At 43.0% G+C, this 288358-nt stretch overlaps 1 protein-coding gene and 1 long non-coding RNA gene across 3 annotated transcripts in view; one reads left to right on the top strand and one right to left on the bottom strand.

Annotated features, from left to right (window-relative positions):
- Nucleotides 1-62979: 62979 nt before the first annotated feature.
- On the top strand, nt 62980-233500 carry prkd1 (protein kinase D1). Of its 2 annotated transcripts, none has more exons than XM_055640673.1 (18): nt 62980-63257; nt 127827-127965; nt 162418-162549; nt 168412-168572; nt 186099-186309; nt 189609-189689; nt 191663-191855; nt 203008-203131; nt 207033-207110; nt 208468-208747; nt 210375-210427; nt 212804-212876; nt 220057-220163; nt 222080-222241; nt 223664-223762; nt 223889-224156; nt 228461-228546; nt 232079-233500. In XM_055640673.1, the coding sequence occupies exons 1-18, from the start codon at nt 62991-62993 to the stop codon at nt 232295-232297; spliced, it is 2733 nt and encodes a 910-aa protein (XP_055496648.1). In that variant the 5' UTR covers nt 62980-62990; the 3' UTR covers nt 232298-233500. The 2 variants fall into 2 exon arrangements, with proteins under 2 accessions (XP_055496648.1, XP_055496649.1); XM_055640674.1 differs by having other exon boundaries at nt 186102-186309.
- A 26758-nt stretch (nt 233501-260258) lies between these two features.
- The window catches only part of LOC129700304 (uncharacterized), a 46452-nt gene continuing 18352 nt past the window's right edge, over nt 260259-288358 (bottom strand). The window contains exon 3 of the long non-coding RNA XR_008724032.1: nt 260259-260662. This is a non-coding gene — a long non-coding RNA (uncharacterized LOC129700304). The remainder of the gene's footprint in view (nt 260663-288358) is intronic.

A 288358-nucleotide genomic window follows, 5' to 3' on the forward strand; every position in this document is an offset into this window, starting at 1 on the left:
TATGCACTTTGTACTAATCGAGGATTGTGCTTAGGTACAGCAATACTTTACTGAACTGTATAAAGAATTACACAGTACGTATGCACATGTGACAATAAAGAGCCTTTGACCATTGATACCATATCCATATCGCTGTAGTGTGACCAATACACTGCATGCCCACCGGTTTCTGACTTAATGTTTTTAAATTATAATGTCACCAGTATCTCGCTTTTAGGAACACACATTACCCTGGAAGAGCTCTTGCAAGTCAACAATTTGATTCACCTGACTCTGGTAGAATGGATCTTGAGATGTAACTAAATCAACAGCGACCTATAAGCCAGAGTAGTATGTTGTTATAATGTGCGAATAAATGGTTTTGTGCTACTGTCTCGATTGCCATGGTGACAGAGATATTTCACGTGTCTATGTTGGAGAACTTAGAGCTGTTGACACTGTCACAGCACCTTTGCAAATAATTGCAAAACCCTGTGAGTTAGTTGTGTTGCTTTTAAAAATACTTACAGCAAACAGGCAGATTCGTGAAATAGGTTTATAAATTGAATGACCTGTTCATTATTCCTAAATGGGATTTAATTTGCTTGGAACATTGATCATTATTAACTCTCATTAACTCATCAATTGCTTCAAGTCTTTAAAGGCTTCACTAATTATTCCCAGCGTATATCGAGGTACAGTGAAAAGCTTTTGTTGCGTGCTAACCAGTCAGCGGAAAGACAATACATGATTACAATTGAGCCATCCACAGTTCCAGATATGGTTAGAACTCCATATTACTGAGGTGCTGCTGTTTGGATATCGTCAAGATGAGCTGAGCAGGAGTAAAGGGGTAATTAAAACAAAGATTTTTATAATTAATTATTCACGGTGCACATTGAGAATGATCCTGGGGATGATTGGATTAATCGTGAGGAGTGTTTAATGGCTCTGGGCATGTCCTTGCTGGAGTTAGTAAAGATGAGGGGGGATTCTCATTGAAACCTACCAAATAATGAAAGGCTTGGATAGAATGGATATGGAGAGGATGTTTCCACCAGTGGGGGAGTCTAGAACCAGAGGGCACAGCCACAGAATAAAATAATGTACCTTTAGAATGGAGATGAGGAGGAGTTTCTAGCCAGATGGTGGTGAATCTGTGGAATTCATTGCCACAGATGGTTGTGGAGGCCAGGTCACTGGGTATTTTTAAAACAGATTGATAGGTCTTTGATTAGTAAGGGTGTCAAAGGTGATGGGAGAAGGCAAGAGGATGGGGTTGAGAGGAAAAGACAAATCAGCCATGTGGAGCAGACTTGATGGGCTGAATGGCCTAATTCTGATCCTATGTCGAATGATGTTAAAACAAAAATAGAGATAAATCTCTTTTAAATTTGGTTGGATGGTACCCAACCCACTGATGTCCATCAATATTGTAAACCAAACCTCTCTCTAGAGATTTCCACCTCTCTCTCTCTCTCTCTCTCTCTCTCTCTCTCTCTCTCTCTCTCTCTCTCTCTCTCTCTCTCTCTCTCTCTCTCTCTCTCTCTCTCTCTCTCTCTCTCTCTCTCTCTCTCTCTCTCTCTCTCTCTCTCTCTCTCTCTCTCTCTCTCTCTCCTGTACGTCAATAGTAACCCTAATTTGCATGTAAACTTCAAATGAAAGTTCTTCAGGAATTAAATTATTGGCTATGATGTTTTGCTCTGAATATATATAACTGAACAATCACTGTAACCATAGCAATAGAATAATAGTGCATCAAATTGCATCTAGAGTGAGCAGATATTTTATCAGCCAGCGTGAACATTGACATCTAATTTGAATATGGTTTCCAACAAAGCTGATCTTGGTTTAAAGTAAGCAAGATGCACGTGTTTCTAAAATGAATTTGCCAAGTGCAGCTTATGTGTTGACTTGCGCAACCCTCTTTTTTGGCCTGAAATTTGTCAAGCATGCCCAGTGGTCTTTCAACCAAGTAGGACTCGTTGTCCTATGTGCCGGATGGTTCTCCTTGGGTGAAAGAACTTTACAACCTCGTGCGACTGGTAAACGCAAGTCTGAAGAAGGTTCTCGACCTGAAACGACACGTGGAATTACTCCAGCATTTTGTGTCCATCAACTGGTAAGCAAACTGTAATGGCTATTTAGTCCACTTGAATGGACTAACTTGAGAGTTAGTCATAGAGTCAAAATGGGCCAAACCTGGGCAGGTGGGCATACTGGTCGGTGTGGGCAAGTAGGGCCAAAGGACCTGTTTCCATGCCGTATGATTCTATGACTTCTTTAGAGGGGAGGGGAGGTCTGGTGGGCAGGAGCCTCGACCTTTAAAATCCTTAACACTTGAACTCTCTGAAGATCAACTGATCTTTCTCGAAACATGCACAACACAGATGCGCAGCACATCTTGCAGTGAGCTAAACCTATAATCTACCTTGCGTTTAGTCACCATGCCACCAAAGCTGGTTGGCAGAAAACTGGTGATTTTTTTTACACTTTTCAGCTTTGCATCTTTCAATTATTCAGTGACTGTGTGATGTTTGTTCTGGTTCTTTATCTTCACACAATAACCAGAAAAGAGCAGCAGTACATTTAGTTTTGAACCAGAGACTGTTCTGGGCGGCACAGTGGCGCTGAGGTAGAGTTGCTGCCTTACATTGCCAGAGACCTGGGTTCAATCCTGACTATGGGTGCTGTCTGTACGGAGTTTGTACGTTTTCTGTGTGACCATGTGGGGTTTCCCCCCTGAGTGCTCCGGTTTCCTCCCACACTCCAAAGATGTACAGGTTTGTAGGTTAATTGACTTCTGTAAGTTGTCCCTATGTGTAGATAGAACTAGTGTATGGGTGATCGCTGGTCAGTGTGGACTCGGTGGGCTGAAGGGCCTGTTGCCACGCTGCATCTCTAAACTAAATTAATTAGCTTTAAGAATGTATTCTTACCACTTCATATATTTTTAAAGATAAAAAGACACCAGGTGCTAGAGTAACTCAATGGATCAGGCAGCATCCCTGGAGAAAATGGATAGGTAACGTTTCAGGTCAGGTTCTTTCTTCAGAAACGTCACCTATCTATATTGAGTCTGAACAAGGGTCCCAATCTGAAAAGTCACCTGTCTATGTTCTCCAGAAATGTTGCCTGACCCACTGAGCAAATCCAGCACTTTGTGTCTTCTATTTTTCAAAGATTATTTGGGTTGCAAATTTGATTGTCGCTGAATATCAGGAAAAGTGAAAGCAAAGCCAGGTTAAATGTTATCAGTTGTGTGTAAAGTGGGTTCAATCCAGCAGCAAAGATCCAAGTAAAATAGACATCTCGGCTGTAAAGGATTTAATGATTCGGCACTCCTGTAACTAAAAGCCCTGTGTCCCCCTGAATAGAGGATGCAATCGATATCACACCCATCAGCTCTCAAATAAGTTAATTGCAGCCTTATACAAGGTTGTTGATAGACTGGTTATACAAAAGGTATTTGATATTTAAACAGTTACCATAAACACACCACTTGATGTCCCACCAATGACTCTGACTGGCCACACCAATGAACTCAAACTTGGGTCATTATTAGTATTGAAAACATTCAGCTGTCATTTACAAATGGAGCGCCTCCACGAAGTAATCACTTTGATCGATAACTCGTCCTACTAGTGACTCACTATTCAACAACTAGGATTTGACCTAGGAGGTTTCAATTATTTTGCAGTTTGGAGCTAACAAATTATGGTTAATTAATTAATAGTAAGATTAAATGAGAACTTACCAGTTTGAAGTTTGATAGTTATTTTATGAGGAGTAACGTTGAGGGAATACGTGAAGAACCCCACCAGGCCGCATGCGTGTCATTCTTCAAAGCAGCGGTGTGAAATCACAGATAACTGTAATGACTAAACATAGTAAGATTAGAGAAGAGATACCAGTTGAGTATATGATCAAGGGTGGGAGCGGAGGGCACGTATTCCCTCAACGTTACTTCACATAAAATAACGATCAAACTTCAAACTGGTAAGTTCTCGTTTAATCTTACTATTTTACTTTGGAGTCACGTGGGTGACTACGTGAGGATTTTAAAGCTCTGTGATTTCATGCCGTGGAAACGAGTCCATGCATCACATCTGCCTTGATTATGGGGAGAATAGTGTTAACATCATTAGACATCAATACGATATTAAAAACACAACGATAAATTTATTAACACCAAATTATAGCCCCTATTTATGGGGTAAAATTATATTACAGAACTTAAAATTGTTTCTGCAAATGTTCCAGGTTCAATGACTGGTTTGTTATAAAATCGTTGGAAAGTTTTCTCCGTTGACCATCCTGCTGTCTTGATTTGGTCCATAGGAACATCCAACTTCATAGCTGCTGATGTAGCTGCAGCCCTGGTGGAGTGAGATTTAAAAATGCTAGTGTCTACTCCAGCCTTTATTAGGACCTGTTTTAGCCATCTCGAGATGGTCTGGACTGTCACTTTTTTGTGTGGCTGTTTGTAGCTGATTAAAAACATTTCTTTGCCTCTAATGATCTTAGTATACTCCATATATAATAGTAAGTGCGTTACAATACAGAGACGATCATCTGTCGGGTAGGCCCTGAATTCTGTTTTAGGCCTGCTGATCCCTGTCTGTTCTGTTTGACTAATTCATTGATGTGAAAAGTTAAATTTTCAGATGAAATAGTCATGTTGTCCAGCCTTAGTTTCTGTAGCGACTGGACCCTTTGTGTCGTGACCAAGGCCATCAGCATGACTGTTTTCATAGTCAGTTTCTGTAGGGACAGAGCTGTAGCTGGAGACCAGTTTCTTAACATGGTCAGTACAATGCTCACATCCCATATTTGGGAATACCTGGTTCTTGGGGGATTAACATTAAAAATGCCCCTCACGAGTTTGGTTACCAGCGGGTGTCCCAACAGAATGCCGCTCTGTTCCTTGCCACAGGTATGTTGACAGAGCACTTCTGGCGCAGTTGATGGCACTATAACTGAGCCCCTCATCGTAATGGAGGCTTGCCAGGAATTCCAGAACAGACGGGATGTTCATAGATCTGTGGGTGATGTTATTGTTGTGACAGTACATTTCCCATTTCTTGATGTACACCAAGTACTGTTTTTTGGTGGACTGTCTGTGGGCCGCTGAAATAATATCCACTGTTCGGTCCGTCAGTCCCAGGTGTAGTAGAGGTGCTTTCAAACTCTACAAATTAATAGGTTTATATAATTATGACATGGGTAACTTTCCCTTGTTGCGGGATGAACCAGTAAATTAGGTCTATGATGGATGGTGATGCATGGTTCTAATACCATGTCGAGTATCACCGGGAACCATGGTTGAGTAGGCCAATCGGGTACTATCAAAATACCAGACGCAGAGTCTTGCTGTATTTTCCTTAATACCCGACTGATGAGGCAGAAAGGAGGGAATGCATAAATAAACAATTTCCCCCAATGCTGCGAAAATGTATCTGTTGCCGCTGCCCCAGGGTCCGGTTCCCATGAAACATAATTCAATAACTGGTGATTGAGCCTGAATGCGAATAAGTCGATATCTGGTGTTCCATACCATGCTGTAATTTCAGCAAATACATTTTTATCCAACATCCATTCAGTGTTTTCATTGAATTTGCGTGACCTGGTGTCTGCCATTAAATTTAGTTTACCTGGTAAGTAGGTAGCTGATATCCAAATATCTCTCTGGATACACTATTGCCAAATTGTGTTGGCCAGATTGTCACATGATGTCGATTTGTTTCCACCCATATGGTTGATATACCATGGTGGTGTTGTCAATTTGTAGTCTAACATGCTGGTGATATAACCCAGAACAATATGACTTAAGGCCATGGAATGCACTTAACATTTCCAGGTAGTTTATGTCGAGATTCAGCACAGGTTTAAATAAATAAATATCACTGCACTTGGGATCTCCCATCAAATACCCAAGACTGGATAGTATTGCATGTACTGCGAGAGTTCCTTAAACTATCTTAGTTATGCTGGAGAGCATGAGATTCTTTATCAGATCCAGAATAGATGTTTAGGTTATTTTTGTCACGTGTACCGAGGTTCAGTGAAAAGCTTTTTTTTTTGTTGCGTGCTATCCAGTCAGTGGAAAGACTATACATGATTACATTCAAGCCGTCCACAGTGTACAGATACAGGATAAAGGGTATAGTGTTTAGTGTAAGATAAAATCCAGTAGAGTCAAATTAAAGATAGTTCAATGGTCTCCAATGAGGTAGATGGGAGGTCAGGACCGCTCTCTAGTTGGTGATAGGGTGGTTCAGTTGCCTGATGACAGCTGGAAAGTAACTGTCCCTGAATCTGGATGTGTGCGTTTTCACACTTCTGTACCTCTTGCCTGAGGGGAGAAGAGGGAGTGACTGGGGTGAAACTGGTCCTTGATTATGCTGATGGCCTTGCTGAGGCAGCATAAAGTGCAGACGGAGGCATTGTGAAGTGCTGATGTAGGCAGCTTGAAGTATAGGTGAATCGTACACTTGTGGACCATTGCACTATGAGTGTAGATAGCAGCTCTACAATCACAGCTGCCGACTGCCTATTTAGGTCGTCTGGATATTGGGTTGGTGAACGAGAACAAAACCACTCTCTGATTACCCGACTGGTGTGAGCATCGGTAGTTCTCCCCCTGCTGGTGCCACCAACTCCTGCATTTGGCTTTTGTGAAATATTTTTGGATTACATAGAGCTTGCTTTTGCTCGTTGAAAGTAAGGAAACAATTTCATATTTTAGTTTAGCCTAGAGATATAGCATGGGAACAGGGCCTTCAGCCCACCGGGTCTGCACCGAGCAGCGATCACCCTGTACACTATCACTAAACTACATACTAAGGACAATTTACAATTTTTACCAAAGCTTATTAACCTGCAAACCTGCATGTCTTTGGAATGTGGGAGGAAACCGGAGGACCCGGAAAAATCCCACATGGCCACAGGGAGAATGTGCAAACTCCACACAGGTAGCGGCTGAGGTCTGGATCGAACCTGGGTCACTGGCGCTGTGAGGCAGCAACTCTACCGGGTGCCACTGTCCGCTTATATTGTCCTTAAATTAGTTCTGCCATTTCTGCTGCATATTAATTGCTGATATTAATTGCTCACTGCTCACAACATCTAATGGTGGAGTTACATTAATGTGCTCTGCACTTTCCAATGAGCCATCTCCTGTAATTCGCCCCATCAGCGGAGAACTGCCCTGGACAGCCACATCCAGAAACTACATGTCTGCAAACTCTTCTCTATGTTGAACAGATGACCTGTGCTTGCCTCAGAATGTTGGTATTGAGGGGGGTTGCGAGTCTTCCTTTGGATAAGACAAATGTAGGCACTAATTTAGGGTGGCACAGTGGTCTAGCTAGTAGAGCCGCTGCCTCATAGCGCCAGAGACCTGAGTTCCATCCTGACCTTGGGTGCTGTCTGTGTGGAGTTTGCACGTTCACCCTGTATCCATGTGCGTTTTCTGCGGGTGCTCTGGTGTCCTCCCACCTCCCAAAGACATGTGGGCTTGTAGGTTAACTGGCTTATGTATTGCCCTCAATGTGTAGGGAGTGGATGTGAAAGTGGGATAACATAGAATTATTGTGAATGGGTAATTGACACAAAATACTGGAGTAACTCAGCAGGTCAAGCAGCATCTCTGGGGGGGGGGGGGGGAAGAAACAGGTGACGTCTCGGGTTGCGACCCCAGTCTGTGGAAGGTTTATGATCCGAAACGTCACCTTTTCCTTTTCTCCAAAGATGATGCCTAACCTGTTGAGTTAATCCAGCATGTTGTGTCAATCATGGTGAAAACCAGCATCTGGTCAGCGTGAACTCGGTGACAATGTTGGTCGGCGTGAACTCGGAGGACCAAAGGCTGGTTTCCATGCTGTATTTCTAAACTAAACTAATTTTAAGTATGAAGATTTCATGCAGTAAATCCATTTACTGAGCATGTATTACTTCATGAGTGACTGTTGGTAGCAGAGATGTTAGCCAGCTGTTGTGTATACATTGTGAGTTCTAGTGGTTCACAGAATGAAATGGCCAACATCTTCTGATCTTGCAGGCAATTAATCAATACTAGACAAATCACCTATCATAACAGATGGACACAAATTACTGGAGTAACTCAGCGGGTCAGTCAGCATCTGTGGAGATGGAGACGTTTCAGGTCGGAACCTTCTTCAGATTACGACCGTGTATTAAACAAAAATACCAATCAACAAAAGTGGAATATGATCTTTCTACAATTAGCTGCTTTGTTACCAACCTATAGGATCCAGGATTAAGAGCATAGAGTGATACAACACAGAAACAGGCACTTCAGCCCAAAGTGCCCACGCTGAGCAAGATGCCCCATCAACACTAGTCCCACAGTCCCAGCTTGAAAAACTGAGGTCCATTTCTGAAAGAAGAATTAAAAATTCCAATGACCCCAGAGGCAATAACACTGCTTTATAAATCAAAGGATTGGACATGAACCAGATATCATTTGCCATTCAAATCTACAAAACAAAATCTATATGCAACGTGTGAACATTATATTCAAACGTTTCAATTCGTGGTTAGATTACCAAGATAAGCATTCCCCATGATTTCACTTCATTTTGAGTCACATGTGATATTAATTTTCACATGATTGCCAAAGAGAAATTATCTTTATTAAGATAAAGGCAATAATAAAATCCACACAAAAATACAATTTATTTCCCCTTTCAGATTGGAGGCTTGAAGATTTCTCCTTGAAATGGAGAGGATGGGTTTCTGATGATTTCAGATTGCTCTGACAGGAACACTTAGCACAGCCGTGTACTGGCCTTGGGCCGGGCGCAAATTGCTAACATGCGTAATGGTTTTCTTCCCAGTTTTTGTAAACTATCACTAGATGTCAGCCCTGCTCACAAAGTAAAACAGTGCTTTAAAACAGAACAAAGTCACCAAAACCAAAATTGGGAATAAATACAGGTTGCAGTAATCTTATCCTCCAGGGGAAATTGTCAGCATTTGCTGTGGGGGAAATTGTCAGCATTTGCTGTATCACAATCTTACTGCTGGTGCAAAATCCAGCTTCCCAAATAGCCAAAAATGGAGGGATGATCTAAATGATATACAATGCACTTTATTAAACACATAATGAATTAAATTAATACAAAATTGCAACCTATTGGATATTTATTCAGGGAAATGATTGTACAGAGAACATGGAACAGTGCAGCACAAGAACAGGCCCTTCGACCCACAATGTCTGTGCTGAACATGATGCCAAGACCATCACTTTTCAAACAGGACATAACCCACCTTCCTCCATTTCCTGCATATCCATGTGCCTATCCAAAAGTATCTTTGATGCCACTAACGTATTCGACAGCCACCCCACGTTCCAGGCACTCGCCACCCTCTATGTCAAAGGTACAGTGAAAAACTTTTTTTTTTTAATTGCGTGCTATCCAACGGACGTGGCGACGAAGTACAAGAAGCCAAAGCAAAGAAGTCGAAGCCAAATAGCAGAATGGAAACGAAGCTGAAACACTAAATAACCAAAAGCATACGAAGCCGAAACGCCAACGAACCGAAAGGGCGGGACGCTGAAAAGCCAACTAACCGGGCTGCGTCACCTAAAAGCAAACTCGCCGAATGGCCGCTCTGCCGAAAAGTCAAATAATGGCTTGTGTGGGGAAAATGACCCCCACCCTCCCTTCTCCACCGGCCAGTGATGTGATGGACGCGGGGGTCTGGAAGAATCGCTGACAAGTCCCGCCCCCCTGCAACATCATGTCCGTTATTTGACTTTTCGTCAGAGCGGCATTAGGTTAGTTGGCTTGTAAGCGATGCAGCCATTCGGTTCGGTGGCTTTTCGGCAAAGCGGCCATTCGGTGAGTTTGCTTTTAGGCGACACAGCCTTTCGGTTAGTTCTTTTAGTTCTCCTGCCCTTTCGCTTCGTTGCCGTTTCAGCTTCTTGTGCTTTCGGATCGTTGGCGTTTCGGCTTCGTTTCCATTTTGCTTCGACCTTTGCTGCGGCTTCTCGTCCTTTGATGCCACGTCCGGGTACTGCTATCCAGTCAGCGGAAAGACTATACATGATTACATTCCAGCCATTCAACAGTGTACAGATACAGGATAAAGGGTATAGTGTTTAGTGCAAGATAAAATCCAGTAAAGTCCGATTAAAGATAGTTCAATGGTTTCCAGTGCGGTCGATGGGAGGTCAGGCCCGCTCTATATTTGGTGAGAGGACGGTTCAGTTGCCTGGTGACAACTGGGAATAAACTGTCCCTGCATCTGGAGGTGTGCGTTTTCACAATTTTGTATCTCTTGGCTGATGGGAGAGGGGAGAAGAGGGAGTAACCGGGGTGAGACTGGTCCTCGATTATGCTGGTAGCCTTGCCGAGGCAGCATGAAGCGTCGATGGAGTCCATGGAAGGGAGGTTGGTTTGTGTGATAGTCTGGGCTATGCCTAAAACTCTCTGCAATTTTTTGCCATCTTAGATGCAGCTGTTCCAAAACCATGCTCTGACGCATCCTGATAAAAGGCTTTCTACGGCGCACGTGTAGAGGTTGGTGAGGGGTGTTGGGGACATGCCAAACTTCCTAAGCCTTCCTTTGACAGATACATTGATAAGGCAGGTTTAGAGAGATATGGGACAAATACAGGCATGTGCGCCTCCCAGGAATGATTGGGTTAACCATGATGAGTGTTTGACTGGGACTGTACTCACTGGAGTTTAGAAAGATGAGGGGGGATCTTTTTGAAACTTACCAAATAGTGAAAAGCCTGGATAGAGTGGATGTGGAGAGGATGTTTCCACTAGTTGGAGGGTCCAGGATCAGATGCCTAAAGAGAAATGTCTTTAGTCGGAAGGTGAAAGGTCTGTGGAATTTATCGCCACAGACGCCTGTGGAAGCCATTGGGTATTTTTAAGGCACAGCTTGACAGATTCTTGAATAATAAGGGTGTCAGCGGTAATGTGGAAAAAGCAGGGGATTGGGGCTGAGAGGGAAAGATAGATCAGCCATGATTGAATGGCAAAGTAGACTTGATGGGCCGAATGGCCTAATTCTGCTCCTATAACGTATGAGCTTATGGCTCATGTAGATGGAGCATGGTGGTCGGTGTGGATAAGTTGGGCCAAAGGGCCTGTTTTCACGCTCTACGACTCCTTGACTTGAAGGGATGTAGTTACAGTAGTTGGCCTTTAAGATGAGTTCCACTCCCACAGTAAGGTTTCTGGAGGCAAGTTGTAACTTGCTTGCATCAAAGACTAGAAAGTATTGGGGCAATGTCACAGTCTTGTTTGACACTAGATGTGACTGAGATGGTTCTGTTGTAAGGTTAAAGATTAACTTCACAGCTCGCTCGCCTGCCATCAAGCAGCAAGCGTGTAAAGAAGACAAATTTCAGTGAGTGATTGAATTTGAAGAGCGATACATGTATGTCATTAAACGCAAACCTTTCCAGCTTTTCTCTGTCCACGACCTGACAGTGTGCTGCACACCTCTTAAGGTGCCAACACACCAGACCTTTTGAAATGATAAACGCTCATATGTGATGTGTAGCTGTTAAATGAAGGTCAATCAAAGTACAATTTACTCCACGGAAATATTTATATCAGAATGGGTTGCCATCAACATCTCGGCTGTTGAAATGGCTATTGATCAGCACAGAATTGCCCTGCTGTCCTTGAACTGAAACCAAAGTTTAGTTTAGTTTAGAGATACAGTGTGGAAATGTCTCTTCGACCCACCTTGTCCATGCTGACCATTGATCACCCATACACTAGTTCTGTGTTATCCCAGTTTCCTTACTTTGAGATAACGCTGACCAGCGATCATCCCAAACACTAGTTCTACCCTACACCCGAGGGACAATTTACAGAAGCCAATTAACCTACAAACCTGCACGTCTTTGGGACGTGGGAGGAAACTCGAAGGAAACCCACGCGGTCAGAGGGAGCATGTGCAAGCTCTGTACAGACAGTGCCCGTAGTCAGGATCGACCCGGGTCTCTGGCGCTGTAAGGCAGTGACTCTACTGCTGTCCCACTGTGCCGCAGTTTAAATGTTAGAAACAATGTTTCAATGTGGGATGTAGTTTTGACTGCATCCCACCCTCTTGTTCTAATTAGTGGCAATAACTAAAAGAAAATTGCATTCCTTTTTATATTTGCAACACTCTCTCTCCTCTTCTCTAACTTTATTATGGCCCCTAGTGGCCCCCCCCTCCTGTATGAAAACTAAGCGTGTTTCATATTGACCTATCTTATTGGAAATATCTCCACCCTTCATTTACATAATCTATGTGCACTTACCTTGTGACTGGGCCACAACAGTGCTTTAGGAAATACAAATTTCTCTCCTAAAAGGATAATTGCCTTTGAATGAATTCAGTTAGATGAAAGGCATGAATAAATAATGGTGGCACAGTGGCGCAGCTGTAGAGTTGCTGCCTCATGGTGCCAGAAACCTGAGTCCTATCCTCATTCTGATTACTTTCTGTATAGAGTTTGTACCGTGTACCTGTGACCGTGTGGGTTTTCTCTGGGTGCTCCGGTTTCCTCCCACACTGCAAAGACGTACAGGTTTGTAGGTTCATTTGCTTTTGTAAGTTGTAAAATTAGTATACGGGGTGATCGCTGATTGGCGCGGACTTGGTGGGCCAAATTGCCTGTTTCCGCGCTGTATCTCTGAAGTCAGACATCTAAAGGTAAACGATATCCAACGTTATTGGATGGTTCAATACTGCAGCTCGACCCTAACCTCTGGTGCCGACTATGTGGAGTTTGCATGTTCTCCCTGCGACAGCCTCAGTTTCCTCGGGGCGCTCCGGTTTCCTCTTACATCCCAAAGATTGTTAGGTAAATTGTCTCTCGTGTGTAGGGAGTGGATGCAAAACTGGAATAATATAGAACTAGTGTTGACAAGTGATCGATGGTCAGCATGGACTCGGTGGGCCTGTTTCATTGCTGTTTCGCTGAACTAAAATAAACTAAATTATGCTATTGGTGTAATATTTTAATAAGCTATTGCAAGTCAAAAAAATAACAGCACTAAAATGGTTACTGTCCTTTAATGTTTGTAAAATATTTGCTTTGCATTTTGTGCAGTGAAATATTCATTTTATTTTTCATTATAAAATTGCAACATTTTAATTGAGGCATCATTTGGCATATGCAATAATATGTTAAGATGGCTGAGTTAGTCTGGAGGACACGACTAATTACACAGAGGCTGTTTGTCACATTATGCTTCTGCCCTGGCTGTCGTGTTCAGTTTAAGTAGTCAAAGAGAAGTATTATTTCATCGCATTTTACCTTGAGAGTTTTGTAAAAGTATTTTCCCCTCTAAACTTGCACAACCTCATCAATCTGTTAGCCCATCATATCTGTTTGAATCCATTGTACTTACTGTGAACGTAGAACATAGAACAGTACAGCACAGGAATGGGCCCATTGGTCCCTACTTGAAAAACCAAACCCAACTGAATGAAGTGCAGGAAGGAACTGCAGATGCGGGTTTACACCAAAGATAGACACAAAATGCTGGAGTAACTCAGTGGGACACACAGGATCCCTGGATAAAAGGAATGGGTGACGGTTTAGATCAACACCCTTCTTGAGACTGTAGGAATGGGTGACTTCTTCAAACTTGGGTTAAATTAAACTGATCTCATTGGCCTATACATAATCCACTTAAGAAGCATTTAGTCAGGCACATGGATAGGACGAGTTTAGAGGGATATGGGCCAAACGCATGTTGGTGCGACTAGTGTAGATGGGACATGTTTGCCAGTGTGGGCAAGTTGAAAGGAAGGTCCTGTTCCATGCTGTAAGACCCTATAACTCTATGATCCATATCTCTCTATTCCATGCACTTCTACATGCCTATCCAAAACCCTCTAAAACGCTACTATTGTATCTGCCTCCACCACCCTGGAAGTGTGTGGAACACCCTGGAAGTGTTTCAGACCTCCACAACCCTCTGTGTAAAAAAAAAATCTTCCCCGCACATCCTCTTCAAACTCCCTCTCTCACCTTATACGCCCTCTAGTGTCGGACATTTCCACCCTGGGAAATGGTTCTGACTGAATATGCCACTCATACTTTTATATACTTAAATACTTGTATAGTTTTACTGTGGTTGATGCCTGTAAAAATAATTTAGTTTTTCGTTTAAAGGTACAGCATGGAACAGGCCCATTGGCCCACAAAGCCCAGGCTGACCAGCGATCCCCATACACTAGTTCTATTGTGCACACTAGGAACAATTTATAGAAAACAATGAGCTTACAAACTTTGTCAGTGTGCCAAACGTGGCGTCATTTGTGTACTGCGTAGGTGAGGTGGCCTGTATGATTTTACCCGGTTGTATGCGAAATGAAGCATTTCACTGTGCCTAGTACATGTGACAATGAATCATTCAAACATTGCTGATTGTGTGGGATGAAACTGGAACACACGGAGCGAGCCCACATTGTCACAGGGTGAATGTACAAACACCATACAGACAGCACCCATAGTCAGGATCGAACCCGGGTCTCTCGCACTGTAAGGCAGCAACTCTACCGCTGCGTTACCGTGCCGCCCTCCAATTCTCTATCTCGTATGATCTTTCTGCAAAGACAGGGTTGCACATTGTATACCTTAATCTTACGAGTTTTAAAGAGAATTTTACAATGTGGATTATACATTTGAAATCACAAGTGGTATGTAAGCGTGCAGTGCAAGGAAGGCTTTCATCCTTCAGAGGCATTATGAAGCTATCCATTTGCTCCCATTTTATCCCCAATTAGAGTTGCCAACTTTCTCACTCCCAAATAAGGGACAAAGGTCAAAATAAGGAACAAAATTCGTTGACTGACTCGGCCGTGACTGGGTGAATGATGAGTTGGCCCGGGTGCTGGACTGCACACAAAGCCCAGCTGGCAGGCCAGCTGACGAGTTTCGGCCCTGGCTGTGCGACGTCATACGCAAAGTCCGGCATCCCATCTAACTCATGATCTGATGATCAGCCATGAGAAGGAGGGGTGGTGGTGTCGGCCGTAAGCGAAGGTCCGAAGGTCGGGCAGCTGGCCGGGCTGCCACAGGCGAAGCGCTGCTGCTGCACTCCACGGGCTGCACTATGTCGGGACGGGTGAGGCGGGGCTGTATGTGGCGCTCCGACCGACAGTCCCCTCGACCTGTGTAGCAGCAGTTAAATACGGGACAAGGACAGTCCCATATGGGACAAACCAAATTAGCCCAATGGACAGGATGTCCTGGCTAATATGGGACAGTTGGCAATCTTATCCCCAATATCGTTGTGTAGGACCTGCCCATGTTGGGCTTCCCAAACTCTCCAGTGCTCTGTTTTCCTCCCACATTCCAAAGATTTGTAGGTGAATTGGGTTCTGTTATTTGTCCCTGGTGTGTAGGCTAGAGCTAGTGTATGGGGTGATCGCTGGTCAGCATGGACACAATGGGCCAGAGGGCCTGTTTCCACCCTGCATCTCTAAACCAAACTAAAAAAACTAAAGTCATCCGCTGCTAATAATGCCAACACTCTTGTGTTTGTCAAGATATTTTGATGTGTGTTGAGCACACTGATCAAACCCGTTCGTAATCGGCCGCTCGTTTACAGTTTGTTTAGCTTGTGCGGTAAGCTCGATGAGAACATCTAATGAGCACAGCTTCTTGCGGTAATTAGTGCAACAGTGGTGCTTCATAGATGATTTCCAGCAAGTAAAATTAAGATAGGTCGATCTGAGCTGCAAAGATTTGAAGCATAATTTTACAAAAAAATAAATCATCAGCAGCTTTTGGGATAAAAATGTCTGAAGATTGCGCAGAATTGAATTGTCATCAAAGAAAATATTATAGGCAGGACTTTCCCCTGGGAGGTGTTTGCTGCCCTCAGCAAGTGAAGGTGGTCATCTCGATATTTTAGACTTTAGAGATACAGCGTAGAAACAGGCCCTTCGGCCTACCGAGTCCACGCCGATCAGCGATCACTATCCCGTACATTAGCACTATACTCCACACTAGGAACAATTTACACTTTACAGACTTGCAAATTTCACACAGACAACACCCAAATTCAAGACTGAACAACCCCTCCATGAAGATGGAGGCAACGTTGTGAATCGTGTTTAAAAAAAAAAGAAGCAAGTATGAAGAATTTATCGGCATTTTTTCTATCATGGGGTATATACAGCATACAGATAAATTGTTAAATTTAAGTAACAATTTAGAATTATTTAAATTTAAAAAAAATTACATTTATAGTGTTAAGTACAAATAAAGTCATGAACTAAATCAAGTACAAATTACTTTATTTGTTCTTCAAATTAAGTAGTTACAGACTAATACATGATTGCTTCATGAAAATTATCTTTCCCATTTGTAAATAGTGTAGCAAATATAAATGTGTCAGAAGGAACTGCAGATGCAAATATAAATATACAAATTGTGTGGTGAATTGGGATTTTGAGTGAAGCATTTTTTGTGTCTACTAGCAGTGCTTTAGTTTTGGAACGTTTGTGTAAAATTATTCTTCAACAAGATTATCATTTTTATTTGCTGCACAGCTATGCAGAGCAACCAAATATAATATTTTGTATTTGAATGATCTGTGGATCTGAAAAGGTTTTACCCATCACATCCTGAATTACAAACAAAGATGCATTCATTTGCTGCGTAAATCTGGTAATTTTGATGCAAATAGCAGCTTTCAAACATTGCTTTGATGATGGCTCATTTGCTCAAGTGATTGGCTGCTTGACTCTCAATTGGACTATTGTTAGCTCAGGTTGTGAACTGCTGGCCAGGTGTTAAGGGTTATGGGGAGAAGGCATGAGAATGGGATTAGGATGGAGAGAGGAATAGATCAGCCATGATTGAATGGCAGAGTAGACTTGATGGGCCGAATGGCCTAATTCTGCTCCTATCACTTATGATCTTATGAATCAAAGTGCCTTGACAGTTTGTAGCTTCTTGGCTTTACCCATTCAACTGCTAGAAACGGCAAGTAAACCAGTCGCAAATTCTGCCGACATTGTGATATGTGGTTTAATCAGTGACGAAAAGTGACACCGTATCGACCCAGGGTATAAATGGCTTTAAATCAAAAGTGAGATATTGCACCTTGAAAGGCTACTTTGCTGCGTACTTACAGCATGGAAGCAGGCCCTTCAGCCCAACTTGTTTACACTGGCCAACATGCCCCATCTGCACTAGTCCCATCTGCCTGCATTTGGTCTATATCCCTCTAAACTTATCCCCATCCATGTACCTGTCTATATGTTTCTTAAATGCTGCAAAAGTACCTGCCTCAACTACCTCTTCCGGCAGCTCGATCCATACACACACCACCCTTTGTGTAAAAAAAAAGGTTACCCCTCAGGTTCCTATTATATCTTTCCCCCTTCACCTTAAACCTATGTCCTCTGGTTCTTGATGTTCCTACTCTGGGCAAGAGACTCTGTGCATCTACCTGATCTATTCCTCTCATGATTTTATACACCTCTGTAAGATTATCCCTCAGCCTCCTGCACGCCAAGGAATAGAGTTCTAGCCTGCTCAACCTCTCCCTACAGCTCAGGCCCTTGAGTCCTGGCAAAATCCTCGTAAATCTTCTCTGCACCCTTTCCAGCTTGACAACATCTTTCCCATAACATGTTGACCAGAACTGAACACAATACTCTATGTGCGGCTTCACCAATGTAACTACCACATGACCTCCCACGAGCGGCAGAATGTGTAACATTTAGGAGCAAGAGGGGCAAGTCCCTCACTGTGTTAACCAATGCTGATTAGAGATGTTTGCTGTGTGAAAATTAGATGGCATGTTTCACGACCATCATTCAAGAACAGTTCATGCCCGTAATACACTTAAGGGTATCCTGAGGTTGTGTAAAGTACCAAATAACTGTGGTGCAACTGGTAGAGTTGCTGCCTCACAGCTCCAGAGACCCGTTGAATTCTGACCTCGGGTGTGTGGACCCGCTGAGTTACTCCAGCGCTATGTGTCCTTATGTGCAAACCAACACCTGCAGTTCCTTGTTTCTACAAGAATGAGTGACACAGTGGTACCTTGGTAGAGTTGCTGCCTTGCTGCACCAGAGACCTGGGTTTGATCCTGACTATGGGTGCTGTCTGTGTGGAAAATTTATGTTCTCTGTGTGACCGAGTAGGTTTTCGCTGAGTGCTCTGGTATCCTCCCACAGTCCAAAGATGCACAGGTTTGTAGGTTAATTGGCTCCGGTAAAATAAAATTATAAATTGTCTCAAGTGAGGAATTGGTGTATGTGCTGATCGCTGGTCAGTCGGCAGAAGAGCCTGTTTCCATACTGTGTCTCTAACGCAAAGTCTAAAAGTAAAGTTACCTATGGATGCCATTGCGCAGCCCAATGTCTTCCCTCTTTCTTTCGTCGAGTCTGCAATGTATTTGTTTATCGCAACAACAAAGTAAGGTGAAGCTGAACTAATTTTAATCTTAACTCAAACTCTTCTCTAATCTCAAACCTGCGGTAGAAACAAAGAACTGCAGATGCTGGTTTATACCAAAGATAGAAACATAGTGTGAGATTAATTCAATGGGTCAGACAGCATTGCTGGAGAAAAAGGATAGGTGACGTTTGGGGTTAGGATCCTTCTTCAGATCTGTTATGCACCTGCATGTAAGAATTTCATTGTTGTGTTTCAGGACATGACAAGAACACACTTTTGACTTGATGTTAAACTTTTGACTTTAGTCTTTTAGACTTTGGAGATATAACGTGGAAACAGGTTCTTCAGCCTACTGAGTCCGTACTGACCAGTAATCACTCTGTACACAAGCACTGTCCTTCACACTAGGGACAATTTTTACTGAAGCCAATTAACCTACAAACCTGTATGCCTTTGGAGTGTGGGAGGAAACCGGAGCATCTGGTGAAAACCCACATATTCACAGGGAGAACGTACAAACTCACCAGGGATAATTTACAATTAACAGACGGCAATTAACCTACAAACCTGTGCATGTGGGAGGAAACCAGAGGAAACCCACGCGGTCACAGGGAGAACGTACAAACTCTGTACAGATAGCAGCCATAGTCAGGATCAAACCCAAGTCTCTGGTGCTGTAAGGCAGCATCTCTACCACTGCGCCACTGTGCCACCCACGTCATATTTTCTGGAGGTTTCGATCACCTATTAAAAATATATTCTTAGCTTTTCTTTTCCAGTCTTTCTGTATATTGTTTTATTGCACCAATGCACAAAAATAAGATAGCCAAAAATTATTTTACTGACATATCTGACCTACCTTCTCTAAATAACAGTCGTGATGATCATGAAAAGATCATGTAAATTCTCAATTTAAAAAGAGATCTTTTAAAAGTCTGAAGAACGGTCTCGGTCCGAAACGTCACTCTCCAGAGATGCTGCCTGTTCTGTTGTTACTCTAGCATTTTGTGTCTATCTTCGGTGTAAACCAGCATCTGCAGTTCCTTACTACACAGAGATCTTTTAAAACTCTTGTTGATTATTTAAAACAAATATTCTGTTCTGTAGCAGACATTGTTTACATCTAAACCTTGGCTTCCAGTGATTAATATATCTGATAATAACTAATGAAGCTTCAGTTTAGAAGGTTGTAATTATTCTAACCACCCATGCCCAGCTATGATCCATAGACCTTTATCTTTCTCTGCTAAACACAGACATGCAGAAACATGCAGAAATAATGACCAGTTGATGGCACTAACTGGAATTAATCCCAATACTTTTTTTAATTGGATCGTGACAATATCTTGTATTTAGCAATTAGAAGAGTGTGCTGTTTTCTTCAGCTTCCTAATACCAAGATAGCACTAATCGACAAAAAGGCCCTTTTTTCTATCTTTCTCTGAGCCAGATTTTCCTTAATACACCACTGTATTGTTCCTAGATGTTATTTGATACTAATTAAAGTTGTTTGCAATGTAGACTAAATAATTAAATATGTACTATGTTATTATCTGTTTCAAGTTTTCTTTGTGTATTGTTGCTGCAGTTTCTGTGAACAGAATACTATTTTATATTTATGGATCAAAACCAATTAAATACATCTTAACCTCCTTTTGCAATATTTTCCTCATGTTTAATATACAATCACAATTACGCCTGTTGTGTGGTTGCAATTCCTTCTCTCTTTATCATTTTCAGACAACTATTGTAAGTACACAAGGACAACGAGGGAGGCTGAAACCTAATTTTCATTTTTAATGAGGTCGGGACTTCTTATTTAGCTTCAGCATTCAGCTAAGCTATTAGGAAAGTAAAAGGTCACAAGTAACACAAGCAGAATTAGGCCATTCAATCATGACTGATCTATCTCTCCCTTTAAAATCCCATCCTCCTACCTTGTCCGCACAACCCCTGACACAAAAGGCAAGACTTTTGTGCAAAGACATCACTGACCTGGAGGGTGGGATCACGTGGGATCGAGGGAAAACTTGCCAATTGCAAAGGAAATTGGCTTGGTGGGCGGCATCAGAGGGTGGTAGTGGAGGGTGGTAGTGGAGGGTGGTAGTGGAGGGACAATTTTTTCAGGTTGGACGGCTGTGTCCGCGGTGTGCCACAGGGATCTCCGCAAGCTCCAGTGGTTGACCGTCATTTATATTAATAACTGGACTAAGTGGGACCCGTTGGGTCCCCGCATCACACGGGAGGGCTGGTCCCCCAACGCAATATTCCACCTCTCCACCAATTCCAATATTGGTGGCCAGTGGGGGGGGGGGGGGGGGCTTTCTGGAGCGCTAGTATGGGTGTTGTGGGCTGAAGGAACAGGTTTCCAGAGGGCTAGTATAGACATTGTGGGCAAAATGGATTCTTAGGCTGGCGGCTCAGTCACTCAAGCCTGTTGTGCTGGCAGCTCACTCACTCACGACTGGTGGGCTGGCAGTTGACACGGCTATTCCTTGAAATTCCATTTCAAGCAGGGTGCAAGGCCACCAAATTCAAGTGCAGTTTCATACCAGTTCAAGCAGGTGCAAGGCCACCAAATTCAAGTCCAGTTTCATACCATTTCAAGCAGGGTGCAAGGCCACTAAAGACAGCGAGTCATAACCTCTCCCACCTCCATGTTGCAGAAACTGAGCCATGCCCACACTTCCTGGTTTTATAGTCCATTAAAAAAATAAAATAACTCTTTTATTTTTCATCGATGGGAAAAATCCTCAGCACCTGTTGAGCGGAGGGGGACACTGAGTAAAATGGCCAAAAATCACAGCCATACGTGGTAGCGTTTTTTCTCAAATCAATATAAAGCGCAAAGAGGAAGTGGTCAAGGTTAGACTTTGAATTATATAGAAGGCAAGGCAACTTTAATTAGGCAAGGCAACTTTAATTAGGCAAGGCCACTTTAATTAGGCAAGGCAACTTTAATTAGGCAACACAGCTTTAGCATTTCCAAACCAAAAGCAACACAGCTTTAGCATTTCCAAATGATATTTTCAAACCACATTAAGGGCACTAACAGGCCAGTAAAACCACACAGTTTAGTAGACATGTGTTCAGTGTTATTCACAGCTCAGAGTGAGAAACGTGACCCTCTTGCTCCCCCATCTTGCTGAGGCACTCAACAGTTCTGGGTTTTATAGTCCCTCCGGAAGGGGTGTGGCTTTCAGGAGAGAGAATCTCAACATTTTTAAATGCAAATAACTCTTTTATTTTTCATCGAAGGGAAAAATCCTCTTGTCCTGCGCAGCAGAGGGGTGTTCTGAGTAAGATGGCCAAAAATAACAGCCGTAAGTGGCAGCGTTTTTTCTAAAATCAACATACAGAACAACTGGAAGTGGTCAAGATCAGACTTTTAGTAATATAGATTTAGATCAGAATGTAGTTGGCATGAATGAATAATATGTTTTTACATGACACCACAATTGGTGGTATAGTGGACAGTGCAGAAGCTTATCTAAGGTTACAAGCACCCATGTCTCCCTTTTCCCTTCCCCCGTTCCTTCCACCTACTTTCCTTCCTCTGGCTTCACAATCTTCTGGCTATTCATCTCTGGCATTTGTCCAACCATCTGTCAATTAAGCCCCCCCTGAATTCCTTATGTGTCTTATTTAGAACATATGTTATATAATATTAGTTAAACGTTTGCCGGTAGGCGGCGCGGCTCTGGCCAGCAGCGGCCTCTGCAGCCTGTCCGCGTTTTTATTATTTTTGTCTGTGTTTTTATGTAGTGTTTGTTATTTTATGTTGGTGTGTGTGTGTGGGGGGGTGGACTTTTTGAATCTCTCCCTGCACTGAGACCCGACCTTTTCTCGTCGGGCCTCAGTCGTCGTTGAGGCCGCAACGAGGAGCGGCCTCCAACAGGAAGAGACCGGGGACTCAGGTGTCGACTCACCTCACCGTGGCGGAGCTGGCCGGGTCCGGAGCGGTGGAGGAGCGCTGCTGCTGCTGGTGCTGTTGCTGCTGCTGCTGGTGCTGTTGCTGCTGCTGCTGGTGCTGTTGCTGCTGCTGCTGGTGCTGTTGCTGCTGCTGCTGGTGCTGTTGCTGCTGCTGCTGCTGCTGCTGCCGGAGAGTCGGAGGCTCTCTACAGGTCTGTGGACGACGGCGCCGAGCCCACGGCTCCCTGGGGGGGAGACCGCTTTTCGGGGCTTCTGCGGTGGCGACTTCTCCCGCCCGAGTTGCGGGGTCGAAGAGCTCCTGGAGCGGGGCCTACATCACTGCCCCGCGCGGCTGGAATGGCCGCGGACTTTGCGAGCGCACACCGGGGGCTCCAACATCAAGACCCGGTGTGCGACCTCGCACCACCCGGCGTGGCTTCAATGGCCGCGGGACAATCGCCATCGCCAGCCGGGGGCTATGACTTTGACTCTGACATCGGGGGGGGGAGAGTGCAGTGGAGAGATACGTTTATTTGGCCTTCCATCACAGTTATGTGATGGATGTTTATGTTAAATGTAATTATGTTGTGTCTGGGGTCTATTTGTGTGTATTGTATGGCTGCAGAAACGGCATTTCGTTTGGACCTCCAGGGGTCCAAATGACAAATAAATTGATTCTGATTGAAAAAGAATCATCTTCCAGAATATAAAAAAGTGAAATGTTTATTTAAGGTCCATCCAATGCACCGTCCATCATTTAGATCCATGTTCCCATTTGACGATACCCAGATCCTTTCTTCATCTACATTTTTTTATGTGAGTCAAGAAGTACATGTACTTGCTTCTTAATATTTTAGCAGATCATCGTACATTTCAGTAGATGGCAGTCTATTCCACAAGATGAAATTTAATCGAGGAAAAATATTATTGATTGGCATCAGGTCCAACTGAATATCTTATTCCCTTGCCTTTCCTTTTCTGCAGAGATGTGCCTAACCCACTGAGTTACGCCTGCATTTTATGTCTATCTTCGGTGTAAACCAACTTCTGCAGTTCCTACTTACACATCTTGTTTGGTCATTTATTTAGGTAACAATGCTGATTCTGGGGCAGGTTTTTGCAAAGTAGGCCTGATCATGGAAACAATTGGAACAGATATTAAAGGTATTGGGGGTTTCATTGGTTTTGCTTGGGTCAGAAACAAGAGAAGTTAGACTGTGGATTGGCAAGGAACTGCGAATGCTGAATTACAAAAAAATAGACACAAACAGATGTTGTCTTTTTCACACAGAGAGTTGTGAGTGTGAAATTCTCTGCCTCAGAGGGCAGTGGAGGCCGGTTCTTTGGATACTTTCAAGAGAGAGCTAGATACGGCTCTTAAAGATAGCGGAGTCAGGGTATATTGGGAGAAGGCAGGAACGGGGTACTGATTGGGGATGATCAGCCATGATCACATTGAATGGCTGTGCTGGCTCGAAGGGCCAAATGGTCTTCACCTGCACCTATTGTCAATTGTCTATTGTCTAAAGTGCTGGTGTAATTCAGTGAGTCAGACAACATCCCTGGAGAACATGGTTGGTTGATGTTTTGGGTCAGGACCCTTCCTCAAACATTGTGGGGGGGGGGGGGGGGGGGGGGGGAGGGGGGATGCGGTTGGGAAGAGGGGAGGGGAGGGGAGAAAGCTGGAAGAGAGGAGGGTCTGAACAAAGTCTGACAAGTGAGAGGTAGGTACAGTTGAGAGGGGTTTTGGTGATAGACAGAAGGTTGGACAAAGGCCAGAGATGACAAGACAAAAGGTGTGATATAGGCATAGAAGACATGAGAGAGAGAGAGAGAAGGAGGGAGGGAGGGAGGGAGAGAGAATGTACAGACTCCCTACAGACAGCACCCATAGTCAGGATCAAACCCGGGTCTCTGGCGCTGTGAGGCAGCAACTCTACCGCTGCACCACTAGGTCGTCCTACATCTCTTCTTCCTCCCGTTCACATTGGGAAGTGTGGCTTAAGGTTTTCTCTGGAATACCAAACTAAAAGCTCCATCTGAAAGAAATGGGAGATTTATAACATGAAAAATGACACATTTTATCATTGTCACCATGACAATAATGTCTTTGGAACTTGCAAGACATTTAAGCCATTGGTTAAAATCTATCATTGTTAGATATGGAAGAGTGAGCATTCTTGGCAGCTGCTGCTATCAAAGAAATAAAGTTATCCAATTCAAATAATGCTTCATGGAATTTCATAGTTAACATATCAAATATAGAAAATCTAAAATTCTCAGTTTTCACCCACGTTATATTATAGATATTGATCCATTTAAGTAAACTTAATTTATGTTTGCAGGTTTAATTAACAAAAACTTACATCCAATCATTTTCTTTTAACACCCAAAGCTTTTCAAAGATTTGGACTTTACGAAGATGATTGGAGGGATCTTGGGGTTCAAGTCCATAATTCCCTGAACATGGTAACACAAGTAGATAGGGTGGTAAAGAAGGCATTTGGTATGCTTGCTTTCATAGGTGGGGGCATTAAGAGTCTGGAAGTCATGATGTAGCTTTATAGGCCTTTGGTTGGGTTGCATTTGGAGTATTGCGTGCAGTTCTGGTCCCACCCCCATTACAGGAAGAATGTGGAGACATTGGAAAGGGTACAGAGGCGTTTTACCACTATGATGCCTGGATTCCGGTTTATCAGCTACAGGAAGAGGTTCGGCACACTTGAATTTTTTTTTCTGGAATTTTGGAAGTTTATGGGAGACCTGCGGGGCAAGTTTTTTACACAGGCAGTGATGAGTGCTAGAATGCACTGCCAGGGGTGCTGGTTGAAGCAGATACATTTGTGGCACTTAAAATACTTTTGGATAGGCATATGGAAAAGCAGGGAATGGAGGAATATGGGTTGTGTACAGGTAGATAAGTGATGGACGGCATCATGTTCGGCACTGACATTGTAGGTTGATGGGCCTGTTCCTGTGCTGTATTATTCTATGTTCAATGTTCTAAGTTGTAAAGTTGTTAAAGAAAGAGATCGAGAGACCGATGATAAGGAAGATAAAGAATGGAATCATAAACCGAAGATAGACACAAAGTGCTGGAGTAACTCAGCGGGTCAGGCAGCATCTCTGAAGAGAAGGAATAGGTAACGTTTTGGGTCAAAACTCTTCTTTCCAATCTGACTCTGAGTCTGAAAAAGGGCCTCGACCTGAAATGTCACCTATTTCTTTTCTGCAGTGATGCTGCCTGACCCGCTGAGTTGCTCCAGCACTTTTTCTCTATCTTAGGAATGGGGCATATACAAGTTTAGGATAAGAGTCTTTCCACCAAAACCCTCTGTCTTCTATGTGTAAGCCAGTTCTAAATCCATATAACCAAGTAACTGTGAATCATGTGCCTAGACTGAATCATGAGACTAGACTGGATCAGTCTAGCATAGGAAACCTTTTCAAATGTCTTACCCAAGTCCTCATAGACTAAATCCACCACTATAGTCTCATGGATCAGCTTTGTCACCTCCTCATGACCTACTTGATGTTAGAAAGATACAACCTGCCCATGTACAAATCCCTGCTAACAGTCCTTAATTAACCCATTCTCTTCCAAATGGGTTTTAATCATATCTAGTCACATGTGCTTTTGTTTGATCCATATCCTTCTAAACATTTCCTATCCATGTACCTGTCCAAATATCTTTTAAATGTTTTTAGGGTACCTGTCTCAACTACTTCCTCTGGCAGCCTACTTGATATACCCACGTGAAATAGTTGCCCCTCAGGTTCCCTTTAAATCATTCCCCTCTCATCTCAAATCTATGCTCTCTAGTTCCTGATTCCTCTACCCTTCATGATTTTATACACCTCTATAAGATCACCACTTAGCATCCTGCACCTCCAAGTAACAAAGTGCCCCTCTGCCCAACCTCTCCCATATGGCAGGCAGTAGACTGTTCAGTGAATGTTTGTAACTTTGTCAGTGCCAAAGCTATGCACTGCGTAGGTGAGGTCTGCTACATTATTTTACAGGGATGTAATCAAAACAAAGTATTTCACTGTACCTAGGTACATGTGGCAATGAAGTATTATTGAGTGGAGAATTCAAAGACTGCTAAAGACCACATGCAGTTTAAAAATGCAATTCGTAAATCTGTTTTTCAGACCAATAGCTTACATCAAGATTACAATCACAAGTTGTGTTCGGTACACGGAAGTGCTTAATGAATATTCTGTTCAAAAAACATTTGCAATTAAAGGTTTTTATTGAAAACAAACGTATGCCTTGGATCCATTTGTAAGTAATCTTCATGTAATTGTATTATATTACTTTATTCCAGACCTTCCAATATAAATTGTTCAAATTTTATTACACATACTTTTTTTTGATGTGCTTGTCAATTGTAAATGGGTATTATTAGATATAATGATGGATTGAAACAAGAACAAAGAGTATGAATTTAAATAATGAATTAATTCTATAATTGTTAACAAAATTAAGTACATAATCCTTTTGAAAAAACAGTTATACAGAGAAGAGAATTTACAGGCATCTTGCGTTTTACATGTGTTTGATTTATGCATTTTCGAAAAATTTCCCTTGTTCCTTTAATACCTAAGCTTCTTCTCTAGGCTGGTTTTATTGGAATAAAATTTACTACTGACAGCGTATGTGTGCATTTGTTTAACATGCGTTTTTGACTTACGCACTGCTGTTCAAGCACGTAAACCTGCGTGAAGTGCCTGCATTTCCTTTTTGATGATCTATTAATGTAATGTAATGAGATGAATCAAAGTAAAAATGGTCAGAGAGAAGGAAGTTTACTGAGTGGCACACAGTGTATATTGGCAGTGTGGGCATTGTAGAGTCATAGAGTCATACAGCACGGAAACGGGCCCTTCGGCCCAACTTGCCCATGTCAACCCAGGTGCCCCATCTATACTAGCCCCACCTGCCTGCATTTGGCCAATATATCACTCTCAACCTTTCCTATACATGTGCCTGTCTAAATATCTTCTAAGATAGCTAAATATTATCTAAGGAACTCAAAGGTAATGTAATATTTGTTGAAAGGTAGGACTGAATATGTTGCTGATAAAATTGTAGCTGAAACGTGAATTCTAAAATATTCCAGCGTATCTATAAAAGGTAATGAAACGGAGAGATCCACTTCATACACTGAGATGTGAGTACGGTGTAGTAATCAGTGTTCGTGGAGTAGCCTTAACAAGGAAATTGTTGATTACAAGCTTTAAATTGTGACCCTTGTATGTTCCGGATCGCTTTCCAGTCTGATTACAAGTAGAATATGCTATCGGCTGTGCACTTCCAACAGCTTTTTAATTCAGTCATAATTTGGAGGACTTTTATTAATCCCAATTTGAAACAAAACCCAGTGGCAAATAAGATGAAACTAATGAAGATAAATTATAAAGCTGTGAAGCTGCCATAGTGGCACAATGGTAGAGCGGCGGCTTCACAGCGCCAGAGACACGGGTGCTGTCTGTATGGAGTTTGCACGTTCTCCCTGTGACTGCCTGGAATGTCTCCGAGTGTTCTGGTTCCCTCCCATATTCCAAAGACGTGCAGATTTGTTGGTTTATTGGTTTCTGTAAATTGCCTCTAGCGTGTAGGATGCGAAACTGGGCTAACTAGTGTCGGGTGATCGATTGTTGGTGCGGACTCGGTGAGCCGAAGAGTATGTTTCCATGCTGTATCTCTAAACTAAACTAAACTAAACTAAACTGAGTGTCTGAAGAACCGTCTGAAGAACCGTCCCAAACCGAAACGTCACCCAGCCTTTTACTCCAGAGATGCTGCCTGACCTGTTTAGTGACTCCAGCACTATGTGTTTATCTGGGATCCTGTGGATGGGGATATGGGGATCCTGTGGATAGGGTGAACGGTTTTAAATATCTGGGAGTCCACATCTCTGAGGATATGACATGGGCATCACACACCTCAGCACTCGTGAGTAAGGCAAGGCAGCGCCTTTACCATCTCAGGCAATTGAGGAAATTCAGGGTGTCTCCGAGGATCCTCCAGTGGTGGAAAGCATCTTGTCCGGGAATATTACCATCTGGTTTGGGAATTGCTCTGCCAAGGACAAGAAGGCTCTGCAGAGAGTAGTGCGTTCGGCCGAACGCACTATGGGAACTTCACTTGCCCCCCTGCAGGAACTATACATCAGGAGGTGCAACTCCAGAGCCAACAATATCATGAGAGACCCCTTCCACCCCTGCAACGGACTGTTCCAGCTGCTACGGTCAGGCAAACGCCTCCGTTGCCATGTGGTGAGAACGGAGAGGGTTGAGAAGGAGTTTCTTCCCAGAGGCCATTTGGACTGTAAATGCCTATCTCACCAGGGACTAACTCTACTCATTATTTATTATGTAAAATAATATGTGTGTTTATGATTGTGTTTATAGTTTGTTTGGTTGTTTGTCTTTTTGCACAAAAGTCCATGCCGTGAGCTTACACATCTCGTATGTGACAAATAAACTTGACTTGACTTGACTTATCTAAATTAAACTAATATCCAAGGTACTGACTTGTCACACTGGTTGGCTGCTTTACTTACCGTCTGCAAGGAGTTGTTCTGCATTTATGCTGGGAGCTTTCAACAGTTTAATATGGCTAGAGTTGTCTAACATAGCCACTTTAAAAGTAAATAACAATTTTACTTTTGGCTACGGCTTTGTGCAAATAAGAAATAGCTCCATTTAAGGTATTGATGAATCTTAATTTACAGGAGTGTTTAATTCAACATCCTGAGTCTTGACATGGGGCATATTTCGCAGAACGAATTTGGACACATCAGAAGTAAAGATTCACCAGGTCCACCACCAATTTTCGTTTGGTTTGTACGGTGATCGATGGTCGGTGCAAACTCGGTGGGCCTAAGGGCTTGTTTCCATGCTGTATCTCCGATAAACTACTGCGCTGTTCATCTTAGCTTATTATTGATCAATCAATATGTACATCTTTCTTCTTTCCTCAGCATATTTTACATTACCATTAAGGTGATATAGATTCTGGTCCCCATTTGATTTATTTCCTCAATCCTATGCTGCAAAATTGTTCAATTTTGGTTGTCTGTCAGATTAAGTTTGCATGCAATGGTAATAAGTTTTAGCCAATTGGAAGAATAGCATAAGTCTGCCTCAGGAATTGGGTGTTTCTTTGCACATGGAAAATATTTTTGCAACACAGAAGGGAGAAGTGGAACATAAGAGCAAGTAAAATTACCTTACCAGAGAAAGAATTTGGATTAATTATCTTTGTGGAAAAATAACTCTTAACTGAGACTGCAGCGAGTCATGTACTTAATTGCAATATTATGTGCCATAATCATAGACTCATACAGCGTGGAAACAGGGCCTTTGGTCCATCTTGCCCATGCTGACTAATATGCAATATGCCCCATCTACACTAGTCCCACCTGCCTGTGCTTGGCTCATTTTCCTCTAAAGCTGTCCTGTCCATGTACTTGTCCAAATGTTTTTAAATGTCATGATAGTCCCTGCCTCGGTTACTTGGTTACTTATACCCATCACCCTTTGTGTAAAAATGTTGCCCCTTGGTTTCTTATTAAATCTTCTCCCCCCCCCCCCTCATGTTAAACCTATGTCCTCTGGTTCTTGATTTCCCTACTCTGGGTAAAAGACGCTGTATTTATCCTATCTATTCCCCTTCATGGTTTTATACGTGACTAAAAGATCGTCCCTCGTCCAAACATTCTCACCCTCTCCCTATAGCTCAGGCCCTCAAATCCTAGCAACATCCTTGTAAATATTCTTTGCCATCGAAAGATATTAAGATATTGTGCCAATCACAATTTACATTTCTCAGGCATGAGAATTAAATGCATGTCCATCAATTGAATGGCATAATTCACCAGAATAATTGTGTGCATTCTGTTCACCCCATTACAGGAAGGATGTGGAGGCTTTGGAGTGGGTGCAGAGGAGGTTTCACAGAATGCTGCCTGGATTAGAGGGTTTCAGCCACAGGGAGAGGTCAGATAGATGTGGATTCTTTTCTCTGGAATATTGGAAGTTGAGGGGAGACGACCTGTAGCAGGCATAAATAGGGTAGACCGTCAGTACCTTTTCCCCAGAGTGAAAATGCCCAACACTAAAGGGTGTAGCTATAAGGTGAGAAGGGAAATTTTAATGGAGATGTGTGGGGCAGGTTTTTTCCAGAGGGAGTGGAGGGGGCCTGGAATGCATTGCCAGGGGAGGCAGATACAATAGGCTTTTAGATAGGCATATGGAAGTGCAGGCAATAGAGGGATATGGATCATGTACGAGCAGATGACATCAGTTTAACTTAGCAACAAACATTGTGGGCCGAAGAGCCCACTCACGTGCTGCACAGTTCTACGTTCAAAAATAAATAAACCACTGAATAAGTGAACTGAAAATCAATGGCTTTCTCCCTGAAAAATAAATAATTCCCATACTGTTTGTGGTGAATGCAGTCTTTTATATGCATACCTGAAGGAGTTCATTCTGGAAGCCGGTGAAAGTTGCAGTAAGCTGTGCCAGCTCAACATGCAGAGATTCAGGAGCTTAAACAAGATGTGTCCATTTATTCAATGTCACAGCCGACTGCTACCAAAATGACTTCACAATTATTAATTCAGGATATAGATCTTAAAATTATATTGGTGAAGCCTCCTGCACCTAGAGCAGAAAAGCACCTTTCATTCGAAATCGTAAACAAAATATTTGGTTCGAGACATACCCAGTCGCTTGATTTTCCACAGACATAGATTCAACAGAGTACTTTTGTAGCAATTCTGAGTTGAACAAAGGTGTTTTGGAATGATTGACCTTAAGGAATTTTGCTGTGGCAGTTAATGTAAACATGGCATTTAACCTTAATGAGACATGGAACTTCTGTGTTCATACTAATGATACAGTTTAATTCACTCTCCATTGGTCATAGAGTATCAACTAGCAATTGCACAACCTTTCCCAGTATTCTGCAGTAATCACATTCTTGAATTGGAATTTCATTTTTCAATGTATGCAATGCCATTTGTATGTTTTGGTCAAATTCTCCAATTCATTCATTTGCAGTGGATCATTTGTGTTGTCTTGCCAAATGCTAGTCAATATGTCTGGTTTGTTTAGTTTAGTTTATTGTCACATTTACTGAGGTACAGTGAAAAGCTTTTTGTTGCGTGCTTATCAGTCAGCGAAAAGACTATACATGATTACAATCAAACCACCCATAGTGTGCAGATACAGGATAAAGGGAGTAGTGTTCAGTGCCAGATAAAGTCCATACATTCCAATCCTTTCTGCACTCTTTCCAGTTTAATGACATTCTTCCTATGCCAGAGTGACCAAAACTGCACGCAGTACTCCAAATGTGGTATCACCAACGTCTTGTCCAATTTTAACGTAATGTCCCAACCCTATACTCAATACCCTGACTGATGAAGGCAAAAGTACTAAAAGCATTCTTTACCATGCTATCGACTTGTGATGACACTTTCAAGCAACTATGTGTCTGTGCTCCTTGATCCCTCTGCTCTACAACACGGCCCAGAGCCCAGACAATCAATGCCAAGTTCCTGCCCTGATTTTACTTCCCAAAAGGCAATATCCAGCACGCATTTTAATGCAAGGGGCTTGACGGGTAAGGCAGATGAGCTTAGGGCATGGATAGGTATGAGCGACTGGGACGTTGTAGCCATGACTGAAACCTGGTTAAGGGAGGGGCAGGGTTGGCTATATGGGTGGAGCTGAGGAACAAGAAAGGGATGATCAACTTGTTGGGGGTGTACTACAGACTCCCAAATAGTCCACGGGAATTAGAAGAGCATATGTGCCGGGAGATTGCAGGCAGCTACAGGTCAATAAGGTTGTCGTAGTAGGGGATTTCAACTTTCCCAATATAGACTGGGAAATTTATAGTGTGAAGAGGTTAGATAGTGCTAATATATGGGTATCACACATGGTCTCGGCGGCCCGAAGTGCCTATTTCCGCACAGTATCTCTAAATCAAACTAAACGGAACTTGGAAGGTTTAAGATGACACCTGAAACATGGCGACTCTGGTTTCCTCCCAGTTCCCAAAGATGTGCGGATTTGTAGATTGGTTGCCCCTAGAGTGTAAAGAGTGGCTGAGAAAGTGGACTAACATAGAACTAGTGTGAACGGGTGATTGAGGGTTGGTGTGAATTCAGTGGGCTTGTTTCCCTGCTGTATCTTTAAACTAAACTAAAAATTAAAACTATCTGCTTCCGTCTGAAGAAGGTTCCCAACCTGAAACATCAGCTATCCATAGTCTCCAGGGATGCTGCCTGATCCACTGAGCACTTTTCTCTTTCCTTGCTATATCCTTCAATCCTGTCCATATCTTCTTTAATCTAGACTTTACTTAAGACTTTAGACTTTAGAGATATGGTGCGGAAACAGTCCCTTCAGCCCACCAAGTCTGCGCCGACCAACAATCACCCTGTCCACTAGCAGTATCCTTCACAAGATGGAGAATTTACCATTAACTAATGGCTATTAACCGACAAACCTGAACGTCGTTGGAGTCTTGGGAGGAAACCCACGCAGTTGCAGGAAAACCGTGCAAACTCTGTACAGCAACTGAGGTCAGGATCGAACCCGGGTCTCTGGCACTGTAAGGCAGCAACTCTACTGCTCTCACTGTATAGTGATTGCCACAATGTTTCTCAAACGGATGCCACATCTTGTGACTTTGTGAGTCATCTCAGCTACTTACAAGCCATTCTTACAAGCATCCTTACAAGCTATGGTCATTCCCTATCTTGGTGACATATAGCATCCTTTGACTTCAACGCTAGATGCCTGCAATTGTTGCAAATCCATTAGATGGTGCTACATCTCTTGCTTTCATGTCTGAAGTTGTCTTTTGGTTTGTTTTTGTATTTGTGTTTCTTCATGGCCTAAAATGCCTTTGAGTTCTGATGCGTGTTGATGACTTTTTATCAAAATGGAAGATTACTTGCGGTGTTGTCATTTGTTGAAACCGGTTCAACATTGCTGTCGCCTCAAATAATATTTAATTACAAGAGAAATGATGGTCTTCAAGAGGCTGAATTGCAGATGAAAACAAACATGTAAAACTATTCAGTATTCAATGAGACAATGGAAATTTATAGAGAAACAAGGATCAGCAGATGATAGATTAAAAAATACAGCAAGTGCTGGAGTAACTCCGCTAGTCAGGCAGCATCCTGGAGAACATGGATATGTGACGTTTTGGGCCAAGACTATTCCCCAGCCTGATCTAGCTACATGAATAAAAAATGCCAGCAAGCAGGTTCAACAAGTAGTTAAGAATGGGAAATGGAACAAACTTAGATGAGGCATCTTGGTCGGCATGGAAGAGTTGAACTGAAGGACCTGTTACTGTACTATATGACTATGACTAACATTAATTCATTGACTCAGCGGGTCAGGCAATACCTCCGGAAAACAGGGGCAGGTGATGTTTCAGGTCAGGTCCCTTCCTCGGACCCGAAACGTCACCTATCCATGTTCTCCAGAAGTGCTGCAGGATCTGCTGAATTACTCCCGCAGTCTGTGTCTTTTCTTTTGATGGAAATTTATAGCAGCAACATTGGCATTTCTTTTTACAGGTACATTTGCTTTAAACGCAAAAGAAGGCTGGGCTTATCTGTCAACAAATCCACTTAACAGGTTGTCTTTCAAAATGTCTTCAATAATCTAGAAATCCAGTTAGAAAGCTCATGTAAATTAAGCACCACAGGACTCGACAGTAGAGTAAGTCATTTATGGGTTGTGATTGGTTTCCTGTATCATACTGTGTTTATAATGAGGGATTCAATTGCATTGTCTGTGCATTTCCAGAACAGATATATATATACAGTATATATAGCGCTTATAACATTGGAAATACCAAGCATCTTGCAATGCCACTTGACACCACTGCTGTGAAACTGATTTATGTCTATGTCACTAACACACAGCCTGGGAGCTGCTCTGCAAATCGGATCTGAGCTCCATGAATAAACCCAGTGCCTGCAAAGTTTAAAAGCATCAGCAATTACTTGCAGAATTGCTCGGTGGTCTATGGCCACGTGATTGTGGTAACCAGCCACGCGGAAGCTGGGACATGCAACCATTTGGGAATGTTTCGAGCATTTTCAGGATGGCATCTTTGATTTGTTAACGACAAAGAGCGTGCTCTAAGTGTGGCCCCAGAAAAATGACTTGGAACAACTTCACTCTGATGGTTAAAGGGACAGTTTTCTGTTTGCTTTGATGATTTTGACTGGATAGCACACAAGCAAAAGCTTTTCACTGTATCTTGCAACGTACAAGTGACCATAATATACAAACAAAGTAAGAAGCAAAAGGTGCCGGGTTGAAAGCAAGTTTTACTTGACAGAGTTGGCCAAAGAAGGGTGGGGTAAAGGGTTCAGGCTGCTCCAAGAGATGCAACATCCTGTTTAAGCAATGTATTCTGAAACTGGGACCTCTCATCTAAGCTCACTAGCAATACTAGGGCTGAATGTTGTCAGCTGGAGGCCATCTCCCAACCTCTCCCAATAGATGCAAGGGACTTTAGACTTTAGAGATACAGCGTGGAAATAGGCCCTTCGGCCCACCGAGTCCACGCCGACCAGCAAACACCCCGTACACTAGCACTATCCGAATCACTAGGGACAATTTTACAACTTATCAAAGCCTATTCACCTACAAACCGGAACATCTTTGGAGTGTGGGATTAAACCGGAGCACCCGAAGAAAACCCATGCGGTCACAGGGAGCATGTATAAACTCCGTAAGGGCAGCACCCACACTCAGGAATGAACCTGGGACTGGTGCTGTGTGGCATCAACTCCACCCCTGTGCCACTGTGCCACCCCTAGGACCTGGACCCCTAAAGTTGCTCTTACAGTGCCAGATACCCGGGGTTGATCCTGACTATGGCTGCTGTCTGTACGGAGTTTGTATGTTCTCCCTGTGACCGTGTAGGTTTTCTCTGAGTGGTCTGGTTTCTTACATTCCAAAGGCGTGCAGGTTTGCAGGTTAATTGGCTTCTAGCATGTAGGATATAGTGAATGGGTGATGGTTGGTTGGTGCTGACTAGATTGGCCAAAGGGTCTGTTTCCACGCTGTATCACTAAACGAAACTAAAGTAATAAAGAAAGCACAGCAACACCTCTACTTCCTACGAAGATTGAAGAGCGTAGGCATGTCAATGAATGCTCTCATGGACTTCTTCAGGTATGCGGTAGCGAGAGCATATTGACTGGTTGCATCATGGCCTGGTTCGGTAACTTGAAAGCCAGGCATGAAGAAGTTTGCAAAAAGTAGTGAACACTGTCCAGTCCATCGTGGGTACTGACCTCCCCACCATCGAAGGGATCTACAAGAGTCACTGCCTCAAAACCGCACCAAGCATCATCAGAGACCCGCACCACTCTCGAATGTTGCCTGTTACCAAATCAATTTAATGAAACTTTTAATGAGTCAGTTTTCGGAACATGAGATGGGTGGCACGGTACAGCTGCTGCCCTAAAAGGCCAGAGACCCGGGTTTGATCCTGACTACGGGTGCTGTGTATATGGAGATTGTACATTCTCCCTGTGACCACATGGGTTTTCTCCGGGTTTAGTTTGGTTTAGTTTAATTTAGTGGTTTCCTCCCACACTCCAAAGATGTACTGGTTTGTAGGCTAATTGGCTTCAGTGAAAATCGTAAAATTGTCACTGGTGTTGGATAGCATTAGTGCATAGGGTAATGGCTGGTTGGTGTGCGATCGGTGGGCTCTAAAATATAAAGAGATGCAAGTCCATGTGAAAGGTGTTAGATTCTGTGAAGGAACAAGCTTAGAACTGCTGCACAATTTTCACTCAGAACAGGGTCAGTGGATGGATGCCAGAATACAGAGAGAATCTCATTCAATAACTTGCAAAATGCCAATTTTATTAATTAAGTTTAATGATATTCCATCATAATTCTTTTTCTGATTTCACCAAAATGATGAAATAGAGCATCAGGCTTCAAGCCAATTATCTGTTAATTTTGCGCTCAACACTCTGCACATGGACAATCTATTACATATTTTCTCAAAAAAAAGATACCAATATGTGAAAATGTAATCTTTCACACATTAGCACATAATTTCAGTTTTCAGAGTGAATGATTAAATGATCTTGGGCAAAGATACCATCATTTTTTTTGTTGCCATTATATAGAATTCCAATCTTTTATAAAATAACAAGCTTGTTGAGACATTAACAGGAGTCATTTTCATTTCTTCAAATATATCCATTCCTTGAAATTGGAAGAAATTCTTTATCATTGCAGACTAATCAGTTGTCTTCACTATGTGTAGCATCAATCCTGGGATATTATAGTGCTACCTTATGTTGTGGTTATCAAAGCAAAAATCAGTAAAGCAAATAGCCCTTAGTGATAGGATTGTTTATAATAGCATTTCTGGAAAGAAGTGATAAGTGTTTCAGCACTTTGAAAAGTGCAATATAGATTTTGCAGTAGTCAAGGATTTGAGTTCATGTACTGCTTCACTGTCAGGTTTGCAAATGCTCTGCCTCATCCACATGTTTGGGACTTAACATTGTAAAACAGGATGAAACTGATATAATTTCTTATCAGAAACCTCAGATGAGTGACCTTCTGAGCATTCCTATAATTAATGTTTTCCCACCACCCACTTATGTGGGACTTGATGTGGACTTGATCAAAAGCCTTCTAAAAATCCAAAAACATCACATCCATTGGTTTTCCATATCTTTTCTATCACTTATCTTAAAAATCTCGTAGTTGGTCAAACATGACCAAGAGTCAAGAGTGATTTACTTTCATATGTCAGTCCCAATATGGCAGAGGCTTTCAGATAGGAATGTGGATATGCAGGGAATAGAAGTACATGGTTTACATGTGTAGATAAGAGATAGTCTTGTCACTGCAGTCTTATGGGCAGAAGGTCCTGTTGTTGTGCTGTACTGTTCTATGTTCAAGAGTAAAGAGTGTTTTATTGTCATATGTCCTGAAACGGAACAGTGACATTTTTACTTGCAGCAACACAACAGATATGTAAACTCTGCAAAACTTGTAATAAACAACAAAAAAGTTCAGTATATATAGATTAAAAAAAAAAACAGATAAGTAAATAATAAGTGCTTGATATTGCTTTCATAATTAATTGTTGCCTTTGCTAATCCCATTGATATATTCTAAGTATACTGTTATCACTTCCTTTATAAAAATTACAACATTTTTTCCACTGCTGATTTTAGGTTAACTAATACATAATTCCCTGTTTTATCTCTCAGCCAAAATTTTAAATAATGGGGTTATATTTAACACCTTTCAAATGGCAAGAAACATCCTATCATCATAAGATTGGCATTGATGATAATATTGGCCAAGTAAAACATGTCACAAAATGGAGAATCTCTGCATTTGCAAAGCCTGCTTGTCCTCTTTCTTTGAAAGGTTACAGGGATGGGAGATTGCAACCTTCACGTGGTCCGCCCTGTTTCGACAAATGCAATCAACCCGGCGTGCACAATCAAATAAGATCAAATAGAACAAGTTGCCGTACAACTTTAGGCTGTACATGCCATACGCAAGAAGAAGAAGAAGAAAGGTTGCAGGGTTATGAGTCATGGCTCCAAGATGTGTGGACCCTGGGAGGAAGTTGAGGATAAGGTGAGGTCCAGATGTCCTTCTTATTGTTAATATGTATGAGGGTTTGCAGAAAGAGCTGAGCAGGATTGCAAATGCATGATTAGGATTGGTCATAGGATGCGGCGTGGTAAAGTATTGTTAATTATGTTGCAGAGTGTTTGTGCTGTTATCTTATGATCGGTCAAAGTATGGACCCTTGATCAAATTGTTTATACTACCTGGGGAAATGTTTCTTTACTTTAGTAAACTGTCTTCCAACTTTCAGTGGAAATATTGTAATAGAGTACTTTGTGATTGGGTTAGGGAACTGTCAATAAATGTATTATATGATCAATATTTATGATTGGCTTGTAGGGGTCCCCCCCCCCCCCCCCCCATATAATTTTGTGCCACGGCTCCGATACCCTATAAAAGAGGGGACACCACATGGATCGGAGTTGATACTCTGGGAGTACACTCGGGACTGTGTGACTTGCTCGAGGTGTCTACTCGCACGAGGCTGAAGGGCTTGGGCGAGTAGAGACAAGGATCGGACCCGCGGTGTTGGCTAGGTATTGTATAGGAAGTTTGTTTGTGTTAGTGAGAATAAAGAATTAGTTTATCCAGTGCTTGACTCAGTGTTTTACTGAATGAGACTAAGGAGGTAAGCTGAAGAGAGCATAATTACATTGGGGGCTCGTCCGGGATCTCAACGGAGCCCCAGACAGAAGTTTGCAATCAAGGAGTTGAGTCGTTCCAGATTGCGAGGAGAGAAATCGGCCCACGGTGCGGTTTTCACATCGGTTTTCCCCACTTCGCTGATCGGGACGACTCGATCATTCATGCGCTTGTGTTTGGGTTCCCAATGAGATCCAAGAACAGTAGTCTAGTAAGCACTGAGGATAGGGAGAGAGGGAGTCCTTGCCTAAGGGTGTGGTGGGAGTTAGGCTCACAAGGCTTTTCTCTAGAGGGTTCCAGGCCACACACCTAGTTAGTCAACAGCTGTTGCGGTCGGGTACCATTGAGTTGGCCTGACACCAGAGAGAGATTTCAGGGGTTGAATGCCACGCTCAGACTGGGATATCTGAATTGGCTGGAGTATCTTAAGAGACAGGGCTGAGTAGGGAACAGTACAAAGAATAGAAGTATTGTATCGTTGATGAGGGTGTGATTGGAAAGGCACTTTAAAGATCGGTATCGAACGCCAGCGCGAAGCGGCCATGGGCTGAAGCCCAGTACCTAGCAGGTTGGAAGGAAGGAGCCTAGGGGGTTTAAGGCCCCGCCTGTGTGAGTAGTATCTGGAACTTTGAATAAGTTGAGGACTCTGTAACGGTGCTGGGAACCCAGTGTTGGAGTATAATTGGCTGAAGGAAATACTCGGGGACAACACTGAGGATTGATTGAAATTAAAGACGCGTCTATTATAATTACTTGAATTCGTGGGAAGGGAGCTAAAATAGTGGGGTACAGTAATTAAGAAAGTAAAGGTCCTTCAATTCAAATTCTACCAAATTCAGGGCTTTCATATTGAGGGCAGTGGCCATTGTACATTAATAAAAGTTATATATTAGATTGTTGGTTAACTTGTGTGTAATAAAAATATATTTTGGAATTGTTAAAAATTTGTTGATTTACAGTTTGAAGTGTGTTTAAAATGTTGCCGTTGCTTTATTGTACATCCTGTGTCTTGCCTTTGGTTTAAAGTTCTGAGTGTTAGATACACTGTTGTAATCGTGGCTCGAATTGTGACCGTATATTGATATAGTGTGATTAAGACCACTGTTATAATTGCAGTCCGAATTGTGGATGTTCAATCAAGGGGTCGTATCCTTTAGATCCATTGATCAGTACCTGTTACAAGATACAAGAGATACAAGATACATTTAATTGTCATTTGGACCCCTTGAGGTCCAAACGCAATGCCGTCACACACACACACACAGGTACAATCTCACCACCTCAACACCTGTACACATAATCCTGCATCCACTTTCTTCCCCCCCCCCCCCACCCCCCCCCCCCCCCCCCCCTCCACCCCCCCCCCCCCCCCCCCCCCCCCCCCCCCACACCCCCCCCCCCCCCTCACCATAACTCCATCACCTCGCTGTGATGGAAGGCCAAATAAACTTATCTCTCCACTGCACTCTCCCCCCCCCATGTCAGAGTCAAAGTCAAAGCCCCCGGCTGGCGATGGCGATTGTCCCGCGGCCATTAAAGCCACGCCGGGTAATGCAAGGTCGCACACCGGGTCTGTGTTAGAGCCCCCGGCGTGCGCTCGCAGAGTCCCGCGGCCATTCCAAGCTGCGCGGGGCAGTGATGTAGGCCCCGCTCCAGGAGCTCTTCAACCCCGCAACTCGGGCGGGGGAAGTCGCAGTTGCGAGAGCCCTGAAAAGCGGTCTCCCTCCAGGGAGCCGCGGGCTCCCGGTGCCGCCGTCCACAGACCTGCCGTTGGAGCCTCCGACTCTCCGGTCGGGCCGCAGCAGCAGCAGCAGCAGCAGCAGCAGCAGCAGCGCTCCTCCACCGCTCCACCCGCTCCGGACTCGGCCAGCCCCGCGACGGTGACGGTGAGTCGTAGCACCAGAGTCCCCGGTCTCTTCCTGTTGGAGGCCGCTCCTCGTTGCGGCCCCAACGACAACGGAAACCCGACGAGAAAAGGTCGGGTCTCCCGTGCAGGGAGAGATTTAAAAAGTTTTCCCACCCCACCCCCACACACACACCCCAACAAAAAATAACAAAAACTACATAAAAACACAGACAGAAAATAATAAAACGCGGACAGACTGCAGAGGCCGCTGCTGACCAGAGTCGCGCCGCCCACCGAAAGAGTAACTGAGGTAGAAGACTAGTACTTGTTAGAAAAGAGTATTTTGATGGGAAGTGTACCATTAAGTATATAAACTTAGAAGAGGAAAGAGTACGTTAGAAAAGACTACCTTGAGTACCCAGTTTGTTCGGGGTGTCCAGCTGAGCTGGTTAGGTAGGAAGTATCCCCTTTTTTTCCCCCTCTTGTGTGTAAAGTTCTAATGTTCACTTCTTTGTTTGTTTTGCAAATGTTCTTTTATGTATGGAGTAATATCACAGCATTGCAGTCCAGTAAATTGTATTGGGAGTATAACGGACATTCGCAGACCAACCAGAGTAAGAAACAAAAATGGTACAGAGAGCAATTAGTGGAATATATAATGACTAATTTATAGATAGTGAGCTATGATGTTCACGGTCTAAATCACCTTTGGATGTGGAGTCACATTGATACAGGAAACTCATTTGGTGGAAACTGAACACAAAAAGCTCAGAAGAGAGTGGGTGGGTGAGGTATTTAGCGCCTCCTATGGGAAAAGGAGAGGGATGGCCATCCTTTTAAATAGAAATGTAGTTTTTTCCGTAGAGAAAGTGCTCCATGACACACTGGGGAGATATGTAATGGTAATTGGTACAATAAGTGGGAATGAAGTATCGATACTAAATATCTTTGCACCAACGGAAGATGATCATTCTTTCTTTAGAGATATTGCAAATATAATTGCAGAAAACGCCAAAGGTGTGATTATACTTGATGGAGACTTTAATGCTGTTCTCGATGGGAGGCTGGATAGATTACCAGATGAGTGCAATCAATCAAAAAAATCCCAAACATTAAATAACATGCTAGAGGAGTTAGGATTAGTAGACCCATGGAAACATAAAAACCCAAGGGGGAGGGACTATAGCTTATTTTCTAACATGCACGGGAGCTACTCACGCATAGATATGTTCTGTGTCCCCAAACAATATATATATAAAGTTGTAGATTGTAATATAGGCTCAATAACAATCAGTGACCATGCGCCTATAATTCTCATCCTGGAGCTAGGGACAGAAAAGTGTTTTAAGTACTGGAGAGCAAATATTTCTTTACTGACCGAATATGTAGTGACTCAGGAAATCAGGAAATGTACTGAAGAGTACTTTGACAACAATGATAACAGTGAAGTAACACCATCCACTCTTTGGGATGGTGCGAAAGCAGTAATAAGGGGTAAAATGATTGAAATATCGAGTAGAGTAAGAAAGAGCAGGCTGAAGAAGCAATCTGACCTGGAAAGTAAAATAAATGTATTAGAAGTAGAACATAAAAATAACAATAAAAATAAGAATCTTTTAAACGAACTAAAACAAAAAAAGACACGAGTTAGAAGAGCTTTTAACATTCAAAGCGGAAGGAGCCCTGCGATTTTCGAACCAAAAATACTATGAGAAAGGAAATAGGGCTAGTCGCCTTTTGGCTTTCCAGCTGCGCAAGGAGCAAGCTAGTTGAGTGGTCTCACCCGACCTCTAGAAATCTAGTTTCACAACCACGAGAAATTGTAGAAGCGTTTGCATCTTTTTGTGAACAACTATATGACTCTCCTGAAATCATAGATAAGGAGGAAACGATTAGAACTTTCTTTCCTGGATTTAAATATACCCTCCCTTTCCCAAGGAGAAGCGATAAATATGACAACACAATTAGAAGAGCAGGAAATAAAAGAAGTCATAAAAAAATTAAAGAATAACAAGTCCCCAGGGACTGATGGAATTCCGGGAGACTTTAATAAGTGTTACAAGATGAGCTCTCTCCGATTTTGGCCAGAGTCTATTATTATGCCCTGTCTAACCCACCTAAATCATGGGCTGAGGCTGTAATTTCTGTCATCCATAAGGAAGGGAAAGATCCCACGATGCGAAGGCTATAGACCGATAAGTCTCCTATGTAATGACCAAAAGATACTTAGCGCTTTACTAACTAAGATAATCCAAAAAATTATAACACAACTGATACATCCTGACCAAACAGGGTTCACACCTGGTAAACAGGGAGCCAATAATATCAGGCGTGTCCTTAACATTATGGCATGTGCAAAAAGGAAGCATCAGACTTCAATGTTACTCAGTTTAGATGCCCCAAAAGGCTTTCGACAGAGTAGACTGGGTCTATCTTGAACATACATTACATAAGATGGGGTTCCACACAAAATTTATAAATTGTGTGAAAGTACTATATTTAAATCCAAAGTCAAGAGTGAGGGTGAATGGGTGGTGCTCTGAGTTCTTTGAATTGAAGCAGGGAGTTAGAAAGGGGGACAGTTTGAGTCCCCTGCTCTTTGATTTATGCTTAGAGCCGCTCGCTGAAACCAATAGGCAAGAGGATCATATAGAGGGTATAAAAGATGATAGGGGGGTGGAACATAAAATGTCATTATTTGCGGATGAGGTCATGCTGTATGTGAGCAATCCTATTTCCTTAGTGCCTCGCCTAATGCAAGTTTTAAAGCAATATGGAGTAGTATCTGGTTATAAAATAAATGATTCAAAATCGGAAGCAATGATGCTGTCAGGTACATGGCCTTCGCAACTAAATGATCAGGTCCGATTTCATTGGTCTAGGGAGGGTTTAAGATATCTAGGCATTGTCATCACCCCCTCCATTCTCTGTACTTTACACTGCACAATGACAATAAAGTTGAATCTGAATCTGAATCTGAAACGGATTTCAACACTGTACAAAGCCAACTATGGAAAGCTACTAAAGGGGATTAAGGCAGATATGCTCAGATGGGAGATTCTCCCTCTATCTCTAATTGGTAGAATTGAATCTGTTCGAATGACTGTTTTGCCCCGACTGCTTTTTTTATTTCAATCTTTGCCAGTAGGGGTCCCTGGGGTGGCATTTAAAGCATTGGACAAAGAGCTATCAAGATTTGTGTGGCAAAATAAGAAACCTAGAGTTAGACTCAAGACACTGTTACTGCCAAAACAAAAAGGGGGCTTAAATTTGCCTAACATTAAATACTATTACTGGGCAGCGCAGTTGAGGACCCTGATAGCATGGATAACAAATTATAAGGAAACGGGGTGGGTGAATATAGAGCAAAATTCATGCCCCAGTACTGCCCTGGCAGGACTCCCATTCCTAAGTCAAGCAAACTGGAAGAAATTAAAAACTGCTAATGAATGAATTAAATTCACAATGAAAACTTGGCTGGTTGTAAGAAAACAGCTAAATCTCTTCAATTCTATATCTAGAGCACTAAAGATAGCTGCTATTCCTGATTTCTTACCCAGCAAAATTGACAATGATTTCAGAAATTGGGCGGACAAAGGGCTCACTACTGTGGATCAACTTTTTTGTGGGGAAGTTTTGATATCATATGAGCATCTTCAGAAAGAATTTGGTTTGTCAGGGATGGACTTTTTTAGATTTCTCCAAATACGGCATTACCTGCAGACACATGTAGATTGGGAGCAGATATGTAAATTACCTTCTAATCTGGAAAAGATCTTCCTGTTGACTATGGAGGGAGTGATAAAAAATAATCTGATATCCCATTTATGTAAAGGACTTCAAGACTATGTAAAAGAAAACACTATAGAAATGAAACAGAAATGGGAATTGGAAATGAATATTATTATTACTGACGAAATGTGAGAAAAGTCATGTCTTTTGGGTCATAAATTAACAAACAGCCCCGCCTGGAGGGAGTTTAAATGGAAAACTAGAATGAGAGTATTTAAGACTCCTCTTGTGTTAGCAAGATACAGCAACACCTCAGATTTATGCTGGAGACAATGCGGTAAGATCGGCGATCATACCCATATTTTTTGGGATTGTCCCAAATTGTATCAATATTGAGAGACATTCAGGCGGAGATCAAGCTAATCTTGGGGGTGGACCTACCACTGGAGCCGGCATTCTTCGTACTAGGAGAGACTCCAGAAAATATAGATACCAAAAATCAGACATACTTGCTTGGGGTATTGCTGTTGATTGCAAAGAAGATGATTACAGTGTCATGGAGAAATGTAAAGCACCAAATGTTCAACAGTGGAGGGAAAGACTGAAAAGTGCATATTTGATGGAAAGCATAACAGCTAAACTCCAGTTAAGGACTGATGATTTCAACATTATGTGGACTTAACTACAACTGTTAAGACTGATTAAGGACACAATTTCTCCATAGCCCCAGTGGAGGGGAGGAGTTTGACTGGTATTGTATACGTGTATTTGGAACCATATGTACAGACATGATTGTGACTGTGTATGTGCATACATAGTGGTGATCAATGACAAAATAAGTTCTTCAAGTGGTATACAAGTGTCTGGTTTAACATAACGGGTGATTATATACTAAGTAGGATTAAATATGATGAGCTTGCTTGGGTGCCTGTGAATGAGATGCTTCTGCGACAGAACTATAGGATGATTTGAAGTGATGCTGACAGCTGCTGTGTGATTTGTATATCTTGTTTGTATGTGCACTTTGTTTTGTTAATAAAATGAGTGCAAAAAAAAAAAAAAAGAAGAGTACCTTGATGGGAAAGTTCCTGTATCTAAGAGAGGGGTTCCGTTGGTTGAAAACGGCATGATTTGGGATTAAAAATATACTGTGATTTGTTTTTGGGACCTTTCAGTTAACGAATGCGATATTAGATGAATGCTTGTGTTCTATATTGGAGTATGTTTTTGTAATAAGTGGTATAGTTTCATGTCTAAGTGCGATTTTGCTTGCGTGTTTGGAGCTCATTTGTCTGTGTCTAGATTAAAGTGTGTCGAGTGCAGGAGATTTGCTGCAGAGGCATGTTTGATTGTTTGCTGAAGCATTTTTTGTTTGTCGACCAAGGATTGTTACTTGAAATTGGTGACAGGATTGGAAGCTTGTGTGAATTTGCATGAGACTGTGAAGGAATTTTTCGGCACCCACTTGAAAGGAGATTTGATTGTGTGATTGTGTTGTGAAAAGTGCGAGACTGCTGTGGGACTTTTGGCCATTTTTTGGGAGCGAGTTTGATAAGTCTAGAAGATTGTGAGTGGAGTGTGAAGTGTTGGGATATTGTGTGAATCGTTAAGAGTTTGTGTCCATTGTTGGCAACAATGGGAAATCAGATTGAACGAGTTACTATTGAGGACCCTGAGAGCCCGTTACAGTTAGTGTGTCCCGAGTTTCCACAAAAGACTGAGATTGAAGAATTTTTCGGGAGCGCTGAATAGGAAATTAGTAGTTGATTTGTGGCCCGAAGGAGGGATTGGAACATTGAAGGGAGTGAAGAATATTGAACAGATTATTTGGCAGTGCAGCAATAGCGACATAGCAAAGGAGTTGATTGGATAATGGAGAACGTATTATGAAGAGCAAAAGCTAGTAGAGAGGCTGTGAGAATGGCGAATTGGCAGGAAGCAGCTTCAAAGCTTGGAATAGAACTAAGAGATGATGAAGTAAACCAACCTCCAAGCACATTGAGAAAGGCGTGTGGATGTACTAGAGAGCATAAGGAGTGGGAGAGAAAGACATTTCCTGAAGGGAAACTGGCACCAGTAGATTTAGAATTTAAGGACCTGGTGGTTGGCATTGGCTTTGAAGGAGGAGAGGATGATTATTTGGAAGATTGGGAAAATATTAGGACTAGGAGAAATTCGCAGCCTCCTCCACCTTATTCCTCTTGCGTTCCCTGTACTCCATTTACACATTGTATAGCTTGCGCACACAACAGACACTTAGAGCCTGCAGCACCTTTAACACCACCTGCATATTCCACAATAAAGCCTGCTTTACAAACAACAGCAACACCAGTACAGGATTCTTTAACTCCAACCCCTCCACTGTTGGCCGGTAGTTCAGTTGCTTACAGTACCAGGAGTAGAATGAAGAAGATAGCTCCCGTATTTAAGGAGAGAGAGATTACTAGAGACATAGTACAACCCCTTGTGAGCCTAAGCCTAGACGAATTAGAAGAGTAGCGAGAAATGCTACTCCAGCTTTCGATCTGGTTGGTGCAGTGGGTGCAAACAATCCCCAAACTATTGGTGTATATACCCCATGGAAATCCAATGAGATGATGGCAGTACTGAGCAAGATACCTGACTGTAACAAAATCACCTGCTTCTTTTGTGGATTAAGTTAGAACCCCAATGCGTGTGTATCACGCAGACTCCCTAGATTGATGGGCTGTGATCAAACAGCTAATTACTCCAACAGAGCATGCCAGGTTCCTAGCAACCAACTCATGATGGAAGCACTGGCTAATGTGATCACTGACAACAGTGCAAGAGAGGATGCAGTTTTAACTGCCCTTGCGAATACTCTTCAGAAGCCGATAGATATTGCTAGGATTCTGGATGAGCGACCAAAGAAAGGAGAGGGAGCAGATGAGTTTTTAGAGAGATTCTTGGAGTTATACATGGATCAGTCAGGTGATCTGAATTTTAGGAATGGGTCAAATTCTCCTCAGTACTGTGCAATATTCTTGAACTGCCTTCCAACTAACATGGCTGAATCAATTAAAACCAATACTATGGACTGGTCGGAAAATAGTTCCAGTCAGATGGCTCGGGCAGTGAGCTATCACTGGAAAGATATCAAAAAGCAGGAAGCTCAGCCTGCAGTAAAAACAAAAACAGAATACGTAATTAAAAAGGAGGCGCCAAAATCTCACTCAGGACAGTGGAGTCCTAAAATATTAGCAAAATATGGAACGAGAGAAATTAGGGTTCCAGAATATCCAGAGCATTTTTACGATGATATGCCTGCCTAAGAGCTGTTTTCCCCGAGACAAATTGGAGAAGAAATAAAATACTGGGACTAGATCAATGTTATACTTGTGGTGGGACCGGGCATATGAGTAGAGCATGTCGGATTAGGGAACGAATTGAAGGAAGGGGTCAGAGAAGAGACATTCAGGATCAAGGGGACCCTTGGGATCCTAGAGACTATAGGAGCTCGCAAGATCCTAGGGATTACAGGAAGTCTTTAAATCCCAGAGATCAGAGAGAACAGAGAGTAAGCTGCCCAGGAGATCAGGAACCAAGAAGACAGACACCTTTTTCACAGACCAACCCATTTTCGCAGTCATGATTAACCAGCCAGTCCAGAATCAATGGACAAGATAACCTGACCCCTACCACTGGACACATCAAAGTAATCTATCGAGATGAATAAATTAGGTATACCATTACAATAAACACTGAAAACACTGAAAATTGTACGAGGAAGACAATTGCAACCTACTAGGTCACTGGAGCAGGGAATGCCCTTCACGAAGACAGAGGAGGAGAGAATGGAGCAAGAGCCAAGGGTAAGCTACAGAGCGACTAAGAAGGGAAACAAAGTAACTGTTATTGATGTGAGGGAACAAAGTAAAAACAAGAATTTTGGCACCAGTTGAAGGAAAGGTGTGCGCTGCGGTATTTACGCTGAGGTACAGGTGGATCTATGGAAAAGAACTGCAGGGGTTGTTCCACATATCACCAGAAAAGTAAATGATTCGGCAAGTGCAAAAGATCTAGGAGCAATGGTGAAACGGGCAATTACTATGGCAGACCCGAATAAGTACAAAGAGCCAAATTTGTCTAACCAGTATGTTGTTGTTCTATCAGCCAATATTTGTTTGCTTTCACATATAGGGGCCAGCAATACAACAGGACCAGATTGCCTCAGATTTATTTTCTAGATGTCTACAAGAACAATTAAGTACTTTAAATTTTAGAAGATCATCCTTAATGCAGTACGTTGATGACTTCAGAGATGAATCAAGCAACCGTGAAGATATTGCACAATTACTAAATCATCTAGCTAATTTGGGATATGGGGTCTCCCAGTCAAAAGTACTGATGGCCCAGGAGAAAGTAAAAATTTTAGGTGTCATAATTTCGGCAACAATAAGGAATCTAGAAAAAAGCAGACTCAAACCAATTTGTGAATTCCTGATTCCTAAAGAAGCAAAACAAATGAGGCAATGGCTTGGAATGGTTAATTACTGTAGACCTTGGATCCCTAACATAGCTTTAGAAACTAAAGTGCTGACACCCTATACAAGTAAAGAGGGTGAATTTTAACTAACCAGGGAAGCACAAGAGGCTTTTGAGAACTTGAAGAAATCGCTGAGGCAGGCCCCAGCATTGGGAAGATCACTTTACGACAGACCCTTCCAACTTTATTGCACAATTCTCTCTGAATGTTCAATGGCAGTCCTTGCTCAAATACATGGGGATAGGCATCGACCAGTGGCCTATTATTCATCTAAACTCGACCCAGTAGCAAGGGGACACCCACTATGCACCCAAATTCTGACCGCCATTTATAATTGTCTACAGTCTGCTGCAAATCTGACCCTACAGTAGGTGATAGTAATATATAGTTTGCATTCAGTGGCAGCCTTGGTAGAGCAAGTCCAGATTCAGCATCTAACAATGGCTCGTCAGAACAAATATGAAATTTACCTATTAAATAACCCAAAGCTTCAGTTTAGGCATTGTACAATGATTAATCTGGCATTTTTTCTTGTTTCACCCCCCAGAGGAGCAGTCAGAGGCGGGACATGACTGTTTGTTTATAATCGAGGAGGAGACATCGAGGGAGGACGTGTGAGGCGCACCTATAGAGGACCCTGACATGATACTGTACATAGATGGGAATGCATCCATTGGACCCTGCAGTGAGAAATTGTCTGGGTATGCAACTATTAATCAAGATGGGGAAAACGTAGAAGCAGCTGCCTTTGAGTCACCTTATTCAGCACAACAGGCTGAATTATTTGCTTTAATTAAGGCTTGCATTATGGGGAAAATTTTAAGGGCAAACATATATACAGATTCTAGAAATGCATTTGGAGTAGTGCATGATTACGGACAATTACGGAGAAATAGAGGATTTCTTACCTCGGCGGGGACTCAAATATCAAACAAACAATTGGTAACAGATTTATTAAAGGCCCTGATGCTACCCAGACAAATTTCAGCCATGAAATATAGTGCACACACAAGGAGACAGACCACAACAGACATTGAAAATCATAGTGCCGATCAGGCAGCAAAAGAAATATCCCGGGAACGTAAGATGGTGATACCAAAGATGATGAGGTAGCCTAAACGTTTAAGTAACAGATCCCCCTCGGAGAAGCCGATGCCAACCATCCAAGAGATTGTTCAGTTGCAGGAAGAGGCTACTGAAAGGGATAATGAACGATGGTGGCAACTTGGGTGTACACTGGATTGTATAACAGGACTATGGACCACTCCAACAGGGCAAACTTGCATGACAGATTCTTTGGCAGTATGGGTTATAGAGTGCATGCACTATGCAACTCATTGCGGTGCAAGAGCAGTAGGAGACACTCTTTTGGCTACTTGGTGGCATCCAAGGTTGCAAACATTAGCTCAAAATGTAAGTAGTGGTTGCCTAGTTTGCCAGAAATACAATCCAGTGAAAGGAGTAGGTTGTAGAGATGGGAGAAACACCGTTGCCCATTGGTCTTTTTGCGACATTACAAATGGATTACATCAAATTAGAAAGTTACATATCGCAGGGTTACAGATATGTACTTGTCATAGTCAATGCATTCAGCAGGTGGATCGAAGCTTATCCAACCCTTGATAACAAAGCAGCTACTTTTGCCAAGGTGTTAATGAAATAAATTGTCCCTAGATTTGGCATCCCTATTTGACTTAGTTCAGCCAATGGTCCACATTTTATTGGGGAAATTAATAGAGAGTTTTGTGAACAGTTGGGCATCCAGCAGCAATTACACTATGCTTATTGACCACATGCTGCTGGACTTGTAGAAAGAACAAAAATCAGACCCTGAAAACTAAATTAGCTAAATTGAAGGCGGAGACAGGAATTGGTGACGCCTGCAGGGAAATCTAGACTGAGCCCAGCTGAAATTGTTTATGGTAGACCCCTAAGAACACCTTGGAATCAAAATGTGATGAAAATTATAAATTTCCATCATATGATTGCGGAGATAACCGACTACACTCTAGCTTTGACTCGAGCTTTGAGAGAATCACACTGTAGGGTAAGAGCAGCATATGGTGAGTTGCCTTTGTTGACTGCTTCTACTAAGGTGGAGCCTGGAGACTATGTCCTTATAAAGAACTGGGTAAGTAAAGGGTTGGAGGTTCGCTGGGAAGGAGCTTTCCAGGTTCTCCTAACGACTCCAACAGCAGTGAAGGTAGAAGGTAGAAATGCATGGGTGCATCTCCATCACTGCAAGAGTATCAGTGGGAAATAAGCTACTCATTTACTTTATTTGAGATTCTCTTAGAAACATCATACTCTACGACGAGTCAAAAACATGCACCTGACAGGATGGATTGAGGAGATTCATGCCCATGAAAACTCAGGAGGTGAAGACTCATGGATCGGAGTTTATACTCTGGGAGTACACTCGGGACTGTGTGACTTGCTCGAGGTGTCTACTTCCATGAGGCTGAAGGACTTGGACGAGTAGAGACAAGGATCGGACCCGCGGTGTTAGTTAGGTATCGTATAGGAAGTTCGTTTGTGTTGGTGTGAATAAAGAATTAGTTGATCCAATGCTTGACTCAGTCTTTTACTGCACTAGCCTAAGGGGGTAAGCTGTTGAGAGCATAATTACATTGCTAAGGTGAATAAGCATAGTCTTTTCCCCCTGGGTAGCGGAGTCTAAAACTAGAGGGCAAAATATCTGCAAACAATATCTGCAATCTGATTGTGTGATCGTCAGGATTTGATTCAAACTTACACAGAAGATAGACAGGAAATGCTGGAGTAACTCAGCTGGTCAGGCAGCATCTCTGGAGAAAAGGTACACTGAAGATAGATACAAAATATCTAAAGTATGAAGCGGGGTTTCGATACGAAACATCACCTATTCCTTTTCCCCAGAGATGCTGCCTGACCCGCTGGTTTACTCCAGCATTTTGTGTCTGCCTTCTGCAATCCGATTATTATATTGGTAAATCAATTCATAAACCAACCACAAAATTGCAATAGACTCATGTTGACTTTCCCTTTATATTAGTTTAGCTTTGATTCGGTAATAGTATAATTTGCAAAATTATAATTAATACCTGTACTTTGATGACATCAGTGTTATATAAGCTAATGTAATTTTTATTTTATTTTTTTTAATTTGTATTTTTATTAGAAGCAGTGTACAGTAGTATAAACCACGGCATATGACAAAATACATTTCATGTACAACTTCTATTTTAAATTTAACAAGAAAGATAGACCAAGAGAGAAAGAGCGAGAGAAAGAAAAGTTGAAGGAAATAGTGATATGTAATTTTAATGTTGTGATTGTAAATTTGATTTTAAATTTTTTGGGTCACAGTCATGACAAATTCCAACTAATCATCGTAGTTTTAAAAGACGTGAAATGGAGCGTAAGTGGTTGGTGGTGCCTGCATTACCATGTCACCCCGCTCATCACACTGTTGGCCTTTCCATGCTATTAACATGTTGACAGCAGAGTCATTAATTGGTGGGTAGATCAGAGTCCAAGGTCGCCAATCTGAGGTGGAAATGCACAACTAGAACTTGCCACTTCTGACAAGCTGTAATTTATTATAATTTTATAATAGTTATACATAGTTTCAAAAGCATTATATAACATTATTCCTAATTTGAAAGGCCTGGATAGAGTGGATGTAGAGAAGATGTTTTCATGAGTGGGGGAGTCTAGGACCAGAGGCCCTAGCCTCAAAATAAAAGGACATACCTTTAGAAAAGAGATAAGGAGGAATTTCAAAAGGTGGTGAATCTGTGGAATTAATAGCCATGGGCGGCTGTGGAAGCCGTTGATGGATATATTTTAGAGATTGACAGATTCTTGATTAATAGGGGTGTCAGGGGTTATGGGGAGAAGGGAGGAGAATGGGGTTGAGAAGGAAAGATAGGTCAGCCATGATCAAATGGTGGAGTAGACTTGATGGGTCAAATGTCCTAATTCTGCTCCTATCACATATGAAATGATAATTTAAGTAATTTCCCGTTAGATTTGATATGAGGTTTCGACCAAGCAAATGTGCAAGAATGATCCTGGCCTAGAGTGCTGACTGTGAGCGGTTCAATGGTGCTTTATTGTCATGTCTGCATTGCACAGTGAAATTATTTTTCCAATCATTTTCCAATCATCTTTTTCCGCGTTCTCACGATGACCACGTGGGTTTCCTCCAGGTGCTCCAGTTTCCTCCCATATCTCAAAGAAGGGCGGGTTCTAGATTAATTGGGCCTTTGTTAATGGCCCATGGTGTTCATGAGAAAGTGGGATAACAGAAGTAGTGTGACACGTGGAGGATATGGATAGGCGACGTTTTGGGTTGGGACCCTTATTCAAAGTGAAGAATCTGAGAGCCTGAAGATGGGTCCCAACCTAAAAAGTCACCAAACTATCTCCTCCGCATATGCTGCCTGACCTGCTGAGATACTCCAGTGCTGTGTGTTTTATCTTTTATTGTTGTGCTCCACAACTTCTCAAGAGCCATTGTGGGTGGGAGATGAATGCTGAATTTGCTATTATCCCTGATCTAAAAAAAAGAATAAATTAAAAGATTCTTAATTCTACCAAGACAAGAAATACAATTTAATCAGCACTACTGAAACTCTATTATTTTAGAATTAAATATTTATCTAAATTTAGAACACCTTAAGGATGCAATTTTAAGTATATTTAAATATGGTTAATTTGTGATAATTATGATTTTTTTATTACAAATGTGTTGGTTTGCAAATCCACTGATTTTATACAGTGGAGTCTCTGTGCAGACAGCATTTAATTAGGATTGAATCTACTTGAGGAGGGTGAGCAGAATATGTAGGGGGATGTAAACACAATTAATGCAGAAATGCAAACACCAGGTGAAAAAAATGTTGCGTTTGGTAAAACTACTATCAGGCCTAGAAAAAGAATCTGAGCCTCGGTAGCATTTGAATGAAACACAAAATAGTTTAGTTTAGTTTAGAGAAAGAGCGCAGAAACAGGCCCTTTGACCCACCGAGTCCACACCAACCAGCGACCACCCCACACATTAACACTACCCTCCACACACTAGGGACAACTTTATATTTATACAATTATACCAAGCCAATTAACCTACAATTTTTTCAGCAGAAAACTAAGACAAATGGCTTTGAAATTATCTTAAGGCCAATTATTAACCTTTCTAAACACAAAATGCTAGAGTAACTCAACGGGTCAGGCAGCATCTCAGGAGAAAAAATATAGGTGGTGTTTTGGGTCACAGACTTGCTATCACAGCCATGTGTGTTTTCTCAGTGTTTGCCTGTGCCTCCATCTTCTGCCTCGGAGATTCCAACTCCGGTTCCAGACCTCCCAGTTCGGATCCAACCTGGATTACAGGTACCGACAGTTAATCCACTGCTTTTTGCAACAGTCCTTCTTCCGCTCCCTGCATTCCACACTGGCCACCATCCGCCATTTTGACAATTTTGCTCATTTTTTGATTGGTAAGAAATAATGAGTTCCATTTGCAAATCCCTTTCATGGCTCCAAGACAGTTCCTAATGTTTCACAGCCAATGAAGCACATTAGAAATCAGGTTGCAGCTGTTATGAAAACAACTTTAGCAGCTAATATCACAAAGCAAGGACTCACAAGTCTGAAGTGAGAAAAAAATAACAGCAAATATTTTGTGATGGAGGCTGAATTATGAATTTGCCCAGAGCATGAAGCAGTCTCTACATTCCCCTTCAAAATAAAAATGTCATGGGATGGTTCAAAAGCCTCTGGCACATCATGATCTCATGTCTCACCCAAAACAAAACACTTTTCACAGTCTGAAGAAAGGTCTTGACCTGAACCGTCACCTATTCCTATTCTCCAGAGATGCTGCCTGACCCGCTGAGTTACTCCAGCATTTTGTGTTTATCTTTGGTGTAAATCAGCAGCTGCAGTTCCTTCCTACACTTTTTCCAGGCAGTATTCATCAATAATATATTTAAATATCCGCGAAACCTTTGACAGGAAAGTAGATTATTATCTCAATGGTGGTCGATTAGGAAAGGGGGAGATGCAACGAGACCTGGGTGTCATGGTACACCGGTCATTAAAAGTAGGCATGCAGGTGCAGCAGGCAGTGAAGAAGGCGAATGGCATGTTAGCATTCATAGCAAAAGGATTTGAGTATACGAGCAGGGAGGTTCTACTGCAGTTGTACAGGGTCTTGGTGAGACCACACCTGGAGTATTGCGTACAGTTTTGGTCTCCTAATTTGAGGAAAGACATTCTTGCCATAGAGGGAGTACAGAGAAGGTTCACCAGAATGATTCCTGGGATGTCAGGACTTTCATATGAAGAAAGACTGGATAGACTCGGTTTGTACTCGCTAGAATTTAGAAGATTGAGGGGGGATCTTATAGAAACTTACAAAATTCTTAAGGGGTTGGACAGGCTAGATGCAGGAAGATTGTTCCTGATGTTGGGGAAGTCCAGAACAGGGGGTCACAGTTTAAGGGTAAGGGGGAAATCTTTTAGGACCGAGATGAGGAAAACATTTTTCACACAGTGGTGAATCTCTGGAATTCTCTGCCGCAGAAGATAGTTGAGGCCAGTTCATTGGCTATATTTAAGAGGGAGTTAGATGTGGCCTATGTTTCTATGTTTCTATGAAATTCAGAAGACATCGGAGCAGAATTAGGCCATTCGGCCCATCATGTCTACTCTGCCATTCAATCATGGATGATATATTTTTCCCTTTTAACGCCTTTCTCCTGCTTTCTCCCCATAACCTTTGAAGCCCTCACGAATCAAAAACCTGTCAATCTCTGCTTTAAAAATACCCAAAGTCTTGGCCGGCACATCCATCTGTAGCAATGAATTACACAGATTCAGCGCCCTCTGGCTAAAACAATTCCTCCTCATCTCCTTTCATTTTATTCTAAGGCTATGGCCTCTGGTCTTAGACTAGCCCACTAGTGGAAACATCCTCTTCACATCCACTCTATCCAGGCCTTTCAATATTCAGTGAGTCACCCCTCATCCTTCTAAACTCCTGCAAGTACAGGCCCAGAGCAGTCATCATACGCTCATCATACGTTAGTCCAATTATCCCTGGGATTAATCTTGTAAATATCTTCTGGACCCTCTGGCACAAAACAGCTCACAATATTCCAAATACCTTCAAATATTCACTAAACCTCTAACGGTTCTTGAATCCGTAACATCTAACTAACCCACTGACAATTGCTTATTAAACCTATGGGTCTTTTAAGAAAATTCTTTATTTTCTTCCGGTTAAAAAATAATTCATTTTCATCCTACTTGCAGAAGTCCTCGTGAACGAGATTAGTTTTGGTGGGTAATTGATAGAGGGCACGGATGCGGTGAATTAAAGAGCTTGTTTCCATGCTGCGTGACTCTGACTCTAAGACAGTAAGCAAAGAACTCACAACGGTACCTTTCGACTTGGATACAGCACGGTAACAGGCCCTTCAGCCAACCAAGTCCACGCCGTCCAGCATTCCATGTACACTAGCACTGTCCAACACACTTGGGACAATTTACAATTTTACTGAAGCCAATTAACCTACAAACCTGTATGTCTGTGGAGTGCGGGAGAAACATAGAAACATAGAAAATAGATGCAGGAGTAGGCCATTAGGCCCTTTGAGCCTGCACCGCCATTCAATATGATCATGGCTGATCATCCAACTCAGTATCCTGTACCTGCTTTCTCTCCATACCCCCTGATCCCTTTAGCCACAAGGGCCACATCTAACTCCCTCTTAAATATAGCCAATGAACTGGCCTCAACTACTATAGGGAGGAAACGGGAGCATCCCAGAAAAACCCCACACTGTCAAATAGAGAACGTACAAACTCTGTACAGACAGCACCTGTAGTCTGCCTTATAGCCCCCGGGTCTCTGGCGCTGTAAGGCAGCAACTCTACCACTGCGCCACAGTACCGCCCACTGTACCTATTATACAATGTCAGAAGTTGATGGTGAATTTCAATCTGAATAGCATTTCATGTATTTTTCACTTAAACTTTCCTGAAGATTCATCATGTATCAAGAAAGAAAAGCAGCCAATTGTAGTTTTATGTTGAGAAGATCTCGTAAGGAAGTAATGACAAGCTGCCCATTATTTAACACAAAGTAACAACTTCTTTTGCCAGGCTTCCTTTACACAAAGATAATGAACGATTGTCAAATCCTCAGTTTAAATTCACAATTCAGTTTATGAAAGGCTTGTCGCCACCGCCAGTATGTAGGTGTCTGAATTAATCAAGCTGGATTACAATGATACATTTCAGTCGTAGAACATTTTGTTTTGAAATTATGACAAAAATTTCACAATGAGTATTTAAAAAAAATACGTAGAGCATTTAAATCAGAGCCAAAATGCTTGTTAGAAAGAGCTAACGGTTTGATGCCTTCTTAATGCTTGTGACGATGTGCATGCCACGATAAAATAAACTAAAACTGAAACACTATAACCAAGTCTATAGCTTCATAGTCTACCTTTCATCATTTACATGGCCTATTCTTGTCCCTGCTTTATGAATGTGAGCTGGTTTAACATGAAAGAACCAGAGAACATAGGTTTAAGGTGTGGAGGGACTTAATAGGGACGTGAGGGGCAACATTTTCACGGTGGGTGTATGGAACAAGCTGCTGGAGGAGGTAGTTGAGGCAGGGACTATTGCAATGTTTAAGAAACATTTAGACAGGTACATGGACAGGACAGGTTTAGAGAGAAGTAGAAAGTAAAAAGCAGGCAAGGAGGGCTAGTGTTGATGGGACATGGGCAAGTTGAGCTGAAGGGCCTGTTTCCATGCTGTATGATTCTATGACTCTGAGCCTGTGGTTCCTCTCATCAAATGTTAATGACTCGTTCCTTTCCTCCCGGCATTGATTTTTCTGATTATGTCAGACTTGCCACCCACACCACTGTCAGAAGGCAATAATTTTCAGGGCACAGAACTGTTATATTACTCAGAAGAGAGATGCTCATTGTAATGCAAATTATACATATTTTTTTCCTCAATAACATTTTAGGATACCATTTATGAGTAATTTCAGGCACAGCATGCACTGTGTTGTGAGGAAAATGTTGACCCATCGGTTTGCAAATCTCTTCTCTCTTTAGACTAGAGATACAGCATGGAAACAGGCACTTTGGCCCACCAAGAGTGCGCTGACCAATGATCATCCCATACGCTAGCACTATCCTAAACACTAGGGACAATTTACTGAAGCCAATTAACCTACAAATCTTTGGAGTGTGGGAGGAAACCGGAGCACCCGGAGAAAAACATACGGTCATAGGGAGAACGTATAAACTATGTAGAGACAGCACTCGTAGTCAGGATCGAGCCCGGGTCTTTGGCTCTATTGGGCAGCAACTCTACTGCTGCGCCACTGTGCTGCTCTCCTGGGAGATCTCATCATTTCCTGGATGGTTGCAAACTAATGGGTCAAGATTAGCAGCTGCCATCATTTAATGACTCGGCAGCCCAGTTGCGTAGCGGTAGAGTTGCTGCCTGATAACAGGTGATGTATTAACCTTTGATATCCTTACTAATCAATAACCTACCAATGTTTACTTTAAAAATACCCAATGACTTGTCCTCCACTACAAATCTGTGGCAATGAATGAATTTCTCAGATTCACCACCCCCTGGCTAAAGAAATTCCTCCTCATCTCCATTTTAAAGTCCAGAGCTCCTCCTATATCACCTGTTAATGTTCATCACCTCAGGCGCACTGAAAAGCAAATCACCCTCATTCGTAAGGGACGGCTAAAATGTAGAAGAACCACTGTATTCTGTGACCATAATGAGGGCAGTGATAAACTAATAGCCTGGTTTTTCTTCGAGCAATCCCTCTGTTGGTGAGAAAGGACTACAATGGGGTACTACCAGCGAATTCCACTGTTTCTGATCATGATGGATAGGTCAGCTAGTTCCACGATTCACAGTTAGGAATGTTCTTACTACTTAGTTTAGGTCAGTTTATTGTCACATGTACCGAGGTACAGTGTAAACCATTGTGTGCTAACCATGCAACAGAAATAACACATGTCCCTATACCAGGCGAAACGGTGGCACAGCGGTAGAGTTGACCCAGGTTCGATCCTGACCACGGGTATGGAGTTTGTACATTCTCCCCGTGACCTGTGTGGGTTTTCTCCGAGATCTTCGGTTTCTCCCCACACTCCAAAGACGTACAGGTTTGTAGGTTAGTAGGCTTGGTGTAAATGTAAATTGTCCCTAGTGTATGTAGGATAGTGTTAGTGTGCAGGGGTGGCTGGTCAATGCGGACTCGGTGGGCTTAAGGGCATGTTTCTGCACTGTATCTCTAAACTAAACTAAACTAAACCTCCTCCCTCCACTTTGTCCAGGGATCCTGACAGTCCTTTCAGGTTAGGCAGAGGTTCACTTGCATATACTCTGACCTCAGCTACTGTATCCACTGTTCCAGATGTGGACTCCTATATATCAGCGATACCAGGTGCAGACTGGCCGATCATTTCGGTGAACACCGTCGCTCAGTCCGTCTTGACCTACACAATCTCCTGGTTGCCAAACACTTTAACTCCCCTTTCCATTCCCACACTGACCTTTCTATTCTGGGCCTCCACCATTGTCAGAGTGAGGCCAAATGCAAAATGAGGGAATATCACCTCATATTTTGTTTGGTCAGCTTATACCCCAGCGGTACGAATTTTGATTTCTCTAACCTCAAGTAACCCTTCCATCCTCTCTCTCCATCCCGCCCCCAACCTAGTCATCGTACTAGTTTCACTGTTGTCCTGTTGATTTTCACTGTCTGCATAATTCGTTATCACCCAGCCCAAGCCAACAATGGACCATTGTGTGCTCCACCTTTCCTTGATCATTATTACTTTTTGCACGTCTTTCATTCACTTGTTTTACATATCACCGTCTATATCTCTCGTTTTCCTTTCCCCCAACTTTCAGATTGAAGGTCTCGACCCCAAACGTCACCTATTCTTTTTCTCCAAAAATGCTGCCTGATCAGCTGAATGACCTCAGCTGAGTTACTCCAACTTTTTGTGTCTATCTTCACAAGAAATACAATTCAGGATTACAATCGAGTCAACTACAGTATACAGATACAACTTGCACACCTACTTTTTCTTCTTCTTGCATGTAGCGTGCACAGCCTATAGTTGTAAGACAACTTGTTCCGTTTGATCTTCTGTTTGTGCACGCCAGGTTGATTGCATTTGCTGAAACAGGGTGGACCACGTGAAGGTTGCAATCTCCCACCCCGCACACCTACTGAGCGATCAGTGGTCTACCCAGCCAAGGAATTACCTCAATGGCATGCATTTCAGTTCTATAGTACAGTAAACCCTTGTTTATGGGGGGGAAAGAGGGGGGGGGGGGGGGGGGGGGGGGGGGGGGGGGGGTTGTCTCCAACTGTCCACTAAAATCGAATCTAATATAAAGCATTTCATGTGTAGAGTTCTACTGTAATAATACAATTTAGACTGAGCAAGTACTGCACTGACAGAGGTGCCTTTATTCAGCTGAAACATTAAAACAAAGTCTTCCCTGCTCTCAGCTACAAAGCTCCAAGGTCTCAATACAGCAGCAGCCCAGGCTGGAAGCAAGCGACTGGGGTGAAAAGTGTTTTTGTTGCATGCTAACCAGACAGGGGAAAGATTATACATGATTACAATCAAGCCATCCTCAGTGTGCAGATACATGATAAAATGGATAACGTTAAGTGCAAGATAAAGGTCAGTAAAGTCCAATTAAAGAGGTCTTCAATGAGGTAGCTGTTAGCTCAGGACCGCTCTCTAATTGATGGTAGGATGGTTCAGTTGCCTGATAACAGCTGGGAATAAACTGTCCCTGAATCTGGAGGTGTGTGTTTTCACACTGCTGTGCCACTGCCTGATGGTAGAGGGGAGAAGAGCGAGTGACTGGGGTGAGACTTGTTCTTGATTACAGTATGCTGGTGGCCTTGCCAAGGCAGCGTGAAGTGTAGATGGAGTCAGTGTGATGGTCTGGGCTGGGTCACCTGTGGACACAAGCAACTGCAGATGCTGGACAAAGTTATATTGTTTACAGAATACCATGTTTACATATTCTGTTGTGCTGCTGCAAGTAAGAATTGCATTGTTCTGTCTGGGACATATGCCAATAAAACACTCTTGACTCACTGAAGTTATGTAGAACCAAGGATCTGCAGATGCTGGTTTACACAAAAGGACACAAAGTGTTGGAGTAACTCGGCGGGTCAGGCAGCATCTCTTGAGAACATGGATAGGTGATGTTTTGGGTTGGGACCCTTCTTCAGAAATAAATCAATGTTGATTGTGGCTCAGTCCCGGGCTCCCATATCAATTGCCCAGACCACAAACCTTTTTTTAAAATCCAAAATAAACTTTAATCAGAATGATATATATACAAAGCAGGAACTGTGCTAAATTCTTCCAACATTCTCAGCGGCTTTGCATACATTCATTAGCATATTTAGTAATGTTCACAAAAACCATCATTATACCAGGCAAAATGCTGGAGTAACTCACCGGGTCAGGCAGCATCAGTGGAGAAAATGAAATAGGTGATGTTTCGGGTCGAGACTCTTCTTCAGACTGAGAGTCAGTGGAGAGGGAAACTAGAGGTGTGAAAAGGTACAGACCAAATCAGAGGCAGTACCAATGACCAAAGAAAGGTGGAGCCCACAATGGTCCATTATTGGCTGTGGAGGAGGTGATAACAAATGGATATGTGGATGCAAATAATGAAACTAGCAGGACGACTAGGGTGGGAGTAAGGGCCGGTTTGTTTTGGAACTTTTCATATCTAGTTTTCCTCTCCCCTGACTCTTAGTCTGAAGAAGGGCTTCTGCCTGAAAGTCACCTATTCCTTTTCTCCAGAGATTCTGCCTGATACGCTGTTACTCCAGCATTTTGTGCCTGTCTTCGCTTGGGTCACTGAGAGTGAGACCTGTGCAGGGCAGACCGCACTCCGAGCCCTGGGTGCAGTGGGAAAGCATCGTTTACACTTCTGTACCCTTGTTGAGAATTGAAGTTTCCCAAGTCGTGGGATGGCAGTTAGGTGCGAGCGCCAGCGCTGCTTTTATTGCTCAATGCAACAATTTGAGAATATTTATAAGAATAGTAATTAAGATAATAGTTTTTCTGAATAAAAGCAGAAGGGGGCGGAACTGCCTTAGTGAATCGCCTGCAGAATGACAGTTGACGAAATGCATGCGAGAAATGCTGATTACAACCTTACACCACCCCACTCCTGCCCCCTGGATTTGCAATGCGAAAAGAGAGAGAGAGAGAGGGAGTGACGCGCAATGTAAAGGCGACAATTAAAGAGGGGAAGCTCTCCGACTTCGCCCAGGCAGGGAGTGTGACCGGAGCGCTCTCCCCGGGTGAAGAGCGTCTGAGCCCAGAAACTGTTCACTCCGACCATCCGATTGTCTCCAGAAGTGAAGAGCGGAGCAACATTCCGAGAGAGGGAAGGGGGTAAGAGATAGAGAGAGGGGGTGAGAGATAGAGAGAGGGGGTAAAGAAAGAGGAAGAGGGAGAAAGAAAGATAGCGAGAAGAGAGGAAGAGAGGGAAGAAGAGAGAGGAAGAAAGAAAAATAGGGAGAAAGAGGGAGGGAGTGAAAGAAAGAGTGAAAGAGAGGGGGCGGGGGAGGGGGAGATAACGTGAGAGAGAGAGAGAGAGAGAGAGAGAGAGAGATGAAGAAGAAAGAAAGAGAAAGTGTAGTTTCGTGACAGGGACTAAAAAGAGAGATGATCACGCCGGAGTAACAGAGCCGGAGTTAGAGAGACAGTTAAACAGCGACAGAGACGTATTGAAAAAGTTAACAGGACCAAGGGAGACAGAAAGTCCATAGACACTCAGACAGAGAGAGGCAGACAGGGAGAGGCAGACAGGGAGAGGCAGACAGAGAGAGGCAGACAGAGAGAGACTCTTGGAGGGAAAGCGAGTCACGGACGTACAACCAGTCGGACAGTTGTGGGGAGAGAAAGTGAGTGAGTGAAGGAGAGGGTTGGATTGGCTCCCGTCCTATGGGAGCGCTGGTAGGGAGGCGGCAGACAGTAGCGGGTCGTCGCCGGTGGCTGGTGGCCGGTGCTGGGCGGCCGCGGGCTCGTAGCCCTCTCCCTGTCCCTGTCCCGGTCCCTGTCCCCCTCACCGGCCGGTAGCGGAGTGCGGGCAAGAGTTGACAGGGAGGGTGTCAGGGAGAGAGAGAGCGGGACAGGGAGGGGGTGAGGGTGTGGGGCAGGGACAGGGGCATGGACAGAGAGAGGGAGTGGGACATGGACAGGGCGAGGGAGCGGGACAGGGCGCCGCTGCTGCTCGCACTGGACGGTCCGATGAAGGCGAGGGCTGCGAGCCCCGGCTCCCCCCCGTCGCCCAGCCCGGCAACGCGGCGCCTCTCCGGCCACGGCATCCCCTTCCACATCCAGATCGGTCTGAGCCGGGAACCCGTCGTCCTCGACTGCAGCGACTTCTCCCTCGCACATGTCCGCGAAATGGCTTGCTCCATCGTGGACCAGAAGGTAACGGGACAAGGCTGGACTGGGGGGGATAGAAGGAGGGGAGAGAGGGACAGAAAGGAAGGAGATATTAGGGAGGGGCAGGTGAGAACAAGGTGGAGAACAGTGGAGCAAATGGGAGAGATACGGTATGGAGAGATACATGGATAGAGAAGTAATGGGGAGGGAGATTAGAGAGAAAGGATGGAGAGGGAGGAGGGGAGGGAGAGAATGGAAGTGGAGATTGTAGTGGACACAAAGAAGTGGAGTGAAGGGTGAGGAGAGTTTGTATTGCAGACATGCAGATGGGGTGGGGAATGGAAGGTGAGAGTTAGGAGAGGGTGTAGGAGGGGAAAGGGTCATTGGTCATTGAGCAGGGGGGGGGGGGGGTGCTGTGGAGAGGGAGAGTGGGGGTAATTGAGAGGTGTGGGGGCAGGGCAGGTTTGTGCAGAGGAGGGAGAAGATAAAGCTGTGGCAGGTAAATGGAGTGGAGTTAAAGGGGGAGAGCAGAGGGTGAGGAAGGGAGCAGGGGGACTGAGCCAAGGAGAATTTCAAGGGTAAAATGTTGACTGGTGAGCAAGATGGGAGGGGAGCGGGAAGTGATGATTGAGGGAGGTGAGGAATTTTGGGAAGGGGACGAGAAGGAGAGTGGAGGCAAGGGGAAGTGGGATGGGGTTGAGAGTAGGTCGTGGGATGTGGTAGATAGAGTGGGATGCAATTGGGAATTTGTAGAGGAGAGATGGGGAAGGGCAGCACGGTGGGCGGCTTCTGGGAAATGTGAGGGGGGATTGGCAAAGAACTAGTGAGAGTGGCATGGAGTGAAGGCAGGTGCAATGAGGAGGGGCAAGGATGAGGGCGTAGGGTTGGGAGGAGTGAAGAAGGGGTGTTGAGAGGAGTGGCCAACAGGGAGGGGAGGGGTGGATGGATGGAGGGAGGAGAAAGAAAGGGGAGCAAGCGGTGAAAAACAGAAAGGGGGGGGGGGGGGGGGGGGTGAGAAAGGAGGAATGAACTCCTGGAATAAGGCTGATCTTTTAAGATTGCATCCGTTTTTCTGTATCATTGAGAATGTAGTTTGCGGGGTAGTTTGCTGCATGTGCTGAGGTTATTGTCAGAGTTGAGACCTGCAACTGTATGCTGTTTGTGCTATGAATTCCAGTCATACAGGCCCGATGAACACTGTGAAGTGGGCGCCGTGTGCACCACCCGGCCTGTGGCTCCATGCTTACTGGTTTATTCTATTTACCGACCTGTTGGCAAGTTCGTAACAACGGCTACATTTTCAACGATAGACACAAAGTGCTGAAATAACTTAGTGAATCAGGCAGCTGGAGAAAAAGTATGGGTGACGTTTTTAGTTGGGACCTTTCTTCAGACTGAAAAGTATCCCGACTCAAACGTCATCCATCCTTTTTCTCAAGAGATGCTGCTTGACCTGCTGGGTTACTCCAGAACGAAGAATTTAGAGGGGGCCTTATTGAAACATGTAAGATTATTAAGGGATTGGACACACTAGAGGCAGGAAACATATTCCCAATGCTGGGGGAGTCCAGAACCAGGGCCACGGTTTGAGAATAATGGGTTTGAACGGAGTTGAGGAAAAACATTTAGAACGGAGTTGAGGAAAAACATTTTCGCCCAGAGTTTTGTGAATCTGTGGAATTCTCCGCCTAAAAGGCAGTGGAGACCAATTATCTGGATGCTTTCAAGAGAGAGTTAGATAGGGCTCTTAAAGATAGTGGAGTCAAGTGATATGGGGAGCAGGCAGGAACGGGGTACTAATTGTGGATGATCAGCCATGATCACAGTGAATGGCGGTGCTGGCTCAAAGGGCCGAATGGCCTACTCCTGCACCTTTTGTCTATTGTCTATTGACTTTGTGTCTATCTCCTCTAAACCTATCCTATCCATCTACCTGTCCAAAAGTCTTTTAAATGTTATGATAGTACCTGCCCCAACTTTATTAAGAGTTAAAGCAGACGTTCAGGGCTGAATGGCCCACTCCTGTGTTTATATATTTGTATGTTTGCAAGGATAGAACCCCACATTTCATCCCAAAACACCTGGAGAAACCTGATTGCATTGGTCAGTGTTTGGGAGGCAATGTGGCACAGCTGGTGGAGCCGCTGCCTCACAGCACCAGATTCCCGGGTTCGATCCTGACCTTGGGTTCTGTCTGTGTGGTGTTTGCATGTTCTCCCTGTGACTGCAGTGGGATTCCTCTGGGTGCTCCGGTTTGCTCCTGAATGTATCATTTCATATTTCTCGTTTCCCTCTCCCTTGACTCTCAGTCTGAGGAAGGGTCTTGATCAGAAACGTCACTTGTTCTTTGCTGCCTGACCCGTTAAGTTACTCCACTCCACCTCGTCAACCTGTGGCTGCTGATCTGCCAGTCATTGAGAATGATTGAATTACACATTTCGCCCAACTGTCTGCTGTTAAAAGAATGGGTGAAACTAGACGCACAACAGAGTTTCATCATTATACACTCACTGGGTCACTGTAGAAAAATAATTTCAGAGATGTACTGTTTCATCCAACTGTGTAACAAAAATCGCATTTGGTTAAAGCAAGCAAGCAAGTAAAAATCGAATGCATCTGAACTTGATCCGGTCTGGCTACTTTGAACCAGAGGTGTTTGAGCTGGGGATGGGATTTAGTGCCAAGAACATACATATAATATTCGAATGAAGAATTGACAGGTAGTTTGTTATGTAAGAATTGATAGCATTTATATTTTTATCTCAAAAAAGATACACTTTTTTTACTTGTGCACCTCAGTGGATCCTGTAGCATCTATGGAGAACATGGATAGGGGCGTTTTTGTAAACTAGTATCTACAATTCATTGTTTCTACTTTTTCTCCAGCCTTGTTTTGTTGTACAACACCATTAGAACACCATTGAGATTGACAGCAGTAGTCAGCAGCTTGCATGCAAGGCAGAATGTAGAAACAAAGAAATGCAGATGCTGGCTTAGGAAAAAAGACACAAAGTGCTGGAGGAACTCTGGGTCAGGCAGCATCTCTGGAGATCATGGATAGATGATGTTTTGGGTCGGGACCCTTCTTTAGACTTGAGTGATGTTTCAGATTGGGAAGTCTGAAGAAAGGTCCCAACCTGAAACGTTACCTGTCCATGTTCTCTAGAGATGCTGCCTGACCTGCTGAGTTACTCCGGCACTTTGTGTCTTTTTTTGCATGTAAACCATGAGGTGCTTTGTTAGATAAATAGAAACATATGCTGCTCCTATGACTTATGAACTTATGAAGTTCTGTTCCCTGGCCAACTGACTGATTATTATGTTGCTCAATTATGACGTGTGTAGCCCTCATTTCAATATACAGAACTCCCCGACTTATGTAATAGGGGGGTTGCACGTCAGGTCACTGGGTCATAGGGCTTGATGCACAGAGCCGCACAATCCATCTGGAGGACTTCCGTCACTTCCGGTATATGTTATTAATGCAAGAAACGCGTACTTTGTTAATTCCTCATTGTCCCAAGGAATTGTCCCCTCTGCTTTCAAAACTGCTGCTGTCACACCAATCTTAAAGAAACCTGGTCTTGATCCCTCCTCTCTCATTAACTACCGCCCAATCTCAAACCTCCCCATTCTTTCAAAAACCCTGGAGCGTATCGTCGCGTCACAACTTCATTCCCACCTCCTCGCGTATAACCTACTTGAACCCCTCCAATCTGGATTTCGCCCCCCCCATAGCACAGAAACTGCTCTCCTCAAAGTCCTCAACGACCTCCTCATCTCTGCTGACACTGGTTCCCTCAACATCCTCATCCTCCTCGACCTGAGCGCAGCCTTCGATACCGTGAACCATAACATCCTGCTTACCAGACTTAGAGACCTTGGCTTTGAAGGTTCTGCACTCAGCTGGCTCCGTTCCTACCTTTCCAACCAATCCCACTTCATCTCTCTCCATAACCACACCTCTGCTACAGCCACTGTCACTCAAGGCGATCCCCAAGGCTATGTTCTCGGTCCCCTCCTCTTCATCATCTACATCCTCCCCCTTGGTCATATACTCCGTCACTTCAAACTGGACTTCCATTGCTATGCTGATGGCACCCAGATCTATCTCAGCACCAAGTCCCCCCACCACCCCATCTCCCATATCAACTCCTGCCTGTCAGCCATCAAATCTTGGATGCAACTCAACTTCCTTAAATTAAACAGTAACAAAACAGAATTTCTCCTTATTGGCTCCAAATCAGCACTTACCAAAATTAACAACCCCACTCTCACTATTGACGGCACCACTGTCTCCCCATCTCCTCAGGCCCGCAACCTTGGCGTGATCTTTAACTCAACCCTCTCCCTTGAGCCTCACATCCGCCATGTTGTCAAAACATCATTTTTTCACCTCCGCAACATTGCCAAAATCAGACCCTCTCTCACACCCCCCGCTGCTGAAAGACTCATCCATGCCTTCATCTCCTCCCGACTAGACTACTGTAACTCTCTTCTCTTTGGCATCAATTCCAGCAACATCAACCGACTCCAACTGGTCCAGAATGCAGCCACCCGACTCGTTACCCACACCAAATCCTGGCACCACATCACCCCAATCCTCAAACAACTTCACTGGCTTCCCTTTTCCCACCGGTTCATCTACAAAATCCTGGTCCTCACCTACAAAGCCCTCAACCACTTGCCCCCCCCCCTTATCTCACTGACCTCCTCTCCCCCTACCAACCCTCACGGTCCCTCAGATCCATTTCAGCCGGTCTCCTCCCCATTCTGAAATCCAACCTCTGCACTTTTGGAGACAGAGCCTTCTCCAGGGCAGCTCCCAGGCTCTGGAACTCCCTCCCACAATTGATCCGAAGTTCTGAGTCCCTCACCATCTTCCAGTCCCGCCTCAAGACCCATCTCTTCACCTCTGCATACCCTTAGTCCCATGTCCCCCTCCCCTCTGTCTTACTGCACTATTTTGTTTTGTTCTTGACTCACCATGTAAAGCGACTTTGTCCTTGAAAAGCGATATACAAATAAAATGTATTATTATTATTATTACTTTCCTACCTGTTAAAAACTGCCAAAATGTTGAATTTTTACGCTGAAAAAAATTGTGGAAGTCGGGGTGATTGTGGGAGACATGAACCCAACTTTAGAATTCTAAAAGTGAAGCGAAATGAAGGTAAAGAGAAGCAAGAGCTGAAGGGACTACAGCAGCTAAAGTTCTTGGTAAACATTGGCTGTGCAGATATCGTAATTGAAAATATTGGGAATTATTGCGTTTGCTCACTGCATTTCATCAACAGTAAGGCATTATTTGTGTTTTTTCTTGATTCCTTTAGTATCTAAAAAGTCTCTGAAGTGATCAATCTGGCTGTAATTTTTTCTTCAGATGCGTTTTCATTTTGTATGTAAAAACCCACTTGAGAACCATGGGCGATTTAAAAAAATTAACAGCCAGATTTATTACTTCTGAAACTTTTTAGATGCCAAAGGAATCAAGAAAAACACAAATAATGCCTTAGTTGATGAAATGCAGTGAGCAAACGGCCAATGTTCGCCAAGCACTCTGGCTGTTGTTGTCCCTTCAGCTCTCACTTCTATCTACCGTCATTTCTCCTCACTTTTGGAATTCTGAAGTAGGCTAAATGTCTCACACGCTTATCCCGATTTCCATAATTATTTACAGCGCAAAAATTGACATTTTCGGCGGGTTTTAACGGGCCCGCTACGCTGGAAACAATGGTAAGTGCCTACCTGCAGTTCATCGCATGTACTCCATTTGGAGTAGCGTAGCAACAGTACGGGTCATGGGTCGTGACCCGACTGCCGTGAAACCTCCCTATGGGTGACTTATGTAGACTCGAACTTCCGGAAGCAATTCATGAAATCCACTGCTTTATTTCTGTGTTGTGCGTTTCAGTAGCAGAGCACTATTGCCATTGGATGCTACAGCTTCCGCAAGCCAGTCCACTGTTATGGTGGATGCTCTCATGTGGCCTCCGCAGGAGCTCCCATGTTGTCTGATTATGACACTTGGATTGATAGGTTGAATGGAAGATAAAAGGACAAATTATTTTAGTAAAATACACGAGGAATGGGTCGAGGTGATATGTTTGGAAACGGAAGTTCCCATTGGAGACCATTGGAAACATTATTCCCTTTAATCTGCATCTGTGGACGGCTTTATTACTAGACCAGGTGCGAACCCGTTGAGCCCGTTCCCCAAGGCTATATTCCACCACTGACCCATAGCCCCCAACTGCGCAGGCACGGCTGAGGGGTTCCCATTGCGACGCCTGGGATCTCCCTCGTGAAGCGAGTCTCCCCCAACCATGCCTCGCATCCCTCTTCCTACCCCTATCATCCTCCATACCCCCTCATTGCCCAGTACTCCCTCCCCCTCCTCTTCATCCTCCCTCTTCTTTCCCCTCATCTCCTCCCCTCCCTACCTCTCCCATTCCCCCCCTCCTCTCCCTCTATCCCCCCCCTCCCCCCCACTCTCCCTCCTCACCTCCCCCTCCTCACCTCCCCCACTTCCCTCTCCCTCTCCCCTCCCTACCCCCCTCCTCTCCTTCTATCCCCCTGCTCCCCACTCCTCACCGCCCCCTATCCCATCCTTCCACAATGAAAATCGCAATGTAAATGTAGATTCGGGATCCCATTGTGACGTCAAAATCGTGTTTTTTCTTTAAAATAACCTAAACGCAATGTTAGCTGTTAATGAAAATGGAAGAATTTGATTAAAACTGAGTTTTTTTGAAAATCGCGATTATAAAAATGTTAATTAGAATCGGGATCCCATTGTGATGACGTCGAACGCAGCTGACGGGCAGGGCAAGTGGAAACGTGGTTTGAAAAGTGATTTTTGTAAAGTTGAAAGTGTCAATAATGTAAAATATACCCTTAATCTGAACAAAACTAGTTTCTTTTACATCCCTGGACAATGGTAAGTTCTAGTAATATAGATAGATTGTCTTTCTGCCGACTAGATAGCATGCAACAAAAAAGGTTCTTCCTTGTACCTTTGTATGCATGCCAATAAACTAAAGTAAACTAATCATGCAGCAACTTTTATTTACCTCTCTGCATAATGTTTAAAATGCTAATTAAAAATTGCGCTCTCTATTTCCTGGCACATGATCTGTGAGGATTCTTGAAGTGATTGTTATCTCCGCTGGCTTGATGATACGTAGCTCTTGGGGAGGTGAAAAATCCTTTTGAGCTGGCACTTGATAAGGCTTAGGAAGTTTGGCATGTCCTTTAAAACACTCATCGACTTCTACAGATGCGCCATAGAAAGCATTTTATCGGGATGCATCACAGCTTGGTTTGGGAACAGCTCCATCCAGGACCATAAGAAATTGCAGCAAATTGTGGACGCAGCCCCAGGCCATCACACAAACCAACCTCCCTTCTATTGATTCCATTTATACCTCACGCTACCTTGACAAGGCCAGCAGCATAATCAAGGACGAGTCGCACCCTGGCCACTCCCTCTTCTCCCCTCTCGCAACAGGCAAAAGGTATAGAAGTGTGAAAACGCACACCACCAGATTCAGGGACTGTTCTTCCCAGCTGTTATCAGGCAACGGAACCATCCTCCACAACCAGAGAGCAGTGCTGAACTCGATCTCTGATGTCCCTCGGACTATCCTTGACCGGTCTTTGCTGGCTTTATCTTGCACTAAATGTTGTTCCCTTATCACATATCTATACACTGTAAATGGATTGATTGTAATCATGTATTGTCTTTCTGCTGAATAGCATGCCATAAAAAGCTTTTCACTGTACCTCGGGACACGTGACAATAAACTAAACTGAACTAGTGGCAGGAATCAGGTTGTGGCAGGTCGCTGCCCATTCCTTCTGGGAAGCATTATTAAGGTCGATGTAATGCTGTTCTCCTTTGTTTCTGATAGTAACCACTTGGCCATTGAATAGTGATGCTGCAAATCAGTAACATCACAGTGCACCCTCAGCAAAATAGGCCCAAACAGAGAGAACAGATTTCTAATGACGTGCCTCTTTAGCATAACTTATGACCATCTGAAATGATGATCATTGGTCCAAAATGTGGAAGGATCTTGGTATTGGGCGTAAATCTACATGAGGCACAGCCTCAAAAAGGTAGCCAGAGTCATCAAAGAGCCACATTACCCTGGCTATGCTCTCATTTCACTCCTGCCTTTGGGAAGAAGATGGAAACAAACATCCAGATTCAGGAACACGTTCTTCCCTACAACCATCAGGCTATTTAACATTACATGCTCCAAATAAGCTCTGGACTACATAGACTTGGGGGCATTGGGTTTATCTTTTTGCACTATTATTGTTTGTTTTATGTGTATGTATATATATATATATATAGCATTATGCTGCTTGATGAGGGAACTGTAAGTAGCTTTGGCCAACTAACAAATTTGCGACCAATAATTAATTGATTTTATGCGTTCCTAAGATGTTGCTACACATCACGCAGGTGAAATGTTTATCTACATGACAATTGCTACAACAATTCATTGCGTGTGAAACACTTCCAGGCATTTGAGAGAACCAACTTATGAATATAATCAATCATTTTGGCTGTTGCTATGGATTTGTCAAAGAAATGTCCTGCAAAATGAAACTCCCTGCTTCAATTAAGTTTAAAATCTGAAGGATATTATTTATCTTACTAAAATTGCATAACATAATTTAATGAAGAAAAACACTTGCATATATCGATGTCAAGCCATTATTGGAATTTTGAGACACAGGGAACTGAAGATGCTGGATAATTGCATAGAACACAAAGTGCAGGCCAGGCAGCATTTCTGGAGGACATGGATAGGTGACGTTTTGGGTCGGCACCCTTCTTCAGACTGAAATTTTGAGCAGTTAACTAGGAAATCACAAGGTTTGAAAAAAAAGTGCTCTCTCAGGAGATCTGTTGCATTATATTGAACCATAGGTAGACAAAAATGCAGGAGAAACTCAGCAGGTGAGGCAGCATCTATGGAGCAAAGGAAATAGGCAATGTTTCGGGTCGAGACCCTTCTTCAGACTAATGTGAGGTGGGGGGGGGGGGGATGAAGAAAGGCAGAGGCGGGGATAGTGGGCTGAGGGAGAGCTGGGAAGGGGAGGAGAAAACAGGGACTACCTGAAATTACCAATGTTCATACCACTGGGGTGTAAACTACCCAAGTGAAATATGAGGTGCTGCTCCTCCAATTTACGGTGCTCCTCACTCTGTCCATGGAGGAGGCCCAAGACAGAAAGGACGGATTCGGAATGGGAGGGGGAGTTGAAGTGCTGAGCCACCGGGAGATCAGGTAGGTTAATCCGAACCAAGCGGAGGTGTTGGGCGAAGCGATCGCCAAGCCTACGCTTGGTCTCACCGATCTAGAGCAGCTGATATCTAGAGCAGCGGATGCAATAGATGAGGTTGGAGGAGGTGCAGGTGAACCTCTGCCGCACCTGGAAAGACTGCTTGGGTCCTTGAATGGAGTCAAGGGGGGAGGTAAAGTGACAAGTGTAGCATTTCCTGCGGTTGCAAGGGAAAGTGCCAGGAGAGAGGGTGGTTTGGGTGGGTCACTGCACAGCCATTGCTGAACTTGTACTTGCTGAAAGTAAATCAATTAAATTGATTTCCGGATGGAAACAAGTTCTAATTACAAAATGCTGAACTGAACGATGCAATTGAGTATTTACCATTGTCTAATCAAAAACAATTGATTGTATAAGGTACACAGGCTTAGGCTGGATAATATTTATGAATGGAGATTGTTTTACTGTATTTAGGGATACAGCATGGAAACAGGCCCTTCAGCCCACTGAGTGCTGGCCATCCATCCCCCATTCACAGCAGTTCTCTGTTATCCCACTTTCACATTCTACACCAGGAACAAATTACAGAAGCCAATTAGCCGACAAACCTGGATGTTTTTGGAATGTGAGAGGAAACCGGAGCATCCGGAGGACCAACATGGTCACAGGAAGAACGTGCAAACTCTGCACAGACGGCACTCAAGATCCGGATTGAACCCGGGTATCTGGCGCTGTGAGGCAGCAGATCTACTGCTGTGCCATCTTGTTGACATTTGATGCTAACACACGCTACCTCTCTGCAAAGGCAGATACTTGTGATGATATTTATCTGCTGCGATCTTAATGAATAGCAGTGCAGGCACAAGGGACTTCTTTTTTTGTTCAGCTCGGTGCAGGCCTGAGCTATAGGGAGTGGTTGGGCAGCCTAGGTCTTTATTCCTTGGAGTGCAGAAGGATGAGGGGTGACCTTACAGAGGTGTACAAGATCATGGTGGAAATAAATACGGTGAATGTATAGGGGAATCAAGAGCCGGAGGAGACAGGTTTAAGGTGAGAGGAGGTGCTGCACGCAGAATAGGCCTTCCCGAGCTGCCGTGGCCGCAGAACCAGGAAGCCGCTGGAGGACCCGACCCGAAGGCCTGGCAGATGGAGCAGAGGACCCGGCCCAAGGAGCTGAGGCTCCGCTGACCGCGGAACCAAGAGGGAGCCGCTGGAGGCATCGGATGCGCGGAGCAAGGGCCAGTAGGAGGGTGAACCAGGGTAATGCTTCCAACACCATCAAAGTCAGCTGCAAGAAATGCCCCTGGGACACAGAGACGGCCGTGCGAGGGGAGAAACTTTGGTTCGCGGGCCATTCCGTTCGAGGGAAATGGAGGAAAGCCCTGCAGGAGCCTGGGGTTGTCAGGATTCGGAACCGCTCCATTAGAATGAGCATGCGGGCAGACTGGACTATGGATTTTGGAAATGTTGCCAAGCATGGTTCAGATTCAGATTCAGATTCGGGCAAGAATTTTAGTTGACTGGCCTTCCGAGGCCAAGGAACTTTCAGAACGGTTCGATTGAATATGTAATATGCTGGGGGTATAGACCACAGCAATGCAGATGTTTAGGTATAACGGCCAAAACATTTTCTCTCGGTTCTTGCTTAAAGTAGCAATGAATCACGGATGAAATATCAACTGGAATGCATCTTAAGAATTGCAAACTTGTTATAAGCCAATTATAATGAAGCATATCCAAGAGGAATGATTCAAGGATTGCATTTGGTACAAATAAATATATAAAATTAGCGAAAGTGACCAATGAACAATCAGATTCAGATTCAACTTTAATTGTCATTGTCAGTGTACAATACAGAGACAACGAAATGCAGTTAGCATCTCCCTGGAAGAGCGACATAGATTATGATTTCAATAAATAAATCTATTTACATGTATACAGACATAGTGTATTTTCCTGTGGGAAGAGTGTCCGGTGGGGGTGATTGGCAGTCACCGAGGTACATTGTTGAGTAGTGTGACAGCCGCAGGGAAGAAGCTGTTCCTGGACCTGCTGGTCCGGCAATGGATGGAGATACCTGTAGCGCCTCCCGGATGGTAGGAGGGTAAACAGTCCATGGTTGGGGTGAGAGCAGTCCTTGGCGATGCTGAGCGCCCTCCGCAGACAACGCTTGCTTTGGAGAATATTCGAAGATATACAGGAAATATGGACCAGTGTAAGTTATGCAAGTATATCCATTGACATTTCTTTCATGTAATTTCCAGGTGAAATCTTGTAGGTTTTTTGTGTCTATTGTTCTGCATGTCAAACTTATAACAAACTGACAGAGGGAATTGCCATTATCTTTATGTGGAGTTGCTGATTACATGTTTGAAGAGGTTTTCTGTGAAAATTTACTGTTTCCATTGTATGCATTCAGAATTCAGTAATTCCAAATGGGATTATTGTATAATATTGTATATCATTAAATCTTCTCTACTTTCTTGACATCACTAAGCTATTGTCTTTTAAATGTATTTTAAACTCATTCTGAATAAACCATTGATTTTTTTATTGCAAAAAGATGAGAGATTTAATTTCTCAAATAGTTATTTGCAGTTGACAGTCACATTATCACTTAATCCACCAATTCTACTTTGTTAATTTTAGAATTTAGAAATGCAGCATGGAAACTGGCCCTTCGGCCCACTGAGCCCGTGCTGACCAGTGATCAGCCCCCTGAACACTAACACTATCCAACACACTAGTGATAATTTTATAATTATTACAGAAAACAATTAACCTACAAACCTGTACGTCTTTGGAATGTGGCAGGAAACCGGAGCACTCAGAGAAAACCCACGCAGTCACAGGGCCACAGGGGTATAGACGCTGTAGAGACAGTGCCCGAGGTCTCTAGCGCTGTAAGGCAGCAACTCTACCGCTGCGCCACTGTGCCGCCCATTGAATTTACATTTGACCACAGTCTGTGTAGAGTTTGCACGTTCTCTCAGTGACCACGTGGGTTTTGTCTGGGTGCTCCGGTTTCCTCCCACACTCCAAAGACGTACAGGTTTGTCGGTTAATTGCCTTCTGTAAAATTGTCCCTGATGTGTGTAGGATAGAACTAGTGTACGGGTAATCGCTGGTGGGCGTGGACTCAGTGGGCCAAAGGTCCTGTTTCCACATTGTATCTCTAAACTAAAAATGAAACTAAATGTAGTTAGTCCTACATGCAAATTGTGTGACAATATCAGAGCCCTTTGGTGCATTTCGTTCATTAGTTATCCGTATGTGAATGAAAGTGGAAGTAGAATCAAAGCTTTTAGATCATAAAAACTTTGTTATGCACCACCATAATTTCGTGAAGCTTAATTTTTTAATGAATCCAACATCTTTTATGTCAATGCTAGACCCTGGGGGCAAGTTGGGTGCAAGAGATTAAAATTATCTTCCAACACAACTCGAACAAGATTGGGCTGAAACTAATCCGGAAATAATTCATGCAATGTTTATTCAGTGGAGTTGAATAGTCATTAGTGCTTCAGTGTGATAGATACAAATGTTCGAGGGTCAGATAAATCAAAATGTCAACTACACTTGGAATATTTTGGAATTCATTTGGAGTTGTTGTTTTTGTAATGTTTTATTTCTAAGATTTCAATGAATGGTCTGTTCTGTTTCAGCCTACGGGTTATTTGTTTTCATTAAAAAAACCACTGCACGACCTATTTGGCCTTTCTAACCTAAAGGGAGATTCATGCTGGTGCTTGACATTGGCATTACCTAGTTTGTGGAGCTTTATATTCTGCACGCTAGTTTAAAAAGCTTATTTATAAATTGGGAACTTTTAAGTTCATAATGTGTCAAGGTTTGTAAGTGCTGGATCCTGTCTTTGGAAGAAAATAGTAAACTCGGCATGTCAACAAGCCGTAAGTGTTTATAACTGTCTGTCTGCATCCAAGCAAACAAATCGAGCAAATAATTCCATTCTCTTTGCCAAACGACACGATTAGCATTTGCTTCCATTTCTGACCTGCAAAATGTTGAGGATGGGGGTGTTTGAGTAGGGCAGTGGGCAATGCCAAGATACCATGACACTGCTTGTGTACAGATCCTCTGGAAAAGCAAATAGATCATCTGAAGAAGGGTCCCAACCTGAAACGTCACCTATCCATATTTTCCAGAGTTGCTGCCTTACCCTCTGAGTTATTCCATCTCTTTGGATCCTTTTGTATAGACCAGCATCTCCAGTGCCTTTTCTCTACATTTTGACTCCACCACAGCAACATCTGAAGAAGTTCTCCACCTCTTTCAGGGAGTTCTGTGAGACCCTCTCTCACTGCTTCCCCTCTGTGATTCCTTGAGCTCTCCAGCTCCACGACCATGTTCTGACCCGGACTCACGACCACAGCCACGTGTGTTTCCTCAACACTAGCCCGTGCCGCCTGTGGTCTGAAGAAGGGTCTCGACCCGAAACATCATCTATCCATGTTTAGTTTAGTTTAGACATACAGAGCGGACGCAGGTCCTTTGGCCCACAGAGCCCGCGCCGCCCAGCAATCACACCGTGCACTAGTTCAATCCTACACCATTTGAGGCAGTTTACAGAAAACAAATAACCTATAAATCTGCACGTCTTTGGAGTGTGGGAGGAAACCAGAGCACCTGGGGAAACCCACGCAGTCACAGGAAGAACGTGCAAGCTTTGTACTGAGAGCACCCGTAGTCAGGGTCGAACCCGGGTCTCTGGTGCTGTGTGGCAGCATCTCTACCACTGCGCCACTGTGATGCCTTTCCATATGTTCTGCAGAGGTGCTGCCTGAGCCGCTGTGTTACTCCAGCACTTTTTGTCCTTTCGTGTAAACCAACATCTGCAGTTCCTTGTTTCTACATGATGGATCTACCTTTTACCTCCAAACGTATCTGCGCACACTGACGTTGAGGATTAGGGATGGAAAGAAGAAAGCAAGAATACAAACTGAAGTTAGAAATTAAATTCAAATTTCCGAGTTGAGTGTGTTGAGTCATTAAGCAGCTCTTAAGGTCAGCTATGTTTGAGTTAGTAATTATTTACACTGGAATGCCACCACAGTTTATTTTCTTGGAAAGGTTTGATGTTTGTTTTAGACTAAATTGTAGGTACGAACATGTTCCTCACACTTGGAGGTTCTGGGTCATGATTTTCTGTAAGTTACTTAATGTATTGAACTCTTCCTTGGAGCGCAGGAGGATGAGGGGTGTACCAAATCATGAGAGGAACAGACCGGGTCAAGGCACAGTCCTCTTGCCCAGAGTAGGGGAATCAAGAACTAGAGGATGTAGGTTTAAGGTGAGGGGGGAGAGATTTAATAGGAACTTGAGGGTTAACTTGTTTACACAAAGGTGATATGTATATGAAACAAGCTGCCGGAGGAGGTAGTTAAGAAAGGTACTATCATAATATTTCAGAAACAATTGGACAGATGCATGGACCGGAAAGGTTTAGAGGTATATCAGCCAAATGCAAGCAGGTGTCACTAGTGTTGATGGGACACGTGGGCAAGTTGGGCCGAAGGGCCTGTTTCCACACTGTAGGACTCTATGATCATTATTTTATGGAATTAAGTTGCACAAATGCTCTGTGGTTCTGGGAAGATATTTAATAACAGCATGTTAGTTAGGCTTTGGCAACATCGCCATGCAATATGAGAAATGAAGTTCTCGTTTTGCTCTGGAGCAGTCCAGACATTAGCTCACTATTTTTTGATCTAATAATTATTTTCTGTGTCAGCATTTCAGCATCAACATAAATGTGCTCTTGTTTCCTCAAAGGAAAGCAACTTTTGGAGAGAATAAAGATCCTGCCAGTTAACAGAAAGTTCAATGTATTTAACAGAGGCGAGTGTTTTGAAATTCTTCATCGATGATGAATAAATCTTCTATTATTACTTACAGAAATAGTGGGGGAAAAAAAGAGTAATCAAAACATCTGGTAATATTTTACGTGCGGGTTTGGTTTACAAATAAACTCTGATTCACTAGTATACTTAGTTTAGTTTATTGTTATTGTCACGTGCGTGGAGGTGCAGTGAAAAGCTTCTTTGCTGCATGTTATATAGTCAGCAGAAAGACTACATATTACAATCAAACCATCCACAGTGTACAGATACAGGATAAAAGGAATCATGTTTAGTGCAGGATAAAGATAGTCCAAGGATCTCCAATGAGGTAGCTGGTAGCCCAGGACTGCTCTCATGTGATAATTAAGAGAGGGGTATCAATTCTTATTCATTTTATTCCTTTTCTCCAGAGATGCTGTCTGAGTTACTCAGCTTTTTGTGTCTATCTTCGCTATCAATTTCACCCACTCTTTCAGGTGGGGACCCTTCAAGGGTCCCAACTCGAAATGTCACCTTTGTATGTTCTCTTCGTTGAGTTACTCCAGCACTTTGTGTCATATTTTTCTATCAATTTCACCCCAATGTTGCATTGGGGCGACTATGTTTATTCAGCAGACATTGAACCATGTGATGCACATTAACAAAAATGGCATGAAATGAGCTAGAAACTTGTTTCAGGTTCAGAAATATCCCATGCCAGAGCACACAAGTCAAACAGAACAATCTAAATGTTGTTCCCTTTGGCATTTTGAGATCAACTGCTGGTTTGCACAGCAAATGTTGGACACACCGATCAATGTTTCCTACACTTCATTTCATTGAATTTACACAACCAACGTCATGGAGTCATACGGCAGGGAAACAGGCCCTTCGGCCCAATTCACTTATGCTGACTAGGATTTATATAGTTGATCTAGTCCCAATTGCCTGCGTTTGGCCCATATCCATCTAATCCTTGTCTATCCATGTACATATCCACGTGTCTTTTACCATTGTAGCCACCTTCACAACTTCCTCTGGCACCTTAATGTATTGTGTGAAGAAATTGCCCCTTGGGTCTCTTTTAAACTTTTCCCCTCCAATAGGAACCTGACGGGAAATGTTTTCACTCAGAAGGTGGTGGGTATAAGGAATGAGCTGCCAGAGGAGGTAGTTGAGGCAGGTACATAACACCATTTAAAAGACATGGGCCAAACCTGGGCAGGTTGGACTAGTGTAATGGGGGCATCTTGGTCAGCATGGCCATGTTGGTCCGAAGGCCTGTTTCCATGCCGTATGTCTTGAAGACAGTATGACTCAATTTAGACCTGTGCCCTATAGTTCCGGACTCCTCCATCCTTGGTAAAAGACCGTGACTATTCAGCTTATCCTTGCCTCTCATGATTTTATATACCTCTATAGTCACCCCTCATCCTCCTGCCTTCCAGGGAAAATAGTTCCAGCCCCAATCCGGCCTCTCCTTACAACCTAAGCCCTATAATACTGCTATCATCTTGGTGAATTTTTTCTGCACTCTTTCCAACTTAATTGTTTTATTGTTCAAATTTATTGTCATATGCATGATTATTGTGAGGCACATATACAATGAGAAATAGATTCGGCCAAACACATAAAAACAAATCATACATGAATCACGCATAAAATTCTAAATGTAAGAAATTGTGCACAATGAAGACAATAGACAATAGGTGCAGGAGTAGGTCATTCGGCCCTTCGAACCAGCACCACCATTCAATGTGATCATTGTGTGAACATATGATTAGTAAACTAAAAGCAAGCCCATCTAGTGCTAGAGGTGTACCATAATGTTCCATAGTTGAAGTATCGTTAAGGTCATGTAAGTTGGTTCAAGAACCTTTGGGCGCAACAGTGGCGCAGCGGTAGAGTTGCTGCCTCACAATGCCAGAGGCCCAGGTTCGATCCTGACTATGGGTGATATCTGTACGGAGTTTGGTTTAGTTTAGTTTATTGTCATGTGTAACGAGGTTCAGTGAAAAGCTGTTATTGCGTGCCAACCAGTCAGTGGAAAGACTCTACTGCTGCACCCCATGCCGTTGACCATGTCTGCTCCATGATACTTTCCAGGGCCCTGCCATTTACTGTGCAACTCCTGACCTGATTTGACTTGCCAAAAGTCACCACCTCTCACTTGTCGGTGCTAAATTGCCAAATTCCCAATCTTTCCTACAATCTTTCCTACTCCAAAGTAGAATCAATGGAACAAACTGCTTTGTAGCAGAATTATGCTTTTTCTTTTGCGGTTTAAACCGCTTTCTTTGCGCTGAGAAGAATGCTCATTAAAATATTTAATCCATTACTGGTTTGCTTGGCTATGTTTTATAATCAGACAATAAAACCAAGTTGACAATAGAATGAAAAATGCAGACATTATTTAAAGTAGATCTGTACAAGGCTACATTTAGCACCCCAGGTAGTCCAATAAAATTATTGGTTGATTTGCAGTGTTGTTATTTTCTGTTTTAAATCTCAAGTATTTATCTCTTCCTCCAGCATCAGCTGGGGCTCAATGGATATTGCTCTTTTCACTGAGTCCAATTGTTCTTGGTTCAAGTCTTTCAGAGACAGGAGCTTATAAAATCCAAGTGTACACTCCAATATCAGGTCCACCACCGATGTTCTGGCATCTGATGGACCGGCACCTCCTTTAATCCGGACAAAATTATGAAAGTACATTGAAAATTCCCTGGGTGGCCACAGGTGACATTGCATTTGGAGTGCGCTCTTTGGAGACCTCTCCCTCTGTCCTGAAAGAGTTATTTGCTTACTTTGAAGATAGACACAAAACGCTGGAGTAACTCAGCAGGACAGGCAGCATCTATAAAGAGAAGGAATGGGTGACGTTTTGGGTCGAGACCCTTCTTCAGACTGATGTCAGGGGAGAGGGAGATACATAGATAAGGAAGTGTAAGGTGTAAAAATAGGACAAAGGGAAGGGAGATCAAGGAAAATGTAGAATAGATTATTGTTAGCTGGGAGGTAACAACAAAGCAGAGATAAAATGTAGTCGGAGATGGTAAGACTGGTTGGAGAACTGGGAAGGGGGAGGGATGGAGAGAGGGAAAGGGAGGGTTACATGAAGTTAGAGAAGTCAATGTTCATACCGCTGTAAGCTGCCCAAGCGAAATATGAGGTTTTTACATCTGCAGTTGTTGGTGGTGATCCCTCAGTTTTGTGCAATTCTTAGCTTACTTTGCTTATATTTAATCTTAGCTATGGCTTCTGAGCCAGGTCTAAGTGTTAGTCGTGGTGTCAAGTATAAGCACATTTAATTTACATATAATAATTGTTTAATTTAAGTTTCTAGGAGTCCATGAAGCTTTAGAGAAATATGAGGGGTATAATTAGTGGGTCAGAAATGCATTGTTATATCATTAATACTTCAGACTTAGAGGTATAGTACAGAAACAGGCCCTTTGCCACACCGATCCGCACCGACCAGAGCTCACCCCGTACACTAGCTCTATCCTACATACTAGGGACATTTTACAATTTTAAATGTACAATCTTACTGAAGCCATTTAACCTACAAACCTATATGTCTTTGGGATGTGGGAGGAAACTGGAGCACCCGGAGAAAATCCATGCGGTCACAGGGAGAACGTACAAACTCCGTACAGACAGCATTTGTAGTAAGGACCAAACCCGGCGCTGTGAGGCAGCAACTCGACCACTGCGCCACTGTGCTGCCTTACATTATTATGTGAGCTCTGTTGGTCCGGCAAAATGGATAATCCGGATAGGCTCTGGAGCAAGGGTGCTGGAAAATCGTTGGTGGACCTGTACTACACTGAGTGAGTCCTACATTTATGAGGCTCTATCTTTTGGATGGAACTTTAAACGTTGGACCGTGTTGCTCGTTGAGGTCATAGAAACATAGAAATAGTTGCAGGAGGAGGCTACTAGTGGGAGAGTCTAGGACCCAAGGCCATTGCCACAGATGGCTGTGGAGGCCAATTCAATGAATATTTTTAAGGCAGAGACTCACAGGCTCTTGATTTGTAAGGGTGTCGGGGTAATGGGGAGGAGGCAGAAGAATGTGGTTGAAATGTAAAGATAGATCAGCCATGATTGAATGGCAGAGTAGATTTGATGGGTCAAATGGTCCAATCCTGCTCCTAGAACCTATGAACTTACAAAAGTAAACGAAGCGCTGGTGTAACTCAGCAGATCAGGCAGCATCTCAGGAGAACATGGATAGGTGACTTTTCTGGTTGGGACTCTTCAGATTTGGGCTGAGAATGACACTGAATCAATAAGATTTCCAAGCAAACGGATATCCTGACGAACTCTGCAGAGTATGTTACTAAGGACAGCCAAGTCATTGTTCTGTTTTGTACAATTAGTTAAAATTATGAATGAAAGGTTATTTTTAGTTAAATAGTGGGTTCCTGCACAGTAGTTCCGTTTACTTTAGAGATACAGTGTGTAAAAAAGGCTCTTCGGACCACCAAGTCCATGCTGACCATCGATCACCTGTTCACACTAGTTCTATGTTATCCTACTTTCATATCCTACACACGAGGGACAACTTTAGTTAGAGGCACAGCATTGAAACGGGCTTTTCTGCCCGTTGGGACCCTTTGACCGACTTTGTGTCTTTTTTTTAGTAGATGCTGTCTGACCAGCTGAGTATTTCCAGAATTTTATGTTTTTATTTCAGTTCCCTTTTCCTCTTTCAAGTTGTACACCGTTGGCCTCTGGAGAAATGTTGCTCATTAAGATTACATCTGGTCTGTTCATTCTGGCCCCTCAGTTGATTTCAGACAGGAAGAACTTGTTTCCTGGTTCTGTGCAAAAGAAGGTTTGGCGGACAGCAACATTAAGTAACATAAAAGCTCTGGTTTGAGAAAGTTGCCAAATCGTTCTGTTTGTAACATTTTCCACCTTTCTTCCCATATCATTGCCAAAATTTAGATTTTGTAGAACACTGATCTTTTACCAAGAGCTTGACTTGCCAGCTCCCAAGACAAAAATGTAGCTGGAGCCATTTGACTGTTTATTACATACAGTACTTGCATGTAGCAGTCCTGAGCTACTGACTACCTCATTGGAGACCCTCGGATCATCACACAAACCAACCCCCCTTCCATTGACTCCATTTACACTGCACACTGCGTCGGCAAGGCCACCAGCATAATCAAGGACGAGTCTCACTCCCTCTTCTCCCCTCTTCCCACCAGGCAAAAGGTATAGAAACGTGAAAACGCACACCTCCAGATTCAGAGACAGTTTCTTCCCACCTGCTGGCATCCTATCAACAACTAGAGAATGATCCTGAGCTACAATCTACCTTGCTGAGTGGCTAGCACGCAACAAAAGCTTTTCACAGTACTTTGGTGTATGTGACGATGAACTAAACTAAACGGAACTATTATTTGGGTTGGAGATACAGCATGGAAACGGATCCTTCGGCTTTCCGAGTCCATGATGACTATTGATCACACTAGTTTTATTTGATTGCTCACTATTATTCACTTCTTATACAATTTATATATGCCAACTAACCTACAAACCCACACGTCTTTGGGGTGTGGGAGGATACTGGAGAACCTGTAGGAAACCCATATGCCCACAGGGAGAACATGCAAACTCCACATAGACAGCACCCGAAGTCAGGATCAAAGCTGGTCCATAGGCGCTGTGAGAAAGCACCTCTACTGCGTTGCCGATGTGCCACCTTGGCACAATCCTAAATCCTGTGTGCAGGGCTCTAAATCATGATTTATTTTGGGGCATGAGGAGGTGATGCTATTGAAGACCTGCACTCTTATGTTGGTGTACTTTGTGAGCAACTCCATTGAGGAATGTTGCTTTTCTCCAAATTGCTGTTTATAGAACAAATTTGAGGTGGTGTAGCGGTAGAGCTGCTGCCTCACAGCACCAGAGACCTGGGTTCGATCCTGACTACGGGTGATATCTGTACTAAGTTTGGACGTTCTCCCTGTGACTGCGTTGGTTTTCTTTGGGTACTGAGATTTCCTCCCACATCTCAGAGATGTACAGGTTTGTAGTCTAAGTGGCGTTTGTAAATTGCTCCTACTGTTCAGGATAGAACTAGTGTACAGGTTGGTCAGAGAGCCGAAGGGCCTGTTTCCATGCTGTATCTCTAAAATTAAAATTCAACTAAATCCTGACTGATATTGTGACTTTATACGTATTGAGACAAATCTCTGTTAAACACACGTGGCATGATAATTGGAAGACCTCCTAAGCATCTAGTGTCAGTGTCTGCTTTTATTATTGATCTGAGATTCTGTTAATATCTTGAAATGGACCTGGAAGGTTTGTTGGTCAGCACGAGATGAATCTCTTACCGAGCGAGTTCCCTGTGATATTTCAGCAATCATCTCTATTGTACAAAGAGTTCCAAGCAATGTTTGCTAGAGTCATAGAGTGTAGAAACTTTGTGTGGAAACAGGCCTTTCAATGCAACTTCCCCATGTCAACCATGCCCCATCTGCACGTCCCACCATCCTGTGTTTGGCCATATATTTCTCTAAACCCACCAAATCCTTGCACCCATCCAAATGTTTCTTAAACGTTGCAATAGTACCTACCTCAACTACAGTGCATTCAGAAAGTATTCAGGCCCCTTCAATTTTTCCACATTTTGTTACGTTACAGCCTTATTTTAAAATTGATTAAATTCTTTTTTTTTTCATCATCAATCTACACACAATACCCCAGAATGAAGAAGCGAAAACAGGTGTTTAGAAATTTTTGCAAAGTAATGGAAAGAAAAACCTGAAATATCAAATTTACATAAGTATTCAGGCCCTTTGCAATGGCACACAAATTGAGCTTCGGTTCATCCTGTTTCCATTGATTATCCTTGAGATGTTTCTACAACTTGATTAGAGTCCACCAGTGGTAAATTAAATTGATTGGACATGATTTGGAAAGGCACACACCTGTCTATATAAGGTCCCACAGTTGACAGTGCATGTTAGAGCAACAACCAAGCTATGAAGACGAAGGAATTGTCTGTAGACCTCCGAGACAGGATTGTGGCTGGACGCAAAGGACAAGGACAAAGGACATTTATTGTCACATACACCAATTGGTGGACTGAAATTAGAGTTACCATGCAGCACACAAATAAAATAAACACAACATTTTATAATTTAACATTTAACATAAAAAACATCCCCCCACAGCGGAATCAGTGTTTCCCACTGAGAAGGAAGGCACTAAAGTTCAGTCCTCTTCTGTTCACCCATGGTGGGTGCCTATAGAGGCCTCTGCAGTCGCTGCAACGGCGGCTAGATGTTTCAGGCCCTCGAAGGGAAGAATACTCTCAGCGGCCCTGAGCCTCCGAATCGGCCGTTTCCTACCGGAGACCGCTGCTCCCGAAGTCCACAGGCCGAGCTGGGCACAGATACGAGGAAGGGTATAAAACAATTTCTTCAGTATTGCAGGTCCTGAAGAGCACAGTGGCCTCCGTCATTCTTAAATGGAAGAACTTTGTAACCACCAGGACTCTTCATACAGCTGGCCACCCAGCCCAACTGAGCAATTGGGGGAGAAGGGCCTTGGTCAGGGAGGTGACCAAGAACCCGATGGTCACTCTGACAGAGCTCCAGAGTTCCTCTGTGGAGATGGGAGAAACTTCCAGAAGGCCAACTATATCTGCAGCACTCCACCAATCAGGCCTTTATAGCAGAGTGGCCAGACGGAAGCCACTCCTCAGTAAAAGGCACATGACAGCCCGCTTGGAGTTTGCCAAAAGGCACCTAAAGGACTCTCAGACCATGAGAAACACGATTTTCTGGTCTGATGAAATCAAGATTCAACTCTTTTGCCTGAATGCCTAGCGTCACGTCTGGAGGAAACCAGGCACCACTCATCACCTGGCCAATACTATACCTACGGTGAAGCATGGTGGTGGCAGCATCATGCTGTGGGGATGTTTTTCAGCGGCAGGAACTGGGAGACTAGTCAGGATCAAGGGAAAGATGAACGGAGCAAAGTACAGAGAGATCCTTGTTGAAAACCTGCCCCAGACGTTCTGGACCTCAGACTGGGGCGGAGGTTCACCTTCCAACAGGACAACAACCCTAAGCACACAGCCAAGGCAGCACAGGAATGGCTTCGTGACATGTCTGTAAATGTCCTTGAGTGGCCCAGCCAGAGCCCGGACTTGAACCCGATCGAAAATCTCTGGAGGGACCTGAAAATAGCTGTGCATCGACGTTCCCAATCCAACCTGACAGAGCTTGAGAGGATCTGAGGTCAGGATTGAACCCGGGTCTCTGCCGTTGTGAGGAGGCAGCTCTACCAGCTGTGCCACTCAACCTTGTAGATTGCAAGACCGACACAAAAAGCTGGAGTAATTTAGCGGGTCAAGCAGCATTTCTGGAGGAAATTAATAGGTGACATTTCGGGGTTGAGACCCTTCATCAGACTGAAAATCAAGGAAATGTGGAACACACAATAAGCCATTGTTGGCTGTGGGATCTTCTTCTTCTTATCGAACCCACATCAAGATTAGAAATTGTTCAGCCAGAGCTGAACACACTTCTCGGCATCTGCATACAATGGTTTCAGTCTTGCACTTCTTCTGCTTCTTGTGCGTGCGTGCGTGCGTGGTGGTGGAAAGATTGGTGGAAACAGGGCCGCGACGTGAACGCTCTTTCCTTGACCCCGGCCGTGGGATAGGTGATAATGAATGCACAGAGGAACTCAACAGGACCACAGTAAAACTAGTACAGAGACTAGGGTGGGGGTGGGATGGAGGGAGAGGGTGTGCAAGGCTTACTTGAAGTTAGAGAAATCAGTATTTCTTACCGCTGTGTTGTAAGCCTACTTTGTTGATTGCACGATTAGATTACCATAATTTAGAACAGTTCCAAATTAAAATTGGCCATTTTATTGAATAAAGTTATTTTGTACTGGATCAAAAAGAAGCTTAGCGTGGCACAGTGATAGAGTCGCAGTCTTGCAGCGCCAGGGACCCGGGTTTGATCATGGCCGCAGGTGCTGTCTGTATGGAGTTTGTATGTTCTCCCCATCACCGCGTGGGTTTATTCCTCCTGCTCTGGTTCCCTTCCACACTCAAAAGACGTACAATTTTGTAGGTTAATTTGCTTAAGTAAAATTGTAAATTGTGCCCAGTGTGTAGGATGGTGCTAATGCATGGAGTTATCACTGGTCGGCGTGGACTTGGTGGGCAGAAAGGCCTGTTTCTACAATAGATCTCTAAAGTCTAAAGCGAAGCAGAATGGATGAAGACCATTTCTTCCTTCCTTGCCATTAATTTAATTAACAAGCTCAGGGCATTAGAAACATCTGATATGTCACTATTGGGAGTGATATGTATGACTACATGCTAGTCATCCACAATCCATTATGTCATATCCAAACATGTATAAAATCACACAACACCTAAAACCTTTCCGTGACATTTCAATACTTTGTATTTATCAAAGACGTTCAAAAAAATAACACCATTCTTAGAAATATGAAAACTCATGCGGAATGTTTTTGCATTGAATTTCTGAAGGAATATGCAAACTGTGGAAAATATAGTTAAATTGAACAGTTTGCACAGAATCCTGTGTAGAAATGATGTGCTGATGCTGGCTTAAACCCAAGATGAAGTGATTTGAGTATAAGAGCAGGGAGGTTCTACTGCAGTTGTACAGGGTCTTGGTGAGACCACACCTGGAGTATTGTGTACAGTTTTGGTCTCCTAATCTGAGGAAAGACATTCTTGCCATAGAGGGAGTACAGAGAAGGTTCACCAGACTGATTCCTGGGATGGCAGGACTTTCATATGAAGAAAGACTGGATAGACTTGGCTTGTACTCGCCAGAATTTAGAAGATTGAGGGGGGATCTTATAGAAACTTACAAAATTCTTAAGGGGTTGGACAGGCTAGATGCAGGAAGATTATTCCCGATGTTAGGGAAGTCCAGAACTAGAGGTCACAGTTTAAGGATAAGAGGGAAGTCTTTTAGGACCGAGATGAGAAAATCATTTTTTACAGAGTGGTGAATCTGTGGAATTCTCTGCCACAGAAGGTAGTTGAGGCAAGTTCTTTGGCTATATTTAAGAGGGAGTTAGATGTGGCCCTTGTGGCTAAAGTGATCAGGAGGTATGGAGAGAAGGCAGGGTTGGGATACTGAGTTGGATGATCAGCCATGATCATATCGAATGACGGTGCAGGCTCGAAGGGCCGAATGGCCTACTCCTGCACCTATTTTCTGTTTCTATGTTTTTAAGATAACACTTTTTCTCCAGAGATGCTGCCTGACCCGCTGAGCTACTCCAGCATGTTGTGTTTATCTTGCATAGTATCATGTACAGTAGAATATGTGGCACAAAGAATAGTGGCCATAATTAATAATAATTGTTAGTTTAGCGACGCATCATTGGCTGCTGATTTTTAACGGGACCAAAATATGAACTTGTTTGAATTATCATTGATACATTTTTTGACCTCCAGTTCGTGAGAAGCTTAAATTACAGTAAATGGTTTTGAACTCGAGAGGACCAGCTTTGAAAGGCTGGACCTCTCCCACATCAAATCCAGCATCCCTGCCTCACTGGGCTCTCATCAATTTGCATACAGGGCAAATAGATCCACAGAGGATGCCATCTCTGTGGCTCTTCACACTGTCCTGACTCACCTGGAAAGACAGGGCACGTACGTGAGGATGCTCTTCATAGACTATAGCTCTGCCTTCAACACGGTCATCCCCACCAAGCTCACCACCAAACTCCACCCGCTAGGCCTCAGCTCGCCGATATGCGACTTGATCCTGAATTTTCTGACGGAGCGACCGCAGGCAGTGAGCCTGGGCCCGCACCTGTCCTCCACTTTCACCCTGAGCATCGGTAAACCACAGGGCTGTGTACTGAGCCCTATGCTCTACTCCCTCTTCACACACGACTGTGTTCCTGCATTCGACACCAACATCATCGTGAAGTTTGCAGACGACGCAACAGTGATTGGGCTGATCACCAATGGCGATGAAACAAATTCCAGAGCGGAGGTGCAGAACCTGGTGGACTGGTGCTCATGCAACAACTTGTCCCTAAACACCTCCAAGACCAAGGAGCTGATTATTGACTTCAGGAGGACACATAATGGGGAATACACCCCAATCTCCATCTATGGGGACAGTGTGGAGAGAGTGTCCAGCTTTAAGTTTCTGGGCACTCACATCTCAGAGGACCTCACATGGTCCACCAACACCGCTGCACTGGTCAAGAAGGCACAGCAACGACTGTTCTTCCTGAGGACATTAAAAAAGACTGGTCTGCTCCAACAGCTGCTGACAACCTTCTACCGCTGCACCACAGAGAGCATATTAACGCATGGCATCTCTGTGTGGTATCTCAGCTACACGGAGGCGGAGAGGAGAGCTCTTCAGCGCGTCGTCCACAGAGCGCAGAAGATTATTGGGACACAGCTACCAGCCTTGGAGGGCATCTACCACACACGGTGCCTCAGGAAGGCCGTCAGCATCCATAAAGACTCCTCACACCCTTGTAATGGACTGTTCGAACTCCTACCTTCCGGCAGACGTTACAAGGCCTTCTACACCCGAACCTCCAGACTCAGGAACAGCTTCTCTGAACTGTACCCCCCACCCCCATGAACTGTCTCTCTTGGATGGTCACGTCACACATTGACCCAGCACAGACACATTTGCACTTTAGACTGTTTTGACTGTTTACTGTTTTACTGTTCTTTTTATAAACCATGTTCTCAGGGTATCTAAATCTAAATTTTATTAGTTGTTTTAAGTTATGACATCGGATGGAAGCTGCATACAAAATCTCATAGCACATAGCACATATGTGCGATGACAATAAAATATATTATTATTATTATTATTAACTCAAATAGTGGGACAGTCTCAGTTTCCACTAGAAGGAGAGTCTAGGACCAGAGGCCATAGCCTCAGAATAACAGGGTGTACCTTTAGAAAGGAGATGATGAGGAATTTATTTAGTCAGAGGGTGGTGAATCTGTGGAATTCATTGCCACACATGGCTGTGGAGACCAAGTCAATGGATATTTTTAAAGCTGAGATTGAGAGATTCTTGATATTAATAAGGGTGTCCGGGGTTATGGGGAGAAGGCAGGAGAAAATGGGGTTGAGAGTGAAAGATAGATCAGCCATCATTGAATGGTGGAGTAGACTTGATGGGTCGAATGGCCTAATTCTGCGCCTATATCTCATGAACATGAATATCAGCCATGATTCTACCTGAGGCAGTCAGATCTCAATTTACTGACAGCAGGTTGCCATGCTGCTAGCTACAATGATGTGACTAAGCTATGGTCTGGGTTCAATGTTCAGATTCAGATTCAAATTTTAATTGTCATTGTCAGTGTACAGTACAGAGACAACAAAATGCATTTAGCATCTCCCTTGAAGAGCGACATAGCAAACGATTTGAATAAAAAATAATAAGTGTCCGGGGGTGGGGGGGGGTGGTGATTGGCAGTCACCGAGGTACGTTGTTGAGTAGAGTGACAGCCGCCGGAAAGAAGCTGTTCCTGGACCTGCTGGTTCGGCAACGGAGAGACCTCTAGCGCCTCCCAGATGGTAGGAGGGTAAACAGTCCATGGTTGGGGTGAGAGCAGTTCTTGGCGATGCTGAGCGCCCTCCGCAGACAGCGCTTGCTTTGGACAGACTCAATGGAGGGGAGCGTGGAACCGGTGATGCGTTGGGCAATTTTCACCACCCTCTGCAATGCCTTCCGGTCGGAGACAGAGCAGTTGCCATACCATACTGTGAGCATGCTGAACGCGATGTATGTGTATATGCATATTCAATCTTAACAAATCAACTTTGTTCTGTCGAGGAAGATCCGATCATGATAAACGCATCTAAGGCCACTTTTAAATGATCTTAGAAGGGCACAAAGTACTGGAGTAACTCAGCGGGTCGGGCAGCATGTCTGGAGAACATAGATAGGTGACGATCAGTCTGAATAAGGGTCCCATCCTGAAATGTCACCTATCCGTGTTCTCTAGAGATGTTGCCTGACCCGTTGAGTTACTCCGGCACTTTACGTCCTTCTTTGTAAACCAGCATCTGCAGTTACCTTGTTTCTACATTTTGAAAATATCTTTGTTCCTTCCTGCACTATGTCAGGAAAAGTGGAGTAGTTTTATAAACAATTAGGTCATTAAAATTGCACCAAATCAGACACTTAGCAGATTTATTAAAAGCAGCACTGTCGTAGAGTCATGCAGTATAGAAACAGGCCCTTCAGCCCAACTTGCCCACACCGACCAACACTACATTAGTCCCACCTGCCTGTGTTTGTCCCATATCCCTCTAAATCTGTCCCATCAATGTACCCTATCCAAATGTTTATGAAATGTCGCGATAGTACTTGCCTCAATCACCTCTACTGGCAGCTCGTACCACACACCCACGATCCATAACCCTAAGTTAACACTCGGGTTCCTAATAAAACTCTCTTCCCACCCCCCCCTCACCTTAATCCTCTGCCCTCTGCTTTATTGGTTCCCCTAGTCTGGGCAAGAGATACTCTATGTCTACCCGATCTATTCCTCTCTTGATTTTGTGCACTGTATTCAAATCTAGAGCCTGATGTCGGAAATGGACCTGCATTTCCAATAAACCAGTTGAAAAATTGTTCATTTTCAAGTTACTACTTTAAGGACTAAACAAGAATGGATCACATTCTTTATCTCGCTGCTCAGGAAGACTGCCCAACCCTAAACAACAACATGCTGAGACTTGAGTACTGCCTACTCTGGAAATGACACTGTAGCTGTATCAGTGAAACCCTTCTGCTCAGCTTGCTGTTGATAGGAGGCTCTCGACAGACAGGGAAGTCTATCAAGTGTGGAGAATGAACAGCCACAGTTATCTTAGCTTTGCAAGGGGGAAAAGTATTAGTTACCGGATTTTTTTGTATTTTACTGTAATTTAATTAATTATCTTGATGTGTCATTTTAAATTAGATAAAACAATTACATGCCAATGCTCATTTCTTTAGATTCTTCCTTACAATGGTTCTTCATTAAAATTGTACACATTCCCTCCATCCATATTTAATTATTTAAGAGTCCAGCTTAATGACTTTTGTTTTGCAATTTCGACAGGTATTGATGTCTAATTATCTTTCCCCATGCCCCACACAAGGCCTGAAGTAAATAGACATTACATGGGTGACCTTTATTAAGGAATATTAGTTATGTGTAGGAAGGAGCTGCAGATACTAGTTTATACAGAAGATAGACACAAAGTGTTGGAGCAACTCAGCGGGCCAGGCAGCAACTCTGGGGGAAAAGGAACAGGCGATGTTTCGGGTTGGAACCCTTCCTCAGGCTGAGATGAGTTATCACAGTTTTGCAATATCTTTTCTGTGATATGGAACAGCAAGCTGCAATAGAACAAACCCTGGGTGGCAAATATTGAGCAATTTGCACAGCCCAATCTAGTGATACATTTTGCACTGTGATAGCATTTTAATTTAACTTAATTAATGGAAAACTCTTTTTTGGCAATTAAAAAAATACAATTAACACCACATAAAGATGCAAGACAAATTAGAAGGATGTTTTGTGCAAATGTATAGGTTAGCACATTATCTTTCTTCATCCCTCTTAATTCATGCAATTTTGCCAAGTGCCAGCAACTGAGAGAAGTTTAATTTTTAATTGTTAGGATGTTTTTACCAGACCCACCTATATATGCAGCACAAGATAGACACAAAATGCTGGAATTACTCAGCGGGACTCTGGATAGAAGGAATGGGTGGTGCTTCGGGTCGAGACCCTTCTTCAGACCCATCTTCATATATGAGCCTGTGATCCACTTCTATTATGGAGCTGATATGAAGACTGAGCGCGTGAACGGGACTGGACTTTAAAAATGCCACCTAAACTTGGCGACTCTCGTCTCGCTGGACTTTTTCTGTACACTTTGTACTAATCTGTGATTGTGCTCACTTGTGACACTTTACTGAACTGTATACAAAAAAAAATCACTGTACCGCTGTACAAAGAACCATTGAACCAATGAGATAAGGACTTAAAGAGCAATTTTCCCTACTTTTATTTGGTGAAAGTAACAACATATTATTCCAGGTAAGGACACAAAATGCTGGAGTAACTTAGCGGGTCAGGCAGCATTTCTGGAGAACATGGATAGGTGACGTTTCGGGACTAAAACTTTCTTCAGACAGGTCCCATAGAAAGGTCCTGACCCGAAACGTCACCTATCCATGTTCTTCAGGGTTGCTGCCTGACCTGCTAAGTTATTCCAGCATTTCATCATTCCTTGGTAAACCAGCATCTGCAGTTCCTTGTTTCAACATATTATTCCAATAGTTCATAAAATGTGCCTGTTTAATAGTGTATTCTTAAAAATGGTTTTAACCCATGGTGCTTCAATACTAGAATCCCATTTAGAATATGGGTGTTATTAAAAGTACCTTGCATTGAGAAATATTGCTGAAGATTTCTTCCTGATGTTTCCCATGGTTACAAACTTAATTCGGGTGTTGTGGGAAAGGACTGAAATCAGTTGGGAACAGTTCAGTTGAGGACTTAAGTATATTGGAAGCCCAGTACCTTGTCTTGGAGCACGATTGAACTAGATGATACGTAACTTGTAGTCCTTGAATAGCAGCTACATCAACTATAAACCACTGCTACTAGACGGGTGTTAGGGGAGAATGTACAGATGTGCCTGTTCTTTCATAAGACTAAAATTATTCCATTATAGTACATGACGTGCTGGAGTAACTCAGTGGGTCAGGCTGCATCTCTGAAGAAAAAGGATTGGTAACGTTTCGGCACGGGACCCTTCTTCGGACTCCCGACCAAAACGTCACCCATCTTTTTTCTCCGCAGATGCTGCTTGATCAGTTGAGATACTCTGGCACTTTGTGTCTATTTTTGGTATAAACCAGCATCTGCAGTTCCCTGTTTCTACTTGAATTATTCCATGCCATTTTTAAAATTCTGATCACCCAGTGACAGGACTATATAGTATCCTAAACTGTTGGTGTATTTGGCCATTAGATTGAGAACCAACACGTGAATCAATGCACTCACTGCTTGTGCTGAATACACAGCACAAGAGGTTACAGAGCCGGCAGTGTGATTGCAAGTAGCAATGGCATTCCCATCTCTTGGGTATGTGAACGATATTCTTGCAAGCAGTTTATTTATTGTGAACGTGTATAAAATCATGAGAGGAATAGATCGGGTAGATGCGCCGAGTCTCTTGCCCAGAGTAAATGAATCGAGGACCAGAGGACATGGGTTTAAGGTGACGGGGAAAAGATTTAATAGGGATCTGAGGGGTAACTTTTTTATACAAAGAGTGGTGGGTGTATGGAACAAGCTGCCAGAGGTAGTTGAGGCAGAGACTATTGCAACATATAACAGTTATGCAGTTGCATGAATAGGGCAGGTTCGGAGGGAGATACACAAAACGCGGGCAGGAGGGACTGGTGTAGCTGACAGGTGGGACTGGTGTAGCATGACATGTGGGCAGGTTGGGCCGAAGGGCCTGTTTCCACACTATAGCACTCTATGAACTGCTGTGACCACATGATCTGTGGTACTCTGCAGCTTGACGGACTACATTTCATGCTCCAACACAGCTCTTATTACTGTCATTGTGCAGTCGTGAATTGTCTTTAGCCATCTGCGTACTCCTGTTCCCATTTGATCCAAGGTATCTTTTTTCACCGGCGTTTCATGTTTATGGTTTAGACATCTTCCAGAGCAGGATTCGATTGCAGCACTTTCCTTTCGTTACTGAACTGAAAAAAATTACAGATCATAGAGGAATAGATGGTGATATGTGCAGAGGAGGAATAGATAGTGTAAATGCCAAACGCAGGCAGGCAGGACTAGTGTAGATGGGACATGTTGGTCGGTGAGGGCAAGTTGGGCCAAAGGGCCAGTTTCCACACTGTATAAATATGATGTTGCCAGGACTTGTTCTGGGCTATAGGGAGAGGCTGGCCAGGTTAGGATTATATTCCATGGAGAGCAGGAGTGTGAGGGGTGGTCTTATAGAGATGTGTAAGATTATGAGGCTGCAAAGGAATATGAGACCCATGGTATCAAAGGGAAGATACTAGCATGGATAGCAGGTTGGCTGGATGGTAGAGGCAAAGAGCGACAATAAAGAGGATTTTTTCTGGTTGGCTGCCAGTGACTAGCGGAGTTGCAAAGGGTCAGTGCTGGGGCCGCTGTTCTTCACGTTGTATATTAAGGATTTGGATGAGGGGATTAAACCTTTGTGGCCAACTTTGCAGATGATATGAAGATAGGTGGAGGGGCAGGTAATGTAGAGAAAGCAGGGACTCTGCAAAAAGACTTGGACAGGTTGGAAGAGTGGGCAAAGAAGTGGCAGATGGAATACAGTGTGGCAAAGTGTGGAGTCATGCATTTTGGTAGTAGGAATAAAGGCATAGATTATGTAAACTGGGAGATAATTCCGAAATCAGACGTGCAAAGAGACTTGGGAGTGCTGGTGCAGGATTCCCAAAATTTATTTTGAGAGGACTACAATACAAAAACAGGGATGTAACGCTGAGGCTCGATAAGACCCCATTTGGAATATTGTGAGCAATTTTGGGCCCCATATCTGAGGAAGAATGTGCTGGCATGGAGAGATGGTTTACAAGGTTCATCCCAGGAATGAGTAGGTTATTCTCTTTACCATGTACACTGTGGATGGCCTGATTGTAATCATGTTTAGTATTTCCGCTGACTGTATAACAAGCAACAAAAGCGCTTCACCGTACCATGGTACACGTGACAATAAACTGAAGTAATCTAAACTAAACTAAACTTGACCTGCCCTTACCCAGCACCAAATGGAAACTCTATGTCATCCATTACATTGCCAGCGTTTGCACACAGTAAGCCTTTGTCCACTGCTGGAAAATAGTACAGAGGAAGTGGCCGCGCTTGCTACAACTAATAACTGAATAAATATTCGGGAGGACTACTTCAGAGGATTTTGACCAGGGCCCGCTTTTCCATTCGCGTGTTCTATGTTATCGGATTCTTTCCCGTGCGATTTGCAATGTTTTATGAAAATATTTTTGCTCCCCAGTTACAATCACAAAATCCAAAAGAAATTCCTTTATTCAGTCATAGGGCAAAAGTTGATGTTTTATTGTCATTTGGACCACGTGGCATCCAACTCGAGTTCGTATGAATTTTATGAGGCGCAGCATTTGCAGTTGCTTCTGAGATAGGTCCAGGACATAGGAGCAGTATTAGGCCATTTGGCCCATCGAGTCTACTCTGCCATTTGATCATGGCTGATCTATTTTTCCCCTCTCAATCCCATTCTGTTGCTTTCTTCCCATAACCTTTGACACCCTCACTAATCAAGAACTTGTGAATCTCCGATTTAAAAACACCCAACGTCTTGGCCTCCTCAGCCGTCTGTGGCAATGAATTCCACAGAATTGGCACTAAAGAAATTCTTCTTCATCTCCACATGAAGGTACGTCCTTTCCTCTTGCACAGCATGGCAAGAATGAAAGGATAAATATGCAGCATGACACTGAAAGCAGTCATGGAAACATCAGTGGCCAACCTACACAATCCCTCCCTAATGAAGACCTGCAATAACAGTGCCGAGTAAGATGGGAACCCTGAGGCAAACTACCATGAAGGATCACTTGGTTTATAAAGAAGGGGTGGTTCATAAGTCATAGGAGCAGAATTAGGCCATTCAGCCCATCGAATTCACCATTCAATCATGGCTGATCTATCTTTCCTTCTCAACTCCATTCTCCTGCCTTCTCCCCATAACCTTTGCGTCCTTACTAATCAAGAACCTGTCAAACTCTGCCTTAAAAATACACAATGAAGGAGGTGTACCTTGTTGAAATCACTCAAACTGAGTCCTTGATTACAACATACGCTGCACAAAGGATCATCTTTGAGAACTTACACAAAAATTTGCTGAGCCATCTTTTCTCGAAAGAAAACTTCAAGTAAAATATTTTTGTGACTTGACTGAAGTTCTGATTTAACTCTACACTTAAAGGCACCTTACACATTTATAATTTATAATTTTAATATTTCATCAAGCACCTCAGTGGCGTGGCTAGTGGAGCTGCTGCCTCACCGCTCCAGTGACTCGGTTTTGATCGTGACCTATGGTGCTATCTATGTGGAGTTTGCATGAAGCTGGACAAACTGGTTAAACGAGCTGGCTCAGTGCTGGAGGGGAGTGTAGACTCTGGGATGGATGTGCTTGAGAGGCGTATGAGGCGCAAGGTGCAGGTCATCCTGAAAAACCCCGGGCATCCCCTCCATGTAATTCTGGAGAGTCAAAAGAGCACTCGGAACAACAACCGGCTCCTCTCCCTGCGCTGTAGAACGGAGCGGTTCAGGAGATCCTTCACCCCTGCATCTATTAGATTTTATAATTCGGACTGCTAGGCTGTAGGGGGGCGCATTTTTAAAATAATAATTGTTAATTATTGGTCTTTTTAAGTATTTATTGCTCTCAGGTAGTGTCCACATTGTATTTTATGAATTTTCTGTCTGCGTTCGTTTTGAATGTGTGGGTTTGTTGGTTGGGGGCTTCTGGACATCTGGATTTCCCTGAGGGGATCAATAAAGTATTTATTATTATTATTATTATTAGTATTATTATTATTATTATTATTATTATTATTATTATTATTATTATGTTCTCCCTGTGACCTCCAAGTGCTCGAGTTTCCACCTATATTCCAAAGAGGTGGAAGATGATGGCTGAGCAAAACTTTGTTAGTTGCCCACAGTGTGTAAGTGAGAGGTAGAATCTGGGGAGGAGTTGTTGGCAGAATGGGTTAAGAATAAAATGGGTTAGCCGAGGATGAGTGTAAAAATGGGTGGTTAATGTTGGCATGAGGTTGACAAAGAGGCTGTTGGTCTGCTGTATCTCTCTATGAATCTAATAGTGGGCCAGTAGTAATTATGAAAGTTTAAACCTAAGTTAAGAAATCGGAGGTGCAAAGAGATTTGGGAGTGCTGGTGCAGTATTCCCCAAAGTTAATTTGCAAGTCGAATCGGGAGTAAGGAAGACAAATGCAATACTAGCATTTATATCGAGAAGGGCTGGAGTCGCCACAAAATCCTTGTAGAGTCACAAAAACAGGGATATAAGGCACTGGTCTGACTGCATATGGAACATTGTGAGCGGTTTTGGGCTCCATATCTGATGAAGGATGTGTTGGCATTGGAGAGGGTCCTGAGGAAGTTTACGAGAATGATCCTAGGGATGATTGGGTTAAAATATGATGTGCGTTTGACGGCACTGGGCCTCTGATGAGGGGGGGACCACATTGAAACTTACCAAATAGTGAAAGGCCTAGATAGAGTGGATGTAGAGAGGATGTTTACAATAGTAGGGTCAGAGGTCATAGCCTCAGAATAAAAGGAGATGCCGTTAGAAAGGAGATGAGGAGGAATTTCTTTAGTCAGAGAGTGGTGAATCTGAGGAATTCATTGCCACAGAAAGCTGTGGGAGCCAAGTCAGTGGATATTTCTAAGGTGGGGATTGAAAGATCATCTGTCAGGGGTTATGGGGAGAAGGCAAGAGAATGGGGTTGAGTGGGAAAGATAGATCAGCCATGATTGAATACGGAGTAGACTTGTTGGGCCGAATGGCCTAATTCTGCTCCTACAACTTATGAAATCAAGGACAACACAGTGGCGCAGTGATAGAGCTTCAGTCTCACACCCAGGTTCAATCCTGACCATGGGTGATGTCAGAGTGGGGTTTGCACTTTCTCCCTGTGATTGCCTATTTTTTTTCTTCGGGTGCTCTGGTTTTCTCCCTCATTTCAAAGACGTGCAGATTTGTGGGTTAATTGAGCTATGTAAAATTGTCCCTTGTGTGTCGGTTGCGAAAATTAGTTAATGTGGCACTAGTGTATGGGGTGATCGTTGGTCAGTGTCAACTCTGTGGGCCGAAGGGCCCATTTCCATGCTGTACCTCTAAACTAAACTACAAAACATTCTAGGGGTGCCCACATTGTCTGCCCTTCTGGGCACTATTATTAATGTGGGGATTTGCATAATATTAGAACAACTTTGATTTTTGACTTTGCATTATTATTGTTTGTTTGTTGCTCTGCTTGTTATCTATCTATATTATTAAAAGTCTGATCTTGACCACTTCCTGTTGTTCTGTATATTGATTTTAGAAAAGACGCTGCCACTTATGGCTGTGATTTTTGGCCACCTTACTCAGAGTCCCCCTCCGCTGGGCAGGCACACAGGAATTTTCCTATCGATGAAAAATAAAAGAGTTATTAGTATTTAAAAAATGTTGCGATTCTCTCTCCTGAAGGCCACGCCTCTTCCGGAGGGACTATAAAACCCGGAAGTGTTGAGTGCCTCAGTCAGTCTCTGCAAAGTAGGCGAGCGAGAGGGTCACGTCTCTCAGTCTGAGCTGTGAATAACACTGAACACATATCTACTGAACTGTGAGTGTGGTTTTACTGACCTTGAGTGCCCTTAATGTGGTTTGAAAATGAAAATGTGGTTGGTTTGAAATAAAGCACAGCAAATGGTTGGTGGTGGTTGGTTTGACCTAAACTGTGCTATAACACAGCTATAATTTCTACATGGTGAAACCAAAATGTATAAAAATGGCCTTTATTAAAATCTGACAATGTGCACTTTAACCACATGTGATTTTTTTTTCTATTACAAATCTCAAATTGTGGAGTACAGAGGCAAATAAATAAATTATGGGTCTTTGTCCCAAACATTATGGAGGGCACGGTATGTGTTGACCAGCCATGATTGAATAGCAGAGCAGACTTGATGGGCTGTATGGCCTAATTCTGCTCTTAGAACTTGTATATGTAAAACACTCTTGAATCATACTCTACCTCAGTTCGAAGGGACAGAAATGCAGAGGATGAACCTTTTAGGAAAGGATGCCTGACTAAAAGAAAAGGGAAGCAGAGATATTTTCTTTTGTGTGGTTTTAAGACAACTAGGGCTTACAGTTTACATTATGATGTTTTCTTTTTTAAATGCATTTCAATCATTGAGATAAAAGTATTATTTCTGACACATGGCCGGGAACATGATTATTCGTGTCAAGTTTTGATTCGTCTTCCAGACTCACACTGTTTTGTCAGTACTTTCCTTCACTTGAAACTTGTTTAAAAAATGTTCTGGAATTTTAATTTGTTCACCAGCAATTTCCATATATGTACAACTTCTGCAGAGATACATGATAAACTATACTTTAGATGATTCACATTATTTATAATGTTGTAATTGTATAATTAACCAATGATAATCTATTTTTATTTTAAGTTTTAAAACATATTTTTCCCAGGGTGAGGAGTGGAGTATGATGTTTACATACCTGATGTGCTGCTGCACAAGAAGTTTGTTGTTCTGTTGTGGGACAAATGACAATACAACACTCTTGACATGAACAATAGAAGTAGACAATGTGGCCCCTAGACCCTACTCTGCCATTCAATAAAACTATGGGTAATCTTATCACTGGGTTCAGTTCCATGTTGCTGCCTAATCCCCACACCATCAATTCCCTTATGTTCATACATGGAGCAGTATTAGGCCATTCGGCCCTTTCAGTCTACTCCATCATTCAATCATGGCTGATATATTTTTCCCTCTCAACTTCATTCTCCTGCTTTCTCCCTGTAACCTATGGCATCCTTACTAATCAAGTACCTGTTCATTCCCACTTTAAAAATACACAATGATTCAGCATCCACAGCTGTCTGTGGCAATGCATTCCACAGATTCACCATCCTCTGCCTAAAGAAATTCCTCTTCATCTCCTTTCTAAAGGTCCTTCCTTTGTATCTATCTACTTTTTCTTTAAGGATTGCTACAAATCGAGAAGGAACTCTTGAAGCAGGTTGCACAAGAATTTCTCACAATCTCACATTGTGTTGCATTCTTCTAATTGTAAAAGTTTTCTTTTTTTTCTGCATTATGTAATAGTCTGAGGCAAGGTCTCAACCCAAAATGCCACCTATCCATGTTCTCCAGAGATACTGCCTGACCTGCTGAGTTAATCCAGCACTTTTTTTTTGTGAACCAGCATCAGAAGTTTCTCATGTCAACGTTTTATGATGCTTGCCTTTCTCTGGCAGACTTAGACGTGAGTGCTTTACATGGAAGAGAGCCAACTGTTAACATCACAATCAAGTCTCTGCACACATCTACTGCATCATTTCATACTGACATGTATGTACAGAAAGATTTGTCCCACTGCTTTAAACAAAGACAATTAAATTACTATAAATAAAATTCTGAGGGACAAATATATGCCAAATAAATTGTGAATATAAGATGTAACTTTAATCCTGCATTATTTGACTGTTGAAGGCATGATGGTTTTGATTCACTACCTACTGTCAGAATAGAGCAGAATGATGCATTACATGAGCAATAAGGCCAAAAACAACTCAGATATACTGTACACTGAAAATTGAAGACCTAGGGATTTCTTTTGGTCTCTTAAAGCTGGGAATGTCATCGTAAATCCCCACTTGCCTTTTGATGAATTTGATAATTTACCTATATCTTTTCTATCTAATCATTTTACCTAGAAAATATATAGGTAAGTTAAATTTGTCATGTAACTAAAAAATCTCAAATATTGGATATTAGAATCATAATACAAATCCCATAGGAAGGTGATTATCTTTGCCAGAGCTAGGAATGTGTGTATAAACATTTTTTTTTGCCAAACTCAAATGGGATTAGTGATGGAGTTTGTCTTTCTGTACACTTTCAATGCTACATCATGCATTTGTGACTTTATTTTTCAAGTTATTTTCCCAGGGTAGAAATGCCACAGACTTAAAGGGCATGCTCGTAGGTGATAGGGGCAACGTTTTTAAAAAGGAAATGAGCGAGCAAAGTATTTTTTTCACACAGTGTGTTTTGTACCTGGAATGTGCTGGTGAAGGAGGATTTGATAGTGGCTTTGTGATATGTGTACGTATATGCAGGGAAAAGAGGGATATGGATCATGTGTGGGCAGATGAGATTAGTTTAGCATCATGTTTGGTACAGATACCATGGGCCATAGGACCAGTTAAGTTAAGTAAGTTTAGAGATTCAACGTGGATACAGGATCACCAAGTCTGCACTGACCAGTGATCACACTAACATTATCCTACATACTAGGGTCAATTTACAATTTTACCAAAGTCAATTAACCTATAAACCTGCACGTCTTTGGAATTTGGGAGGAAATTGGAGCACCCGGAGAACGCCCACACGGTCACAGGGAGAACGTGCAAACTCCATACTGGCAGCGCCTGTAGTCAGGATCCAACCCGGACCCCTTGCTCTGTAAGGCAGCAACTCTACTGGTATCTGTTGTATTATTGAACATAATAGTTTAGAGAGAGCGAGAGAGAGAGACATTTTCTTACTTGTCTTCATCTTGAAGAAGAGGGAGCTGTTGAAGATGGTCACGAGGATGGAGTAAGGTTGGTAAGAGTGTGTACAGAGATCTGGCCTCCCACACACTCAAGATTGGCTGCATGAGTCACCCTTCAGGGCATAAAGGTGGCCGGGTGAGAAGAGGGTCGACGGTTCACTGTATGATCCAGACAAAGGTGATGCTGGAGGCCTTGTAGCAGCCTGGGGCTCGCCTGGATTTGGTGCCTCTCCATAAGACCTAGAGCACAGACTGTACTTTGGAAATGGCAACTGGGAAAATAATTTCATTGTGTTTTGCACATGTGACAATAAAGAGTTAATTCCCAGAGGTACATTATTTTCGAGAATAAACTGTATTTTCTGTGCATGTGGGTGGCTGCTTGAATTATTAGGGAGGACGAGCATCAAACCACATGCTTATTATGTTAATTTTTAGACAATATAATTCATTAATGCTTGGCCTAAGTATTCCATATGTATGTTTGAATCTGTTTTCCACACAAAAGTGCGGCTTAGCTGATTTGACATATTCAGGAACTGCCAAATCAAAAGAATCATTTTGCATTAAAGATAGTGGGTGGGGGGTGTTTTGGAGCAGTGCAATATTTTTGAACACAATTCATATGAATTTTATCTAAAACCTGATACCTGAACGCAATCAAATCCTTTGTATGTATTTTGGGCTCCAACTTTCATGAGTCATCAATGCAGGCTCTGCTTTGTTCTGTACCTTCCCATATCTTTAGTTTCCTCCTCCCTGACTCTCAGTCTGAAGAAGGGTCTCAATCCGACACGTCACCTCTTCCTTTTCTCCAGAGATGCTGCCTGACCCGCTGAGTTATTCCAGCATTCTGTGTCTATCCTTGGTGTAAACTAGCATCTGCAGTTCCTTCTTGCACCTTTGTACATACATATTGTACTTCCAGAAATGTAATCTTCTTAGTTTAGCATTACAGAGTGGAAACAGGCCCTTCGGCCCACTGCGTTCACGTTGACCAACATTTGTTCTATTCAATGCACTAGGGGCAATGTATAGAAGCCAATTAACTTACAAATCTGCACGTCTTTGGAGTGTGGGAGGAAACGGGAGCACCCAGAGAAAATCTGCGGGGTCACAGGGTGAACGTACAAACTCCGTATAAACATTAACCGTAATCGGTATCGAACTTGAATCTCAGGCGCTGTAAGGCAACAACTCTAACACTCCGTCACAGTGCCGCCCAGAAGGCAGGTGTATGAGGCACATTCTCATGGAAATCATTGGGCATAACCACTGCAAGTCCTCTTCTTTCGTGCCCATCTTCCATATTTCAAATGTTGACATCGCTGTCATCGTCCGTCCAGAAAAAGATACAAGCTTCCAGCGACATTCCGTGGAAGCCATCACTTGTTGCAATAGATGATGGTGGTAGCAGATTTAGCTCAGGATACTTCCAGTTTCCAGCCCCGTGACGTGGACTCTTGTGCTATGGTGCCACCACTGTAAGTGATATTAACTGTGGTTGTCGTTACCCATTGCTTCAGTTTCCCATGTCTCAACATCAATCTCCTCTCTACATCCACAGCCTTCTAGCTCTTCCCATCTCACAGACTCTTGACCTTGTTGAGCCTGAGCCCTAATTCAGGAAGTGGGTGGACTTGGGGCATCGACATGCCAGGCAAGGTGGAACTCCTGTCTGGCATAGATCTGGTAGATACACAGAGTCTCTTGCCAGGAGTAGGGGAATGAAGAACCAGAGGACAAAGGTTTATGGTGAGAGGGGAAAGATAATAGGACCCCGAGGGGTAACTTTTTCACACAAAGGGTTGTGGGGGAAGGGAACGAGCTGCTGAAGGAGGTAGTTGAGGCAGGTAGTATCGCAATGTTTAATAAACATTTAGACAGGTGCATGTACAAGACAAGTTTAGAGGATGTGGGCCGTGCAGGCAGATGGGACTAGTATAGATGGGGCATGTTGGTTGGTTTGGCCAGGTTGGGCCGAATGGCCTGTTTCCACAATGACTCTTCCAAGAAGGGCTTTTTCTGGGGGGAGGGGGGGTCTTTACTTAGTGAGCAGTCACTCTTTCTGGGAACACAGGTCTTGCATGCCAAAGATGAAGATCTTGGTCCCCGTGGAAGGAGTGATCTTCAGGGCAGGTGCCTTGGTCAAGTCATAAAAACGCATTGGCCTGAACAATTACATCATTCCACCGTGTCCATGTTGGCAAAATGAAAACAGCCGACTGTTTGGCTTCCTCCCAATTATGGCTGTGTCGCTTTTGGCTGCCAATGCCGAGATCCTGAGCGTGTGGTTTGCTTGCTGTCTCTTTCAGGCACAGAGTTCCAGACACCCACTTGGGTGAAAATATTTTTCCTAATGCCCCATCTATTCCTCACACCAATGAATTTGAACCTGTGCTGCCCAATTATTCACTTGTTGCCAAGGAAAATAGGTTCCTCCTGTTTACTCTGTCTCGGCCTCTCATATTTTTGTACAACTCAATTAAATTCCCCCTCGGTCTCTTTTGTTCCAAACAAAATAACCCCAGCCGCATGATGGGATTTGAATTCCAGCCTCTGAATGGGATCAATAGCTCAGGCCCTTGGATGTTAGTCTAGTAACTTGACCACTAGGCTACTGTAATCCACACTCAAACATCTGCGTGGAAGAGGCCGCTAACTGAAGCTAATGTGTCTGCGAAAGGCACAAAGTGCTGATGTAACTCAACGGGTCAAGCAGCTTCTCTAGAGAACATGGATAGGTGACCCTTCTCCTGTCTGAAGATGTTCTCCAAGAATTCTGCCTGACCCACAGAGTTAGTCCAGCATTTTGTGCCTTTCCTTGGTAAATCAGCACCTGCAATTCCTTGTTTCTACATTGCCTATCCATGTTCTTCAGACAAACTAGACTTAGGACAAAGTGTCCAGTTCTGATCACTGAGAAACAAGTAATATATTTAGACCCAGGAAGAACAACAAGGATGATTCAAGCATTGAATGGTTTTTAAGCTGGAAAGAAAGTCAGGTTAGAGGCTATGTGTAGATAGGAACTGTAGATGCTAGTTTATACAGAAGATAGACACTAAGTGCTGGAGAAACCCAACGTGTCAGGCAGCATCTCTGGAGAAAATGGATGGATGACGATTCGGCCTATCTACTCCAGCACTGTGTATTTATTTGCAAACCAGTATCTGCAGTACCTTGTATCCAGCATGACAGGGGACATGGTAATGCAGGTATCAGATAGTGGCTGTTATCAGTGGTCCTTACGTTTGATATTGCCACAGGAATATGAAGGAAATGTAGGATAGATCATTAGACTGCATTATTACGTTCAACGGTGCAAGGGACTATTTATTGTATACCATAGATATTCCCATGTGAAGTACCATGCAAAAAGAGATGGACCATTAATGAACAATATTATTATCAAGCTGAAGATAGATACAAAAGCTGGAGTAACTCAGCAGGTCAGGTTGTATCTCTGGAGAAAAGGAATATTCTGGGCATCCAGTGGCGCTGTTGCTGGCTGCCTCCACCCAAGGTTTGGTTGTCTTTTTTATTTTTTGTTTTGTTTAGAGTGTGTTTTTTTAATTTATTTTTCAGTATTTTATGTGGGGGAAGCGGGTAGGGCAAGGGGGAAAACCGTCCTTCAGTTGCTTCCTGGCGAGGATGCGGCTATTATCCGAGTCGCGTCCTTGCCCCCCCCCCCCCCCCCCACACTACTCGCAGCCTACCAACTGGATAGGCACGGCCTTTCCTGTCGGGACCGGACCAGAACTTCAGCAGCTGTGGCGCTGCGCTCGATACATCGCAGAGCGGGCGAGGCCTTACCTGGGATCGCTGCTTGGAGCTCCGGTGTGTTGGGCCGCTGTGGAGCTCCCAATGCGGGCGGCGCTGACTTTTGACATTGCGTAGTCCTGGGACCCTTTGCCGGGGGTCACCAGCGCGAATCTCCACCCAGCGTGGCCTGTGGGCATCGGGAGCCGCGGACTCTGGTGGAAGATGGCCGATTCAGAGGTCCAGGCCGCTGAGGATGTTCTCCCATTCGACGTCGCGGTTCCTTCATTCCCGGCGAGATGGCCTGAACATCGGGCCACCCGTAGCGACAACTACCGGGTGCTCTGGAGGCCCCGACCACAGGTGAACATTGGGGAACATCAGTGAGGAGGTTGACTGGACTTTGGTTCCTTCCCTCACAGTGGGGAACTTTGGTGCCGCTGTGTGGGTGTTTGTGTTGTGGATAACTGTGTTGTGTTTTTGTGTTTTTTTATATATTTATTTTATTTTTTGTATGATTGTAAGGGAAAGAGAATTTTGTTGTCTCTTAACTGAGGACAATGACGGTAAATTAAATCAAATCAAAATCAAATCAAATTAAGCAGTACAATTGAGACCCACACAAAAGGTCTTAATTGGTGAGATAATAAAAGGAGACCAGACCTTTCTGTTCTGGTACTGTGGTATGCGAGGTATGAAGAAGGGTCCCAACCCAAAACGTCACCTATCCATTTTCTCAAGCGTTACAGCCTGACCTGCTGAGTTACTCCAGCACTTTGCGTCTGTCTTTGGTGTAAACCAGCATCTACTGTCCCTTTCTACACATGTGGGGTATCTGTCAACTTGCAGACAGACCTACCTTTAAACATGTACTCATTAACCATTTACTCTTTTGCACTTTCTCCACTGCTGCAGCAATCTAGCCCACTCTGGTGGCACAGTGGCACAGCCTCACAGCGCCAGAGACCCTGGTTCAATCCTGACCACGGGTGCTGTCTGTACCAGTTTGTGCATTCTCCCTGTGACCTTATGGGTTTTCTCCGGATGCTACTGTTTCCTCTCCCATTCCAAAGAAGTATGGGTTTGTAGATTCATTGGCTTCTGTAAATTGTAGGAAGACACAAAATGCTGGACTAACTTAGCGGGACAGGCAGCATCTCTGAAGAGAAGGAATGGGTGACGTTTCGGGTTGAGACCCTTCTTCAAATTCCGCAAGTTCTGTAAATTGTCCTTAGTCTGTAGGATAGAACTACTGTGAATGGGTAATCGCTTGTCAGTGCGGACTCAGTGGGCTAAAGGGTCTGTTTCCATGCTGTATCTCTGAACTAAATTAAAACAAAACTAAATTCAGGGACACTGTGTTATATAATGGAGCAGTGAAACATTGTAATTGGATATCATATCCAAGAGATCAGGCTTCTATCTACCTGACATTCTCATTGTTGCAACCGGTCATGAACCAGTTCAAGTTTCCGTTAATTTATGAACACCCCAGGCTTCAGTTACAGACAAATGCAAAAATCTCATCTGTTTTGTGCAAAGTTGGAGCAATTTGCTATTTACCATTGAGAAGCTATGCAGAAAGTACAATCACGTTCTGAAGAAGGGGTTCTGACCTGAAATGTCACCCATCATTTTTCACCAAAGATGCTGACTGACCCGCTGAGTTACTCCATCACTTTATGTCTATCAGTGCTATCTTGAATCAGGTTTTAAATTTTATTGGCTCGGCATAAATTCAATGTTCAAATGTTTGTGATATCTTAGTTCAATTTAGAGAAACAGCGTGGAAACAGGCCCTTCAGCCCACTGCATCCATGCCGACAGGAGATCCCTGTACACTAGCACTATCCTACACACCCGGTACAATTTAAAATTTACCAGGCCAATTAACATACAAACCTGTACGTCTTTGGAGTGTGGGAGGAACTGAAGCACCTGGAGAAAACCTATGCGGTTATAGGGAGAAAGTACAAACTCCATACAGACAGCACCCGTAGTCAGGATCTGAACCCCGGTTCTCTGGCACTGTAAGGCAGCAACTGTACTGCTATTTGTTGAAATCCAGATAGACAGAACAACCTATGGTTAATAATAATAACATTATTTTCTGTTAATTGAAGATGAACTAGTTGAATATTCATCTCAACAATAGTGTAAATAGCTCGATCTAAGCTTCCCCCCAGTCTAGTTTCAATCAATAAAATACTGAATCAAGTACTTGCACATCTAAACTTTATTTGGGAAAAACACAACAGTTCCTACTACTATACCTAACCACCGTGGATTTGATCCTTGTATCTGCCTGGCCAAGCCCTCCTAGCCTCGTGCAAGCAGAGACACTCCAGAAGGTCACGCAGTCCTAAGAATTCTCCCAGAAGATCGACACAGGACCTTGTGGGAGCGGCCTTTTATAGGTCTCTGAACCTTGAGGGGCCGAACCACATGGGGGTGGTCTCTATACAGTCCAATAGCAGATATCGATTAACACAGTACATGATACACATTTCCCTAACCCAATAATACAATGACTAATACAATGTATCTGACGAAGTTTCTGGATGCAAGTTAACCAAGATGAATTTTGCAACATGTGCCTGGATATTCAAGAAACCCAGACAAGGCTCAACACTTAACCCAATCAACATCTATCAAAGTAAAGCTTTGCAACAATAGTTACAATGTGTATCCAAAAGGTACACAAAAATGCTGGAGAAACTCAGCGGGTGCAGCAGCATCTATGGAGCGAAGGAAATAGGCGACGTTTCGGGCCAAAACCTTCAGACGGGTTACAATCAATCTGTCCCATGCAATTTACACCTAATTGTCAGAATCTGCAGATGTTCCATTCTCTTCCTGCAACTCTTATCTATGCTCTAGACAAGCTGGAACCATTCTGCAGCTTGTCCCATTTCTGCGGAAGGCACATTTAAATTAACCAAATAGCCTAGCAGCCCAGAATCCTTTACTCAATTTTAGTGTCCTGGCATCTCCAATTTGGCCAGAATTTAAAAAAGGAGGTCATTATATTGGTGTTCTCATGCTAAAATGTACTCACTGAAATCATAGATTAATAACTGTACTTTTTCAAATGAGATCATCATCATCTTCATCTTCACCTTCATCTTCATCTTCAACTTCATCATAACAGCCCAGGAACCAACTATGTTTAAGAAGGAGCTGCAGATGCTGGAAAATCGAAGGTAGACAAAAATGCTGGAGAAACTCAGTGGGTGAGGCAGCATCTATGGAGCGAAGGAGATAGGTAACGTTTTGGGCCGAAACCCTTCTTCAGACTTCAGATGCTGCCTCACTCGCTGTGTTTCTCCAGCATTTTTGTCTACCAGGAGCCAACTATTCCTGATTCATCTCTCAATACTCTTTCTTGCTAATAAATACATTTCTCTCTTGTTCTTCTCTCACAAGCCAGTTTTTTAAAATACTCTTTCTTTTATCCGTTTTTCTTTGTGATTTATTCTTATTTTCCTTATTTCCTTCCGCTATTCCTGCTCCTTCTGGTAACTCTCTCCGTGTGTGTAAGGAATTGGTTGTTTCAGATGTTCAGCAAATCCCCAGATGTTGCATTTGCTGTGGTCTTATCCCCTCCCACTGAGGAAAATAAATTGTTAAGCTGAAGATTTATTTAAGGGAGTCAAATTAATGGGATGTAGCGCTAACGCCCATCTGTGCAAGCCAAGGGTCTTTATTTTGTTGGTTTCCAATTAATGATGATGCCATGTACCCACAACTATTTTTGCACCTTGTCTGGGCTGCTTTGGCCACTTTCTTGACATTTCAAAAGCAACCAAAGTAATTAAAAAGTGGAAAATAGAGTGTGTGAACAAAATGCTAGATGTGAGGCATTGCGCAAATAATCTAAACCTCCAAATGACTAAAAAAGTATATTCCACCCCATTCCTCTCCCCAGTTAACCGACATTCCAATAATTTCAAGAAAATACCTTGATGGACTTTAATTAATAAGTAACACTTCAATTCTAACTGATAATGGGAAGTCAGGGACGCAACATATTATGCACTCTGTGTCTTGAAATATTTTAATTTTAGGGTATTAACTACTTTTCCAAAAATAATGGAAAGGAAATCAAAAATGATTAATTACCATTGATGATTGAACTGTGAAATTGCATGAAACATATTTCATGTTATAATTTGCACATTTGTTTTCTGAGAAAGAAGGAAATTTGACTTCATAAACTCAGAAGTTCATAGCAGACTTCACTGTTCTTTATCTTGCATCCAAAAAAAAAACCAAATTGAAGACAACCTGATTTTAGACAGCTTCTTGCCACTTGATTGGTGTTTGGACATTATGACTGATTTTGATTTATAATGCTTCTTTCCAACCTTTGAAATTCTTGTCAGTTTTACTGCTATAATTTTCTTGTTTATTTAAGAGGTAAAGATGAGAAAACTGCCTTGCAGCATAAAATTGTATTTGAGTTTGATCTTAATGGAGGCAGTTTTAATGACCACCTAAGTTTTTTTGGTGAAGAGTGTTGAAGAAATGTAGAAGTGACAAAGAAATATGGAATGGTGCTGGCTCGAAGGGCCGAATGGCCTCCTCCTGCACCTATTTTCTATGGTATAATTGAAGGCATGGCCCATAACTTCCTGTGTAGAAAGGAACTGCAGATGCTGGTTTATACCGAAGATAGACACAAAATGCTATACTCCATACTCCCTATCCTCCGCTACCTTCCTCTGGCTTCACGAATACGCAAATCTTCAAGCATGTCTCACACCTTCCTTTCTTATTTCTGGCCTTTTGCTGTAAGTAAGAATTTCATAGTTCCGTTTTGGCAAATATGACAATAAAACACTCTACTCGCATTTACAATGTGTACTATTATCATGGTTTTTCATCATTCGCAGATGCCATTCATTGTAAAATATATAAAACTGCCTCAAAATACTTGTTGGCTTTGATCTCCAATTTTAATTTTCAATCTAAACTTGGGATTGCATTCTGTATAGGTTCTTCGAAAAGATGCAGTTTAGTTACGAATGACCCAAACCTCTGTACATTTGCACTGCACATTTGGAGGACATGTTCTTCGGAACACACATCCTTTATATTTTTCTTTGGGTTGGCTCACACTATAGTAACTTGTCTTAATGGTTGAGTCCATGGCAGATCTAAAAACAAAAGTTCCTGGCAGCGATGAAGTGCGAGTTGTTTATTTAGTTTTTGCACCTTTTCTTTTGCAAAACCACTAAGAAAATAGAAGTAAACACAATTCAACAATGACTCTGTAAATAACAAGTAATTAGTCATTCTGTGAGCTCCCACATAATCACAGTCATAGGTGTAGTGCGTGTGTCAAAAAATGCTAAATCACAAATGTGTTAAATAGTATCCATTAATTTCTTGTGAACTACGCTAACACGTACCGTTAAACACGTACCGTTATGGAGTTACATTGCTGTGTGTTTCAGTGCACATTCACGTGTACGTATTATAAACACGTTACACTTTACTTTGTTCAGTGTGTGATATGAGTGCAGAGAATTCAGAGCCGAGAGTATTTTAGGCTGTGAAAATGCTAAATTTAGAGAGTCATAGACATACAGCGTGGAAACAGGCCCTTTGGCCCAACTTGCCCACACCGACCAATACGTCCCATCTACAATGGTCCCACCTGCCTGCGTTTGGCCCATATCCTTCTAAAGCTGTCCTATCCATGTACTTGTCTCATTGTTTCTTAAACATTGAAATAGTCTCTCCTCAGCTACCTCCTCTGGCAGCTCAGACCTTCACATGGCCAACTTCTTTGGAAGCCAGATGTAGAAACATAGAAACATAGAAAAAAAGGTGCTTCGGCCCTTCGAGCCAGCTCCGCCATTCAATATGATCATGGCTAATCATCCAAAATCAGTACCCTGTTCCGGCCATTACCCCATATCCTTTGATTTCCTTAGCCCTAAGAGCTAAATCTAACTCTCTCTTGAAAACATCCAATGAATTGGCCTCCACTGCCTTTTGTGGCAGAGGATTCCACAGATTTACAACTCTCTGGGTGAAGAAGTTTTTCCTCATCTCAGTCCTAAATTGCCTAAGGAAGTGCAGATGCTGGTAAATACACACGCACGGACACAAAGTGCTGGAGACATCAGCGGGTCAGGCAGTATCTCTGGAGAACATGGACAGGCATGAAAACGTCTTCAAAGTGAGCATACCTTGAGGAGATATTACAGTGGAGCACGAAAATGGAGAAACAAGGAACAGCTGATGTTGAAACAAGGAGGTGGTTGCCGGAGGTTGCAGGTAGTGGAAGCAGGTAGGGAGACTGACAAAAACCTCCGGGAACCTCCGGGAACCGCACGGAAACCTTGGGTGGGGCGCAAAGTCTCCAGAGGTTTCCGTTCAGGTTTCCTAATTGGGACAGGGGCATAACTCAGCGGGTCAGGTGGCATTTCTGGAGGAAAGAAATAGGTGACCTTTTGGGTCGACAACTTTCTTCAGACCCAGAGATGCTGCCTGATCTGCTGAGTTACTCCAGCACTTTGATAAGAGCCACATTAGCTAACCATTAGTTTCAAGCTACTTTCATCTTATCCATCACAGTAAAGCTGCAATCGTGATGAGTTGTGCAGCTCTGACAAATAAGAATTCTCTGCGATAAATTGCGGAGAATTGTGGATGCAGCCCAGACCATCACACAAACCAACTTCCCTTCCATTGACTCCATTTATGCCTCACGCTGCCGCGGGAAGGCCACCAGCATATTCGAGGACGAGTCACACCCTGGCCACTCCCTAATCTCCCCTCTCCCATCGGGTAAAAGGTAGAAACTCCAGATTCAGGGACAGTTCTTCCCTTGCTGTTATCAGGCAACTAAACCATCCCACCACAACTAGAGAGCAGTCCTGAACTTGGTTGGCGGCGCGACTCACCAGTTGCAGTTGCAGCGGCCCCTGCAGCCTGTCTCTGTCTTTTTTTATTTTTTGTCTAGTTAAATGTAGTGTTGGTGTTTTTTAATACTAGTTTTAAATGTGTATATGTGGGGGGGCGGGGGGGGGGAGGGGGGGGAAACCGTTTAAAAATCTCTTCCCTGTTCGGGAGACCCGAGGCTTTTCCCTGTCGGTCTCCGTTGTCGTTGGGGCCTAGCACCGTGGAGCGGCCTCCAACCTGAACAGCTGGCTTGGGAGAAGGAGCGGAGCTGCGGAGGCTGCGGACTACTCACCATCGTGGGGGCTGGCCGGCCTCGGGAGCGGGAACCGCGGTGGTGACTCGCTGGGGCGACTCGACTCCTGAGGGCTCGGAGGCTCCCAGCAACGCATAACAGGTCCGGTGAACTGGGACATCGGGAGCTCGCGGGTCCGGGGGGAGAGAGAGACAACTTTCTTCAGACCCAGAGAGCTCCTGCAACGCTGAGTTTCTCCAGCCCGTGTCGCGGGGTTGGAACGACCCGGAGCGGGGTACGAACATCGCCCAGCGCGGCTAAATGGCCGTGGGACATTCCAGCGCCTGCCGGGGGCTCCAACTTTGTGACATTTAGACCGGGAGCGGGGCCGTAAATCGCCCGGCACGGCCTAAAATGGCCGTGGGACTTATCATCGCCCACCTGGGGCTTGGATATCGGGAGAGACATGGAGAACAGGGGAGAGAAAAGACTTTGCCTTCCATCATGGATGGATGTTTGTGTGAATTAAATTGTGTGTATGTCTAGGAAATTGTCTTTGTTTGTATGGCTGTGGAAACAGAATTTCGTTTGAGCCTCACTGGGGCTCAAATGACAATAAAATTGTATTGTATTGTATTGAACTACTATCTACCTCATTGTAGACTTTCAGACTATCTTTGATTGGACTTTACTTGCTTTCTTTTCCACTAAGCATTATTCACGTTATTCCTTTTATCATGTATCTCTACACTGAGAATGGCCCAATCGTAATCATGTATTGTCTTTCCACTGACTGGTTAGCACGCAACAAAAGCTTTTCACTGTACCTCTGTACACGTGACAGTAAACTCAGCCTCAAATAAGAAGCACGGTGGCATAGCGGTAGAGATGCTGCCTTACAGCGCTTGTGGCGCTGGAGACCCAGGTTCGATCCTGGCTATGGGTGCTGTCTATACGCCGTTTGTTCGTTCTCCCCGTGACTGCGTGGGTTTTCTCCAAGATCTTTGATTTCCTGCCACACTCCAAAGACGTACAGGTTTGCAGATTAATTGGCTTGTTATAAGTGTAAAATTGTCCCTGGTGTGTGTAGGGTAGCGTTAATGAGCAGGGATGGCTGGTCGGCACGGACTCGTTGGGCCGAAGGGCCTGTTTCCGTATCTCTGGGCCTGTATCTCTAAAACCAAAATTAAAAGGCAGAAAGGAAAATGAAAAACTTTAAAGAAAAAGAGCAAAGCAATTGCTATTTGGGTTCACTGGTGAGATCTGTTTTCTACATCACCGATTCATGTTTTGTTTTGTGAAGCAAATGTGGGACCAAGGTAACAACAGCTGCCTATCTGGGCACATTTTTAGATGTGAAAGTAGTTGCTGCTAATGTACAGTGGATGCAAATTAAAGCAAAGTTAAATCGACCATGAACATTTACAATTACTGTGGATCTGTTTTTGACAAGTTAAACACCTACAGATTTTGAGAGAAGGATGAACCATTGAAGTACATTTAAAGCTGTGTGTAACCAAGGATTAGTGAAATTCTTTTACTTTTTCTGCACGCAGTTTAGTAAATTATTACTATGCATAAGCACAATCCCACATTAAGTACAAGATGTATAGGAATAGTCCACAAGAGTCGCCAGGTTTTGGCGGCATTTTCAAAGTCCCAGCTGCAGCTGGCCATAAAGGCCCATAGCCGACGTTGAGGGCGTGAAAGTAAAGGGCCTGTCGCACCAGCATGCGACTCCATGCGGCAAGTGCGACCTAACATGGTTGCTTGAGCAGTACGGCCTCGCGTGGCCGGTCCCACTTCGATCGCCGGAGCCGTATGGAGTTGTGCGGAGCTGGTCCCGACATCGCGCGGGGCTCCGAAAAACTGACCGTTCAAAAATTCCATGCGGCAACGGTTTGCTGGCCTGCAGCCATCTCGACGATGGGCATACGCAGCGTCTCAATGCCGTACGCACGTCTTGACACCGTACATCACACGCGGAACCTCCCGCGGACTTCGCTCGAACTTCACATCACTCACTCGACCTCCGTGCGACCCCTGCTTCTGTTTTGGTCGCGCTCGCCGCATGCAGGCGCATGCTGGTGGGACCGGCCCTGTACAGGGATCACTCGACCTCCGCGTGGTCCCCGCTTCCGGTTTGGTCGAGCTTGCCGCATGCAGGTTACGTGCTCGTGGGACAGGCCCTTAAGACCTCTTACATTTAGCTTGTACAGTCAGTATTGTCGTGAGGCCACACTCTGACAGTGGAGGAGGCCCAGGATAGAGAGGTCAGTATCGGAACGGGAAGGGAAATTAAAATGTTTGGCAACTGAGAGAAAGACTCTGGGGATAATGAACATCTGAAACGATGAAGCACAAGAGATTCCCCATTGAGTGTGATGGCCTCTGGTGACCGTGTGCAGGCAAACACCAGATTTTGCTGTCAGGGCGTCATGGTGGCGCAGAGGTGCCAGAGTTGCCGCCTTACAGCGCCAGGGACCTAGGTTCGATCCTGACTACAGGTGCTGTCTGTACGGAGTTTGTACGTTCTCCCTGTGACCTGTGTGGGATTTCTCTGGGATCTCCGGTTTCGTCCCACATATATAAGATGCACAGGATTGTAGGTTAATTGGCTTGTTGTAATTGTAAATTGTCCCTGGTGTGCAGGATAGTGTTAATGTGTGGGATTCACTGGTTGATGTGGACTCGGTGGGCTGAAGGGCCAGATGCGCTGTATCTCTAAACTAAACAAAACTTTCTTGAATTCATGATGGCCTCAGTCCAGCTGCAAACTCCTTGTGATCATGGCCCCTGTACTCTGATGCTCTGTGGCTGAAATATGTTTGTTCATTCATTCACCACAAGTAGTTCCAGCTCTTTTACTGTTTTGTTAGCAAGAACAATGGGTCGACAGTTCAATGGTACTTTATTGTCACATGTATCGAGGTTCAGTGAAATTCATTTTTGTATACAGTTCAGTACAGGTATCACTCACTACACATTAGCTCTTAGATACCTCTTAGATAAGCATCCCAGAACAATCCAGGTCTGGATAGAGTAGATGCGGAGAGGGTTTTCCACTAGTGGGAGAGTCTAGAACCACCGGGCACTTCCTCAGAATAAAGGACGCATGTTTAGAGGGGAGAGGAGCAGGAATTACTTTGGTCAGAGGGTGGTATATCAGTGGCATTCATTGCCATGAAGGACTGTGGAGTAAGTCAATGAATGTTTTAAAGGTGAAGATTGACAGATTCTTGATTAATAAGGGTGCCAAGGGTTATGGGGAGAAGGCATGAGACTGGGGTTGAGAGGGAAAGATAGATCAGCCATGATTGAATGGCAGAGTAGACTTGATGGGCGGAATGGCCTAATTCTGCTACTACAGTTCTTGAACTTGTGAACTTATACAGTACAAGTGTACAGCAGTAATACACTGAGACAGTAGTATTAGTAGTATATCTTTATTGTCATTTTCCTGAGTACTCACATACCCAGAGGAAACAAAAAAACATTGCTCAACCAGTGTCCATTCAGTGTGCAGTAAAAAATATATAGAAATAAAAATACATATATCATGAACAAATTAAACACTCTACTCTCTACTAAACATCAACAGGCGTTCCGATCGGCAGCGGCACGACAGTGGCTCTGCTGCAGTGTGTCCGGGTTGGTGGTTGGTGCGCGATACTTTGGCAGGGGGCAAAGTCCGTTTATCAGTCTTATAGCCTGCGGGAAGAAGCTGAGGAGTATCCTGCTGGTTTTTATACGGAGTTGCCAGATTTGTTGCCATTTTCAAGTTCCAACAAGTTGTTGTTAAGTGCTCCACTGCTGATTATACTTATATGTAGTTGTGTGTCTTGTTGCTTTTTTTTAGCATGGCTGTATGGTAATTCAAATTTCACTTTACCTTAATTGGTGCACGTGACAATAAACTGACCTTGAAACCTTGAAATCTTGCTGCCACCTACACTCTTTGTTTTCCCTTCTCAAGTGCCTTGTGAACTTGAATATTCAATTCTAAATCCTCCTCCTCCCCTTTGAGCCATGTCTTTGCTATTGCTATTGCTATTGTTTTTTCTCCAGAGATGCAGCCTGACCCGCTGAGTTACTCCAGCACTTTGTGTCTGTCTTCCCAATGATTTGGGCAGTTTTTGACACCCTGAAACCAGATTTCTTCATTCTGAAGAACATAATGACAATCTACTGAAAGCGATACAAATTAAAGGCATTAAGCGATATGAAACAAACGTCATAGCTGCTTGTAATTTCGCTGGCACTGAAGCGATAGAAGGAAAAGATTTAATTACAGGCTTTGCAACTCTCGTGGAGACTTGTCATTGACTGGCAGGATGGTGGCTGATGTTCCTTTCACTGCTGAGAACACCAGGATCAGGGCTGTGAAGTGGGAGCTTCACTCTTTCTCACTTGCAGCCAATCCCCCTCCCTTCCGCCCATAATGCTGTTAGTTTCTTTCCTCTGTGTACTCGTGATTCATGGCCAACTGTTTCCATCCCCGTTGTATATTGATTTCGGATACACAGCGGCGCAGTGGCAGAATTACTGCCTCTCAGTGCCAGGGACACGTGTTTGATCATGACCATGGGCGCTGTCTGTGCAGAGTTTGTACCTTCTCCCTGTGACCGCGTGGGTTTTCTCCGGGTGCGATGGCTTCCTCTCACACTCCAAAGATGTGCAGGTTTGTAGATTAATTGGCTTTGGTAAGATCGCAAATTGTCCCTAGTGTGTAGGACAATGTGAGTGTTACGGGCGATCGCTGGTCAGCATGGACTCGGTGGGTCGAAGGGGCTGTTTCCATTCCGTATCTCTAAAAATCTCTAAAGTCTGAAAGTCTAAATCTATTCATTAAACACTGCAATTTAGCATCGCTTTCAGTAGATTGTCATTATGTTCTTCGCAATGAAGAAATCTGGTATCAGGCTGTGAGAAACTGCCTAAATCATATATTTATCATATATTTAACACATATTTAACACTATTTGTAAGAAAGAACTGCAGGTGCCGGTTTAAATTGAAGGAAGACACAAAATGCTGGACTAACTTAGCGGGACAGGCAGCATCTCTGGAGAGAATGAATGGGTGACAATTCGGGTCGAGACCCTTCTTCAGACTGATGTCAGGAGAGTGGGCGGGACAAAGATAGAATTTAGTCGGAGACAGTAAGACTGGTGGGAGAACTGGGAAGGGGGAGGGGATAGAGAGGGAAAGCAAGGGTTATTTGAAGTTAGAAAATTAAATGTTCATACCGCTGGGGTGTAAACTAGCCAAGCGAAATATGAGGTGCTGTTCCTCCAATTTGTGCTGGGCCTCACTCTAACAATGGAGGAGGCCCAGGACAGAAAGGTCAGATTGGGAATGGGAGGGGGAGTTGAAGTGCTGAGCAAGCTGGAGATCGGGTAAGTTAAGATGGACTGAGTGGAGGTGTTCAGCAAAACGATCACCGAGCCTGCGCCTGATCTCACCGATGTAGAGAAGTTGACACCTGGAACAGCGGATACAATAGATGAGGTTGGAGGAGGTGCACCTGGAAAGCCTCACCTGCAAAGACTGTTTGGGTCCTTGGATGGAGTTGAGGGGGGGAGGTAAAGGGACAGGTGTTGCACCTCTTGCAGTTGCAGGGGAGGGGGTGGTTTGGGTGGGAAGGGACGAGTTGACCAGGGAGTTTCGGAGGGAACGGTCTCTGCAGAAAGCAGAAAGGGGTACAGATGGGAAGATGTGGCCAGTAGTGGGATCCCGTTGGAGGATTATATGGTGTATGCGACGGCTGATGGGGTGGAAGGTGATGACAAGGGGGACTCTGGCCTTGTTATGAATGGGGGGAAAGGGAGCAAGAGCGGAGCTGCGGGATATCAAGGAGACCCGAGTGAGAGCCTCATCTATAATGGAAGAGGGGAATCCCCGTTTCCTAAAGAATGAGGACATCTCTGATGCCCTGGTATGGAAAAAACCTCGTCCTGGGCGCAGTTGCGGTGTAGACAGAGGAATTGGGAGTAGGGGATAGAGTCTTTACAGGAAGCGGTGTAGGAAGTAATGTATTCTAGATAGCTATGGGAGTCAGTAAGTTTGTAGTAGATGTCGGTTAATAGTCTGTTTCATGTGATGGAGATGGTAAGATCTAGAAACAGTAGGGAGATGTCGGAGATGGTCCAAGTGAATTTGAGTGCGGGATGGAAATTGGTGGTGAAGTTGATGAAGTCAGTGAGTTCTGCATGGCTGCAGGAGGTAGCACCAATGCAGTCATCAATGTAGTGGAGGTAGAATTCGGCGTTAAGGCCAGTGTACGCCTGGAACAGTGATTGTTTGACATACCCTACAAAGAGGCAGGCATAGCAGGGGCCCATGCAAGTACCCAGAGCCTTGGATTTGGAGGAAGTGGGGGTTGTCGAAGGACAAGTTGTTGAAGGTAAGGACCAGCTCTGCTGGGCGGAGGAGAGTATTGGTAGACGGAAATTGCCTTGGTATGTGTGCTGACTTTGACTTGCAAAATAGTCTGCCCATGTTTTTGTGTGTTCCAGCGCGAGTTATCAGTTTGAAGAGCTTTTACTTGGCTCTTATTAATTAATTCATTCATTGGGAAAGAGCATGGTCATAAGACATAGGAACAGACATAGACCACACAGCCCATCAAGTCTGCTTCACCATTTAATCGTGGCTGATCTATCTTTCCCTCTCAACTCCATTCTCCTGCCTTCTCCCCATAATCTTTGATGCCCATACTAATCAAGAAACTATCTCTGCGGTAACAAAACAATGCTGACTTAGGCCTATTTTATTATGTGCTTCCAAATATCTCAAAACCTCACCCTTAATAATAGACTCTAAAATATAACCAACCACAGATGTCAGTCTAACTGCCTTAAAGATTAAATGTGGGAGTAAACCGGAGCACCTGGAGAAAACCCATGTGGTCACAGGCAAATATAAGCCAGTGCCCCATTAAGTCAAGTCAAGTCAAGTCAAGTCGAGTCAAGTTTATTTGTCACATACACATACGAGATGTGCAGTGAAATGAAAGTGGCAATGCTCGCGGACTATCACACACAATTTTCGCGGAGCTACCACAACGGCGACTGGACAGGGCCGCGCCATTTTTTTAAGGCAGCACAAAGGCGCAACTGGTAGAGCTACTGCCTCACAGCGCCAGAGACCCATGTTGATCCTGACCTTGGGTGCTGTCTGTATGGTGTTTGTCCATTCTCCCTGTGACTGCATGGGATTTCTCCAGGCGTTCCGGTTTCCTTCCATATTCCAAAGTCGTGTAGGCTTGTAGGTTAATTGACCTCTGTAAATTTCCCTTAGTGTATAGGATGCGAAGGTGGGTTAACATAGAACTGTTGTGAATGGTTGGCGTTGACCTGGAGGCCCGAAGGGGCTGTTTTATTGCTATATCTCTGAACTCTTAAATAAAACTCAAGTATTTTGCAAACGTGAACACAAGGAACAATATTGACAATTATTAGAATATGTGATACATACCAATAAAATTCAAATTATTTCAATTCTATAAACATTTTTATTCAACGAGTCAAATAATCAGTAAACAGCAGAAAATATTATTCGCTATCTGTGAGTTACCTAATAATTGGAGCAATTACCTTTTTCTTGTTTTCTTTTTATTGATAATGATAACGTTATAATCACTTTGCACAGTTAGATTTTGCTTGTTTTTTTATTTCTTCTCCTGGTTTATCTCAGTTTATGTCGCCCACCTTCTCCCCATAATCCATGACACGCGTATTATTCAAGAACTGTCAATCCCCGCCTTAAAGATATTCATTGCCTCCACAGCCGTCTATGGCAATGAATTCCACAGATTCACCATCCTCTAATGAAAGAAATTCCGCCTCATCTCCTTTCTAAAGACATGTCCCTGATTTTCTGAGGCTATGGCTTCTGGTCCTAGACTCTCCCACTAGTGGAAGTATCCTCTCCACATCCACTCTATCCAGGTCTTTTACTATTCGGTAAATTTCAATGAAGTTCCCCCTCATCCTATACTCATGTTTAACTGATGGACTATCCATGTTCTCCAGAGATGCTACCTGACCCGCTGAAAACTAAAACAATGGATTTTTGGTGAGGTGTCTGACAAGATTGCCTACTTTTTTGAGCAAATTGAAGCTATCATATAATTGGCATGAATTCAATATGTGTCAAATGAAACCAGCATCTGCAGTTTTTGTTTCTACATGTTGACTCTGAAGAAGTTCTCCTCCTCGTAAGAAACGCCACCTATCCATTTCTCCAGAAATGCTGCCTGACCTGCTGAGTTACTGCAAAACTTTGTTGAAACAAAGAACTGCAGATGCTGGTTAATACACAAAAGGACACAAAGTGCTGGAGTAACTCAGCATCTCTGGAGAACATCTGAAGAAGGGTCCCGACCCTAAAACCTCACCTGTCCATGTTCTCTATTGTCGATGCCTGACCCGCTGAGTTATTCCATCACTTTGTGTTCTATTCCAGCACTTTGTATCCTTGTTAGAAAACAAATTGCTCGGGTTGAATGATGTTGTGCTCGTGGGAAAGTGAACCCTTCCATATTTTATTCAACAATTCAATGATAGGCCCAGTGAAATACTTTGTTTTTGCATACAATCCACAAAGTACACAAAGAGTCGCCACGTACCTGGTGCGGACATAGTTGCAACATACTCATTAGAGTCCTGTTGGTCCATTTTTGTTTTCGCCACCTCTCCCCCCCCCCCCCCCTTCCCCTTTTGTTCTCGGCACCCTCCCCCCCCCCGCCGATGGGTCCCCCTTTGTTCCCAACACCCCTGCCCCCCCCACCGCCAGCCTGTACTCGCTGGAGTTTAGAAGAATAAGGGGGGGACCTCATTGAAACATACAGAATAGTGAAAGGCTTGGATAGAGTGGATGTGGAGAGGATGTTTCCGCTGGTGGGAGAGTCTAGGACTAGAGGTCACAGCCACAGAATTAAAGGACGTTCTTTTAGGAAGTCGATGAGGAATTTATTTCGTCAAAGGATTGTAAATCTGTGGAATTCTTTGCCATAGAAGGCTGTGAAGGTCAAGTCGGTGGATATTTTTATGGTAGAGATAGATAGATTCTTGATTGGTACAGATGTCAGAGGTTATGGGGAGAAGGCAGGAGAATGGGGTTAGGAGGGAGAGGTAGATCAGCCACGATTGAATGTAGAAAGTAGACTTGATGGGCTGAATGGGTTAATTCTACTCCTATCACTTATGACCTTATGACCACCTTTGTTCTCGGCCATTCGACCGCATCTCCTTGGTCCATTCTTGCCCCGACCACCTCTTTGCCTCATACGGCTCGCCCTGCTCCTCGGTTGCTGCTAACAAAGACATATGACACGGAAAACAGTGTTTCAATCAGAAAAGTGCCTTGGGTATTGCTGTCATGACAACTGCACTACTACACTTGATTTGCTATCATGGTGACCTTGATGCTCACTTCATTATTTTAATATGCAAGTGTCTTGTGCTTATTGGAACTATAAAGCAACAGTTATGTTAAGTACGGGATGAGATACTTTCTTCTAAAATATATAAGGAACAGCAGTAATCCGTGATTGATTTATTCAAAAGAATCAGGTGGCAAATTATAAATTGAATCAGTAATAAATTGACTAATAACTGATAACAGATGGTGGCACATTAAGGGCTTGTCCCATGAGCATGTGACTGCATGCGGCAAGCGCGACCTAAAGGGCCTGTCCCACGAGCATGCGACTGCATGCGGCAAGCGCGACCAAACCAGAAGCGGGGGCCGCGCGGAGGTCGAGTGAGTGACATGAAGTTCGAGTGAAGTGATCAGTGATCCCCGCACATTAACACTATCCTACACACATTAAAGACAATTTTTATTTATACCAATCCAATTAACCTACGGGAAGTTCGCGCTCGACGTACGGTGTCGAGACGGCTGCGGGCCGGCAGGCCGTTGCCGCGCAGAATTCTTGAACATGGTCAGTTTTTCGGAGCCCCGCGCGATGTTGGGACCAGCTCCGCACAACCCCCTATACGGCTCCGACGATCGAAGTGGGACCGTCCCCGCGAGGCCGTACGGCTCAAGCGACCACGTTAGGTCGCGCTTGCCGCATGGTTGTTAGGTTCTGAAAGCGTGAGAGGTTTCTGTTGATTTCTAATTACACTAGGAAGATTACACGCACAGATTTCACATTCAATGAGCAGAATAAGTTTTTAAGTTATTTTGAAGTATAGGTCCACCACTGATATTCTGACAACTAGTGATCCGGCACCTCCTTTAATTCTGACAAAATTACGAGAGAGCATTTGAAATCACCCCCGGAAGTCCCCCTGAAAATGTGGCACCTAGGCCGGGTGAGGCAGCTGATCTTGACTTCATTGGAAATTCCAAGTGGAGTACTAGAAATGTTGGTGGTAATCTCAACCAATTGGGCCTGTATAACTCACCTCTGCATGTTGGCTTTTCCTAAAAGCTCCACCAAATTTGGGAGTTCTTACATTGCTCAAGCTCCCTTGCATAATCAATGGTGGAATGTTCGAGAAATTTATTTTCAAACTTTAACGTGTAGGAAGCTCGACAAGAGAAGGGACAATTCCGGACTTAAATGTAGGGAATGAAGCTAGGTTGGTGGGTGAGCATTGCTGGGAGTCCCTTTTTGGTAGTGATAATCCCAATTTAGTTTAGTTTAGTTTAGGGATACAGCGTGGAAACAGATACTTCGGCCCACCGAGTCTGCACGGACTCAGTGATCCCCGCACATTAACACTATCCTACACACATTAAAGACAATTTTAATTTATACCAATCCAATTAACCTACCTACATACCTGTACGTCTTTGGAGTGTGGGAAGAAACTGAAGATCTAGGAGAGAACCCACACAGGTCACAAGGAAACTTACAAACTCTGTACAGACAGCACCCGTAGTCAGCCCTTTGGCGCTGCAAGGACTGTAATGCAGCAACTCTACCACTGCGCCACCGTGCTGGTAATTAGATTCTGCAGAGAACAGGAGCAGAAGTTCTCTACTTGGGGGAAGGTCAATCTGAAGAAGGGTTCCGACCCTAAACGTTACGTATACGTGCCCTCCACAGATGCTGCCTGACTTGCTAAGTTGCTCAAGATTCCAGCATCTGCAGCTCCTTGTCTCCCCTCAGGCCAATTTTTCTTTCTCTGAGATATGATTTACCAAAAATGGACTGGAAACATTTAATTGCTGATAAATCTGTGCCAGATCATTGTCATCTATAGCTTTTGTGGCCATAAATGTAATCATTGAAGTTTGACTGCTGGAATGACAATATTTGCTTTTGCAATCAGTGGCGAAGATCGTGAGCAGCTTGCCTTCAACTTCCAAAAAATGTGGTCATGGACATGTCTGCGAGATGTTACATTTTCTTCAGATTGATTGTAGGGGAGATTGAGGGAAAGGGGGAAAAAAGCTGCAAGAGAGGATAGGCGGGACAAAGCATGGCAGGTAATGGGTCTGAAGAAGTGTCTTGACCCGAAATGTCACTTATCCATGTTCTCCAGAGATGGTGCCTGACCCTCTGAGTTACTCCAGCACTTATAGTCATAAAGTCATACAGCGTGGAAACAGGCCCTTCGGCTCAACTTGCCCATGTCAGCCAACATGTCCCATCTACACTTGTCCCACCTGCCCGTGTTTGGCCCACACCCCTCTAAACCTGTGCTATCCTCGTACCAGTCTAAATGTTTCTTACACGTTGTTATAGTACCTGCCTCAACTACCTCCTCCAGCAGCTTTGTGTTGTGTTATTTTTTGTAAACCAGTTCCTCATTTCTATAAAGTGTATCCTGGGCTGTTTGTTAAAGTAAGGGACAAAATGGTAGAGACTCCAGCCATCTTCCTCCTGTCGTCTATAATCACCGAGATGATGACAGAGTTTGGGTGGACTGCCAAATTGGTACCATTATTTTAAGAGGATACATTTAATTGTTGTAAGTGGTTTAGTCTAACATCAATGGTTATATGGTTGTTGGGAAAAATGTCATGGGGCCACTATAAATGATCATTCGGAAAGTCAGAGTTGAACAAGGATAATTGTGATCTAAGGAAAGATTGCATCTGATTAACAATTGAATGTTTGAGGTTTGAGGTTGGCTTTGGGAGGTGCCCCCAGGGAACAAAGGTGGATGGGCGAGGAGAGGGACACCGTTTTGCAGGTCGACCTCCAATAGAAGGCAATGGCTTGAGGCCCAATGGCTGCAGCAGCCTGGGGCTTGCTAGGATCAGGCACCACTCGAAAGAACTAGAGCGCAGACTGGATTTTGAAAATGCCGTTAAAATATAACGCCTCTTGCATGCGGGATTAGTGGACTATTTCGGTAAATTTGCTAATTGGGGATGTGCAATAAGTGTTGGTAAAAAAATAATTTCACTGTGCGTTTGCACTTTGCACATGTGACAATAAAAGCAGCATTGAAACATTGCTACAGACTGCTCAATTTTACCACACAACAGCAGGCTGACTGGTGTGCAGATTTAAAAGCCGCTTCTGCCCAATGCAATTGAGCATCCTCTACAAGGCTTAGCTGCAGCATAATTGAGGCATATGGAAGGCAGATTATCAATGTTAGATTTTATTCCCCTGGCATGAGACTAAAATGGTTCAGCAGGTCACGGCTGCAGGCAAGTAAATGTGAAATGCTGGGTGAAAATAAATCTATGCTTCAAGCTGTAGCATTTAATTTAGTACAGTGTTGCATACTGATTATAAATGGATGAATGAATACTTCATATTATCTGTTACGTCGAGACTAAGAGCCACAATTTCACACACAGCTCTGTGAAGTAGATTTTGTACAATGGCTCTAATCTCCAGAACAGTGTGAAATTCTATTTTTAAGGAACTACTATTGACAGTCACAAACGGGAGTACGTGGCTTGGTTTTGTCTTGCTGGTGTCATACTTGAGAGGCTTGTTTCAAACTGATCCTAGCTCTTGCTAGCAAAATCTAAAGTTAAAGTATTTTGCACACTGTGGCGCAGTGGTAGAGTTGCTGCCTTACAGTGCCAGAGACCCGGTTCGCTGTACATATGGAATTGGTGCATTCACCCTGTGATTGCGTCGGTTTTCTCTGGGTGCTCCGGTTTTCTTCCACACTCCAAAGACATGTGGGTTTGCAGGTTAATTGGCTTCTTGTAAATTGGCCCGAGTGTGTAGGATAGTGCTAGTTTATGGGATAATCGCTGGTCGGCGAGGACTCAGTAGGCGAGGACCTGTTTCCGCGCTCTATCTCTAAAGTCCTAAAGTCTAAAGAGTACAAATGAATCTGGGGCAAAAAAAACCCTCTGGCTTTTAACATACTCCGATGCCATTGTATTCAGTCTTCATTGGCTATTGAACTAATTGGATTACAATTACAGCAAAGGAATTGAGTTTAGTTTAGAGATAGAGATACAGCATGGAAACGGGGCCTTCCGCCCACTGAGAGTCCGTGTCATCCAACGATCACCCATCCACACTAACTCTATGTTATCCCATCTTCACAGCTTCTATGGGGAATTTGCGGAGGTCCAATTAACCTACAAACTAGCACGTCTTTGTAATGTGGGAGGAAGCCAGAGGACCTTTAGGAAACCCATGCGGGCTTGCAGCAGGAAGAACGAGCAAAGTCCACACAGACAGCACCCCAGATTGGAATTGAATCTGGGTGTCTGGTGCTATGTGTGTGTGTTTAAATATATATATATATATCTATATATACATTTGTGACCTCGTTCTTGTACGTATATTTAAGTTGTAACCATTAGATTTTAATTTGTTAACAATCTAATGGGATAGTTTGGGGCTTAAACTATCCCATTAGATTTTTAGCTACTTAAAATCCAATGGGTTACAACTTAAATATACTTGTACAAGAACTAGGTCACAAATGATGATTAGTTCATGGAAATTTCTGCCAAACATCAAATTCTCTGATTAAACTCTCTAAAATGCAGCATGCATTATTTTGATAAGGGTTCACAGACCTGACTTTAAATTAATTACTGTACATTGGTAACCTGCTAAGTTTCAAGCATTACCCTATTTTGTACCGATTTAATGTTCTTTCGCACGATTAGATCATACTAAAACCTTTAATCTCTTTAATTTCAGTTTCCTGAATGTGGGTTCTACGGGATGTATGATAAGATCCTCTTGTTCCGTCATGAACCTAACTCGGAGAACATCCTCCAGCTGGTGAAGGCTGCTACTGATATTCAGGAAGGAGATTTGATTGAAGTTGTCCTCTCAGGTAATCTATGTTGTGGCTTTCACTTGCCTTTGCTTGGAGTCTGATTTGGCAATGTAATTTGGTTTCAGTTTCATTAAAAGATTCATGAACTTTAGACTTCAGAGATACAGCGCAGATACAAGCCCTTTGGTCCACTGAGTCCACCCCATACACAAATACTTTTCTACACACTGGAGACAATTTACAGACACCAATTAATCTACAAACCTGTACCTCTTCCATGCTGACTAGCGATCACCGCATGCACTAGCACTGCCCTATACACCAGTAACTTACCAGAGCCAATTAATAGCAATGTTACAAAATTTTGAGATTTAAAAAATAAAGTCTGCAATTTATCCCATCAGATAAAGCATAACAATAAGTTTAATTTGACACCAAATTCACTTTCATATCTCAAGTATTAAAAAAGTTATGACCATTTTCATACTCGGAAATTAGCATCTTGTTCCCTATTGATTTTCAATGGACATTACAAAAAAGCTGTGATCTTGGATAGTCAACAGGCCATTTCTTAAGGAAAGATTAACATTTTTAAATAGCCTAAGTGTCCAAAGATTATTCACAAATAATTCACAATATAACATGATTTTTATATCTAATTTACATTAATTTATAGGCCAAATGGAAGGAATTTAGTGTTCAATTGCTGTAAATAAATGCCCATTTAAATCGGTTTTCTAGTGGGTTTCTGTGAACGCGCTGGTTTAGAACGTTCAAATCGCGCTGGATTTGTGCCCTCAAATGCCGAGAAAAATACTGCGGGATATAAAAAGCCCAAAATGAGCTACTCGCTATAGAAAATTTTAATTATAGGGTTATATACATGCCCCATTTAATGTAAAACCCTGGTGCATACCTTTAAGAGGTTGCTTTATAAAACCCTGGGGCTGCGAGAGGTTGCGAACTGAACGAGAGCTTTTAAAATTATTATATCTACTATTCGAGGCCTATAAAACTAATAATAGCTTTTGGGACCGGGTCTTGCAGCGATTCTCCGTTAATGATTTACTAGGCTGAACATCTGCGATTGGAACAGCCTAGTAAAAATCGGGTTTTAAACCCGCCCCCTCCAAACAGCTCCAAAATCACACACAAGGGGTGGGGCAGATGCTCAGCCACGATTCAGGTAGGTTTTGTAACATACCTACAATTAACATACAAACTGTATGTCTTTGGAGTGTGGGAGGAAACTCGTGCACACAGAGAAAAACCACGTTGTCACAGGGAGAACGCACAAACTCTATACAGACAGCACCCGTAGTCAGGATCGAACCCGGCAGAAACTCTACCGCTGTGCCACCGTGCCACCCCTAAACTTTGTGCATACATTTTATGCTAATGCAAGTGGTTCTGGGAATTACCTTCTTGAAAGGTTGCATTCGTGAAGGAATTTACTCTTAGGAACTATTCGGTGGCATTACTAGATTGTCTTTGAGGAAATGCATTTACTGATTCAATGGTTCCTTTATCATCACATGTACCAAGGTACAGTGAGATTCATTTTTTTGCATATAGATCAGTAACTTTATTGCCATACGTAAGTACAATACGTTAAGCACCTAATGCATAGAGATAGCCCAATGTGCAAGAGTCGCCAGGTTTTGCACCATTTCACTGTCCCAACTGTAGTTGGCCATAATGACCTGTTGCAGCCTTCCTCCTAACCGGTCATCCCATGAATTGTCGCCCCTTTCCTTGCCCGGCCATTTTCAATCTTTGTGCCCTGTGGTTGCCTCCTGCAGCCAAACGTGAGGGTGGAATCAAAACCTCCGCAGCAAACTTCACGAGATCATGTGCTAATTATGGTTAAACAAGCCATCAGTCTTTGTTTTATCAACTATCCTGATATATCCAGCAATCCTCTTCACTAGGATCCAGATATTTCATGAATGTTTTGGCCTCAAAGTAGTTTATCATAAATCCTCATGATTATAGTCAATTCAATGATATTTTATTCTTAAATCTACCTAAGAAAAGTGAAATTTCTTGTTTCTTGCATCTGGTTCAGAAAAATCTAAAAGTACAAAAGCTGGACAGAAAATGTGGGGTAACTCAGAAGGTCAGGCAGCATCTATGGAGAACATGGATAGGTGACAGACGGGTGATAGAAGGGTCCCGACCCAAAACGTCACCTATTCATTTTCTCCAGAGATGTTGCCTGACCCGCTGAGTTACTCCAGCACTCCATGTCTTTTCTTAGTAAAACACCACCTGCAGTTACTTGATTCTACAAATTTGACTAATTATTTCCTACTTTCCAGCAAATTTCTTAGCCATTCCTGGTTATTTAACTGAATCCCTGTACCTTAGAGTTGGATCATTTTTATTGTTACATTTATTTTGGATGTACAACATGAGGTTTTCCATAAGCCACTTGGTTATCAGTTTTGTAACAAACTCAGGGAGTGGCCACATATATGCAGTGCTGTGGTTTTTCCACATGGAATAGGGTCCATGTTTTCATTGCTTTCCACTTATCTCTTTATTTCAATTGTTTCTGCACTGATCAAGCTTTCTGCTCCCCTATTTATTATATTTACTACTTTCATTCATAGCCACCTCTTCTCTTTCATTTACCATCTATTTGGTTAAGTTTGGATAAACAGCGTGAAATCAGTCCCTTTGGCCCACTGAGTCCACACCGATCATCGATCACCCATTTACACTAGTTTTATGTAATCCCACTTTCACATCCTACCCTCGAGGGGCAATTTACAGGGGACAGTCAATGTACAACCAGCATGTCCTTGGGGTGCAGGTGGAAACCGCAGCACCCGGAAAAAAACCACGTGGTCACAGGGAGATCGTACAAATTCTATAGTTTGGATCGAACCCGGGTATCTGGCACTGTGAAACATCAGCTCTACTGCTGCGCCGCTGTGCTGCTATTTCTCCATCCATCTGGTTCATTGAAACATGTCCACATATACTTCCCACACAAATTATCTTATTAGGTGCGAGTACAGTTGCCTTGTATTGTATGTAAGGACTCCCTTGGGACTCATTGCAGGATCCAATTGTATTTGCCTATCCCTTGGGACCCCGAGATTCATCCTAAACTCTGACTTGCAGAGAATCCTTCTTCACTTTGGCCAACATCTTCTCATTGCTTTGATTCTTGCTTGGTGGGAGGTAAAGTCTAAAGGAGACTTGCAGGCAACCTTTCTACACTGAGGGTGGTGAGTGCCTGGAACACGATGCCAGGGTTGGTGGTTGAGGCTGATACAATAGTGGCATTTATGAAGCTTTTCAGATTCAGATTCAGATTCAATTTTAATTGTCATTGTCATTGTCAGTGTACAGTACAGAGACAACGAAATGTATTTTGGATGGGCACATCAATATACAGGGAATGGAGGGATAGAGATTATGCACAGGTAGATACTAGATGATCTTGGCATCATGTTCAACACATATATTGTGGGCCAAAGTAGACCAGTTGTAGTGTTGTACTGTTCTATGTTTAGCTCATGGACTTGAATTACATTGGAAAAATTCCTTTACTTTTGTGTGGTGAATGCAGATTTGTAAACTAGGCCTTGAATCTTTATACATAGGCACTTTCATTAGCCTGCTTTTCGCTGAACACCTTCGCTCAGTCCGCCTGAACCTACCTGATCTCCCGGTTGCTAAACACTTTAATTCTCATTCCCATTCCCACACAGACCTTTCTGTTCTAAGTCTCCTCCATTGTCAGATTGCAGGAACACATCTTTTATTTCACTTGGGCAGCTTATGAATATTGATTTCTCTAACTTCAAGTAACCCCAACATTCCCCCTCTCTCTATCCCTCTCCTACCCAAGTCGCACTAGTTTCTTGTTTTCACCCAACAAACAGCTAACAATGGCCTGTTTCTTTTATCCTCGTTACTTTTTTTGCATATCTTTCATTCATTGTTCTTTATCTCTATACATCATTGTCTATATCTCTCATTCCCCTTTCCCTAATCAGTCTGAAGGGTCTCAACCTGAAACATCACCCATTTCTCCTCTCCAGAGTTGCTGCTGTCTATCCCGCTGAGTTACTCCAGCTTTCGGAGTCTATATTTTTATATCAACATTGATCAACAAATGTGAATGGGTGATCGATGACCGGCATGGAATATCGACTTCAATGTGGACTTCAAGCAGTTCGACTGCATTCTTGGATCTTAAGCAGGCTGAGAAACTTAAATATAAGGTGGGAAGTGGAGGATAAAAGGCATCTTCCAGATTCCAACATCGGCAGATCCTGTGACTCCTCACGGAACTGTGCTTTCAACACAAAGTTCAGTCATTCAATTCATTTCTGAGAAATGACACTGTTGTTGGATAGATGTTCATCCTCACAATTCAGTGACTGTAGGGCAGAGATGTAAACCTGTGTAAAACATGTGGTGCTTGGACTCTTACTCAGTAGGAATTATCAAAACTATGTTTTGAAATTTGCAATTGACCAGTGAACACCACTACTAATTATTCATCGTATCGGCACAGTGGCACAGCTACCTTACAGCTTAGGGACTACCGGTTCTGTCTGTGTGGAGTTTGCATGTTCTCCCTGTGACCGTGTGGATTTTCCCGGGTGCTCCGGTTTCCTCCCATATTCTGAAAGACATGTGGGTTTGAAGGTTAATTGGCCTCTGTAAATTGGCGGTGTGCAGGGAGTAGATGCGAAAGTGGGATAACAATTGTGGGATAACTAGTGTAAATGGGTGATCGATGGTCAGCGTGATTGAGTGGGACCAATGGCCTGTTTCCATGTTGTGCCTCTAAACTAACTTAAACTAAACAATTGCAGGGCACATTAACTCAGGACACATGGTCATAAGTAATGCCTGCGTCGTACATTAATGCAAAGAAAGTAACTAGTATTTTAATATTTCAGTTGTTATTCTGAATAAAAATTGTTTTGGCATTGCCCAGAGAACATCATTGCCACAAAAAAAAGGGGGAGAGAGGGCAGACGATCAGGAATTCACGTCTGGAGCCCTGCCTTGACCCAAACATGGACATAAGAGCTGAAACTTTGACTTGAGAAGAACTGTGGAGGACAGCACAGAGCATTTTACAGAGTGTGATATCATGGTGCTCCAGTAAAACTGAAGGAAATAAATATCAAAGGGAAAGCATTCCAATGGTTGAAGTCATGCTTTGTGCAAGGGATGATTGAGATTGTCTGAGGTCATCCCTTTCACTGCCAGTACTCTTGTAGGACTTCCTCGGGGCGCTATCCTAGGCCCCACCAAGTCAAGCTGTTTCATTAACAACATGTACATCATATTTATAGAGTTTTAGAGATACAGCATGGAAACAGGCCCATCGACCCACTGAGTCCACGCCGACCAACAATCTCCTGTGCACTAGCTCTATCCTACACATTAGGAACAATTTAAAGAAGCCAATTAACCTACAATCCTGCATGTCTTTGGAGTGTGGGAGGAAACCGGACCACCAGGAGAAAACCCATTTGGTCACAGTGTGCAAACTCCATACAGACAGCACCCGTAGTCAGGATCGGATCTGTGTCCGTGTAGGATGGAGGCAACAACTCTACCGCTGTGCTACCGTGCCGTCTCTCGTTCTTCGGGTCCAAGGAAAGACGATGGTTGATGAGGTCACTGTGGGAACCTCAGGCATTCCCCCAGATAGGACAGGAGGTGGTAGATGGGGATTGCCTTTGGGTGACCTGGTCTGTCCCTTTGATGCTTACACGGAAACTTCTGTCGGCTCCTGATGCATAGGCTGGACGTTCCCCACCCCGTTTCAAATCCTTCTTAGTGCCATAGAGTCAAGCAGCACGGAAACAGGCCCTTCGGCCCAACTTGCCCATGCCGAACAAGATGCCTCATCTGCACTAGTCGGTGACACAGTGGCACAATGGTAAAGTTGCTGCCTTACAGCGCCAGAGACCCATGTTCGATCGTGACTACGGGTGCTGTCTGCACAGAGTTTGTGTGTTCTCCCTGTGACCGCATGGGTTTTCTCTGGACACTCCAGTTTACTCCAAAGACGTGCAGGTTTGCAGGGTAACACGCTTCTGTAAATTGTAAATTGTCCCTACTATTGTGTAGGATAGTGCTAGTGTATGGGGTGATTGCTGGTTGGCGGGGACTCGATGGGCCGAAGGGCCTGTTTCCATGCTGTATCTCTAAAAGTGTAAAAGTTAAGTTCCGCATACTTGAATTTGGTCAATGTCCCTCTAAACCTTTCCTATCCATGTACCTGTCCAAATGTTTTTCAAATGCTGTTATAGTGCCTGCCTCAACTACCTCCTCTAGTAGCTTGTTCCATACACTCACCACCCTCACCGCCTGGATGTGGTTTCCCCTGTTTGTGGTGTATAGAATCAGGAGCAGTCTCACTATAACCTCTCTATTGAATATACCAAGTGACTGAATCACAAAAGACCTCGTATATAGAATTCCCTGGATTCTGTATACCTTGGGTGAAGAAGTTTCTTCCTATTTCCTAAGAAAATCATTTGATACGGTGTAAGGATAGCAAATTGGAGTGATGTTAAAAGATCAGCCACGATCTTACATAAAACACATACTGTAAAACATAGAATAGTGCGGGACAAGAGCGGGCCCTTAAACCCACAATGTCTGTGTCGAACATGAGGCCAAGACCATCACATGGGCCACGGAACCGGGGGTGCTGCAGCCCCCCCCCCACTTTTTTTGGCTCCTGTATGGGGTGATGCCTGATGCCGCGCTGCATCTCTAAAGTCTAAAAGGCTGTAGTCTAAAGACCAAAGCGGGCCGGACTGATATATGTAGGAAAGAACTGCAAATTATGGTTTAAATCGAAGGTAGACACAAAATGCTGGAATAACTCACCCTACAGGGAGGGTCTCGACCTGAAACGTCAACAGCTGGCTTCTCTCCAGAGATTCTGCCTGTCCCGCTAAGTTACTCCAGCATTTTGTGTCTACTGATGTGTATATGGGTGATATTATAGGGATGGTTTGATCAGACAAAGGTTCCGCTGAATGCTGACCTCTGCAGCCGTCTAATTGCTGCACAAACAGCAGCTTCTAGTTTACAGTGGTCATTCCGGATTGCAGCCGCCACCGCTTGCACAAAGCTCATGGGGGGAATACCTGGGGGGGACCCGTCCCCCCCCCCATGTTTTGAGAGATGGGGGACAACCCCCCATGTTTTGTGAAACATGTTGCAGCAAAACCGAAACTTCCGAAGTCGGGTTGCAGCTGCAGCGTCACCACAGCCTCCGAAGTCAGCCAGCTCCATGATGGTAAGTCCACAGGCTCTGTGACCGGAGCCCTCAAGGTCGATCCCAGTTGGAGGCCGCCAGCTCCTGGAATCTAGTAGCCCGTGACTAGCTGCAGTTCCCAGGTTGACTCGCCTGCCCCGGGACTGGCTGTAGTTCCCAGATTGAAAACCAATTGAAAACAAAAATGCCTGCGGGCCAGATGATTTCGGGTTACTGGCCGGAACATCGTAGGTTGCCGACCCCTGTCTTAGATGTCAGGCCTCATTGTGACCCCCCCATGTTTTAAAACGATTTCCGCCCCTGCAAAGCAGCAATTCATGTTTTTCTTTTGCATCGCCAACAATCCAAGAACGATTGAGAAAACCAAGAATAAGTCATGGTTTGGGAGGTGCAACATATTCCCGCTTCAGAAGCTGCCTTATAAATTGGCAACGAGCAAGATATCGATGCAATCATTGGCGATCAACCAATTGCCCGTGGGCTGGCGAGGCCACTGTTGGTATTTAAATGTTAATTGTACATGATTGCTTCACATTGAGGATTAGGAGACCCGTTCACAGTAATTTGCAGCTTCACCGTTATCGCTACCTCGGACATTGTCCCAGACCACTGTCCTTCTGATACGGAGCATCCTGCCCACCCGTGTCCCAGAGTCGGAGCCCCGGTCGCCAACACACCCTATCACACAGATACCTGCCCTACAGATCGGGAGCGACCCTCAACCTCCCCCGAGCGCGTCCAACCGCCTCTCCCCTCTATCCCAGACTGGGATCCACGATGCCGGCCACACTCTCGACGCCAGACACCTGCCCACAGCTCCAGACACCATGCCGGCGCCAGACCCCCTTGTCGGCCAGGTGAGACGTTTGGCAACCCCCACGTCCGCGGGGCGGCGAAGGCTGGATACACACTTGTTGGCTGTGAATACGCATACGGGACGCTGGGTGAGGATGGGACATCCCTCCTCCTCCACACACACACACACACACACACACACACACACACACACACACACACACACACACACACACACACACACACACACACACACACACACACACACACACACACACACACACACACACACACACACACACACACACACACACACACACACACACACGAGGCCGGTGATCAGTGATCGCTCCGCCTCCCCACTTTCAAAAACGCTCCGCGGCCCCTGAACCACTTATTTGCCTGCAAATCAGCTGTATCCCTCCATTCCCTGCATATCCACGTGCCTATCCAAAAGGCTTTTAAATGCCGCTATCCACCGCTGCAACCCCCACCCCCGGCAGTGTATTCCAGGCACTCATCATCCTCTGTGTAAAAAATACTTGCCCGCACATCTCCTTTAAACTTTGCCCCTCTCACGTTATAGCTATGCCCTGCAGTATTTGAATTTTCCATCCTGGGGAAGAAGATTCTGACAGTCTACCCTATCTATGTTTCTCATAATTGTATATACTTAATGAATGGTAGATACGATTCGAACAAAGGGTGGTAGGTGTATGGAACCAGCTGCCGGATGAGGTAGTTGAGGCAGGTAGTATCGCAACATTTAAGAAACATCTAGACAAGTACATGGATAGGACAGGTTTAGAGGGATATGGGCCAAACGCAGGCAGGTGGGATGTGTAGATGGGGCATGTTGACTGATCAGGGCAAGTTGTGCTGAAAGGCCTGTTTCCATGCTGTATTACTCTACATGGTAGTCCAAAAGGCCTCGTCCTGCCCTTCTGCTTAGTTTTTTACCTTTTGTGTGGGTTATGAATGTTCTCTGTGACCATGCTGGTTTCCTTCGGGTGCTACGGTTTCCCCCCACATCTCAAAGACATGTGGGTTTGTAAGTTAATTGGCCCTCCGTACATTGCCCCTAGTGTGTAGGATGTGGATGAGAAAGAGAGAGAATATATAACTGGTGTGAAAAGGCGATCGATAGTTGGTGTAAACTCAATAGGCCAAAGGTCCTTTTTCCATGCTGTATCTCCAATCTAAACTAAACTAAATAAAGTTTGCATCAGTTATTAGTATTGCAAATATATATTTTAGCACGAACTGGGGTTTTGATTCTACTGAGATACCTCATGATTACAATTTAGGAATTTGGAACCTGAAAGCGTTTTTTTTTTTTTTTAAATTGTTGATAGGTTGAGTGTTTACCTTGACTCGTAGCAGCATTTTTACAAAAAAAACCCTTCACAAGATACTAACTGCAACGAGATAATTGTTCCCTTTAGGATCATCTCTGACCCCTCTCACCCAGGCCACAAACTCTTTGAATCACTTCCCTGTGGAAGGCAACTCCGGAGTGTCAAAGCTGCCACAGCCAGACATAAAACAGCTTTTTTTCCACGAGTAGTAGCTCTACTCAATAACCAAAAATCTGTAGCCTCCATTTGGTCTGGTATTTCATTTAATTCACATGCTTAATCAATAATGTTTTATTATTAATGTTGGCCACCGGGCAGTCGACTTTTGTCCTGGACATGGGGGCCGGCCGCCGGAGGGCCGTGTCGATTGACGTTTAAAGCGGTGCCAGACTTTGACCAGCCGGTGCTTTGTTGCCTCGGCCCGAGGGGTGCGGCTCCCTCCACCTGAGGAGGCCGGTCCCCTCTCCCTACCATCATTCTTAACTGTCACTGGATGTCATGTTGTCACTTGCGGGCGGAGCACCAAAGCAAATTCCTTGTATGTGAATACTTGGCCAATAAACTTATTCATTCATTCAATCATTCATTCATTTAAACCGATGGTTTTAGGAGTTCTCTAGGATGTTCAAATATGTGCAGATTAATTAGCTTCTGTAAATTACCCCTAGTGTGTAGGTTGTGAGAGTGGGATAACACCCCTGCAGTAGAACTAGTGTGAATGGGTGATCGATGGTCAACATGGACTTGGTGGGCCGAAGGGTCTGTTTCCAAGCCCTATCTCTCTAAACTTTATTTATTTCTGTTACTGTTTGGACAAATATGAAATATATGAAAAGTGAAAGCTCCCAGTGGAACTGGGAAACTTAGCAATGCTTACATTGATGAAAAATTTGTCTCTAGTTGTAAGTGATTTTCTTTTTTCAAATGCAGAGGTGATGCAGAGGTGACGCATTGATGAAAAATTTGTCTCTAGTTGTAAGTGATTTTCTTTTTTCAAATGCAGAGGTGACGCTTAAAACAAGCAATTGAGTAAAAGTCTTCACACAAAGAGAAATGTTCTTGTCGGCATTGTTAAAGTAATTATGAACACTGGCACTACGGCTCCAGGGGATGAGATCTGCTGAATAATTGACATATTGTCGACTGTCATTTTATGTAATCGAGGCTTTGAGAGCTTGGGAATGCAGCACATTATTCTCTTCAATAATAAGCATTTGTTTACATCATAAAATCAGAAAGTAAAGTGGAGTATAACCACAACAACATCTGAGAATGGGCTAGTTCAGTTTTGGGCACAACAACAAACATTTTGTCCATTAAAAGTTTTGAGAAAGGAAAGGATTAAGATAGGCAAAATCAAGTTTCTACAGTAAATAAATTAGAAACTGAGAGGTCCCTGAATGCTGCATAGCAACACAAATAGGCCATTCAAATAATTCAGTCTGTTCTGCCATTCAATTAGATCACGTCGACTTGTATGTTAACTCTTATTTATACTTGTTGTTCTTCAATATGCCTTGATAATTCCGAACAAGCAAATGTTCTTGAATATTTTGACTGAGAACACGCAGCAATTTAGAAAGCATATTCCAGATGTTTACTGTTAATTTTACAGACAATACTTTTGTTTCTCCCCTGATTGGCATAGTTTGCAAATTATCCCTTCCTGTTCTGAATTGTTCAACTAATTAAAATTATTTTTTTTTAAAGGATTTTTCTGTATTTTTATTCGATTCGAATACTGCTTAGCCTTATGATAAAGAGCAAAGACACCCAGGTGCTGTCTGTATGGAGTTTGTATGCTTTCCCTGTGACCGCATGGGGTTTCTCCGGGTGCTCCAGTTTCCTCCCACATTCCAAGGATATACAGGTTTGTAGGTTAATTGGCTTCGGTAAAATTGTAAATTGTCCCTAGCATGTGGAATAGTGATAGTGCGCCGTGATCACTGGTTGTCGTGGACTCGATGGGCCGAAGGGTCTTATTCCGCGCTGTATCTTTAAACTAAACTAAACTAAACTAAAATGCCCGCAAAAGCTTTCAACAGTTTTGTCTGTCAATTTGCATGTGAACGGAATGAAAGCACCAGGCCATGTCCGTTTCTTAATACTCCAGAAACTGTTTGGTTCTTGGGCGATCCAAGGCTCATGTGTGGATTAAGTACAGTGCATGGGGGGAGGTTGGCCAAGAAGTTTTCCGGTCGTCTGTTGGTTTGCCAGACTCAACGGTGGTAACGACCTTTATATGTCGCCAAGCCCTTGGAATGCTTCATGCTGAGATGACGCTTGTCATGATGGATGCCGTCCAGATTTGCCTGCTGGCTTCTGAGGTGCCAAAGGAATTCTGGAATGTTTTACACATCCCTGGATATATTCTTTGCGCTACTCCATCAATCATCCTTTTACAGGAATATATGCAGGCGTTGTTGTGGAACCAGCTTCAATTGACCCTTACAAGGCCTTAAAGGACACAGGGTACTGGAGTAACTCAGCAGGTCAGGCAGCATCTCTGGAGAACATGGATAGTGACATTTTGGGTCTGGACTCTTCTTCAATTGCATTGGGGGCACTGTTGTAAAACATACCTCGACATGTTTCAACCAAAAAAAGGGACAAAACATCTCATTACATCAAACACACACTTGTAAGAAAAAAAGACACCCAAAGTGCTGTAGTAACTCAGCGGGTCAGGTAGCATCCCTGGAGAGTCGGAAGAAGGGTTCTGAGCCGGAACGTCACCTATCCAAGTTCACCAGAGATGCAGTCTGACCCGCTGAGTTACTCCAGCACTCTGTGCCCTTTAGTCGTCTTTTTATTCACAAGTCTTTAAAGGGCACAGAGCGCTGGAGCAACTCAATGGGTCAGGCAGCAACCTGCAGAACATGGACAGGTGACGTTTCGGTTCAGAACCCTTCTTCAGTCTCAACAACAGGAATCACAGAGCATTGAGAGAGGATCTCACAGAACTCCCATTGGAGGGAGGAGGAGAACTTCTTCAAAGTGGGCTTTCCTTGAGGAAATGTCACCTATCAATGTTCTCCAGAGATGCTGCCTGGCCTGCTGAGTTATCCCAGCAGTTTTAGTCTTTTTCGTGCAAACCAGCATCTGCAGTTCCTTTCTTCTTCATTGAACCCTTCCAAGGCTTGTTTGCTTCAACATTTGCATTTGTGGCCAATTGTGCGATGATAGTTTGGAGAGACTGCTGAAACTATTGAAAGTGTGGCAATATTTCCTCTGGCAGGTTCTTGTAATTCATATTTCTCTTCTAACTTTTGTGAAGCATCAGGAGAATTAAACTCAATGCACCCTTCACTGGGATCTTTTGTTGTGTTTCTTGTCTTAAGCTGGCCAATGATTAGGTACTGTATGTGACTCATGTGCTCTGCAGCTGACACCATGGTCCAAATGAATGGGGTCATTTGGTATTCTCCATTATAAAAATAAGTTTAATGAAGAATAAGTTCATAAATCATAGGAGTAGAATTAGGCCATTCGGCCAATCGAGTCTGCTCTGCCATTCAACCATGGCTGATCTATCTTTCCCTTTCAACCCCATTCTCCTGCCTCCTCCCCATCACCCCTGACACTAATTAAGAATCTGTCAATCTCTGCCTTAAAATATATCCATTGACTTGGCCTCCACAGCCATCTGTGGCAATGAATTCCACAGATTCACCACCCTCTGACAAAATAAATTCCTCCTCATCTACTTTCTAACGGGCCTGTCCCACTTACGCGACCTTGGCTCGCAAATTACGTGACTTCGTGGTGGCTTGAGGCGTATGGGCACCGTAAGGCTCGCGGGGTCGGTCCCACTTAGAAGTGCGGAGTTGTGCAAGGCTGGTCCCGACATCGCGCGGGGCTCCGAAATTCTTGCAGTGGCCGAAATCTTTGCGCACCAACGGCCTGTCGGCACGCAGGCGCATGGCGGTCGTACGCAGCGCCTTGACGGCGTGTGCAGCGTCTTGACGGTGTACAGCTAGCGCGTCGCGTTGCGTGATGATGTCACCGCCTGACGCCGAGTGACGCCCAAATTCAGTCGGCCCGCCTCCTGCCCAGCTGATTGGTAAGCATGACGTAAACGACGTCACACGTGAACTTAGCGCGCACTTAGCGCGAACTTCGCTTGAACTCAGCCTCCGGTTGGTCGCGCCAAACGCACGCAATCGCATGCAAGTGGGACAAGCCCTTAAAAGTACATCGTTTTTATTCTGAGGCTATGGTCTCTGGCCCTAAACACTCCCACTAGTGGAAACATCCTCTCCACATCCACATTTCACTCATAACCAAATGTAATCATCGTATCTGTTTGTATTAACCTTAGATGTCTTGTTTTGACAAACAGCTAAATTCTGTTAAATGTGCATAATGTCTCCTTGCAGAATTCCACATTCCCTGGAGAAAAGATGGTTTATTTTAAGTTTCCATCTGATTGCTCTTCGCAAAGGCTTTGTTTGGAAGCCAAACTTCAGTACTTCCATAAGAAATCAATCATAATTTATCACTCTTTTGATCTGTTATTGTAAATATCACTCCTGTGGACTGTCAAGCAGATCAAAGAGGTATTTTCTCTTTGCGATAGACTTTTTAGCCTTTTAGAGATACAACGTGGATACAGGCCCTTCGGCCCACCGAGTCCATTCTGACCAGCGGGCTAGTACACTAACCTACACACACCAGGAACAATTTTACAGCTATCAGAAGTCAATTAACCTTCAAACCTGTTCATCTTTGGATTGAGGGAGGAAACTGGAGCACCCGGAGAAAATCCATGCGGTCACAGAGAGAGCATATAAACTCCGTATAGACAGCATCCATGGTCATGATCAAACCTGGGTCTTTGGTGCTGTGAGGCAGTAACTCTAACAATGCGCCACCGTGCTGCCCATAACAGGGTACATACAATACCATAAGTAGACAAAAAATGCTGGAGAAACTCAGCGGGTTGAGGCAGCATCACTTTTGCTGCCACACCCGCTGAGTTTCTCCAGCATTTTTTGTCTACTTTCAATTTTTCCAGCAACTGCAGTTCCTTCTTAAACATATAATACCATGTTTGCCATCATAAATGTTTAAAGTGAACTAAGTCATGCTGAAAATGAACAAGTTTAGGATGTCTGGATTTTTTTATACTCTTGCTTATGTCAAAAATCCCCATATAATTCAAAATAAAAGTTATTTTTTACAATATTTACCAGTACTGTATAGTAAACTATCCATTAGAGTTGGCACTTCATGGTCATTTAATCAAATATGACTAAAAATGTACAGATAACAATCAGCCACATACCATATTTATACATAGTAAGCTTTAGTTACAGTGTTTGTCCATAAATGGGTATCGTGTATGGTGTCTTGTTTCCTTAGTCCACTCTTTGTTCCAAACATGGGCTTTATTCCAGATCTTGAGTGTAAACTATTCCATGCTTGGAAGGAAAGAAAATCCATCTGCCGTGTGATATGGGAATAATTCCATTGCAAGATCTTATCACTATACAGACAAATAACAATGAGTCAGGTGCAAAAAAGTATTTCAAAGGGTCAGGCAGCATCTATGGAGATCATGGACAGGCCATGTTTTTGGTCGGGGCCCTTCTTCTGACTGATTGTGGTGGGGGGAGGAGGGGAAGAAAGCTGGGGTCAGGACAAAGCCAGGCAAGTGATAGGTGGATAGAGGTGATGGGGGATTGATGGGCAGATGGGTGGACAAAGGTGAGAGATGAAGAGGGGACAGTAGCACAGTGGCGCAGCAGTCGTATTGATGCCTTATAGTCCCGGAAACCCGGGTGCTACGCTGACTACGGGTGCTGTCTATACGGTGTTTGTACATTCTCCCTGTGACCACGTGAGTTTTCTCCGGGTGCTTCGCTTTCCTGCCAGATTTCCTGCCATTCGTGCAGGTTTGTAGGTTAATTGGCTTTGGTAATTTGCCCCTAGTGTGTAGAATAAGGTATGGATGATTGTTGGTCAGTGGGCCGAGGGCCTGATTCCACGCTGTACCTCTAAACGAAACACTGACAACATCTACGCTTACCATTAAATGGGTGAACTGTAGCAGGTAGCTTGAGAGCATGTTCAGAAACTGCCCATGCCTTTGCACCCTGCCACCTATCCTCATCCTCACTGCTCATCCTCTATAATTTCCATCACCTTCAATGTCATGCAACCACCCATCACTTTAGTTTAGTTTATGGTTCAAAGATAAAGCGCAGAAACAAGGCCTTAGGCCTACGAGTCCGCTCCAACCGGCGATCCTCGTACACCTGTGCTGTTCTACACACACGGGACAATTTACTATCTTTACAAAAGTAGATTAACCTACAAACGTGTACATCTTTGGAGTGTGGCCTCTGGTCCCAGATTCTCCCACTAGAAACATCCTCTCCACATCCACTCTATCTAGGCCTTTCACTGTTTGGTAAATGTCCTTCTAAATTCCAGCGAGTAGAATCCCAGTGCCGTCAAAAGCTCATCATATCTTAACCAAATCATTCCTGAGATAATTCTCGTAAATCTCCTCGAGACCCTCTCCAATGCCAGCCCATCTTTCTCACATATATAGGGCCCAAGGTGCATGTCTTCATGTTTAAACCTGCCTTAGGGCCACCCAGTGCCTGTTATGGATAATACACAAACACATTCCGTAATTTACCATTCCTGTGAATTGAATGGACAGCTGCATCTTAATATAAAATGATGTACTCATGTGGAAGCTGCAGTTTGCAAAAAGCAGCCCTGATAACAGTTTTAACTTCTTGTATATTTTTCCATTGACAAACACGCCTCTCTTTCTCACATTTATGGTTGTTTCCTTTGTAATTAAACAATATTGAAGATAATATTTTTTTGTCACACTATGTCCCTAGGTAGTGAGATTTTTTGCTTTGTATGCAATCCAGTATGATCATACTATATAGAAGCACAATCATAGATGTTACAACAGTGTAACAATTGTAATGCAATAGTAGACCTCACCGAGACAGTACACAAAGAGTCGTGGTGCCCACAAAGCTTCAAAGTTATTAAGTGCGCAGTCTTATCTTGGCAAAGACCACTTGTCTGGGTGACACCAATCCTTTCCTCCGTTTGCCGCCATCTTGGAAACTGTCTTTGTCCAGCATCCGCTGCAGTTGCCGACTCCCCCCACCCTCCTCCCCGCTTCCTGGTCTACGGGGTCGAGCAGGAGACGGGCCTCGGATGACTCTAAGTAGGCTCCAGTTTTGCGGTGGGCAAGCCAGGCCTGCTGTCGATGTGTGGCCATGGCTCATCAGAAGCTTCTGCCATCCCACACAACACAACACAGAATTCAGTTACTAATTCATGGTATATAATGAAGTAAAAGATGAACCTCATTTTGTATTCATCTTTCTTTGCTCCAGATCACTCAAGGCTGCTGATAATAATTACTTATTTACTGTTAGCATTTGGCTGGGAGGAGTGTTAAGCAAGTTTAACGCAGTTTCTCAGCACTAGAGCTGCTGCCTCACAGCACCAGAGCCCGGGTTCGATCCCAACTATGGGTGCTGTATGTGTGGAGTTTGTATGTTCTCCTTGTGACCGCGTGGGATTTGTCCCAGTGTCCGGTTCCCTCCCACACTCCAAAGATGTGCTGGTTTGTAGGTTAATTGGCTTTGTGTAAAATGTAAATTGTTCCCAGTGTGTAGGACATGGTGTAAGGGTGATCAATGGTCGCTGTATCTATAAGCAAATTAAAATAGTTGAGGTGAAATGAGTTCTGCAGGTCTCTGGTAAAATATTTGTCATAATTTCATGTGGAATTAATATGTTTGCTAACACCAACTCTTCCATTTGTAAAATAGTAACCTAGAAATCTGCAAACATGCAATTCAAATAAGCAATTCAAATTCTGAATTTGTTTTGGTGTTTGTATAACTTGCAAATAAAATTTGCTAATTTATATTTTGTGTTACAATCTATTTAGGAGTTAAGACCATTTACGTCACATTATTCATAATTCAGCTGACACAAAGTTAATCAGATGAGTGATTAGACTGTAAATTGTACTATTGTGCAAAATCTTGGCAAAATATTGATCCTATTTAGCCTGCTGCAATTAAAGCATGTTCTTGGTGATCTTGAATCAAAAGAAACTGCTGCCAGAATGAACTACAGTGTTAAAATTAGATGTATGAATGGAATATAAGATGTAGGAATAACATTTTCAACTCTTGAACGGAACATTGGAACCATTATATAATTCACTTCATTAATATAATTGAAGCATGATGCATATAAAATCACTTGTTTTTCTACTGTTAACTATATCCATCTGATGTTTTAAAAAAGTGCCACGTGATGGCCTTGTTTCAACATAGGCAATGATGCCATGTGGATTTTAAAATGCCCTATTGCATGGCCGCTATTATATTTGCTCAATCATTTAGATAAAACATGGGGACCCTTTTGTGTTTTGCCAGTATATATAATTTCCATGCACATCAACACATCTGTTTTCTCCGGTATTGACTGCTTTCATCAGGGAACAGCTTACTGCATTTACGCTAAACATGCAAGATAAAAGTCTTGATAAGTGCTGAGCATTTTCATTGAGGTGTTATATTCAAACTGGCATACACATATAAACATTTGCTGTCTCCCAATGTCATTAGGCAGCCTCAAAAGAAGGGAATATCAATCTGAAGAACAGTGAAAAAAACATTATAAACACGCTTTGTCTTTTATTTTCCATCATACCGATAATTTTTGTTTGTCATGAAAATACCAAAAATGCACATGATGATAGTAGTAAATAATAGTCAGCCTTGTCCAAATATCAAATCAAAATATCTCAATTATCAAATGGAAATATAACAAATTATGCAGTTTTAGCTTACAGAAGAAAGAAAAATATTTGGAGCTGTTAAGCTGGGAAAGATTCAGCACAGGAATAAAGAAAATAAGTTTCATAGGAACCTGAGGGGTAACTTTTTCACACTGAGGGTGGTGGGTGTATGAAACGAGCTGCCGGAGGAGGTAGTTGGGACAGGTGGTATCGCAACGTTTAAGAAACATTTGGACAGTTACATGGATGGAACTGGTTTAGAAGGATATGGGCCGAACACAGGCAGGTGGAACTAGATTAGATGGGACGTGTTGGTCAGTGTGGGACAGTTGGGCCGAAAGGCCTGTTTTAACACTGTATGACTCTATAACTCTAAGTGAGTTTTCTCCAAGTGATCCGGTTTTCTTCCAAATCCCAAAGACATGTGGGTTTAGAGGTTAATTGGCCATTGGACGTAGCCCCGAGTGTATAGAGCGGTTGAGAGAGTAGGATTAACACAGAAATAGTGTGAACGGGTGGTTGATGGTCGGTGTGGACTCAGTGAACCAAAGGGTTTGTTTCCATTCTGTATCTCCAAAGAAAACTCTGGCAGAAAAGTGACAACTTTTGAGGGCATTTTTACAAGGTATAGTTGTTTTTTGGGAGCTGTGATCTAATTATATGAATTCAGGAGAGGAACAGATGTGTGACTGCACTCTAGCACTCTCCTTTTGCACAAATGTGCATTATAGAGTAGGAACATAGAAACAAAGTACTATAGATGTTGGTTTATACCAAAGATAGACACAAAGTGCTGGAGTAGCTTAGCAGGTCAGGCAGCATCTCTAGAGAATAAGGATGGGTGACATTTCAGATCTTCAGACTGACAGAAGGGTTTTTACTTGAAATGACATCCTTTTTCTCCAAATATGCTGCCTAACCCACTGAGTTACACCAGTGTTTCTTTTTAGAGCAGAGACCTGTTGTGTTACTCCAGAGACACTGCCTGACTTGCTGAGTTACTCCAGTACGTTGTGTCCTTTTGTCCTTTTGCACAGATGTATAATTTAGAGTAGAAATCTGTTGCTATTTACAAAGCCGACTTGTTTAACAGTATTGTTGAACTTTAATTGTCTCCATTCACTTATATCATGCTAAGGAATGAATGTTAGTCTGGCCAGTTATGCTTATAACCTATAAAAGTTTGAAAACTTTTCTTAGAACCATGTATTTGAGCAGTATCGAGTTGTTTGTGAACAAAATCGACAACATCGTGCATCAATTCTCCTCCTCTTTTTTGCACAATCATATTGCATCAGTATCACATTAATATCATGACATTGTTCCCTACTCAACCCGCATTCCCCTACTTCTTGCTGCTTCTTCTGCATGTTATTGATCAAAAATATGATTGACAGGTATTTTAAACATATTGAGTACTAACCTCTGAGTCCTGCTGAAGACTCAAATGTCTGGTGTTGATCGATCAGAGGAATTCCCATTTTAGTTCAATTGAGCTGAGTTTAATTGAACTCAGTTCATTCAGTTCAGAATTGTTTGTTAGTTTAGAGATACAGCATGGAAACGGGCCATTCAGCCCATCGAGCCTACGCTGACCAGCGATCTCCTGTACACTAGTTCTGTCCTGCACACAATAAGGACAATTTGTAGCAGCCAGTTAACTTACAAACCCACATTTCTTTGGAATGTGGAGGAGACCAGAGCACCCGGAGTACGTAAAAACTTAATGCAGACAGCACCCACAGTCAGGATCGAACCCGGATCTCTGGCACTGCAAGGCAGCTATTCTACCGCTGCACCACTGTGCTGCTCCACAGATCATGAATCTGCACACAGTGAGCATATCTGTGTTCCTAGGCGTACATGTTAGGCAACCGTTAGTACTCAACCTATACCTAGTGCGGTGCGTAAAGCAACTGCTTGAGGTAATTTACTAATTGATTCCTGGATTTTGGCAAAAAAGGGCACAGTCTCCCACTCCCACCTGGCAAATATATTATTGGTCTTTGGGTGAAAATATCTGGCAGAATTTTCAGCAGAGAAGTGTTTCCAAAGATATTGTGCGGTGTGGGCAGGCCAAGACGAAGATGCAATCAGATGCAGAGAATTGTGGACTTAGACCAGACCATCACACAAACCAACCTCCCGTCCATTGACTCCATCTACACTTCACGCTGCATCAACAAGGCCAGCAGCATAGTCAAGGACGAGTCTCACCCCGGTCACTCCCTTTTCTCCCCTCTCCCACAAAGAGCATAGAAGTGTGAAAACATACACCTCAAGATTGAATGACAGTTTCTTCCCAGCTGTTATCAGGCAACTGAATCTTCCTCTCACCAGCGAGAGTGTGGTCCTGACCTCCAATCTACCACACGGGAGGCCCTTGAACTATCTATTCAGACTTTATCTGGCGCCAAACATTATACCCTTTATCCGGTATCTGTACAGGAATGTTTGTAATCATGTATATTTGCTTACAGGATAGCACATAACAAAAGATTTTCACTGTATCTTGCACATGTGACAATAGCAAACTAACAAAAATAAACTAAGTTAAATCTTTTTTTCTGATGAAGTAACATTTTGAGTGTCGGGATGCTGGCACATTGAATGGACTTTAGGAAGTAGGAGGTTGGGGGCGGGTAAAATGGGTAAAATAGCACCACCAATGCATGAATACAGATACTTTGCTTGTCTATAGCTCCACATCACATAGCTTTAACCCACCTTTCCCTCCACATTTGGAGGAGGATAGAAAATTGAGAGGGTCTAGGACCAAACTATTTATTCTGTGCATCGGAATAAAAGGACGTACCTTTAGATTGGAGATGAGGAATTTCTTTAGCCAGAGGGTGGTGAATCTGTGGAATCCATCGCCACTGGTGGCTGTGGAGGCCGAGTCATTTGGTATTTTTAAAGCTGAGGTTGACAAGTTCTTGATTAGTAAGGATATCATAGGTTATGGGGAGAAGGCAGGAGAATGGGGTTGATAGAGAAAAATAGAACAGCCATGATTGAATGGTAGAGTAGACTTGATGCGCCAAATGGCTTAATTCTGCCTCTATGTCGTATGGTCTTAACACAGTTCCCTTGAATCTTTGTTCAATAAACTACAGAACTGGCTTAAAATCTCATCATGGAATTAATTGTGTGCTCTTATTATTGGCTAACCAATGAAGTGGAAAACGAAGCTTTGGAGAAACTGAAATCTTTTAATGTTATGAAGTAGAGTCCTGTGCAAAAAGTATTTATTATCTTCTCTCTCTTCTTGTCTCTCAGCCTCTTCCTAGCTCCTTTGTTCAAATGTCTGCAAGCCATAAATCAACTAAAATGGTCCACATTAAACACCCTCTTTTTTTTGCAGAATAATTCACTTTACAAATCATTGTGTCAGTGAAGTGTTTCTGAAAGGAATGTGCCTACAAGAACTAAATGCCATTCATCCAGCAAAATGGTTAGTCGAGTGCATCTCATTCCACTCAGTAGTTCCCTTCCCCAGTAAATGTTCACTGCTACAATGTGAACCAATGTGGTAAAATAGAGTTCCTGCATTTATAAATTAGAATCATAATCATACAGTGTGGAAACAGGCTCTGCGGCCCAACTTGCCCACACTTACCAACAGGCCCCATCCACACTAGTCCCACCTGCCCGCCCGCCCGCACTTGGCCCATATCCCTCTAAACCTATCTTATCCATGTACCTGTTAAATGTCTAGGCAGCACACTGGCGCAGCCAGAGACCCAGGTTCGATCCCGACTATGGGTGCTGTCTGTACGGAGTTTGTACGTTCTTCCTGTGGCCATGTGGGTTTTCTCCGAGTGCTCTGGTTTTCACTTCAAAGACATACAGGTTTGTAGGGTAATTGGCTACATGGTAAAATTGTAAATTGTCCCGAGTGTGTAGGATAGTGCTAGTGTATGGGGGTGATCACTGATCGGTGTGGACTCGGTGGGCTGAAAGGCATGTTTCCACGTTGTATCTCTACAGTCTAAAGTCCAGAGGGATATGGGTCACACACACAGGAAAATGGGACTAATTTTGATGGGGCATCTTTTTGGCAAGTTGGGCTGGAGGGCCTATTTACATGCTGTATGACTCCATGCCTCTGTGACTCTATGAATACATCCATTTGAGTCCTGTTCAGCAGGTGCATGGGAATCTTGTCACCTCCAAAACACGCACCATCCTGAAATACAACTATTCCTTCATTTCATCACCTTTTTTGATTCATGTTTTGATTAATTTAGCGTCTATGAAGAGCCATTGTTCCAATTCAGCATACTTACGTGTTGACTTTCACTGAGTAAAAGATTTTGATTTTAGTTTAATGTAGCATACAAAATTTCCGTGATGTTGACAACATATTGTACCAATTGTAGCATAAAGTTTATCTCCTGCCCCACTGTATGAGTTCATTCAAGTGCTCTCCCGAGTTTAAAAAAAAATCAAACTCGTGGTAAGCACACAGAATGAACGTAGCGGGTACGTCGGAGCTCGGGGACATCTCTTAGTGGCACGTAACGCTAACGGCAGGTACTTGGGAAACGCGGTAAGCTCGGGAAGACTCGTGAAGATTTTTCAACATGTTGAAAAATGTCCACGAGAGCCCCGAGTACCTGCGAGCGGCCATTACCATGAATCTCCGAGTTCGAATCAGGGCAAACTCGAGAGAACTCTTTGAATGAACTCGTACAGTGGGACAGGGCTTTTATTAAGAGCACTTTTATATTATTCTTCAGCACATCTTTAAAATGAGCTCCAAAGGACATTTTGCAGTGGTTATGGGAGATTTCAACATGCAGGTAGACTGGAAAAATTAAATTTGTACTGGACCCTAAGAAAGGGAGTTTGTGGAGTGCCTCCGAGATGGATTCTTAGAGCAGCTTGTACTGGAGCCTACCAGGGAGAAGGCAATTCTGGATTTAGTGTTGTGTAATCAACCGGATTTGATAAGGGAACTCATGGTAAAGGAACCAGGGGGTAGTGAACATAATATGATAAGTTTTCATCTGCAATTGGAGAGGGAGAAAGGGAAAATTGGAAGTGTCAGTATCACAGTTGAGCAAAAGGGACTATGGAGCCATGAGGGAGCAGCTGGCCAAAGTTGACTGGAAAGAGACCCTAGCAGGGATGACAGTGGAACAACAATGGAAGTTAGTTCTGGGAATAATACAGAAGGTGTAGGATCAGTTCATTCCAAAGAGGAAGAAAGATTCTAAGGGGAGTAAGAGGCAATGGCGGCTATTAAGGGCAGTATAAAAATAAAAGAGAATAAGCATAATTTTGCAAAGATGTGTGGGAAGCCAGAGGATTGGGAAACTTTTAAAGAGCAACAGAAGATAACTATAAAGGCAAGAGGGGGAGAAAAATGACGTACGAAGGTAAGCTAGCCAAGAATATAAAGGAGGATAGGAAAAGCTTCTTTAGGTATGTGAAGAGGAAAAAAATAGTTAAGATAAATGTGGGTCCCTTGAAGACAGAAACAGGTGAATTTATTATGGGGAACAAGGAAATGACAGGCAAGTTGAACAGGTACTTTGGATCTGTCTTCACTAAGGAAGACACAAACAATCTCCCTGATGTACTAGTGGCCAGAGGACCTAGGGTGACGGAGGAACTGAAGGAAATTCACATTAGGCAGGAAATGGTGTTGGGTAGATTGACGGGAATGAAGGCTGATAAATCCCCAGGGCCTGATGGTCTGCAACCCAGGGTACTTAAGGAAGTGGCTCTAGAAATCATGGATAGCAGTAACAGGATCGGTCCGAGTCAGCATGGATTTACGAAGGGGAAATTAGGCTTGACTAATCCTCTGGAATTTTTTGAGGATGTAACTAGGGAAATGGACAAGGGAGAGCCAGTGGATATGGTGTACCTGGACTGTCAGAAAGCTTTTGATTAAGGTCCCACATATGAGATTTAGTGAACAAAATTAGAGCACATGGTAGGGTTACTGACATGGATAGAAAATTGGTTGGTAGACAGGAAACAAAGAGTAGGAATTAACGAGTCCCTTTCAGAATGGTAGGCAAGGCTCTGTGCTGAGACCGCAGCTTTTTTACAATATACAGTCCAGGTACACTACATCCACTGGCTCTCCCTTGTCCATTTTTCAACATCTTGATATTTCATTGGTTCTTGATTCGTAATAGATTGTAGAATCTCTAAGAAAACCTGGGAGGAAACAAGTTAACCACCTATATCTTCACTTAAACTTTTACTATGATGAAGATGCACCCAGGCATTTCTTCCATCTACTTTTACTGTTGTTGGAGTCATTAGAAGAACTTGGTAAGGTCCTTCCCAACGAACTGATGATCCTTTCCTCACCCAATACTTCACTAAGACGTAGTCTCCAGGTTTTACTTTAATAGGAGTTGCTAATTAAGGCATATCAGCATAGGCTGCTCTCACTCTACAATGTAAATCTCTTAAGGCTCTGGTCAAGGCTAAGATTTAGTCAGTCATGTCTGCAGTCATATGGTGGAAATGAACTATTTTCATTGCATTCTGGTTTCAAGTGGTTTTTAAAGGTCTACCGTAAATAACTTCAGCTGGGCTTAATCTAGATTTCCCTGCAGGCGCGACTCTCATCTGAAATAAGGCTATTGGGAGCAATCTCTAAACAAAAGACCTGGTCGGTGGGGGCGCTACGAGACGGCTGCCCTGCCAGCAGCGTGTTCGTCATTTCTACTTTTTTTGTTTTTTTTAGTCTGTCCAAATGTGTGTTTTAATGTCTCTCGGTGTGTCTTGTGTAAGGGGTGGTGGGGGGGGGGGGTAAGGGGGAAACCGCTTTCAGTCGCCTCCTCCACGGAGAGGCGACTTTTTCCATGTCGCCTCCCTTGTGGCCTAACACTAAGGATTGGTGCGGCCCTTTCCCGGAGTCGGGCCCGGAGCTACAGCAGCGGGCACTGCGTGGACTTTTTCCTATCGCTGGCCCGTTCAGCTTGAAGCTGCGGTCTGCGAGGCTTCTAGCCACTGGCGCTGTGTCAGGAGCCTGGGATCCATCGTTGGGGACCCCCGGAGGAGAAGAGCTCCGACCCGTTGGCCGCGGCCTTCAACTCCTGAAGCCGCGGTCTGCGGAGCTTCTAGCCGTGGGCGCGGCGGGGACTTACCATCCGGAGCGGGATCCCTCGCCGAGAATCCCTGGAGAAGGGCTCCGACGGCCGGCCTGCGGCCTACGTCCTTGTGAAGCCGCGGTCTCCGGTAGAGAAGTGCTGATTCGGGACTTACCTTCCAGACGAGGCCCTGTACATCTCGCTGTCTGCAGCGGCGACTGCGGAGGTTTATGGCCCCGACCACGGGGAACAATGGAGGAGGACTGACTATACTTTGTGTCTTCCACCACAGTGATGAATGCTGTGGTGGATGCTTGTGTTAAATTTTTATTGTGTATTGTATGTTCTTTTTTATTGTACCGCTGCTGGCAAGTTCATTTCACTGCACTTTATTGTGTATTATGCATGTTATGAATAAATCTGATTGATTGATTGAATTTAATCCATACAAATCCAATCTCAGCCTTTAATTTGGCTAATTTAGTTTTAAGGGTCTGATTTCTCTTTCTACAGGTCCAGCAGCCTGTGGCTGATAAGCACAATGTAATTGCTGCTGGATCCCCAGCTGTTCACAAAATTCTTTATTGATTTATCCAATAAAGTGTGGACCGTTATCTGAACTAAGTCGAATTGGAGTATCGAACCTAGGGACAATTTCTCTCATTAGCACCTTGACAACAGTAGCTGCTTTATTGTCAAGGGTTGGGTATGCTTCGATCCACCGGCTGAATACATCGACTATGACAAGAACATATTTATATCCCTGGCACCTTTCTAATTCAATATAGTCAATTTTCAATGTCTCAAAAGGACCCATAGGCAATGATGTTTTCCCTCCTTCACATCCTATTCCTTTCCCTGGATTGTATTTCTGGCAGACCAAATAACTACTGCGTACCTTCTGAGCAAAATATTGTAATTTTGGATGCCACCAAGTAGCCAATAGAGTGTCCCCTACTGCCCTTGCACCACAATGGGTTGCATAATGCATACACTCTATAACCCATACTGCTAATGAGTCTGTCATGCAAGTTTGCCCTGCTGGAGTGGTCCACAGTCCAGTTATACAATCCAGTACACATCCCAGTTGTCTCCACCTTTCCTTATCTCCTTCAGTTGTCTCTTCTTGTAATCGAACGCTTTCTTGGATGGTTGGCATCAGTTTCTCCGAAGGGGACTTGTTAGTTATACATTTAGTCTGCTTCATCATTTTAGGTACCACCACCTTACGTTCCCATGATACTTTTTTAGCTACTGTCGGAATTACGATTCCCAATGTCAACTGGAGTCTGTCCTTTAGTATGGGCGCTACATTTCATTACAAAGATTTGTCTGGGTAGCATTAAGGCCTTCAATAAATCTGTCACCAATTGTTTGTTTGATATTTGGGTTCCTGCAGAAGTTAGGAATCCCCTATTTTTCCATAATTGTCCAAAATCATGCACACCCCGAATGCATATCGAGAATCAGTAAATATATACTTTTAGATTTCCCCCGATAATACAAGCCCGAATTAAAGCGAATAATTCTGCTTGCTGTGCTGAATAGGGTGACTCAAAGGCAGCTGCTTCGACAATCTCCGTCTTTTGATCAACAATTGCAGACCCAGCCAATCTCTCACCCCACGGTCCAATGGATTGGATGCACTCCTGTCCACATGTGATGTCAGAGTCCTCCATGGGTGCATCCCTCAAGTCTTCTCTTAATGATGTTTCTTCCTCTAATATAAATAGACAGTCATGCCCTGCTTCTGATCGTTTTTCTGGGGGTGAAATAAGAAAAGAGGCTGGGTTAATCAATGTATAATGTTTGAACTGCAATTTCGGATTGTTCAACAGATAGATCTCATACTTATTTTGGCGGGCCATTGTTAAGTGCTGGGTTTGAAGCTGCCCCAACAATGCCGATACCGAATGTGAACTGTACACAACAATTTCCTGCTTGAGTGTCAAATTAGCAGCTGATTGTAAACTATTGTGGATTGCAGTTAAAATTTGAGTGCAAAGAGGATGTCCCCTGGCTACTGGATCTAATTTAGAAGAGTAATATGCAACTGGTCTATGTCTATCCCCATGCTTCTGAGTTAGCACCGAAGTTGCACAATCAGATAGAATTGTACAATAGAGCTGGAAAGGTTGGTCGTATAATGGTCTTCCCAATGCTGGAGCTTGCATCAATGATCTTTTTAAGTTTTCAAAGGCCTCCTGTGCTTTCTTTGTTAATTTAAATTTGCCCTCCTTGCTGGTATAGGGTGTTAGCTCCTTAGTTTCCAGAGCTATATTTGGAATCCAGGGTCTGCAATAATTAACCATGCCCAGCCATTGCCTCATTTGTTTGGCTTCTTTTGGGATTGGAAATTCACAGATAGGTTCGAGTCTGCTCTTCTCAAGACTTCTTTCGGTGGCTGACATTATAATCCCTAGAAATTTTACTTTCTCCTGGGCTACCAGTACTTTTGATGTTGAAACTACATATCCTAGATCAGCTAAATGGTTTAGTAGTTGTGCAGTATCTTTTCAATTACTGGATTCATTTTTTGCTGGCCACTAGTAGATCATCGACATACTGCACTATTGTTGAATTCAGTTTGAACTTCAAAGTACTCAGTTGATCCTGCAGACACCTGGAAAATAAAGTAGGCAAATTGATAAATCCTTGAGGCAACCTGGTCCAGGTGTATTGTTGGCCCCTATATGTGAAGGCAAACAAATATTGTTTGTGAAGAGGAAGAGAAAAGAATGCATGTTGTAAGTTGACTATCAAAAATACTTTTGCTTCAGCCGGTATTTTGGCTAGGATATGGGCAGGGTTTGGCACTCGGGCGTGGAGTGGGTCCACAACAGAATTGATTTCCCTTAAGTCTTGCACAAGTCTATATTGGCCCTCCTTTCCCGTTTTGGAACGGCAAGAATAAGGGTGTTACAAATTGATTGGCACTTCACCAATATTCCTTGTCCTAGCAAACCCCAAATTAATTTGTCAATGCTGCTGATGGCCTTTAGTTTTAATGGATAGTGTTGGATTGAAGGAAGTGTTACCCCTTTCTGGAGAGCTACACGGATGGGATTGATGTTCACACATCCTACCTGAGCTGTGTCTTACGCCCACACTTGGGGGTCCACATACTTGGATACCTCACTCCCCAGATGATGATGTAAGTGGGTAACATCTTTCCTTGGGGCCTGATAAAATTCAACAACATATTGATTAGACAAATTTTGCTTTTGATAATTATTCTGGTCTGCCAAGGTAATTGCCTTTTTTTTATCATTGTTCCTAGGTCTTTAGCTTTGGCCGGGTAATTCACCTTTCGGGTGATGTGAGGAGCAACATCTTCCGTTCTTTTCCATAACTGTGCTGGTATTTTAGCATACTCACAGCTCCCTCCTTTCCTTCCACTAGTACCAATACTTCTATCTCCCAATCCTGTCCTTCGTATGATTTAAATGAGCTCTCTGTCCTTCCCACTCCTATCGTAAGCCAGTGTTATGTGGTGGGGTTTCTTCGTCCAGATCTAAGGACCACCATTGAGGGGCCACTAAGGAGTAACATTGCCATATGCAAGCCCAGGGGGGTCACTATTATACCTCTATCGCCACATTCTATTTTTAGTTGGAAAGCACAGAGTAGATCGCTTGACATCAGGTTGCAATCTAATCCGGTGGTTATCACAAATCTATGTCTGATTGCTTTTCCTCCATATACTACTTCGACTGGCTCAAAGATGAGATACTGGCAAATTTGTCCTTGAAACCCAGACAGGTTCTGAACTTCTGGTAAATTATAAATTGATTGAAGAGATTACATAGATGAGCCTGTGTCTCTACTAGGAAGGTGCAGATTTTACCTTCTACCTGTAGAGACAACAGGTTCTTCATCAGACTTGCATCCAGTCACTACTAGGTTTGCTAATCATAGGCGTGTGAATGGGTTATTCTGGGAAAAGGAGATTTGTCCCCTTTGCCTTTGATTTTCCTGCCAGCTCTCCAGGATCCCGTTGATCCCTCAATTCTCTTTGATCTTGGAGATTTCTTCTGTGACCCCCCTATTTTGTTCCTTTCTTTATTTGGGCAACCCCTACTCCAGTAACCTACCCCTCCGCAACTATAACACTGGCCCACTCCTGATGGCCAGTATGTCCTCCACCCTGGTCTTTGGAGGACTGGCACTAGGGCAGATGCTTCTCTATAATATCGGTCTCGATATTCCGGGACTAATTTCTCCCAGTCCATAGTTTGTTGGTACTCTGGGGATCCATGGTTCAGGTTGATTTTTGGCACTTCTTTTATGATCACGTATTCAGTTTTTTGTTTTACTGCAGGCGGGCTATCCTGCTTCTTTATATCCCTCCAGTGATATCTTACAGCCCTAGCCATTTGATTGGCACTATTTTCTGTCCAGTCGATGTTATTACTCTTAATGGATTCTGCTATGTTGGTGGGAAGGCAATTCAACAGATGGCACAATATTGAGGGGAATTTACTCCATTTCTGTAATTTAAGTCACCCTATTGATCCATATATAATTCAGAGAATCGCTCTAAAAATTCATCCGCTCCCTCTCCCTTCTTTGGTCTTATATCTGGTATTCTGGCTAAATTGATTGGTTTTTGAAGGGTGTTTGCAAGGGCTGTTAAAACAGCCACTTCCCTTGCATCATTGCCCGCTATTATATTTGCGAGAGCTTCATGCGACGGATGCCCTAAATGCGTTAGGAATCTGGTATGCTCACTTGGGGTAATTGTTTGCTGGATCACCGCCCATAGATCTCGAGAGTCTGCGTGGTAAACGCACATTGTAGTTCTTAAGTGATCCACAAAGGAAGCGGGTGATTTTCTACGATCGGGTATTTGACTTAAAGTAGCCATCATCTCGTTAGGCTTCCATAGATTCTAATTGTACGGGGATTGTTTGCAATCACTGCATTTGCTGGATCAAAAGAACGATTAGGCATTTCCCTTACAGAGTTGTTTGTTTAGTTTTCATACTTTTGGTCATATCAAGATCTATCGCAGCTTCTTCAATTGTTGTCTCACCCCCAGATGTATCTTCCCCTTCACCAGGGGGTTCACGGTACCTCCTAAATGATTCCTTTCCTTCTCTACCTGCTCGTCCAACTTGTCTAAGGGTACGCTCGCAAGGATACCCTCGTTTTAGTATCCTTTGTCTACCTTCTTTATCCTTAACTAATTGAGTTGTCTTTCTAGTCTGGCTGCTGGTACCGTGAACTCTCGGACTATGTATAATTAATGGAGCGGTCGGGTTTAAGGAAGTCTGTGCAATGGAATCTGATTGTCTATTCCGTTCACAAGCTCTACAAAGTGTATCTAAAACATGGGGATTGCAAGATGAATAAGATGGTGGACATGAATTCCTAATTTTAACACTTTCCCAATCTTCTACATAATCATCATCATCCTCCTAGTAACTAGTGCCAACCATTGGATCCTCACACTTAAAACGTATGGATGCCGGTTTCTCTGTGGAAATTTTGTTTTCCCCCTATCTTTAATGATCTCAGGTTCCTCTCTTCGGCTACCTGGAGGTTCAAATGCTTCAGTATCCTCTAATGTTTATCCCCTGCTTCAGAGTTACTTCCTTCCAACTTGCCATTCTTTCCAACACTCTACTCGTTTTCTGTTCCTTATAATAATTTTTCCACAATCCAATGAATTATTTTGCCTCTTCATTATTTCAATCCCTTCACTATATCAATTCCCCCTTTGGGCAATAATTTGCTCCCAAATTCTCTATTTAGTACTCCGGAAAGAATTCTCAATCAGTCAGCTTTTTGTGGAAATTCACTGCATATTTCTTGTAATGGACTTTCCGAGTCAGCAGTCATATCTTTATTTACGTGGTTCCCCATTCTGTTGGATAATGGAAGCAACTCTCAAGCTACTCACCCCTCTTAACAATTTACTCCTTTTCTAATTTCCGAAACTACCAAAGTCGTTTTTAAACAATATTCAAACATTAAGGTGCTCCAGGTAAACAACCAACCAAAATCACACACGTTCCTGCAGCCCGTTTCCTATCCCTGACCTTAATCTAAGCACATGCAAATGAGCTCTACACACAAGCAAAATCAAATACAGAAAATAAATTATCCCACATTATAATTATGCCTAACCACATTCCTGTATATACCATAAACATTTGTCTAATAGAGCATTTGTTAACCATACAGTTTCAAAATTAAATCACAGTATTTTTAATCCCTCCACATGGTGTGCTCAATCAACGGAATGATCCCTCCCTGACACAGCGATCGAAAGAATACAAACCCTGATCAAACCACCACGAATCAGATTCAAACAATACTAACAATCCCGATTTAAACAAATCCCTTATTTTCAAGTCAAATGCACTTTTACCCCAATTATCTAACACACAAAACCCTTAAGCACTCACACAGACAATACAAGTTGCGGTCTGCGATCTTAACATACTCTAATTTTTTTACATACACAAATATTTATACAGTTCGAATGTTATCAATCAGTGAACCTCTCCATCTGATACTGAAGATTTTCCCCTTCCTAGAGTACTCTTTGCTGAGGGGTACTACTTCTTAAATTACTACTTTTTCTCCTAAATGTTACTTTCCTCCTGCTAAGACTGGACTTCTATTGGGGGACCTCTTCCCTCCACTCTAAGTTCTCAGAATTAGGAGTACCCCTCACATCCAGGTACTTTTCACCAAGTAAACCAGATTCCCGTCTCTCAGTTACTCTTCGCTATCAGATACTAATCAACAATCAATCAGAGGGTTACTATTCACTGTTGATCAGCCGCTATTCAGAATCGATCTCAAACACGCACAAACTCTGGTTCTATTTACACAGAATTCGAATTCTACCATACGGGCAGAAATTCAATATGAAATTCTGTATTTGTAAACTTTGATTCTGCAAATCTAAGTTCGCTCTGTTCAATCAGTTTTGGTGTGTACCACTCAACGTACGCGGGCTCTCGAATTCAATTTACTTGCCCAATGAAATCTCGAATGGACTCGAGTATTCCCAGCCAATCTATACTCTAGCCACCGAGCCCAGTATCTTTACGAGATTCCTCGTCCGTCACTCCAGGGAGGGATTCGGATATCTTCATTTGAGTATAGGAGCAGGGAGGTTCTACTGCAGTTGTACAGGGTCTTGGTGAGACCACACTTGGAGTATTGCGTACAGGTTTGGTCTCCTAATCTGAGGGTGGATATTCTTGCCATAGAGGGAGTACAGAGAAGGTTCACCAGACTGATTCCTGGGATGTCAGGACTTTCATATGAAGAAAGGCTGGATAGACTCGGCTTGTATTCGCTAGAATTTAGAAGATTGAGGGGGGATCTTATAGAAACTTACAAAATTCTTAAGGGGTTGGACAGGCTAGATGCAGGAAGATTGTTCCCGATGTTGGGGAAGTCCAGAACAAGGGGTCACAGTTTAAGGATAAAGGGGAAATCTTTTAGGACTGAGATGAGAAAAACAATTTTTACACAGAGAATGGTGAATCCCTGGAATTCTCTGCCACAGAATGTAGTTGAGGCCAGTTCATTTGCTATATTTAAGAGGGAGTTAGATGTGGCCCTTGTGGCTAAAGGGATCAGGGGGTATGGAGAGAAGGCAGGTACAGGATACTGAGTTGGATGATCAGCCATGATCATATTGAATGGCGGTGCAAGCTCGAAGGGCCGAATGGCCTACTCCTGCACCTATTTTCTATGTTTCTATGTTTCACACAGGTGTGGCCTCTAACCAACCCAGGTTTTACCTGCTCAAAAGGATTTCCTTCTCACCTGCTTGGCACCGGGTGTCAGCGCCTAGCCTCTTCGTGCTTGCAGTCAATGCCGAGTTTCAGAACGCACCTTTCCAATAAGCACCCCCAGCAATGACAGGTTAAATGCCTCACCGCTTAGCACGTAAACCAGACTTGTTTTCAATATCCCACCAATTGGATACCAAATCTGCGTAGGGATTTTAACCCAAGTCTGAATTAATGGTTTTTGACAGCTGTCTGCAAACTACGACCTCTAACCCAGGAAAGGGCCTCTAACCCAACCCCAGCAGGGCCTCTAACCCCACCCTGGTTTTATGGGCCCCTAACCCAAAGGAGTGTTATCACCCCCCGTGCTTGCTAGATTCTGTTCTATGATCTTGCTGGGACCCTTTCCCAAGCCCGCGAATGATCAACCTGTTCTGACTAGCGAAGTGCCGAAAATCAATGCGAAAAACGCACAGTGGCACCGATTTCTGCACTCGCGATTGAGACAGCTCAATACCCTTAATTGCAAACTTGTGGTTGGGGGCCTGTAGAGACCCTGGACGAGCCCCCAATGTAAATAGCTTGTTCTAAGCTCCCCCCAGTCTAGTTTCAGTCAATAAAATACTGAGTCAAGCACTTGCGCAACTAAACTTTATTTTGGATAACACAACACAAATTCCCCTATACAATACCTAACTACCGTGGGTTTGATCCTTGTATCTGCTTGGCCAAGCCCTTCTAGCCTCATGCAAACTGAGACACTCCAAAAGGTCACGCAGACCTATGCGTTCTTCCAGAAGATCGACATTGGACCTCGTGGGTGCTACTTTTTATAGGTCCCCGAACCTTGAGGGGCCGAACCACATGGGGGTGGTCTCTTTATAAACCAATTAAACATATTAATAATAACAGTATATAATTGACAGTTCCCTAACCCAGTAATACAATCTTGAATACATTGCATTTGAAGGAAGCTTCTAGAAGGAAGCAAACAAGAATGAACACTGAAACATGTGCCCGGGTATTCAAACTGTTTCTCCAAGGCTCAACAGTTCGACCAATCATCAATTAGCAGGATGACCATCTCGCAACATTATTTATACTATTTACAATGCCTTTGCAGCAATCAAAATGGTGCATTTAGGGTTTGTTTGCAAAACTGCTATACATTTTATCAATTTAGGAGAAACAAGGAGAACACCTGGACCTCTCATCATCCTGCATACCAATCTGAGCCTAGACTGGCTGGCGCCATCCAAAGCCAGTAAATTTCAGCTGACAAGGGTTAAGCATTTCTGACAAGTGCAGGGATCCTCCATTTTAAGGTCTTTAATTTGGCCAGTATTAACACGTTAAGCCAAAGGGCATGTTTCCATGCTGTATGACCCTGTGACACTTATGTATTGTGTACAGTTACAGTTCCAACTATCTGACTCCTAAATTATTCTTCTTTGTGCAGCTGCCGCCACGTTTGAAGACGTCCAGATTAGGCCACATGCGTTGTTTGTCCATTCCTACCGAGCTCCAGCGTTCTGTGATCACTGTGGGGAGATGCTGTGGGGATTAGTGCGACAAGGGCTCAAATGTGAAGGTAAGCCACACTTTAAAGTATTCAATGCCCGACCTAACAAAGAATGAAAACATGTCATTGTTTCCTTGAAAGTGACATCACAGGTAGACAGGGTACTCAAGAAGGATTACAGTACATTAGCCTACATCGCTCAGGGTATTGAGTATAGAAATTGGATGTTATGTTACATTTATACAAGACGTTGGTAAGCAGAAACAAAGAACTGTAGGTTAGTTAATGCACAAAAAGAGACAAAGTGCTGGAAGAACTCAGAGGGTCAGGCAGCATCTCTGGAGAACAAGGATAGGCAACGTTTCATTTCAGGACCCTTCCTCAGGTTCCAAGACATTGGTGAGGCTGCATTTCAAGCATTGCGTTCAGTTTTGGTCACCCTGCATCAGAAAGGATATTTAATTTAGTTTAATACAATCAAGCCATCTACAGTGCACTGATAGAGGATAAATGGTAGAACGTTTAGTGCAAGATATAACATTGAAGATAAAGTTTGATTAATGAAAGTTCATTTGTCTCCAATGATGTAGATGTGAGGCCAGGACCACACTCTAGCTGATGGATTCTTAATGCAACGTTTATGTTTTTTAAGTGTTGGTTGGGTGTTGAACGAGTGGCAGAGTGATGAGACGCAAGCCTGTAAGAACCCAGAACAAAAAGAATAACTGTAAGAACAGTTGTTGAGAGGCCAAGGAACACACCCATAGAGGGAAGTTGGAATTGTTTCCGTTTTTTGTTTTAGAGATACAGTGTGGAAATAGACCCTTCAGCCCATCAAGTCCGTGCTGACCTGCGATCACCTTGACACCAGCCTGATGCTACACACTAGGGATAATGCACAGAAGCCAATTAACCTACACACCTTCACGTCTTTGGGATGTAGGAAGAAACTGGAGCACCATGAAGTCAGAGGGAGGGCATACAAACTCTATGCTGAAGGCATCTGAGGTCAGGATTGAACCCGGATCCCTGGCGCTGTAAGGCTGCAACTCTACCGCTACGCCACTGTGTCACCCCAATTGTAACTTGGGAGACTTTGACCACAAATTTAATTCTGCCAAACAAAACTAACATGTAAGAATAAAAACCTTGTCCATGTTAGTCACTGAGATATGGATTTGGACTATTATCTAATTTATACATTAAAGGTAAGCTGAAATTGTAGGGGTTTTCAAAGTATATAGTTTAGTTGTGAACTAATTTTACCTTTGTAGATTTTCTTTACGTTAACCTTAATAACTATACCATTCTTCCAATAACAAGAGAGCAGTCCTAAGCTACTATCTACCTCATTGGAGACACTTGGACTATCTTTGATCAGACTTTACTGGACTTTATCATGAATTATACGCTATTCAGGTTATTACCTTTCTCCTGTACCTGAACACTGTGGATAGCTTCATTATAATCATGTATAGTCTTTCCACTGACTGGTTAGTATGCAACAACAACTTTTCAATGTGCCTTGGTACACGTGACAATAAACTAAACTAAACTAATTCATGCCTTTATTAATGTAATACCAGTCTATTAGCATGTAACATGGCAAAATTATATGTAAATATTTAGAACATTAAAAGCTTTTGTCAACATTTTATCACATTATTAATGAATCATTGATTTGCTCAGTAATTTGTGGCAATAATTGAAATGTATAATGTACATACGTTTTAAGTAGAATAACATGATCAACAGTTACACAATTCACAATGCAATTAATACGTTTATCCATTCAAATGTCATCCATGTCTTTGAGCACCTTTGTTAACAATTTTTACACAAAGGCCTTAGCCCTTCTCTAAAGCATAAGATTAGGCCTCATTTTTGTGTCATGCTGTGACTATTGATTGAAATTATATTCTGCTATTTAAGTATGAACAGTATGTACAAGTTCGGAAGATAACATCTAATTAGTGCAACAGACAAAATGCCTCCTTTCATTCCCCACTAACAGAATGTGAAGGGCCTTCAGAATTATTTTATTCACAGTAGATGACAGGTTTCAAATGCTGTATTCAAGTACTGTATATTAAGTGTTTTCTTTAAAACTGAGAAGGTGTATTTTTTTGCCATAGAGAAAAGAGCAGCATTGCCCTTCCGATTTGACAGACTCCACTGAATATAGTGCTGTCTCAGCCCTTTCATTGACCTTGAGTAATTTACAACATTTGGAATAGGAAAATAATTTAATGAGGAACATTGTAAATATTTAACTCCAAATCATTGGTTCAAATGTTCAAGGGTACTTTATTGTCACATGTACAGAGGTACAATGAAATTCAATTCCGTATAAATTCAGTACGGGTATCACTATATATATATATATATGCACTTAGATACATCTTAGAAAAACATCTCAGCTACAGTCCTAGTGTACGGCAGTGGTATGAGACAGTATACTGAGCTGCCAGATATGGCAGCATTTTTAAGTCCCAGTTGTTGAAAGTGCAGGATTGATGGCCTGACCATGAAGGCCCGTTGTCCTGCAGATCTTGGTGGGTCAGCCTGTAATATATCCACCGCTGCAGGCCACGTCCGGTCCACACACCCGGCCTCTTGAAGCACCCATTGTAAACAGATCCAGGAGCAATGGGGTTACATGAGAGTTGAACAGGCAGCAAGGTGGCGCAGCAGTAAAGTTGCTGCCTTACAGCATCAGAGACCCGGGTTCGATCCTGACTACGGATACTGTCTGTATGGAGTTTGTACATTCTCCTCGTGACTGCTTGGGTTTTCTCCAGGTGCTCCAGTTTCCTCCCAGATCCCAAACGACGTGTGTGGGTTTGTAGGTTCATTGATTCTGTAAATTGTCCCTAGTTGGGCTGAACGAGCATACGGATGATCACTGGTCAGCCCGTCCCAGTGGGCAGAAGGGCCTGTTTCCACACTGTAAACTAAGCCTACTCAAGGCCCATAAACCAAATGGAAATTGAAAAAAAATTATACACATTTAGCAGATAAGGTAGTATCTGTGGAAAGAGAAACCAGGTTAATGTTTCAAGTTGAAAACTGTTTGTCAGAACTGGGGGAAAAGATAAAAAAAATAGTTTTAAGTTGCAGGAAAAGTGGGGAAAGAAATATAATGGATTGAACCCTCCTCGCCTGTGTTGAATTATCACCTGTCTAGGAAGGAATAGCAGATGCTGGTTTAAGCAAGATAGACACAAAATGCTGGGGTAACTCATTCCTCATAACTGATTCCTCCTGCTCTCTGGCTCTACGATGTGTCTGAGGTCTCGACCCCAAACATTGTCTATTCCTTTGCTCCAGAGATGCTGCCGAACCTGCTGAGTTACTCCAGCATTTTGTGTCTATATTCGGTATAAACCAGCATCTGCAGTCCCTTCCTACACAATAACAGATGTTGGTTTTACCAAATATAGTCATAAAATGTTGCAGTAACACAGCAGATCAGGCAACATCCCTGGAGATAATGGCAACTGCTCACATTATTAGCCAATGGTGGGCTCAGGCTAAATATGTTAACATAGGCTTTATTATTAAAAAGGCAAAAGAAAATTAAAAACGCTTCTCTAGACGATGTCTTGTTGGGCCTTCCACCTCTGGAGACATCTCCCGCTACGCGGGAACTCGATTCACAAGGTTATTTCCTCCCTCTTATCTGGGGTGGACCCGTGCATTAAATTCAAAGTGTTAATTTTACAGAAAGCCTCATGAAATTTGAATGTAAATTCATAATTGACAGTGATTTTCTAGCTGAAAACGTGAGGTTTTTGCATGTTTTTTTACACCAGCTTGAAATAACTTTATATACCATGAGGTGGAGTGCCATCTCTTTGTTTCAAAGTGGTTGTGGGCAGATTGCATCTTGTTTTCAAGAAGAATATTTACACTACAAAAACCTGGGAGTAACTCAGTAGGAATGGGTGACTTTGTGGGTCGAGACCCTTCTTCAGACTGTAGAAGGGTCTCGACCCGAAATGTCACCAATTCCTTCTCTCCAGAGATGCTGCCTGTCCCGCTGAGTTACTCCAGCTTTTTGTGTCTATCTTCGGTTTAAACCAGCATCTGCAGTTCCTTCCTATACAAAATATTTACGTCAGTCCTGACAAAATGAATCCCATTCTCTGCTGCTGCAATCCTATGATTGCATCTTATAATAGGCATCCCACTTTAACTGAAACTTGTTACTATTGTCTTCTTTACAATTTATTTTAGACTTCAGACATACAGTGCAGAAACAGGCCCTTCAGCCCACTGTGTTTGCGCCAATCAACAATCACCCCATACACTAGAACTATCCTACACACTAGGGATAATTTACAATTTTACCCAAGCCAACAAACCTGCACGCCTTTGGAGTGTGGGAGGAAACCGGAGCACCCGGAGAAAACCCACACGGTCACGGGGAGAACGTGAAAACTCCGTACAGACAGCACCTGTAGTCTGGAATGAACCTGGGTCTATGGTGCTGTAAGGCAACAACTCTACTGCTATGCCACTGGCTGCCCCAATTTTTCATCTACTCCCTGCACACTATGGACAATTTACAGAGGCCAATTAACATAAAAACCCACACATCTTTGGGATGTGGAAGGAAACCGTAGCACCTGGAAGAATCCCACTCGGTTATTATTTTCATGAGTAGCATAAATACAAGGAGGAAAATAGGCAGAGATTGGGTAAAAAATATCAGTGGCGTGATATACATTGTGAACAATTTACTCTTTTTTGAATTTTGAGGCCAGAACAGTAATCTACGACAGCCCATTCCCGATCTCACTTTTCCTGTTTGTCTGAGCGCAAGGGCAGCAAAACCTCTACAAATGTGCTCTGTATTTCATCAGCCCTTGTCTTTACATCTCTAGCCTTTGTCCAACCATCTGCCTAACAAAGCCCCTCTCACCTATATCCATCTACTACTTGCCAGGCTTTATCCTGCCCCTCCTCTCTTCTAGCTTTCCTCCCCCTCCCCCCCCCCACACTCAGTCTGAATGGTCCCAACTGGAAACATCATCTATTCGTGTTCTCCAGAGATCCTGCCTGGCCCGCTGAGTTACATCAACACTTCGTAACAATCCATACAACTCTATTTTGGAGGATTAGCTTAGTTTACTTTAAAGAATTACTTCTTGAAAAGTGAATCTTTTTCCAAAAATGTTTTACCATGATCTGTTTAACCAATTTAGTAGGGAATTTAGTTAGGCTGCTCAGCTGGTAGAGCTGCTGCCTCAAAGCGCCAGAGACCTGGGTTCACTTCTGACCTCGGGTGCTATTTGCCTGTCGTTTGCACGTTTTGCTTGTGACCGCCTGAGTTTTAGTTTAGTTTAGTGTAGTTTATTGCCACGTGTACCACAATACAGTGAAAAGCTCTTGTTGCATGCTAACCAGTCAGCAGAAAGGCAATATATGATTACAATCGAGTTGTCCACAGTGTACAGATACATGATATAGGGAATAGTGGAAAATCCGATCAAAGATTGTCTGAGGGAGATAGTAGCTCAGGTACTATCAATGAGATAGATGGTAGCTCAGGATTGGTCTCTAGTTGTTGGTATGTGGTTCAGTTGCCTGATAACAGCAGAGTGTAGATCAAAACACAAGATGAGATGTTAACCCATGGTTATTTTGGAGGAAATGCAGCAGACGAATTGCAGTTTGTCATTGGAATATTTGGCTAATGTAAGTACTGTAACCTCCGAAGTTGAATCGCCCCGACTCAATTACTGTGCATGCTAATTGCTGACCTAAATTGAGATGATTAGATTACTTTATTTGGGAGCTGTTCATCAAGACCTTCGATGGCTACTGTTCATTCTCATTGGGTGCAAGAACCGAGATTTTATCTTCAAAAAAAAAAAAATGCCTATTTCTATTGCTGATTGCATCTTTGCATTTAATTATTTGCAGGATGCGGGCTCAGCTACCACAAGAGATGTGCGTTCAAAATCCCCAACAACTGCAGTGGCGTGCGCAAAAGACGCCTTTCCAATGTCTCACTAACGGGTTTGACCGCTACACGGTCCGTCTCCAATGATCTGTCGCTGAGCGCACCAGATGAAATGTCACTGGTAGGTTGTCTTAAAGAATGCTTCACATCAGTAGAATATGAATCGAGCACACTCCCAGCTTTTCCTGAATGTTTGTTTTGTTTATTATTGCCACATGTATCGAGGTGCAGTGAAAAGCTTTTTGTCGCATGCTGTCCAATCAGCGAAAAGACTATATGTGTGTACAAGTAGAAGCAAAGAACTACAGATGCTGGTTTATACCAAAGATAGACACTTGCCAAAGATAAATGCATGATTACAATCAAGCCATCCACAGTGTACTGATAAAGATAAAGGGGACAAAGGTAGCAAGATAAAGGCCAATTAAAGATAGTTCAAAGATTTCCAACGAAGTAGATGGGAGGTCAGGACCACTCTCTAGATGGTTAGAGGATGGTTCAGTTGTCTGATAACAACTGGGGAAAAAACTGTCCATGAATATGCGTTTTCAAACCTCTGTGCCTCTTGCCTGATGTGGGAGGGGAGAAGAGGGATTGACCAGGGTGAGACTTGTTCTTGATTATGTTGGTGGCCTTGTCTAGGCAGTGTGAAGTGTAGTTGGAGTCAATGGAAGGGTGGTTGGTTTTTGTGATGGTCTGGGCTCCGTCCACAACTCTCTCTAATATCTTATGTACTTGGAGGCGGTGGGCACAGATGTACAATGGATAGTAATTTCTATGCATTGCTCTAATCCCATTTTTAACAGAATGTCTACCAAACGACTCCTAGGGTATAAAATAATCAACATCTGTTGATTTAGTCAGCAACATAATTTTTAAACATTTAGTAAATTACACACTTTGATTACACACTGTTAATGATTCATATTTGACATAATGATTTATTCAAACATCATCTTCAGCAGACGATTAATGTAGAATTATTCTAGGGTGATCTAATCACCTCATCCCTTCTGAAGGTAAAAATTAGAAGAACATTAAGTATTTTAGTGAAGTAAACATGTGAAAATTAATAAGCACAGTTTGTATTGTTTTACATGGTAGGTAGCTTGGTTCGTATACCTCAATAATTGCCTCAATTGCTTTTATTTAAATAGTTGTTAATTTCAACAAATTCTCTACTGGATATTAAAACATGCTTAATGATTGTGCATAATATTCCAAAATGTATGAGCTTTTACATTTCTTCAAAGAGAGCAACTTGTTATACCACTATCAGATGTTTACTGTGTTTTGCTCAGTGTTGTAGTGCTAGGCTCCACTTAGTAATCCGGTTTCATGTTAAGGTTGGGACCAATTTCGTGCACAGCAAAGCCCATTAGCTGGAAGTGGAGAAGTGCTCTTTTAGTACAAGTGACTGGAAATCTGTTGTTCCAACAAAAAATAGGTCAACTCAAAAAGTAGATGTAAGCAATCAAGGTCACTAAACTAAACATTGTATACATCTCCGCACATTGAAGGTTCAATTGATTCAACTGTCACTTGAGTTTGACTTTAGTGTAGTGCCACATGTAGCGAGGTTTATACCCAAATGTGCATACAAATAACAATCCAGATCAGGATTCAGAATAAAAAAATCCCCCCAAAATTCTCACAAATTATCAATGGACCGTCTTGCACTCTAAGTCTGCAAGACAAACCCCCTCAAGATATACCTACTTTGAAGATGTCCTCCTCCTCTCTCCTAATCAATCTCCTCAAAGTAAGTCTACTTTGAAGAAGCTCTCCTCCTCTGTCCAAAACAATCACCTCAAGACAAAAGCTCAGTTTAGTTTCAACTCTCCTGAGGTAGTTTATTCATCTTTTAAGAAACGTGGCATAATTTGAGTTTTATAGTATTAAGTAGTGTAGGATTCAATGGTGGATGAGTGCTGATATTTAAACAGGTAATAATTCAGTGATATCCCTGGCTGGGAAATTGTTTAATGCCACATCCTGGATGCTGTTTCCATAAAGCACAGGATGTAAGTGTTTATTTTACAATTTATTAAGATGGTAAAAGTCTCAAAATGATTAAAGAGGATAAATCCATACAAGAGCATTGAAATTAAGTGAAGATTACTTAAACATTTTCCCATTGAAAGCTCTAAAATATTAGAAAGGAAATATTAATGATTGGTGCATAATTCTTAATATTGATAATGATCAATAGAGCTTTAGAGAATTAAATTGGATATCGTTTGCGATTTGACTCATGGCTTTAAACTGCAAGCATACATTCCGATTGCTTGATAATGCATCCGCAGATCATTGATTTATGAATCTCTTCCCAAATCTTTCCTTGTTTTCCTTCCAGCTCATTATACATCTCGCACTGCAGTTGCAACGTTTGCCATTGTTTTTCTCTTTGTTCTATCTTTATTGTGCATATATGGGCAGCTCTGTTATAAAACAAACACAAGAACACTGCCCTGTTATCTCCTTAGCCACTTATTTTTATCAGTTATCACAGGAAAGAAACAGAACCTAAGAACTGTTTGTGTCCTTGATCAACAAACGGCTCGTTTACATTTTTGTTGAAACTTTCCATCTGTTCTGGCATTCAGTGTGAAATGAAAATGCTGTGCATTCCAACACAATGATGATTGGTTCTCTCCTATAAAGAACAATGGTCAATACCAAGATATAACAGTCATTCAATAAAAAAATTAGCTCTTATGTGATAATACTGATGACCGGGAGCAAAATACCCAAATACTCAATCTCCGAGCTTCTCAAGTCTTATATTAAAAAGGTGGCAGTCTCCATAAATGCTTTCTTTCCTCTCGCTGTTGCCCTATTCCACATGTAAGTGGCATGGAGGACCCGCCTAATGTCAATGTGCTGTATCAATGCAAGTGGTTATGTCTGGTATATATACGTAAGCTGCTTAAATGTCACCACACTGCTGTTAGTTCAACGCACAGCACCAACATGACCTTGACTGAAGTTCAGCAAACCATTAGCGTGCCTCTGAGAATGTCACCAAAAGGCCAGAATTATTTGATGATAAACCCATCAAACATGATCCATCATCACAACTGCCTATGAAATATTTTTGTAACCCTAATGTGCCATAAATACAATGCATTCTACTGAAATCGTTAATTATATGAAAATCTTCCAAATAATAGTATCAATTCTCAATTCTCATTTCTCAAGAATAGATAGTTTAGTTTAGTTTATTATTGTCACGTGTGCCGAGGTACAGTGAAAAGCTTTTTGTTGCATGCTATGCAGTCAGCAGAAAGACCACACAATTACAATCAAGTCGTCCATAGTGTAGAGGCTAAAGCATATAACATTTAGTACAAGATGAAGTCCAGCAAAATCAGATTAAAGATTGACACAAAATGCTGAAGTAACTCAGAGGGTCAGGCAGCATCACTGGAGAAATCGAATAGGTGACGTTTTGGGTCTGAACCCTTCTTCAGAGATGCTTCCTGACCCCTGAGTTATTCCAGCACTTTGAGTCTATAGTTGGTATATATCAGCATCTGAAATTCCTTCCTACACATCCAATTAAAGATAGTTTGAAGGTCTATAATGAGGTAGATGGGAGGTCAGGACAGCTCTTTAGCTGATGCTAGGACAGTTCAGTTGCTAGATAGCAGCTGGGAAGAAACTGTCCCTGAATCTAGAGGTATACATTTTCAAACTTCTGTACCTCTTGCCTGATGGGAGAGGGGATAAGAGGGAATGACCAGGGTGAGACTGGTCCTTGATTATGCTGGTGGCCTTGCCGAGGCAGTGTGAAGTATAGATGTATAGAGTAAATGGTAGGGAGGTTGGTTTGCGTGATGGTCTGGGCTACATCCATAACTGTCTGCAGTTTCTTGGGGTCTTGGATGGAGCTGTTCCAGATTATCCTGTGATTCATCCCGATAAAATGATAGCTTGGTTTGCCATTCAATATGATGGTGGCAGATTATTCCACATTTAGCTTGGGCCCCATATCTGAGGAAAGATGTGTTGGCATTGGAGAGGGTCCAAAGGTAGTTTACGAGAATGAGCCCAGGAATGATTGGGTTAGCATATGATGAGCATTTGACGGCGCTGCGCTTGCACTCATTGGAGTTTAGAAGGAAGCGGGGGGACCTCATTGAAACTTACCGAATAGTTGAAAGGCCAGGATAGAGTGGACGTGGAGAGGATGTTTCCACTGGTGGGAGAGTCTAGGAGCAGAAGGCACAGCCTCAGAAGGAAAGGACGTGCGTACTTTTAGAAAAGAGATGCAGAGGAATTGTTTTAGTCAGAGGGTGATGAATCTGTGGAATTCATTGCCACAGACAGATGTGGAGGCCAAATATTTGGATATTTTTGAGGAGATTGATAGATTCTTGATTAGTTAGAGAGAGTTTTCTTTATTGTCATTCAAACAATAGTTTGAACGAAATTGCGTACCTTGCAGTCATGACAGAAAAAAAAGCAACAGAACACACAATGAACACAGTTTAACACAAACATCCATCACAGTGAATCTCCAGGCACCTCCTCACTGTGATGGAAGGCAAAAAGTCTTATCTCTTCCTTGCTTGTTCTCCCGCTGCATTGAGGCGATCCCGGCTCTCGATGTTGGGGCCCCCGCCAGGTGATGGTAAGTCCCGCGGCCGATCCCAAGCTCCGCGAACGGGCCAATTCAAACTCTGCGACCCGGGGCGGACAAAGCTGCAACCTCCAGTCCAGCGGACGAAGCTGTTGTTGCGGGAGCTCCCGAGAATCGGTCAACAACCTGGGACCTGCGAGCTCCCGATGTTACCGTCCACAGGGCCCGCGGCCGAAGCCTCCGAAGCTCCGAAGTCGGGTTGCAGCCACAGCCTCCGAAGCCAGCCAGCTCCGTGATGGTTAGTCCACAGGCTCTGCCACCGGAGCCTCAAGGTCCATTCTAGTTGGAGGCCGCCAGCTCCACAATATTAGGCCTCAGTGCAGATGGAGACGGAGATACGACAAGGAAAAGGTCGCATTCCCGTTGAAGGAAGAGGTTTAAAAAAAAGTTTCCCCCCACACATACAGAACTAACCATAAACTAAAACATTCATCTAACAAGACAAAAGAAAACAAAAAAAAAGGAAAAGACAGACAGACTGCAGGTGAGCCGCAGCTGCTTGGCAGCACCGCTACTTCCGGAAGGTTCCATTAATAGGGGTGTCGGGTTATGGGGAGAAAGCAGGAGAATGGGGTTGAGAGGTAAAGATAGATCAGCCATGATTGAGTGGCGGGGTAGACTTGATGGGCCTAATGGCCAAAAATGTTCCTATAACTTATCAACTGCTCACACTTTCTTCCCTTATTTCACTATCTCTCTATCCCTAAGAAGAATATTTAACTCTTTTTGTGAATGTGCTAAGGGATTAGCTGCCTTCTAGGGTGGCACAGTGGCACAGTGGTAGAGCTACTGCCTGAAAGCACCCAAGACCCGGGTTCGACCCTGACTATGGGTGCTTGGCTCTATGGAGTTTGCACGTCCTCCTGGTCGGTGTGGATCTGGTGGGCCATAGGGCCTGTTTCCGTGCTGTACCTCTAAAACTAAAATCTAACACCAATGGTTCACTTCCCTCTGGGGGAAGAAACCTTTCCTCCTCGGTATCTCCTCAGTCCAATCCTGTAAGAATTGTAGACAGACACAAAATGCTGGAGTGACTCAGTGGGTCAGACAGCATCTCCGGAGAAAAGGAATAGGTGACGTTTCGGTTGAGACCCTTCTTCAGACTGAAAGGATTGTGCTAGATAAGGAGGAGTGAAAAGTACAGCCAGAGGGTTTTGGTTATATTTTATCTCCCTATGCAGTCTTCTCTGTCCTTGACCTCTTCCACAGCCAGCGTGAGGCCACACGCAAACTGGAAGAACAGTACTTTATTTTCTGCTTGGGTAGCTTACAGCCCAACAGTATGAACACTGAATTCTCAAATTTCAAGTAACATACCCCCCCAACAACCCTCCCCTCTTTCCTCTGCCCCCCTCGCCCATCCTGGTGTGCACGCATATTTCCTGCCATCCCAGTCACCCTTCTCAACTCCTCCTCTTCATTCACCTTGAGGGGATCATGATGGGGATCGTGGTAGAGTGAATAACAAGGGAAATGGATCGGATGAATGTTCAGAGTCTTTTCCCCAGAGTAGAGCAACCAAATACCAGAGGACATAGGTTTAAGGTGAAATGGGAAATATTTAATTGAAACATGAGAGGCAACTGTTTCACCAGTGTATGGTGTGTATAGTTTAGTTTAGAGATACAGCGTGGAAACAGGCCTTTCGGCCCACCAAGTCCATGCCGACCAGCGATCCCCATTCACGAATTCTATCCTCTTCGGGAACAAGCAGGGGCTGGCTTGGCGGCTCCCTCTACTGGCCGCGGCCTTCCACTGCTCAATTTAATTTCAATGTTATTGAAATTTTGCTTCTCTATTAAATTCCACTGCTACGCTGTTAATTGTGCAAATTTATCTGCAATACAACATTGGCTCAATGTCAGTGAAATCATCGCTAACCTTTTTAATGTGGAGCTGCTAATAGTCCATGGTGTCATTAACACACAGGGTGCCATAGGGGTATATCCATTAGCCCATCAAAATGTTAACATTAACTGAATGAGTCTCTTTGAAATACTACCCCAATGGATGTTATTAATATATTTGTGTCTTTAAGGTGTTACAGTAATACTAACACCAGCTCACTCAGTGTTACTGGAATGTGAGCATCAGCTTCAATGGTTATCACTGAGCTAATAATGATAACCAAATAAAAATAATTGAAATATTGATATTATTCCATTGAATATTACTCAAGTGCTGGCATTACCCCAGGGTTCAATTAAACACTAATATTAGCCAGGCCATTGTCACTCAACAGCTAATTTTAATTAAATGAATATCTATGAAATGATAATGTTAATTAGCTCAGATTGCCAGCATTTAATCTCAGGTAAGCAGTTAACGGTTCATCTTGAATTGGAGCTATCTTAATTGAAGGTTATTAAAAAAAATAGAAGCAAGGAACTGCAGATGCTTCGTTTACACAAAAGAACACAAAATGCTGGAGTAACAGCAGGTCAGGCAGCATTTGTGGGTAAGGCTAATGGTTTGAGTTGGGATCCTTCTTTAGCACTACGAAATTACTTGCATAATATGATTTTTAAATAACAAAAGGACACAAAGTGCTGGAGTAACACAGTGGGTCAGGCAGCATCTCTGGAGAATGTGAATAGGTGATCTTTCAGGTCAGGACCCTTCTGACCCTTTGTGATCAGTCTGCCCCCTTCGGGATAGCAATGCTAATCCCAGCCAATGATAGATCCTGCACCCAGCTGATCTTTGAACGATCAGAGGCCTTGTCCCCAATTAACCTCTTTTATTTAATCAAAACATTTATTTAATTATTAAAAATAATATTTACAATACTATAAAACAAACCAGAACCCACCGCCATATTATAAGACAAACAAATATACTAAATAAACTACTAAACAACTATGTTACAATCCTTCGCAAGGATGCATTCAACCCCCCGCGGTGCCCAACGGTCCTGGAAATCCCCCAGGGTGCCCGTGGACAGTGCGTAGTCCCTCTCCAACACCACCTGGATGTGGACGTAACCCCGGAAAGGGGCAGGCAGCCGGCTCGGGCAGGCATAACCAGCTTTATTTTGTAGTATCAGAAATAATTAATTTAATTATGGTCACGATACAAAGCAAAACCATGGTAACACACCCACTACCATAGTACAAAATCACCAAATTATCTGGACACTAAATTTTCAATATACTATATACTAAGTAACTACTATACAACTATATCCCTCTCTAACACCACCCGGGCGCGGATATACCCCTGAGAAAGGGGCAAGCATCTGGCTCGGGTAAAGCACTCTTCCGCCTGGCGCCGTGACTCGCGGATGGCCAGCTTGGTCACCCAATGAACCTCTAGTTTGGGAACCATCACTGGGTCAGTCTGGTATCCAGAGAGAGACGGCTGCATCCTGACCTTGCATAAGCCTGATCTGATATCTAAAGTGACACCCAAGAAGGCAACATGTCGAGAGCTTGTTTAAAATTTAAATAGAATAAAAAATATTGATGAAAAAGATAAATGACATTAAACCAGACAGTGTGCTGACACATGAGATGCCATGATAGTGGATGATACCTTCAAGGGATTTGCTGTTTTCAAAGCTGCATATCGAGGATAAGGGTACCTCATGTTTTACCAAATACAGGAGCGGTGCGGAACTATTCATTGCCCAATGTGGAATAAGAGCAGCAGGTGCAGTGTGACATTTTCTGCCTTTAAACTCTTTCACCTTGTAAATGAAAAAAACATGCTTCTTAGTTCCGATCTTTCAAGGCATAGACTTTGCATGTGTGCGTTTCCCGTGATATTAATAGCCCATTTATCTACACTGAGGAATCAGACTTAATCTGAAGTACTGCAATAATTATCTTTTGAAACAAGTGTAATAGCAAGTGAAACTAATATGCAACTGTGCCATGTCAGATGATGTGAGCAACAAGAATCCAGGAGACTTGCAGTAGCAGTTGTCCTCACACAGTGAGCAGTGTCATGATTGCTGTTGTTAAAAGACTCGAGGATGGTCTGTTGCCTCCCTGGTGCCAGGGTTCAAGATGTCACAAAGCAAGTTCAGAACATCCTCGAGTGGGAAGGTGAACAGTCGGCAGTAGTTGTGCATGTAGGCACAAACGACATTGTAAAGAAGAGGAAGGTGGTTCTGTAACGTGAGTTTAGAGAGTTAGGATAAAGACTGAAAAGCAGGACTTCTAGGGTAATTATCTCTGGATTGCTTCCACTACCTCGTGCCAGTGAGGACAGGGACAGGGAGATAGGGGATCTGAAGGTATGGCTGAGGGGCTGGTGTAGGGAGCAAGGATTTAGATTTATAGACCACTGAGGTCTCTTCTGCGATAGGGGTGACCCGTACAAAAGAGATGGGTTACACCTTAACTGGAGGGGGACCGACTTTCTGGCAGGCAGGTTTAAACTAAATAGTGGGGGGGGGGGATGGATTGACAAATTGGGAGTATAAAAAGTAAAACAATTAAAGGGGAAGTGAGTACAGGAAAAGTTACATAAGACTCCTGAATTAATGGGAAGGATAAGAGAGTAAGGTCAGGGCCAATTATGAGCGGTGTGAGAGGGGAGATGGATACCGAAGTCAGTGTTGTCTATGAATGCGCGAAGTATAAGAAATAAAGTGGACGAGCTTGAGGCTCAGTTAGAATTTGGCAAGTATGATGTTGTGGGAATTACTGAGACATGGCTGCAAGAGGGCCAGGGCTGGGAACTGAATATTCAAGGGTATACGTCCTATCGAAAAACCAGACAGGTGGGCAGAGGGGGTGGGGTAGCTCTGTTGGTGAGGAATTAAATTCAGTCCCTTGCGAGGGGTGACATTGAAACAGGAGATGTGGAGTCAGTATGGATAGAACTAAGGAATTGTAAGGGTAAAAATACCCTAATGGGAGTTATCTACAGGCCCCCAAACAGTAGCCTGGGTATAGGGTGCAAGTTGAATCAAGAGTTAAAATTGGCATGTTGTAAAGGTAATGCTACGGTTGTTATGGGAGATTTCAACATGCAGGTAGACTGGGGAAACCAGGTTGGTACTGAACCCTAAGAAAGGGAGTTTGCGGAGTGCCAACGTGATGGATTCTTAGAGCAGCTTGTACTGGAGCCTACCAGAGAGAAGGCAATTCTGGATTTAGTGTTGTGCATTGAACCAGATTTGATAAGGGAACTGGAGGTTAAGGAGCCATTTGGAGGTAGTGACAATAATATGGTAAGTTTTAATCTACAATTTGAGAGGGAGAAGGGTAAATCAGAGGTGTCAGTGTTACAGTTGAGCAAAGGGGACTATGGAGCTATGAGGGAGGAGCTGGCCAAAGTTGACTGGAAAGATACACTAGCAGGGATGACAGTGGAACAACAATGGCAGGTATTTCTGGGAATAATACAGAAGATGCAGGATCAGTTCATTCCAAAGAGGAAGAAAGATTCCAAGGGGAGTAAGGGGAGACCGTGGCTGACAAGGGAAGTCACGGAGAGTATAAAAATAAAAGAGAAGTACAACGTAGCAAAGATGAGCAGGAAGCAAGAGGATTGGGTAATGTTTAAAGAGCAACAGAAGATAACTAAAAAGGCAATACGGGGAGAAAAGATGAGGTACGACGGTAAGCTAGCCAAGAATATAAAGGAGGATAATAAAAGCTTGTTTAGGTATGTGAAGAGGAAAACATTAGTTAAGACCAACGTTGGACCCTTGAAGACTGAAAAAGGTGAATTTATTATGGGGAACAAGGAAATGGCTTCACTCAGGAGGACACAAACAATTTCCCAGATGTACTAGTGGCCAGAGGATCTGGGGTGATGGAGGAACTGAAGGAAATTCACATTAGGCAGGAAATTGTGTTGGGTAGACTGTTGAGTCTGAAAGCAGATAAATCCCCAGGGCCTGATGGTCTGCATCCCAGGGTACTCAAGGAAGTGGCTCTACAAATCGTGGTCGCATTGGTGATCATTTTTCAATGTTCTTTCGATTCAGGATCAGTTCCTGTGGATTGGAGGGTAGTTAATGTTATCCCAGTTTTTAAGAAAAGATGGAGAGAAAACAGGGAATTATAGACCAGTTAGCCTGACATCGGTGGTGGGAAGATGCTGGAGTCAATCATAAAAGATGAAATAGCGGCACATTTGGATAGCAGTAACAGGATCGGTCCGAGTCAGCATGGATTTACGAAGGGGAAATCATGCTTGATTAATCTTTTGGAGTTTTTTGAGGATGTAACTAGGAAAATGGACAAGGGAGAGCCAGTGGATGTAGTGTACCTGAACTTTCAGAATGCATTTGATAAGGTCCCACATAGGAGATTAGTGGGCAAAATTAGAGCACATGGTATTGGGGGTAGAGTGCTGACATGGATAGAAAATTGGTTGGCAGACAGGAAACAAAGAGTAGGGATTAACAGGTCCCTTTCAGAATGGCATGCAGTGACTAGTGGGGTACCACAAGGCTCGGTGCTGGGACCGCAGCTATTTACAATATATATCAATGATTTAGATGAAGAAATTCAAAGTAACATTAGCAATTATGCAGATGGCACAAAGCTGGGTGGCAGTGTGAACTGTGAGGAGGATGCTGTGAGAATGCAGGGAGACTTGGACAGGTTGGGTGAGTGGGCAGATGCATGGCAGGTGCAGTTTAATGTGGATAAATGTTAGGTTATCCACATTGGTAGCAAAAACAGGAGGGTAGATAATTATCTAAATGGTGTCAAGTTGGGAAAAGGGGAAGTACATTGGGATCTGGGGGTCCTTGTTCATCAGTCAATAGAATGAAAGTAAGCAATGAAAGTGCAGGTACAGCAGGCAGTGAAGAAAGCAAATGGCATGTTTGCCTTCATAACAAGAGGAGTTGAGTATAGGAGCAAAGAGGTCCTTCTGTAGTTGTACAGGGCCCCAGTGAGACCACACCTGGTGTATTGTGTGCAGTTTTGGTCCCCTAATTTGGGGAAGGACATTCTTGCTATTGAGGGAGTGCAGCGTAGGTTCACAAGGTTAATTCCCGGGATGTCATATGCTGAGAGAATGGAGCGGCTGGGCTTGTATACTCTAGAATTTAGAAGGTTGAGAGGAGATCTTATTGAATCATATAAGATTATTAAGGGTTTGAACACGTTAGAGGCAGGAAACATGTTCCCGATGTAGGGGGAGTGCAGAACCAGGGGCCACAGTTTAAGAATAAAGGGTAAGCCATTTAGAACGGAGATGTGGAAACACTTTTTCACACAGAGAGTTGTGAGTCTGTGGAATTCTCTGCCTCAGAGGGCGGTGGAGGCCGGTTCTCTGGATACTTTCAAGAGAGAACAAGATAAGGCTCTTAAAGATAGGGGATATGGGGAGAAGGCAGGAAAGGGGTACTGATTGGGAATGATCAGCCATGATCACATTGAATGGTGGTGCTGGCTCGAAGGGCCGAATTGCCTACTCCTGCACCTATTGCCTATTGTCTATTGTTTATAAATTTGTAAATTATAGGAGCAGAATTAGGCCATTCGGCCCATCAAGTCTACTCCGCCAATCAATTATGGCTGATCTATCTTATCCTTTCAACCCCAGTCAAGTTAAGTCAACTTTATTTGTCATACACATACAAGATGTACAGTGAAATGAAAGTGGCAACAATTGTGGGACTGTGTAGAACAACAGAACAGAATAGAACAGAACCAGTGTTTACATTAAAAAAAGAAGACGCAACAGTATTTACGCCCTGGTGAGATCAGAGTTTACAGTCCTGATGGCCTGTGGGAAGAAACTCTGTCTCAGCCTCTCTGTTTTTGCTGCGTGACAGTGGAGGCGCTTGCCTGACCGCAGCAGCTGGAACAGGCCATTGCTGGGGTGGTAGGGGTCCTTCGTGATCCTGCAGGTTTTGGATCTGCACCTCCTGGCATATAGGTCCTGCCGGGGGGGGGGCGAGTGTAGTTCCCGTGGTGCATTCGGCCAAACACACTACTCTCTGCAGAGCCTTCCCGTCCTGGGCAGAGCTGTTGCCAAACCAGACAGAGATGTTTCCGGTCAGGATGCTTTCTACAGCACCAGAGTAGAAGGATTGAAGGATCCTCAGAGAGACTCTGAATTTCCTCAGCTGCCTGAGGTGGTAAAGGTGCTGCCTTGCCTTTCTCACCAGTGTGGCAGTGTGTGATGTCCATGTCAGATCCTTTGTGATGTGGAATCCCAGGTATTTAAAGCTGCTCACCCTATCCACAGTTGTCCCATTAATCCCCAGGCCCAATACATGTACGAGAGGCTCTTCATAACAATCCCAATGCTTTTCTCCACTTTAAGTGGTAATGAGCGAGAGATTCCCAGGAGCTAGTGGGGATGTTGTAGTTCTTCAAGGAATACATCCTTAACACTTTTCCCATATCCACATGATAATCTCCCCTCATGACCGAAGGAGCCAACTGAGGTGTGAAGACCTCACGGCTGAAGATGTGGACCTCAGGGAAAACACTGGTGGTGGCTTACTTATCTTTACAATTAATCTAGTGTCCTTTATGGACGCCTTGAAGTGCCTGCTGTATCATCTGGATTTCACAACTTTATAGAGTCATAGGGTCATAGTGTTGAAAGAGGCCCTTTGGCTCACCTTGCCCATACCAACCACCATGCCCTATCTACACTAGTCCCACCTGCTTGTGTTTGGCCCTCGTCCCTCTAAACCTACCCTATCCATATACCATCCAAATCTTTTTTGAAGTGATTGTACCTGCCTCAGCTACCTCCTCCAGCAGCTCGTTCCATAAACCTACCACCCCTTGTTTAAAAAGGTTGCCCCTCGGGCTCCTATCAAATCTTTCCCCCTCACCTTAAATCTATGTTCTCTGGTTCTTGATTCCCCTACTATGGGTAAAACAAGACTGTGCATTTACCCTATATAATCCTCTCATGATCTTATACATCTCTATGAAATGAGCCCTGCATGGACGTTGATGGTAAAGTCCCCCTACTTCTATGGTCCCATGCAGATGTCCACAGTTGCTTGGAGGTCCAACGCCATACATACCAGAGATCAACCTCTGCACTCTGGAAACCTTTGCTCTGGAGTGCAGTCACATAGGGGGGCACAGTGGTGCAGCGTTAGAGTTGCTGCCTTAAAGCGGCAGTGACCCAGGTTCAATCCTGACTACGGGTTCTGTATGTACGGAGTTTGTACGATCTCCCTGTGACCGCATGGGCTTTCTCCAGGTGCTCCCATTTCCTCCCACACTCTAAAGACGTACAGGTTTGTAGGTTAATTGGCTTTTGTAAATTGTAAATTGTCCCTAGTGTGTAGGATGGTGTTAGAGTACAGGGTGGTTGCTGGTCGGCTTGGACTCAGTGGGCCTCAGGGCTTGTTTCCACTCTGTATCTCTAAATTAGAGTAAAGTCTAAAGGTAAAATTAGTTTAGTTTAAGTTATTATTGTCACTTGTACCGAGGTACAATGAAAAACTTTTTTGTTGCATGCTATCCAGTTGGAAAAAATGCTATATATGGTTATCAAGCCGTCCACAGTGTACAGATCCAGGGTAAAGTGTATCATGTTTAGTGCAAGATAAAGGCTGATTAAAGGTAGTCCAAGTGTCTCCAATGAGGAAGATGGTAGATTGGTACCGCTCTCTAGTTAATGAGAGGACTATGATACATCCTTATTTGGCATTTTTGCTACCAGATACACAAAATATAAACGTAGTCTATAACAAGCCTGCTAGTTTGATTGTGAATAAAGTAATGTGTGTAGTTTATGCAGTTTAATTAAATCTTCAAATGCATTTGTAATTTACACTGAATGTTTAATGCTTCCTATTGAGTGACTCGTGGGATTAGACATAAGAGGTTTGTGTTTACAACAAAATAAAAGCAGCTGTTTAACAGAACACCTTTAAAAACCTGTAAAAATGTCTGTGGGATAAATAAATGCAAAATAAAACTGCACAAATATCGGCTGCTGGTGTAGACCTTTTACCTTTTAATCATTTGCTACGTAGGAGAAGTGTTTGTTTTTAAATTCGAATTATGTGCTTGTCAAAAAAAACCTTAAAATGGTTACCACTGAGAAAACATAGTGCAAATCTTTGATGTTCATTGCTATGTTCTACCTGTTGCTAACATTCTGGAACTGATGGATGGCATTTTTGATCACTGCTCAAATATCAATCAAGTTCTTCACTGCCATGTGAAGGGAGGAGGTGCTCTTTAAGAACATTTATTGATAGTGTTGATGGCAAAGAAAAGCCCAATAGGTTCAAATACCACTGCACTGATTTCACTCCACTGACTTGTTAAATGGTTGATATTTTAGTTTATTGCAAAATAAAGTTAAATAGTTTAAGAATGTCTATGTCTATGTTTCTAATGTTGTCAGATTCTAGTACTGGTTTCAGTATTCCAAATTTAAGGAATACATTCTCCAAATGGATAGCATATTTCTGATTTCAACCTTTTAGTTTAGTTTATAGATAGATACAAAATGCCGTAGTAACTCAGCGGGACAGGCAGCATCTCTGGTGAGAAGGTGTGTACATAGGCCGTTCGGCCCACCATGTCGGCGCAGACCAATGTACACTCGTTTTATTCTATACACCAGGGGCAATTTGCACAAGCCAATTTGAAATTGCATCTCTCTCAACCACAGTAGTAGCATTGCTGAAACATCTTGGAAGCGTAGATGGGACATCTTGGTTGGCATGGGCAAGTTGGGCCAAAGGGCCTGTTTCCATGCTGTAAGAGTCTATGAGTCACAGAAGTGTGGAAACATACTTTCAGATTCAGAGATTGTTTCTTCTAGCTGTAATCAGGCAACTGAACCATCCTATCACCATCTTGAGAGCAGTCCTGACTTCCTATCCACCTCACTGGAGATTTTCAAACTATTTTTAATCAGACTTCACTGGATTTTATCCTGCACTAAACATTATTCCCTTTATCCTGTATATATACACTGTGAATAGCTTGTATAGTCTTTTTGCTGACTGGATAGCAAGCAATTAAAAAGCTTGTCACTGTACCTCTATCCAAGTGACAATAATAAACTAAATGTCCTGACCTGCCATCTAGCTCATTGGAGACCCTCAGACTATCTTAAATTGCCCTTTACTGAACTTTATCTTGCACCAAACCTTATACCCTTAACCTGTATCTGTACACTGTGGATGGCTTGATTGTAATCATGTATAGTCTTTTGGCTGACTTGATAGCACGGAACAAAAAGCTTTTCACTGTACCTCGGTACTCGTGAACAATAGTAATAAACTTAAACTAACTATATTTGTTTCTTAATATTTAAATTCCAGTGAGTCAGTCATGGAAAATCTGCTGCTGTTTATTCAAAGATATTTTTGGATACAAAATGATAAATTATATACATCTCATTTTTGTCCTCGTTACATCTAATTTAATTCAAAGTAATCAATGTTTAAATTGGGAGTAGGCTCCATAGCTTCATTATATCATTGAAATCTTGCCTCCGAAAATATGGCACTGGGATTGGTTTTGAGGAAGGTCTAAAGAAATAAGCGACAGGAGAAGTAATCCTACAGCCAACAATGGAATAAATTATGTAAACGGATGCATTTGTTATTCAGCAATCTCCCCTCACACTTGTGGTATAAATACCAACATACTGTGAGTTCAGTGCATTAGTATTTAAGTTGCATAATAGGTGTACTTGTAGCATCTGCCGAAGCTGAGAAAATGTAAAGTGCAAATGTTTTAGAATTCAGATAAAGCAGTATTTTAAAAAACCCATGCACAAGTTGACTGCTGCTGAATCATTAATTGGAAATCAGCATCGTATTTCCGATGTGGTAACAAGAAGTAAAGATTGTATATTCATTTGATGTTCAACCTAAATGTCCTTGTTTATCGGCAACTTCATGTTCCTCGCTCCATATTGCACTTGCTTAACCCTCTAATTCTCCAAAGCACTTTAAAACTGGCTCAACATATGTCTTTTCACCCTGTATAATGCTCTCTGATAGCTAAGTGTGAACCAATTGGGGTAGAAATTTAAGCCAATCAAAGTGCAAATTGCTGTTTTAAGAGTGCAAGAAAAAAATAGTGATAGAAATGTGTTTCTATAATATGTAGCATTCCTAAATGATCAGATAACACCTGGCACATTGTCATAGTCATACAGCGTGGAAACAGGCCCTTCGACCCTACTTGCCTATGCCGTTCAACATGCCCCATCTACACTCGTCCCACCTGCCTGCGTTTGGCCCATATCCCTCTAAACCTCTTGCCAGTCCAAATGTTTCTTAAACATTGTATTAGTACTTGCGTCAAATACCTCCTCCTGCAGCTTGTTACATACTCCTGCTGCGGTCTGTATAAAAACGGTTACCCCTCAGGTTCCCCTGCTCACCTTAAACCCATGTCCTCTGGTGCTTGATTCCCCTACTCTAGGTAAAATATTTTGTGCATTTACTCTATCTATTCCATTCATTCTTTAGACTTTAGAGACACAGCGTGCGGAAACGGGCTCTTTGGCCCACCGAGTCTGTGCCGACTAGCGATCTCCCCGTACACTAACACTATCTTACACACTAGGGACAATTTTACCAAAGCCAATAAACCTTCAAACCTGTACTCCTTTGGAATGTGGGAGGAAACCGGAGCACCCGGAGCAAACCCACACGGTCACAAGGAGAACGTACAAACTCCATACAGGCAGCACCTGCAGTCAGGATCAAACCTGGGTCTCTGGCGCTGTAAAAGGCAGCAACTCTACCACTGCTCCACTGTTCCTGCCACTTATCCACCTAAATAAGGTCACCCATCCTCCATTGCTCCAAAGAATAAACCCCTACCCTGCCCAGCCTCTCCCTATAGCTCAAAGCCTCAAGACAAGGTAGCATCCTCGGAAATTTTCTCTGTGCCCTTTCCGCTTAACAACACCTTTTCTATAAAATGGCAACCAAAACTGACAGCAATACAATAAATGTAGCCTTAGCAATGTCTTATACATTTGATATCTTTTGTCATGTTTTTACAACTTTTTTGTGAATTTTACAGAAATATAACTGCAAATAAAATGACACTTTAATTTGTTTACTTGTAGCAGAAGACGCCATCTGAGTCTTTCACTGGAAGAGAGAAACGCTCAAACTCACAACCATACGTTGGCCGTCCCATTAAGCTGGATAAGATTTACCTTTCCAAGGTTAAAGTGCCTCACACATTTGTAATCCATTCCTACGCTCGTCCCACAGTTTGCCAGTATTGCAAGAAGCTTTTGAAAGGACTCTTTAGACAGGGAGTGCAGTGTAAAGGTGAGTTATTTAATCACTATGCATGTACAATGTTTTAAGCAATGAAAACTGCTGCAGTTCCTCTGGAAACAATATTTGCATTAAATTATGTTTTGAGTTTAAAGTTGCTGAATGAAGTTTGGACACAGATGAATTCAAATCATACAAAACTTGTTCAATTATGATCAACAAAATCTCTATTGCATCTATTTTTTCATGTTTGAGGAAATGTTATAATATTATTATAACTTCTGTCTGAACAAGTTTCCACATAGTTTTCAATGGTTCAATGGTGCTTTTATAGTCACATGTATGAAGTGCTAACACAGTGAAATTCTTTATCTTACAAACAGTATTATGAGTAGATTATTGCCATACCCCCAATCCTCGTTTAACAATCGTACAGAAATAGTCCACTGAGCCTGCGTGCATGTTTTGGCGCCATTATCAAAGTCCACGCTCCAGCTCTGATGAGTGGTGCCTGTTCCAGACAAGCCTCAGGCTGCTGCGGTCCACCAGCCATCTCCTTCCTTGGACGCCACGTCCCTCTCCTCGCCCGTCCATTTTTTTCCCCTGGGGTGTGTCTCTTGCAGCTGACCACGAGGGCGCAGTAGGCCAGACCCCGGTTCACTCTCCTCTCTTGCTCCTCTTGTCCATCATCGCTGGCTCCATCCTCCTGGTCTCTGGACTTCGACGGGACAAGCAGGGGCAGGCACAGCAGGCTCCCCCTTTAGGCTGGCGGTCTGCCGGATCCAACGAGCAGGAGAACGGCTCCACAGGCTCCTCTTGAATCAGCGATCCGCCAGTCCGGGTCTTGAGTTTAGCCATGCAAGGGCTGTGGCCTCCTGCGAGCCTATGAAGTCACGGTCCGGAGTTTTAATCCTTGCAACTTCAGTTCTAGAGCTTATAAACAACATAACATTTTGTAGCACCTTAACAATCTTGATTCATTTAGCTTGGGGTCTGATTGCAGAGATACTAATGAATATCCAAGAGCCATTAATGTAATTTAAATTTTGTTTCCACAGAACTAACTACTCCAGAAAGTAGTATCGAAAAACCAGGGAATTGGCAGCTTTCTAATATAGGGACTTTTGGAAAGGCACATGGGTATAGAGGGAATAGAGAGATATGGAATATGTGGAGGTAGATAAGAGTTTAGCTTGACATCATGTTCAGCACAAACATTGTAGGCCGATGGGCTTCTTCCTGTGCTGCATTGTTTTATGTCCCAAAAAAATAATCTTGATATCTAAAAATCATCCATAGAGGGGCACGGTGGCACACCGGTAGAGATGCTGCCTCACAGCACCAGAGACCCGGGTTTGATCTGGACTACAGATGCTGTCTGTGGAATTTGTACGTTCTCTCTGTGACTGAATGGGTTTTCTCCGGGTGCTCCGGTTTCCTCCAGCACTCCAAAGATGTACAGGTTTGTAGGTTAATTGGCTTTGAGAAACATTGTAAATTATTGTAAAGGATAAACTAAGCTAAACTAATTTAATGTTCGGAAATATACCATGGGAATTGTGTTAGCTCGCTGATGCGATGAGTCCAATGCCGAAGCTACAGACAAATTGAAAACAAGAGTTTAAAAGTGCATTAATATTGTTAACATCTGTGGGATGGCACAGTTGGCCTGCGGCAGAGCTGCTGCCTAACAGTGCTGGAGAGCTCAGGTGCTGTCTGTGTGGAGTTTGCACGTTCTCCCTGTGACCTGACATGGATAGAATAGACTTCGAGGGATATGGGTCAAATGCCTGCTAATGGGACAAGTGTAGATGGGCCGTGTTGGGCGGAAATGCTTGTTTTCATGCTGTATGACTCTATGACCGTTTGCGGGTTGGTAGGTGAATTGGCCCCTGCAAATTGCCCCTAGTATGTCAGGGATGGAATAGAAAGGGGGATAACATAGAGATGATGTGATCAATGGTCGGCATGCATTTGTTGGCCAAAGTGCCTGTTTCCGTGCTGTATCTCTAAAAAAAAATCTCTACTATTCCATTTCTTAGACAGTATATTTTAAGAACCTAATGCAAGCTTGTTCTCACGACATTGAGAAGACTCTGACTCCTTAAACCAGATTTCACACTGCATTGACGTCAGCTTCTGCATTGTGCCAAACTCAACGTTTCCTCAAATGGGTCTCGTCTCTGGTATTTAATGCAATGCAGTCGGATCAGTTCTGGTGACTCCTTTGAAACACCTTTTTGCTGAATGGAAAGGGGAAGTATAACTGCAGCCACTTTCTGCGCTCACAGTTGCAGAGAACAAAAATTCAAACATATTCATAAATGCCAAGCATCGCTGTGACAAGAATTTCCATAGTGGAAAAAAAAATGAGGCAAATGGAACAATAAAGGAATCATGTGGTTTTGGTACTGAGCAACTTAGCAAAGAAATTCAGATGAAACAAGTTTCTGGGAGGCAGTATTATGAACAAATTTCTTGTTAAAATGATCTCTGTTGCAAATCTCCAATTATAATCTTCTTCTTCTTGCGAATGAAACATAAACAAAAGGAATTGTTAGATCTCAAGCCGGTTGTTGAGCAGCCAGGTTGTTGTCTCTGCTTCAATGTCTGCCAGGCCCTGAGCTCCATTTGGTGGGTGGTAGAGCGGGCATCCAGAGATGACATGGTTGGCTGTCTGTTGTTCTGCTCCACATTCACAAGCTGGGCTGTGAATTATAATGACACACATTATCAACTGCCATATTTCCATGAGAATCAACAGAAATACTTTAGAGACTTTAGACTTTAGAGATACAGTGTGAAATAGGCCCTTCAGCCAACCAAGTCCACACTGACCTGCAATCACCTGTACACTAGCACTATCCTACATACGAGGGACAATTTATAATTTTTACCAAAGCCAATTAACTGACAAACCTGCACGTCTTTGGAGTGCGGCAGGAAACTGGAGCACCCGGAGCAAACTCACATGGTCACTGGGAGAACGTACAAACTCCGTACAGACAGCACCCATAGTCAGGATCGAACCAGGGTCTCTGGCTCTGTAAAGCAGCAACTCTAATGCTGATCCGAGTATTGGCCTGAACAAAATTAGTGCAGTGATTTAGTCACAGCTAATTGGCCTGTCAAACATGTATTAAAAGGTTGGAAATGGAAATATTTGCTGATGACCACTTCAATTTTCACAATATATGACACAAAAGTTATCAAAAGACATCAAATTAATTTTTGATGTTGATTTGCATATCCATATTTTTGCAGAATTGCTTTAATCAGAACTGTTAATACAAAAATGTAATATTCTCTTCCAATGCTTGAGGCAAAAAAATGTTTTTCTTCCATATTAGATTGCAAGTTCAACTGTCACAAGCGATGCGCCACTAAGGTGCCAAATAATTGCCTGGGTGAAGTTAACACCGGTAATGGCGGTAAGTTGAATAGTCCTATTCCATATGTTGAACCATTAGTCTTGTATGGGACATTTAAAAACTTGGGAGGTTGTTTCCGTTCAAAAACATTTTTTGCCACAATAACGCACGAATGTTTCATGTTGATATTAAGGATAGGAGAGGTTTAGAGGGATATGGCCCTCTCAACAGCAATGAATGGAAAGAGAAATTGGAAGAAAACCTTGATCTTTTCTGGCACTTCATACAATGAATCTGAACCACCTTTAGGTTGGGAGGCTGGGAAAAAATTGGAGTCATTTTAGAATCCTGCATCTATCCATCATGAATATAGATCCATATCCATACCCAGATCCATAGTTTGCACTAAAAAGCAATGTTGGAGGAACTCCAGTCTTTATACAGGTGCGTGGATTGGAAAGTGTTAAAGAGATATAGGCAGGTGGGTTTAGTGTGGATGGGGCATCTTGGTCAGCCGGGGCAAGTTGGGCCGAAGGGCCTGTTTCCATGCTATATGTCTGAAGAAGTGTCTCGACCCGAATCGTCACCCATTCCTTTTCTCCAGAGATGCTGCCTGTCCTGCTGAGTTACTCCAGCATTTTGTGTCTACCTATATGACACTGTCTATTTCATGTAAATATAATGTGTGATCTTGTGTGAAATCTACATACAAAAGCACTGAAACTGTAAAACAAAAAAAAAACATATAAATGTTCAAACGTGAAATCAAGGAACTGTAGGTGTCAGTTTTCACAAAAGGACACAAAGTGCTGGAGTAACTCAGCATCTCTGAAGAATGTGGATAGGTGATGGGAAGACTGAATAAGGGTCCCAACTCGAAACGTCAGCTATCCATGTTCTCCGGAGATGCTGCTTGACCCACTGAGTTACTCCAGCACATAGGTTTAGTGTCTTTTATTGTCAGGGGCACCAAGGTACAGTGAAAAATGTTTGTTCCAGTCAGTGGAAAGACTATACACGATTTCAATTGAGCCGTCCGCAGTGTATGGATTTATGATAAAGAGGACTTTGTATCCTTTTCCATATAAATGTTCCGTCAGCATCTGAGAAATAGTACGGTCGTTGTCTGTGGATTGCCAGACATTTTTAGTTTAGTTTTGTTTAGGTTAGTTTCGAGGTACAGCGCGGAAACAGACCATTCGGCCCACCGTCCGCGCCAACCCGTGATCCCTGCACACTAACACTATCCCACACATGCTAGGGGTAATTTACAATTTTACCAAGCCGATTAACCTACAAACCTATACGTCATAGCAAATGGATTTGAGTATAAGAGCAGGGAGGTTCTACTGCAGTTGTACAGGGTCTTGGTGAGACCACACCTGGAGTATTGCGTACAGTTTTGGTCTCCTAATCTGAGGAAAGACATTGTTGCCATAAAGGGAGTACAGAAAAGGTTCACCAGACTGATTCCTGGGATGGCAGGACTTTCATATGAAGAAAGACTGGATAGACTCGGCTTCTACATGCTAGAATTTAGAAGATTGAGGGGGGGTCTTATAGAAACTTACAAAATTCTTAAGGAGTTGGACAGGCTGGCAGGACAGACAGACAGACAGGACAGGCAGGAAGATTATTCCCGATGTTGGGGAAGTCCAGAACAAGGGGTCACAGTTTAAGGATAAGAGGGAAGTATTTTAGGATCAAGATGAGGAAATCATTTGTTTACAGAGTGGTGAATCTGTGGAATTCTTTGCCACAGAATGTAGTTGAGGCCAGTGCATTGGCTAGATTTAAGAGGGAGTTAGATGTGGCCCTTGTGTCTAAAGGGATCAGGGGGTATGGAGAGAAGGCATGAATGGGATATTGATTTGGATGATCAGCCATGATCATATTGAATGGCGGTGCAGGCTCAAAGGGCCGAATGGCCTACTCCTGCACCTATTTTCTATGTCATCTCTTTAGTTAGATGCTGGGTTCCGCCATCCTTGATGGAATGTGAGATTGAGTTGCATGTTTTGTTTATCTAATAGATCAGCTTAGTCCTGGCGCGGAGACCGATGTGGTAATGGAAGAAGGAAGCGATGACAACGACAGTGAAAGAAACAGTGCGATTATGGACGATATGGACGAGTGCATAGCGCACGATTCTGAAATACCGGTGAGCCACGGTGACGCCCGTGATATGCAAGACCATGAATACGATGACACAAACCGCGCCATCAGGTGAGCCTGCACCCATGAAAAATGTTATAAAGGGATTCCTGGTAACTAGATCTTGTTTCTATGGAAACTATATTTACATTCAACTATACTTTGAATTTAAAGTTTCTGAATAAGTCATGGGATTCGGTAACTTGGGAAATGAAAGCAAAAGAAAATCTCTTAACTTGACCTATGACTATAAGTTCATAAGATTGTAAGTCTTAGAAGCAGAATTAGGACATTCAGTCCATTGAGTCTATTCCACCATTTAATCATGGCTGAATTATTTTTCGCTCTTAAGCCCATTCTCCCGCCTTCCCCCATAATATTTGGCATCTTTACTAATCCTGTCAATCTCTGCTTTAAAATACCAAATGACTTGGCCTCTACAGTCGCCGTCTGTGGCAATAAATTCCACAGATTCGCCACCTTCTGGCTCAATAAATTCCTCCTCATCGCCTTTCTAAAGGTACGATGCCCTTTTATTCTGAGGGTACGTCCTTTTATTCTCTTTCGGCACATTAAATGAATTAAAATCATACAAAATGTGTTCAATAAAATTCAACAATATCTCAATTGCTTCTATTTTTTCATGTAACATTGAAGGTATGTTTTAATATTTTGAAAACTCCCGACTGAACAAGTTTTCAACATTATGCACTGAGTTTTAAAACCATGCTACCCTTTCTCAAGCTTTTTCTGGAGAGCAGTCCTGACCTCTCATCTACCTCATTGGAGACCTTAGAACAACTTTCTTTAATCAGACTTCATTGATCTTCAATGTTAAATATCACACTAAATCTTGAACCCTTTTTTCCTTTATCTGTGCACTGTGGAAGGCTTGATTGTATTCTTGTATATATATATTTTTTGACTGGGTAGTATGCAAACAATCTTTGTACGGGCGGCACAGTGGCGCAGCAGCAGAGTTGCTGCCATACAATGTCAGGGACCCGGGTTCAATCCTGACTACGGAGTTTGTATGTTCTCCCTGTGACTGCGTGCATTTTCTCGAGGTGCTCCAGCTTCCTCCAAAGATGTGCAGGTTTGTAGGTTAATTGGCTTCTGTAAATTGTCCCTCATGTATGTGATAGAATTAGTATACGGGGTTATCATTGGTCGGCACAGACTTGGTGGGCTGAAGACCTGTTTCCACACTGTAGCTTTAAACTAAGTTAAAAGCTTTTCACTATACCTCAGTATACGTGACAGTAATAAACTAAACTAAACATTAAAAAAATAATCACCATGGCGCCTCAATACTCTTGATTAATTTAACTTGTGATCTGATTTCAGATATACTAATGAATGTCCAAGAAGTATTTAACATAATTAAATTGGATTTCCACAGAACCAGCCACTCCAGAAAGATGTATACAAACAAACAGGCACTTGGCAGATTTCTAAAATAAAAACTTTTGGCTTTTGGATAGGCACATGGATATACTGGGAGTAAAGGGATTCCTGATAAATAGATGCATTTCGCTTTACTGTACATTGTTAAATGGTTCATGTTCATAAAGTAATGCCTGCCGTCTAATGGAATGTTTACAGTTGCCAGCATTGTTCTATAAAGCATTGGTTCAGACAATGCTCTTGGCTCATGAGAAACACTGATAGACGGAAAGGGAAGATTTTGTCAGGACGCCCAGATCCGAATCTCTTCTCAGCAATGACTGGTTGCATTTATTAGCGTTTTGAACTGCTCCAGGCTGTATCAGAAAAGTGAGTGCTCATGAAAATGATCAAAATAATTAGGTTTTGAGAAGCCATTTGAAATCAGGGATAATGTTAACATGGTAGAAGCATCTCAAGAGAGATGCCGAGTTTAGGATAAAGGTAATGTGATAGGAGTAGAATTAGGCCACTCGGCCCATCAAATCTATTCCGCTCTTCAATCTGGCTAGAAGATCTATCTTTCTCTCCTAACTCCATTCTCCTGCCTTTCCCTCATAACCTCTGACACCTGTACTAATCAAGAATATTTCTATCTCTGCCTTAAGAATATCGACTAACTTGGCCTCCACAGCCTTCTGTGGCAAAGAATTCCACAGATTCACCACCCTCTGACTAACGACTTTAACAACTTTAGACTTTACAGATACAGCATGGTAACAGGTCCTTTGGCCCACCATGAGTATGAAGTTCTCGTAAACCCACATGGTCACAGGAAGAACGCACAAAGTCGGCACTCGTAGTCAGGATCGAACCCAGGTCTCTGGCGCTGTAAGGCAGCAACTCTACCGCTGCGCCACTGTGCTGCCCAAACAAGTATCTGAAACTTTTGTGGTGAGAAGCGACGTGGTAAAAAAGTGGCCATGTAGTTGAATTCAGTTGGAAGAACAGAAAAAAACCCCTAAAACTGTCAATGTTATGCAGAAATAAACATACATCCTCAAATGGTTTTTATTTGCAGTATCACATTATAGGAGTAGAGGTTTAGGAGATTAAGAAATTAGTGAATCACTTATTTTCCAATCAACACAGGGAGATGTGAAGGACAAAACGCGAATCCAGATTTTTGAAAATCAAATCAATAAAATGCAGATGCTGAAAACCTGAAATAAAAAATTTAAATACTGGAAAAACTTCTGTAGGAAAAGAACCAGAACTGATAATACAGGTCCAAGATCCAGTGGCACAGGTGTAGCGGTAGATTTGCTACTTGGCAGCGCCAAAGACCCAGGTGCGATCCTGACTACGGGTGCTGTCTGTATGGAGTTTGTACATTTTCCCCGTGACCTGCGTGGGTTTTATCTGGGTGCTCCGTTTTCCTCCCACACTCCAAAGACCCACACTCCAAAGACAGGTTTGTAGGTTAATTGAATCTTAGTGAAATTGTCTATTGTCCCTAGTGTATGTAGGACAGTGTTAGTGTGCGGGGATCACTGGTCGGTGCCTACCCGGTGTGTCGAAGGGCCTGTTTCTGCACTGTATCTCTAAACTAAACTAAACCCTTTTGACAGAACTCCAAGACTTAGTGTCTTTCCTTCACATTTAACGCCCAAATTGCTTTACAAGTGTGAGAGAATTATGCATGTGTAAAATCAGTTGTGTATAATCTTGCTGTTGAGATCACTATGCATACGTTAAACATACGTGGGCAATCCAGCCCATACATCCATTGGTATTTTGCATGCAGTGTGCTGTTATCGTAGCATTACTTCACTTATTGCATTAAAACATTGTGCTACACATACAGTGCTACATATACAGTGGCCTCCATAATGTTTGGGACAAAGACCCATCATTTATTTATTTGCCTCTTTACTCTACAATTTGAGATTTGTAATAGAAAAAAAAAATCACATGTGGTTAAAGATCACATTGTCAGATTTTATTAAAGGGCATTTTTTTATACATTTTGGTCCCCCCATTTCAGGGCACCATTATCATTGGGACACATGGCTTCACGGGCGTTTGTAATTGCTCATGTGATCTTAAATGCTTTCTTAATGCAGGTATAAGAGAGCTCTCAGCACCCGGTCTTTTCTCCAGTCTTTCAATCACCTTTGGCAACTTTTATTGCTGTTTATCAACATGAGGACCAAAGTTTTGCCAATGAAAGTCAAATAATCCATTATGAGACTGAGAAACAAGAATAAAACTGTTAGAGATATCAGCAAAACCTTCGGCTTATCAAAATCAACTGTTTGGAACATCATTAAGAAGAAAGAGAGCACTGGTGAGCTTACTAATCGCAAAGGGACTGGCAGGCCAAGGAAGACCTCCACAGCTGATGACAGAATAATTCTCTATAATAAAGAAAAATACCCAAACACCTGTCTGACAGATCAGAAACATTCTTCAGGAGTCAGGTGTGGATTTGTCAATGACCATTGTTCGACCAACGTGCATGCTCAGAAAAGTTCAAAATGTCAGTTGGAAGGGACCACGTTACCAACGCCCAGCTCTATAGGGAGATTCCACCTCTGACCGAGAAGATCAGGTGGAGAAGGACGAGGCTCGCTGGTCACTGCCACCACCACCCAGAAATGCCAGCAAACAAGGTTGTGCTGTGGGACCCGGGACAGCCAATCAAGACGATGCTGAAGATGCAGGAGTAGAGACAAACGAGGAGCTTGCCAGCTGCATGGGGGACAGAGATGTGTGGTGCGTCCGTCACCGTGCCCATCGGAAACCAGCACCATTGCGTCGCTAATGTTTTCAACGATTTAATAATAATAATAGTAATAATAATAATAATAATAAACTATCCTCAGAATACTTCATGAACAGAAATACAGAGGCTACACTGCAAGATGCAAACAACTGGTTAGCCGCCAAAATAGGATGGCCAGGTTACAGTTTGTCAAGAAGTACTTAAAAGAGTAACCACAGTTCTGGAAAAGGGTCTTGTGGACAGATGAGATGAAGATTAACTTGTATCAGAGTAATGGCAAGAGCAAAGTATGGAGGAGAGAAGGAACTGCCCAAGATCCAAAGCATACCACCTCATCTGTGAAACACAGTGGTGGGGTGTTATGGCCTGGGCATGTATGGCTGCAGAAGGTACTGGCTCACTTATCTTTATTGATGACACAACTGCTGATGGAAGTAGCACAATGAATTCTGCAGTGTATAGACACATCCTATCTGCTGAAGTTCAAACAAATGCCTCAAAACTCATTGGCTGTATGTTCATTCTATAACAAGACGTGATCCCAAACATACTGCTAAAGCAACAAAAGGGTTTTTCAAAGCTAAAAAATGGTCAATTAATGAGTGGCCAAGTCAATCTCCCGATCTGAACCCAATTGAGCATGCCTTTTATATGCTGAAGGGAAAACTGAAGAGGACTAGCCCCCGAAACAAGCATAAGCTAAAGATGGCTGCATTACAGGCCTGGCAGAGCATCGCCGGAGAAGACACCCAGCAACTGGTGGTGTCCATGAATCGCAGACATCAAGCAGTCATTGCATGCAGAGGACATGCAACAAAAATACTAAACATGACTACTTTCATTTACATGACACTGCTGTGTCCCAAACATTATGGTGCCCTGAAATGGGGGGGACTATGTATAAACACTGCTGTAATTTCTAAATGGTGAAACCAAAATCTATAAAAATGCCTTTTAACAAAATCTGACAATGTTCACTTTAACCACGTGATTTATTTTCTGTTACAAATCTCAAATTGTGGAGTACAGAGGCAAATAAAGAAATGATGGGTCTTTGTCCCAAACATTATGGAGGGCACTGTATAGCTATTTCAGGAAAAAAATCAGATGAACAACCTTCTTCTTTAGCTAAATGCATTGGAGGCCAAGTGATATATTTTATCATGTTCACAGCTGAAGATTATACACCTTCAGCATATGCTGTGATTTGTGATATTTCTACATCTATTAAAGCAAACCAGTTTTGTGTAGTGGGAATAGGCATAGTTCTAAATATCAAATACATTAATCCTGTTTCAAGGCAACGATTAGGAAACATTTTGACAGGTACATGGACAGGACAGGGATGTTAGAGGGACGCAGGCAGGTGGGACTAACGTGGATGGGACGTTGTCTGATATGGGCAAGTTGGGCCGAAGGGCTTGTTTCCACGCTGTATGACCATGACTAAGGCGAATCGAAGAAACTTACTTAGACTATAAAAAGATTTGATGCATCAATATTAGTCATGTTCATAATTAAAAGTATATTGATATCTTATGATGTTTAGAAACTATTAAATAATTACATTAATGGTGTTCAGAGAGAGTGGAGAAATTAGCGTATGAAATTTGAGGACAAATCGGTCAACATTTACGATACGACACAATGGAACTTTATTAATCCCAGGAGGGAAATTGATCTGCCAACAGTCATAAAACACAAAATGCATGAAACATGATATTAAAGTGATGAGTGGCGGCGGTGTAAAGATTGGGGGTGGGGGGTGGGGGGGGGGGTGGGGGGGGGGGGGGGGTGGGGGGTGGGGGGTGGGGGGGTGGGGGGGGGGGTTGGGGGGGGGGGGGGGGGGGGGGGGGGGAGGGAAGTTAGTCACTACCCCACGACAGAAGGCGAGGAGTCTTGTAAATAAAGATACATTTGCCAAGTCACCTTTTTTGGAGTCTATGCTGAAAGCATGTTTTAATTGATTATACAGTAGTAGCAGTCAAATACAGGACAAGGGCGGTCCCGTATAGGACAAACCAATTTAGCCCAATATATGGGATGTGTCGTCTATACGGGACTTAGAATGCCAGTGATCAGGGATTGATCCTGACTATGGGTACTGTCTGTACAGAGTTTGAACGTTCACCCTGTGATCACGTGTGTATTTTCTCAAGGTTTTCTGGTTTCCTCCCACACCCCAAAGGTTTGTAGGTTAATTGGCTTTGGTAAAATTGTAAATTGTCCCTAGTGTGTAGGATAATTCTAATGTATGGGATGATTGCTGGTCAGCATGGACTCTGTTTTGTATCTCTATACCAAACTAAACTAAGCTGCCTTTGATAACAAGCACAAGATTCACGGAGGCAAACTGTGGGCACTGTGGTACAGTTCAGTGAAACTCCCAAAGTAATTAGCAGGCCATGTCCAGGTTCAGCTTATAAATACATCCTTCCAACCTTCTACGCTAGGAAAGAACAGATTGCATAGGAAGGAGCAGTTTTACACTTGTGTCTGACGAGAGTAGCGTCAAGCTGTGCCCTATTTATCAGTCTGGAAAACAGAAGTGCTCTGCACAGTAAAAATGGATAAAGAACATCTTCTAAAGCCGTGATTTTGACTGATGTAGCCACTTTGAACTATTGTTGTTTGCTGGTGGTATTTATGTGTTAGTTGCTAATTGTATGGGGGATCTTTAGGAACAAGGCTTACCTTGAGACTATTTCTTACATTAAAAATCACATATATTTTTACAGTTCTAAACCAATGTGGAAAATCTTTTAGACTTTAGTCTTTAGAGGAGAACATACAAACACGGGGAGAACATGCAAACTCCGTACAGACAGCATGCAAGGTCAGGATCAAACTCAGGTATGTGGAGCTGTTAGGCAGCAAGTCTACTGCTGCACCACCATGCCGCCCCAGTTGGATTCACTTGCACACAGTAAACATGAAGCACCGATACATGAAGAAACAAGGAACTGCAGACGCAGGTTTACAAAGGAAGATACGAAGTGCTGGAGTAACGCAGCATGTCAGGCAGCATCTCTGGGGAACATGGATTAGTTTAGTTTAGAGATTCAGCGCAGAAACAGGTACTTTGGGTCACCGAGTCTGCACCGACCAACGATCCCCGCACATTAACATTATCCTACACACCACTAGGGACAATTTACACATACACCAATCCAATTAACCTACATACCTGCACGTCTTTGGACAGTGGGAGGAAACCGAAAATCTTGGAGAAAACCCACACGGTCACGTGGAGAACGTACAAACTCCGTACAGACAGCACCCGTTGTCGGGATCGAACCCGGGTCTCCGGCGCTGCAAGGCAGCAACTCTACCGCTGCGCCACGGTTCACAGCGTTTTAGGTTGGGCCCCATCTTCAGATTGATTATGGTGGGTAGGAAGCAGAAAGCAAGAGAAGCAGGATATAGTGTTGCAGGTAATAGTTGGGCACAGGGTCGAGACTGTTACATAGTGTAGTGAAAGAACAAAAACTTCTACAAGCAGAAAAATACAGTACAATTAGACCGTGGTGCTTTTGCGTATACCCAAAACACACAAATAAAATAGCAGGCCGTAGCGGACCTGTTCCTATATCCTCCGCTAAAGCCTGTTCGCAGTGACCCAAATCACGTATCTACCTATATTTATAACATATTGTGTAAAAATATTATAGGAATCATACCTGAAACTTGTCAAGAACAAAACCTGCACATATTTTTAAAATATGAGAAAAACCTCCAATTTTCCGTGTGGTAATTGTCCAATCAAAGCACGTTTAACATTGTCAGATGCCAACTGACCAATCACGCGCTTTGTTTCATGCGAGCTAGGCAGCGAGCACAATGGAATCATGGCTGCCTCCTAATAACATCACAACAATAGTAAGGTTTCGAAGGAAGAAAGGTAATGCTTGCTGATAATTTTGTTTTACAACTCATTTACCTTTGAACAAGTTAGGGCTTTATTCTTTGGAGCACAGAAGGTTAAGGGGGGACTTGATAGAGGTCTTTAAAATCAGGAGAGGGATAGACAGAGTTGACGTGGATAAGCTTTTCCCACTGAGAGTAGGGAAGGTTCAAACAAGGGGACATGACTTGAGAATTAAGAGACAGAAGTTTAGGGGTAACATGAGGGGGAACTTCTTTACTCAGAGAGTGGTGCCTGTGTGGAATGAGCTCCGAGTGAAGGTGGTGGAGGCAGGTTCGTTTTTATAATTTAAAAATAAATTGGATAGTTATATGGACGGGAAAGGAATGGAGGGTTATGGTCTGAGCGCAGGTGTATGGGACTAGGGGAGAACACGTGTTCGGCATGGACTAGAAGGGTTGAGATGGTCTGTTTCCGTGCTGTAATTGTTATATGATTATATGGTTAAAGTTATGATGTTGTGAACTGTGAAATAAAAATGCTAAATAAAAATGTAGAGCTGGGGTTAGGATTTGGGTTAGTGTCAGGGTCAGGGTTAGGCATTTTCCTCTCAGTGGAAGGGGGTTAGGGTTAGGGCAGGGGTCGGCAACCCACGGCCCAGATCCTGCCCGTAACGTGAAAACATCCAGCCCGCAGGCCTTTTTTTTTTTCTGAGGACTTCCGTGACGGACCCGGTGCTTTGGGAGTTCTGAAGGCGGACCTGGGCCAAGCTGAGCAGCAGGGGGGAAGAGAGGGGGTCAGTCAGTCGGCCGGGCTGTCAGCCGGCCGTTGTTGCAGCGAGCAAGGGGATGGACTGATGGAGCCAGTGCTATGGGGGTGCTGAAGGCAGCCCGGGCGGCGTGTAGGGCAGTGCTGCTCCCCACCATGTTGACATTCGGTGTAATCGTGGCATCGGGTGGGCTGCTGCTGATGATCCAGAAGGGCATGCAGGCAGAGGTGGACTCGCTGAGCGGCCACACGTACAGAGCCCGCAGCCGGACCCAAGACAGCATCAGCTCTAGCCGTGGGCAGCTCTGGAAGGGGACAAGATAGGGTTAGTAATTTTCCTCTCAGTGGAAGATGCCTTAGCCTCCCCCCAACCTAGCACTGCCCTAGTCCCACTATGGCAGTGACCCCCACTCTGCACACTGGCAGTCAGTGGCGTTCAGTAAACTGAAGAACGCACAGGATCTGTCCTCACCCATTAATTAGGCGTGTTCAGGAGCTGGTGAAGCCCGGGACCTCTGCGGCAGTCCCGTATTCAATGTTCCCATATACAGCTATATATTATTGAGCACAAGAGGGCGCTGTTACTTTTTCTAATTAGCTTAATTAATTAGTGTGCAGCTTTTTGCATTGACGAGTTATGAATTCCTTCTCAATGATGTTTTATCTAAATCTGTGCCAAATTTCAAGTAGATACCAGACATGGGTCACAAAAGTTAAAATCTAGAGCCCTTTTGGTACCTGGGCCCACGGTCTAAATGTAAGATTATTTATTAACTGCAGTCTTATTCAACCTGCCTCAAGAGTTCCATCTCAACGCAACAAACCTTGTGGAAAATAAACAAAAAATGAATAGAGGTGCAAGGAACTGCAGATGCTGGTTTACAAGAAAAGACACAAAGTGCTGGAATAACTCAGTGGGTCGGGCAGCATCTCTGGAGAACATGGATAAATTATAGAAAAATTAGGTTGCTTGGCCATTGGTACACAAAGTGCTAAAGTAACTCAACGGGTCAGGCAGTATATCTGGAGGAAATGATTAGGTGACGTTTCGAGTCGTGACCCTTCTTCAGACCATTGATAGATGGACTATCTGAGCAGCAGGTCTATCTAATGCTGCATGTTCTTTCAATGTGATTGAGGGACAAGGCAATATCAAATGGATATTTGTGAAATAGCATTAATAGCATCACACCAAAAGGGACAAAGTGAGCTTATAGTGCAATGCAAACTCTTTGACAAAGACAGTGATGTTTTTTAGTTTTTAGAGATACAGAGTGGAAACAGGTTATTTGGCCCACAGAGCCTGTGCCGACCAGCGCTCACCCGAGCACTAGTTCTATCCTACACACTAGGGACAATTTACAGAAGCTATTAACCTACAAACTCGTACGTCCTTGATATGTGGGAAGAAACCGGAGCACCCGAATAAAACCCACTCGATCACAGGGAGAACATGCAAACTCCTTACAGACAGCACCTGATAATTGCTCGTTTCTAAGCTTTCCCCCAGCCTAGTTTCAGTAAAAACACTGAATCAAGCACTTGAATCAACTACATTTTATTTTACCAAAAGCGCGTCACTGTACCTATCCCACCGCGGGTTTGATCCCTGCATCTATCTGTTCAAGCCCTCTAGACCTCGCACAGACAGAGGCACTGCAGAAGGGTACGTGGTCCTGAGCGCTCTTTCAGAAGATCGACCCTGAGCCTCGTGACCAAGGCCTTTTATATGCCCCGTGAACTCTAGGGCTCAACCACATGGGGGTTGTCTCTTAATCACCCAATTACAAATATCGATTAACCCTATACACAACAGGCATTTCCCTAACCCAATGATGCAACAGTTCAATACATTGTATTCACAACGGACTTCGAGATGAAGTCAACATGGAAACATTTACCCTGATTAACAGAAATCTCAGACAAGGCTCAACATCCCATCCAATCAACACTTAGCAGAGTCAGATTCTGCAACATGATTTACAAACTATTTACAAGGTGTATGTCTGGTTTGCAGCCATCCAATCCATTCCATGCATTTGGTACCAGATTGACAGGGCTTGCAAGGCTTCCCGTTCTTTGCTTGCAAATTCTATCCAAGTTCCAGACTCCCTGGCACATCTTGCAGCCTGTCCCGTCTCTGCAGAGAGTAATTCCAATTTGACCAAATCTCTCAGCAAACCCTGAAACTTAACCCCATTTTGAAGTCCTGACTGGTCCAATTTCGCCAGGATTAACACACCCACAATCAGGATTGAACCTGGGTCTCTGGTGCTGTGAGGCAGCAACTCTACCGCTGTGACACTGTGCCGCCACTATATAGTCCTATAGAGCTGCATCAAGGTTACTTCATCTTGCTCCCAGGCATATGTTTCAGAACTCCTAATGGATTTGTTTGTTCTTTTTTTCTTTGTAAGTCCTTCTACAAGTAACAACATTCCTTTAATGCGGGTGGTACAGTCGGTGAAGCACACAAAGAGGAGGAGCAGCACTGTACTGAAGGAGGGTTGGATGGTTCACTTTACCAGCAAGGACACTCTGGTAAGCACATTATTGATCTCCACCTGCCATGTATCTGGTACTTGGTCTTTGCACCTATGTCCAGGCCATGCACTACAACATGTTTGTTTTCCAGGAAGGGTGAATCTAATTGCATTTTTAGTACTACTGCAACGTAATCCCTGCTTACTGTTGAATATACTGTATAGTGTACATTTCTATATGTTTCAGTGCAGCACAGTGGCGCAGCGGTAGAATTGCTGTCTTTTTTTTTTACTTAAATATTTATTGATTTTTAAGAGATATATACAAAACAGTGCAACACCATCACCATAAATAAAACAAAGTAAGAAAAACAGCAATCAAAATAAAAAAATAAGTAGATAGGGGGAAAAAAAAAGAAGTAAATTAAAAAAAAATTTGGAATAAGACCATGTGGTTCACTTACCAAATTAAAAAAAGAAAAAACATTACATTGATTAGTTATCTGGAGATAATTCAATATTCATACAAACATACCATCTAGTTCTATATAACGCAATCTTCCCATATCTAGCTCGGCATTTATCTAATTGGTGTCATGGCTCAGATAATTGCTGTCTTATAGCGCCAGAGATCTGGGTTTGTTTCTGTATGAAGACTATGGGTGCTGTCTGTATGGAGTTTGTACGTTCTCCCTGTGACCGCATGGGTTTTCTCTGGGTGCTCCAGTTTCCTGCCACATTCCAAAGATGTGCAAGTTTGTAGGTGAATTGCCTTCTGTCAATTGTCCCTAGTGTGTAGGATAGAACTAGTGTATGGTGTGATCGCTGTCAGAGCGGACGCGGTGGGTCGAAGGGCCTGTTTCCGCTCTGTATCTCTAAACTAAAGAATCCAACAAGATAAGAATAGGCACATACTTCAACGTACAGGCACCTTGCGTGTTTACACGTTTGATTCATGTTTTTTTTAAACAAATTGCTTCTTCCATTCAAAGGTTTCAAAGGCCTTTTATTGTCACATGTACCTTTGACTGGTGTTGTCCCTTCAACTCTCGCTTCTATCTACCGTCATTTCTCCTCACTTTTGTTATTCTGAAGTAGGCTAAATGTCTCTCACGCTTATCCCGATTTCCATAATTATTTACAGCACAAAAATTTACCATTTCGGCGGGCCCGCTATGCTGGAAACAGTGGTCAGTGCTTACCTGCAGCTCATCGCGTGTACTCCAGTTGGTGTAACATAGCAACAGTACGGGTCATGGGTCGTGACCCGACTGCAGTGCAACCTCCCTATTTTAGATTGAAGCAATCTGAAACAAATATGAAACAATCTTACTTGGATGACATGAAATTAAAGCATATAATTAGTTAGTTACCTAATTGGAGCTATTACAAAATTCAATTACTAGATCTAAACATCTATCCATTTCTTAAGAAAAGGTTAACATTTTTAAATAGCCTGTGTCCAAATAACATTCACACAAGAATACAAAGTCGCTCACACGGCCAGTGGCAGAACTGCAGTGCCGCTGAAGGTAAGAATTGTAATATCTTACTCATTCTCCAACTTTGGACAATTGAGTTGCAGAGTATGAATCCTTCTTTGGTATAATTGCCATCTGTTGATGTAAGATATGCTTGGACTAGTAGAGAGGTCCTGCACAGAGATGAAGATTTAATGCTAAGAGATGTGTTCCCATAGAGCAATTGTGGAGTTAATAACAATTTACAGTTAATTTATATTTTGCTACTTGTGGAGCTAATAACAAAAATTTGTGGTCATTGCTTTTTCTTTACAAGTATAGCAGGGAAACAGGCCTTTCAGCCCACCGAGTCTATGCGGACCATCGACTGGCTTCTGTAAATTGTCTCTTGTGTGTAGAATTGAACTGGTATATGGGTGATCGCTGATCAGCGTGGACTCAGTGAGCCAAAGGGTCTGTTTCCATTATGTTTCTCTAAAACTAAAAAAACTAAACCAAAAACTCCTTTACACATTGGAAATAAAGAATCTATTTTATGCATTTGTAGTTCTGGATGTTGGCGCTTATGAGCTGTCCTATCTTGGTAAAATACGTTTTTTTATTAAAGCATGTATTTTAAGATGTCTGTGTTTAATTGCAAAAGCAATTGTGAAGTATATCCATGACTGTCTAGTTTCAACGTGTGTTGCAACATTCTTTAGTTGTACTGGTAATTAAATGCAAAACATGCATTATAAATGCTGAAGGATGTGCTGGCTCTTGATAGGTTCCAGAGGAGGTTTACAAGAATGATGCCAGGAATGAGTAGGTTAACCTATGATGAGCGTTTGTCGGCACTGGGCCTGTACTCGCTGGAGTTTCGAAGAATGAGGGGAACCTCATTGAAACATACAGAATAGTGCAAGGCTTGAATAGAGTGGATGTGGAGAGGATGTTTCTACTAGTGGGAGAGCCAAGGACTAGAGGTCATAGCCTCAGAATTAAAGGACGTTATTTTAAGAAGGAGATGAGGAGACATTTGTTTTGTCAGAGGGTGGTGAATCTGTGGAATTCTTTGCCACAGAAGGCTATGGAGGTCGTCAGTAGATATTTTTAAGGCTGAGACAAATATATTCTTGATTAGTTCAGGTATCGGAGGTTATGGGGAGAAGGCAGGAGAATGGGGTCAGGAGGGAGCCATGATTGAATGGCGAAGTAGACTTGATGGACCGAATGGCCTAGTTCTACTATTTCTTATGGCCTTATGAGAATATTTAACTGTTCAGGGCGACACAGGGGCACAACTGGTAGAATCATTGCCTCACAGCTCGAGAGACCTGGGTTCGATCCTGACCTCAGGTGCTGTCTGTATGGAGTTTGCACCTTCACCCTGTGACCGCATGGGTTTCCTCCGGGTACTCCAGTTTCGTCACACATTCCAAAGATGTGCAGGTTTGTAGGTTAATTGGCCTCTGTAAATTGCCCATAGTTTGTAGAGAGTGGATACAAAAGTGGGATAATATAGAACAAGTGTGAACGGGTGATATATGGGCAGCATGAGCTCAGTGGGCTGAAGGGCCTGTTTCCATGCTATATCTCTAAAGGCAACTAAATGTTAAGAAAACATTATATTAATTGATACTTATAAATTAGATATTTTGCTTGTTTAACCCTAGCTAATACAATCCTGGAAATACAATTAAGGTATGAAATTTGGTTCAGCAAATCAATCACCATTTGCCCAAATACTTATTTTAAAATGATTTATTTGTCAATGTGATCTCTTGATATATAATGCATAGTGAAAAAAAAAACTAAGATAGAAACAAGGAACTGCAAATGCTGGTTTACCAAAGGAAGACACAAAGTTCTGGAGTAACTCAGCGGGTCAGGCAGCATCTCTGGAAATCATGGATAGGTGACTTTTTGTTTTGGGACCCTTCTCCAGACCTTTCAGACAAATGAGTCTGAATCAGGGACCCAACCTGAAACGTCATCTATTGATGTTCTCCAGAGATGCTGCCTGACCCACTGTTACTCCAGCACTTTGTGTCTTTCAATGAAAAAATAAAGCTAGGTTTAAAATGGTGTATGGGGTGAGGTAAGAAGAAAAACTTGTAAATGTTCACGAAATAGAACAAAATCTGGTTATGGGTGACCGTAAGCAAGTAAACTTTGGGAAGTGAGAGGAAAGAGAAATAGTCTGTTTTAGTTTTTTTTATTATTATATCACTCTTCCGTATGGTATTGTCCAATTTGCATCAGTCTCTTAGCATTATCCTGTCTCAAGCGATTTACCATAATATCGATAAAACCTTTTTGGGCACTTAGCATAAAATCCTCCATTACACCTCCGCCTGTGACACTGACATTTATTCATCAAGGAAGGCTTTTATTGCCGAATACCAGTACATAAACGATGCCACCATTTAAGTGTGCCATTCACTATTCTTTTAAGAATTTTATAACATTGAACTAACTGTGTGTTTTACCCTATAGAGAAAAAGGCACTATTGGAGACTAGACAGCAAATGTATCACCCTCTTTCAGAATGATACAGGAAGCAAATATTACAAGGTGAAGGTTTCGTTACTTGGTTTTCTCAGTCAGCGATTAACACTGAATAAATAATCCAAAATGATACAAGCTAAATGTCAGTGAAAAGTTCCGGTTCAACTCTTGCTCTTATTCCCTTTCATTTCCAAATCATTACCTAAAGCATTTTAAGATGGTTTAAAGACGATTATATTTAAAAATAATTACAGACACTTAATATATATTGAATTCACTGTTTTATATTGATATGTCAATTATAATAAATTGGTTATTTGTAATAAATTGTACTTTTAAAGCACAAGTAAAATAAAATAACATGATGCAGGTTCCATACCGATCCATTTTGTGAACAAAAGCAAAAGAGGATGGTCGTGATTTTTAAACAAATGATAATGTGCAAAACGTTGATGGAATGTCAATAAACAGAAATAATTACTGCAACTTTAACGAGCTGCTGTACGAAGCAATTTAAAACTGCACTGCCTAAGTACTGTACATCATAGCATAATATTGGCCCAAAAATGATTTTTAGTCAACAGGAAAACTGTAACAGGTTTAGAGTCATACAGTGTGGAAACAGGCCCTTCGGCCCAACTTGCCCACACTGACCAACATGTCCCATCTACACTATTCCCGCTTGCGACTGTTTCGCCAAAAACTTGTGCTCGGCCTGCCAGGGTCTAATGGATTTCACAGTTGACAACCATTTTAACCCCTCTTCCCATTTCCATACTGGCCTTTCTGTTCTGTTCCTCCATTGCCAGAGAGGGGCCATATGCAAATTGGATGAACAACACAGCATATTTGGCTTAGTTAGCTTACAAACCAATATTACGAACATTGAAATCACCAGCTTTAGAGTAACCTACAAAGACCCCCCCCCCCCCCCCCCCCCCCCCCCCCCCCCACCCATTCCCTCCCCCCCACCTCCCTATTTCCCCACCTGGACTCATATCCATTTCTTCTCTACCCCCTACCCTTGCACCTCCATCCCTTCCTTTAGCTTCACAATTTTCACCTCTTTCATCCTTATCTCACGTCTTTTGTCTTTTTTTTCTCTGGCCCTTTTCCAACCATCTGCCCACCAAACCTCCTCCCCCCTCACCTGTATCCACCCATCACTGGGCCGGCTTTGTCCTGCCCCTCCTCCCAACCCAAAACATAACCAATCCACGTTCTCCAAGGATGCTGCTGCCTGACCCGTTGAGTTACTCCAGCACTTTGTGTCTTATTTTCCTGTTGCAATTTTTGTCTCTGCTCAATCCTTGCATATACACAACTGTGAAACCAAGATAACAGCTTACTTAATTTACCATGCTGCCAATTAAGAGTGATTTGTTTTTATGTAAATAATAAGAAAATCTATTTTTAATTACAGGAAATTCCGCTATCTGAGATTTTATCTTTGGAGACTGGGAAGAATTTCAATTTACTACCGGCTGGAGCTAATGCTCATTGCTTCGAAATTACCACGGCAAGTGTGGTCTACTTTGTTGGTGAAAATCTCACCAATTATTTAGCTACACAAAAAAGTAACAGCGTTCTCTCAGGTGGCACTGGGTTGGATGTTGCCCAGACATGGGAGGTAGCTATCCACCATGCCTTGATGCCAGTTATTCCAAAGGGTTCATCTGTGGGATCTGTGCACAGCCTACACAGTAAGTTAACTTTAGACTTTAAGACTTTTGAGATAAAACACAGAAACAGTTTAGTTTAGAGATACAGCGTGGAAACAGGTCTTTCGATCCACCGAGTCTGTGCCAACCAGCGATCACCCCGTACACCAGTCCTGCCTTACCCACAAGGGCCAATTTACAGAAGGCAAGTAACCTACAAACCTGCACGTCTTTGGTGTGTGGGAAGAAACCGGAGCACTCGGAGAAAACTCACGCGATCACAGGGAGGATGTGCAAACTCTGTACAGACAACACCCGTGGTCAGCATCGAACCTGGGTCCCTGGTGCTGTAATACACCTGTCCCACCTAGACAATTTTTTAGGTGACTACAGGCGCCTTGGCAGTCGCCACATGGTCATCGGGGTGACGCTTGTATGGTCGTGACTAGCCTCCTCAGTCGCCACATGGTCATCGGGGTGTCGCCTGTATGGTCGTGACTACAGGCGCCTCCTCAGTCGCCCAAAGAATTGTAGGGCTTTTCTGGTCGCCGCTGGATTTTGAAATGTTCAAAACTTTTTGGCGACAGTTGGCTTGACGCCAATGAGCGTAGCGTGACTTCTCCTGACATAGATACTGTCGTAGGTTGTCGTCAGGGTGACGTAGGTTGTCGCTGGTGCTGACTTCGGTGAATTCTATTGCCGACTACCTACGTCAACCTACATCAACTGGTGACAGGTACCGGCGACTGAATTGTCGTAAGTTGTCTTCAGTTGTCGCTGACAGGATCGTACCTTGTCGTAGCTTGTCGCGGGTGGATGTAGGTTGTCGTAGGTGAACATCCTAATGGGTGCCGGTTGTCGATAGCTTGCCATAGCTTGACGTTGATTAGGTGGTAGGTTATTGCAGACATTGTCGTAGACATTGTCGTAGGAGGCCAGTCGCTGATTTTTCGGCGACCTGCTACGACTATGACAGTCGCCAAAAAAAATTGCCTAAGTTGGACAGGCAACTCTACTGCTGCACCATCCCTTTTAGAAATCTATTGTTATTGAAACACACTAGCCTGCGTGAAAGACTCCAGCCTCTAAAAATAATCATTAATGTCGGGTATAACTAATTGTTACAGTTGCATTTTAAAAGTAGGTTTAAAACACTAGGTCACTTCTACTTTTGTCCCATATGTCAGTGGAAGAAGCTGACCTCTGTATAACATTTGGAAATTATTAGGAAATTATTGCAGTTCAGTTTAGTTTATTGTCACGGTACCAAGGTACAGTGAAAAACTTTGGTTGCATGCTAACCAGTCAGCAGAAAGACAATATATGATTACAATGGAGCCATTCACAGTGTACATATACATGATCAAGGGAATACTGTGAATAATGTTCGATCAAAGATAGTCCGAGGACTAGTTGCAGTGGGATGGTTCAGTTCCCTGATAACAGCTGGGAAGAAACTGTCCCTGCAGATACTGGAATCCAAAATCTAAAACACCTAACAAACTCAGGCGGCAACTGTGGAGAGAGTGAGACAAAGCTAATGTTGATTAGATGTTTGTTCCTCCACAGATGCTATGTGGCATGTTGATTATATCCTCTGTTTTTAATTAATCTATGGCAATAAACACACGTTCAAATTTGTAACCTCAGTTTTATTCTCTTTTGTCAGGAGATGTGTCTATCAGTATCTCCGTTTCAAACAGCCAGATCCAGGAGAATGTGGTGAGTTGCATTGGCGGAAGAGAAAGACCTTTCCCAGTTCACAAACTAATTTATGTCGCTAAATTATTAGACATCAGATGGTTTAATTTATTTGCTGTGCTAATTATTTTGTTTGTCTACCCTTTAAAAAAAGACAATTTAAGAAGGACTGCAAGGGTCTCTCGTAGAATAATGAAAGTGCAACTGGAGCATTGGTCAAATCCATTCATGCATTATATGATTATTGACCACTCAAAACCTGCAACCTTTCAGCCCCATCTCTTCTGCACTGAACATTCAAAATGTGAGACTCAGTGCATTTTTACCCAATCTATTCCTCTCATGATTGTATACATCCCTATAAGATCATCCCTCTTTCTTGAAATTCTGTTGTCAAGACCAGGTCATTAATTGTCGGCAAGACAGCACAGTTTTCAGTATTGAGCCCTGGAAACCATCTCTGACCATGATAATAATAATAATAATAATAATAATAATAATAATAATAATAATAATAATAATAAATTGAATTTATATAGCGCTTTTCAGGGACTCAAAGTCGCTTTACAAGGCAAGGCAAAAAAACAAAAACAAAAACAAAAACAAAAACAAAAACAAAAACAAACCAAAAATGAGCAACAATTCAAGCACAGATGAAAAGGGAGGGGGACGTGGGGCTAAGGATAGGCAGAGGTGAAGAGATGGGTCTTGAGGCGGGACTGGAAGATGGTGAGGGACTCAGAATTGCGGATCAGTTGGGGGAGGGAGTTCCAGAGCCTGGGAGCTGCCCTGGAGAAGGCTCTGTCCCCAAAACTGCGGAGGTTAGATTTGTGGATGGCGAGGAGACCGGCTGATGTGGATCTCTGAGGGGGACCGTGAGATATGGGGGGGGGGGGTTGGTGGAGGGGAAGAGGAGGTCAGATGGGAATCATAGGGGGGGGGGGGGGGGGGGGGGGCAGCCATGGTGGAGGGCTTTGTAGGTGAGGACCAGGATTTTGTAGGTGATCCGGTGGGAGATGGCTATCACCCCTCTCCACCCCAAGAACCTCGTGATCTCCTGGGGGAGGCAGTGAAGTTGTTTGAGGACTGGAGTGATGTGGTGCCAGGATTTGGTGTGGGTGATGAGTCGGGCGGCTGCGTTCTAGACGTTCTGAAGTATGATGAATAGATACTTCATAGTGTCATTAGTTCATACATTTGAAGAGCAAAATTAGGGCATTCGGCTCATTCAGTCTTGGCCTCCACAGCCATCTGTGGTAATGAATTCCACAGATTCACCAGCCTCTAACTAAAGAAATTCCTCTTCATTACCTTTCTAAAGGTACAACCTTTTATTCTGAGGCCTCTGGTCCTGGACTCTCCCACTAGTGGAAACATCTTCTCTACATCCACTCTATCCAGGCCTTTCACTATTCAGAAACTTTCATTAGGTCCCCCCCCTCCCCCCTTCACCCTTCTAAACTCCAGCGAATGCAGGCCCAGTGCCTTCAGAAGTTAACCCATTCATTCCTGGGATCATTCTCGTAAACCTCCTCTGGACCCTCCCCACGCCAGCACATCCTTCCTCAGATATGGGGCACAAAACTGCTCACCATACTCCGAATGCGATCTGACCAAATCTGTGAAAGTCCCTTAATACTGTAATCCGTATTAGATATGAATAAAATATGACAGCAATATATGGGGCATGAATAGAACATAGAACAGTATAGCACAGTTTAGCCCACAATGCCTGTGCTGAACATGATGCCAAGTTAAACTGATTTCATTTGCCTGTAGTTTACTGGACATTATCCTGTGCTACACATTATTCCCTTTATCATGTATCTCTACACTGTGGACGACTCGAATGTAGTCATATATAGTCTTTCCGCTGACTGGTTAGCACGTAACAAAATCTTTTCACTGTACCTCGGTACACCTGACAATAAACTAAACTCCTCCTTGCACTTCCATGTGCCTATCTAAAAGCCTCTTTGACGCCACTATTATATTGGCCCTCACCATCCTCTGTGTAAAAAAATGATCTGCACATATCCGTTTAACTTCCCCCCTCCCATCTTATAGGTATGCCCTCTAGTGATGGCCATTTGCACCCTGGGGAATAAAGGTTCCGAGTGTCTATCCTATGTATGCCTCTCATAATTTTTGTCAGCACCTTACTTGGCGACTATTTTGCATACTTTGGGTATGCAAACAAAGAATTTCACTATGACTTGTCACATGTGACAATAAAGTATTCCATTCAGTTCCATTCCATACATTTTATATACTTCTATCAAATCTCCTCTCAACCTCTGACATTCCAGAGAATATTTTTTAAAGATTAAATGACCAACGTTTTAAAATGACTCCATTTGTGAACCAAGATTGAATAACGTGCCTTTCTCCCCACAGGATATCAGTACAGTCTATCAAATATTTCCAGATGAAGTACTGGGCTCAGGACAGTTTGGAATAGTATATGGAGGTAAGAACACCTGTGGTATAAAATGTCCAAATCAACATAACTTGGCAGCAACCATCATTGTTTAAACATTTGCTTCATGTGTTCAGATCCACCACCGATTTCCTGGCAACTGGTAATCAGGCTCCACCTTCAATCTGGGCTAAATCCTAACACTCTCCCCCCCCTGCCCACCCCCTCCCCCCCCCCCCCCCCCCCCCGCCCGCACCCCCTCCCCCAGGCCCCCCCAATGTGGCGCCTAGCCTAAGTGAGGTGGCCGATCTCTACCTAATTGGGACTTCCGCGCCAATCGGCGGGCCACGTTTGCTGCCTGGAACTCTGGCCTGACCAGAGCCAGCAGATCGGTTTTCATAGCTGACTTCTGTGGCCGAGTTTGTGGGCCGGTATCTCGCAGGCTTGGCTTTATCAATGCATTCCATTTTCAATCTTTCGTCATGTCTGCATTTTACTGAACGTAAAATATAGTTTAGTTTAGAGATACAGCGCAGACACAGGCCGTTTGGTTCACCGAGTCCGCACCGACCAGCGATCCCCGCACATTACCACTATCCTACACACACTATGGACAATTTACACTTATACCATGTCAATTAACCTACAAACCTGTACACATTTGGGGTGTGGGAGGATACTGAAGAGCTACGAGAAAACCTACGCTGTCATGGGGAGAACGTACAAACTCCGTAGAGACAGCACCTGTAGTCGGCATCAAACCCGGGTCTCTAGTGATTCAAGCGCTGTAAAGCAGCAACTCTACCAATGCCCTAGTTGCAAAAGCTGTTCTCGCTGAATTTGTCTGAGGCCAAAAATAATGTCCTTTTCAACAGCATTGACCCAAGATTACAATATATTCCATGATCAAATGGTTAAATTTCATTGCAATTTGTTTTGTCCTGCACAAACATGCAGTACCCACTTATCCACATTGCTGGCAAGATGGATTCAACAAGCACAAATTGTAATTTTCAGTTTACAATGCTTAACAGGGCGACAGTGGTACAGCGGTAGAGTTGCTGCCTTACAGCACCAGAAACCCGGGTTTGATCCTGACTACGGGTGCTGTCTGTACGGAGTTTGCACATTCTCCCTGTGACCATGTGGGTTTTCTTTGGGTGCTTCGGTTTCCTCCCACACTCCTAAGACGTACAGGTTTGAAGGTTAATTATCTTTGGTAAAGATTGTAAATTGTCCCTCGTGTGTAGGATAGTGCTAGCGTACGGGGTGATCGCTGAAAGGCGTACACTCGGTGGGCCGAAGGGCCTGTTTCCACGCTGAATCTCTAAAGTAAACTAAACTAACTGGGAGCGTTTTATAAATGAGAGTTTATGGTCTCTTAAAATGGGGAGAAATCAGAACTGCAAAGTGGATGTTTATCCTGGGCATTGACTTGATGAACCAGTGCTGTTTGTGTGAGGAACTTGTCAATGGTGCCAAATAATCCAAGCAATGTGGGAGAAAAGGCTTTACAGTTGCCTGTGACATATAACTGAATGATTCCCCCATCACACGTGATGGGCAGATGGCATTGCATAGATTACACATATTGAAATTTTTACTGGAAGTATCAGTTATATTTAAAGTAAATTTATTTAAATGCTATAATTAACTACAGCACAAGTTTCTGCTGTTCTGTATCTGGTTATAACCTGCCAATTAATTGATCAATCTTGCTGATTTTGATAATTGATTTTGATATATTTGATATTCGAGAACCAGAGTTCAAAGGCTTAAGGTAAGATGGAGAAAGATTTAATAGGAAGCTGATGGGTAACTCTTTCACACAAAAGCTGGTGGGTGTTTAGAACGAGCTGCTGGAGGAGGTGGTTGAGGTATTATCACAACATTCAAGAAGCTTTTAGCCATATACATGGATAGGCCAGGTTTAGAGGAATACTAGATCAAGTGCAGACCCGTTGGGTCTGCTCCCCCAACACAGCCCAGGAGGCGTGGGGGACAGAGAGGGAGCGGGCAGAGAGGGAGGGGGGTAGAGGGGGGTTTAAGGGGGGTGGGGGGGGGGGCGCGTCGTCACAGGGGAGGGCTGGTTCCCAAAAGCAATACTCCCTCGCTCCTGGTTCCCGGCTGCAGGTTCCCCCCAATGCACCCGTCCCGTACCAGTAGCGCCCATGGGAGGCCGGCTCCAGGTTCCAGACAGGGCCCGGGTACGGGGGTGGGGGAGTGACGTCACAAGACAGCGGGGGGTTTTTCAAAGTCGTCTGAGATTTTTGAACATTTTCATTAATAACTGGAGAAATAAGCTTGAATTTTTCAGATGAGGCAATTTTAAACTCCAGAGGGAAAATCTCTACCGGAATATGTAAAAATGTTACCGTTAGCACGTCGTTTTTTCGAGAAGATGGGACTATACACCAACAAACACACACATGAACAAACACACACACGAACAAACACACACACATCCCAGATCAGACTTTTAATAGGTACTAGACTAAGTGGGACCCGTTGGGTCTCAGCATCACACAGGAGGGATGGTCATCAAACGCAATATTCCACCTCTCCACCAATTCTAATATTGGTGGTCAGTTGGGGGGGGGGGGGGCTTTCTGGAGCGCTAGTATGGGTGTTGTGGGCTGAAGGGACTGGTTTCCAGAGGGCTAGTATGAAAATTGTGCGCCAAATGGATTCTTGGGCTGGCGTCTCAGTCAATCAAGCCTGTTGTGCTGGCAACTCACTCACTCACGGCTGGTGAGCTGGTAGTTGACTCACAGCTAATCCTTGAAATTCTATTTCAAGCAGGGTATAAGGCCACCAAATTCAAATGCAATTTCTTACCACTTCTAGCTGGGTGCAAGGCCACCAAATTCAAGTGCAGTTTCATACCATTTGAAGTAGGGTGCAAAGCCACTAAAGACAGCGAGTCGTGACCTCTCCCTCCTCCATCTTGCAGAGACTGAGCCACACCCACATTTCCGGATTTTATAACCCCTCCCCCCCCCCCACCGGAAAAGGTGTGGCTTTCATGGAGTGATTGACAGGAGAGAGATTCTCAACATTTTTTTTAAACTAATAACACTTTTATTTTTCATTGATGGGAAGAATTCTCTGCACCTGCTCAGCAGAGGGGGACTGAGTAAGATTGCCAAAAATCACAGCCGTAAGTGGTAGCGTTTTATCTAAAATCAATATACAGTGCAAACAGGAAGTACGTGCATTTACAGTAGTGCATTTCAACTTCAAGTCAAAGCTCCCAAGGCACCACTTGCAGTAAGTAGTGCATTTCAACTTCATGCCACCATTTGCAGTAAGTAGTGCCTTTCAACCAAGCCAAAGCTCCCAAAGGGGGGAGGGGAGCTTTCTGGAGCGCTAGTATGAACCATTTTAGAACCAATAGACATTTTTTTGCAAGCTTTAGAACCAATAGATATTTTTTTGCAAGCTTTAGAACCAATAGTCATTTTTTGCAAGCTTTAGAACCAATAGACATTTTTTTTTTTGCAAGCTTTAGAACCAATAGACATTTTTTGCAAGCTTTAGAACCAATAGACTTTTTTTTTTTTGCAAGCTTTAGAACCAATAGACATTTTTTTTGCAAGCTGTAGAACCAATAGACATTTTTTGCAAGCTTTAGAACCAATAGACATTTTTTGCAAGCTTTAGAACCAATAGACATTTTCTTGCAAGCTTTAGAACCAATTGACATTTTTGCAAGCTTTAGAACCAATAGACATTTTGTTGCAAGCTTTAGAACCAATAGACATTTTTTGCAAGCTTTAGAACCAATAGACACTTTTTTTTTTGCAAGCTTTAGAACCAATAGACATTTTTTTGCCAGCTTTAGAACCAATAGACATATTTTTTGCAAGCTTTAGAACCAATAGGAGACATTTTTTGCAAGCTTTAGAACCAATAGAGACATTTTTTGCAAGCTTTAGAACCAATAGACACTTTTTGCAAGCTTTAGAACCAATAGAGACATTTTTTTGCGAGCTTTAGAACCAATAGACATTTTTTGCAAGCTTTAGAACCAATAGACATTTTTTGCAAGCTTTAGAACCAATAGAGATTTTTTGCAAGCTTTAGAACCAATAGAGACATTTTTTGCGAGCTTTAGAACCAATAGAGACACTTTTTGCGAGCTTTAGAACCAATAGAGACACTTTTTGAAAGCTTTAGAACCAATAGAGACATTTTTTTGCAAGCTTTAGAACCAATAGACTTTTTTAGAGACACTTTTTTTGCAAGCTTTAGAACCAATAGACATTTTTTTGCAAGCTTTAGAACCAATAGAGACACTTTTTGCAAGCTTTAGAACCAATAGACATTTTTTTTGCAAGCTTTAGAACCAATAGACATTTTTTTGCAAGCTTTAGAACCAATAGACATTTTTTTGCAAGCTTTAGAACCAATAGACATTTTTTGCAAGCTTTAGAACCAATAGTCATTTTTTTGCAAGCTTTAGAACCAATAGACATATTTTTGCAAGCTTTAGAACCAATAGACATTTTTTTGCAAGCTTTAGAACCAATAGAGACATTTTTTGCAAGCTTTAGAACCAATAGAGACACTTTTTGCAAGCTTTAGAACCAATAGAGACACTTTTTGCAAGCTTTAGAACCAGTAGACATTTTTTTTGCAAGCTTTAGAACCAATAGACATTTTTTTGCAAGCTTTAGAACCAATAGACACATTTTTGCAAGCTTTAGAACCAATAGAGACATTTTTTGCAAGCTTTAGAACCAATAGAGACATTGTTTTTGCAAGCTTTAGAACCAATAGAGACATTTTTTGCAAGCTTTAGAACCAATAGAGACACTTTTTGCGAGCTTTAGAACCAATAGAGACACTTTTTGCAAGCTTTAGAACCAATAGAGACACTTTTTGCAAGCTTTAGAACCAATAGAGACACGTTTTGCTAGCTTTAGAACCAATAGACATTTTTTGCAAGCTTTAGAACCAATAGACACTTTTTTTTGCAAGCTTTAGAACCAATAGACACATTCTGCAAGCATTTTAGAACCACTAAGGGCACTTACATTTGAGTAGACATGTGTTCAGTGTTATTCACAGCTCAGAGAAACATGACCCTCTGCCTTCCTCCATCTTGAAGAGACTGTGTGGCACACCACTTCCTGGTTTTATGGTCCCTCCCCCCTGCCGCCAGCGGGGGCAGCAGAGAGAATGGGGAATTTTGTACAAACATTAATATCTCTGTCATTTTTAATCGACGGGAAAAATCCTCGGCACACATGCGGCGGAGGGGGGCTCTGAGCAAGGTGGCCAAAAATGACGGCCGTAGGTGGTGGCGTTCTCTCGGAAATCGCAGCACAAATGGCCAAAACCGGTCAAAAAACGACTTTTAGTAATATAGATAGATAGATAGATATGATGGATCAAATCCAGACAGGTTGTGACTAGTGTAGATGGGACATATTGGTCAGTGGGCAAGTTAGGCCGAAGGGCCTGTTTCCACTCTGAATTACTTTATGACTGTTTAGGCAGAGTAATTGGGGGAAAAAATATCTAATTCTAGATCTTGATTATTGAAATTGAAATTGAAAGCCACAAAAATCAGATGGATATTCACATTTTATTTCAACTTACCAATTGCACCATGTAGAACCTGTAGGTATACAATTACAGAATCAGCTTAAAATCACCCTCATTTACAAAGTAATAATGAACGCTTGCTACATGACAGGTGTTACAATTGGCACATGTGTAGGAAGGAGCAACAAATGCTGGTTTACACCAAAGGTGGACACAAAGTGTTGGAGTAACTCAGTGGGACAGGCAGCATCTCTGGATAAAAGCTATGGTAGATGTTTCGGGTCGAGAGCCTTCTTCGGTCTGAAGAAGAGTCTCGACCCCAAACATCTCCAATTCCTTCTATCGCAAGATGCTGCCTGTCCCGCTGAGTTACTCCAGCATTTTGTGTCTATTTACAATTGCACATGTTCCTTTTCCAAAAAACCACCATGAGCTGCTCACTGGGAAATTAACTCTTCCTTTTGTGATTTTACTTTTTAACCATATACTTTACAGGACAATTAGCCACAAAGTTACCTTACTTGGTTTCCAGTTTTCTCACTTTGAAGAGTTTTACCATAAAGAATCTATGGCCTCCCATCACGTCCCACAAGTCCCCATGGGTAGGACCACAGAGACTGAGTTTGACTCTCTGACACCCACTCAATTGAGCAATCCTTTTACACTGTGTGGTCAATTCCTGCATGAGATATTGTCCTTACCCTCTTCAGCTAGTTTAGTTTAGTTTATTGTTGTCAACAGTGAAAAGCTTTTTAGTTGCGTGCTATCCAGTCAGCAAAAGACTATACATGATTAGACATAATCTTCACTATACAAAAGACCATGCATGATGAAGAGTGACTCGGCAGTGAGGGGGTGTGTGTGGGTGGGGTGGGTGTGGGCGACGAGTACAAAGAGGGTCCATTGGGACTCTAAAGAGTACTTTTGTAATATTGTCGGCGCAGATACGTGGCGCCTCTGCATACTTTGTGTATTGTATGGAAAAATAAAGAATCTTACCCGACCTATGTATATGCAAATAAAGTAAGGTATCATTAATCATTGCAATGATTACAATCAAGCTGTCCACAGTGCAGAGATACAGGATAAAGGGAATAATGTGATCAAGAGTGCTTTTTTTCCTTCCCAATTCCATTGAAGGAGAGGCAACAGTAACCATTTTCTTTCATGCATGCAGCAATTAGTACATTTCTTGTTCTGTCAGGCACCCAATATCCATTGTAGGTTGGCACAGGGGTAGAGCTGCTGCCTCATAGTGCCAGAGACCCGGGTTCGATCCAGACCTCGGGTGCCGTCTGTGCGGAGTTTGTACATTCCACCTCTGACCGTGTGGGCTTCCATCGGGTGCTCTGTTTCCTCCCACATTCCAACGATGTACAGGTTTGTAAGTTAATTAGCTACTGTAAATTGCCCCGAGTGTGCAGGATGCAGAAATGGGATAACATTGAACATTGTATGGGTGAACGATGGATGGCGTGGACTCGATGGGCCTGTTTGCACGCTGTATCTCTCAATTAAACTAAACACTTGGACAAGTAATAAGCCAACTACTGAATTCTAACTACAGAGAGCTGGAGGGGATAGCAAATAGAATTTGTTAGTATCAATATCACAGGAAGACACCATGCTACCACAGTATCCAGGACTAAACCTTGAATCCTTTTTGTTTGTATGTTAGGTAAGCATCGCAAGACAGGCAGAGACGTTGCCATCAAAGTGATTGACAAACTACGCTTTCCGACAAAGCAAGAAAGTCAGCTACGGAATGAAGTTGCCATTTTGCAGGTAAATAGGGCAGGAATCCTGACTATCGATATCCTGACTACCTGGCTGTGGAATTCATTGCCACAGATGGCTGCGGAGGTCAAGTCAATGGATATTTTTTAATGCAGACATTGACTGATTCTTGATTAGTAAGCGTGTCAGGAGTTAAGGGATGAAGGCAGGAGAATGGGGTTGAGAGGGAGAGAGAGATCAGTCATGATTGAATGGCAAAGTTAATGTGATGGGCCGAATGGCCTAATTCTTCTCCTATAACTTATGAACTATCAATTCAAAGGACACAACTCCGTATTGGGAAGACAGCTAGTCAGCCATCATATCATTTTACCTTTGAAAGCCTTGACAAAATCTGGCCCCCAAGTGTTGAAATTCATCTGTTTTTATTGGACCTTGTTTATTCTAAAATATAGAAGTACAGCCAGCACAAGAACAGGCTTTTCGGCCTGTGCTGAACATGATGCCAAGACCATCTCTATCTACCAGCGCGTAACCCATAACCCTACATATCCATGTGCCTATCCAAAATTCTCGTTAATGCCACTATCACATCTGCCTAAAGCACCAACATTGGCAGCACATTCCAGGCACTCACCACCCTCTGTGTAAAGAAAAGTTTCCCTGTGCCTCTGCTTCAAACTTTGCCCCTCTCACCCTAAAACTATGCCCTCTGGTATTTGAGGTGAATTGTGAAGCTAGAGGAAGGAAGGAAGGTAGGTGGAGGAGGAGGGGAGAAATAGGTGCAAGTCCAGGTCGGGGATGGGGGAGGGGGCTTGTTAGTACAGTAAACACTCGTTATTACGGACCTCTTCATAGTGAATTTCGGTTATAGCGGACGGTCCCACCAACGTTCACTGCCAGGTCAGTCTGCTGTCACCATCCCCCGGCCCGCTCTGCCACTCTGCCGCTTCCAGGCCACGCCTACCTACGCCACTGCCGACCCTCACCTGCACTCCGTCCGCCTGCGGGCCACGACCATCGACTCCGCTGGTCCTCGCCTCTCCCCAAGCTGAGGCCGTCAACTCAGCTGGATTCCAGGCCCAGTTCCAGCGGTGGCCTGAAGAAAAGTCTCGACCTGAAACATCAGCTATCCACGTTCTCCAGAGATGTTGCCTGACCTGCTGAGTTACTCCAGCACTTTGTGTCCTTTGCGTGCTAACTGGCATCTGCAGTTCTTTGTTTCTACTAATTAGTTTCCCTTACTCGGTTTTAGCAGACAATCGGCAAAACAGGTACCATTACCCCAGTCTGGTCCGTTATAATGAGGGTTCACTGTTGTTTTGCAGTTTTGTGGCAGGTGTTTGTTTTGGCCCACACACCACAGGGTCCTGCTGATTCCACAGGGCCTGATCTTTTTGGATTAGGTACCTTTGGGCAGCTAGTTTGCATGGGCAAATCTGAAAAAGGCAAACCCTACTTGCCTCAGGCTACATGCTCTAGCCTAAGCTTTTAAATTAATATTCCTATGTAACTTAGATATCACCGTGCTCCTTTCTATCACAAACATTTCATGGAGAAAGAAATTTAAAATATAAGGGTGGCACGGCAGTAGATTTGCTGCCACACAGCGCCAGAGACCCGGGTTCGATCCTGACGACGAATGTGCTGTATGTACGGAGTTTGTACGTTCTCCCTGTGACCGCTTGGGTTTTCCCCGGGTGTTCCGGTTTCCCCCCCACATTCCAAAGATGTACAGGTTTGTAGATTATTTGGCTTTGGTAAAAATCGTAAAATGTCCCTAGTGTGTAGGATAGTGCTAGTGTATGGGGATCGCTGGTCAGCGGAGACACGGTGGGCTGAAGGGCCTGTTTCCGTGCTGTATCTCTAAACTAAAATGTTTGAAAGTGATTGTACCATTTACAACTTGTATTATTATATATAGGGAAGAACATCTTTTTTATAGGTACCGTTTCTTTGCCCAGAACCTGCATCACCCTGGTGTGGTGAACTTGGATTGCATGTTTGAGACTCCCGAAAGAGTGTTCGTTATCATGGAGAAGCTCCACGGAGACATGTTGGAGATGATCTTGTCTAGTGAGAAGGGACGTTTGCCAGAACATATAACAAAATTTCTCATTACGCAGGTACGTGATAGTTACAAATGCCAAATGGTTATAGTACAATCTTAAAGACGAGAATAGGATATGGACCGGATATGTTTAGAGGGTTACAGGCAGGTGGGACTAGTGTAGATGGAGCATGTTGGTCGACATGAGCAAGTTGGGCTGAAGTTGTATGACTCAAAGAAGGTAAAACAAACACTGACTTCTCCACTTTAGGTAACTTCCTGGACAGGTATATTTGTCACGTCACAACTTGTCTCATTGGTGTTTCCATCCAGTTGGTGAAGACTCCACATTGCTGAGTCTTATGCCCCTGTCCCACTTAGGAAACCTGAACGGAATCCTCTGGAGACTTTGCGCCCCACCCAAGGTTTCCGTGCGGTTCCCAGAGGTTGCAGGTGGTTGCCGGAGGTTGCAGGTAGTGGAAGCAGGTAGGGAGACTGACAAAAACCTCCGGGAACCACACGGAAACCTTGGGTGGGGCGCAAAGTCTCCAGAGGTTTCCGTTCAAGTTTCCTAACTGGGACAGGGGCATTACCAGTCTTAAATGAAAGCTACGAAACTTTTTTTTAATCTGCAGAGTAGAAACAAGAAACTGCTGATATTGGTTTACAAGAAAAAATGCAAAGTGCTGGAGTAGCTCAGCAGGTCAGGCAGCATCTTTGGAGAATCACCAGAAACATCACCTATCCATTTAGTCTGAAGAAGGGTTCCAACCCCAAACATCACCTATCCATGTTCTCAAGAGACGCTGCTTGACTGCGCGGCACTGAGTTACTCCAGTACCGTGTGTCTTCTTTTTAAGGCTTTTTCATCTATGTCAAAAATCTCACTTGATATTAAAGAATGCATATGTGCGTTGCTTACTTCTAGTGCTTAGTCATCTCAGTTTTAACACTGAAGAGAGCCTGAATCTGCTGCTCCCTCCAATAAAAATGTTGGCCTCTGTTTTGAAAATTGTTTCCTGCATTTTAGAGCCACACAATGTGGAAACAGGCCGTTCGGCCCAACTTGCCCACTCCGACCAACATGTCCCATCTACACTAGTCCCACCTGCCAGCGTTTGGCCCATACCCCTCTAAACCTTTCCTGTCCATGTACCTGTGAATGACAATGGAAATAAAAGAACAGTTAGGGTAAGATAAATGAAGGAATTTCAGATTGCAAAGAGCATAGAATATAAGGTGGACAAATTGAAATCAGGGACGAGATAACAACTTAGATTAAAAATGATTTTTCATATAATCTTTTACTAGCAAAGAGTTAGACGGCTTTCATGATAGTAGCATTCCTGAGGGTATACTTCTGGAGGATTTAAGATATATCGTCAATGGTTTGATGATAACAAAATTTCCAAGAAGCAAAGCGCTATGAATTTCCCAGGCCATACGTTGAATAAAGACTTGCTTAGTGCTTTTAATAACTTGATTTTTTTTTAAACAGATACTCGTTGCTTTGCGACATCTTCATTTTAAGAACATAGTCCACTGTGACCTGAAACCTGAGAATGTCCTGTTAGCATCTGCTGATCCTTTGCCACAGGTTAGAATGATTTTATAATGCCGTTAAGTGACCACGGTTGCTGTAGCGTTGATACTATCAGTGCACTCACACACAATCCTGCCCGTGCAAAGCACGTTTTCATACCTGCTTCTTTTCCAAACGTAGGTCAAGCTTTGCGACTTTGGATTTGCACGGATAATCGGGGAAAAGTCTTTCAGACGTTCTGTGGTGGGAACACCAGCATATTTGGCTCCGGAGGTACTTCGGAACAAAGGATATAATCGATCATTAGATATGTGGTCGGTAGGAGTTATCGTCTATGTCAGTCTTAGTGGCACCTTTCCATTCAATGAAGATGAAGATATTCACGATCAAATTCAGAATGCAGATTTCATGTACCCCCCTAATCCCTGGAAGGAGATCTCAGTGGATGGTGAGTGTAATAGATTGACATATCACTCTACAGGAATGATGTGTTAGAATCACCATTCTATATTCACCTTTCATCCAAAGAGAGGTTTTTGCCTTTATTTTTGTTTGATTGAACAATATTTTATACTTTAATAACACGTGTACTTGGTACAGTGAAATTCCTCATTTTGCATGCAGTACACAAGTATGCAAAGAGTATGTAAAGGGCACCGAGAAAGTTACAAAAGTATTCAGTATAGTCCCTCATCCTTCTGCCTGCCTCCCGCCCCCCCCATGTCCCTCTTTGTTCTCAGGTGCACATCCTCGACCAAGAGGGTGACGGATTTCCAAAGGCCCCCCATTCTCGCCGATATCCCTCCAGGCAGACCCGGGGACCAAGCCCAGTCGACTCGGCAGAGAAATAAATGCTTTTCACCTTTTGCAGTACAGCTCCACCAGCCTTGCCTTATTATCCGTTTAACCGGACCAACAGAGGTGATTTTGTGCGTTCTCCCTGTGATCGCATGGGTTTCCTCCAGGTGCTCTGTTTGCCTCCCACAATCCAAAGACATGCAGGTTTGCAGGTTAATTGGCTAAATTGTAAATTGTCCCTAGTGTGTAGGATACGGGGTGATCGCTGGTCGGCGTGGGCTCGTGGGCCTGTTTCCACGCTATATCTCTGCCGTCTAAAGTCGTAAGAATTGGTGGATTGAGTGTGGGTACCTGCAATCCTTCTTGGGCCCCGAACTGGGAGGCAGGAGGCACAATATGGTGGTGTGGGCAATGGTTGAGGACACACACATGGTTGTGGTAGTGAGTTTGACCAGAACATGGTCATAGAGCAGGGGAGCAGCAGGAAGCACAGAGGCGGAGCAGTGAGAGAGGGTTTCACTGCGCACCTGTCGGAGAGAGGAGGAGAACTTCTTCAAAGTGGGCATATCTTGAGGAGATTTTGCACTGGAGCATTCAAAATGTAGAAGCAAAGAACTGCAGATGCTGGTTTACAAAAAATGGATGTACCTTTAGAATGGCAATGAGGAAGAATTTCTTTAGACAGAGGGTGGTGAATCTGTGGAATTCTGCCACAGAAGGCTGTGAAGGCCAAGTCATTGGGTATTTTTTGAGGTGGACGCTAACAGATTCTTGATTAGTATGGGTGTCAGGGGTAATGGGAATAAGGCAGGAGAATGAGGTTGAGCGGGAAAGATCGATCAGCCATGATTGAATGGCAGAGTAGACTTGATGGACCAAATGGCCTAATTCTGTTCCTATGAACTTATGAACTTTAACATGGTTTAATATGACAAATGTGATTGTTACTTCTTCATATTAAATTTCGAAAGTAATGGCTTTTTACTGCTCCTATCTTTGCATCTTCATGGAATCAAAAACTTTTTAACGGGTTTTGCCCAATCTCAATCCTGCAATATGTTATTTGATCAACTTTGCACTAAGGTTTTTACCAAGCAATTATAAATACAGTCACAGTAACATTGCATTGCATGCCACCATTTTTTTTTGCTACGCAATGGCGACTGATGTACTTCCAATTTCATTCTCTAACATATGCACTTCTAGCGCTGCTCAGCAAACGGGTAACACGGAAGTGTGGGCATCGATGGCATCACATGTAGTCTGCCAGGGACGTTGTGTGGAGTAGGCAGGTGGCAATGTTAAACCCTGTGCAATGTTGATTTGCTGTCACCTATGCCAAAGTGTATCCATCCAACTAATGTAGGTGTTAATCACACATAGAAACCTGGGGTTTGCCAGCAAGGAATACAACCCCCACCCACCATCCGCTCCCTCCCCCACCCCCCGATCTTGGCTCCATAAAGAATCTTAAAAGACTTGCAGACTTTAGAGTTTAGAGATACAGTGTGGAAACAGGCCCTATGGCCCTCCATCCATGCCAACCAGTGATCACCCCCTACACACATTAGGGACAATTTTACACTTAAGGGAGCCAATTAACCTACAAACCTGTACGCCTTTAGAGAGTGGGAGGAAACCGGAGCACCCGAAGTAAACCCATGAAGTCACAGGGAGAATGTACAAAGTCCATACAGACAGCACCCGTAGTCAGGATCGAACCCGGGTCCCTGGCACAATAGGGCAGTGACTCTACCACTGCGCCATTGTGCTGCCCGACATGTCAGTGATTGAACTTAGCTTGTGCGAGGAAGGGAGTATCGATTGAAGTAAGGAGATACCTCCAGAGCTTGGAATATTCGGCTGCCTTTGGTTGACACAAATGCAGCCATTGCTCAACACTCTGGGGAAGGGGGGGGTTTGTGGTAGGAAGAAGTCAGTGGCACAAAGTGCAGGGTAGCCTACTAAAAGAAGAAGGAAGGAAAATAGTTGTGACCAAAAAGAAAAATCCTTTGAGAAACTGAAGGGAGCAAATGTCAAGTCTGAAGAAGGGTCCCAACCCAAAACGTCACCTATCCATGTTCTCCAGAGGTGTTACCTGACCTGCTGAGTTACACTTGGTGTTTTGTTCAAATGTCCATGCACATTTAGATTTTAGGCCGTCAAGATACAGTGCGAAAACAGGCCCTTCGGCCCACCAAGTCCGCGACGACCAGTGATGGCCACTTACACTAGCACTATCCTACTACACACTAGAAACAATTTCCAATTTTACCAAAGTCTATTAACCTACAAATCTACAAGTCTTTTGATGTGGGGGGAAACCGGAGCACCCGGAGGAAACCCACGCGATCACAGAGAGAAAGTACAAACTTCATACAGGCAACGGCCGTAGTCAGGATTGAAACTAGGTCTCAGGCATAGTAAGGCAGCAACTCTACCACTGCACCACCATGCCGCCCTTAATGTAGTAGTTATTATTAAAGCCTTATACTTTTAGAGTAGTAGAATAAAAATAAAATGAAAGTTAAAATTCAAACCTATATCCACACCATTTTTCTATTATTTGACAATTGCTAACTCGAGAACAAACTACAGGTCCACCATCAATTTTCCAGCACCCTTTGTTCCAGAGCCTTTCTGGATTGTTTGGACCAATCTGTTTTGTCGGACCAACAGAGGTGAGGGCCTCGCTGAAGGTCCAATGATATCAGAACGGTCCACCTAGGTCGCCCAGGGGTCGCTATACCAGCCTGCAAAATCAGCCTAGAAAATCGTCTGCCCGAATGGATCTGCCAGCTGCATCCCGGGCCCTGGGCCCGTTCCAAAGCCCCGGATACAGGGGGCAAATTCGACCCGATGAGGTAGAGATTGGCTGCCTCACTCGGCCTGGGCGCCACATTTTCAGGGGGATCTCCGGGGGAAGGGGGACGAATTGAAAATGCACTCTCCTAATTTTGTCCGGATTAAAGGAGGGTCCGGATCACCAGTTGCCGGATAATCGCTGCTTGATCTATATTTAAAAAAATGAGAGGAAGAAGTATTTATTATCCTTAAAAAGATGTAGTGCTAGAGTGTCTCCACGGGTCAGGCAGCATCTGTGGAGGAACACGGACAGGTGATGTTACGGGCTGAGACCCTTCGTCAGACTCACTGAAGCCGCTAGAGAGTCAGAACGAGGGACTGGTCGTGCAAGTGCAATGCGGATTGTGTAGATCGCAGGGCATGGAAGGAGAATTTAGGGGCAGCACAGGGGCGTAGCGGTAGAGCTGCTGCCTTCCAGCACCAGTTGCCAGAATAATTGGTGGTGGACCTGTATTTTAGTGCAACCCGATACCAAACATCTTCCGAAGTAGCAATCAAACAGTGAAAAGCATTGCTCTTGTCTGCCAAAGCATTTGTAAGAGGTCTCTACACTTCATGTCAAAGACAGCTACATTTTTTTGTGATTGTTCAATCAGTCACATTATGTTGATGGGTGGCTTTTGAAATCTGCAGCCCTGGGGTTTAAGTTCCCTGAGCCAGCCCTTGACCTGCTGAGATGAGCTGGATTTTTGTTTGCATGCACTTGTTGCTTTCACTTGCCACACCTAGATTTAGAATCTAAATTATTTTAATGGTTTAACCCCGCTTCAGGATTCAGGGACAGTTTCTTCCCAGTTGTTATCTGGCATCTAAACAGTCCTGCCAACAATGAGAGAGTGGTCCTGACCTCCCATCAACTCATTGGAGACCCTCAGATTATCTTTGATTGGACTTTACTGGACTTTATCTTGCACTAAACATTATTCCCTTTATCCTGTATCTGTACACTGTGAGCGGCTCGATTATAATCACGTACAGTCTTTCCGCTGACTGGTCAGCACGCACCAAAAGCTTTTCACTGTACATCGGTACGTGTGATAATAAATTAATTTAAACTAAACTTAAAAATACTTTTTTTCTATGTTCCAGCTATTGATATCATCAACAACTTATTGCAAGTAAAAATGAGAAAGCGTTTCAGTGTGGACAAGTCTCTAAGCCACCCTTGGTTGCAGGTATGGCTTCCATAATTCATTTAATACTTGGTTAAAATTGTTGTGTTTTTTTCTCCGAATCATGGAAGGTTGTCATAATATTAACTCCAGATCAATATAAACTTCACACCTGAAGATATGTGCAATCATTTTCATAATAGTTTTGAAGGCCACTGGACAAATCCAGCATGTTCCTGAGTACGTGGACATCTGTGATGTGTTTAACTTTTATCAACTCTTTTCTAAACTTGGTCGACGATCGATGAGAGCATGGGGGGGACCTCCGTGAGGGAGGGGGGAGAACAATGGACAAAGGAGGACCCGGCGCGTGGGGGGGATCAGTGGTGTGGGGGGGGAGGGGGGTGGGGAAGAATAAAGGGGGAGCTGGCGTACTTTGTAATTTTGTCAGTGCCGTAGGTGGTCGCTATTGGCATACCTGGGGTATGGATGCAAGGAATTTCACTGTGCCTTGTCACATGTGACAATAAAATTATCCATTCCATTCTATTTTACCAACTGTACCATTGCAGCAGCCAAAATGTGGATTTTGCAAAAAGCTATCGGGAGCTGCAAAACTCCGTGCTTCAGTTTGATTTAGTTTAGTTCAAAGATACAACGTGGAAACAGGTGCTTCAGCACATCGAGTTTGTGCTGACCAACAATCACTAGGGACAATATAGACTTTGGAGTTTAGAGATACAGCGTGGAAACAGGCTTGCCCCGACCAGCGATCACCCAGTACACTAGCAGTATCCTACACACACTAGGGACAATTCACAATTTTACCAAAGCAAATTAACCTACAAACCAGTACGTCTTTGGACTGTGGGAGGAAGCTGGAGCACCCGGAGAAAACCCACGCGGTCACAGGGACAAAGTGCAAACTCTGCACAGGCAGCACCCGTAGTCAGGATCGACCTTGGTCTCTGGTGCTGTGAGGCAGCAACTCTACTGCTGCGCCACTGTGCTGCTCATCAACGTTCACTCCTAAATGTCCACCTCTCCATCACCTGAAGTTGCAGTACCACCAGCACATAAAACAAGCGTCACGGGCTCGCTGGTATTTTGCTCGCAAAACCTGGTTTAACATTTTTAAAGTGGCAGAGCGCTTGCAAGTGAGAGCTTCATTGTAGTCTTGCCAATAACACTTCACAGGGAGTTATTTTTGATCAAGGACATGCAGTCATATGGTGATGGAAGATGGAGCAAAGGTTTTGTTTTTGTGTTGTGCCAGCAGAATAATTTACTTGAATGTTCAAGTCAGGAACTAGCTACTTAGCCCATGCATACATGCTGGCAGTACTCACCACTCCGACAGCTCTGCTGTTTGAAAGGACACTCACTTGCTTTATTCTTCCTGGCTGAACATGGTGTCTCTCCAACAACTTGAATTGGCTTAAGTTACAATCTACCTCCCAGGAGATAGTCAAGTCCAATCTCCAGCGTGGAACATGATCCTGGGGCATACTTGAGTTCTTTGGTGATTGATAAGCTGCCTGTAGAACGTACATAAGCCTGTTGCAAGGCAAATGCAATGTTAGCATCATTTCGAGAGGACTAGAATATAAAAGTAGAGTTGTAATGCTGAGGCTTTATAAAGGTGCTGATCAGACTGCATTTAGAGTATTGAGAGCAGTTTTGGGCCCCATATCTCAGCAGGGATGTACTGGCCTTGGAGAGGGTGCAGCGGACTTTTACAAGATTGGGTTGGATGATTGGGTTAACGTTAAATTGGAGCATTTGACGGCACTGGGCCTGTACTCGCTGGAGTTTAGAAGGATGAGGGGAAACCTTGAAACTTACCGAATGGTGAAAGGCCTGGATAGAATGGATGTGGAGAGAATGTTTCCAATAATAGAAGAGTGTAGGACCAGAGGCCATAGCCGCAGAATAAAAGGACGTACCTTTAGAAAGGAGACGAGGGTGGATTTTTTCAGCCACAGAGTGGTGAATCGGCGGAATTCATTGCCACAGACGTCTGTGGAGGCCGTCATTGGGTATTTTTAAAGTGGAGATTGACCTGTTTCTTGATTAATAAGGTTGTCAAAGGTTATGGGGAGAAGGCAGGAGAATGGGGTTGAGAGGGAAAAATATGACATGCTAAACTTATCACTATCGATCAGGTTAAGGCACTTTCTTTTACCTGCTGTAACCCCAAGTTCATCTCTAAGTTACCAGATCCCTAATAACTTACATGGGAACTCTGGAATTGTATGATAGTTATATTATTTTAATGTTATAACACAAATGCGACCCATTTATCTCTAAACCTTTCCTAACCATGTATCTATTCAAATGCCGTTATAGTACTTGGGTCAATTACCTCCTCTGGCAGCTCGTTCCATATACTCTGTAGGTACCCTGTATACATGCCCCTCAGGTTCCTATTAAACCTTTCCCCTCTTGCTTTAAACCTATGTCCTATGACCTATGGCACTTGATTCCCCTACTCTGAGTAAATTTCTCTGTGCATTATCGATCCTCAATGAAAAATAATCCAGTCCATTTTGGATAATAAGAATACAGATGGGGCATAAAACCAGCAAATGTACCCTGTCAACTGCCCTAAAGATTTTATACACCTCTATCAGATCACCTCTATCCTCCTGATGATGGCACATGGTGCAGCAGTAGAGTTGCTGCCTCACTGCGTGGGTTTTTTCTGAATGGTCTGGTTTCCTCGCACACTCCAAAGATGTACAGGTTTGACTGTGACTGTGATGAGTTCTAAAATTGACCTCCTAGTGTGTAGGTAAGTGTACGGGCTGATTGGTCGGTGCGGACTTGGTGGGTCATAGAGTTTCCATGCTGTATCTCTAAAGTCTAATGCTGGTGAAATTTGTTCTGGAGCCATCTAAAGACACAGGTTTTTGTAGTGAATAGTGAGCACTGATTCTGAAGAAGGGTTGTGACCTGAAATGAGACTTATGTCTTCTCTCCAGAGATGCTGCCTGACCCGCTGAGTTACTCCAGCTTTCTGTGTCTATCTTCAGTGAGCACTGCTGGTTGATTGCTACCCTAGATCAATCCTCTCAGCAAAGCCAAAGAGGCCCAGGCACAATCCTAGGTTTTGCCCACAGTCTGACTCTTGTATTGGAAGTACATTGTTTGAAGCACTTGGTCTAACCTGGAGTTGCAACCAATTTACTTCACCTCACATTTGCTCAGGTTAAACTCCATTTGTCATTTTTCCGCCCATTTCTGTAGCTGGTCTACATTCCTCTGCATCTGACAGCATTCCTCACTGTAACTCCTCCAATTTTAGTGTAATCGGCAAATTTACTCACCAACCCGTCTACATTTCATCCAGGTCATTTATGTATATTCTTTACATGAATGTAACTTGTCTCAAGACTCATTGTAGAACAATTCCTAAAAACGATAGTTAATGAAGAGTCAATGCTGATGTATAAGTGTGGGTCTGTGCATGTGTTTGCCTGTGTGCATCTGTATGCGTGCATGTGTGTGCAAAATCTTTTGATAGGACTTAACACTTAGCTAGAACTTTGCTAGAGCTTAATTCTCCCCTCTTTTTTCCCCTCTGGTTTTGAAGGACTACCAAACGTGGCTGAATCTACGAGAGCTGGAGGGTAAACGTGGAGAGCGCTACATCACTCACGAGAGTGACGACTCACGCTGGGAAGAGTTTGCTGGGGAGCACGGCTTGGAGTATCCGATGCATTTGGTCAATCATAACTCTGACTGCAGTGAGAGCAGAGAGAAGGAGGAGGCAGAAATGAGAGCACTGAACGAGGGTGTCAGTATTCTCTGAACAGATACAATACAGATCCACCGATTTTCCGGCAACTGGTGGTCCGGCATCTCCTATAATCCGGACAAAACTATGTGAGTGCACTTGAAACTCCCCACCCACCCCACCCTTGGAAGTTCCTGCCGAAAATTCCTTTCTGGTACCATTGGACTCCTCTCAGAGGCCGTGATCTCTGGTTTTCCAGCAAAACGGATAATCCAGAAAGGCTCTGGAACCAAAGGTGCCGGAAAATCAGTGGTGGAACTGTATATGAATGAACAATTTTTACAAAAACACACAGAGGGAAAAGATGAACGGACTTATCAAATGACTGCAACTTCTGCCACGACCACAATGAGGGAAGTGGGGTGGGAGGGAAGGGGAGATAATGTCTGAAGAAGGGTCTCGACCCGAAACGTCACCCATTCCTTCTCTCCAGAGATGCTGCCTGTCCCACTGAGTTACTCCAGCTTTTGGTGTCTGTCTTCGGGAGATAATGATGGCTCTCTACCAATAAATGCAAGTTTAAAAAGCAATTGCCATTCTAATCCCAAATGCTAGCACTGATAAGCATTGTGACCTGGAGACTTTAAGAAAACGACAAGTTCACTTATTGCATTTCATGCAACATTATGCATCTATTTTTCTGTGCGTGTAACTATGTTCTTGTACCTCCTGTGCGAATGGAGCACTGAGTATATAATTGCAAAGTTATTAATTTGTATCTTTCTCATTCTGTCGTTTCCAGTGTGCCTTTGCTGGTGAGGATTCCCATAAATCTATAACGCTCCCCCATAGCGGGGTGCAACCCTTTGTAAATTTTGCTTTATTACATATTTTTAACCTCTTTCAGTACTTAGCTGTATGGCAACTCTTGGAAGAGTATAAGATGATTGCTGTTCTGTGAACAATTTTTGACCTGTTATAAAGAACAAAAGGATTTTTTTTTAAATATACATGACTTTTTGGTTTAATCATGCCTAAAAAGTATAACTTAAGCTGTAAGAAACAGTAACAAGGGAACAAAACTCACGATGAGTAGTCACAGAACACTCATGTACAAATGCAAGATAGTCTTGTAAGCTCTAATGCCTTAGTTGTGGCATTTATTACAGGACAGGTCAGATTGAATTCACTTTTATGTCATCGCATTTTAACTAAATATCGCTTGATACTTTGTGGATGCTGTCTAAAGTTTGAATAAAATTGAAGTTGATGTCAAAATATGCCTCAAGAAATCATTTCCACAGAATAATTTCAGTTTCAACCTAAAGAATGAAGACTCAAACTGTGACATAATTTGTGCTAATTCAGGATTATTCTGCAGGATGGCAAACAATTGTGGCTGAATTTAGTTTTGTTTATTGTCATGTCTACCGAGGTACATTAAAAAAGCTTTTTTTGTTGCGTGCGATCCAGTCAGCGAAAAGACTATGTAATAATTCTAATCACGCCTTCCAAAGTGCACAGATACAGGATAAAGGGTTTAATATTCAGACTTTAGAGATACAGCGCAGGAACAGGCTCTTCAGCCCTCCGAGACCGCGCTGACCAGCGATCATCCCGTACACTAACACTTTCCTACACACTAGGGCCAATTTGCTATTTTACCGAAGCCAATTATTCTTGAAACCTGTACATCTTTGGAATGTGGGAGGAAACCCGGAGAACCTGGAGAAAACTCACTTGGTCACAGGGAGAACATACAAACTCCGTACAGACAGCACCTGCAAGTCAGGATTGAACCCGGGTCTCTGGCGAAGTTAGTCAGCAATTCTACCGCTGCAGACGTTTCTACATAAGTAATAATTGTTGCTTTTCATTTCTGGGTAACATGGATATTCCTCAGCATGCTGTGTGGAACTGGAAGTCTGTGCGAAAAGAGAGTTGCCTTTTCTTTCTTTGTTCTCCTCTATCCCACGTGCCAACCAAACCTTCCAATGGATTGACTAGTATCTGACGCTTCATAAATTATATGGAATTACAGCAATTTTCCAAATAAACTGTATTTATACCAAGTTTAGCAACCAGGGAAATATGGGACCTGATCAGTCATGGGAGTCTGCTACTAATCAAAATGTTGAAGGTAGACAAAAATGCTGGAGACACTCAGCGGGTGAGGCATCATCTATGGAGAGAAGGAATCGGCGACGTTTCGGGTTGAGACCCTTCTTCCGACTGTACTTGTCGTTTTACCTCCCCACTCGACTCCATCCAAGGACCCAAGCAGTCTTTTCAGGAGAGGCAGAGGTTCACCTTCACCTCCTCCAACCTCATCTACTGCATCTGCTTTTCCAGGTGTCAACTGCTCTACATCAGCGAGACCAAGCACAGGCTTGGCGATCGCTTTGCCCAACACCTCCGCTCAGTTCGCATTAACCAACCTGATCTCCCGGTGGCTCAGCAACTCCCCCTCCCATTCCGAATCTGACCTTTCTGTCCTGGACCTCCTCCATTGCCAGAGTGAGGCCCAGCGCAAATTGGAGGAGCAGTACCTCATATTTCGCTTGGGTAGTTTACACCCCAGCGGTATGAACATTGACTTCTCCAATTTCAGGTAGTCCTTGCTTTCTCCCTCCTTCCCCTCCCCTCCCAGCTCTCCCACAAGCCTACCGTGTCCACCTCTTCCTTTCCTTTTCCAGGCCACCCCCCCCGACATCAGTCTGAAGAAGTGTCTCGATCTGAAACGTCGCCTATTCCTTCTCTCCATAGATGCTGCCTCACCCGCTGAGTTTCTCCAGCATTTGTGTCTACCTTCGATATTTCCAGCATCTGCAGTTCTTTCTTAATCAAAATGCTGATGGATTTTTAAGAAGAGCACAGCATTTACAGTTACTCTACTCCAGAGTTAGTGGTGAATCCCTGCACCCCACTGTACCTCAGGATTATAAGAACCATAACAGGGCGACATGTTGACGCAGCAGCAGAGTTGCTGCCTCACAGCGCCAGAGACCAAGGTTCGATCCAGACTATGGGTGCTGTCTGTACGGAGTTTGTACATTCTCCGTAACCACGTGGTTTTTATTCGGGTGCTCCAGTTTTCCCCCACACTCGAAAGACATACAGGTTTATAGGTTAATTTGACCGGTAAAATCATAAATTGTCCCTAGTGTCCCTGATTTGTCACATCGGTCCGCTGCTAATCAAAATACTGATGGATATTTATGAAGAGCACAGCGTTTACAGTTACTGAGAAGTTAAAAGTAATCACTACGGTGTTTACTCTCAGAGTATCCACTATAAATACCTTTAAAAATAATCTTATATGTTTATTTTTCACAGGAACTCACAGAGATAAAAATCTATAACAGCTCCAAATTCACATTAGCTCCATATTCATCTCAGAATAGAGTCAAACTTGATACCTTTGGCATCACACAGTTTTCTATAAAAATTGAAACGTCCAGAAGTATTAGCTGTAGTAAAAAAAAAAAAACATTGCTTTATAAAAGGCCGGCTTAATGCTGGTCGGCGTGGGAAAGTTGGGACAAAAGGTCTGTATCCACACTGTATGACTATGCTTCTATAGTTCTTTACGGAAAGAACTTGCATTTAGTCTAGTTTAGTTTGAATTAGAGATACAGCACGGAAATAGGTCCTTCGGCGCGCCAAGTCCACACCGACCAATGATCACGTACACTAGTTCTATCCTACACACTAGGGACAATTTACAGAAGCCAAAATACCTGCACGTCTTTGGGATGTGGGAGGAAACCAGATCAGTCGGAGAAAACCCACACGGTCACAGGGAGAACATACAAACTCCGTACGGACAGCTCCTGTAGTCAGGATCGACCCCCTGTCTCTGGTGCTGTAATGCGGCAACTCCTCTGCTGTGCCACTGTGCCACCCTTCTTCAGACTATGCCCATGTTATGCCAAACAGTGCCCACATAACTCTTGCATAGAGATATCTGTAGTGGACTGTACCCGACAGACAGTGCCACAGTGTTACTCTGACCTGCACCCTTCTCCACTGAGTTCCTCGTTCCTCATGCTTCCAGTTCCTCGTGCTGGCGAGAGCAGGAACAGGGAGATACAGGACCTGAATATGTGGCTGAGGAACTGGTGCAGGGGGCAGGGATTTAGATTCTTAGACCACTGGGATCTGTTTTGGAGTGTAGGGGGACCTGTACAAAAGGAACGGATTGCACCTTAACAGGTGGGGGACCAGCATTCTGGCAGGCAGGTTTGCCACTGTTACACGGGTGGTTTTAAACTAAATAAGGGGGGAGGATGTCAAATGGGATAGCCAAAGACGGAGTTAAAGGGAAAGAGAGTAAACGGATAGTTAATGACCCCAGAATTAACGGGAAAGAAAGCTCACAAAGGGATAGGAGAGTATGGCCAAGTGTAATAGAGATCGATGTGAAAGGTGAGATGCTTAAGGAATTAAAAGTATTGTATATGAATGCACGAAGTATAAGAATTAAAGTAGATGAGCTCGAGGCTCAGTTAGAGGTTGGTAGATATGACATTGTGGGGATTACTGAGACGTGGCTGCAGGAGGATTGGGAACTTAATATTCAGGGTTATACATCCTAATGATCAGCCATGATCATATTGAATGGCGGTGCAGGCTCGAAGGGCCGAATGGCCTACTTCTGCACCTATTTTCCATGTTTCTATGTAGAAAGGCCAGGCAGGTGGGCAGAGGAGGGGGGGGTAGCTCTGCTGGTGAGGGATGGAACTCAGTCCGTTGCGAAGGAAGATGGACTGATGAGGTAGAGTCACTGTAGATTGAGTTGAGGAATTGTAAAGGCAAGAAGACACTAATTGGTGTTATCTATAGTAGCCTGGATGTAGGGTGTAAGTTGCAGCAGGAGTTAAAACTGGCATGTAACAAAGGTAATGCCACTGTGGTGATGGGGGATTTCAATATGCAGGTAGACTGGGAAAATCAGGTTGGTTCAGGACCCCAAGAAAGAGAGTTTGTAGAATGCCTCCAAGATGGATTCTTAGAGTAGCTTGTAATGGAGCCGACCAGAGAAAAGGCAATTCTGGATTTAGTGTTGTCTAATGAACAAAATTTGATAAGAGAACTCGAGGTAAAGGAACCCCTTGGAGGTAGTGATCATAATATGATTAGTTTTAATCTGCAATTTGAGAAGGAGAAGGTTAAATCGGAAGTGTCAGTGATGCAGTTGAACAAAGGGGACAATGAAGGCATGAGAGAGGAGCTGGCCAAGGTAGACTGGAAAGGGATCCTAGCAGGAATGACGGTGGAACAGCAATGGCAGCAATTTCTGGGCATAATCCGGAAGACGCAGGATCATTTCATTCCAAAAAGGAAGAAAGATTCTTAGGGGAGTAGGAGGCAGCCGTGGCTGACGAGAGAAGTTAGGGATAGAATAAAACTAAAAGAAAAGATGTATAACAGAAAAGAGCAGCCAGACGCCAAAGGATTGGGAAACTTTCATAGGACAACAGAAGGAAACAAAACGGGCAATACGGGCTGAAAAGATGAAGTATGAGGGGAAGCTGGCCAGGAATATAAAGAAGGACAGTAAAAGCTTCTTTAGATATGTTAAGGGAAAAAGAGTAGCAAAGTCAAATGTGGGACCATAGAAGGCAGACATGGGTGAAATTATTATGGGTAACAAGGAAATGGCAGAAGAGTTGAACAGGTACTTCGGATCTGTCTTCGCTAAGGAAGACACAAACAATCTCCCTGATTTACTGGAGGACAGAGGATCTAAGGGGCGAGAGGAACTTAAATAAATTTTCATTAGGCGAGAAATAGTATTTGGTTGGCTAATGGGACTCAAGGATGATAAATCCCCTGGGCCTGATGGTCTGCATCCCAGGGTCCTCAGGGAGGTGGCTCTAGAAATAGTGGACGCATTGGTGATCATTTTCCAATGTTCAATAGATTCAGGATCAGTTCCTGTGGATTGCAGGATAGCTAATGTTATCCCACTTTTCAAGAAAGGAGTGAGAGAGAAAACGGGGAATTACGGACCAGTTAGCCTGACTTCGGTGGTGGCAAAAATGCTGGAGTCAATTACTAAAGAGGTAATAATGGGGCATTTGGATAGCAGTAAAAGGATTAGTTTAAGTCAACATGGATTTATGAAAGGGAAATCATGCTTGACTAATCTTCTGGAGTTTTTTGAGGATGTGACAAGTAATATGGATGAAGGGGAGCCAGTGGACGTAGTGTATCTAGACTTTCAGAAAGCCTTTGATAAGGTCCCGCACGGGAGACTGGTGACTAAAATTAGAACACATGGTAGGGTGTTGACATAGATAGAAAATTGGTTGGCAGACAGGAAGCAAAAAGTAGGAGTAAACGGGTCCTTTTCAGAATGGCAGGCAGTGGCGAGTGGAGTGCCACAAGGCTCGGTGTTGGGGCCGCAACTGTTTACCATATATATTAATGATTTGGAAGAGGGAATTAGGAGCAACACTAGCAAATTTGCAGATGACACAAAGCTGGGTGACAGTGTGAACTGTGAAGAGGATGTTAGGAGGTTGCAGGGTGTCCTGGACAGGTTGAGTGAGTGGGCAGATGCGTGGTAGATGCAGTTTAATATAGATAAATGTGAGGTTATCAACTTTGGCGGCAAAAACAAGGGGGCAGATTATTATATCAATGGGGTTAGGTTGGGTAAGGGGGAGGTGCAGCGAGACCTGGGTGTCCTTGTACAGCGGTCACTAAAAGTTGGTGTGCAGGTACAGCAGGCAGTGAAGAAAGCTAATGGAATGTTGGCCTTCATAACAAGAGGATTTCAGTATAGGTTCTTCTGCAGTTGTATAGGGCTCTGCTAAGACCACATCTGGAGTATTGTGTACAGTTTTGGTCTAATTTGAGGAAGGACATCCTTGTGATTGAGGCAGTGGGTTCACGAGATTGATCCCTGGGATGGTGGGACTGTCATATGAGGAAAGATTGAAAAGACTAGGCTTGTATTCACTGGAGTTTAGAAAGATGAGTGGCGTTCTTATAGAAACATATAAAATTATAAAAGGCCTGGATAAGCTAGATGCAGGAAAAATGTTCCCAATGTTGGGCAAGTTCAGAACCAGGGGCCACAGTCTTAGAATAAAGGGGAGGCCATTTAAGACTGAGGTGAGAAAACACTTTTTCACCCAGAGAGTTGTGAATTTGTGGAATTCCCTGCCATAGAGGGCAGTGGAGGCCAAGTCACTGGATGGATTTAAGAGAGAGTTAGATAGAGCTCTAGGGGCTAGTGGAATCAAGGGATATGGGGAGAAGGCAGGCACGGGTTATTGATTGGGGACGATCAGCCATGATCACAATGAATGGCGGTGCTGACTTGAAGGGCCGAATGGCCTCCTCTTGCACCTAATTTTCTATGTTTCTATGTTAGTGATCAGAGTTAGCATGACTGTACCCATGTTATACAGACCTGTGCCCCAGTGGGGGTGGGGGTGCCCAGCATTCCTCTTACACACAAGGTGAGCGGGGCTGGGGCGGGACACCAGGCAGTGAATCGCAGGCAATTTCTCATCCCCACACACCGAGTGGATTAGACCACATTAAACTCAGTCAGCTGCATCAGCACGGTATCCAATTGTTCAACTTTGCCCAGACTCCAAAATTATTTACAACAATTTACATTTATAATTAGCTGATCGACTTTTGCTATGAAATATGTGTGTGCATGTGCGTCTGTCTCAAATCATCTTTGTGTCAGTATGTACCTGTCTGTGTGTCTGTGGGTGTTGCTGTAGGTGTGTGCAGCTGTGTGTGTCTGTATGTGTGTATTTATCTGCGTGAGTGTGTATTTGTGTGCATATATGTGTTTGCATATGTGTGCATATCTGTCTCTGTGTATGTCTGTGTCTGTGTGTATATGTGTGTGTGTGTCTGTGTCTGTGTGAATATGTGTGTATGTGTGTGTGTGTGTCTGTGTCTGCCCCATCTGTCTCTGCCTGGCTGTGTCTGTGTATATATTTCATCCTAAAATGACTATTCTATCTAAGATCAGCAACGATTTGCAAGCAGCATTCCCCTAAACCACTGCTGAAGCCAAACAGTGAAACATCTACAGTGTACCCACAAGGGAACATCTACCTCCCCTCTTTGCTGATTTGCCCCTCCTGCAAACAATACCTTCAAAGCATGTGTAGGAAGGAATTGCAGATGCTGGTTTAAACCGAAGATAGACATGAAATGCTGGAGTAACTCAGCAGGACATGCAGCATCTCTGGAGAGAAGGAATGGGTGACGTTTCGGATCGAGATCCTCCTTCAGTCTGATGTCAGGGGAGAGGGAGATACATAGATGAGGAAGTGCAAGGTGTTAAAATAGGAATGGAGAACAAGGAAAATGTAGAATAAAACATTGTAAGCTGGGAGAAGGTAACAACAAAGCAAACAGAGATAAAATGTAGTCGGAGACAGTAAGACTGGTCGGAGAACTGGGAAGGGGGAGGGATGGAGAGAGTGGGAAAGCAAGGGTTCTTTGAAATGAGAAGTCAATGTTCATACCGCTGGGGTGTAAGCTGCCCAAGCGAAATATGAGATGCTGTGCCTCCAATTTGCACTGGGCCTCACCGACAATGGAGGAGGCCCAGGACAGAAAGGCCAATGTGGAAATGAGAGGGGCAGTTAAAGTGTTGAGCCACCGGGAGATCAGATAGGTTTAAGTGGATTGAGCGGAGGCGTTCTCAAAGCAATCGTCTCAGAAACTCAGAAAAATATCTCCGGAGCCTTGATAACGTTACGAGTGCTACTAACCTGACACAGCGATGGAGACAGATATTCTCAGATAATATCCCTTTAACCCAGTTATAAACTGTGGCCAGAGGTAAACTCAGGAAATTGCACAGTTGATTTTTTTTTTCCCTCGCAGTTCTCAAAATTTGGAAGTTGAAAGTCTGTTTTGTTTTTTTTTAAACTTTTCAGCATCAACAGAAAATATGATCAATCATGATTAAATATAAACAGCCCAAAGCTAGAACAAATGTGGGTGTTTCAGCATTACTAGATCACTTTAATGTTTACTGTTAGCCTGGAGAAAAACAAACAGCAATATTATTATATACACACACTTTTATTTTATTTTCTACTGATTTCATTCAAATATTCCTGCTGGCAATGCAGTTGGGTGTGATTTCAGTGTAACTGTGTGCATGTGTGTGTTATGTGTGACAGCCAGCAAAGGAAGCGGAAGAGAATGCCTCCAACATTTACTGCACCTTACTGAGTTCTCGGGCAAAATTAATGAAAATAAACATATGCTTGATTTTCTCCTCCCCTTATGCAACACTCTCCGACTGCCAGAAATGCGTTTGAAATCCAAACTAGAGATTTTGTTTCAGGAGGGTCAAAATACACTTCGACTGATTTTGAAACAAAGAAGTTCTTCAACTAAAATATAATAACTCTCCCTCACCACCTCACTATCTATTCCTCCCCTCCCTCTCACCCATTCCTCCGTTCTTCCTTCAAATTCTTCTGCTATATGCAGATTCAGTTGGCATGAAGAAGGCAGTAGGGACAATATGGTTCACTGCAAGAGATCTTGGCTGCATTTATAGGACAATTACACTTGGTGAGAGAGAGAGAAAGAGAGAGAGAGGCAATGTGGGCATAATTATTATACTGCCAGCTTTCTTCCCACAGAAGAAAATCTCTTAGCCTAGACTACTTAAGTCAAAAAAACAAAAGCCATGCTAGAAATTAGTCTCAACGAAGTGAGTTATGCAAAAAATGATTGTTTCAACAAATCTCCCTCCGAAACAAGAATTTAAAATAATACTTTTTTAAAAATGGGAAATATATTTCTGCACCCAACATCTTTAAGGGGCTGTCCTACTGCGGCGACCTAATCTGCGAGTTTAGAAGAGTTTGCCCTCGACTCAAGCTCGCAGCATGGTCGACACGTGGTCCTAGAAGGTCCTATGAGGTCACAGGAACTCTCCTTCATTCTCGAGGGATGTTCCCGCATAATCGAGGCCTCAGTTTGGTCGAGGAAAATATTTCAGCATGTTGAAAAAATTTTCGCAAGTAAAAATTGTTCGGCATGGTTCTTTTGAACTCCGAGTGCAGTGGAGTGGGGTCGCTGTGTAGTTATAGGCAGTCGAGGGCAGCCGTAGGCAATCTCCTTCACTGACCGGGCATTTTAATTGGCTCATTGGAGTTTTCAGGACCAAGGAAAACCGACCGGTAATGTTAAATGCCCGCTAAACTTTATTATAAGTTGTCTGACTTCTTAAAAGTGTCTCCACTCCTTCTCCCCCCTTCTCTCCCCCTCTCTCCCCTTCTCCCTCCTCTCCCCCCCTCTCTCTCTCCCCCTCTCTCTCCCCCTCCCCTTCTCTCCCCCCCCTCCCTGCTCTCTAAAGGACTTACCGTACACTGTGCAGCCGTCTTTTACCTCCCTGTTCATCGCGGGTGTGAATTTCAGACAGCGCTCCCCGCTTTCCCTGGCCCCCACCTTTGCGATGTGTGTGTGTGTGTGTGTGTGTGTGTGTGTGTGTGTGTGTGTGTGTGTGTGTGTGTGTGTGTGTGTGTGTGTGTGTGTGTGTGTGTGTGTGTGTGTGTGTGTGTGTGTGTGTGTGTGTGTGTGTGTGTGTGTGTGTGTGTGTGTGTGTGTCTAATTTTGTATAAAAAAGGACACAAAGTGCTGGAGTAACTTAATGGGTCAGACAGCATCTCTGGAGAACACGGAGAAGTGACCCTATCCAACCATCATCTGCAGTTTCTTATTTCGACATATCATAGCCAGATCTGACCTACCCATACATTCATAAACATTCCCCGTACAGATTACAGAGGCATGTGGCTAACATTCTGGCCCTGTCCCAGATTCAATAGAGTCATAGAGCACGGTAATAGGCCCTTCGGCCCAACTTGCCCATGCTGACCAACATGCCCCATATACACTAGTCCTACCTGCCTGCATTTGACCCATATCCCTCTAAACCTATCCTATCCATATACCTGTCTAAATGTTTCTTAAACATTGTAATAGTACCAACCTCAGCTACATCCTCCAGCAGCTCGTTCTATACACTCTACCTTTTATGTAAAAAAGTTACCCCTCAGGTTCCATTGAATCTTTCCCCCCTCAACTTAAACCTATATCCTCTGTTTCTCGACACCCCTACTCTGGGCAATAGACCGATCATTTATCCGTCTATTTATCTGATCTATTCCTCTCAAGGTCTTGTACACCTCTATAATATCATCCCTAATCCTCCTGCACTCCAAGGAATAGAGTCCTTGCCTGCTCAACCTCTCCCTATAGCTCAGGCCTTTGTGTCCTGGCAACATCCTCGTAAATCTTTTCTACACTCTTTCCAGCTTGATAACATCTTTGCTATAACATGGTGCCCAAAACTGAACACAATATTCTAAATGTGGCCTCACCAACATCTTATGTAACTGCAACATGACCTCCCAACCTCCATACCCAATACTCCGAATGATGAAGGCTAATATGCCGAAAGATTTTTTGACCACCTTATATATCTGTGACGCAACTTTCAAAGGAAATAGGATCAATAACCATCCTTTCACTAAAGAGCAAACAACAAGAATTAACAAGGCACCTTCCTTTCTTGAAAAGCTCATCCACCCCAACTGGAGGCTTCCCAAATGGTAAGAGAATGAGAGATCATATACAACAATGCACACATTTTAATCTCGATAATTGTGATTGAAAGTAGAATTTAATCAAATGGGCATACAGGCCATTAAATAAGAGTAACAAGATAGGAATGATATGGAAATTATAAAGGGCGGCCCAGTGCCTGAGACCCGGGTTTGATTGTGATTGTGGCTGCTGTCTGTACGGAGTTTAACGTACTCTCAGTGGGTTTTCTCCGGGTGCTCCAGTTTCCTCCCACACTCCAAAGATGTACAGGTTTATGGGTTAATTGACTTTGGTAAAAATTGGACATTTCGTCGAACACTTGAGCTCAGTCTGCCAAGTTCACAAGTTATTGGAGTAGAATTAGGCCATTCGGTTCATCCAGTCTACTCGCCATTCAATCATGGCTGATCTCTGCCTCCTAATCCTATTTTCCTGCTTTCTCCCCATAACCCTTGATACCTGTTCTATTCAAGAATTTTTTATCTCTGCCTTAAAAATATCCACTGAGTTGGCCTCCACAGCCCGATGTGGCAATGAGCTCCACGGATTAACCACCTATTTGGTTGCTAACCATTTCTCCTTTTCACACTCCCACACAGACCTTTCTGCCCTGGGTCTCCTCCATTGCCAGATTGAGGCCACATGCAAACTAGAGGAACATCACCTCTTAATTCACAGGTAGCTTACAACACAATGGTATGATCATTGAATTCTCCAATGTTAGATAACTAACCTACAAACAACTCCTTTTCTTCCCTGTGCCCCACATGGGTAGTCACCCATTTCTTCCCCACCCCCTCTCCCCCATGCCACCTATATTCCTTTCCTCTAGCTTCACCATTCTCACATCCACCATCCTTATCTCACGCTTTTTGTGTTTTCATCTGTGGCCTCTAGCCAACCATCTGCCAATCAAACCCACTCGCACCTGTATCCACTATCACTTGTGAGGCTCAGTCCAGCCCCTCCTCTCTTCCAGCTTTCTCCACACCACAATCAGTCTGACGAAGGGTCCCGACCCAAAACATCACCTATTAATGGAGGCTGCCTGACCCTTTTTTTGCAAGCACGAATCTGCAGTTCCTTGTTTCTATATGTTCTCTGGAGATGCTGCCTGACCTACTGAGTTCAGTTACTCCAGCACAAGTTACCACTTTAATGCATCTTCTGCTTTCAAGATATGATAAACACCAGGTTTTTGCTTACTCTGATCTGAACCCTTGATGTTATTCTCATCGTCGCAGGAATAAATCAGCCTATTTGAATGATTGAACCAGCATTGTTGCAAGTTTAATGGGCTGCATCATCATAAAAGGTCACATGCCAATGAGATTTAGTTTCCTGCTATCCTGTGTTTTGTTATACACACACACACACGCACACCCACACACACTCTGCCATTCTCCACTTCTACAACACACCTGTTCATTTGCAGGCTTTAAAACAATCCCTGGAACGCAAATTCACACTTGGGCACTCAACAGACCATCATTTATGACTCAGTTAAGACCCCACTTACCAGAAAACATGAGCAATACAACAATTAATGAACAATGAACTCTGAACCAATTTGCCCCTTTCCGATTTGCCAGTGTAGGCACTAAAAGCTTTGAATTATGCCACTAAGGATGACTCCGATCAGAAGTTTATTCCATTTTATTTTGATAACATAGCAGCTTGTGCGTCAACTGAAATAAATTCATCCAGATTAATTTTCCATAATATGTATGACGTGAGAGGCCATATTTTACACATCACCTGCCAGAAACATCTGGGAAAACAAGCATCTTCTGCCACCTTGTGGCAATTTTAGTAACTACGCATTCCGGCTGTTTTACAATGTATGAAGTTGCCTTTTCAATTGCAGAAGGGAATTACGCAAAATAATTCAATCTGAAATCTATTTGATACCAGGTCGATAGACATTAACGTTGATAATATATAGACTGAAACAGTCAGAGATCCAGTACCAATCCTTCATCATATTCCAAACAGAAGAACTCCCCTGACTCTCAGTCTGATGAAGGGTCCCGACCCGAAATGTCACATATTCCTTTTCTCCAGAACTACCATATAAACATATATAACCATATAACAATTACAGCACGGAAACAGACCATCTCGGCCCTACAAGTCCGTGCCGAACAACTTTTTTTCCCTTAGGCCCACCTGCCTGCACTCATACCATAACCCTCCATTCCCTTCTCATCCATTAGCCTATCCAATTTATTTTTAAATGATACCAACGAACCTGCCTCCACCACTTCCACTGGAAGCTCATTCCACACCGCTACCACTCTCTGAGTAAAGAAGTTCCCCCTCATATTACCCCTAAACTTCTGTCCCTTAATTCTGAAGTCATGTCCTCTTGTTTGAATCTTCCATATTCTCAAAGGGAAAAGCTTGTCCACATCAACTCTGTCTATCCCTCTCATCATTTTAAAGACCTCTAACTACTCCAGCATTTTATGTCTCTTCAGTATAAACCGGCATCTGCTGTTCCTTCCTAAATAATTCTGAAGAAATCCAGCTTCAATGATTCAATTATACTTTATGGTAGACAAAAATGCTGGAGAAACTCAGCAGGTGAGGCAGCATCTATGGACCAAAAGAATATGTGACGTTTCTGGTCGAGACCCTTCTTCAGACTTAAGATTTTTCCAGCATCTGCAGTTCTTCCTGAAACAATGATACTTTATTGTCACATGTACCTAGGTGCAGTGAAATGCTTTGTTTTCATACCACCTGGTAAAATCATACAGCAGACCTCACCTAGGCAGTACACAAGAATCGCCATGTTTCTGGTGCCGACAATGTTACTAAACTTAAAATTAGCGGCAACAAGAATTATAGCACCATTTTAATTTTGCTGCAAGAAGGAACTGCAGATGCTGGTTTACACCAAAGATAGACACAAAATGCCGGAGTAACTCAGCGGGTCAGGCAGCATGTCTGAAAGAAAGGAATAGGTGACATTTCAGGTATACATATCTCCAGTATCCCTCCCCACTGACTCTCAGTCTGAAGAAGGGTCTCGACCAGTCAAAATCGTATCCAAAGAATGGATCGACTGGGCTTATATTCACTGGAATTTAGAAAGATGAGAGGGAATCTTATAAAATATTAAATTCTTATGGGATTGGACAGGCTAGATGCAGGAAAAATGTTCCCAATGTTGGGGAGTCCAGAACCAGGGGTCACAGTTTAAGAATAAGGGGTAGGCCATTCAGGACTGAGATGAGGAAAAAATTCTTCACCCAGAGAGTTGTGAGTCTAGGGAATTCTCTGCCACAGAAGGCAGTGGAGGCCAATTCACTGGATGTATTCAAGATGCAGCTCTTTGGGTGAATAGAATCAAGAGATATGGGGAGAAAGCAGGAATGGGGTATTGATTTTGGATGATCAGCCAAGATCATATTGTAAGGCGGTGCTGGCTTGAACACCTACTCCTACACCTATTTTTTTATGTTTCTATGAAACGTCACCGATTCCTTTGCTCCAGAGATGCTGCCTGACCTGCTGAGTTACTCCAGCATTTTGTATCTATTGTTATTTTAGTGTTTTTAGGTTTTAAACACTTTTTCGGAAAAAAAGCAATAAACCTATTACTTTAGATTGCGTAATTGAAGAGCTCCCGAATATGAATAGATTTTGATCCAGTCAGAATATTTTAGAAAAGAACCCCAGCATTTTTAATTATTTAATAATATTTTCAGTAAATTTCTCCAATACGCTGATTGCTGCAACGTGGAACAGTGATGAGGAATCAGTGAGGCAACGTTATAGTTGCCAGTTAACTTGTGTCAAATGGATGCAAAATGAAGGTAATTATTCTGTGTGGAGCGTGAGGCACTGCTGGGGCTAATTATGTACCAACAGTGCATCCTTGCTACTCATCAATACAGACAGAGCCACAACAATAACCTGCAGCCCGGGTTTGATGAGCACAACAGTATGAACATTGAATGCTTCCAGGTAACTTACCAACCTCCCACTCCCCATCCACCGTTCTTTAACCCCCTTACCCACATCCCCTCTTCCCCCTTTCTCTCCCCCATCTTCTCTCTCCCCCCTTCTCCAATCCCCTCTTCCCCATTCACCCCCTCTTCTGACCCCCATCCACCTCCCTTCCTCACCCCTCTCCTCCCCTTCCTCACCCTCTCCCCCTCTTTTCTCCCCTTCATCCCACTTCTTTTCCCCTTCAATCCTCTTCTTCACCCCTTCCCTCAACCTCCACTCCTTTCACCCCCTCCCCCTCCATTCCCCATTCATCTTCATACTCTCTTCCCTTCATCACCCTCTCCCCCTCCAATCTACCCAAACCCCCCCACCTTTCCCCCTTCACTTTTCTCCCCCTCCTTTTTCCCCCTTCACCCCCTCTCCCATTCCCCACCCTCTCCCTCCTTTCCTCCCTCTCTCCCCTTCACAGCATCCTCCACCCTCTTCTTCGGTCCTCCTCTTCCACCCCTGCTTTACCCCTCTCCACTTCCCCCTTCACCTCCATCTTCTTTCTCTTTCCCACTTCTTTCCCCCCCTTCTTCCCTGTGCTCCACCTGGACACGTACACATTCCTCCTCACCCCCCCTTCACATTTGCATCTCTTCTATCCTTATCTCACACCGTTAGTCTTTTCAACACAGGCCTTTGGCCAACCATCTTCCTATCAACCCCCCCCCCCCCCCCCCCCACCACCACACACACTCCCTCTCTGTACCCACCTATCACTCATCAGACATGGTCTGCCTCCATCTGTATGCCAGCTCTAGTTCCCCTCCACCACAACCATTTCTGAAGAAGGGTCCCGACCCAAGACATCACCTATTCGTGTTCTGCAGAGATGCTGCCTGATCTGCTGAGTTACCCCAGCGCTGTGTTGTATATTTTAGATTAAATATAAAACTCAGAATAAAAAGGCAGTCCTTCACAATGGAGATGAGGAGGGTTATTCATGGAATTCATTGCCACAGATGGCTGTGGAGGTCAAGACGTTGGGTATTTGTAAGAAGGAGGTTGATAGGTTCTTGATTTGGAAGGGAGTCAAAGGTTATGGGGAGAAGACAAAATAATTGGGTTGGGAGGGAAGAAAAGATGAGCCATGATCGAATGGTGAAGTAGACTCAATGGGTTGAATGGCCTCATTCTGCTTCTACTGGTCATATGGTTTTAAATGAACAATGTCAAACACATATCACAAAGACGTCATCGACAGGATTTACAAGAGACCCACACCACCCTGTCCACACTCTCATTTCACGCCTGCCATCGGGCAGAAGGTGTTGGAGCCTGCAAACTGTAACGTCCAGGTACAGAAGCAGCTTCTTTCCTACAACCATCTATTAAACACAACAACCTCCAAACAGGCTCTGAACTACTGTATATAGACTTGGGGATATTATTTTTGACTTTGCACAACCATTGTCTATTTATTTGTCTGTTTGTAATATATATAATTTCATTGTTTCATTTCGGGACATATGACAATAAAACACTCTTGCCTTCACATCTAACAAAACAAGTACTTAAATATCACTGAATAATCAACAATTTTTTATCGTGATATCACACTAAATTTTGTTTCTGCAGACCTGTATATCTGAATGAATTCACATTTAAGTACATTTACCTAATTTAATGAGATGGGAAACAATATGTTGACCAAGGAATCTTGATGCTGCTCTATGCCGCAATTTGTTTTAGCCCCATTACCTTTAGCTGTCAACATCACCAACATTGCTGGTAAAGAAGTGGTCACCCTAACTTTGTTCCCCACTCTTCCTGTGCCTGTATAAAGGATCCAGAAGTCAAGCCAGGCTGCAGTTAGATAAATCTACAGCAGGGGGGAGTGTAGTCACCATCTTTCACCATGCCCAAGCCAAGACTTTCTTTGGTCTGCCAAGAAGTGCATTCATTTGCATCAATGCCTGCTAAAATCAATTCTATCAGTGTCATAGTCATACAGTCATACAGCGTGGAAACAGGCCCTTCAGCCAAACCTGCCCACGCCGACCATTTGCACTAGTCCCACCTTCCTGCGTTTGGCCCTTATCCCTCTAAACCTATCTTATCCATGTTCTGCCCAAATGTTTTTTTTTTAATGTTGTGATGGTACCGACCTCAACTGCCTCCTCTGGCAGCCTGTTCCATACACCCACCAAACGGTGTGAAATAAGTTGCCCGTCAGATGTTTACAAGGATGTTGCCAGGTCTCGTGGGTGTGAGCTAAAGGGAGAGGTTGAGTAGGATGGGACTCTATTCCTTGCAGCACAGGAGGATGAGGGGTGATCTTATAGAGGTGTATAAAATCCTGAGAGGAATAGATCGGGTGAATGCACAGAATCTCTTGCCCAGAGTGGGGTCATCGGAAACCAGTTGGCATAGGTTTAAGATGAAGGGGGAAAGATTTTATAGGAATCTGAGGAGGAACTTTTTCACACAAAGAGTGGTGGGGGTATGGAACGAGCTGCTGGAGGAGGCAGTTGAGGCAGGGACTATCGCAAATTTTAAGAAGCAAATGGACAGGTACGTGGATGGGACAGTTTTAGAGCAAAATGGACCAAACGCAAGCAAGTGGGACTAGTGTAGATTGGTACATGGCGTTTGGTGTGGGCAAGTAGGGACAAAGGTTTCCACCTGTATGACTATGACTCAGGTTCCTATTAAATGATCCCCCCCCCCCCCCCCCCACTTTAAACCTATGTCCTCTGGTTTTTGATTCCTTCAACACCAAGAAAAAGGTGCACGTGCTGCTACTTGTGGCAAACATACAAACAGTTTGTGAGTGTTGTGCATCACCCTGTGTGTGGTGCAGCAACAAGCTTACAGTGAAGTGCTGTTAAGATGGAGTGTAAAACAACATCTGCAATAGGAAGCATTGCGGGGGCAGCACTTATCCTGGCAACCTTTCCGTCACAAGTATATTTCTCCTTGACCTACACCCAACACAGTGTTGCTTTTACCCGCTCTGTTTCATCGTCCCCACTGCCATAATGATCGCCTTTACTGGAGGGTGGCTCTCTGAAATAACCAGCTTCCCTTGCATTATTTCCAGCTACAAAATCATTTCATTAAATTGAGCTATTAGGGCTGCTTGCCTTCCTCGAGTCATTTCTCCTGTTGTTCTGTGACAGAAAAGCTTTGAGTGAGCACCATTACGTTAAAATCTGCTGCTTGGAACTCTCCACCCCTCCATCCTTGAGTATTTGCTGCCTGTTCAATGGTTCAACGGTTCAACGGTGCTGTATTGTCACATGTGCAAACGAACAGTGAAATTCTGTCCTTACACGAGGTTCAGTAAAGTATCGCCACACCTAAGCACAATCCCCGATTAGTATAAAGTGTACAGAAAGTGCACAGAGGCGCAGCGGAGAGGCTGGGATCTGACCTTCCATAAGAATTCCAAATCAGATCGCTTCTGCAGAGTGGGCAGGGCACTTCTGAATTCCAGGAGTGTATGTTCCCATGAAATTCATACACATTGAGGGGTTGGAAGGTACAAATTGTCACGTTTGCATTAGATTCACAACCACCCTGACACCGCACACACTTTCCATAGTTCTTTATAGATTGATGGAGCGAGCTTAGTTTAGTTTAGTTTATTGTCATGTGTACCGAGGATCAGTAGAAAGCTATTACCTGTATTTCAATTTCCTCTGATGCAGAAGCTCTGCTATCTCCAGGTCTTTGCAATGAAGTTGGCAGAGGTGCCCAAAGGCCACTACGCTAGTCCCACTGCCTGCTTTTGTCTCATATCCCACTAAATCTTTGCTATCCATGTACCTATCCAAATGCCTTTTAAGTTCTGTTACAATATCTGCCTCAATTACCGCCTCTGGCAGCTCGATCCATACACCCACCATATGAGTGAAGCAGTTGCTCATCAGGTTCCTTTTAAATCTTTTCCCTCTCACTTCAAACCAATTTTCTCTGATTCTTGATACCCATACTCTGGGTAAAACACTGTGCATTCACCTTATCTATTCCATTCATGATCTTATATGATCCCCTCTATAAGATCACCCTTCATCCTCCTGCGCTCCAAGGAATAAAATATTAGCCTGCCTAACCTCTCCCTGTAGCTCAGGCCCTCAAGATTTGGCAACACCCTTGTAAATCTTTTTTGCCCTCTTTCCAGCCGAACAACATCTTTCCTATAGCAGAGAGACCAAAACTGAACACAATTCTCTAAATGTGGCCTCACCAACGTAGCACACAACTGTATCATAACATCCCAACTTCTATACAACACCCTATAAATTCATTCTATACATTAACAATGAAGGCCATTATCCCAAAAATCTTCTTGACCACCCTGTCTACCTGTGACGCCACTTTGTGGAGCTATGTACCTGCACTCCTCGACCCTTCTGCTCTACAACACTCCCCAGAGCCCTGCCATTTACTGTGATGGTCTTACCCGGGTTTGACTTCCTGAAGTGCAAAAGCTCATTGGCATGAAACTTTAAACATCTGCATTAAAAAATGGTTAATAACCAGTTCTCAGCTCACTTGACCAACTGATCAATTTCCTGTTGTAATTTCTGATAACCAACTATTGGTTGATAACCAACTAATAAATAGAATATAAGTCTCTCCACTTCTCCTTCCTTCTCCAAAAGTATCTCCTTGACCAAGTTTTCAATCATCCCATTGAATACGTCAAAACCCAACCCAGCAAATTATTGACACGCTTAAGATCTGCAATAAAAACAGAAAATGCGCAAAATACTCGTGTGACAGGGGGGGACTCATGGAAAATGAAACAAGGTTAATATTCTTCAGCTGGATGGCTTTTTCAAAAAAAAAGTTTAAATCTAAGTTGTTATAGTTCGGCCAGCAAGCAAGCATTTCATGGTAAAAGTCTTATAAAATGATACTTTAAACAATTCAAATAAACCTTTCAAAATTCCCAAGTGCAATGTGATTCTCGAATTAATTGAATTTCATTAAAAAATTCAAATGTTGTTTTCTTTTCCTCTGACTTTATTCCAGCCTCTGAAGAAAATTGTCTCAAATGTCAAAATTATAGAAACATAGGGTGACAGGAGTATTAATTATTGAAAAAGGTAAACATACTCGTTTTATGATGAACCATAAATCTAACCTCTAATTGGCATGGTATTTTTAGACTTTAGAGATACAGCCCGGAAACCGGATCTTCAACATGCCGAGTCCATGCTGACCAGATTTCCTTGTACACTAGCACTATCCTATACACTAGGGACAATTTACATTATTTTACTGAGGCAATTAAGCTACAAACCTGCACGTCTTTGGGGTGTGGGAGGAAACCGGAACACCCAGTGAAAACCCACGCGGACACAGAACATACAAACCATGCAGACAGCAGCCACAGTCAGGTCTCTGGCACTGTAAGGCAGCAACTCTACCACTGCACCACCTTTTACATGAAAAAAAAATCTTTACATGAGAAAAATCACCATTGTTTTCCTAAGTCGTGATTTTCATATTGTTAACTTTTCATATTGTGCCAGTATTGTTGTCAGCCAGACTGGATGTTTAGTAATTATCACAGGTTGTTGTGTAATTGAAATCTGGACACATACAGTGATGTATTGTATGACAGCTTACTGCACAATGCAACCAGTCCAAACCCCAAACTCAGTGACATGGCACTGTGTATGAAACCCATGGAAACTTGTTAGAGAACAGTGGAAATCAGTTAATTTGCCATAAACTTGTCCAATTAAAGTTGTCACAGTTGGCTTAAATTTTGTAATTTGGAGCCCTGACAAAAAACATTACAGATAGATGCAGCATTAAAACACTTATGTAATACATAACAAATTAGCATGCGAGGCAGATATATCCTGCTTGTAGTTTAAGGGCACTCAGTTCATTTAAACATTCCATCTCATGAGATCACGGATGACAGGCGGTGTCTTTGGGAATTTGAAATCATTATGTCCGAAAACCAATTATTTCTGCATTAACTAAATAAATCATCAAGCTTAGTTAAAAGACATCATCTTCCGATGTTATACATACAGGCAAACTAAGCTGCTGTTTTGATTTCTGCTAGTTTTAATGAGACATAATTAGATGCTATTTTATTGCAGTTCTCATTTGTGTGAGCCAAAATATAGATCATTTAATGAATGTGGAAGTGTTTTGCTGTGGCTATCAGTTGTGCTGTACAGTACCTATTGTAGATGCATATTAATTGCATGCTAAAAATGTATTTACTTCATTTTGTATGCTTAGCAAGGCTGACAGATTACATGCTCAACACTAACAATTCACATTATCCACAGTCATACCAAATACAAGGATGGTGCCAAACATTGCAGGCTTAGATATGCCGTGGATCTACATTATTGTCTTGGTATTTGCTTTGACAGAAGATTTCAACCACCATCTATCTCCGAGGAGGCGAACCAGGAATTAAAAGAAATGTTCCTGTGTTTGTCAGGCGATACCACAGTGCAGACAACATACAAATAATTGCGCCTACATTCAACTCTGTGGCTGATAATTGTAAAGTTCAACGTTGTTCATTAAAAATGCAACCAATGTTCCTTGTTAGTGCCTTTGCTAAACTAACAGCTGTGTTCGAGGAATTCTTTCAGTCTACCGTGCCTTTGAAAGGTAGAATAGATTATAGACGGGTTAGCAAATTGACGGACAAGTAATATTTTAATTCTGTTCTCCCAGCAACTTAGAAACATTATTTAGTAATAGCCAGCGAGTTCGTGTAACATGTGAACAAAGGAAATAGCGGCTGAACAATTTTCGGCAGTTAGATTTTGTCAGGTTAATTTCTTTGTCTCTTTCTATGTTACCTTCTGACTGAATCTATTTTCCGATAAGGCTGGCACCCCTGGAAAATTGGTACAAAACTACATTTACACTTTGGAAATCATTTGGAAACAAAGGCAAAAATCATTAGTTCGCTGACATAATGAAGCTAATGAATTTGCCTGTCAGAATAATTGTCTCTCTCATTACGAGCGGGAGGAGAGATTTTCTTTTGTAAGGAAATGCATATTCTCTGTAGGCTTACGTTCACTTCCTCTTTAATTGATAAATACTTCATTTAGTGGCATCCACAAAGAGACAAGGTTGCACATTAAAACATGTACGAGTAATGACTCTCACACAGTGCTAAACAGATCAACTGTCTGCTTTCCTTATCTTTTGGATAATGAAATCAGACATTTTGACATGATCTTCGAATCAAACAAAGTAGGTGAAAGTGGTGAGTGCTTCATCATATAAAATAAACCTAAAGGATGTTGGAGAGTTCACTTTAATACATTTTTTTTAAAGTGCAAAACACACTTATGCACAACGATCATTAACTGTAATATGTAAGGAGACCAAAATGTCAGAGAGACTGTGTCATCCTGCAGGGAGAGTGAGAAAACACAACAATACTGGCAATGGCATAAGCTGTTACTATAGCACCTACGTTGGCTCAATATAATCACAAATGATGACAGAAATGTCAATTCACCATATGTATGATGAAGATGATTTCTGAACACATTTCAAGGCTGCAATTTTTTTACAAAAGCCTTTCTTTCAAACCATCTTAATGAAAAGTGATACTCCTGATTTTAATCTATTTGCTGAACTAGAACTTAAAAGGCTGCCAATTGCCCTTTGGTGCGTCTAGCTTGCATTACCTATATTAAAAGCTAGTCTCCGTCACAACTGGGATGGAAGCGAATGTTCGGGTAGCCAGTGGTAAACATTGAGAGTGGAATTTGTCAGCCGAGAGAAAGAAAGAAACGGGAGTTTAGCTAACAAAGACAAAGCTAGTTAGTAAGACTTCTTTAAGCTGCTTATGGTAACTGAAAAGGAAGTGCTTTCAGCTGATGGGAGTGTCATCGTGTCAGAGTAAGAAGCCCATGCAACCTGAAACAGCACATTTAACTTTCTGGTCGTAATATAGCTCCAGGAATTGGCTATTGTTTGGGAGGCTGAGAACCAACCTGGTAAAGGAAAAGGGGTCACAGGGCAGTAATTAAACAAAATGCTAATTAAGGTTTCTCATACCCACTAAATGCCTCGGGTTTAAATGAACACCTGTAGTAGGTGACACATTATCTATTCATTTGAGACCTGCAGCTAAGAAGCTGGGGAACTGCCAGTGCTGGGAGAAAGATGATAGTTAAACCAATGTGATCATTCCTTTGTGTAAGAAAGAACTGCAGATGCTGGTTTAAATCGAAGCTAGATACAAGATGCTGGAGTAACTCAGCGGGTGAGGCAGTATCTCTGGAGAGAAGGAATGGGCGACGTTGGGTCGAGACCCTTCTTTAGATATTGCTGCAATCTGTCTAATACTCACTAAGTACGAATATTAATATATCTTTATATGATGGATTATGTTTATGCTTGAGATTGCATTAAGATACCATTAGGGATGTAAACCTTATCTGGGGACAAGTTAAAAATAAATTTTAATTTCTTTAAAATTTAGTGTTTTCCTTTAAGATTTTTAAAAAGAATCGATGGTTAGCTATGTTATTCTTGAATAATATCACAACGACAATACATTCATCCTGTCACCAAATTGAGACTGTATTGCCATAAAACATTAAATCACCATTATAGAAGATTCAAGTGACAGAACTATAGATGTAACAGCAGCACATATTAAATCGTTTCGAGACTGATAATGGAGTAAATCCAAGCTGCTGAACTGAACAATGCACTAGAAAGTCTACCAATGTTGTTTAAAAGACAGCTCCACATCTCTTAGTCCAAAATGGATCAGGTAATTGCACCAGCAGTGATTTAACACTATTATGTACAGCATCTGCATTTAGGAAGGTACTTTGGACCATTTCCACCCCCTGGTGAATATTATAGTTTTGAATCATGGTTCAGTCAGGGACATAGTTTTGAGTAGGACATTGACAATCAAACAATCTGTAGTGCTCACAACTTATATTGATCTACTCAAAGCCACATTGGATTGTCAAACGGCAGCGTCTGTAAATTGCCTCTAGTGTATCGGGAGTGGATGCAAAAGGGGTAACATAGAACTAGTGCGAACGGGTAATCGATGGTCAGCATTGCCTTGGTGGGCCGAAGGGCCAGGTTACACGGTGTATCACTAAACTATAATAAAAACTAAACTAAACTAAATTAATGTCATTGTGATAGACACAAAATGCTGGAGTAATTCAGCGGGTCAGCCAGCATCTCTAGAGAAAAGGAATAGGTGATGTACTCAAATAAATGGTTTAACATATTCTGTTGTATTGCTGCTGCAAGTAAGAATGTAATTGTTCTGTCCGTCACATATGACAATAAAACACTCTTGACTCTTAAAGCCCCCAGAGAATAAATGGAAGAGGTAGTAGGAAACCTCACTTGGGAAGAAGACCTTTCTAACTCACCGGACAGGTGCCTAATAATGTCTTCCTCACTCCAGGTATTTTGACCTTATTACTGCTGGGTCAATTTATTGAGAGACAAATGAATGGTGGATTGAATTCGAATCGTGGCCTGAAAATCACATCATGTCAGTGGCCACAAAGATGTTTGGAGCTTCTGAACCTCATTAAGGAGAAAAGTATGGCAAATACAGTGATTAGCATATCAGAGGTTAGTGCTCATGTGGAAAGGCATGGCCTGCACTGGGCTTGTGTTTGGGAAGAAGCAGCTGTCAAAACAAGTGCTGAATTTCACACCTCCCAATTCTACGCCTCAGGTAGGAAACTCAGTGTACTGCATGGACAAAGAGAGAGAGATGCAACTTGAAACTAGTACACCCAGAGCAAAGTAAATGAGATCCCTTTAGGTACCAATAGCCCCTTTGTTTAACATGATTAAATCCTCTTTGTTTCATTACCTAAGACCAATGCAAAAACAAACAGAGACACCGATAAAGACTAGCAATACTTATCTTTTTTCTCTTCCTTATCACACCTGCGATCTCGGCAGACAAGCTGAAAGGAAACTACTTTGCTGAAATGAAATTGATGAGCTGACCAAGCAGGTGTACGAGGAAGCTGTTGGCTGAGAAAGGTGTGAACCACTCATGTCAAGAAAAGTGATCGAATGATAAGAAATCTCTTGGTTGTCTAATTTCTTCCTCCAGGCCAACTAACTACATTAAGCTTTTGTAGGCAGCTTCTTCAAATCACAATGGCCAACTAACTCCAGCCAGGAACATGTTTTAAACTGCAATAGTATATTTAGTTTCGTTCAGTTTAGAGATGCAGCACGGAAACAGGCCTGGGTCTCTGGTGCTGTAAGGCAGCAACTCTGCTGCTGCGCCACCATGCCACCCAAGCTTTGCACAACATTTAACCTGAATGGAAAATCTTGTTGAAATTAAACTGATTAAAAGTCAAAGTATCTTGAAGAATGTGGAATTGAACACGCAGTACTTTTGGGTTAATCCTGCTGTCATTTCATTATTACAGTAATGAATTCCCAATTTAGGATCACAGAACATCCCACTGGATTAATGTTTGAATGAAGTGACGAGAGTCTGTGTTGGCAAATGTATTTTCCCAGAGCAAGACAAAGTTAACTCCGAACATGGATTAGAACTTGTTTTTTGGTAAACAAGTCTGCAAGTTATTGCTATTGTGTAGGAAGGAACTGCAGATTCTGGTTTATTCCGAAGGCAGATACAAAATGCTGGAGTAATTCAGCCTGTCAGGCAGCATCTCTGGAAAAATTTAATCAATGATGTTTCGGGTCGGAACCCTTCTTCAGAAGTTACTCCAGCATTTTGGGGCACAGTGGAAGAGTGGGGAGATAGAAAAAGGATAAGGGGGAACTGTAGGGAAGATAAAGGGGTAGTGAGAGGTTACCCAAAATTGGAGAATTTAATGTTCATACCATTGGGTTATGCTTTTAATCATGAATTGAAAATCAATCAAACTATTGATCAATCATAGCTTGTTGCTTGGTTTAACTGTGCTTATTAACTGTTAATCTAATCTTGGAGGCTAATCCTGCGGCCCAATTTTCTCAAACCAACCAACATGTCCCATCTACACGTCCCACCTGCCTGTGTTGGGCCCATATCCCTTTAAACTTATCCTATCCAGGTACCTGTCTAAATATTTCTGAAATGTTGCGATAGTACCCCTCTGCAATTGGATGCTCGACTTCCTCATCCACAGACCACAGTCTGTTCGAATTGGAGGAACCACTTCATCCTCAGTAACAATTAGTACGGGAGCACCTCAAGGCTGTGTGCTCAGCCCCCTGCTGTACTCACTCTATACCTATGACTGCGTAGCCAGTCATAGTGCGAACTCCATCATCAAGTTCGCCGATGACACCACTGTGGTTGGACGAATCACAGATGGGGACGAGTCAGAGTATAGAAGTGAGACATACCGACTGACCAAATGGTGCCAGCACAACAACCTGGCTCTCAACATCAATAAGACCAAGGAACTGATTGTGGACTTTAGTAGGGGAAGTATGAGGACCCACAATCCTGTTTATCTCAACGGGACGATGGTGGAGAGGGTCAATAACTTCAAATTCCTGGGCGTGCATATATCAGAAGATCTTTCCTAGACCCAGCACGCTGATGCAATTGTAAAGAAGGCACATCAGTGACTCTACTTCCTGAGAAGATTACGGAGATTCGGCATGTCGAAGAGGATTCTCCTAAACTTCTACAGGTGCACGGTAGAGAGCATTCTGACTGGTTGCATCATGACCTGGTTCGGCAACTTGAACGTTCAGGAGCGAAAAAGACTACAAAAAGGTGTGAATGCTGCCCAGTCCATCACCGGCTTTGACCTCCCCACCGTCGAAGGGATCTATCGTAGTCGCTGCCTCAAAAAAGCAGCCAATATCATCAAGGACCCACACCATCCTGGCCACACACTTATCTCACCACTGCCATCAGGAAGAAGGTACAGGAGCCTGAAGACTGTAACGTCCAGGTTCAGGAACAGCTTCCTCCCTATTAAATACAACGAATAAGCTATGAGCTCTGAACTGCAAAATATATTATTATCTGTTATTTGCACTATATTTGTTATTTATTGAACTTTTCCCGTTATATACAATGTTTACATATTCACATATTGTGCTGTGGTGCAGCAAGTAAGAATTTCATTGTCCCGTCTGGGACATATGACAATAAAACACTCTTGACTTGACTCTTGCCTCAACTACCTCCGCCGGCAGCACATTTCATACACCCACCACCTTTTGTGTAAAAAAGTTAGCCCTTCAAGTTCTTATGAAATCTCTTCCTACCCACCTTAAACCTACAGTGCATTCAGAAAGTATTCAGACTTTTTCCACATTTTGTTACGTTAGAGCCTTATTGTAAAATGGATGAAATTCATTTTTTCAATCATCAATCCACACACGATACCCCATAATTATAAAGTGAAAACAGGTGTTTAGAAATTTTTGCAAAGTAATTAAAAAGAAATAACTGAAATATTACATTTACATCTATTCAGACCCTTTATTCAGTACTTTGTTGAGGCACCTTTGGCAGCGTTTACAGCCTCAAGTCTTCTTGGGTATGACGCTACAAGCTTGGCACACCTGTATTTGGGTAAATTCTCCCATTCTTCTCTGCAGATCCTCTCAAGGATGGGGAGCGTCGATGCACAACTATTTTCAGGTCCCACCAGAGATGTTTGATCGGGCTCTGGCTGGGCTACTCAAGGACATTCACAGACTTGTCACAAAGCCACTCCTGCGTTGTCTTGGCTGTGTGCTTAGGGTCGTTGTCCTGTTGATAGTTGAACCTCCACCCCAGTCTGAGGTCCAGAGCGCTCTGGAGCAGGTTTTCATCAAGGATCTCTCTGTTCATCTTTCCCTCGATCCTGAATAGTCTTCCAGTTCCTGCCACTGAAAAACATCCCCACAGCATGAAGGTGCTATAACAGAGTGCTATGGAGAGTTATGAAAAACCTGTCAGCTATGTAACAAGTAACAGGGACTATTGGAAACTAATAACAAGGATTGGATGTGTTTTCCTCTTTAGTTGCTCTTTTTTAATTATTAGGTCTTGCAAGACAGGCTAAATTAACACCTGCCTCAAAATGCCTGGATTTTGCTGTTAGCAGTGAAATAACGGACCTTGAAGAAATATGTCCAAGAAGAGGCGCAGTGTTAGAGTTGCTGCCTTATGGGCCTGTCCCACATACGTGACTTTTTTGGCGACTGCCGGCACCCGCCATAGGTCGTTGCAGGTCGCCAAAAATTTTCAATGTGTTGAAAATCCAGCGGCAACCAGAACAACGTAGGACTCTTTGGGCGACTACTCACAACCATACAGGCTTCACCCCGTGACATGTCACCAGTTTTCAACGTTGAATTTTCAAAATGTTGAAAATGTTTGGCGACCTGCAACGACCTATGACGGGCGTCGGCAGTCGCCGAAAAAGTCGCGTGAGTGGGACAGGCCCATAACAGTGCCTGAGACCCAGTTTCGATTCTGACTAAAGGTGCTGTCTGTATGGAGTTTTTACGTTCTCCCCGTGATTTGCATGGTTTTTCACAGGTTGCTTCCGGTTTCCTCCCACACTCCAAAGACGTGCAGGTTTGAAGGTTAATTTGCTTTGGTAAAAAAATTGTTAATTGTCCCTAGTGGGTAGGATAGTGTTGGTGTATGGGGTAATCACTGGTCGGTGCGGACTCGGTGGGCTGATGGGCCAGTTTCTGCACTGTATCTCTAAAGTCTAAAGTCTAAACTAATGATCAAACATAGCATGTTAGGTCATGTAGGTGTGTGAGGAGAGAATGTAATTGATATAGGCTTCCGTGTATAATATAAATCTAGGTTTTTGCCCAAAAGGAAAGTTGCAAAACCCATTGAATAAGTAATGCCTGATAAAAGCTGATACTGTGGGCGTGGAAATAAACACAATGGAATAATACTGTGTCAAATTTGCACCACAGAATTGGGTTGATGCGGTTTCCTCCCACACTCCAAAGACGTACAGGTTTGTAGGTTATTTGGCTCAGTAAAATTGTAAATTGGTGCTTGTGCGTGTGTGGGATAGTGTTAGTGTGTGGGGATCACTGGTCAGTGCCTCAATGGGCTAAAGGGCCTGTTTTCATCTCTAACCTAAAAGATTAAAAGATTAAGGGGGATTCAGCCACAAGCTTCAGATGACGTAGAAATGATGAACTGCAGATGCTGGTATACAAAGACACAAAGTGCTGGAGTAACTCGGTGGATTAGCTTACTGAAATGTTACCTATATGTGTTCCCCAGAGTTCTCCAGAAGTTACACTGATTGTAAACCAGGTGACCAGTTGCCCTCATTTTGAAACATATTTTTTAAAGTTTTATGAAAGGCAGGATAATTACAGATACATTGGAAGCTGAAATATCATAAATGAAACAAAATTCACCTCCCGCTCCCGAGGAGACGCTCTTGGGTTTGGCTGCAGGAGGCACCAAGGGGCATGGAGGTTGTGGGAGGGGAAGGGGTGGCGGGTCCGCGGGTTGAAGTGTCGGTGAAATGGGCCGCTGGAGGCCTTGCAGCAGCCGGGGGTTCACGTGAATCAGGAACCACTGGAGGCTCCACTGAGGCTGAGCAAGTGGTTCAGACGCGGCCTGCTACAGCACGGGGAAGCAGAGCAGCGGTGGAGGACACCGACAACATCGCTAGGCCAGGTCAACCCTGCAACACAGGCCCAGTGCCGCCACCAGGACAATGGACCTTTAAGGCCAAGATAGAACTCTGTCCTACGAAGAACCTTGAAACTTGAAGGGCACAAGTTGACCCCAGAAACGTGGCAACTCATTGTGTACTGTCTCGGTGCGGTCTACTATTCTTACACAACAGTCATTACACGTTTGTACTTATCTATGATTGTGCTAATCTATAATATTATTTTACTGGATTGTATGCAAAACATCAATATAGTCAAGGGCGTTTTATTGAAAAATAACCCAAACAGAATAATTAAATTCTTACTTGCAGCAGCATAACAGAATATGCAAACATAGTACACTGTAAACAAAATAATTAACTAAAAAAGCTCAGTATACACACACACACACACACACACACACACATATATATGTCTGTATATGTGTGTACATATGTATGTTTATGTATACATGGTTTATATATATATATACACGAGTGTGTATGTATCTTTTTACCCTGACTCTCAGTCTGAAGAAAGATCTTGACCCGAAACGTCACCTATTCCTTTCTCCAGAGATGCTGTCTCACCTGCTGAGTTACTCCAGCTTTATCTGTCTATCTTTTGTGTGTAGCTATATGTATATTTATATATATATATATATATATATATGTGTGTGTGTGCGTGTGCGTGTGTATACACATATACACATACGTACACACATACATACCACACAAACATTCATATATACACATAAAACAACCAAACAAATAATAATAGTGCAAAAAGACAAAACCAAAGGCTCCAAGTCTATGTAATTAAGGGTTCATTTATAGTGTTTAATAGCCAGATGGCTGTACGGTAGAAGCTGTTCCTGAACGTGGACGTTACAGTTTTCACTGTACCTAGGTACATGTGACAATGAAGTATTATTGAATCATTGATGAATTTAGGTTTCAGAGTCAGAGAGGTCATTCAACAGCAAGTGTAAGTTAGTTGTGATAACCATTGAAAATCGTGTTGCCTCATTCAGTACAGCAAAATATTTTGCCGATAAACAATTTTTGCAAGTAGAACATTGCCTGAGCCATTGTGTGTGACGGTTCACATCTTGTGATGACTGGCTCAGCCGATGCTGCCACAGTTCATCCTATGGAGGTCCATGATATGGATTGCACCCTCTGAATTACTGCTCAACCATTCATGCAAACAATCCAGATGACCTCTACCATAATGGCGATGGCTGATAGCTTAATTCTTCCTCTCATCATCAATTTGTGACCAATATTTCAGTATTTATCATTATGCATTCTGAATATAGGAAGAAAAATACCAACGCGCGAACCTTTCAAAAGCACTGCAGAGAGACTTTTAGATGTCTCATTATAATAATTACCATGTCAAAACGAAGAATATGTCATTCATTGGGGCTGAATTTGTGTTTGAATAATTGCAGGGAACAGTGTCAACACAAATCACATTTCCGTTGTTTTAATGTCACAAGGAAGCCATGACATCATAACATGGCTTAATATCCATTTACCTTCCAGATAAAAAAAATACATTAAGCATCATTATTTCGTTGAACAGGTGTGATCAGAGGATTTCATGGAAGCGCGTATAACAAGATTGTTATTTTCTTCCCTGCAGCTGGATACTGTGAAATATAGTCACCACTCTGACGGTAACAAAAGCCAAAATGTACCAGACCTTTGTGATGTCAACCCAATTCTGTAGTGCAAATTTGACACAGTATTATTCCATTGTGTTTATTTCCACACCTACAGCACTAGCTTTTGTCAGGCCTTACTTGTTCAATGGGTTTTGCAATTTTCCTTTTGGGCAAAAACTTTGATTTATATCATACATGGAGGCCTATATCAATTACATTCTCTCCTCACACACCTGCATGACCTAACATGCTATGTGAATCACTAGTTTAGATTTTAGACTTCAGAGATACAGTGCAGAAACAGGCTCTTAATCCCACCGACTCCGCACCGACCAGTAATCACCCCATACACTCGCCTTACCCTACACATTTGGGACAATTAACAATTTTTTATAAAAGCCAATTAACCTACAATCCTGCATGTCTTTGGAGTGTGGGAGGAAACTGGAGCACCCGGAGAAACCCACGCGGTCACAGGGAGAACCTGCAAAGTTCGTACAGAGAGTACCCGTAGTCAGGATCGAACCAAGGTCTCTGGCGCTGTAAGGCAGCAACTCTACCACTGCTCCACTGTGCAGCCCTTATGTTTGCATTTACTTCCTTTTTTCAAATTCTCATTCTACCATGATGGGATCTGAAATGTCATTGTTTGGATTATTAATCCAGGCAATCATAAAACTAATTGAATAAAAACAAGGAACTGCAAATGCTGGTTAATACACAATAGGACACAGCAGGTCAGGCAGCATCTTTGCAGAACATGTATAGGTGATGTTTTGGATCGAGACCTTTCTTTGGACATTGAGTAAAAAAGGACGATATCACTTTCTATTAAACTTTACTTGTTATCAACTCGAAGGAATTATTAAACTGATGGACTTTTTTTTTCAGTAATACAGAAACCAAGAATAAAACATGGAACAGTTAAAGCCAGTTAAATTAATTTCAAACCTTTTGGCTTACAATCGAGAAATTTCTGGCTGGCTTTGTAATCATAGTTCATGTTTTGAACTAATGTAAACATCCCCACAATCTTGTTTGCAACAGAAAAAAAGATCTGAAATATTTAATCAACTGCTTCATGTAGGTATATGAAAAGGTTTGGCCATGTAGGAAGCATCTTTGGAAACAAAGAACTGCTGATGCTGGTTAGTACACAAAAGGACACAAAGTGCTGGAGTAACTCAGCAGGTCAGGCAACATCTCTGGAGAACATGGATAGGTGACGTCTCAGGCCGTGACCCTTTGTCAGACCCAACAAGCATCTGAAGAACAGTCTTGACCTGAAACGTCACCTATCCATGTTCTCCATAGATGCTGCCTGACCTGCTGAGGTACTCCAGCACTTTGTGTCATTTTTGGAAGCATCTTTTATTTGAGGATAAATCCCAAGGTTTCATCATTGAAACATACATTCTAACTTCAATGTTAAAGACAAAAAAAAAACAATTAAATTATTGTGGGTGATTATACCATCAATATCATATACATACTTAAATCAAATTCCTCAGCCCGTTACCTTGATTGAGATGTTAATCTATTGTAAACTGGCTAACGGTTCTATGATGAAATATAGAGAGAGGCATCGAATATATTTGTCGAGATAGTAATAAGAATACTAGCAAATTTAAAATACAAATCTGCTTACAGTTTCAACAGTTACTCTGGTAGCAGATTGATGCTGTTAAATGTCCAATGGACACAAGATTCCTTGTCTAAATGATGACAAGTGGAGGAGGTGTGTATTGCCACCCACGCCGTGCCAATTTACAGCAGGACAGAGAAGATAGGGTGTAAATACTCCAAAGCTCATTACAGAGGAAGCACTGCAATATGTGCAAAACTTTAAGTGAAACTAGAAATGTTGTTTTAATTGAATGTATAAATATCAATTCTAATCAGGCAGACGCAGGTTTACAATCTAGCTGTGTTAATCAGAGTGTTCTAACTATTTTATAATATTTCTACTTAATACATGCACCGATAAAAGGAGGGGTGGCACAGTGGCAGAGCGTTAGAGTTGCTGCCTTACAGCGCCAGAATCTTGGGTTCAATCCTGACTACTGGTGCATTTATACGTTCTCCCTGTGACCACATGGGTTTTCTCCGAATGCTCCGGTTTCCTCCCATACTTCAAATAAGTATAGGTTTGTAGGTTAATTGGCTTCGGTAGAATTGTAAATTGTCCCTAATGGGTGGAATAATGTTGGTATATGGGATGATCGTTGGACGGTGCGGACTCAGTGGGCCGAAGGTCATGTCCCCCCACTGTATCTCTAAAGTCTAAAGTCTAAAGAGGAACACACTTCAGATTGCAACTGTTTATTGCCATTTTTAATAACGCATGGGTTTTAATGAGACACTGTCTGTGGGCAAAGGTGTTTGGTAAACTTTTCCTCTTCATTGCATTAAAAAGAGCTGTGATATAATGGTGCAAGGTACACTTTCATTTGTTACGTGTGGTACATCTGCAAACAAAAAATTGACACAAGGTGGGTTTTCAATTAAACATCACTGGCAATGTGAACTTTAAATCAGCTCGGATTTTATAAGAGCAGTAGTGGGAATGTAATTCAAAGTCTTAGTTGAAAAGCAATGATGAAAGAGCAAAGTGTTTGTCTAGAGAACAGGGAAGTTCCTGTTATTGGAACCGACACCTGTAGAGGTATCACTTCTATTGCCCCTGAGGAGATACTGCACCTGCAAACAGTGGGATCTTCACAACAAACATTTTACATTTGCGATACACACCTACCGTCCACAAAGTATACAAAAATGACATTCCAACCATCTCTTTATCGTTCAATAACAAACATCAAGCCAATAGGAGCAATGACCCTTCCCTTGTGATTTTAATGTGTTGGTGAAACCTTTAAGTGCTTGTCTGGTTGTGTGCATTCCAATGAAAATCAAATACACATAATTGACCTACCATAGCAAATTACAAAACACACCGCAATTAATCTATTGAATAGGATGGAAAAAAAACAATTGCAGCCACAAAACACACCCTTGTATTTTATATTAAATTGTGGTTATGGTTTTCTTTTGTATTGTCCCTTACACAAGGCAGCACATTGATCCTGGCCAAAGAAATGCCTTTATCTGGCGATTGATTTTTGCTTCCCCTATTTATGACTTACTTTTTGCAAATAAAACTCTGGACTGAAAGGCAGAAAATACCATCTCCATACAAACGAGCCTTTTCACATAGAAGGATTTTGTATTTAGTCAGACCTGTATCGTACTTTTCACTGTAATCAAATTGATTCAACAATGTACACAGTTCATATGTAAAGATGTTAAATAGGATTGGAAATTAAATCACAGCAGTGGAAATAGACCACGTTATCCAGCCATCGACTATTGTAGTAAGAGGCCAAAATTATCATTTAAAAAGCCAAATGATAATTACCTACCTTATTCCAAACAAAAAGAAACACCATACATCGATAGAAGTGACAATAATAAACCAAACTAAAAAACTAAAATAAAATTTCAATCTATTTAGCAGATTATTTTACCAGCTCATTGAAATAAGCACAAAAACAGAAGAGGAATGGTAGGGTACAAATAATACTCTTCAAATATAGCACCACCATAATTTGACTTTTGTTAACAGAATCCCTTTGTCTAATGTAACGTACCTGATCTTTATTTTCTATGCTATTTTAATATCTGCAGGGAGGTGATTCAGGTTGAGGAAAAAAAGGGATGGTGAGTTTGGATTATATACATAGTATACACCGAGCACATTGTTACAGCTGTTGTTCACAACTTGCAACAAATAGCCTTCTGCATTGCAGAGATATGTGAAGCATTTATGGATAATGAATGCCTTAAAAATTGGAGTGGCAGCAATGGAGAGCAGAGAAAGCTTTTGGCATTTGCACTTTCCAATGTGGTCACCAGGGGGCAGGCACTGACTAACTGAGGGACCACCAGGAAAGGATCGATGATCATCACTCAACAATCAAATGCCTAGAATTTCAAAGTAGCCATTTGAGAGCAAAGGAATCTCATCACACCGTTAATGCAGAGAAATATGAGGATTTTAACTATTCAAATTGGCAAACAAACTGTAACCACAAGATTCCATTCCGTTGACTCCATCTAAACTTCATACTGCCTCAACAAGGCCACCAGCATAATCACCTTAAACCTATGTCCTCAGGTTTTTGATTCCCCTACTTTGGTTAAAAGACATACAAGCACGTCTTTGGGATGTGGGAGGAAACCGGAGCACCCGCAGGAAACCCGTATGCTCACAGGGAGAATGTGCAAACTCCACACAGATAGCACCTGAGGTCAGGATTTAATCCGAGTCTCTGGTGCTGTGGGGCAGTGGCTCCACCAGCTGTGCCAATAGTTGATTACAGTTTATGAAAATAATAAATTCAAAATAACTATTTACACTAATTTCAATGTTTTTTAAACATCTTGATCAGTAAAAGACTTCACAAAGATTTTAGTTTAGTTTAGAGATACAGCATAGAAATAGGCCCTTTAGCCCTCCAAGTCCAACAATCACCCATACACTAGTTCTATCCTACACCCTAGGGACAATTTACAGAAGCCAATTACCCTACAAGCCTGTAAATCTTTGGGATGTGGGAGGAAACCAGGGCAACTGGAGAAAACCGAAGTGGTCACAGGGAGAATGTACAAACTCCGTACAGACAGCACTGTAGTTAGGATCGATCCTGGGTCTCTGTCGCTGTCAGGCAACAGCTTTACTGCTGTACCACCCTGGGGCCTTACAGAAGGGGAGGCCCCAGTCTGCCAAATGCTAGCAGGATGTTCAGGAGTGGGGCCTCAGAACAACCTGACATTTGGTGTCTGCCTCACAAAGGCTTTGCTCTTCCCCACTGAATGAATCACAGGTGCAAGGAAAGGAATGTATGGACATCAACCGATGTGCCTCTGAATCAAATTTGACCCAGTCAATGGCTTGTGGTGCCAGTCAATGGCTGAACAGTGGGCCAAATTAGAGTCATAGAGCCATACAGCACGGAAACAGGGCCTTCAGCCATGCCAACCAAGGTGCCCCATCCATGCTAGTCCCAACTGCCCGCGTTTGGTCCATAAGCCTTTCTTATCGATGTACCTGTCTGTTAAATGTTGTAATCGTACCTGCCTCAACAACCTCCTCAGGCAGCTTGCTCTATATACCCACTGTGCGAAAAAGCGGCTCCTCAGATTCCTTATTTTCCTCTTTCCTCTCTCACCTTAAACCTAAGGGTGGCACGGTACTGCAGCGGTAGAACTGCTGCCTTTCAGCACTAGGTTTGATCCTGATTATGGGTGCTGTCTGTACTGAGTATGGAGAACAGGTACGTTCTCCCCATGACCTGCATGGGTTTTCTCCGGGTGCTTCGATTTCCTCCCACACTCCAAAGACATACAGGTTTGTGGGCTAATTCCCTTTGATGAAATTGTAAATTGTCCCTAGTGTGTGTAGGATAGTGTTGGTGTGCGGGGATTGCTGGTCGGCTCGGACTTTGTGGGCCAAGGGGTGTGTTTCCGCACTGCATCTCTAAACTAAACTAAACTAAACTAAACTAAACTAAACTAAACTAAACTAAACTAAACTAAACTAAACTAAACTAAACTAAACTAAACTCAACTAAACTAAACTGAACTAATCTAAACTAAACTAAACTAAACTAAACTCAACTAAACTAAACTAAACTGAACTAAACTAAACTAAACTAAACTAAACTAAACTAAACTAAACTAAACTAAACTAAACTAAACTAAACTAAACTAAACTAAACTAAACTAAACTAAACTAAACTAAACTGAACTAATCTAAACTAAACTCAACTAAACTCAACTGAACTAAACTCAACTAAACTAAACTGAACTAATCTAAACTAAACTCAACTGAATTAAACTAAACTAAACTGAACTAATCTAAACTAAACTAAAAAACTAAACTAAACTAAACTAAACTAAACTGAACTCAACTAAACTAAACTAAACTAAACTAAACTAAACTCAACTAAACTAAACTAAACTAAACTCAACTGAGCTAAACTCAACTAAACTAAATTAAACTCAACTAAACTAAACTAAACTAAACTAAACAAAACAATGTTCTTAATTCCCTGCTCTGGGTAAAAGACTGTGCATCCACCCTATCTATTCCCCTCATGATCTTACACACCTCTATAACACACCTCTATTAGATCTGACACACCTCTATAACATCACCTCTCATTATCCTGTGTTTCAGGGAAAATAGTGCTAGTTTGCCCAACCCTATAGCTCAGAACCTCAAGTCCAGGCAACATCCTTGTAAAATTTAAATTCATCTTATTTTAGCCCGGTTCTGTAATAAGGAAAGAAAACTTGACCAACTAACAATTTTTTGTTTTTATAGATCAAACCCCACATTGTATTATCTTCCCAAATCAGTGCACCCATCAAATTACTAAGATTAACAATATAAAGAAAATGTGAATCTCTTCATACTTACTATACTCACAGCTTTCAAAACTGCACCATTTGTTAATTTAAATCTTAATTTTGTAATGTCAGTTACCATAACAATGAACAGCAGAGAATGCAATTGATTTTATGATTCTTATTTTGTAATATTTCAAATCAATCATTTGTGCATTTTTGATTTTGGTCTAAAAATTATTAATAGTTTTATGCAATATCAATGACGCGCATAGAAATGATTGATATAGAATTGAAATTAAAGAGCGCTCTAACAGATATTTCTTTTGGATATCAGGGATATTTTTTCTTAATGTGCTCCTTATGAAAGTTAAGTTAAATCAGTAATGCACGGAATAAAATAGATGAAGATGAATTAACTAAATGAAGAACAAAGTATAAGTAGCATGCAATAAATGCAAGACAATTAAATGTCTCACGAACAGTCATTTTATTTAATCAGTGTCCCTGTGCTTGGGGTAATGAATATTTGAGATGTCAAATAACCAATAGTAAATTTGTAACATTTATTAGCTTGCACTCATGTAAAATTCAAGGAAAAATAGAGTTACTTTTAAACCAGAATAGATGACAAAAGTGATGGCAAGACTAAAATGGCCATCTCAATATATTCCAAATGGAATCACTCGAAGCATTCTCCTTATTGTGATTTTTCGTTTTGACTCTTCCAGTGAAGAGTGATCAATCGTGGGATTTTAGCTGGTGAAGTCAAACCTTTCTATCACAGCTGAAGAGAACCAGCAGGGATTCTTGCACATTCGTATATTTTTCCGTGCTGACAACTATGTCCATTAATACCATCATGAGGGGGAAAATTGCATCATTGGGAACTCTTAAGCATGGCACTTGTAGCTGTCACCACACTGATTGTGAAGGGGTGTAATGATTTGCTTGGGTAGCATTATAAACTTTTGTTTTATATGAAGCCAATCAGTATTTGCATATAGAAAATGTAGAGAAGCCTTTTAGAGCATTCTCATTCGATTTCTTAAGAAGAATACTATGTATATTTAGGTTAGTTTAATTTAGAGATAAAGAGTGGAAACAGGCTTTTCGGCCCACCAAGTCCGCGCTGACCAGTGATCCCCGCACATTAACACTACCCTACACACACAAGGGACAATTTTACATTTATACATCTATACCAAGCTAATTAACCTACGAACTGGTACGTCTTTGGAGTGTGGGAGGAAACCGAAGATCTCTGAGAAAATCCACGCAGGTCACGGGGAGAACGTACAAACTCCGTACAAACAAGCACCCGTGGTCAGGATCGAACCCGGGTCGCTGCAGCTGTAAGGCAGTAGCTTCACTGCTGTGCGACCATGCCACCCATTTAAACACACCGCTGGATAACATGATTATTTCAAATTGCGCACTTTGTTAGATTTCAAAATTAATCGTCAGTAATAAGGTACGCATGAACAAAATCCCCTTGACTCTATGTGGCGGCATCCAATCACATCCAATATGCTTCGGATGCTTTGGCAATATCATTTTGTCAGATTAACCAGACTAGGGACTTGAATATTTGTACAGTCAAAAAAAAATATTGAATTTGTAACATTTATTACACGCAGGAGGTTGAGGGGTGATCTCATAGAGGTGTAGGGAAGTAGGGGAATCAAGAACCAGAGGACATAGATTTAAGGCGAGATGGGAAAGATTTAATAGGAACCCGCGAGGAACTTTTTCACATAGAGGGTGGTGCGTATTTGGAATGAGCTGTCAGAGGATGTAATTGAGGCAGGTAGTATAACAACATTTAAAATATATTTGGACAAGTACATGGATAGTAAAGGCTTAGAGGGATATGGAAGAGAGACACAAAGTGCCGGAGTATCTCAGAGAAAAAGGACTAGGACTTTTTGGATCAGAACCCTTCCTCAGGAACAAACTCCAGCATATGGGACTAAGGTAGTTGGGCATCTTGGTCGACAGGGTCAAGTTAGGCTGAAGACCCCTTTTCCATGCTATATGGTATTCTCTATTAATTTTTACTTACAAAAAATTCAAAGAAATATAAAATTAAATTGAAACCAGAATACGTAACAAACGTGATGTAAGACTAAAATAGCCATCTGAAGATATTCCAAATAAAATCACTCAAATATGAAACTCTCTTGTGAGTAGATGAATGAGAAGCGATGTAATTGAAGCTTCCAAGATTGTCACGGGGTTAGATGGGGTGGATGCAGAGAAGGGTTTACTGCTCTTGCTGGGATGACCATAATCAGTGGACAGTTTCAAAGCAAGAGGCCAGCAGAATTTCTTCACACAGAAGGAAGTGAATCTCCGTAAATCTCTGCTCAAGGGAGCTGTCTCGTTTACGTTAGAGATACAGCGTGGAAACAGACCCTTTGGCACACCGAGTCGGCGCTGACCAGCAATCAGCCGAACGCTAGTTCTGTTACCCCTTCTTTCACATCCTACACACTAGGGGCAATTTGCAGAAGTCAATTAACCTACAAATCTGCACGCCTTTGGGAGGAAACTGGATTACCAGGAGAAAACCCATGCGGTCACAGGGAGAATGTGCAAACTCGGCACATTTTGTATCTGAATTTAACTAGACTTTAGACTTTAGATATACAGTATGGAAACAGGCCCTTCAGCCCGCCGAGTCTGTGCCGACCAGCAATCACCTGTACTCTAGTTCTATCCCACACACACGCAATTTACAGAAGCCAATTTACCTACAAACCTGCACATCTTTGGAGTATAGGAGCACCCGGGGAAAACCCACGTAGTCACAAGGAGAATGTACAAACTGCGTAGAGACAGTACCCATAGTCAAGGTCGAACCCGTGTCTCTGGCACTGTGAGGCAAGTGTTGATCATGATCAATAGATGCTTAAATAATAAGGGAATGAGGGGTGTTTTTATAAGATTATGAGGGGAATAGATAGGGTAAATGCAGTCTTTTACACAGAATAGGGGAATTAAGAACCAGAGGACATAGGTTTAAGGTGAGAGGGGAAAGATTGAATAGGAACCTGAGGGGCAACCTTTTCACACAGGTACTATAACACCATTTAAAAGACACTTGGACAGGTACATGGGTAGAGAAAGTTTAGAAGGATATGGACATACGTGGGCAGGTAGGCTAGTGTAGGATAGTTCAGAAAAGTGACAATGATGTAACAGATTGGCCATGATTTAACTGAATGATAGAGCAGGTGGGAGGGCTGTTCTGACTTACTGCTGCTCCTGCTTCCAACGCTCTTGTGTTCTTGCCATCATCGAAAATGTCCACCCTCCAAACGAACGATTAAGTTTCCAAACAACTGTGGCTGGAATCTTGCTCTGCAGCTGGTTGACCTCCTTCAGCGAGTGACAGAACGCCACTCTCAAACAATTATAGAGGTCAGAAATATTTAATCTAAATTATTTAGTCTCCGGGTATTTTCTCAGGCATCATTGATAGCCAGAGGTATTCCAGCTGTTGGTTGTACCTGGAATTGAACTCTTTAGAGTTGTTTTTTTTTTTTTGCCTTGGTGACGGAATTCAGCCAGTTTTGTAGTTAACCATTCCTGACCGTGACATGGTACATTTGCTGTTGACATCATTACAATTCAAGAAATCTCCGAGGAACCCAATACGCCAAAAACGACGGCCGTGTCAACAGTTCCACTGAAGGTTTCTTTTTAGTTAGAGTGTTTCGAACACTAACAGTCAGCTTGAAAGTGCGGAGTCCCAAAACAAACTTCAAAATGCAGTCGCTTTTCGTCTCCCACAGGGAGCTGCTCAACTCTGCCAAAGGGACTAGCAAAATATTATGATAACCCTTTCCATCCTAATTTGTACTGCAGGCTGCGTGTGTGCTAGGATCAACATTAATTACTGTATAACGTTTCAGGCATGTAGTTCATGGAAATGTCAGAGAGTTAGCTAAAGGGGATCTAAGATCTCAAGGCATTGGGGAAGTACTTGGGCCTGGGATCGCCTTTACATGTGGTTTAGTTTAGTTTAGAGATACAGCATTGAAACAGGCCCTTCGGCCCACCGAGTCTGCGCCGACCAGCAATCACGTCGTCCACTAGTTCTCTCCTACACACTCGGGCCAATTTTTATAGAGGCAATTAACCTACAAACCTGCACGTCTTTGGAGTGTGGGAGGAAACTGGAGCACCCAGAGAAAACCCACACAAGCACAGGGAGAATGTTCAAACTACATACAGACAGCACCCACAGTCAGGATCAAACCTGGGTCTCTGGTGCTGTAAGGCAGCAGCTGAGTATATTCAAGATCAGGATCAATAGGGGCTTAAATATTAAGGGAATGAACGAAAGTTGTGTCAGTTTAGGAATATGACACTGATGTAAAAGATCGGCCATGATCTAACTGAACGATGCAGCACATGTGGTGATTGGAGGAATTTATATACAATGGGTTTTATAGCAATTATCCATTGGAATGTGGATAAATATATATATTTAACTTTACTTTGATAATTATTTGCCTTTAATTGTTCCAGACCTATAACAAAGAACAAAATAAAGACACAAAGTGCTGGAGTAACTCAGTGTGATTGCAAAATACTCTGTTTTCTTGTAGAAACAAGGAACTTCAGATGCTGGTTTACACAAAAGGACACCAAGTGCTGGAGTAATTCAGCGGGTCAGCCAGCATCTCTGGAGAACATGGATAGGTGACGTTTTGTGTCGGGAACCTTCTCCAGACTCAAAAATAAGATTGTTCTTTATCAACACATAACAAAGACCAACCTGAGGTGCAACTTTTTTTCACAGAGAGGATATAAGGACCAAGCTGCCAAAGGAGGTAGTTGAGGTAGGTACTATAACAACATTTAAAAGACATTTGAATAGGTACATGGATAAGAAAGGTTAAAAGGGTTACAAAACAAACACGGGCAGGTGGGATTAGAGTAGATGGGGGCATCTTGGTCGGCATAGGCAAGTTGGGCCGAAGGGCCTGTTTCCATGCTGAATAACTCTATGACTCTAATTGTTTCAATTGGTAACTTATTCAACAACAAAGAAAATAATCCTGGTAAATGCAGCTACTACAGTTGTGCCCTTGCAAATCTGAAATCAATTTTGACTGTATGAGTCATTATAGAGCCTGCAGGGAAAGGGAAGGAAAATAAACCTTTATCGAGGGGAGAATAAAAATCCATGCCCGGTGTGAAGGAGCAGAAGAAGAGGATTGACTCCAGGAAGAGGATGTTGAGGTACGTTACCAGTAAGGATTAGGAACAAGCACTGTGCAGTGTGGGTTGGAGAACGCCAACAATCCTAGAGTCACAGATGTCAATCTCCACCTTAAGAATATCTATTGACTTGGTGTCCACAGCCTTCTGTGGCAATGAATTCCACAGATTCACTATCGAGAGGCATATTTAAAACTGCAATGCCAACACTCTATATACTGTAAGCAGCACAGTGGCGCAGCAATAGAGCTACTGGCTCACAGCGCCAGAGACCCGGGTTCGATCCTGACCACGGGTACCGTCTGCACAGAATTTGTATGTTCTCCCTGTGACTGCGTGGGTTTTCTCCAGGTGTTCTGGTTTCCTCTCACTCTCCAAAGACGTGCAGTTTTGTAGGTTAATTGACTTCTGTAAATTGCCCCTAATGTGTGGGATGTGAAAGTGGGATGAAATAGAACTAGAGTACATGTGTTTGTTGGCCGGCGTGGACTCGCGGTGTCAAAGGGCCTGTTTCCATACTGTGCCTCTAAGCTAAACTAAAATGATGATGGTGCGTTGTCTGCAGTTCCTCAAATAGACTGCAGGGGTCACCTTAACACAGTCCTCCTCCAAAACACTGCAAGGGAAACAGATAATATAATCAGGCATCTAACTGCAATTCATACTTCATTTCTCCAAATGTTTAGCAGCTGCTTTAAATGCCAGAGCAAAATTATTCTTCATTATTTTGTTCATTTTCCTACCTAACCAGTTGTGATCATCAAATTAATTATTTCCCAAACTTAATTTTGATTCACAGTCCTCTCTTGTGTAAATGTCTCGTGGGCCTTTGATGCATAATTTTTCTGTTTAGATCGGAGCTTATACATTTCTTTTTTTAAATTATAATTTTATTGGAAGAAAAGTTCTACAACAGTTCTACAACTCTAGCACAGCTTCAATTTTAACATTTTACAAACAGAATATTAAATTGAAATAAGAAAAAAGAGAGAAGGAAAGAAAAAAGATGAAAAGGAGAAAGAAGAGGAGATATATCTGTCAACCCACCCATGCACCCGCTCACCCAGCCTTACAATCAGTTTGAGTTTGTGTTCAACCATTGTATTGTTCAAGAAATTCAATAAAAGGAGACCATATTTTTTAAAATTGATTGGTTTGTCAGTCAAGACAAACCTAATTTTTTCTAGATGTAGTGTCTCTGTCATTTCCGTAATCCACATCTTCACTGAGGGGACTGTTGTCTTTTTCTAAAATTTAAGTATGTTTTTTTGCTGATATTAGACCGTAATCAAGAAAGCGTCTTTGAAATACCGTTAGTTTGACACATGCCTCTGATATTCCCAGTATTATCAGTTTCGGGTCCGGTTCTCATAGAATTTTCAGTGTTTTAGAGGTAACATTAAAGACTTCCATCCAAAAATGTTCTATTTTTGTACATAGTACAAAAGTATGGGTTAAGGTGGATTCTCGAGAATTACATTTGTCACAAAGGGGGGAAACACTGGGGAAAATCCTGATCAATTTGGTCTTTGAGTAATATAGCCTGTGCCGTACTTTAAACTAGTATCAGGCATTTAAATAGCAATGATGTGTGTATTGTCGGCTTTCGTCCCATATATCCTTGGAGATGTGTTGACCCATCTCACCCTCCCATGAACGTCTATAAATCTCAGATGATGGAGTGTCGATGTTTTGGAGGGCATTGTAAATGTGGGATATCAACTTCTCTGTATCTGCATGTCTATTCAAACATTCATCGACTACGTCTGGACCTACAGCGGAGCAGTCTTGTATGTATGTTCTCACGTAATCCCTAACTTGGAGGTATCTGAAAAAGGTATTGGTGTTCAGCTCGTATTTCTCCTGCAATTCTTGAAAGGAGGAGAGAGTTCCCTTCTGATAAAGGTCTCCCACAGTATTGATTCCCTGATTCTTCCATTGAACAAAAAACACATTTAGAGTAGAAGGTTTAAAAGAGGGAGTATTTGCAATGGGGAGAAGGAGAGACATGTTTCTCAGTTTGAGACTGGGTTTCAACTGTTTTCAGATACGGACAGTACTGTGTATTATCAGGTTATGCTCATACGTTGACTTATTCAGGGATATTGGAGAAAGGACAATCGAGCCTATACAGAAAGGCAAGCAATCTTCTCTTTCCATTTTTAGCCAGTTTGCCTGTTGGTATGAATCATCCAGCCAGAAAATTATAGTTTTAATATTGGTTGCCCAGTAGTAAAAGAGGAAGTAAGGTAAGGATAGTCCTCCATTTTTTAAAAAACTTTTGGGAAGATATATCGGTATTGACTGAAATAAATATAGAAGTTGTGGGAGAAAGATCATCTTTACGGCATTTAGTCTACCGAGAAGAGAAATAGGCAGTGTTTTCCAAAATTGAATATATACATTTATTATACTTATACATATCAAAGGCCTTGCAGCCTTTTTATTTAATAACTGTTATTGGGAATGATATTCTATAAAGCATCTGAATCAGGTTCCAATCTACGATTCTATTAGGATGGAAAAAATAATTTCCTATTGCAGGTGGCAACTAAATCTTATCTATTATGAATGTATGAACAACAACAGATTCAGACAATTATGGGTGAAAGGGATGCAATAAAAATGTGGGCATTTAATGAGAAATATTAACAGTAATGGCATGTAAATTTGAGTGGCTTGATGCACTTTAATGATCTTTATTCATTTTCATGACACGAATGTTATCTAGCTACAATGTTCTCAACATCACCTTGGAAACCACAATCATAAAATACCCTATTAGGCATCCAGACTGTAAAGGAAATAAATTGCTGTCTCTACTTAATAAATTGCTCTCAAGGTAAACTAGTCCTCACTAGAATACTACTGAATTAAGTTATTATGAGACCATTTGTTTTTCTTTATTAGAAAGTGAGATCTTAAACCACAGCCTGCTCATTCCATTCAAAGCTACAAGTTATAGACGTACAAAAATTAGGTAGGATTTGGCATGCGATGATTGATGCAAGTTATTAAATACCTAAAGAAGCAAAATATAGTGGAATGCCGAGGTCTGCTTAATTCTCCATTGAGAAAAACAGATTGGGTTGTGGATTCATATATTGCAAAATATATGGTATACAGGGGGCAGTGGCAGAGTTGTTGCCATAAGGGCCTGTCCCACTTACGTGTCCTTGGCACGCAAATTACGCGACCTCGTGGTCGTGTTGAGGCGCACGGGCATAGTATGGCCGCATGGGGCCGGTCCCACTTAGAAGCGTGGAGGGGTATGTAGTAGTGGACATCGCGCGGGGCTCCCAAATTATTGTAGAGAACGAAATCTTCGCGCGCCAACGGCCTGTCGCGGAACTGACGGCCAAAGTGGGACAGGCCCAAGACCCTGGCGCGACGCAACGTCTCACCTTCAACAGCAGCAAAGCAGTCAAACGATCGCCAAACTCGGCCTGGGGTTCAGGGCCGGTGTGGATCCTACTCCCACTCCCAGAGTGGGGCCAAGAAAATTGAAGATAGACACAAATGCAGGAGTAACTCAGCGGGATTGGCAGCATCTCTGGAGAGAAGCAATGGGTGACGTTTCGGGTCAAGACCCTTCTTTTTAGACTGAAGAAGAGTCTCGACACGAAACGTTACCAATTGCTTCTCTCCAGAGATGCTGCCGGTCCCGCTGAGTTACTCCAGCTTTGTGTCCATCTTCAAATGACGTCACGCGCTCCAGACGGCTGTGCGTACGCATGGAATCGCGCCCGACCTTCGCAGGACAGTCTCGGCTCAACGCGACCATGAGGTCGCATAATTTGCTTGCCAAGGACACGTAAGTGGGACAGGCCCTTTACTGCACCAGAGACCTGGGTTTGATCCTGACTACGGGTGCTGCCTGTATGGAGTTTGTATGTTCTCCCTGTGACCCCGTGGGTTTTCTCCGGGTGCTATGGTTTCGTTCCACTCTCCAAAGACGTACATGTTTGTAGGATAATTGGCTTTGGTAAAATTGTAATTGTCCTACTATACAGGATAATGTTAGCGTATATGGGGCGATCACTGGTTGGCATGGACACGGTGGGCCGAAGGGCCTGTTTCCGCGCTGTACCGCTCACGTTTTAAGTCTAAAACTGAAGATATTTAATGGATTTCCAGAGCCTCTTTTCTTTCGATTTGCAACATCTTACATCAACCAGTACTTAAACATTACACCTTATTTCATATTTAATTTTCTGGTTGGCTAACTTTTATCAAAAACATCCAGTGAGCACACATTGTTTTCTTTTGATAACAAAATTGAGTTGGAGACAAAATGTGTTTGAAAGTAGCTTACAGTTAAAGACGGGTTTAATAACAGATGAACACTGAAAAATATGCAAACAAAAATGCAGACATGAATGACTTCATTTAAGGCATAATTGCTCCTCATCAACTCAAGAAATCATGCAGAAACACTCTGTATTTCACCCAGCCGGCAAGAGGCTGCAGAAATCACTCAGGCATAGACTTGAAATGTAAAGTCCAATGGTGGGTCATTGGCAGAGAACTGATCAACACGCAGATCCTGGACCAAAGACAGTAGATCGTGGGATCAGAATGCATCATAAGAGACAATCATATATGAGCTAAGACAACACGATTCTTGGGCCTGCCAATGCGTGGACTAATTGCAGGCTTTAGCAACATGCCTGGGAGGAATGCAGCACACCCATCCGTGAGTCTTTTTATTAGTATTGTGATCCGGTGTCATTTTGTAAAAAGTGCTTTTAGTATCTGTTGAGTCCCATATGATTTTTACTGGTGCATATTGTTGGCTTGAAGTAGAGTTGTGAAAGCAGAAACTTTTTTGAAGTTTAGCTAATTGGCCTTTTTGATTTCATCCCCATTGAAGAGTTTAGTCGTTAATGTATCCTCATTTCAGCAAACAGGAAAGGGACCAACATATTTTATGTATTTAACCTAAATTGTGTGTAAATGTGCAAGACAACTCTTTAACCATCATTAAAAGATTGGAACAGCTCCATCCAAGACCACAAGCAATTGTAGAGAATTGTGAACACAACCCAGACCATCACACAAAGCAACCTCCTTTCCATTAACTCCATCTACACTTCACGCTGCCTCGGCAAGGCCACCAGCATAATCAAGGACCAGTCACACCGTGGTCACTCCCTCTTCTCCTGTCTCCAAGCAGGCAAGGGATGCAGAAGTGTGAAAACGCATGCCTCCAGATTCAGGGACAGTTTCTTCCCATCTGTTATCAGGCAACTAGGGTGTTGTCTTAACCTCCCATCTACCTCCATGATAACCTTTGAACTATCTTTAATTGGACTGACACAAAAAGCTAGAGTAACAGGCAGCATCTCTGGAGAGAAGGAGTGGGTGACATTTAGGGTCGAAACCCTTCTTCAGACTGGTTAGGGGTAAGGGAAACGAGGGATATGGACGGTGATGTGGAGAGATAAAGAACAATGAGTGAAAGATATGCAAAAAAGTAATGATGATAAAGGTAACAGACCATTGTAAGCTGTTTGTAGGGTGAAAATGAGAAGCTAGTGTGACTTGGGAGTGGGAGGGATAGAGAGCAAGGGAATGCCGGGCTACCTGAAGTGAGAGAAATCAATATTCATACCACTGGGCATAAGCTGCCCAAGCGAAATATGAGATGCTGTTCCTCCAATTTGCATTTAGCCTCACTCTGACAATGGAGGAGACCGAGGACAGAAAGATCTGTGAAGGAACCGGGAGATCAGGTTGGTTCACGTGGGCTGAGCGAAGGTGTTCAGCGAAACGATCGCCCAGTCTACGTTTGGTCTCGCCAATGTATAAGAGTCCACATCTTGAACAACAGATACAGTAGATGGGGTTGGAGGAGGTGCAAGTGAACCTGAAAGGACTGTCGGGGTCCCTAGACAGAATCGAGGGAGGAGGTATAGCAATAGGTGTTGCATCTTCAGCGGTTGCAGGAGAAGGTACCTGAAGAGAGGGTGCGAAGGGCGGGAAGGGATGAGTTAACCAGGGAGTTGCGGAGGGATTGGTCTCTGCGGAAGGCGGAAAAGGGTGGAGATGGGAAAATGTGACTAGTGGTAGGATCCCGTTGGAGGTGCGGAAATTTGTTGGATGCAACATCTGATGGGGTAGAAGGTAAGGACTAGGGAGAAGGTACACAAAAATGCCGGAGAAACTGGAGCAAAGGAAATAGGCAACGTTTCGGGCCGAAACCCTTCTTCAGAGACTCTGTCTCTGTTATGACTAGGGGGAGGGGGAGTAAGGGCAGAGCTGCGGGGCACTGAGGGCACAAGAGAGTGTCTTGTCTACAATGGGGGAGGGGAACCCCCATTCCCTAAAGAATGAGGACATCTCAAATGTTCTAGTATGGAACACCTCATCGTGGGCGCAGATGCAGCGTAGACAGAGGAATTGGGAGTAGGGGATAGAGTCTTTGCAGGAAGCAGTGTGGGAAGAAGTGTAGTCGAGATAGTTGTGGGAGTCAGTGGATTTGTAATAGACGTCAGTCAATAGTCTATTTCTTGTGATGGAGACTGTGAGATCAAGAAAGGGGAGGGAGGTGTCGGAGATGGTCCAGGTAAATTTGAGTGGATGAAAATTGTCGGACTTTATCTTGAACTAGATATTATTCCCTTTACCCTGTATTTTTACACTGTGGACAGCTTAATTGTAATCTTGTATAGTTTTTTCTTTGACTGCACCACATGCAAACAAAAGCATTTCACTGTACCTGCATAGAGCTTCTTTGCAAGAAGCTCTGATATTGGCAAGAAGACATTTGAAGTAGCATTTGGGTAGTTTACACTCAGGAAGAAACGTGCCAAAATGAGATTTGCACAGTTCCTGATAAGGCCACACTCATTAAACAAAGAAGGAAATGTTGGCATAGGTACTGAATGTGGATGATCAGCTATGATCACAGTGAACGGCGGTGCTGGATCAAAGGGCTGAATGACCTACTCCTGCACCTATTGTCTATTGTCTATTGTTTCCATCTTGTACAAAAAGTGGCATCAATAGGTGCATGCCTGACAGATAAAAATGGAAGATGAGCTTACTGGATTTTACTGATGATCATGATTTTATTTGCAATGGTCACAAGGGTGATCTTTGAGCATGCATCATTTGAACTTAAATAAGTAGGGTGGCACAGTGGCACAGCGGTAGAGTTGCTGCCTTACAGCACCAGAGACCCGGGTTCAATATCGACTACGTGTGATATCTGTAAGCATTTTGCACTTTCTCCCTGTAACCGCGTGGGTTTTCTCCGGATGCTCCGGTTTCCTCCCATATTCCAAAAACGTGCAGGTTTGTAGGTTAATCAGCTTCTGTAAATTTGAATAATGTAGAACTGGTTTACAGGCAATCACTGCTGCCGCGTGGACTCGGTGGGCCAAAGGGCCCGTTTCCATGTTCTATCTCTAAATAGGCACAATCCAAACCAGTCTCTACTATTTATCCTTGACCCATTAAAATTGTCCCATTTATTCCTACATCAGTAAAATATAAGCTAAACTGCTTCTTGGTTGCAGGTTTTGATATTTGGTACCTAAATTACCTGACCCACAGAATTATTTGTTTGGAGTTTTCTGGTTATTATAGGATTTTAATAACATCACACTTTGTGACAATTGTAAGAAGTAACTTACAGCCAGTTTTTAATCCCAGTTGATAAATTGCAAAAAGATTCTTTAATCTGTCAGCTGTTTTGTTCCTTTCACATTCTGCCATGCTCTGAAGTGATTTTCTTTGGCAGCGGCCTACATGATGGCAAACCATGTCAGTCATGTCCCAGGTCTATTGTCGAAATCTCACAGACTGCAAATACGTGGTTAAAATAAACTGGCATGAATTGTACACGCTGAATGGTTGAATACCAAAGGATGAAGAATGGTGTATCAAAATCAAAAAACTGACATTGCTGGAAAGCTGAAAATGCCAACTGATTAAAGGTGGAAACACACAGCAGGTCTTTGCTGGACCACCAGAGGTTAAGACCTCCGATAAGAGTCGAACGGTACCCGAACGGTCTGCCTAGGCTACCGAGGAGCCGAGATACTGGCCCGCACAGTCGGCCTCGGAAGTCGGCTATGGGAATGGATCTGCCGGCTCCGGCCAGGCGATAGATAGCTCCAGAGCCCCAGCCGCAGGGGCCAAATTCGACCCGCTGACTGGCTACGGACATCCCGGTGAAGTTGAGATTGGCTGCCTCACCCCACATTTTCTGGGGGTGTTCCGGAAGGGGATTTCAAGTGACCGGATTAAAGGAGGTGCTGGACCACCAGTTGCCGGAAAATCGGTGGTGGACCTGTATAACCGTATACCTCTATACGTATGTATAACGTATATATTCCACCACATTTCATTGCTTGCAGTAAATCATGAAGCTGAAAATGCCAAATTTTCCAATCATTCCTTGCACATCAGACCTCTAATGCTCCATAAATGGTCAGTTAGCCTTAATATCTTCTCCCTGCTTTCTCATCATTTTAACTCATAAGAAGGAGTTATTGGGTCCTTTTGGAGCCTGGCTTTAAAGCAATGCAGCAATGGGGAATTATAAAATAGGCTGAAATTGGAAAAGGCAGCATACGAGACAATGGGGAATAAGAGACATTTAGGAGGGAAGGACAGAATATCAAGAGTTATGCTGAAAGACAAAGCTCCAAATGGCAGAAACATATTCACGTTGGTGTCTGGGGTTTTTGTTATCACCAGAGCCGAGGTCATCATTTACGTTGCTATGATACAACATGTCTACATAGGAAAAGACAGCGCCGCACTGTAAATGTATGAATTTTGCATTAAAGATGACTGTGATTTCAGGGTCAGAATATCACTGAGGAGACAACTGACTTTCAATACAGTAGCAATGTTACAACTTTTTGAGATTTTAAAAATCAAGTCTGCAATTTATCCCATCAGATAAAGCATAAAAATAAGTTTAATTTGACACCTAATTCACTTTCATATCTTCAGTATTTAAAAAGTTATGGCTATTTTCATACTCGGAAATTAGCATCTTGTTCCCTATTGTTTTTCCATTGACTTGACTTAAGCTGTGATGGAGGACAGTCAAAAGCCCATAACTTTCTTAAAAATTAAGAGAACTGAATGAAATTTTCAGTTATTATAGATTGAAGTATTCTGAAACAAATATGAAACAATCTTACTTGGATTACCTGAAATTAAAGCATAAAATTAGTTAGTTACCTAATTGTAGCTAATTACAAAATTCAATTACTAGATCTAAACATCTATCCATTTCTTTAGAAAAGGTTAACATTTTTAAATAGCCTAAAGGGCCTGTCCCACTTACGTGTCCTTGGCATGCAAATTACGCGACCTCGTGGTCGCGTGAGGCGCATGGGCATCGTGTGACTGTGCGGGGCCAGTCCCACTGAGAAGCGCGGAGGGGTATGTAGTTGTGTGCGACATCGCGCGGGGCACCGAGATTTTTGTAGCGAACAAAATCTTCGCACGCCAACGGCCTGGAGCGGAGTTGACGGCCAAAGTGGGACAGGCCCAAGGCACTGGCGCGATGCAACGTCGCACCTCCAACAGCAGCAGAAGCAGGCAAACGATCGCCGAACTCGGCCTGGGGCTCATGGCTGTTGCGGCCCGGATCCGCCCCCACTTCTACTCCCAGAGCGGGGCCAAGAAAATTGAAGATGGACACAAAATGCAGGAGTACTTCAGCGGCATCAGCAGCATCTCTGAAGAGAAGCAATGGGTGATGTTTCAGGTCAAGACCCTTCTTTCAGACTGAAGAAGAGTCTCGACACGAAACGTCACCCATTCATTCTCTCCAGAGATGCTGCCGGTCTCGCTGAGTTAATCCGGCATTTTGCGTCCATCTTCAAATCACGTCACACGCTCCAGACGGCTGTGCAGTCGAAAGAAGTCGAGCACGACCTTCGCGGGACCGGCGAGGCTCAACGCGACCACGAGGTTGCGTAATTAGCGTGCCAAGGACACGTAAGTGGGACAGGGGCTTAAGTGTTCAAATAACATTCACACAAGAATTCACAATATAACATGATTTTTAAATCTCATTGTCATGAATTTATAGGCCAAATGGAAGAAATTTAATGTTTAATTCCCGTAAATTAATGGGCATTTAAATCATCTTGCGAGTGGGTTTTGTGGAACGCGATCGATTGGAACGTTGCGGTTGCGGTGAATTTGAACCCCATATCGGCAGGAAAACACTGCCGGTTCGTATGGGGCCAAAATCACATTTTCGCAAACTAAATTATGATTAAAGTCATCCCAAGAAGCAAGTTTATATGTAAAATAGATGACTTACCCCGTGTTTTGTCCCCTACTCGAGATCCGTCACGTTGTAGGCATTGACGGCGTTAGAAGTAGCTTTTTATTTTAATCCAGCGATTAAATTGTCCAGAGATTTAAAAAAAAAACATATCGAGAACGGAAGTCCGGTCGATTGTTCTTCAGCAGCTGGCAGCCCGAGGAAGTTCGCCTCCGACAGGCAGGAGAAAACGGCATATTAATCCCTCCCCCTCTCCCCTCAAAGGCGCCAAAGTCGCGCCCACGGCCTGTGGCAGAACTGCAGTGCCACTGAAGGTAAGTTTTGTAACATCGCTAAATACAACATCTACAATTAGCACAGTAACCAATATGTCTATTATTACTATTACCTATTCAAATTTAGATGAGGGGGAACTTATTGAAACTTGGTTTCCTCTAGTGGAGTCTCATACCAGAGGACACAGCCTCAAAATAAAAGGATGAACTTTTGGAAAGGAGAAGAGGAGGAGTTTCTTTAGTCAGAAGGTGGTGAATCTGCAGAATTCATTGCCACAGAGGCTGTGGCGGCCAAGTCAATGGATATTTTTAAGGCAGAGATTGACAGATTCTTGATTAGTAAGGGTGTCAAAGGTTATGAGAGAATAGGGTTGAGAGGGAAAGATAGATCAGCCATGATTGAATGGCAGAGTAGACTTGATGGGCCGATTGGCCTAATTCTGCTCCTATAATGTGAACTTAAATGACATTAAAATGATATATGGAACTTAAATTCAAATATTAGTCATCAGTAATTAATTGTTCTGGTTCGGCAACTTGAACACCCAGGAACGAAGAAGATTGTACAGTTTAGTTTAGTTCAGAGATACAGCAGGTCCTTCAGCCCACTGAGTCTGTGATGACCCATACACTAGTTCTATCCTACACACTTGGGGCAATTGACAGAAGCCAATTAACCTACAAACCTGCATGATGTTGGAAAGTGGGAGGAAACCAGAGCACCCGGAAAAATCCTTACAGCCAAGCACCCATAGTCAGGATCTAACCCTTGTCTCTGGCACAGTAAGGTAGCAGCTTTATGCTAGGCCACTGTGCCGCCCTGTGGAGTAGAAGAGATGCCTTACTTGCATTGTTCTGTCTGAGGGCCATACAGTACAAGGGGAATAGATACTGTAGGTGCTCAGTTTTGCTCACCCTGCTAAAGGGAAGTATGTTGGAAGCTGGATAGAGTGCAGAGAACTTATATACGAGGAAGTTGTCAGGACTTGAGGGCCTGAGCTATGGGTGGTTGGGCAGGCATGGACTTTATTCCTTGGAGCATAGGAGACTGAGGGGTAATCTCTTAGAGGTGTATAAACTTATGAGGGGAATAGATAGGGGAAACACACAGAGACTTTCACCCAGAGTAGGGGAATCAAGAATCAGGGGACAAAGGTTTAAGGTGAGAGGGGAAAGATTTAATAGGAATCTGAGGGGCAACTTTTTCACGCAGGGTGGTGGGTATATGGAACAAGCTGCTGATTATGGATAGTTGAAGCCGGTACTATAATAACATTTAAAATACACTTGGACAGGTTCATGGACAGGAAAAATTTAGTGAGAAAAGGAGTACACCCACATATGTGCCAAATGCGGGCAGGTGGAACTAGTGTAGATGGGGCATCTTGGTTGGCATGGGCAAGTTGGGCAGAAGGGCCAGTTTTCCTGCTGTAAGACTCTAAGCAGGTGGTCATGAAGTATGGCATATTTGTCATGATGAAATTTGATGACTATGATGAATATGTCAATATGATGATCAATATCAGTTTTTGACATTGAACTGAGCATGTTGGCCGGCAGCAGTGGCTTGGAATTTAAAGTCTGTTCCTCCCAGCAAAAGATGTGCACAACTGTATCTTTTAATCATGTAAAGGCCATAAAGAAGCATGTCTACGTGGGTGCCTCCTCCTCTCCTCTTCCCCCTGCTTGCCACTCAATTCATGCTGTAAGCCTGTAGGTAATAGATCATCCGTTTTAATAAGTGCAAAAAGAGTGCAATGTTTTTGGTACATGAGGGCCTGAGCTAAGAGAGATTTGGCAGGCTAGGACATTAATCCTTGGAGAGCAGGAGGATGTGCATATACACACACACACTGGATGCAATATTGGGAATGGCACTCAAAAATTAGGCACAACGTAGTAAATTTTTGCCACTCATCCAACAAAATCTCAGTAATATAAGTAACTATTTTAGATGTCGTTTTAGGTCAAGACCTTTCGACCCCAAACGTCAACGATCTGTTCTCCAGAGATACTACCTGAGCCGATGAGTTACTCCAGCACTTTGTGTCCTTTTGTGTATTCACCAGCATCTGCAGTTCTTTGTT

Source organism: Leucoraja erinacea, chromosome 9 (assembly GCF_028641065.1).
Source record: "Leucoraja erinacea ecotype New England chromosome 9, Leri_hhj_1, whole genome shotgun sequence".
Classification (NCBI taxonomy): domain Eukaryota; kingdom Metazoa; phylum Chordata; class Chondrichthyes; order Rajiformes; family Rajidae; genus Leucoraja; species Leucoraja erinaceus.

Excerpts from the sequence above, each read along its gene's own strand:
- prkd1 (XM_055640673.1), top strand. The coding sequence starts at position 62,991 with ATGGACAGAGAGAGGGAGTGGGACATGGACAGGGCGAGGGAGCGGGAC. Across the intron at positions 162,550-168,411 it reads ACAAGGGCTCAAATGTGAAG|GATGCGGGCTCAGCTACCAC; the intron begins GTAAGCCACACT and ends AATTATTTGCAG. Across the intron at positions 189,690-191,662 it reads AGTTAACACCGGTAATGGCG|ATCAGCTTAGTCCTGGCGCG; the intron begins GTAAGTTGAATA and ends TTTATCTAATAG.